Genomic DNA, 288358 nt, shown 5'->3' with positions numbered 1-288358 from the left:
ATCCTGCCCATAGAGCATTCTCTCCTTAAGGCATTTAAGGTAGACCAGGCGACTAGCTCTGGGTTCAAATTCCACCCTATTGGAGCTTTATGGACCAACTGGGGAACCACCAGTGCTGGTTCCTCTATAACCTGCTGTGCCCGCTTCCTGGCATCTGATGTAGAGCCCCTCTTTGGATCCTCTGTATCCTCAGTTGCTGGAGTCTCCACGACACCATCCTCTGGGCTCTCCGTGGACTCTTCCTCCATGTTTTCTGCAATGCCTCCCCCTGTGTTCTCCATGGTTTCCTCCTCTGTACACTCTACAGCGCCTCCCCTTGGGCTCTCTGCAGTTTCCTTATCTGTAAACTTTGAGCGCCTCCTTCTGGGCTCTCCACAGTCTCCACTTCTGTACACTCTGGCTACGTGCCCACACCGGTCACTGGGTCCTCCACATTGTAGTCCCCACAGACCATCCTCTGGGGATCTCCATGGCATCTCTCACTTGCTTTTCCTTGCCCTCTCTCTCTGGGCTTCTCACCAGAGGTATTTCAGGACTCTTGATACTGTTTGAGTACCTTTCAGGGTCTTCATCTGGACCACCTGTAGCACCAGCTTCCAACTTCTCAACACTGCCTCCTTCTGAGCAGTTGTGTTGCCCTCTCCAGAATTCTCTGTGACCCCTCTCTGAGGGTTCTTCACCGCTCCCTTTTCAAGGCTTCTCACGGGAGCAGTCTCTGGACTCCTGGTAGTGTTTTGACACACTATAGGGTATTCCTAAGGACCATCTGTAGTGCCATCCTCTGGCCAATCTGTGTTGCAGCCTGCTGGCCATTCTATAGTGCCGCCTCCTGGGCACTCTGTGTCACCACTTTTAACAAGGCCACAAGGCTCCACTCCAAATAGAAGTTGGCCACAGCACAGTGTATATCCTGGTTCCATTTTTGCTCAGCTTGGCCCACTGACTTCTTGCAAGGCTCTCTTGTAATCTATCTCCCACATTGAGATTATGGATCAGGGCTTGCCATCTTTCTACAGTCATGTTCTTAGACTGCTGCATTCTGGTGTTGCAGTAGCTTGACTGCTCTACTCCAGGTTTTCTCATGGCTGCACATCTTCCTTGTAGAGTGGCTTGCTTGCTGGAAGAGGGCCCTACCCTGTTTCCATTCAGCACACTCTCAGCACATTCTGGCAGCTTTTCCAGGGCTATACCCTGTTCAGCAAAGCTCTGCTACACCAGTGTTCCTTCCTCTTTTATTTTTTTTCCAAGGCAAAATAAACGGTAAAAAAATTTTTTAAAAGCCTGCATAACCAGCATTAACTAAATCACTTTGAATCCCTATTTACCTCTAGCCAGACTTCTCCCATTAGCCGGTACAAACCTACCACTTCATGCCTGTCTCTGCAACCAAGCCCACTCACCATTTCCTCTCTACCTGAAACTTTAAACTTTGGGTGTTTTTTTCCTTTAGTGCAGCTTCTGAGCCACACCCTTTCACACAAGCTACCGTGCTCTGTGCACCCCTCCACTCTGTACTTTGTTTTAGAGCCACAGGCCTCCTGTTTTCTGTACTACATTTAGAACCACAGGTCTTCTTCACAACTCTTCCTCTACTCCAAACAAACACTTTCTTGGAAGCTGGAGTTTTCCTGTGCAAAGCTTTAGAGAAAATCCCACGCATGACACCATATATGGGAATGAGCAGTGATTCCAACAGGCCTGGAGACAAAACTAGTCTGAGTCCAGCCTTTCTTAAAACATAATCTTTATTCATAACTTCAGTCATATACACAACAGTAGACTGCCTTTACCTTCAGACAGTGTACTCACTCTACTCACATTTTATACTGCTTCATCTCAGCTCAGTATTTTGACAGTGTTACATTACAGAAGCTGCCTTCCGACCTGAGCCTGGTCTCATTATCCCCACCTGGATCCCAGCTCTTATTCTCCAGTCTCTGGTTATGCCCTCTGAACTCCACCTGCCCCGCAGGATCCCACCCATGGAGCATACTCTCCTTAAGGCATTTAAGATGGACCAAGGAAATAGGGGAATACTAGGACCACTGCCTCACAGGGATTTTACCCACGGAAATACCTGTGAAAATTGTCTTCTTAGTACAAAGGCCTACAAGTACTACAAAAACCTCAGATTTGGCCTTTTCACACTCAGGTAAATTTACATCAGCTTTGCCCAACCAATGTCATTTTTCTGCTGGTTCTACTTCTAACACCAACCTTAGTAATTTTACTCTGTTCATATTTTCTCTTCCTTTTCTTTAAACTTTCCAGCTTTAATAGTGTAACAATACAAAAATCAAGAGACAGTACTAAATAAGCAGGAAAACAGACTGCATCCTTGCCATATACTCACACTAATGCCATTTTTTAAAAAATAACAAAACTCATAAGCGGGCCGATACAGTAAAGTCCACGGGAGAGTGGACGAACACCCGCTCTCCCGGCGCGCGCACTGGCGATTCTCTATTTAAATTAGGTGACGCGGTAAAAATGGAGAAAAGGAGCGGCGGCTGTCAGCGGGTTTGACAGCCGACGCTCAATTTTGCCAGCGTCGGTTCTTGAGCCCGCTGACAGCCACGGGCTCGGAAACTGGACGCCAGCAAAATTGAGCATCCGGTTTTCGGCCCAACAGCCGCGGGCCGAATTCAAATTTATTTTTTTTTTACTTTTTTTACTTTTCGGGACCTCCGACTTAATATCGCTATGATATTAAGTCGGAGGGTGCACAGAAAAGCAGTTTTTACTGCTTTTCTGTGCACTTTCCCAGCGCCGGAAGAAATTAGCGCCGACCTTTGGGTCGGCGCTAATTTCTGAAAGTAAAATGTGCTGCTTGGCTGCACATTTTACTTTCTGTATCCCGCGCGCATACCTAATAGCGCCCTCAACATGCATTTGCATGTTGAGGGCGCTATTAGGTGCCGCGGGTTGGACGAGCGTTTTCCTCCCCTTACTGAATAAGGGGTAAGGGAAAACGCGCGTCCAAGAGCAGGCCTGAAAGTTAGTTATGATGTATAACTAACTGTGTTATGATGTATAACACAGACTAAAAAAACCATCCTACATCATCCTAGAGCCTGGGGAATTAAAATGGGATCTGAGCGGAGGTCAAGAGGACACACCCTTGCTGTTTCCAGGGTTTTGCTGGAGTTTGCTCTGTAGTAATGTGAATCCCTTGCCTTCTGCCGCTTACTGGAAGCTCTGGTATTATTTGCACCTCAGAACTCATTTAATGGAGTTAAATGTGTAGTGAAATCTGCAGCTCTCCTGCAGAGGTCCTTAAAAATCATTAGCTGAGCTCCGAGACATCTCAGAGGGTATGGAGGAATGAGATGTAGCTTCTTTATAAAAAAGGGGAAAGTAAGTTATTTATAAAGAATAGAAAGTGAAAAGGAAAGTACTGAGTACTGCCTCTTTGAAATACTATGTCTCAGGCTTTAGGGCAGGGCTTCTCAAACCTGTCCTGGGGACCCCACAACCAGTCAGATTTTCAGGATATCCACATGGAAAATGCATGAGATCAATTTGCATATACTGAATCTTCATGATATGCAAATTTATCTCATGCATATTCCTTGTGGATATCCTGAAAACCTGACTGGAAGGGAATCCCCAGGATAGGACAATTTTGGGAAGCCTTGCTGTAGGGGCATCATTATAGTCCAAAGTAGCTACTGGAAGGGCATATCTTTCTTTTCCAGGGTGGTATTCTGAGGATGGTAACAGCTGCCAAGTGTTGCTTGCTGGGGCTAATTGGTTCATTAGAAATAGGATGGGGCATTGGCTGCATTTGGCTTAAGGCGATCACTAAGGTAACAGCCTATGTAGACAAGCAGAAAGGGATTACTGAGTAGACACCCACAGGGAATTGATTGAAGTTCTCTCTGCACTTCCTATTAGTGAAGCCAGTTCAAGCAGCTGTAAAAAAAAAAGAAAAAAGAAAAAACCAAAGTGGCTTTAGGTGAGCTTTGGATCCTCATCTGATTCATCTTCCGAGTGTTGGCAGTGAAGGACCTCAGGAAGGACCCTCCTGATTTGAGGAATGACACTTTTGAAACCCACCTATGAAGTATCTACCTTAAGGCAACTTGGCCGGATGATAGTGCTGCATACCTCCGCCCATGGCATTCCGAATGTCTTCCGTTCCAGGCACTGGTTCCGTAAGCTGGTCTGGATGGCCTTTGTTTCTTTTGCCCTCTGCTGCGCCCTCTGGCAGTGCACTGAAATGGTGCTCACGTACTACTCTTACCCCTCACATGACAAGATCACCCTCATTTCCAGTGCCAAGCTGAAATTCCCAGCTATCACCATCTGCAACCTGAATAGTGTCCGGCTCTCATCTCTCAACAGGAGCTTTGCCATGTTCACATCGTTACAGGTAGGAGATTTCACTAGCACTTTATCATTCTTTTTTTCCATTACCAGTTGCCCTTTTTCCTCTCTTTCTCCATGCTACAAATGTCAGCATGATTAGGACTGAAAAATTAAAAAACAACCCATGACTACCCAGATGCACAATTCCACTGTATGGCCACATGGCCACTCTAGCAGGCAGAAACTTCATATGGACAACTCTGTCTCCTGACTTTAGGGTACCCATCAGCTTTTGATTTCAGTTACATGATGGCAGCTCATGCAAACCCCCATTCTGCATGGCATCATGTGATATGATTTTGCCTTGAAACTCCTCTTCTAAGGGAGTGGAGGAGTAGCCTAGTTGTTAGACCAATGGGCTATGAACCAGGGAAAATGGGCTCAAATCCCACTACCACTCCTTGTGACCTTGGGCAAGCCACTTTACCCTCTGTGGCTTTATGTACAAATTTAGGTCTAGATGCATTAAACTGCAATGTTTTTTCAGGGGAGGGGGTCCCACCTTTGCAAGGGGATTGCCACAACCCCCCTCCCCCCACCACAATAGCGGGACCCCATCCCCCGAAAAAACAGCTCTATGGTGCATTATTTTGTCTTGCAGCCAAACATCACAGGACAAAAGAACACAGCTAATGGAACTTTAGGTGCGATGGCGGCCCCAACCTCAAGGAACTGCCATCACCTTAAAGGGTTAATGTAAAAAAAAAATTTGCCACAGCAAAATGAAAAGTTGAACAGGGGTCAAGGCTGACCCCAAGCTCAACTTGGAGCCACCACTCGAGGCAGGCCCAGCTCCTCAAAGTAAAAATAAAACTTTCCATTTCACTTGCGGCTTTGCCCCCCCCCCCCCCCCCCCCAAAGGTTATAATAAAATGCATTGGGGTTCAGGATGACCTCCCACTCCAATAGTAAAATAAAGTCATTGGGGTATAGGGCACCCCCTTCTCCCCCCAAAGGTATCACCCAAAATCATTGGGGGCACCACCTCCTTCCCTCTCCCTCCCCCCAAATCTTTTCAAAACATGTCATTGGGGTTCAGGAAGCCTCCCTCTCACACTCCCTGAACCTTAAAAATTAGAAGAAAGTACTGTGATTGCGCCCGGGGTGCCCCCTAGCACCCAGGCCGGTGAACACCATTTTTCAAAATGGTGCTGGCCTGACCTTGTCTCTGTCATGTGATAGAGGCAAGGTCTGGGGATCCTTTGCGCTGCCCCATTTTTTACATTTTTTGCATGGCCCTTTAAATGTAAAGTGAGCACCTTTGGATCTGCATCAGGGCCCCAGGAATCCTGCGTTATCTTTACTGATTTCCCAGGAGGTGTTGTTATTTTATCATTGCTGACCACTTTCTCGGTTGGCTGTGATAAAATGTTAACATCAAATTGCCTATTAATGACTTTCTTTGCATACATATGCATTATTCAAGCATGCAAATTGCATGCAAAGCAGGTCTAGGGGAGAGGACCTGGGTAGGGCCATGCAAATTATCACGTATATCATGCGATATCACTGTAATAGTGCTCTACCATGTGATATACATACAGTGTATATCGTGTGTTAGAGCACTATTGTGGCTTGATGCATCACCCAGTTAGATTCTAAAATCCTCTGGGGACAGGGAAATGCCCACAGTACTGCTTTGAAGTGCCAAAAAGCAGAATACAAATAAAAATAAATGTGATGACATTGTGCCATTTACTAGAAATGACAAGATTAAGCTGAGCAGATCTGGGACTGAACCAGCTTGTTCTAAGTGATCCCTTAACCTTGTTGCCTGTTATCCATTATAAGAAATGGAGACACAAATACTTCCTCAGGAACTCTCAATGTAAATATTAGTCATAAAGGAATACAGTCTTTGTCTTTCAGCTATTTCTTTCAGCATATTTTTTGACCCATTCTCTTCTCTGTCCAGAATAGAAATCATCTTAGCTTTCTGTTGAAACCCAGTGATTTTCTCCCCCAATTTCTTTGGGACCTGGTTGACCTACCCCTTTCTCCTTGCTGCCGAGGACCGGAATAGAAGCCTCTTCTCAGGCTTTTTCAGTTTCATTTGTATGCAAGTAATAGCAAGCATACTCTAGCCCAGGCCCAGTTCACGGTCAGACCATGTCACTTTCCTGATATGCTGGCACCTCATCAGCTTTGATGGAACAGATACAGGAAACCCTTCCAGGTCTACTCCAAGTAAGGCACAAGGTTGGCCAAGAATGGGTGGCCCATGTGCTATATATGTACCAGCATCATCTGTGTTTCTCTGACATAATGTTTCAGTGATCAAACCTGGGCTTTTTTTTTTTTTTTTTTTGCAATTTGAACTTTTTATTAAAGTTAAAAATACATTCTCCAAAGGCAAAAAGGTTTTCTCCAAATATTGGATTAAGTTGTACACACCAAAAAAGAAACAAAGCAGTTTTCCTCATGGTTTCTTGAAGGAAACCCCCACAAATTATGCTTTTTATAGGCTTAAAATATCTTTTACTGTTAGTAAACCCAAGTAACAAAATGCAAACACAAGCAGCACTGTTACTTTTTATTCAAAATATTCACTTTTTAAAGAAGTAAACAGTTGCAAATCAGAGACTATGACAATAATTTTAATGCATTATTTCAGTTGTCTTGCAAGCACCAAGAAACCAACTCTTTAGATTCGTAGATAGTGAAAACATTTTGGTAAAATATTAAATTCTTAGGCATAGAATAGGGAAAAATCTTTTTAAATAAGACTCTTTATAGTTCTGTATAATACTGATTAAAACTGTCCTGATACTTTCATATTTATTTGTGTGATTTCCTAATATCTGAGAAATGCAAACTGCTCACAAATATGCGCATCTAATTTTGAAATAAATATATCCTTGCAAAATGGGAGAGAAAGGATTCTTGGCTCAATTTTTCAAAAGCTATCTCCAAAAATTGAGTGAAATGTATTTTTTTTTCCTCATAGTTGATAAACAAAGAAAAAATTGCAAGGGGATTAAAGAGTAAAAATCAGCCAAGACCAGTTGTGATGATTCCCAGATTTTCTCCTTCACACAAGGTCAAACTGAAGGCTCAGATGTGGTCTTTAAGGCTCCGTGGTCTCCTGTGGCAATTGGGGCAAATTCTATGGACAAAGCTGGAAAAGTTTGCAGAGATTCAGTGGCACAATTTCATCTCATTTACATGACTTAATTATAAAGCCAATTTTTGCTTGCAAACTTCAATTTATTGTTTTAATTTTTAAAATAAAATGTTTTCCAATCTGTCTTCTGTAATCTAATTAATTTTATTTTTCTTTAATGACTTTCCTTTACTCCTTTTCTTTTATCTTCTTTTCTTTCTCTTTTACCCTGACTCTCAATGTCTCTCTTTCCGTCCCATCTTCCTATATTGTCTCCTCCTTCTCATGCATTTGCTCACCCACCTCCTTCCTTCCCTTCCACTTATCTATGATCCTACCCTAACCTCTTTCCCTCATCTTCTGCCCACCCACTATCTATGATCCTACCCTAACCTCTTTCCCTCATCTTCTGCCCACCCACTATCTATGATCCTACCCTAACCTCTTTCCCTCATCTTCTGCCCACCCACTATCTATGATCCTACCCTAACCTCTTTCCCTCATCTTCTGCCCACCCACTCATGGTGTTTACGCCTCTCCCCCTTTCTCTATCCTCCTTCTCTCGTACCATTCCATAGTGCTATCTCCACCTCTTCTGCTCATGGTCCTTCCTCCACCCCATCCATTTCACCCCCATTACTTACGCCACTCCCCCTCCTTTCCATGCTGATGGGTCACCTTTCCGCCCTCCTACCTACCCAGAAATCCTTCCTCTACTTTCACCCGCCCTTCTCGCCATGGTCCTTCCACTTTCCCCTCTCTCTCACCCTTTGTGCTTACTTTACCTTTTCCCTTCCAGCCATAGACCTTCCTCCTTCCTATCCTCATATTATTTGCAGTATGAGCAGCTTTGGGATCAGTGAGGCGGATCCTGGTGTGCCAGGAACCACTAAACCTACCTGTTTCTTGTGATTGTGCAACCCCTACCACAGCTGCAGAATCATATAATACTAGGGGCCTGGGTAATTAAGAAATTGTGATGATATGAGGAGCAGGTTTCTTTGCTATATTAAGCAATTTCTTCATATAACCTCCTCCCAGTTTCTCCCATGGGTAAGGGGGATCCACTTCAGAGTGTATGAGGTCCCCCTCAAACTCACTCCATTCCACATGTGCTTCCAGTCTGAGGAAAGATTTTATTTTTGGGCTCTAGGCATTTGACTATATTTCTTTTTTCCAATAAAGAGTTCTCATACAGTTGTGGTATTCTACAATAAACGTCTTCAACATAAATTATTTAGCACCTGGTACATTTGTTTGCAGTGGTTTCCATAATATGCATTTACCACAAAGGAATGGGACTTCTGATCCTTCTCTGCACCCTTCCTTGGATCCCGTCTCTTTCCTCCTGGTATTTAGATTCCTCTAGAAGGGATGGTGGGTTTCCTCGCCCTATGGCTACTCTACTGTACCTTATATCCAGTGCTTGATCTCTGCTACTCTCTCATCTTTTTTCCACACTGCTCTAGGTCTGCACATTCTCTTTTGACCCTTCTATATAGCACCAGATGGGTAGCTCTCTCCTTTTCCTCCCCAGTAAGTTAGACATGGGTGGCCATTGATGAATCAGCTGGGTTAGCTGACATCCTTCCTCTTCTTCTCTCCAGACGGTATAGTGTTCCTCTGCTGGTTCCTGGTTCACTTCCCAAGGTCTCAGTTCAAAATGGAACATAGATCAGGGGCTTTCTCTTTTTTGAGACAAACCCAAGAATGTGGAGATTTACTCTCTCAGATTTAGGGAAACTCTCTACTCCAGATGTCACCACAGGCACAAACAGTTACAGTGGCCTACCAAGTGTACCATCAAAAGGGCAAACTTCCTGCCAGCAACTGCAGGCCAAGAGACAGGAGGCTGATTTCCTCCCTCTTCAACTCCATACTTCCTAACTCTTAAAATCTTCTCTCAGAAGACTACATAAAATATAAGACTAAACCATTAAGGCCACTCCTATGAAGAAGGCCCTAGCAAATGGTTCAACCCACTCATTTTATTCTGCCAAGTCCATTATGTCTTCCTTTAGGAGAGATGTAATACCTAGTAAGGGTCCAATGCTCCCTCACATTTATTATTATCCTCTATCATCTGTTTTGGTCTCTTTTATCATATTATGTGATTAGGCTATAATCTCATTTGCTTAGAATAATGTATTCAGTTACAGTTCTTGTTATATCACAAAGGGGTTCATTTTCAGCCTCTGTCTGGCCAGCAAAGTTTTATGGCCAGACAGCAAAGTTGCACTACTAAGAATAAGAATACTTAGTGGTGCAACTGCACCATTGAATATAGCCAAATTTATCTGGCTAACTTTAATACTACTCTGTGGAATGACGAGAAACTCATGAGACATTTCTTTAGGAAATTAGAAAGTCATGGGGTAGGAGGCAGTGTGTACTATTGTGGATTGCCAACGGTTAAAAGATAGAAAACAAAGAGCAGGGCTAAATGGTAAATTTTCCCACTGGGCCACTGCTTTTTATTATATTTATAAATGACCTGGAAATGGGAACAAGTGATGTGATCAAATTTGCCAATGACACAAAATTATTCAAAGTTGTCAAATCACAAGAGGATTGTGAGAAATTGCAAGAGGACATTGCAAAACTGGGCATGCAAATGGCAAATGAAATTTAGGGGCAGATTTTAAAACCTGTGCACGGGTGCAGATTTGTTTGCGCAACCCGGCGTGAACAAATCTAGGACCGATTTTATAACATGCGCGTGCAGCCGCGTGCATGTTATAAAATCCAGGGTCAACGCGCACAAAGGGGTGCACAATTGTGCAACTTGCACGTGCCGAGCCGCGCAGCCTGCCACCGTTCCCTCCGAGGCCGCTCCGAAATTGGAGCGGCCTCGGAGGGAACTTTCCTTCCAACCCCCACACCTTCCCTTCCCTTCCCCTTCCTAACCTGCCCCCCAGCCCTACCTAGAACCCCCCCTTACCTTTCTTGAAGAAGTTACGCACGCCAATCGACGGCCGGCCCACGATCCCAGGCACAGCAGCAAATGGCCACTGTGCCTGGAGGCTCAGGCCACGCCCTGCCCCTTTTGCAAGCCCTGGGCCATACCTGCGTCCCGGGGCTTGCACGCGCCGCCGAGCCTATGCAAAATAGGCTCGGCACGCACAGGGGGAGTTTTTAAGGGTTACGTGCATAATTTACATGCCTAACCCTTTTAAAATCTGCCCCATAATGTAGACAAGTGCAAAATGATGCATTTAAGGAACAGAATCCCAAATTATAGCTACAAAATGCAAGGTTCCACATTAGGAGTCACCACTCTGGAAAAGAATCTAGGCATCATCGTTGAAAATATGTTGAAACTTTCTGCTCAGTGTGCAGCAGCAGCCAAGAAAGCAAATAGAATGCTAGAGACTATTAGGAAAGGAATGGAGAATAAAACAGAGAATATAATAATGCCTTTGTATCGCTCCACGATGCGACCTCATCTTGAGTATTGTGTTCAGTTCTGGTCACCAAATCTCAAAAAAGATATAGCAGAATTAGAAAAGGTACAGAGAAGGGCGACTAAGAGGATAAAGGGGATGGAACAATTCCCCTATGAAGAAAGGCTAAAGAGATTAGGACTCTTCAGCTTGGAAAAGAGATGACTGAGGGGAGATATGATAGAGGTCTATAAAATAATGAGTGGAATGGAATGAGTAAACATTAATCAGTTGTTTACTCTTCCAAAAAATACAAAGACCAGGGGACACACAATGAAGTTACTGGCTAATACATTTAAAACTAATAAGAGAAAATATTTTTTTATTCAATGCATAATTACATAGAAACATAGAAATGACGGCAGAAGAAGACCAAACGGCCCATCCAGTCTGCCCAGCAAGTTTTGCACTTTTTTTTTTCTCATTCTTATCTGTTACTCTTGGCTCTTAGTAACCTTTTGATTCTATTTCCCTTCCACCCCCACCATTAATGTAGAGAGCAGTGTTGGAACTGCCTCTAAGTGAAATATCTAGCTTAATTAGTTAGGGGTAGTAACCGCTGCAATAAGCAAGCTATACCCATGCTTATTTGTTTACCCAGACTAAATAATTCAGACCTTGTTGGTTGTTGTCTGTATATAGATCTACTTTTCTTCATTCCCCCTGCTGTTGAAGCAGAGAGTTATGCTGGATATGCACTGAAAGTGAAGTATCTGACTTTCTCCCCTGCCGTTGAAGCCAGAGGATGTGGTGAAAGCTATTAATATAGCTGCATTTAAAAAAGGTTTGGACAAGTTCCTGGAGGAAAAGTCCATTAATAATTATTAAGGGTGAGTTGCAGGAATACACTGCTTATTCTTGGGATAGGCAGCTTGGAATCCATCTACCCCCTTGGGATCTTGCCAGGTTTTTGTGATCTGGCTTGACCACTGTTGGAAGCAGGATACTGGGCTTGATGGACCCTTGGTCTGACCCAGTATCGCAGTATGTTCTTATGTTCTTAGATAGCTGAATAACTTATCCAGCTAATTTAGCTCCATGCCGGAATGTCCCTACATTATCCAGCTAATGAGGAATCTGGCTAAAATGTATCCACATAACTCACAAGTAATTCAGCTAAATGCCATTGAATATGGCCCCCAAAGTATTTATGCAAAAAAAGTCTATTAGGTGCTCAGGAATACGAGGGAGGTTAGAGGACAGAACTATAAGTTGGGAAAAGCTCATGGGCAGGGCTGGTGCATGGGGATTGGGTGCCCTGGGCACCTTCAGCCTTGCTCCGCCCCCAGCCACAGCTCCGACTCCTCCTCCCCCCACCAAAAGAAAACTTACAAAATACCTGGTGGTCCAGGTGGGGGCACGGGAGCGATCTGCCGCTCCCAGGGCCTCAGCTGTCACTAACCAAAATGGCGCCGGTGGTCTTTAGCCCCTACCATGTGACAGGGGCTATCAGTGCCATTGGTTGGCCCCTGTCACATGGTAGGAGCTAAAGGCCACAACGCCATTTTCCTTAGTGGAAGCTGAGGCCCCGGGAGCGGCAGATCGCTCCCAGGCCCTCCGCTGGACCACAAGGGGGGCATCGGGAGGGTGGCACAGTGAGGCGGGGGCTGGCAGAATTTTGAAAGGGCACTTTTTGCCCTTTCAAAATTTTGCCGCCTGCCACGGTGCCCTCTAAATCGCGGCGCCCTAGGCACAGACCTAGCTTGCCTAGTGGTTCCTCCGGCCCTGCTCATGGGATATGAACTTAAAACCCAATTCTATCACTAGCGGTGTGTCATGTTGGGCAAATCACTTTATTTCCCTGTGCTTCAGTTTCTCTAATTATAATCTGAAAACATTGCTGTTGTGTTTGGCGGTCCACTCGTTACCCCCATGAACCACTGCACTCACCACCCCCAGCCGGGCCAGTGTTGTCTCCCCTCAGCATGGCAAATACTGCTGGTCAGCCACACAGCAGTATATCACTAGCAAGATGCCGCTGACAACACGCACCGTGACTCCCGCTAGGCGTACACGCACACCATTCTTGGGTTTTTAAAGGGACCGTGGTGGGAAAGTCCCCTAATGATGACATAACCCACACAGCCCTATATAAAGGCAGTTCCCAGGAAGCAACTCACCTCAGCAGCAGGTCCAGCCAGTGCCTAGTAGTGCGTGTTGCTTCCCAGTGTTCCAGCCTTGTCGTCAATCTTCGTTCCTATCTTATCTTCAGTCTTCGATCCAGCCTTGTCTTCAGTCTTCGATCCAGCTGTCTTCGGTTTGTCTTCTATCTTCATCCCCGTCTGCTCCATCAACATTGCCTGCTTGTTCTTGTCCTCGCCTACCCACTCTGCCTATCTGTCCCTCTGCTCCTCCCTTGGATGATACCTGGTTTGACCTTGGTATGGACCTCACATACGAATGAACGATTGCTGCCTGCCTCTGACCATTGCTTGGACCCCGGATATGTCTGACTGCCGTCTTCCTATGACCCAGCTTACCATGGACCTTCTTCCTTGACATCAGCAGAGTTCCCACCTAAGTCCTGCTGGCTCCAGGACCCAAAGGCTCAACCTGAGGAGAACATGGGCTGGTATAGGTGAAGGTTCTGACCAGTGTCTGCTTTGCCTGGGTCCGCCTGATAACTGTGAGAACCCTCTGGGCTCTTCCCTGCAGGTAGAGCCAATCCTGCCTTGGCTCAAGGGTCCACAGATACAATTACACACAATTTCTTCTTCCATCGCTTCCTTTCTAAACTGCTGTGCATTCAGATGTCACATTTATGCTCTTAAGTTCCATTTCATGGGTGGCTGCATGTGCAGTATATTTCTGAAATACTATAATTGTTAGGCATGTTGAGATTTTGCTTTATGAAAGGTAGAGTACAATGCTAATTGTTAGTATTGGTGTTATCTGTATATTAGAAGTAGAGTCAATAAATACAGAGAACTGATACAGCATTGAGGGCAATGCATGGTGGAAGCCAGGATACCAATCTGAGGAAAATACAAGGTAACAACTATTTCATAAGGACATAATATCTACAGTACTGCCATTCTAGATCAGACTAATGGTTCATGTAGCACAGGATACTGTCTATAGTATTTCAGAAGCAGTTTTTTTCAACTTTTAAGACCTTGCATTAGCCTAGTTGTCTTGTGATCTGATTTTGGAATCAGGATTCTGGCCTGGAGATGACTCATAGGCGTAACCGTTCTCACTTCTGGAATTCTTCCACTGACTTTCCTGAGGAGCGCATCCAATATGCGGCAGCCTTCAAGAAATTTGCCTCGGAATTCAACCAACTTTCAGATGAGCAGAAGATTGAGATGGGCCATGACTTAGAGGACATGCTGATTTTCTGCAACTTCCATGGCCAAGAATGTAACACGAGGTAAGAGACGGGAGTGGGGAGTTCAGAGGATTGGTGTAAGGGTGAGTTTGGAGTAGAGAGATAGAGTGAGAAAAAAGAAGGCAAAGAAGAGAAAAACAGATGGAAGAGAGCAGAGGAGGTACGAAGGAAAAATATTGTGAGGAAATGGGAAAAACGTACAATGGTGGCCCCCTTTGCATGGGACTGCCATTGTCTTAAAGGGTTACCAGTGGACCAAAATACCCCCCAGACTGTGTAAAATCCCCTGCAGAGGTCTAGGTAGACCTCTGCACAACCTACGGCCACCTGCAAGTTGGCTCAGCAGGGAAAAACGTAAAAAAATAATAAAAATGTTGCACGGCAATGCCCTGCTCTCCTTCCCAAACCCCACCCTTGTCAACAAAAGTAACCCCCTCAAGTCCAAACCCTACCATCAATCCCCCCCCCCCCCCCCCGAATCCAACTGTCCTTCCCCTCGGTAGAAGGGATTTCCTCACCCTGGCCTACTCTCTGGACCTCCCAATACCTTAGAATAGGTCTCTGGTAATCTAGTGGTGTCCCTGATAATCTACTGGGGCCCAAAGCACTCCCTAGGCACTGGGCCAGTCACTGCCATCTTACAAAATGGCCCCGGCTGCTCTTTGCCTTATTGTATGATGGGGGAAAAGCTAGTTGGTACCATTTTGGAAAATGGCTGTGACCAGCCCAGAACCTAAGAGGGCTCTCTGGCCCCCATTAGACCAGTGTTTCCCAACCTTCTCCTGGAGGCAAACCTAAGTGGTCTGGTTTTCAGGATATTTATAATGAATACGCATGAAACAGTTTTACATACACTGGGTCTTCAATGTTTGCAAATGTATCTCATGCATATTTATTATGGCAATCCTGAAAACCAAATTGGCTAAATGTACTTCCAAGAGATGGTGGGGAAACATTGCACTAGACTAACAAGGACCTATTCTAAGGTAGAGGTGGGGTCAGGGGAGGTAATCCCTTCTAATGAGGGGGATTTTGGATTGGGGGAGAGAATGAAGGGAGGGGTGTTCGACCGGTGGGGGGGCTTACTGTTATTGACAAGTGGGGTTTGGAAAGGGGATGGGGCATTGTGTGACTTTTTTTATTTTTTGTTTACTTTTAATTTATTTATTTGTTTATTTAAAATGTATGGACTGCTTATCAACATTTTTAGGTGGTTCCCAACAAAACATCCATAATTCATTGCAAACGTCAATAGCATAATATAAAAAATATAAAAACATCAGCAACATAGTATAAATAAAACATAAAAACACTGTCAATAATCAAAACACATTCAACGCTATTTAATCAGATAAGTGGGACTTATACATCTTTTGGCCGCTGAATTTGCACTCATGCTCAGCAGCCACCGCTTAACTGTACAAGTCCCTTATACACCTAAAATGTGGGTGTGCATTGGGAGGATAAGTTATATCTGGCTAAGGGGGGTCATTTATCAAAGTGCTATATGGCATTTTGCATATGAGAGAGAGTGAGAGGGACAGAGAACCTAGCTATAAAGCCCTCATACTAAGTAGGTATTTATACCTCTATAGGAGGCCCACCTAGTTACTCGAGGTGAGGTTTAGATATTAGTGTAGGGGTTAGGGGCCACTTTGACATTCAGAGTGCGACGTATGAACAGAACAGTGCACACTCTGAATGTCAAAGTGGCCCCTAACCCTTACACTAATACCTAAACCTCACCTTGAGTAACTAGGTGGCCCTCCTATAGAGGTATAAATACCTACTTAGTATAAGAACATAAGAAATTGCCATGCTGGGTCAGACCAAGGGTCCATCAAGCCCAGCATCCTGTTTCCAACAGAGGCCAAACCAGGCCACAAGAACCTGGCAATTACCCCAACACCAAGAAGATCCCATGCTACTGATGCAATTAATAGCAGTGGCTATTCCCTAAGTAAACTTGATTAATAGCAGTTAATGGACTTCTCCTCCAAGAACCTATCCAAACCTTTTTTGAACCCAGCTACACTAACTGCACGAGCCACATTCTCTGGCAACAAATTCCAGAGCTTAATTGTGTGTTGAGTGAAAAAGAATTGTCTCCAATTAGTCTTAAATGTGCTACAGATTCACATCTACTCGTTCAAGATCTCTCATGATCGTAAAGACCTCTATCATACCCCCCCCCTCAGCCGTCTCTTCTCCAAGCTGAACAGCCCTAACCTCTTCAGCCTTTCCTCATAGGAGAGCTGTTCCATCCCCTTTATCATTTTGGTTGCCCTTCTCTGTACCTTCTCCATCACAACTATATCTTTTTTGAGATGCGGCGACCAGAATTGTGCACAGTATTCAAGGTGCGGTCTCACCATGGAGCGATACAGAGACATTATGACATTTTCCGTTTTATTAACCATTTCCTTCCTAATAATTCCTAACATTCTGTTTGCTTTTTTGACTGCTACAGCACACTGGGTCGATGATTTCAAAATATTATCCACTATGATGCCTAGATCTTTTTCCTGGGTGGTAGTTCCTAATATGGAACCTAACATCGTGTAACTACAGCAAGGGTTATTTTTCCCTATGTGCAACACCTTGCACTTGTCCACATTAAATTTCATCTGCCATTTGGATGCCCAAACTTCCAGTCTTGGTCCTCCTGTAATGTATCACAATCCGCTTGTGATTTAGCTACTCTGAATAATTTTGTATTGTCTGCAAATTTGATAACCTCACTTGTCGTATTCCTTTCCAGATCATTTATATATATATTGAAAAGCACTGGTCCAAGTACAGAACCCTGAGGCACTCCACAATTTGCCCTTTTCCAACGAGAAAATTTACCATTTAATCCTACTCTCTGTTCCTGTCTTTTAACCGGTTTGGTAATCCACGAAAGGACATCGCCTCTTATCCCATGACTTTTTAGTTTTCTTAGAAGCCTCTCATGAGGGACTTTGTCAAATGCCTTCTGAAAATCCAAATACACTACATCTACCGGTTCACCTTTATCCACATGTTTATTAACCCCTTCAAAAAAAAATGAAGCAGATTTGTTAGGCAAGACTTCCCTTGGATAAATCCATGTTGATTGTGTTCCATTAAACCATCCAATATATAATACCGATATTCCCTTGTCCTGAAATTGATACTTAAACCATACAAGAAGACCTTGATTTATGCTTACCCGTTCATCAACTCTAATGCGATCTTATATAATTTAAATTATTTTATTTTAAATTATTTTATTTTCACCCATTCAACTCTAATGCGATCTTATATAATTTAAATTATTTATTTATTTATTTCCATTAAACCATGTCTTTCTATATGCTCCACGATTTTGATCTTTACAATAGTTTCCACTATTTTTCCAGGCACTGAAGTCAGGTTCACTGGTCTACAGTTACCCGGATCACCCCTGGAGCCCTTTATAAATTTTGGGGTTACATTGGCCACCCTCCAGTCTTCAGGTAGAATGGATGATTTTAATGATAGGTTACAAATTTTAACTAATAGATCAGAAATTTCATTTTTGAGTTCCTTTAGTACCCTAGGATGCATACCATCTGGTCCAGGTGATTTGCTACTCTTTAGTTTGTCAATCTGGCCTACTACATCTTCCCGGGTTCACAGTGGTTTGGTTTAGTTCGTCTGAGTCATCACCCTTGAAAACCATCTTCGGAACTGGTATCTCCCCAACATGAGGGCCTTATAGCTAGGCTTGCTCTCTCTCTCTCTCTCCTCCCCCTGTTGCAACCGTCCCTTTCCGATGCTTTACTCCGCCTATCTCTCTTTGTTTGCTCCTCCTCATGCTGCGCTTGGACGCCTGGCTACCGCGGCATCTGCCTGCCGTGCTCTCCGGCGTCCCCAGACCGGCTTGGGCGCTGCCTCCTGCTTGTACCATAGGGCGCGCGCGCCGCACAGCCCTTCTTCTTATTTCCTACTTGGCGCGAACCTCCGGGGCGTCCCCCCATGATGACGTTATACTACCCAGATATTTAAAGCCTACAATGTTTGCTAGCCTTTGAATTAGCAAGGGGGCTATCCTACGGGAATCCTACAGATGGGATTTGCTCTCTGTACCCAGCTACTCTGCCTCTCCAATCTCTATTGGACTCTCTAACGCTAACGGGGTACCCGCTCCTCAGGGGCCCAAGTTCCTTGACTCGCTGCCTGCTCCTACCTTCTCTTCTGCCTGGAAGGATTCGCTTATCTTCAACATCAGTGAGTACTACCATCTTCACCTCAGACCTGTTCCCTAGAACCAGGCACTCGCTCCTTGAGGGCCTGCCTCCGTTCCAGCCCCAGTGCCATCTCCGTGGAACCGCTGCATGAGTACATCATCTGCAAGCCTCCCAGCTCTCAGGGTTCAGATACTCGCTCCTCGAGAGTCTGCTCTTCCTACCCTGGGGATCTCCATACTGGGGTCTTGTATATTCTCCACTGTACTCATTCTCTCACTTCTTTCTACTACAGCACTGCTACCGGAGGAGTTGCTGTTCCAGCGCCTGAGGGATACCAGCCCTACCGGGCTATTCCAGCTGCTCACTACTGCCACCTCTGGTGGCTTCCTTACACAGTCTAATAAAAGATCAAACTCTGTGTTTGTGTGTCCTGAGCTAAGCCTGACCTGTGGCCCCTCACGGGACTTCCCCTCGTGGGCATGGTCAGCTGCCACAGTGTCCAAGGGTCTACCCAAACCTCACAGTTTACAACAGATTGCTAACTCCATGGATCCGGCACAGCTCAATGCCTTAAAGGCCGTCCCTAGCCTGGCCCTTCGTATAGCTGAACAACAAGCCGCATTGGAGAAACTCACTTCAGAGTATTTTCAGCTACAAACACAGAAGACGCAAGGCACCACTTCCAGTAATGAAAGTCAGTTACCTGAAGTAACTATAAAGACTATGGTACCTCTGGCTGCTCCAGTTCGTTTCTCGGGAAAGATTCAAAGGACTAGAGGTTTCCTAAACCAATGCTGCATGCATTTTGCATTACAGCCTGCGCACTTCCCCACAGCCTACGCCAAGACTACTTATATTCTATCTTATCTTGATGGAGGGGCCTTGTCTTGGGCCTCAACGCTGTGGGAGTGCAAGGATCCAATCCTGCAGGATATTGAGGGATTTATAGAATTATTTCAATCCATTTTTGATGATCCTGCTTGAGTGACTGTTGCTGGTTCTGACCTGGTGGACCTGAAGCAAGGTAACCGACCACTGGCTGATTTTGCAATAGAGTTCAAGACTCTGGCTACAGAATTATGCTGGGAACCTAGATGCCTGAAAACTCTCTTCTTTAGAGGTCTGAATACCCGCTTGAAGGACGGGCTTGCTGCTCGAGAGACACCTGACTCGCTGGATGAGTTAGTGGCTTTGGCTAGTAGAATCGACCACCGGCTTCATGATAAGGTGAAAGAACTCAAGCCTACTAAAGGACCGGTTCAGAAGGAGATTCGTGCTAAACTTGCACTTCGGGTGGTTCCAGCAGCTCCTGTTGCCACCAGTGGAGAAGAACCAATGCAACTCAGTCACAGTCATTTGACTTCAAAAGAGAGAAGACTTCGGAAGAGGCATGGCTTATGTATGTACTGTGGACAAGCTTATGCTCTTAAGCTGGTCACGATGTCCCAACATGCCCTATTCATCCGGACTGTTCTCCTCCACTTTCTCTACCAGTCTCCCTGACTTGCGGACCATCTACAATTCAAACTCTTGCTCTTGTGGATTCGGGAGCAGGAGGCAACTTTTATACTTTGACTCCTAGTGGAACATTTGAGGATTCCCCTCGTAACTTTAGAAGCTCCACTACTCCATGGAGAACCTATGCCCGGTGATATGACTTGTTGTACTGAACCAGTGACTCTTTGCACCGGAGCCCTCCATACGGAGACAATCCCCTTCTTTGTGTTAGAGAAGGCCATGCACCCTATCATTCTGGGGTTACCCTGGTTGCATATGCATCAGCCTCAATTCGACTGGTCCTCCTTGGAACTCTCCTGCTGGGGCCCAGGTTGTCATGGCAGATGCCTCAAGGAAGTCTCTCCTGTTCCCTGCATGCCTACAACTCCAGTGATGGCAGGACTGCCGCCTCAGTACGCATCATTCAGTGATGTGTTTTCCAAAGAAGCTGCTGACATCCTCCCTCCACACAGATCTTACAACTGTGCCGTTCGGCTGAAACCAAATACTGAACCTCCTAAAGGATGTGTCTATCCTCTCTCTGCAATAGAGAACAAGGCTATGTCCGAGTACATTGAGGAGAATTTACAGAAAGGGTTCATTAGGCCTTCAAAGTCACCAGCTGGCGCAGGATTCTTCTTTGTGGGGAAGAAGGACGGAACTTTACATCCTTGTATCGATTATCGAGGTCTGAATGAGATTACGATTAAAGACCGATATCCCACCTAGAAATCATTGATCATGGAGTTCTATACCCGCTGAATATCAAACAGTGATGAACCCAAGCCAGGAAAAGATCTTATCTAGGGAGGGAAAGTGGTTGAATATCAAACAGTGATGAACCCAAGCCAGGGAAAAATCTTATCTAGGGAGGGAAAGTGGTTCCTCCTTGAGCAAGAAGACCCCAGGGTGGGAGCAGTCCTGTTCTGTCTTCTTTCCCCCCCCCCCAAAAAAAAAAAAAAGACCGATATCCCCTGCCTCTAATCTCAGAGGTGTTTGACCGGCTTCAAGGGGTCAAGATATTTTTGAAACCTCACCTGAAGGGGGCCTACAACTTAGTCCAGAATCGCAGTGGCAACGAGTGGAAAATTGCTTTCAACACTCGAGACGGTCATTTTGAGTACTTAGTAATGCCCTTCGGCTTGTGCAACGCACCCGCTGTGTTCCAGAACATGATGAATGACATTCTGCGGGATTTGTTGTACAAGAGTGTCGTGGTGTACCTAGATGACATCCTGATATTTTCTCAGAATTTGTCTACGCATCTAGAAGACGTCAAGCAAGTTCTACTAAGACTCCGAGAACACTGACTCTACGCCAAACTATCCAAGAGCGAATTCCATAAAGATTACGTGCCTTTTCTTGGCTACATTGTGTCTAAAGATGGCTTCCAGATGGATCCCCAAAAATTAGAAAGTATCAAGAATTGGTCCCAACCTACCAGCCCTGAGATGATTTCTGGGGTTCACCAACTATTATAGAAGCTTCATAAAGAACTACTCTTCTTTAACCGTGCCCTTGACTGCCATGACCTGGAAAGGGGCCAATGCTTCTAAATGGTCTGCGGAGGCCATTTCCGTATTCAAAGATTTAAAGACTGCCTTTTCCACAGAACCATGCCTATGTCATCCGGACCCCAACAAGCCATTCATCGTAGAGGTCGATGCCTCTGACGTCGGTGTGGGGGCTGTTCTGAGCCAGACTGGAGATTCAAAGTCCTTATGTCCCTGCTCTTTCTTCTCACGACGTTTCTCTCTGGCAGAGAAGAATTATGGGATCGGTGACAAAGCACTCCTGGCTATTAAGTTGGCATTTGAGGAATGGCGGCCTTGGCTTGAAGGCGCTCAACATCAAATTACCATGTTTACGGACCATAAGAATCTAGAGTATCTCCGCCATGCGCAACGTCTTAATCACAGACAAGCTAGATGGTCGTTATTTTTCAACCGCTTTGACTTCGTGCTCAAATATCGCCCGGGAGACAAGGACACCAGAGCTGATGCTCTTTCACGCTCCTTTCTCTCGGAGGATATTCCAGAGGAGACACAGCACATAATAGACCTGAAGAAAGTCGTCTTAGTGGCTACTCATTCTGTGCTTGCTGGTAAACCTATCGTGCCAAAGCATCTCAGAAAGAAAGTGCTCCATTGGGCGCATGATTCCAAGCTGGCTGGCCATCCTGGTCAATGCCGTACCCTGCTAAAGCTACAGAAGTATTATTGGTGGCCAACTATCAAGGAAGACACTCTCTCCTATGTGGCATTATGTACCAACTGTGCCAAGCACAAACCTACTTCTAGCCAACCGTGGGGATTGCTGCAACCGCTTCCAGCTCTGGAACAGCCCTGGGTGCATATCGCTACTGATTTTGTAGTTGATCTTCCCCTTTCTGAAGGTATGAATACCATCTGGGTCACAGTCGACCGCTTCAGCAAGATGGCCCACTTCGTGGCATAACCTGGCTTGCCCTCAGCCTCAGAACTGGTGAAGCGCTTCATAATTCATATCTTTCGACTCCACGGCCTACCGAATCACATAGTCTCAGATCGAGGATCACAGTTCATGGCAAGATTCTGAAAGGCCCTGTGCAAACTCTTCAATATCACTTTAGATTATACATCTGCCTATCATCCTCAATCTAATGGCCAAACAGAATGGATGAATAGGACCTTGAAACAGTTCATTCGGGCCTAAGTGAGTTGTTGTCAAAATAATTGGGCCGAACTGTTACCATGGGCTGAATTCGCCATTAACTCTCATCCAGCAACATCAACTGGATTAACACCATTTGAAGTGGTATATGGATGTTCTCCATCTCCGCCACTTCCACTGAAGCTCTCAGTGACATCCCCAGCAGCTCAATCCACTGCTGAAGAAATCCAACAATTATGGACTCAGATGAAAGCAATGCTACTCAAAGTGATCGAGCCAAAAGGTTTTACGATGCTCATCATTCCAAAGCGCCTGTCTTTCAACCTGGTGACAAAGTCTGGCTATCCACTAAGCACCTTAGACTGAAGTTACCCTCCTCTTGATTTGCTCCTTGCTACGTTGGACCATTCCCTATCCTTGTCTTCTCGGCAATGTTACCTACAGTCTGAAGTTACCTCCTGGATTGAACATCCATAACGCCTTTTCATGTTTCACTTCTGAAACCACTCATCAGTGAATTCTCTTCCAAATCTCAGGAACCATCTCCTATTAATGCAGAAGATGACCTAGAATACAAGGTCGAAGCCATTCTTGATGTCCGCAAACGAGGCAAAAACTGGGAATATCTTCTCTCATGGGAAGGTTTCGGCCCCGAAAGATAATTCTTGGGAGCCGCTGGCTAATATCCTTGACTAGGAGATGCTCCATCAGTTTCATCTCCGCATCCTTGGAAAACCAAAACCTGGTACCCGCAGAGGAGACCACCCTTTGAAGGGGGGGTACTGTTGCAACCATCCCTTTCCGATGGCTTCACTCTGCCTACCTCTCTTTATTTGCTCCTCCTCATGCTGCAGATGGACGCCTGGCTACCACGGTGTCTGCCTGCCGACCTCTCTGGCGTCCCCGGACTGGCTTGGGTGCTGCCTCCCGCCATGCTCCGCTTGTACCATAGGGGGTGCACGCCGCACAGCTCCTCTTCTTATTTCCTACTTGGCGCGAACCTCCGGGACGTTCCCCCGTGATGACGTCATACTGCCCGGATACTTAAAGCCTACAATGTTTGCTAGCCTTTGAGTTAGCAAGGGGGTTATCCTACAGGAATCCTACAGATGGGATTCGCTCTCCGTACCCAGCTACTCTGCCTCTCCAATCTCTATTGGAGTCTCTAACGCTAACAGGGTACCCGCTCCTCGGGGGCTTCACTTGCTTTCCAGGTCACTATCAGGAAACCTGTACTCACTCCTCGAGGGCCCATGTTCCCTGACTCGCTGCCTACTCCTACCTTCTCTTCTGCCTGGAAGGATTCGCTAATCCTCAGCATCAGTGAGTACTACCATCTTCACCTCAGACCTGTCCCCTGGAACCAGGCACTCGCTCCTCAAGGGCCTGCCTCCATTCCAGCCCCAGTGCCATCTCCTTGGAACTGCTGCATGAGTACACCATCTGCAAGCCTCCCAGCTCTCAGGGTTCAGATATTCGCTCCTTGAGGGTCTGCTTTCCCTACCCTGGGAATCTCCATACTGGGGTCTTGTATATTCTCCACTGTACTCATTCTCTCAGTTCTTTCCACTACAGCACTGCTACCAGAGGAGTCGCTGTTCCAGCGCCTGAGGGATACCAGCCCTGCCGGGCTATTCCAGCTGCTCACTACTGCCACCTCTGGTGGCTTCCTTACACAATCTAATAAAAGATCCAACTCTGTGTGACCTGAGCTAAACCTGACCTGCGGCCCTTCACGGGACTTCCCCCTGTGGGCATGGTCAACTGCCACAATGTCCAAGGGTCCACCCAAACCCCACAGTTTACAACACCCCCCCCCCCCCTCTCTCTCTCTCTCACCAGTGGTTGTAGGTAGGAAATACAACATGCATCACCGTCCCAATGCTCTGTGGAACAGTTAGTTACAACTCCTGAGTAGTGGCTAACTTTTGGGGGAAATTACACAACTTGCATTATTTAAGGCAAGCCTCGTTATTTCATTTGCTTGAAATTATGTAAGAGTCAGGAGTAGAGGAGGACCGGAAGGCTCATCTGCATACTGCTCCCAGCATCCCCCGGGAGAGGAGTCCAGAGGTCACTGCAAGCGATCCAGGGATTGACTTCCACGCCCCAGCTTCCAGAGGCCCCACACGGTTTGCAGTAGAGGAGGACCGGAAGGCTCATCTGCATACTGCTCCCAGCATTCCCTGGGAGAGGAGTCCAGAGGTCACCGCAAGCGATCCAGGGATTGACTTCCACGCCCCAGCTTCCAGAGGCCCCACACGGTTTTCAGTAGAGGAGGACCGGAAGGCTCATCTGCATACTGCTCCCAGCATCCCCTGGGAGAGGAGTCCAGAGGTCACCACAAGCGATCTAGGGATTCAAATCCTTCCTTTGACTGAGTGAAGATTAATTTAACCGTGGTTTAAGAAGATTGGTAAGTATAGTTTTCAGAAATTATTGGGCTTATAAAAGTTTGGTGAAAGGTGAAATTAAGGGATATATTCTTTAGAGTTTGTATGTGTATGAAGTAATAAGCAAGCCAGAGATAGTTAATTCTAGTGTCTGTCTTTCCCTCCCACTCAACCCCTGTTTTTAGGCACAAGACACTTTCTCATTAAAAATCAATCAGGGTCTTATCTAAACCATAATATTGTACCAGCCCTTATTGAAAGTTTAATCATCCCCTTGTAGGACACTATCTGATTGATTACTAAATTCACCTGTAAATTTAAAGTACTCTCATTCCAACTCCCTTAGTATCCTAAACTTAACTTGGAACTCAATAATACTAAGATGAAGGCAGCAGTCCAGCAGCAAGAGGGGGGCTTTCCAGTCTTTTGCATTGAGTGTCACATGTATGATTTTTTACCCGCCGGTGAGAGATTTTTATTTATTTATTTATTTATTTGGAGATTTTTATATACCGCGGTACGTAAAGGTCTACATCACCTCGGTTTACATTAAACAATAACTTAGCACAAGGCTTTACAAGTAACAGGTTATGCAGTAAGTAAACAATAAATAGCAAACAATAAATAGCAACAGGTTTTAGATAAAACAGTTAATAGGAAAGTAAACAATTAACTTCAACAGAAGGTGACAACTTTATACAGCAGAACTGAAATGTATGTGTGCACTCGGTGCAAAGAGCTCCTGGCTCTCAGGGAACAAGTCCGATCTCTGGAGGCTAGAGTAGCAGACTTGGAGGAGCTGAGGGAGACAGAGAGGTACATTGACAAGACCTTCAGGGACATAGTAGCCAAGTCCCAAATTCATTCTGGCAGCTCCAGTGCTGCCTTGGATCATAAAGGTCTCCCAGTAGGAGAACATCACCCTGGAGTAGCAGGAAGTGATCCTGTAGCAAGGACCTGCTCTCCAGGTAATGTATTGTCCTCTCACACTGAGGACAAATCTCCTAGGGCTACTGCCCAGGAGGGAAGGGTTAGGCCGGCCATCATAGTTGGTGATTCAATTATTAGAAATGTAGATAGCAGGGTGGCTGGTGGACGTGAGGACCGCCTGGTAACTTGCCTGCCTGGTGCGAAGGTGGCAGACATCACGCGTCACCTAGATAGGATTATAGACAGTGCTGGGGAGGAGCCGGCTGTTGTGGTACATGTGGGCACCAACGACATAGGAAAATGTGGGAGAGAGGTTCTGGAAGCCAAATTTAGGATTTTAGGTAGGAAGCTGAAATCCAGAACCTCCAGGGTGGCATTCTCTGAAATGCTTCCTGTTCCACATGCAGGTCCCCAGAGGCAGGCAGAGCTCCAGAGTTTCAATGCGTGGATGAGACGATGGTGCAGGGAAGAGGGATTCAGCTTTGTAAGGAACTGGGGAAACTTTTGGGGAAAGGGGAGACTTTTCCGAAAGGATGGGTTCCACCTTAACCAGAGTGGAACCAAGCTGCTGGCACTAACTTTCAAAAAGGAGATAGAACAGCTTTTAAACTAGAACAAGGGGGAAAGCCCTTGTTCTAGTCACTCAGTCACTCAGCAGTGCATGGTTTGGAGAAATGTATCCTTGAAGGGGAGGAAGTGACGTCACCCGATGCGATCGGCAGCTTAAACGCGGAGCTCCATGTAGCACCGCATTAAAAAGAGTAAAAAAGTTAGCGAAACTGACCCGCTTGCTGCCCGGACAAGTTGCTTGCAAGGGGGCAGGAGATGGCGACTCGCCGGAGGGTAATCGATTTGTCAGAGTTCTCCTACGGCGGTTCAGAGGCGCGCCAGAGTAAACAGAGCGAGGAGGAAGAAGACAAGATGGTGGAGGAGGAGGACCCGGGAACGGGGGAAAATCGGATATGAGCCCAGGAGTCAACCCGACGGCTCACGAGATAAAAACCTGGCTCCAGGAAGTAAAAAAAGAGATAATACAAACCTTAAAAGCGGAAATCAAGGACAGTATGGGGGCTCTCCGGGTAGAAGTGGAGGAGCTGGGAGAGAGGCTCCACGTGGTGGAACAAGGAGCAGATGAACAAGCGGAGACTCTGCAAAAACATGGCGCTGAGTTACAAAAATTACAGTTGGCCAAGGAAGAGCTGATAACTAAAATAGAAATGTATCCTTGAAGGATACTAATGAAACAGGAGAGTTAGGGCACCCCAACAGAGAGGTTCCATTAAAAGTAAACATAGTTCATATGCCTATATGTAAAAAATCACCAAAGCTAATGATTTCCGAATTATCCCAAACAACTGAAAAGCAGGTTGTTAAAACAAGCAAAAACCACACTTTGCAATGTCTGTATGCCAATGCCAGAAGTCCAAGAAGTAAGATGGGAGAGTTAGAGTGTATAGCAGCAAATGATGAGATTGACATAATTGGCATCACAGAGACTTGGTGGAAGGAGGATAACCAATGGGACAATGCTATATCAGGGTACAAATTATATCACAATGATAGGGAGGATCAACTTGGTGGGTGTGTGGCACTTTATGTCCGGGAGGGTATAGAGTCCAACAGGATAAAGATCATACAAGAGAGTAAATGCTCAGTAGAATCTATATGGGTAGAAATCCCATGTGTGTTGGGTAAGAGTATAGTGATAGGAGTATACTACTGTCCACCTGGACAAAATGGTCAGACAGATGATGAAATGCTAAGAGAAATCAGGGAAGCAAACCAATTTGGCAGTGCAATAATAATGGGAGATTTCAATCACCCCATTGACTGGGTAAATGTAACATCAGGACTTGCTAGAGACATAAAGTTCCTGGATGTAATAAATGATTGCTTCATGGAGCAATTGGTTCAGGAACCAACAAGAGAGGGAGCTATTTTAGATTTAATTCTTAGTGGAACTCAAGATTTGGTGAGAGAAGTAAAGGTTGTGGGGCCACTTGGCAACAGTGATCATAACATGATCAAATTTTTTTTTTTGTATTTAACGTTTTTATTGATAGAAGTGCAATCCAATACCAAAACAGATAAAGAAACTGAACATTATCAACTGTTTTTGAGTTAGGTCAATCACCCCCTCCCTCCCCCCTCCCCCCTCCCACCATCAATTGAACATAGAACATACATATAATGAGAAACTTGAGGGCACTAACAATGGATACATCTGACTTCAAATGTGATACCTATAGCCAATAAACATAGTAATACACAAGAGAAAACATTTGTAGAAATAATGACAAGAACAATGAACAGGAGTCAAAGCATTGTCTATGAGATATACATGTGTCAGGACACAAAAGCGTTTTATCCTAACACAAGAAACATACGGCTCGATACAGTAAGGCCGCGGTAAAAACAGTGCGGCAGTGTCAGGCGCACCCTTCCTCCCCGCACGCACAGTTCTCCTGAGCCTAACCGCCTGATTCTCTCTTCTAATCGCATGCAAATGCATGCCGCGGCTGTGAAGCGTTAGGGAAGGGTTATGCCCCGCGCAACCCATTTTTACTGTATAGGCGCTGTAACAGCGCCTATACAGTAACCTGGGTGCGCTGGTACCTGTCATTTCAAATGACATTTGAAATGACAGGCACCAGGAAGTGTAAAAAAGTGTAAAAAGTGTAAAAAACAAAAAACCTGTGTGTTATATAAAAAAATAAAAAAATTTTAAATACCTATCGGAGGGCCGTGGGTCCAGGCGGCCGGTGGGCGGCGGACAGCCATCAGCGGCATCCGGTAGTCCCTTCTCCCAAAATCGCACGGGCGGGTCAGGCAGCGGGGGGGGGGGGGGTGCAGCAGCGGGAGGCGGCAGCAGGATCCGGGAGCGGCGGGTAGGCAGCAGCGGGGTCCGGGGGGGGGCAGCGGCAGCAGGATCCAGGGGCGGCAGCGTGTTCGATCGGGCAGGCAGGTAGGTGGCAAAAAAAAGATGGCCGCCTGCACGGGAAAAGCGTGCAATTGGCCGCTGAAGACGTGACGTCACGACGTTTGGCATCACGGGGTGTGACGTCATGTCTTCAGCGGCCAATTGCAGCTTTCCCCCATGCAGGCGGCCATCTTTTTTTCCCACCTACCTGCCCGATTGAACACGCTGCCACTACTCGCCCCCCGGATCTCGCTGCCACTGCCGCCCCTGGGTCCTGCTGCCGCTGCCCCCCGGACCCCGCTGCTGCCTACCCGCTGCTCCCGGATCCTTCTGCCGCCCCCCCGCTGCCACTGCCGCCCCCCCGCTGCCGACCCGCCCGTGCGATTTTGGCGCTCATCCAGGCAGGGGGAGATGGAGGTCGTTCGCCGTCGGCTCCCTCTGCCTGGATGAATGCCCGTGCGAAATCGGGAGGAAGGGAGAAGGGACTACCGGATGCCGCTGATGGCTGCCCGCCACCCACGGCCGCCTGGACCCACGGCCCTCCGACAGGTATTTAAAATTGTTTTATTTTTTTATATAACACACAGGTTTTTTGTTTTTTACACTTTTTACACTTTTTACACTTACCGTAGCAGGCCCGAGCCTTGCTACTTTTTCAATTGTTTTTTTTTTGCTTCGGGAGGAGGGGACCGGACGGGGCTGCAGGAGACCGGATGGGACCAGGGCGGGTAAGCAATGTTTTTACACTACACTACACTACACTAACTCCTACTAGGGGGAGGCGGTAAACTAGCAGGTTAAGGCCGCGGCAGAACAGCGGGTTACGGAGGAGATAATATCAGCGCCTGTTACAGTATCACAGGGGAATAGCTAATTCCTTCATTATACAGCTTTTTCGTTCATTTATATGCTGGGTGCGGAAAGGGTTTAGGAAAGGGTTTAGGAAGCGCTAAGGACGCGTGAAAACTGGAGACTGTATCGCTGGATGGCCTTACTCGTCTGTATTGTGCGCTCCCAGCACGTTACAGACGGGGAATCTTTAACTCAACGTTACTGTATCAACCTGATAATGAACACCAAACTTGAAATGTGAAGGCGACCAGCAGACACTTGTGTGGCACAATTTAGAGTAGACTGGAATCATGAGACTGGTACCATGTAACAAACGGAGACCGTACGGCCTGATAGGCAGGAAGACGTTTATGGCAAAGGGCTGTAATATACTCCAGCTGTCTAAGATTATGTAATCGACATATGACAGTTTTTAGCGTAGGGGTATGAGGACACTTTCAATGACAGGCCAATGCTATTCGAGCCACAATAAATACTTGTTGGCAGAATCTGCGAGGGTGAGGAAGAAGATTCTCTATGGGCAATCCCAAGAGTGCTATGGTAGGTTTGGTAGGAATGGCCTGTCCCAGAACTCGGGCAGTCCAATCTGTTATCATTGACAATAAGCAGACGCGAGTGGACAGCTCCACCATATGTGAAGATAAGTGCCCACTTGTCCACATTGTCGCCAGCATGCATTGGAGGAAGTGGGGTACAGTTTGTGTAGGCGTTCTGGCACGTAATGCCATTGATAAAGAATCTTCAAACAGTGTTCCTGTAGGTGTGCAGATAAAGAGCATTTTCGCCCCATTGTGAAAACATCTTCCCAGTCCTCCAATTGCAAAGTGATATTTAAATCATGTTCCCATAACATGATCAAATTTAAACTAATAACTGGAAGGGGGACAATAAGTAAATCTGCAGCTCTAACACTAAATTTTAAAAAGGGAAACTTTGATAAAATGAGGAAAATAGTTAGAAAAAAACTGAAAGGTGCAGCTGCAAAGGTAGAAAGTGTTCAACAGGCTTGGACATTGTTTAAAAATACAATCCTAGAGACGCAGGCCATATGTATTCCGCGCATTAAGAAAGGTGGAAGGAAGGCAAAACGATTACTGTCATGGTTAAAAGGTGAGGTGAAAGAAGCTATTTTAGCTAAAAAAAAATCCTTCAAAAATTGGAAGAAGGATCCATCTGAAGAAAATAGGATAAAACATAAGCATTGTCAAGGTAAGTGTAAAACATTGATAAGACAGGCGAAGAGAGAATTTGAAATGAAGTTGGCCATAGAGGCAAAAACTCATAATAAAAACTTGTTTAAATATATCCAAAGCAAGATACCCGTGAGGGAATCTGTTGGACCATTAGATGACAGAGGGGTTAAAGGGGCTCTTAGGGAAGATAAGGCCATTGCAGAAAGACTAAATGAATTCTTTGCCTCCGTGTTTACTAATGAGGATGTTGAAGAGATACCAGTTCCAGAGATGGTTTTTAGGGGTGATGAGTCAGATGAACTGAATGAAATCACTGTGAACCTGGAAGATGTAGTAGGCCAGATTAACAAACTAAAGAGTAGCAAATCACCTGGACCGGATGGTATGCATCCTAGGGTTCTGAAGGAACTAAAAAATGAAATTTCTGATCTATTAGTTAAAATTTGTAACCTATCATTAAAATCATCCATTGTACCTGAAGACTGGAGGGTGGCCAATGTAACGCCAATATTTAAAAAAGGCTCCAGGGGCGATCCAGGTAACTATAGACCAGTGAGCCTGACTTCAGTGCTGGGAAAAATAGTGGAAACTATTCTCAAGATCAAAATCGTAGAGCATATAGAAAGACATGATTTAATGGGACACAGTCAACATGGATTTACCCAAGGGAAGTCTTGCCTAACAAATCTGCTTACCACCGAAAAAGAGCAATTTAAAGCTGACTTAAAAACTTGGCTGTTTAAATGCGCATTTGCAGAGTATGAATCAGCTAACCAGCCTGTCAGAAATAAGCAATACAGTATAAGTATGATATATCTGTAATCATTTTGAGGAGTTACCCCTTGTTATTTTTTTTATCTAGTTTAATATTTTATGTTAATGTTTTATGACTGTTTATTTGATTAATTTATGATCTTATTTCTCTTAACAGCTAATTTATTCTTTTACCCTATATAGCTTTTAGCTGTTACTATTTATGAACATTGTGTTTCTGATCCTGTTTTATCTTGTGTAAACCGATGTGAAGGCTTGTCCGATGTGACGATATATAAAACCTAATAAACTATTAAACTATTAACTATTTTTTGAAGGGGTTAATAAACATGTGGATAAAGGTGAACCAGTAGATGTAGTGTATTTGGATTTTCAGAAGGCGTTTGACAAAGTCCCTCATGAGAGGCTTCTATGAAAACTAAAAAGTCATGGGATAAGAGGCGATGTCCTTTCATGGATTTCAAACTGGTTAAAAGACAGGAAACAGAGAGTAGGATTAAATGGTCCATTTTCTCAGTGGAAAAGGGTAAACAGTGGAGTGCCTCAGGGATCTGTACTTGGAACAGTGCTTTTCAATATATATATATAAATGATCTGGAAAGGAATACGATGAGTGAGGTTATCAAATTTGCAGATGATACAAAATTATTCAGAGTAGTTAAATCACAAGTAGACTGTGATACATTACAGGAGGACCTTGCAAGACTGGAAGATTGGGCATCCAAATGGCAGATGAAATTTAATGTGGACAAGTGCAAGGTGTTGCATATAGGGAAAAATAACCCTTGCTGTAGTTACACGATGTTAGGAGCTACCACCCAGGAAAAAGATCTAGGCATCATAGTGGATAATACTTTAAAATCGTCAGCTCAGTGTGCTGCAGCAGTCAAAAAAGCAAATAGAATGTTAGGAATTATTAGGAAGGGAATGGTTAATAGAACGGAAAATGTCATAATGCCTCTGGATCACTCCATGGTGAGACCACACCTTGAATACTGTGTACAATTCTGGTTGCCACATCTCAAAAAAGATATAATTGCGATGGAGAAGTTGCAGAGAAGGGCTACCAAAATGATAAGGGGAATGGAACAGCTCCCCTATGAGGAAAGACTAAAGAGGTTAGGACTTTTCAGCTTGGAGAAGAGACAGCTGAGGGGGGATATGATAGAGGTCTTTAAGATCATGAGAGGTCTTGAACGAGTAGATGTGACTCGGTTATTTACACTTTTGAATAATAGAAGGACTAGGGGGCATTCCATGAAGTTAGCAAGTAGCACATTTAAGACTAATCGGAGAAAATTCTTTTTCACTCAACGCACAATAAAGCTCTGGAATTTGTTGCCAGAGGATGTGGTTAGTGCAGTTAGTGTAGCTGGGTTCAAAAAAGGTTTGGATAAGTTCTTGGAGGAGAAGTCCATTAATGGCTATTAATCAATTATACTTAGGGAATAGCCACTGCTATTAATTGCATCAGTAGCATGGGTTCTTCTTAGTGTTTGGGTAATTGCCAGGTTCTTGTGGCCTGGTTTTGGCCTCTGTTGGAAACAGGATGCTGGGCTTGATGGACCCTTGGTCTGACCCGGCATGGCAATTTCTTATGTTCTTATGTTCTTTGCATGCATTTGCATGCAAAGCTGTTAATTTCAATACTGGGTGGGTTTTTAGGGAAAATATCACGCAATATCACAGCGATAAACACTATTCATCTAGAACTAAGACTGTGGAGAAATTTTAAACTGTTTAAAACAAATCTCAAAACCTGGCTTTTCAAACAAGCCTTTTACAAAGCGAGTGGCGAAAATAAGTAAGGAAGAGCTGGCAGATAGCACACAGCAAATAATCTCCAAGTGCCTACTTGGAAATTATTTTTATCACACTGTTAATAATTACCACTATATTAGAAATTTTGTGAATATCACATGTACTCACCCAAGTGACATGTATGTTATATACCAAATAATCCTTAACGTTCTATATGTTACTGGTTGTTAATGGCACCTTGTTGTAAAATACAAAATACTTGCCACTATATGTGCCCTATTGTAAACCGTTGTGATGGTAAATAACTTAACGACGGTATAGAAAAACTTTTAAATAAATAAAATAAATACATATTGTGCAATAAGCAGGGTTTTTGTGCAATAAATGCTGTTTTATATGCTTATTGCAGTTTAGTAAATATATCTCTAAGTTTGTACCTGAGACAATGAGGGTGATGTGACTTGCCCAAGGTCACAAGGAGTAGTCACATTTTCAGACCATTGTAATAGATAAATCAAAGAATGTGCCTCTGGCTTCATTCCTTGCATGTGAACAATGCTTTGAAAGGAATAACAGCCCTAGCTCACCGCTGTAAATATTACTAATTTATTTTTTAACTTACAGTGTTTACTGAAGGTCAAGTGATGTTCTTCTTAATTAAAGTTAAAATAACCCTGACATTTCCAATGTTGGGTGTCTAAAAATAAAAATTGCTACTCGAGAATTTCTGTATATTGGAATTTAAACTGAGTCATAAGCATAGTTTTTAGCATTTTTTTACAGGAGTGTGTAGTGTGTGCATACCACCATTAAGAAACACTCTTTGTAGTACAAAACATTATTTTAAGATAAACGCCATCTTAAAAATTAAAGATACTCTTCACATAGATCCAAAACAGACTCCTCAAACCTCCAAAGCTCATCTGCTTTTTTGGGTTACAAATTACAGAACCAAGATCTGCATAGAATCAGTTCAAGAATTAAGTAATGTATGACATTTTGCATTTTCAGTTAGGGTTTCATTTTATTTAAATATGTATTAATGTCTTTGAAAATATGCATGTAAGTAATGAGTGGAGTTGAACAGGTAATTGTTTACTCTTTCAAAAAGTACAAAGACTAGGGGACTAGCAATTAAGTTACTAGATAATACATTTAAGAGAAACAGGAGAAAATATTTTTGTTTACTAAATGCATAATTAAACTCTGGAATTTGTTGCTGGAGGATGTGGTAAAAGCTGTTAGTATCTGGGTTTAAAAAAGGTTTGGAAAAGTTCCTGGAAGAAAAGTCCATAGACCTTTAAGGTGGACTTGGGGGAAATCCATTGCTTATCCCTGGGATAAGCAGCATGGAATCTATCTACCCGTTGGGATCCTGCCAGATACTTGTGACCTGGATTGGCCATTGTTGGAAATAGGATACTGGACATGGTGGACCTTTAGTCTGAAATAGTATGGCAAATATTCGGTTCTTAATAAAAGTACACTCAAAATTAGTGCAAAAAAGACACGAATTGCTGATTTTTCTTAGCTAAAATTAACTGAATCTCCCAGTAAAATCTGATTTTCCTAGATTTTGTTTCAGTTCTGTTCTTTTTTTAGCTTCTTTTCTAGATTCATTAATTATAAATTTGGGAACTGCTACACCTTCAACTCCCAGAAAACCACAGATCAGCAAGGGAACCTGATCAACATGGAGACTCTTAACATCACCAAAGCGGGGTTTATGTATGGTAAAAACAGACTTTTACAATTAAATGTGTTAATTGTTGGCCTATGTACAATGAGTTGAGTCCCAGTCAGATTCCCAGTAGACAGTGGTCACTGACTCCAGCAATACTTTCTGGTACCCTGGTTGGTAGCCTCAACAGAGGGGCTAAAGATGGGTATCTTTTCACGGTTTACCTACGACCCTTAGTGATGGTCTCTGCTGAGCTCAGCTGAGGTCCACTGGAGAAGGAGCAAGCTTGGGTTTGCACTATCTGTATCCAGCCTTGTGCCTAAGAGGCAGATTGGGAGGAAAGTGGCAGCAAAGATGAGCTTTGTACAGACTTGTGTGCTTTCTAGGACACTTTTTATTAATTACAGCAGAGATTTGGGCCTCTGACCTGCTTTAAACAAGGCAGGAATCCATACTTCACAGAATTGAAGTCCAAACAATAACACAATAAAGTCCTCAGCTCAAATATAAAGAGTATTTTACATGCAGTAAGATTAAGGAACAATCTGCCATGTTATCTTTTTCATCAACAAAAGCAGGCATACCCTCTCCTTCCTGTGCATTTCTTTTCCAACACACTGGTGATGTTTTTAGTCCTGAGTGAATATATTTGGGTATTCTGGACCCACTCTCTTCCCAGAGCTCCACCCCAAGGCCCTGACCTGTCAGCACTATGAATAGTAATTAGTTCATCTGGTGGGGTTAGAGTTCCCTTTTTTTTTTTTTTTTTTTGCTGCTTCATTAGATTGCTTGCAGTTGCAGCGTATTAACCCTTTGAGCTCTGGGTCTCTTTGTGCAGGGGATACCCATCCTGTCCACACATGCAAGTTCTTCTTATTTTTATTTTTTTTTTAAAGCATTTCAGTCTACAATCCAAGACATGCAATTTTGAACAGAAAACAGGAATCAAAGCTGAAAAATAAAATGCTAATAAAGAAAATGACATTCTGTTCTTGCTAAAAGTCCTCAAATTAAGAAGGATTCAAGAACACAAACCATAGCAAATCAGAGAATGCAAACAGGAAAATGGATGCAGCAATTGTGGTTCACTATAAAGATGGGAATGCACCTAATCAGTAAACCCAGTGAATAAGATGAATCAGGCAGAAGAGGTGTAAATATACAGTACCTCTTCTATAGGTTTATCACTTAAAAAGCAAGATAGCTAGCTAGGTTCAAAGAACATATACAGAACATCATTATATTTCATACAACACTTGCAAGGAAATTTGAGGAAAAACATTGCCCCTAACTGCAAAACTCTCTGTCTCATTATGAAAAACTGTCTACGCTTCTTCTGTGTCTGTCTAGCAACATCAGGAAATACTTCAAACTGCAAAAAAAGGGTCACTCCGGTGTCTAAAATGCAATCTCAAAATCCAGTTCTTATCTGGTACGAGAGCCAGAGATACTATTTGGCGGCTCATGGGAGGGCTCTGCAAGCTGCCTTATTCACCCCCGATATGATGAACCCATCCCTCGGTCAGCGCACAGCCTCCTGCTTCAAACATCGCCCAGCACGGCCTGAGATACTGCCAGCCGCCGCTCCTACTGCTGTCCCTTAGGCGCGTGCGCGTGCGCATATGCACACATATTATATAGGAGCCGTGGCAGAAAACGCTGAGCAGTGCCCTCCGATAATGTCAAGCTGACTGGTCTACTTAAGCAAAGGCCTTGCAGTACCACTTCAACTCAGCAATGGCTCTCCTGCTTTAGTAGTGCATATTGCCTTTGAGTTTCTGGTTCCTGTGCCCTGCATTCCTGATTCTTCATCCAGCCTTGCCTCATCCAGACTTGTCTCTCCAGCCTTGTCTTGTCTCATCCAGTGTCTTCCTTGAGTCATCATCAACCCTTGGTCTGAATTCTGAACCTGACCTCGTGCCTGGACTTGACTACCCTTGTCTTCCATCTGCCCCGACCTTGGCCTCTCTCTGACTCAGTCTGTTGCCTGCCCTGACTCCTGCCTGCTGGTGGACTCTTGCTCTAGCCACCACCCTAGGGACCCACCTAAGATCTGCCAGTTGCCAGAACCCAAGGGCTCAACCTGTGGGGTAGGCGGCTGGTATAGGTGAAGTTCCAATCTGTCCCACTACAAGGCACATTTGCCAGCTGCCAGTGTAAAGGGCTCACACCCACGCCACCCTTCACACTATCACAGTTCACAGTGTGGCTATAGCATTATCAGAAAACTCAAGTACAATAGTTAAAATTAGTTTTTGGGCACTTGCCAGGTTCTTATGGCCTGGATTGGCCACTGTTGGAAACAGGATGCTGGGCTTGATGGACCCTTGGTCTGACCCAGTATGGCAAGTCTTATGTTCCTAGTCTCAACAGTGGTTGCAATGGGAGACAATTCCCCCTCTAGCTCTCTTCTTTTAAAAGGAGAAAGATATATATTTAGATACAGGTATCACAGATTGTTCGGGTTCTTTTAAACTTCAACCAAATATCTTCAGAATCTTTCCTTAGGAAAATCCAATGATAATTTAGGGAAACTGATGAAACAAAAATTCTTATTTCTAATTAGGTTTTCCAGTTTCTCCATTCTTATAGACAAAGAAGAGTTTCTTTAATCAGCGTTTCTTGTACCATTTTCATTTCATCAATCCCACTGCTAAGTTCAGTAATTCTTTGACCACAGTTTAAACTGGAATTTTACAGAAATTGTATTCTTTCTTCCAAATTCACAGTCGTTTCCACTAACAGAATTAGCTGTGAAAGAATAGTACTGTCCAAGTGTTTTATAACATCCCATATAGATTGAAGCATAAATTCAATAGGTCTCACCTATAAAACTCCTCTGAACACTCTGAGACAGACTAACGAAGTCTGAGAAATAGCTGATAAAATGCCAGATTCTCTGCCCTCATTCACCAAAGTACTGATCCTAGCAGGATCCTTGCTCTTCTGGTCAGAAACTGCCACTGCATTACCATCTCTCTATGCTCTCTGATCTTGGGGCTGTCACCGATGCATCATCATTCAGCATCTCACCCCGTTCTGGCATCGATGTATGACAAGCTGCAGGTGTCCCAGCTGCCAGTGACCCCAATGAGCCAAGGGGAGACGGGAGCTCAACTTCCCATCCAAAACTCTCCAAAGGCTCCCTCTCCAGTGGTCGCAAATCACCAGCAAGATGGGTATCCATCAGCCTTATGACTGGAGGCCCTGGCTGGGCTGCAGGGAAGGCCCCTTGTCTCATCTTCTAATTCCACCCAATAAAGATAAGAATCACAGGGAAAAAAATGCTAACGATCCAAGAAGCTCAACACACGGCATGCTTCATGCTGGCCATCTTGAATCCCCGCAACCACCTTCCAATCAGGAATTTCTAACAGCAGTAAATTCACTAGAAAAATATAGAAACCCACCCAATGGAAAATAATTCAAGGTGAATGTTTAGACATTTTAGTTTATTCTCATTTGTTTCTTTTTGCACAAATTACTCCATATTCCATCATAATGCCTAGATGTGATGACCTCCTATTACTATTATGGCAACGATGAATTTAAATATCACAAGAAATGGATATATTTTATTATTGTCTGTCCGCTTATTTTCAGTTAAAAATACAGCATGTTGTAGTATCCTTAGAGAGTTTGGAACTTCGTGGTTTTAATGTGACAAGGCAGTGGCTAAGGACACAGGTATTCTGGGCTGCATAAAAAAGAGGCATAACCAACAGGAAAAAGGAGGCACTAATGTCTCTCTACTGATCTTTGGTGAGGCCTCACCTGGAGTACTGTGTCCAGTTCTGGAACCCGTATCTCAAAAAGGACAGAGACAGGAAGCAATCCAGAGAAAGGAAACCCAAATGCTGTTGGGGGTCTGCACCGAAAGTCTTCTGAGACTGAAGGAATTAGATATGGATAGCCTGGAGGAGAGGAGATGGGAGATGTGATACGGGCTTTTAAATACTTGAAAGGTGTTAATGATGCATGAGAATCAAACATTTTGCAATGGAATGAAAACTGTAGGATTTAGGGGTCAAGATATGAAACTCCAAGGTGGTAGACTCAGGAAATATTTCTTCATGGAAAGGGTGGTGGATGCATGGAATACTCTCCTCGAGAAGAGGTGGTGAAGGCAAGAATGTAATAGAATTCAAAAGGGCGGTGGATAAACACAGGTAATCGCTAGAAGCAAAAGGATGAAAATGAAGGGGTAAACTATGTTAACTTTAGGTGTAACATTTTTTATGGGTAACCTATATGGAGCGGCAGTTATAACCTTTAACAGAAGGCATGGGGATAACCTGCAAGGAGTAGCAGTTACAACTCTTAACAGAAAGTGGTGATGGTGGTGGTGGGAGTGCTGTAACCTACATAAAGCAGCTCATTGAGCTGCTGTTATTAGCCTAAAAAAAACAAAAAAAACCTGATGGGCAAATTGGATGGAACACTTTGGTCTTTTTTTCCCATCTCTTACTGTGTTACTATATTGTTATTTGCCTCTTGTCCAATATCATTCAGAGATTTGTCATTCTGCTTTTTGCACAAACAATATTAAAGTTACAACAGAATGTGTCATGATGGGCTGACCCTGATAACTAGGAGCCAGCTGATAACTCTTTTCTCAGTGTGTAACAATACTGGATTACATATAGTTTTCATTCAAACAGATTGGGCTCAATTCACCCAAATTTGGGACTATGAAGCATTTTTTTTTAACCTGGTAGATTTTTCTTCCGTTTAATCAGATTCAGGGCTGGGATCTGGGGTCATGAACCTTCTCTTGCAACTACCCCAGGGATTTTTTCCCTTTATGTTATACCCCTGCATAAGTCTCCTAGCTCAGCCATCTCAGTGACAGTCCTCAGCTGGGGATCAGGCACCAGGGCTTTATCCGGAATCCTGTAATCATGGACCCTAAATCCGGCCACTACATTTTGCCATTGCACGATAACTATGGTTCTCTTCTCTCCAGGGGCTGTGAACGCTGCCTGTGCAGCGTGCCTGGCCGCAGCCATGTTGGGAAGCAGAAGTCTTAATCCGGGGATCAAACCCAGTTCCCTCCATTTGAACCACTGGGTCAGGCCTCTTTAAAATATTTATGACAGAAAGCCTTGAGCCAACTCACTTTTCTCAGAATAAGTAATTCATTATCAGCTTCATTTCAATATGCATGAGCCTCAGTATCCCTGTCCCAATATACAAAGTCACTCTCCTGATGTCATTGGCATCTGCAGCTGGGCACTGGAAGCACGCTGAACATGCGTTGCTATGTCTTTTCTTTCAAATACAAATACAGACATACTAGATATATTGGGTGATTGTACAGAACCATGGCATTCACGTAGGATAAACTTCAGGTCTATGTGTCTCCTGGCACTTTTGGGTAGAGGTTATTAGGAAGGTACTGTTTCAACAAGCTGGAGAAGTATGCACTTCTGGCATAACACAAGGAAGGTGTGTTTCCTAGTCTTCTTGCACTGTATGCTCTGCTTCCTGCTTGCTCTTGCCCATTTACAGATGGCCCAGCTTTCCTTCCCCCAGAATCAGTTTGATGAAAATTTGGCACAAGTGTTGGTACCTCAGTAAGAGACTCTCCTGCCAAATTTTGGCCAAATCATATCATGGACCTTTTGATATGGATGGGACACTGAGATAGACAGGTACAGCAACAGCAATTGGTGCTTTGCACTGATGAAACAGTAAATATGCCTTGCAAAAAGAGCTCTTCTAATCATAGTACAGCACCAAAGATTCTCCTGGTTAAGGCTAGATAGCCACAAAATAGTCATAAAATGGGAGGGCTAAGAACTTAGTCCTATAGATGTACATAAATCACAAATCTATCTTTGCTAGGCCTGGCCAAGTAAATAGGAAGTCAGCTCACACATTATATACTTCCTATTCTGAGAGCTTTTTATTCAAATTCTTTATCCCATCATCTTTAGCTGTAGTGTTAAGGGGTCAAGGGTCCTGAATTCTTCTGCAATGATTCCCTAATGCTCAGATATTGTATTTCTATCTGCCAATGTTTTATAATGCTGCTGGCTATTGTTTTTATTGTAAATTGTTGTATGCTTGATAATCTTTCTTTTACATTGTTATATTGTTTGCTGCTTATTAATTTTTTATTCTATATATTTGATTTGCATTGTATGTTGTAGCTCACTTACATGTGATAAATTAATTCTGTGGCTGTGTAATATGGGCTTTCTTGCTATGCCAGTGGCATGATTTTTCCAACTGACTGATCTCCATAATGGCTGCAAATGGACCCATTCAAATCATCATCTCAGAGTCCAAGCTGACTCCTCTTCTCACCATCTCATGTGCTGTTTTTCATGATAGGGTTACATCTGGAGCTCTTTATCCAGCAAATTGAGTATATCAGAGACATGACCCATGCTGCAGGTATCCGCCTATTGATTCATGACCAGTCACAGATGCCTTTCCCTGAGGATGAGGGGGTGAACATCCCACCAGGAGCTGAGACAGACATCGGAATGATGAAGGTAATGGTCCTGATGCAGCACAGAATCAAATGTTGAGGCAATATTGGCCTCGGTGTAAATGAAATATTGCTAGTAAGTTATCACGTACAGGTGAGCTGCCACTCTGTCACATAGTATAAAAATTTACCCTCAGTGTAGTGTACTCTGTCACATTCAGCAGACATACCTGCAGAGCTCGGATACAGTTAAAGATGTCCCTTGCCATGCACAAAACCTATGCCAACACCATGTTGCCTTTGCTAATAATAGGTGGCGTGCCAGCTTGTGGCAATCTCAGGATGAGGCTAAGTCGAGCATCATACATGTGATGGGGAAAGGCGGAACATGTCAGTTTTTCTGTCTTGAGATTTTGGTTTTTTCTCGTCTCATGCCAAAGCATTTTGGGATTTATAATTCTGTTGTTTCAAATGGAAAAGAAAATCCCAAAATGCTTTCAGATGAGTGCTAAAAGAAGACTGGGAAAAGCTGCCTAGTCTCCAGCAGAGTCCACGTGGATAAAATGCACAGTTGTGGGTGTGTCTCTCTTCTTCTCTATGCATATTAGAGTACCATACAGCCTTCAGAGCTCAAAAGTAACTTGTTAAAAAAAAAAAAGCTGATGCCCTTAAATACACCTTCTGCTTTCCCTGATCAGTCTTGATCTACTTTGTGCTGGGGTTCAGAGGTAGGTCAGGTACAAAGAAATAGAAAAAGACAAAATTTCTTTGCCTCTCCCTCCCCCAAGAATTTTATTTTCTTCTGAGGTTGTATAGGACACTATAGCAGCACTATGTTAGCGCTACATGTACATAACCAAATTGGCTTGGCTGAACTTTAAATGCATGTTAGCTGTGCATTTAAATAGTTTTATACCATCAGTCAGATTTTTTTCATGATAAATTTGAGAAATGTACTATTTCTTTCCCTGATAAGCCAATTACTAATATTGGACATGTAGTTGATGAGGGTCTTTCAAAGAAGATTCTTCTGCTGAAATCATTCATATCATTGCTTCTATGAATGACTGTTGAAATGCTGTGATGAAAGTATTGAGAAAGGATCTGGGACAATTCCTTGCTAACTTTTGGGCCGATATAGTAAAAGTCGCGGGAGAGCAGGCGAACGCACAGGCCACTCTCCTGTGCACACGATTCTGTATTTAAATGAGGGCCCGTGGCAAAAGGAGGCGCTAGGGATGCTCTTTTTGGACAGGAGCGGCGGCTGTCAGCGGGTTTGACAGCTGACGCTCAGTTTTGCCGGCATCGGTTCTCGAACCCGCTGACAGCCACGGGTTTGGAAACCGGACGCTGGCAAAATTGAGCGTCCAGTTTTCAACCCGCGAGCTGCGGGCCGATTTAAATTTTATTTTTTTTTTAACTTTTGTTAACTTTTGGGACCTCCGACTAAATATCGCCATGATATTAAGTCGGAGGGTGCTCAGAAAAGCAGTTTTTACTGCTTTTCTGTGCATTTTCCCGTGACTGGAAAAATTAACGACTACCTTTGGGTAGGCACTAATTTCTGAAAGTAAAATGTGCGACTTGGCTATTACCCCTTTCTGAATAAGGGGTAAAGCTAGCGCGTCGAAAACGCGCATCCAATCACGGGTTAACAGTGCACTCCGCCGGAGTGCACTGTACTATATTGGCTTGTATGTTAAGTTGTCCTTGAATACTAGGCATATTCCTTATTTGCTAGAGGTAGCTTCTGAAAGGCCCATTTTAAAGAAAGATAACTTGGACCCTGCTATACTTGAGAACTATTGGCCCATTTCTTCACATACAGGCCGATACAGTATAGTGCGCTCTGGTGGAGCGCACTGTTAACCCACGATTGGACGCGTGTTTTCGACGCGCTAGCTTTACCCTTATTTCGATGCGCTAGCTTTACCCCTTATTCAGTAAGGGGTAATAGCGCGTCAAAAACGCACGTCCAACCCCCCAGAACCTAATAGCGCCTGCAACATCAAAGGCATGTTGATGGCCCTATTAGGTATTCCCGTGCAATTCAGAAAGCAAAATATGCAGCCAAGCCACACATTTTACTTTCAGAAATTAGCGCCTATCCAAAGATAGGCGTTAATTTCTCTGGGCACCTGGAAAGTGCACAGAAAAGCAGTAAAAACTGCTTTTCTGTGCACCCTCTGACTTAATATCATGGCGATATTAAGTTGGAGGTCCCGAAAGTTAAAAAAAATAAATTTGAAATTGGCCCGCGGCTCGTGGGTTGAAAACCAGACGCTCAATTTTGCCAGCATCCGGTTTCCGAACCCTTGGCTGTCAGCGGGTTTGAGAACCGACGCTGGCAAAATTGAGCGTCGGCTGTCAAACCCGCTGACAGCCGCCGCTCCTGTCCAAAAAGAGGCGCTAGGGACGCGCTAGTGTCCCTAGCGCCTCTTTTTGCTGCGGGCCCTCATTTAAATACAGAATCGTGCGCACAGAAGAGTGGCCTGTGCGCGCGCCGGGAGAGCGGGCATTCACCTGCTCTCCTGTGACTTTTACTGTATCAGCCCGTAAGATTTTTAGCAAAAATTCTAGAGAAAGTAGTTTTAAAACAGCTTACTTCACTTACTCTTGATTAGAAATCTTCTTGGTTTTCTTGCTGCTCATGGGATGGAAACCTTACTGTTGTCATTAGTGGAAGTCATGCGATGTGGTTTTGACACAGGTACATCTTATTTATTGGTTTTGCTTGATATTACTGAGGCAGCTGACACTGAATCACTCCATTGTGGTTAATCAACTAAAGAATATTGATTTGTGAGGTTTAGTACTTGACTGGTTTAAATCTTTTTTGACTCATCGATTTCAGAAGGATTGACCTCTTCAGCTTTTCCATTGGGCATAGGAGTGCCACAGGGTTCAGTATTGTCAACAACTATTTTTAATTTGTATCTGTTCCTGATTTGTCAAGTTCTAGAGAATTTAAGGTTGGATATGAGTTTCATGCCGACGATAGTCAGTTCTATATTCCTACAGTGCCCAGTATTCCTGAAACCTTATATAACCCCACCCTGGTGTGCCTGTCAAGCACGGGTGGGGGCCATAAGTTCTTTGGGGCAGGGACCCTGGCTAGCTCTTCTTTTTGCCCCTTTCCCTAGGGTGTGAGTCCTTTAGGTGGGGGGGGGAGGTTAATTTTCAGGACCCCCGTGCAGGGGTGACTGATTTCCAATTAGTTGTCCCTGGGAGAGGGGCAGTTTCTATTTATTGGGTGCCCAAATAAAGATGCTGGAGCCACTGTGTTAGTATGCAAAATAAAGTCTTTACTGTTGAAATTACTGATGGAATATGACACAATTAACTTAATCCACCCCATCACAGAGTCTTTTAATTTTACAATCTGTTCCTCAATCTGTGCAGGAATCTCTGGCACCAGAACCAGGGAAACTTCTACCCTCCAGGGCTTGGAAAAATAGAGTCCCCAGGTGGGCAGGATGTCCCTTAGATGGGTAGGACATCCCTTCCAAACTGGCAACAATTTAAAATTACTGTCTCTGCAGTGGAAACACTGGATGGGTGTCCCCAGTGATCTTAAAGGTCTCTTTACTCTCAGTTAGTTTGGTTTCTGGATCTCTTTGGTTCTTACACAGTCTCTTTATTTATTCTTTAGGGATCCCTGATGGGAGGGATCTTCTTGAAGCAAGCAGTTCTCTCTTCCCTCAAACGGGAAGGAAGGACCACCAAAAACTTCCTCCTGGATCTTGAAATCAAAGCCTTTTCCCTTCAACTGAAGTTAACACCGGAGTTTCTCCTTGTTGCAGGCACTGACACCGCCCTCCTCATGGAGGGCAGGTCTTCCCTAGTCCCAGACACAGGGTTTCACATGCCCTGAGCCCCAGTGGTGTACAGGCTCTCGCAAGGCTCCTACCACTTGAAATCTTAAACCCAAAAAAATATACCCAGAGGGAAAATGCTAGCCAGCCAGGGAGTGGATTGGATAAGGAAACCCCTCCCAACCCTGGTCAGGACCACCACGTAGGATTTGCCTGGCTCCTCTGACTGGGCCTGAAAAAAACAAGGTAAATAAAAACTCCTCCTTACCTCCTAACTCTTAGCAAGCGTAAAGGGACTGCCTCCAGAGCTCTAGCCAGAGCATTGCTATAAAACCTCTGACGTGGGATGCCCATTCCAGCAGCCTCAAGGATCCTCCCCTTATTATTCCCTCACTACATGCACTACCATGACATGTCCCAGGCTTGCTGGTAACCTGGACAGGATGGTCAGGTCACATTTAGAAAAAGTTATCCTCTATCTTCAGGCTGTTAGTAACTGGAGGGTCCATATTCAGCCACTATGCAGCTCTGCTAGTTAGATGGATAAACCTATCCTGTTAACTAGTGCTGTAAATTCAATGGCACAGCCACGCCACCGACTGTACCGGGATATCCCATAGTTAGCTTGATAAGTTTATCTGGCTAACTTTAGGACAGGTGTATGGGCCGACAGAGTTAGCTGGATAAGTTATTTGGCTAACTGAATATTGGAGTTAGTCATTTAACTTATCCAGCTAAATCAACTCCTTCCTGGTCTGCCCATTTCTTAACCCTGCGTTAGCCAGCTAAAAACTGTACTTAGCCGAATAAGTGACTCATCCAGCTACATGGCAACTACTGACCATAACTGGATATTCAGCGGCACCTCTTAGCTGGGTAAGTTTGATTTTTCCAACTAAGTCCATTTTGGATATTGGGCTCTGGGTGTCTGATCATCAACTAGCCTAATATAAACAAGATTCAGATACTTTATTTAGCTAGATTTCCTTCCCTAGACATACCATGCAGTTTGTTTGAAGACACAAAGATTATGATTTCTAATCAAGTCAAGGATTTAGGAGTCATCCTTGATTCGACATTGTCATTTCAGCAGAGATAAAAGTATTGCTGAACATATTATTTTACAAACAACACATGCTACAATAATTGAAGTCTGAATTATATGAATGTGATCTGAAGATCATGATGCATGTCTTCATAGTGTCTTCACTTGGTTATTGAAATGCTTTGTTTCTTGGTTTTCTTTACTCCACTTTACAAGCATTACAAGTTTTGGAAAATTCTGCCACATGTATAATATGAGTCACTTGGTTAAAAGACCACATTACTCCTAGGTTTATTTAAGTTTCATTGACTTCCTGTTGCTTGTAGAATAAAGTTAAAAGTCATTTTGCTGATTTTCAAGGCTATGCATGGGTTGGCTACAAATTGTTTTAATGCTGTTTTGAAGATCTACCAGCCAGTACATACATCTGCTTCACAACATTTTCTGGAAATTCTGTCAGTAGGACAGATCCATTTGGTGGAGTCATGAGATAGGTTATTCTGTGTAGCTGGACTATCTATGTAGAATGCTTGCCTTTAAAATCTAAACATGATATTTGTAGGTTTCAAAAGCTGTTAAAATCTCATTTATTTGCACAGTTGTTTGATGAACTAAGCTAATGTTTAATTTTTTTGACATCACTGGTAGTGCTGAATTTGTCTTACTGTTTATTGTTTATTGTGTTTCTGAGTTTTTATTTTATTGTTAGGTTTCATTTGATATTGTTTTTATATTTTGTAATATTGCTTTATCTTTATGAGTTTTAAGACTGTAACCTACCTAGATTTGTAGATAGGCGGACTACAAATTTTTAAATAAATAAATAGGTGTGGCTCTTGGTATGTCGTACAGCTTCAGACTTTGACTGCACCCAGGCAAAGTAAGTCAGACCTCTGTATTGCAACAGCTTTAAACAATAAGACTCGCTGGCTGCTGCACCTAATACTGTATTATGAAGCAACATAATGCATTTTCTTTTTTCCCTCTAGGTGCTTTATAATACCCAGTCTTTTAAATAATAAGAAATTCCTCAGGAAAAGGCTACCTACCATGTAGCCTGCAGTGGAACGGTCCAACAGCCATTCCCCTGCACACACTACTGCTGCATCAGAAATGCAGGGAATGGATGCCATCCAATTGAGCAGTCTGATTGGCTGCAGGGCCCCACCCCATTTCCTACTCCAGGTACTTTGTAAGGCATGATGCATTACCCACAGATTAGTTGCTTTTTGTTTAAATCCATTTGCAGGTTCATATTAAAAGGCTGAAATCCCCATACGAAAGTCTTTGCACCGAAGGAGAAGACGTCAGAAACTTCTACAAGGACATTTATGGAGCAGGTTACACGAGAGAGGTACCTGATATTTGTCATACATATTATGCATCGGTCAGTGAGAAGCCAGCATTATCTTCTGCCGGAGATACTTGTTTAAGCATGAGAATAATTTATGCATTGCCCATGCATAACAATGGAATCAATGAGAGGAGTAGAGGGAGTGCTGGGGCTCTCAGTGGGGGACACAAACAGGTTTGACTCCATACTGTCCTCAATGAATGTTCAGTAGGTATATCTGCATATGTAGGATCTAAAACAAAGCTAATTTGCTTAGCATGGTTACCCTGAAAACAAGACCTATCTCTGTGGCCCTTGCAGATTGGAATTGACGACCCCTATCTTAGGGCCCCATAAATAATGCCATTGTCATAAGGAACAAGTCAAACCATTCTTTGCTTTCCCTCATTGCTTTCAGTTCTGATGCTGCTAAGCAAAACAGGGCTACAATTTCACATATGTACTGGAGCAAATGCTAGAGTTTAGGGCTAACTTAACCATAAGATGTGCCTTGCTCGGTCAGACCAATGGTTCATTGAGTCCAGCATCCTGTCTCTGACAGTGGCCACTGGCCAGTCCAGATCCCTTAATATTATCTGGTCATCTGATAACCTTAGCAACCACAGATGTCCTGTGCAGTGAGAATATGTGGTAGGTAGTAAAATCCAACCTGATTGAGAATCAAAGTCACAAAGACATGGCATCTGGGCCAGTTGTTATTAATATCACAGCATTTATTTTATATGAGATAATACCAGAGGTTAAAGCACTTTCAGTTACATTTTATTACCAGTCAGTCAGAAAACTCCATGTAGCCAAATTCAAAACCATTCTCATGTCTTTTTTGTTAAATCAAACTATGAATAATATCCTAATCTTTTAAGGCTGCAATTTTCAGCCTAGCACAAGATAGGCAAGTACAACCCAGATAGTGTCTTTTTGAAAATTCACTACCAGTAATCTAAGGATCCACATATCTTGCCCCTGCTATGTCTGCTTGTGACCTTACATGCCGGAAAATACGTGCATATATTTGAAAGCTTTATAGACACACATACCCGCCACCCAACCTAACCACGCCTCCCAGAATGTCCATTCTTTATAGAAGCTCTGCAAGGGATCATTTTCATCCTGACGGATCTAGATCCACTGAAAAATTGCCCTCCCAAGGGGAAAGGCTTAGGGATTTAGAAGTATTTGTAGTTGAGTATGGGCTCTTCTGTTCTATGTGGCAATTCTCCATGTCTCCCATAGGCCTGTAAGCGGACCTGTGCTCAGCAGAGCATCATGGAGAACTGTGGCTGCAGGCATTGGGAATTTGCCTCCCCCAAAGAATTGCACTATGCCAAGTGTAACCTCAGCACTCCTGGAATCAGTAAGTCAGCCTCTCCTTCTGTCTGGGTACATAGTTGTGAAAAAAAAAAAGTTATGTTGTTTTATTTTGTCTTCAAGAATGCATTTTGGAATCCCAGAATGAGTCATAATTGCAAAGCATTATAATTCTGCATATTTCTTTGCAAGGCGTTTAGGAGTAACTGGATTGAATGGAAAGATTCAGATTTTCTAGTAGAAATGTCAAAAGCTTTTGTCTCATCCCTAGGAAACTGTGTCGAACTTTATGAATTCAAATTTGCTCATGATGACTTGAACTGTCATTGCCCCCTGCAGTGCACGTAAGTTCTGCGACGTTTCATTGCAAAGGTTAATGCTTTTACAAGGGGTACAACATGCAGTATCACAAAGAACCCCCTAGAGTCTGGTAATTACTCAAATGACATTACAGCGTGCAGAACTACTCCTGTTTCATAAATCATAGCCCTATCACTAGTGCACAACACTTTCAGAAGGGGCAAACCACAAAATGTTCTATTCTCATTTCCAACTAAGCACACTGGCAAATATTTTCATCGTTTTATATTACATTATAAAAGTATTTTGCAAACCTTGCATGTGCCTATATAATATATTTTTATTGTGTGAAGAAAAGGGAACTCAAATATTCTAACGCTTTTTTATTCATTTTAGTTAGAGTTCAGCATATTGTTTAAAAACTTTTATTACTGAGATTTTAATTTGTTGCATATGAAATGTATTTTGTAAGTTAAATTGTTTATATAAAGATTGTCCTTTTAAGAGGATTTCTAGATTTATTCAGCGTCGAACGCATCACTAATTTGTATTAGTGGTATAAAAGACCATTATAATAAACCATTATAATCTCCCAGCCCCTCTCCCATTCCCCACTCTGCCTAACATCCCCAAAATGATCCCCCTTTGCTGTCTGCTCCAGGCTCACCTCTTCCCTTCCCCTGGATAAGGAATTAAAGGGCTCTTCTCTCAGCATAGTAGGAAGGCAACAGTTTTTCAGCCAGCCCAGCCGCCTCCAGATTTTTGTTGCCTTAGGCATGCCTTAGTGCAGCGTAGGGGGCACCTATTAACCCCTGCTAGAGAGCAGGTATAAATGTGCCTACTGATATTTACACGCCTACTTCTGATTCCCTGCCCCCAACTCTGCTCACAGTTAGGCCGAATCTGTAAAGAGCGCACTCTTTTACAAGCAGTTGGACGCGTGTCCACTACCCCTTATACAGTAAGGAGTTTAGCTCGTCAAAAACATGCATCCAACCTCTCCCCCTCCCCGACACTAATAGCGCTCATCACATGCACATGCATGTTAATGAAGCTATTAGTAATTCGCCCAGCATACTGAAAAAAAAATGTGCGGCTGATTCTCACATTTTGCGCTCAGAAATTTAACGCCTGCTTTCACCACATTTTCTTTGCAACGGCCCCTTTCAAATTAGCCCTGTGCAGGCTCTTATAAAATGGGGCTTCCTATGAACAGAATTGTCAATGTCAGGCTTCCTGCCAGAACACTGTGAACTGCTGGAGGAATCTGACTGCTTATTTTAGAAGCAGGAAACAGCATCTGAACAGAGAAACATTTCTTTCCCTCTTAACCATGTTGGGGTAAAGAAGGTCATGTGACGGAGTGGCAGACTACCCACAGGCTCACGAGATGCGCTCTCTTTCAAGTCTGGTTGGGGAGACAGGTTGGAGGAGGATCTTTAGCTGAAATGAAAAATAAACTTGTTTACCAAAGGTGAAGTTTTTCCTGCGGGCCAGTACTCATCTTTCAGATTCCACTGACGCCATGTAAATGTTCTCATTTACTGTCTACACTGCAAGGTTGTGTTGAACTCACATGATTCTTGAAAACGTGTTGTGGAGCCAAAAGAGGTGTCACTGTGTTTGCTCTCCTTTGGAGCAAAATAGCAGTACGTGGAATTGTAATGGGTTCCAGAAAGTGTGTTTATAATAGGGCTGGTCTTATAGAAGATTGCTGTTCAGAGGTTAGAAAAGGATTAAGCCTTGTGTGAAAGTAGCTGTGATTTCTTTTTCTTTTTCTGGACAGGAGGTGATATCCACTTGCTTTGGCAATAGCCATAAGAGTTGCAGCTCCCCAGGGGTCAATTGGCAGGGCACTGTGCATGTTTTGCCACCCTCACCTCCTATACCTTACAGGTTCTCAGTCCCAGCCAAAGAGATCGTCCTCAGCTCGTGGCTCAGAACATACACTGTTCACTTGCTTCTAGCCATTGTGCTAAGACAGCAGAGATTCTATTGGTAATCCCAAAGAGCTGGTCGGTAGATCAAATGCCAAGAGAACATGGGGAGGGAAATTTTGAACTTGGTTGTGGTGCTGGCCTGCCAGAGGGCTTGCAAGCTGATTTCCAAAGGGAAAATCCCCACAGTTTCCCTTTGAAAATCCCATGGCAGCTGGTGTCATGGGGATTTTTACCTATGTGCCATGCAGTTGCAACGTACACAGAGTGAAGAATACATGGGAAATTCAAAATGAAATCCCTGCCTGTACTTCAACCAGCCTGCCCTAACCCCAGCCGTGGCAATGCCCCTTTTCTCCATAGGAAAAAGTTCACATGCTGTGGACATAGAGTGGGGAACAGTTTTTCAAAGTGTTTTTTTTTTTCCCACAAGTAAATACTCATTCATCTGTAGAAATCCCTTTGAAGATTACCTCCCTAATTAATATTCTAATCTTCCCATCAGTTTAATACTAATTTATGGTGTGTTGTGTGTGTAATGTGCCAATGGTGTACACAGCATGTTAGGCAGTGTAGAATACATTGATTTAAGTACAATTTAATGAGCTAAAGACTATTTACACAAAATATTTTTATTATCCCATTAAAGGGAGGAGCTCTATGAATTAACAGTCTCTGGATCCCAGTGGCCGTCAACTGCTTTCATTGTAAGTACTGGTAGCACTTGCTTACCGTAGCCATGCTGCCGTTTTTCATCACAATATCTGCCTCTTTCAATGCCTCTTGCTATCCTCTATCTATTTTTCAGTTTTAATCCTGGTTAGCTTTAACTTTTTTGTCCAAAATTATTTTCTCTCTCGTTTGCATGCTTTAAAAATATAGATATGGCACCATTTCTTGTATCCATGGCCTCTATTTTTTAATTCCTTTTGAGTTTCTCACCAGATGTTCTCGGGGAAGATTGTGTGGTGTACATGTGAGTGTAGTGGGCTACACTGCAGGGAAACTCAAATCCCCTCTCCCAAAAGCTCTGTGACCTTGAAAAGTCAATCTTAATCACTCTGTATCCCAGGTTACATCGCTCTACTTCACTAATAACCTTGCTCCTTCTCCGAATTCTTGAAATCTTTCAGCTAGCTCAAATGTCACAAATGAGGCCCTGAGATGGCAGCTTGTGTGTTTCTGAAGTATAAAACTATCAAGCTCACTGGAATCCTGTTTGGATGAAAGTTGTTAGACAAATTCAAATTCTGTTGTGATTTATTCTAATTGCTGACTTGCAGAAGGTTTGCTAGAACAGGAGCTACAAGCCCCCTAATGGTTTCAGAAGTATTTCATATCTGCAGCTTCTCCTACTGAAAGTCCTGGCTTTACACCTCCAGAAGTGGGTCAGTTCTATTAGAGCCAGTGGAAATGACAGAGAATGATGGATTGGGCAGAAGGAATTTTGTTGCCATGAACACAAAACACATTTCTGTCATTCATCCCTTTGTGGTAGTCAGTCCTGGAATTACATTATCAGAAGGTAGGGATGTGCAACCAGAAAGTATTCGTTGGATTCGGGATACGTATTCGTCAGGGCCCATATACGTTGCATTCGTTCAATGGCGCCTCGATACATTGATACGTGCATTCATTTTCCGGTTGCCATTAAAGTCAATGGGGGAAGTATTTGCAGCCTATTTTTGGCTGCAGAATTGGGGTTTTATTATCAATTTTGATGAAACTTCTGGGGAGCAATCATCAGAACAACAAAACAGCTCCAAGGTACTTAGACTGTGGCAAAGTGGCACCAAAGTGGCATGAATAGCCTAAGGCACTGTAAAGGGGCAAAGGAGTACCAGAAGTGGCAAGAAGAGTGCTTTAATAGAGGCACAAAGCAGCAGTGAGATTGTCAAAAACACACCACAGCTTCAAAAGAGAGCACCGATAAGAGATGCATGAACCCTCGAAGGCAGCATGACAGGCAAAGCGGCAAGACAAGTGGCATCGACATCCTACAGCACAATGAAGGAGGAACATAGCAAGCATAAAGATAGCACCAACACACTGAGTAACCATGATAGTGGCCAGAACACCATAAGGAGTTGAGTGAGTCATCTGGTGTATGGCAGCAAGGCACAGAGGCAGAGGGAAGATACAGGCTGGCTACACCCGGGGAGAGTTCCCTTTCCTTTGTGCAGGAAAGGGCTCCCTAGAATGGGTGTGCCCCTAGAGTGGGATGTTTCCGTTGGCGTCTAGTGAGCTCTTGCTGGTCTTTTAAAATCTGGTAGAGTTAGCAGATATACAAAAGAGTATTTTAAAGGCCGAGGCGGAGGAGGTTACCGTGTAAACAGCGGTTCAACATGGGTCAGAGGGTAGATACAGGCTGGCTATACCCGGGGAGAGTTCCCTTTCCTTTGAGCCGGGAAGGGCTCCCCAGAATGGGTTGGCTCCTAGAGTGGAGCATGAGCCTTCAAAGCGTGGCGACCTGGAGCAGGGTCTCACTGTGAGCATGGTCTCACTGTGTTGTGTTTGCCACAGTCTAAGTACCTTGGAGATTTTTTCTTGTTCTGAACATGGGACAACAGGTGGTAAGAGATAGGCTGCAACAACATGGAGAGTTCCCGTTCCTTTGAGCAGGAAAGGGCTCCCTGGAATGGGTTGGCCCCTAGAGTGTATAATGGTACAAATTGTTAGGATTTAAGCATGTGCAAACAGATCATGACTTCATAAGCAAGACAAAGGAAGTTCTCTTCTCTGCCCTGAAACTAAAGAAAACTGTTTGTTTTATTTAAGGATCCATGTTGTGAAGGATTACTAGTTTGAATTGCGAGAGACTGAGCTTTCCCTTTGGAACGAGGGTTCAGCCGTTAGGACTGGACATAAGGCCTGGATGAACAGGCACAGCAGTCAAGGACAGAGGTCAAGCCCACGTAGGGACATAACGCCTGGACGGACAGGCACAGCAGTCGAGGTCAAACCCTTGTAGGGAAATAAGGCCTGGATGGATAGGCACAGAGGTCGAGGACAGAGGTCAATCCCACGTAGGGAAATAAGGCCTGGACGAACAGGCAAAGCAATCGAGGTCAAACACTTGTAGGGACATAAGGTCTGGACGGACAGGCACAGCAGTCGAAGACAGAGATCAAGCCCACATAGGGACATAAGGCCTGGTTAGACAAGCACAGCAGTCGAGGACAGAGGTCAAACCCTTGTAGGGACATAAGGCCTGGACAGACAGGCACAGCATTTGAGGGCAGAGATCAAGCCCACATAGGGACATAAGGCCTGGATGGACAGGCACAGCAGTCGAGGACAGAGGTCAAACCCATGTAGGGACATAAGGCCTGGACGAACAGGCCAGCAATCAAGGACAGAGTCAATCCCACCTAGGGACATAAGGCTTGGATGAACAGGCCCAGCAATCGAGGACAGAGTCAATCCCACCTAGGGAAATAAGGCCTGGGCGGACAGGCACAGCATTCGAGGACAGAGATCAATCCCACATAGGGACATAAGGCTGGGATGAACAGGCACAGCAATCAAGGACAGAGTCACTCCCACATAGGGACATAAGTCCTGGACAGACAGGTAGAGCAGTCAAGGACAGAGGTCAAACCCTTGTAGGAACATAAGGCCTGGATGAACAGGCACAGCAATCGAGGCCAGAGTCAATCCCACTTAGGGAAATAAGGCCTGGATGGACAGGCACAGCAATCGAGGTCAAACCCTTGTAGGGACGTAAGGCCTGGACGGACAGGCACAGCATTCGAAAGCAGAGGTCAATCCCACCTAGGGACATAAGGCCTGGATGGATAGGCACAGCAGTTGAGAACAGAGGTCAAACCCTTGAAGGCACGTAAGGCCTGGACGGACAGGCAGAGGTCAATTCCACATAGGGACATAAGGCCTGGACGAACAGGCACAGCAATTGAGGACAAAGTCAATCCCACCTAGGGACATAAGGCCTCGACGGACAGGTAGAGCAGTCGAGGACAGAGGTCAAACCCTTGTAGGGACATAAGGCCTGGACGAACAGGCACAGCAATCGAGGCCAGAGTCAATCCCACCTAGGGACATAAGGCTGGGATGAACAGGCACAGCAATCGAGGACAGAGGTCAAACCCTTGTAGGGACATAAGGCCTGGACGAACAGGCACAGCAATCGAGGCCAGAGTCAATCCCACCTGGGGAACTAAGGCCTGGACAGAAAGGCACAGCATTCGAGGACAGAGGTCAATCCCACCTAGGGACATAAGGCCTGGCCAGACAGGCACAGCATGCGAGGACCGAGGTCAATCCCACCTAGGGACATAACGCCTAGACGGACAGGCACAGCATTCGAGGACAGAGGTCAAGCCCATGTAGGGAAATAAGGCCTGGACAGACTGGCACAGCAATATAGGACAGAGTCATTCCCACCTAGGGACATAAGGCCTGGGCAGTGGACGGACAGGCACAGCATTTCAGGTCAAGTACATGTGCTGCAGTGCTTATATTATCTGGAGCATAGGAGGCAGTTGGATCTGTACAAGGCTTTCAATTGCTTTTATTCATCTTGCCATTCATAGGGAAAAATTGGAAACCCAAGCAAAGGCAGGTTTACTTTCAAAAACACTAGCATTTCCATCAACTCTGGTGCCAGCCTTGAGTGGTGAGGGCTCATGATATCCCCTGTCATTGAAAAGACACATTCACTGGGTACACTGGTTGGTGGACATGACAGATATCGCTGAGCCACTTTGGCTAGGTGTGGCCAGACAGTGGACTTGTCTGCCCAATATGCCAGTGGATCTGTCTGCATGTTCTCTGTCGGCTCTGAGAGATACCGTGTCACTGACAGCTGTGCTGGTATCTCCTTTGCTTGGGTGGGCTGAGAGTCACTCATGCCAGCTGCTTTCTCTCTCGTCCATCACACAACAGATGAATGTTTATGGGCAACATGCCTTTGGCGTTCTGAATTGGAGGAGGAGGTATTATCTGTCGCTGACAGAGTGCTGCTCTTGCTTGGGCTAGCAGCACAACTCTCTGAAGTGCCTGCTTTTTCCACCTCTGCTTCACGCCTAATCTTTCTCTGCGTATGACGCATCTGTTCACAGACTTTTGCTAAGAGCAGGTCCTTCACCAATAAGAGACAATCGTACTATAGGGCGAATTTCCCTTTCACACGGGGATCACAGACTGTGGCAAGCATGTATGTGTTCTGTTCTGTTAAAGGCCTTAATCTCTCTTCCACCTGCTGCTGCAAAACATCCAGACAATGCAGCACCTCAACTGTCATTCCCTCTTCCTGTTTAAAGGCCTCCAAATGTTCATCCAGGAGATTAACTATAGGGATGATGTCAGCCAAGGTGGCACTTCTGGAACTTAGCTCCTCCGTGACATCCTTGAAGGGTTGCAGGATTTTTACCAGCTGACTCATGACTAACCAATCATGATGCCCTAGGGGATTCTGCACACCTATGTCCATTGTACCAGAAAGTTCATGAAGGGGTGTCTGCAGCTCCACTAACCTCTTGAGCATCATAAAGGTGGAATTCCACCGGGTGGCAATGTCTTGAATGAGACGCTTCTGAGGCATCTCCAAATCAGTCTGCTTTTGTCGGAGAACCTGCCCCACTTTCACACTTCTGTGGAAGTGCACTGCTATGTTCCTGCACTTCTGTATTAACCTATGCAGGTATTCATTCTCTTTGTCATTGGAATCCAACCCCAGAGCTGACTTCACTACCAGGTGCAGAGTGTGTGCAAAACATCGGATGTTCTTAAAGTGCCCGTCGTGTATTGCCTTAACCATGTTTGCACCATTGTCTGTGACAAAGAACCCTGCCTGAGGATTCCTGTCTTGCTGGTGTAGTTGCCAGCCCTCCAGCATCTGTCTGATGCATGCTAGAATATTGGCTGCGGTATGGGCCTGGTTCGTCAGGTGGGTGTGCAGTAAAGCCCACCTCCTCCCTGATACTTGTTCAGTAATAGAACTGCTGGCTGCCCCTGCCTCAGCCAGGTCCCACCAGTGTGCTGTCAGGGAGAGGTAAGAGTGTGCAGTATTCATAGCGGTCCAGATATTGCAGGTGAAATGTACTCTCCCCTCTGCCTTAGCTAGCAGCACTTGCATGCGACTGTGACACTGCTTGTACAGGCTGGGGATGACCTTTCTGCTAAATATGGTTCTGGAGGGGACTTTGTAATTTGGAACTACGACCTTCAGAAAACGCTTGAAACCTACATTCTCCACTAGCTGCAAGGGCTGGTCATCAAGGGCAATCATTTCCCCAATGCTCCTGGTTACAACTTTTAAGGCTGCCTGCCTCCTACCCCAGGATAGCGTTACTGCACTCCACCCCATTTCCTCCATGGTGGGTTGTCGCTTCTGCCACATGTCAGGGGGTTGCTGGCCTGCCACCTGACTGTTAGAAGGGGATGAGGGCGTGGGCTGACTCTGCTGCTTTTGAACCACTTTACGCTGCTTGGAAGGGGTCCCCTGACTGGTACTGCCACCATCCCCAGATGGCAGTACTCTTGTTGGGTGTTGCCTCTTCATATGATACGTCATGCCAAAATTAGATAGATGTCCCAATTGCTTGCCTCTGCTAATATCCCTGCCACAGTAATTACACCGAGCAAAACGCGGGTCATCCGTCACTTTAAAGTGGCTCCAGATCGCAGATGTCTTTCATGATCCTCCCTTCTCTAAAGCCTTGGTGGTGGATGCTGGCACTGGATCTGAAGTAGTGGGTGCATCCTGAGAAGCAATGCCAGGGGCCTCAGTCACCCTCTGTGCCTGCACTGACTGCTCTTCCTCCTTCTCCTCATCAGTTTCATCTCTCCCCTGCTGCACTGAAGTGGAGGCTAAGACAGAATTAACTGATCCTCCTAAAGCTTCGTCAGCTATTACTTCTTCCGTTTCAGATGAGAATCCCACACAAGATGATTCTTCATCTGAATCAGAAGCAAACAGTGACTGCGCTACATTGTCAATGCTAAGTGTTAGTCGAGACTTCTGTCCCCCTGCTGCTTTTGGGTGTCGGCATTTTGTCTGGCATGATTCAGTCTCCCCTTCCCTCACCTCCAAAACTACAGGGTCAGAAACAGGTGGTCACGATGGTGATGCATCATGGTCAGATTTCATTTTTTTCTGGATGGAACTGCCTGCCCCTCCAAAGTGTTTAGATTGCGACAGGTCCCTTTTTAACTTTAATGGGGGAGTGTCACTAGTGCCTTTTGAAGTGCCTCCTCTGCCAGTCCCAATCACTCGACTACATCTAACTTTCCCTGACATTATGGATTTAATGTCACTGCCTAGTGCCTACTGGCTGCCCATTGTCACAGTGCCTTGCTATGCACTAATGTAACGTGTGTGGTGAGTGCACACACACGCAGCTTGCTTGTAAGCACAAAAGAGGCAGACTGAGGATTTCACTGCACAGACTGTCCCAATAATATAATATGGTTTTTCAGGTTCAAGTGTGTGTCAACTAGGACGCCAAGGATACATACAGGTTGTTGAGAAGTGAGGGTGGCAATCATAGTGTCGTTGGAAGGAGAGCGCTTGAGAGACTGTTGATTATGAATGAAAAGGAGTTCAGTTTTAGTGGCATTGAGGGCAAGCTGAATGGAAGACAGAAAAGTGTTGACAGAGGAGAGGCATTTTTTCCAGAAAATTAAGGTCGCAGATAGTGAGTCCTGGATAAGAATGATGATTTGGACATCGTTTGCGTATATGTAGAATTTGAGGCCGAGTTCTGATAGATGATGGCAGAGGGGGAGGAGGTAAATGTTAAATAGAGTAGAAGAGAGGGAAGAACCTTGGGGCACACCTTGTGAGAGGGTGAAGTAAGAGGATTCAAAGGTGCCTAGTTTAACAGAAAAACATCTGTTAGAAAGGTAGGATCTGAACCATAGTAGGGCAGTGCCAGCGATGCCGATATCGGCAAGGCGTGAGATAAGAAGATCATGGCTAATAGTATCAAAAGCCACAGAGATGTCAAGGAAAGCGATGAGGAAGTTTTGACCTTGGTCAAGGCCAGTAAGGAGGAAATCGGTAAGTGAAAGAAGGAGAGTTTCGGTACTTAAGTTCTTCCGAAAGCCAAACTGTGAGGGGTGGAGAATGTCGTTGTTATCTAGGTAGTCGGTGAGTTGGGTGTTAACAACTTTCTCCATGATTTTAGAAATAAGTGGGAGATTGGAGATGGGACAGTAATTAGCTGGGTTTTTAGGGTCCAGGGAAGGCTTCTTGAGAAGGGGTTTGACTATTGCGTGTGTAAGGGGATCGGGAACTGAGCCGGAGGAAAGGGAGCAGTTAATAATCTCTGCTAGAGGAGGGGCCATGATGTTAGGGATGGAGAGGAGGGATTTCGTGGGTATAGTATCAGATGGGTGGGATGCAGGTTTGGATTTTTTAAGGATTGTCTCGATTTCCTTAGAGGATGTGAGTTCTATGGTATTAAATGAATTTTTTAGGGGGAGGGAGGGGGTTATGTTTGGGCTAGGGGGGCAGGGTAGAGGGGTGGTTGTATGAGGGAGGGTGAGGAGAAGGTTGGTTATTTTGTTGTGGAAGACTTGAGCAAGTTCTTCACATTTCGAACTAGTTTCTGCATCTGTGGTGGTGGGCATGGGGGGAGTGGTGAGGGCTGCGACGTAGGAGAAGAGGGCTTTGGGGTTGAACGTGTATTGATGGATCTTAATGGCGTAGTAGTCGCGTTTGCTTTTTGAATGGCATAGCGGTAAGTGTGTAAGTAGGATTTGTAGGCAGTGAAGTGCTGAGGGTTTGGGTCTTTGCGCCATGCTCTTTCTTTTTGTCTAAGGTTGTGTTTCATTTGAAACAGCTCCTTGGTGTACCAGGGTTTGTTATTGGAGGGGGAGGTGCGTTGCTTGCATGTGATGAGGGGGGCATAAATTATTGGCTATATTCTGGGTGGGGTTGACCCAAGAATTTATTTATTTATTTATTTAACATTTCTTTTATACCGATATCCGTTCGCACATCGTATCGGTTCACAGTGAACAAAAAACCATTGGGCAGAGCCTGTACATATAACAGATAACAAAGTGAACTATGCAACAGATAAATACATTTTTGGGAGGAGCCCTTACATATAACAAGCATCAATGGGTAGATGCTATGGAAGAGAACTATAACTATAACTATATACATGATAGTGCACAGTACAAAATCAGCAGACATAAAGAATTGAGTGCAATATCAGGGGTGGAGCAATCAAGTTTGTTTAAGGATTCGGATAGAGCTGTGGTAAGCTCCTCAGTTGTGCAGGTTTTATGGTATGACATGGATTTGTTGTTTTGAGTCTGATTGCAGGTGTTAGTAGCCCTAACTGTAAGATGGGTCTCGATGACTGTATGATCAGACCATGGGACAGGGGTGCAGGTGGGGGGAGAAGTGACCTGGATGCCGGAGTAGATAAAAATGAGGTCAAGGGTATGCCCTGCCTTGTGTGTAGGGGCTGAGATGATTTGTGTGAAGCCTAGGGCATGAAGGGCAGTCAGGAAGGTTTCACATGACTGTGAGGGGGGAATAGAGTCAACGTGGAGATTGAAGTCACCCAGTAGGATGGCTGGTTTTTCATTGTTGATGTTATTGGCAAAGAGTTCTATGAGTGATGAGGGATTATGTTCCAGGAGACCAGGAGGGGCATATATGAGGCAGATTTGTAGGTCAGGGGATTTAAATAAGCCGACTACGAGTTTGGGAGGGGGGCTGATTTTTATAGGCGTGAGTTTAAGACTTTTTTTTAGCAATAAGGAGAAGGCCACCTCCCTTTTTTTTAGGACTAGGTATGGAAAAAATGTCATGGGAATAAGACGGGAGTTGGTTCAGTAGGACTGTGTCCGTATCCTTGAGCCACGTTTCAGTGACTGCACAGATTTCGGGTTTGTGGTCTTGAATAAGGTTAAGGAGGTAAGTTTTTTTAGATAAGAATTGAGCATTGAAGAGGATGAGGGATAGCGTGGTGAGGCTGAGTAATTGTGTTATAGGGGAAATGAGGACGGGGAGTAGGGATTTGTGCTGGGTTTGAGGGTTTGCAAGGCAAAAGGGTGGTGATCTGAGCAAAGGGCGGTGGATGCGGGGAATGGGGAAAGAGTTGGGAGAGGTGTAGGAAAAGGGAGGCATATTGGAGGAGGTGAGAAGGAAAAGGAAGGGGTAGAAAGAAGAAGGGGGGAGCAAGACATGAGGGAAGAAAGTGAGAGATGGGAGTAGAATGTGTGATGGGTGGGGATTCACAGGCAGATGTAGTAAGAGGTAGTATATAACAGCATGGGGTTCAGCTAGTGATCAATATAGAGGTCAATGTGGAATAATGCAAAGAGAGCTGTATTCAGTATGCAGTATAGAATAATTTCTAGGATGAGAGATCGGAAATAGCAGGGGAAAATATACCATGTAAGGTTCAGCAACTAGCATTTGGCAGGTGGTAAATATGGACCATGCAAGATACAAAAAGCGGGCTATATTCAACAATGCAAAAATTCAAAAATAGACGAAAAATTCAGTATGGGGCTACTCAATACTGAATATTCACATGAAGCAGAAGACAGGCTGGGAAATATATATTTGCATCAAAGGAAGAGAAGCACATGGAAGGGCAGGGTAACACAGAAAATCACAGGGGATGAGCAGTATAACAGTTTGCAATCGCAGAGATTTTGGCAAGAAAAATTGTGGAACGAAGGGAAGGTGATACAGGAAGAGGCAGGTAGGGTGCGGGAAAGGACGAGACCAGGGGCTGGGGGAAGGGGTTAGGGTTAGGGGAGCACAAAGGGGTGCACTAAGGGGCAGGCCCCTTAGATGCACTCCGGCGCACGACGCATGGCGCGCAATGCCAGAAGCAGGGCTGGGCTTTAAAAGAGCCCTTTAGCCCCGGATGATGATGTCGGTGGGGGAGGTCCGTCGCCGCGTGTTGTGGTCAGGCAGGGAGAGCTCGAGTGCTCCAGGGCTCCGTGACCCCGATGGGTCGGCGCCGGCAGCGCAGGATCCCTTAGCCTGTTCTGGATGGTGAGGCAGGGCAGAAGGAAGAGCCAGAAGCAGGGCTGGGCTTTAAAAGAGCCCTTTAGCCCCGGATGATGGTGTCGGTGGGGGAGGTCCGTCGCCGCGTGTTGAGGTCAGGCAGGGAGAGCTCAAGTGCTCTGGGGCTCCATGACCCCGATGGGTCGGCGCCGGCAGCACGAGAGCCCTTAGCCTGTTCTGGATGGCGAGGCAGGGCAGAAGGAAGAGCCAGAAGCAGGGCTGGGCTTTAAAAGAATCCTTTAGCCCCAGATGATGACGTCGGTGGAGGAGGTCCGTCGCCAAGTGTTGAGATCAGGCAGGGAGGGCTCAAGTGCTCCGGGGCTCTATGACCCCGATGGGTCGGCGCCGGCAGTGCGGGAGCCCTTAGCCTGTTCTGGATGGCGAGGCAGGGCAGAGAGAGTGAACAGTGTGAGCTGAGTTTTTTTTCACAGGAATAAAGAGTAAATAGTGGCTGTAGGGAAGGGACAAGGAAAGGTCTTGCTGTATTTTATTTAAAAAGCACAATGTGGTGATGCATCATTTTACTAAGTTACTAAGTTAGGTTAATGCATTTTTGAAGATTATATTTTTCTTCTTTGCCGTTCAAGATTACTCCAGGAGTAGATTTTTTGTAGTACATATTGCATTTCTTTTAATGAGACAATTTCTAATTTCTTTATGTATATTTTCTTTGGCATAAATATTCCTCTGACACACCTTTGTCATGGGCATCTACCTAGTGGGAACGCAAGGACTCTATTTTGCAGGACATAGAAGGATTTATGAACTTGTTTAAATCCGTTTTCGATGACCCTGCTTGAATGTCTGTAGCCGGTTCTACTTTAGTGGATTTGAAGCAAGGCAGCAGATAATTGGCTGAATTTGCTATAGAGTTCAAGACTCTTGTGGCAGAACTTTGCTGGGACCCCAAATGTCTCAAGACTCTCTTCTGCAGAGGCTTGGATAACCGTTTGAAGGACGAGCTGGCCGCTCGCCAAACTCCTGACTCGCTGGACGAATTAATAGCCTTAGCTACTCGGATTGATCTACAACTCCGGGACAAGGTGAAGGATCTCCGGCCTAGGGTGGTATCTGGGTTGAAACAGGCCAGTGCTGTCTCTACACTTCGAATGGTTCCAGTAATCCCTGCTGCTGATACAGATGAACCTATGCAACTGGGTCATGGTCACTTGACCTCCAAAGAGAGAAGATTTCAGAAGAAGCACTGTCTTTGCATGTACGGTGGTCAGCCTGGCCACGATGTCTTCACATGCTCCATTCGTCCAAGAGCACAGACGGGCCAAAGTCCTACAGGAGGACTATTCCTAGGCCTTACTGCATCCTCTCATACTCTCTCTCTCCCAGTCTCTTTGACTTACAGACCAGTCACAGTTCAGACTCCTGCCCTGGTGGACTCAGGGGCAGGAGGCAACTTTATTCTTAGAAGTCTAGTGGAATATTTGAGGATCCCCCTCATCAAGTTGAAAAATCTGTTATGATTATCCTCCATTCATGGAGAGCCCTTACCGGGAGATGTGGCTTGCCAAACCGAATCAGTTACTCTCTGCACTGGAGCTCTTCATATGGAATCACTCTCCTTCTTCGAACTGGAAAAGCTGTGCACCCCTTCGTCCTGGGGTTACCCTGGTTGCAAGTACACCAACCCCAATTCGACTGGGCATCTCTGGATCTCTCCCACTGGGGCCCAGAATGTCATGGGAAATGCCTTAAGGAGATATCACCTATTATTGCCAGACCTGCGACTCAAGCAGTTACGGGCCTGCTGCTCCAATGCATCCTCTTCGGGGATGTCTTCTCCAAGGGAGTAGTTGATATTCTTCCTCCACTGGAGCCCTATGATTGTACCATTCAACAGAAGTCTAAGACTGAGTCTCTGAAGGGACAGGTGTACACTCTCTCGGCATTCGAGAATAAAGCAACATCGGAAGAAAATCTCCAGAGGGGCTTTATTCAACCATCAGAGGTGCCAGCTGGTGTGGACATTTGCCTTGGGGGAAAAGAAGACAATGAACTAACCAGTGAATGTTTTTCAATACCTCAAGAGGAAGACAATACACTAATCAGAGAATGTTCTTCAATATTTCAAGATGAGGACAATGCACTAACCAGTGACTGTTCTTCTATACCTCAAGATGAAGACAATATACTAACCAGTGAATGTTCTTCAGTATCTCCAGATGAAGATGATACAACTCCTAGTGAGCTATTTTCAATATCTCAAGACTCCCTTATCTTCAGTTCAGAAGATGAAATAGAACTCAAAATCACATAGATTCTGGATGTTCATAAAAGAGGCAAGACTTTTGAATACCTTCTAAAGTGGGAAGATTTCGGCCCCGCAGTGCACTCTTGGGAGCCTCAGACCAATATCCTGGACAAGAGATGCTTCGTCAGTTCCATCTCGTGCATCCTTCAAAACCTAAGCCTGGTACCTGAAGAGGAAGTCGCCCTTTGAAGGGGGGTACTGTTGTGTCTGTCGGTGACCCCTCTCTCCGCCCTCCTTACCCTCTCTGGCGCCTCCCTCTCCGTCCGCGGGAAGATTGGCTGCCGCGGTGTCCATTTGCTGAGGACCCTCGGGCGTTCCCGGACCGACTCGATGCTGCAATCGCCATGTTTCCTGGAGGCCTAGGGGTGCGCGTGCAGCACGGCCCCGATTGAAGTACCGTCATTGGCGCGAACCTTGGGGGCGTCCCCCGAAGATGACGTCACCCGCAACAGATATTTAAGGTCTTGGAATTTGCTAACACACCGAGTTAGCAAGGACATGGATAAGGACATGTATTGACAATGTCTTGCTTTGTCTGTCTAAGCAACTCTGCCTCCTCAGACTTATCAGAGGTACTCGCTCCTTGGGGGGCCTCGCTCTCTCCTTGTTTTTTCAGGTGACCGTCTGGAACCAGTACTCGCTTCCTCGAGAGCCCTCTTCCCATACTGTTACTTCGTATACCTCTTCTGCCTGGAAGTCTTCACTACCAACTATCTCAGCTACATCAGTGAGGTTACCATCGTTTTCTCTGAGCTTTCCCTGGAACCAGGTACTCGCTCCTCGAGGGCCTATACTTTCCAGCTCCTGGGCTTCATGGGACATTGTGTTAGTGTTACAATCTGCATACCCTGCCTACTCACTATATTTCAGTCTCTTCAGCTCAGCCTCCAGAGATCACTGTTCCAGTATCTGAGGGACTACAGCCCAGCCGGGCTTGCCAGCTCACTACTACTGCCATCTCTGGTGGTTCATTATACTGTCTATTAAAGAACTAGTGTGTGTTGTCTCCTAACTCAGAGCCTGACCGGTGGTCCCTCTTGGGATCATTTCCCGGGGGCGTGGTTATCTGCCACTGGTTCAAGGATCCATCCTCAACTCTCATATATAACTACAAATCCCGAACGGATTGCTAACTACTATCTGATTGCTCCTCCCATCAGATCCAGAACAGATTGCTAACTCCCTAGCAGATTCAGAACACAGCAGTCTTTAAAGTTACCTCCTGTAACTGACCTTCATGGTTGGAAGCTGTGCCTTGAACCTTCTGTGTATGTAGCTGATGAAACGCTGAAGTAAGTTTCTCCAAGGCGTCTTGCTGCTCCACAATGCGCTGGGCCAGGCCCGGTATGGCCTGCAAGGCATTGAGTTGTGCCAGATCCATGGAGTTAGCAATCTGTTATTGTTTGGGATAGTTGTGGGTGAATCTTTGGGCCGGTGGCAGATGACCACGCCCCCGGGGGATCCCGAGAGAGACCTCCGGTCAGGCTTAGAGTTTGGAGACAGACACACACTAGTTCTTTTATTAAAGAATATGTTGAACCACCAGAGGTGGCAGTAGTGAGCTGGAAATGCCCAGCTGGGCTGTAGTCCCTCAGATACTGGAACAGCGATCCCAGGATGGCAGAGCTGTAGAGAAACTAAGTATAGTGAGTAGGCAGGGTATGCAGAGTTCAGGAATAGAACCTTGATGGTAACACTCACACAATAGTCTCTTGAAGCAGCCCAGGAGCTGGAATGGATTAGGCCCTCGAGGAGCGAGTACCTGGTTCCAGGGTAGGCTCTGAGAGAAAGATGGTAACTCACTGGTGTTGTAGGCAGCGATGACTTCCTGGCAGAAGTGGTATTCAGAAACAGGACCGAGAACATGGGCCCTCGAGGAGCGAGTACCGGTTCCAGATTGCGAACTAAAAGGCAAAAGAGAAAGCAAGGCCCCCGAAGAGCGGGTACCCCTGGTAAACTCAGAGGAGGCAGAGTAGCAAGGTATGCAGAGAGCGAATCCCATCCGCAATGATACCTGGAGGAAGCGAACCCTTGCTAACCCGATTAGTTAGCGATTTCAGAGACCTTTAAATATCCGGTAATGATGACGTCATCTCAGGGGGATGCTCCTGAGGTTCGCGCCGCTGCTTGTTCTTGAGTCGGGGCCGTGCGCGCCCTTAGGCTTCTGGGAAACATGGCGGAGTGCAGCGTCTAGCCAGACGCCGGAGGAGGTCAGCAAGATGACGCCGCGGTAGCCAAACATCCAACAAGTGAAGAGGGAGTCGCCAACGCGGGAAAGTGGTCGGAGTGGAGACGTCGGGCAGCAACAGTCACAACATGCCCACTGTCACAGTGCCTTGCTATGCACTAATGTAACGTGTGTGATGTGCACACACACGCAGCTTGCTTGTAAGCAGAAAAGAGGCAGACTCGGGATTTCACTGCACAGACTGTCCCAATAATAAAGTTCAGTCTGTTAAACTACCCACTGCCCACTGTCACAGTGCCTTGCTTTGCACTAATGTAACGTGTGTGGTGTGCACACACACACAGCTTGCTTGTAAGCACAAAAGAGGCAGACTGGGGATTTCACTGCACAGACTGTCCCAATAATAAAGTTCAGTCTGCTAAACTGCCAGCCCACTGAAGCCCAGTGCACGGAGACACTGAGTTGAATTAAACAAACTCGGTTTAAAAAAGCTGGAATTGTTGGCATAGCAGGAAAATCAATGAAATAAATTTTCCAATGGAGATTCTAGCAAAATTGAATATATCTCTCCCAGCCACAACACCCAAATGGTGCTTGCTTCATCCTAGCCCAGAGGGTGAATGAAACAAAATGGCACTGCTAGCAGCTTCTCCTCCCTGGCACAGAGAGACCGCCTCAGATTACCTAAATAAACTGCTTAAAAAACAAACAGAGCTAGCTGGCACAGGCACTGCAGCCAAATAAAGAATAAATAGCTTTTTTTCCCTACTAACTAGCCTAGCTAGCAATTCAATAGAGATTTCTGAACTCAGACTAGCTCTGAGTGCAGCCTGCTTCCACAGAGACCACCTCCCCCACACCACCCCTGCAAAGAAAGTGCGTGGCATGAGCCGCATGCTTAAGTATATATAGTGCTGGGTCATCAGGAAAATCGTCACCCGAGTACTGAATGGCAGCATGATTGACTGCATTCAGTGCATTTCACACAAATGTTATCGCTGATACGCCGCATTCCGGTATCCATGCAACCTGTCTGACCTTTCCTGTGAGTCACTGATGACTCACAGGAAAGGGCTGGTTTTTTGTTCTGGATAGTGGATGCAACCGAAATGGCATCCTCCGATTGCAAATGGCAGTGAAGGAAAAGCGCACACGCTATGCGCCGTGCAATGGATGAAACGGTTGATAAGTTATATTCGTGGAAAGTCGTGATACGTTTCGCCTCCACACGAATATAACGAATATGGACATATATGTTGCAGATTGACAATACGTCAAAAACGAATGCACACCCCTATCAGAAGGTGTCTGTCTAAAGTAGTAGATAATAGAGATGTGAATCAGAACCGGAATCAGTTCAGATTCCGGTTCCGATTCACATCATGGTTTTTTTTTTCGTCCGGCCCGATCGTGGTTGGGTTATTATCGGCTGCGCCCGAGCCGATAAACAAAAAACCCACCCCGACCCTTTAAAACTAATCCCTTCGCTCCCCCCCCCAAAACATTTTACAGGTACCTGGTGGTCCAGTGGGGGTCCCGGGAGCAATCTCCCACTCTCAGGCAGTCGGCTGCCACTAAAAAAAATGGCGCCGATGGCCTTTGCCCTTACCATGTGACAGGGTATCCGTGCCATTGGCCGCCCTGTCACATGGAGGGAGCACTGGATGGCCGGTGCCATCTTTAACTGTAACTGGAACAGGATCACGGAGTCAGGAACCACAGGAACTGGAATACGTAGGGACAAACCAACTAGTTACTTGGCGAGTCAACCTGTTGCCAAGGCAGAGAACTTTGATCCAAGCTGGGCTTAAATAGCCTGGGCATCTGACATCATCTTCAGGGGCTGGGCCGATGTTTCCCCGCCATGGCCCCCTTTAAATTCTAGATTTACATACAATATGCCCATATTCACATATTAAATACATTACATATTTTATTCCATATATTTGTTATAAAAGCATACATGAAACACCCTACATTTCCATACACTCACTCATTCATTCAACTAAACACATGTATAAACAGCACTTTTTTTTAAAACATCACTTAACATCAACACATAAATGTTGGCAATAGACATTAATACAATGTAAACATATCCCCTTCAATTACAATGTATCAACCTTATTTTTCACACCTGTGGAATTTGTATACCTTGGTGCCCTCAATTCATTTGTTACCCCTAAACACAAAGACATTACCAATATACTTTATTGCACTATAAGAAAACCTTTTCACTCCAAGTCCTTTTTCTTCTAGCCTCAATTCAACTGCTGTCCCGACAGGAAGCTCCTGTTTCACCCTTTTGGTTTTTCAGGGGATTAGCTTCATATCATATTTGAAAGCTCTTGGATAACATTCTCTGAAGTCTATAACGCCAAACAGGATGTTACTGCCAATCCAATGTAATTAGGGAACCTTAAATAAAAATCGTTCTATTATTAAAACACTACCTACTTTTTTATCCTCACCATCTACCTTTGTAAATACATCCTGTATTTAATTTTTATTATCCATTAATTTTAAACATTTTCAAAATTTAAACATATTAAAAAACACCTACCCTAGTCATTGTTTCTACCATCATCACACTCACCTTTATTCCTCTCACTAAACAAATTCTAAACGCTTCCAATTCTCCTTATTCTAAAGCCATCTCTGTTTCCTCGATCACTTTACCGCTTCTTCACTATATAAATAACAAAAATGAAACACCATTTGCGACCTACCCAATGTCAAAATATTTTGACATTGGGTAGGTAAAGTGATCGAGGAAACAGAGATGGCTTTAGAATAAGGAGGAATTGGAAGTGTTTAGAATTTGTTTAGTGAGAGGAATAAAGGTGAGTGTGATGACGGTAGAAACAATGACTAGGGTAGGTGTTTTTTTAATATGTTTAAATTTTTGAAAATGTTTAAAATTAATGGATAAAAATTAATACAGGATGTATTTACAAAGGTAGATGGTGAGGATAAAAAAGTAGGTAGTGTTTTAATAATGGAACGATTTTTATTTAAGGTTCCCTAATTACATTGGATTGGCAGTAACATCCTGTTTGGCGTTATAGACTTCAGAGAAATTTATCCAAGAGCTTTCAAATATGAATATGAAGCTAATCCCCTGAAGAAACCAAAAGGGTGAAACAGGAGCTTCCTGTTGGGACAGCAGTTGAATTGAGGCTAAGAAGAAAATTTATTTTATTTATTATTTATTTAACATTTTTTATATACCGCAGTTCTAGTAACAATGTTACTAATCACTTCGATTTACAAGTAACTTTGGGATGACATAACATATGTGTGTCTTACAGAGAACAGGAAGTATGAACTGGGAATTTGGTTAAGATACATAACATTAAACAAAATGCAAAAGAAAAAGGACTTGGAGTGAAAAGGTTTTCTTACAGTGCAATAAAGTATATTGGTAATTGTGTGTTTAGGGGATAACAAATGAATTGAGGGCAACAAGGTATAAAAACTCCACAGGTGTGAAAAAATAAGGTGATACATTGTAATTGAAGGGATATGTTTACATTGTATTAATGTCTATTGCAACATTTATGTGTTTGATGTTAAAGTGATGTTTTAAAAAAAAGTGTGTTTATAACATGCTGTTTAGTTGAATGAATGAGTGAGTGTATGGAAATGTAGGGTGTTTCATGTATGCTTTTAAACAAATATATGGAATAAAATATGTAATGTATTTATTTAATATGTGAATACGGGTATATTGTATGTAAATCTATCATATAGAATACCTGTATTGAACCCAGTGCAGGGAGGTACATTTTCTGACCCTTAAATTCTAGCCTGGTGCGCACGCACACGCGCCTCGGGGGCAGAGCCTGGACCAGGAAGTTGGCGGCGTCTCCCTTGTAGGGAGAACGCTGCGGGAAGGCCCCATCGCGGCCCGGAGCCACGTGAAGCAGGCAGCGGCGAGAAGTGGAGAGGAGCAGCAGGTGAGGGGGGACCCGGCCGTGACTGCCTGCGGCTGGGGTTCCCAACAGTCTGGTCATGGCTGTGACGGTCCTCAGCTGCACCAGGGCTCCTTCCAGAACCCTGCAATCACAGGCACTGAATCCTGGTCTTATGCAACGACCGTGACTTCCTCCCTGACCCCTCCCCCACCTCCCCATCTGGGGGGGTGGAAGGGCTGTGAACACTACCTCCACAGCATCCCAGCTGACCCAGGGAGCAGAAGACCTGACTCGGCATCAAACCAGGGACTTTCCACATGATGGTGCACAGCACTTCTCTGGGCCATTCCCTAAATATAATTCTAGTGATTTAGCTGTAATATTCCTGCCCCATCTCCTGAACTTATTCACATTTTTTCTCTTGCTCCCTCTCTCTCACATATAAACACACACACTGATTTTTATTCTTTCTCCTTTAAGGAAAATTTCTCCAAGGAGCTGAGGGACATGGGAGGGCAGATGAACGTTATCGCAGATGATCCAACTCTCATCAGGTAGTCACCATTTAATGCACCTATGTAGGTAGGGATGTGCCTGGGGGGGGGGGGGGGTGGATTTTCATTTGCTTGTATTTTTTTCATTTTTTGGGGGCAGGGGGAAGGAGGGTTTAATTGGGTTTTAGTCCATTTAATCTTTATTCTGTTTTTTTCAATTGCCAACCTGAAATATACATAGAGACAGTAACTTTCAAACTGGTACGCAGGCATCTATATGAGTGCGCATGCTGGCACATGCCAAGATGTGCAGCGTGTGTTATAAAATAGCCTGGCCACGTACACATGCGTGCCAAATTTGAAGTGAATGCATGCACAGGCGCGGACATCCTGCTGCTACTGCGTAAGTCAGGAAATTTTAAAAGGGGTGCATGTCCACACCATTGCCAGTTTAACCAGTTCGTCCACCAGTTCATCCAGTTAACAGCTAGGTCCTCCAAAACCCCCCCGGTTTGATAGCTTTCAGTCCTCCGAGTTACCCCAGACCCTTGAAACCCCTCGGAAATGGCTTGATCATGTTATTTTATTACTTACATGTCCTCCATAGCAGAAGTAAACTTATGCAGCAGGGGACCTCAGCCTGCAGCCGAGGTGCGTAAGTATTTAAGCGCACATCTCTGGCCGGGTCCCGAAATGCCCATCCCTGGCCTCCTTTTGGAAACTTTTCAGATGTGCGCGTGGGTGGTGGGTTTTTTCGTGTGCATCCGGCTGCTTTTTAAAAATTACTTTTGGCGCCGCGAAAGTCCGACTTATATTGCGCATCCCCCCCCGATTAATGCGCACGCCGGGGTTTTTAAATTTTACCTTTTAATTAAAGAAACAAACAAACAATGGAGCAGCAAAACAGGCCTGCCACCACTTGGCCCGACGGGAACAGATTGGGATCTACCCAAGCCCTGCCTCTCATTCCCCCCCCCCCCACACAAATAAGCCGGCGTCTTCCCAGCCCCCACTAACCTCTTATCTGGGGGAGTCTTCACTGCAAAAAGGGGGCAAGAGCGATCCTTAGGGCTGGCCAAGGTGCCAGAGAACTAATATGGCTGTAGAGCAGTACAACATGCGCGAAGCTCTGCGGTTGTTAAGCTCGTCTTATGGTCGCGTTGCCTTTATGGCTGTAAAACCAACATTGGCACTAGCATCTGGCAACACTTTTTAAAGGGAAGCTGGCAGGGGTAGGAGCCACTGGGGGATTGCTCCTACCCCTTTCTGCAGTGACGACCTCCATGGAAAGACGGAAGGGGCTTATTTGCAGGGGGGGAGCGGAGGGCTCAAGAAGGCCCACCACAATTTTTCTTTCTCTTTTTTTTTTGGAGAGGGTTTAGTAACAAACTGAAATATCCAAAGATTTCAGGTAGAGACTATTTTCTTTCTTTCCAATCAGAGCAGAGGAAAAATAGACTTTGTTTGATACGAATACCACATTCATTTTAAACAAGTCACCACCCATTGTAGACTTCTGCAGATCAAAATGGCCATGAAAGGGTGGGAAATCTTCCATAGGTCATGTGCGTGTAAGTGTGTAAGAGGAGCCATGGGTTCAATCAAGTCCTGTCTTCTTCCGAATCACCCCAGCCCCTCTCTTGTGTTAATCCAGTGATAATCCAACATGGCTATCCACAAAAGTGGGGGTAAAATCCTATATTAATTTAGCCAAGACCGCACATAAATCCAACTCTATCTTGTTTTTAATATTTTTTTTTCTTTTCTTTTCTTTTCTTTTTAATGATATGAATTCACCTATGTGACTCAAACTCACATGTGCAACCCTGATTTAAACTTGCTGTGTGATAATAAAAGTTTCAGAAAAAATATTCAGAAAAAATATTTGATAGGTGTGTGGTGATGCTTCATAAAATTTTTAAGGAGCACCTGACATAGGTGTCTTGCTCCATTTTTACTGTTTAATCATAAGCACCACCATCCACCCAATAATGCTTTAATAAATTGTTCAAAAACTTTTTTTGTTATCTGTTTTTTAAAAAAAAAACTTCACTTTTTTTATTTTTGAAAAACCAAGTTTAAAAAGTGAGTGTAAAGCACAAGATGTAGAACAGAAGATAACGGGTCGCCAATGACTTAAAACTGGAGCACCCAATGCAAGGCATTACTTATCTTGCCACTTGAATCCTCAGGAACGATCTTTTGGCGGCACTTGCCCCAACAAGGCCAGGTTTCGAATACTCTTCATCAGGGGAAGCCACTCTAACCGCTGCACAAGACAATTCTGTTTCGTTAATTTTCCCAATTCCAGAAAGAGCTCCGCACAAGCGCTGCTCACTCCACGCTCCTCTTCGAAAAATGGCGGACCCGCTCTCCCCTGTTCAGTGCCCCCGGTTTAAAGGGACTCCATCACATGACATCCCACATGGCGGCAATGCGGTGCCCCCTCCCCCTAATCTTCTGGCTCTACATCTTGTGCTTTACACTCACTTTTTAAACTTGGTTTTTCAAAAATAAAAAAAAGTTAAGTTTTAAAAAAAAACCAGATAACAAAAAAAGTTTTTGAACAATTTATTAAAGCAATTATTGGGTGGATGGTGGTGCTTATGATTAACAGTAAAAATGGAGCAAGACACCTATGTCAGGTGCTCTTAAAATTTTATGAAGCATCACCACACACCTATCAAATATTTTTTCTGAAACTTTTTATTATCACACAGCAAGTTTAAATCAGAGTTGCACATGTAAGTGTGAGTCACATAGGTGAATTAGATCATTAAAAAGAAAGAAAAAAATATATTAAAAACAAAGATACAGTTGGATTTTGTTGTTGGGTTCTTTGGATAAATTTAATCCAGTGATAGGCAAAAAGCCACCACTGTACGTCTGTCACAGGTTCTCCAGCAAGAAAGAAAACCATTTTTTCTTGGTTCCTAATCCCGGTGGTGTTGGGCTTCAGTTCCTGGGTCAGTTCCCCCTGAGTCCACAGCACCATCATACCTACAATTTCCTTTTTTCTAAGATTCCTTCGTTGGAACAGAAACATTGGATAGATATGAACATTGATTAAATAATTCTTAATTTTCTCATGGGAACACCTGGCTTTCCCATGTTTCTTGGCCTGCTGATGCTTTTTGGGCTTCTATGTTTATGAAGTCCCATCCATTTAGCTGAAGAGCTTTGTTGAATTTTTTTCATCTATGCTAGAACCACGATCGCGATCTGTCCACTGTCACTGTGAAGCTAAATGAAGCTGAAATGCAATGCTCTGTGCCTAAGACCCTTCTGTTACACAGCGATGTTGGGGTGTAGTCATTAGCATTGAATCATAGGCTGCTAACTACATGTTATCACAAATGGTCTGCTTGCTCTGCCAGGGATAATTTGTGAAGGTGGTGGTCTATTTCAAGCAGTTGAATTACGAGCTCATTGAAGAGGAACCCTCAATGACTATAAGTGCATGTTTAAACTAACAGTGTGGATAGGGCTGGAACACCAAAATAAAACACAATGTGCAGAGGTTATGGGCCGGGGATCCCTCAGTGGCAGTGAGCGATTCCTGGGAGAAAGGGCCGGGGATCCCTCGTGGCAGTGAGCGTATCCTGAGAGAAAGGCCAGGGATCCCTCAGTGGCAGTGAGCGTATCCTGGGAGAAAGGCAGGGGATCCCTCAGTGGCAGTGAGCGTATCCTGAGAGAAAGGCCAGGGATCCCTCAGTGGCAGTGAGCGTATCCTGGGAGAAGGGCCGGGGATCCCTCAGTGGCAGTGAGCGTATCCTGGGAGAAGGGACGGGGATCCCTCAGTGGCAGTGAGCGTATCCTGGGAGAAGGGCCGGGGATCCCTCAGTGGCAGTGAGCGTATCCTGAGAGAAGGGCCGGGGATCCCTCAGTGGCAGTGAGCGTATCCTGGGAGAAGGGCCGGGGACCCCTCAGTGGCAGTGAGCGTATCCTGAGAGAAGGGCAGGGGATCCCTCAGTGGCAGTGAGCGTTATCCTGGGAGAAAGGGCCGGGGATCCCTCAGTGGCAGTGAGCGTATCCTGGGAGAAGGGCAGGGATCCCTCAGTGGCAGTGAGCGTATCCTGGGAGAAGGGCCGGGATCACTAGTGCAGTGAGCGTATCCTGGGAAGAAGGGCAGGGGATCCCTCAGTGGCAGTGAGCGGATCCTGGGAGAAGGGCAGGGGATCCCTTCAGTGGCAGTGAGCGTATCCTGGGAGAAGGGCCGGGGATCCCTCAGTGGCAGTGAGCGTATCCTGGGAGAAGGGCCGGGGATCCCTCAGTGGCAGTGAGCGTATCCTGGGAGAAGGGCCGGGGATCCCTCAGTGGCAGTGAGCGTATCCTGGGAGAGGGCCGGGGATCCCTCAGTGGCAGTGAGCGTATCCTGGGAGAAGGGCCGGGGATCCCTCAGTGGCAGTGAGCGTGTCCTGGGAGAAAGGCCAGGGATCCCTCAGTGGCAGTGAGCGTATCCTGGGAGAAGGGCCGGGGATCCCTCAGTGGCAGTGAGCGTATCCTGGGAGAAAGGCCAGGGGATCCCTCAGTGGCAGTGAGCGTATCCTGGGAGAAAGGCCAGGGGATCCCTCAGTGGCAGTGAGCGTATCCTGGGAGAAAGGGCCAGGGATCCCTCAGTGGCAGTGAGCGTATCCTGGGAGAAGGGCAGGGGATCCCTCAGTGGCAGTGAGCGTATCCTGGGAGAAGGGCCGGGGATCCCTCAGTGGCAGTGAGCGTATCCTGGGAGAAAGGGCCGGGGATCCCTCAGTGGCAGTGAGCGTATCCTGGGAGAAGGGCCGGGGATCCCTCAGTGGCAGTGAGCGTATCCTGGGAGAAGGGCCGGGGATCCCTCAGTGGCAGTGAGCGTATCCTGGGAGAAGGGCCGGGGATCCCTCAGTGGCAGTGAGCGTATCCTGGGAGAAGGGCCGGGGATCCCTCAGTGGCAGTGAGCGTATCCTGGGAGAAAGGACGGGGATCCCTCAGTGGCAGTGAGTGTATCCTGGGAGAAGGCCGGGGATCCCTCAGTGGCAGTGAGTGTATCCTGGGAGAAGGGCCGGGGATCCCTCAGTGGCAGTGAGCGTATCCTGGGAGAAGGCCGGGGATCCCTCAGTGGCAGTGAGCGTATCCTGGGAGAAGGGCCGGGGATCCCTCAGTGGCAGTGAGCGTATCCTGGGAGAAGGGCCGGGGATCCCTCAGAGTGGCAGTGAGCGTATCCTGGGAGAGGGCCGGGGATCCCTCAGTGGCAGTGAGCGTATCCTGGAGAGAAGGCAGGGGATCCCTCAGTGGCAGTGAGCGTGTCCTGGGAGAAGGGCCGGGGATCCCTCAGTGGCAGTGAGCGTATCCTGGGAGAAGGGCCGGGGATCCCTCAGTGGCAGTGAGCGTATCCTGGGAGAAGGACCGGGGATCCCTCAGTGGCAGTGAGCGTGTCCTGGGAGAAGGGCAGGGGATCCCTCAGTGGCAGTGAGCGTATCCTGGGAGAGGCCGGGGATCCCTCAGTGGCAGTGAGCGTATCCTGGGAGAAGGGCCGGGGATCCCTCAGTGGCAGTGAGCGTATCCTGGGAGAAGGGCCGGGGATCCCTCAGTGGCAGTGAGCGTATCCTGGGAGAAGGACCGGGGATCCTCAGTGGCAGTGAGCGTATCCTGGGAGAAGGCCGGGGATCCCTCAGTGGCAGTGAGCGTATCCTGGGAGAAGGACGGGGATCCCTCAGTGGCAGTGAGCGTATCCTGGGAGAAAGGCCAGGGATCCCTCAGTGGCAGTGAGCGTATCCTGGGAGAAGGGCGGGGATCCCTCAGTGGCAGTGAGCGTATCCTGGGAGAAGGACGGGGATCCCTCAGTGGCAGTGAGCGTATCCTGAGAGAAAGGATGGGGATCCTCAGTGGCAGTGAGCGTATCCTGGGAGAAAGGTCCGAGGGATCCCTCAGTGGCAGTGAGTCGTATCCTGGGAGAAGGGCCCGGGGATCCCTCAGTGGCAGTGAGCGTATCCTGGGAGAAGGGCCGGGGATCCCTCAGTGGCAGTGAGCGTATCCTGGGAGAAGGACCGGGGACCCCTCAGTGGCAGTGAGCGTATCCTGGGAGAAGGACCGGGGACCCCTCAGTGGCAGTGAGCGTATCCTGGGAGAAGGGCCGGGGATCCCTCGCAGTGGCAGTGAGCGTATCCTGGGAGAAGGGCCGGGGATCCCTCAGTGGCAGTGAAGCGTATCCTGGGAGAAGGGCCGGGGATCCCCTCGATGGCCAGTGAAGCGTGTCCTGGGAGAAGGGCCGGGGATCCCTCAGTGGCAGTGAGCGTATCCTGGAAGAAGGGCCGGGGATCCCTCAGTGGCAGTGAGCGTTCCTGGGAGAAGGGCCTGGGATCCCTCATTGGCAGTGAGCAGTGAGCGTATCCTGGGAGAAGGGCCGGGGATCCCTCCAGTGGCAGTGAGGTGTCCTGGGAGAAGGGCCGGGGATCCCTCAGTGGCAGTGAGCGTATCCTGGGAGAAGGGCGGGGATCCCTCAGTGGCAGTGAGCGTATCCTGGGAGAAGGGCCGGGGATCCCTCAGTGGCAGTGAGCGTATCCTGGGAGAAGGGCAGGGGATCCCTCAGTGGCAGTGAGCGTATCCTGGGAGAAGGCCGGGGACCCCTCAGTGGCAAGTGAGCGTATCCTGGGAGAAAGGCCGGGGATCCCTCAGTGGCAGTGAGCGTGATCCTGGGAGAAAGGGCCAGGGGATCCCTCAGTGGCAGTGAGTGTATCCCTTGGAGAAGGGGCCAGGGGATCCTCAGTGGCAGTGAGCGTATCCTGGGAGAAGGCAGGGATCCCTCAGTGGCAGTGAGCGTATCCTGGAGAAAGGGCCGAGGGATCCCTCAGTGGCAGTGAGCGTAGTCCTGGGAGAAAGGCCGGGGATCCCTCAGTGGCAGTGAGCGTATCCTGGAGAGGACCCTCAGTGCAGTGAGCGTATCCTGGGCAAAAACCCCTCAGTGGCAGTGAGCGTTCCTGGGAGAAGGGCCAGGGGATCCCTCAGTGGCAGTGAGCGTATCCTGGGAGAAGGGCCGGGGATCCCTCAGTGGCAGTGAGCGTATCCTGGGAGAAGGGCAGGGGATCCCTCAGTGGCAGTGAGCGTATCCTGGGAGAAAGGCCAGGGATCCCTCAGTGGCAGTGAGCGTATCCTGGGAGAAGGGCCGGGGATCCCTCAGTGGCAGTGAGCGTATCCTGGGAGAAGGGCCGGGGATCCCTCAGTGGCAGTGAGCGTATCCTGGGAGAAGGGCCGGGGATCCCTCAGTGGCAGTGAGCGTATCCTGGGAGAAGGCAGGGGATCCCTCAGTGGCAGTGAGCGTGATCCTGGGAGAAAGGGCAGGGGATCCCTCAGTGGCAGTGAGCGTAGTCCTGGGAGAAGGGACCGGGGATCCCTCAGTGGCAGTGAGCGTATCCTGGAGAAGGGCAGGGGATCCCTCAGTGGCAGTGAGCGTATCCTGGGAGAAGGGCAGGGGATCCCTCAGTGGCAGTGAGCGTATCCTGGGAGAAGGGCCGGGGATCCCTCAGTGGCAGTGAGCGTATCCTGGGAGAAGGGCCGGGGATCCCTCAGTGGCAGTGAGCGTATCCTGGGAGAAGGGCAGGGGATCCCTCAGTGGCAGTGAGCGTATCCTGAGAGAAGGGCCGGGGATCCCTCAGTGGCAGTGAGCGTATCCTGAGAGAAGGGCCGGGGATCCCTCAGTGGCAGTGAGCGTATCCTGGGAGAAGGCCGGGATCCCTCAGTGGCAGTGAGCGTATCCTGGGAGAAGGGCCAGGGGATCCCTCAGTGGCAGTGAGCGTATCCTGGGAGAAAGGCAGGGGATCCCTCAGTGGCAGTGAGCGTATCCTGGGAGAAGGGCAGGGGATCCCTCAGTGGCAGTGAGCGTATCCTGGGAGAAGGGCAGGGGATCCCTCAGTGGCAGTGAGCGTATCCTGGGAGAAGGGCCGGGGATCCCTCAGTGGCAGTGAGCGTATCCTGGGAGAAAGGCCGGGGATCCCTCAGTGGCAGTGAGCGTATCCTGGGAGAAGGGCCGGGGATCCCTCAGTGGCAGTGAGCGTATCCTGGGAGAAGGGCCGGGGATCCCTCAGTGGCAGTGAGCGTATCCTGGGAGAAGGGCCGGGGATCCCTCAGTGGCAGTGAGCGTATCCTGGGAGAAGGGCCGGGGATCCCTCAGTGGCAGTGAGCGTATCCTGGGAGAAGGGCAGGGGATCCCTCAGTGGCAGTGAGCGTATCCTGGGAGAAGGGCAGGGGATCCCTCAGTGGCAGTGAGCGTATCCTGGGAGAAGGGCCGGGGATCCCTCAGTGGCAGTGAGCGTATCCTGGGAGAAGGGACGGGGATCCCTCAGTGGCAGTGAGCGTATCCTGGGAGAAGGGACCGGGGATCCCTCAGTGGCAGTGAGCGTATCCTGGGAGAAGGACCGGGGATCCCTCAGTGGCAGTGAGCGTATCCTGGGAGAAGGGCCGGGGATCCCTCAGTGGCAGTGAGCGTATCCTGGGAGAAAGGGCAGGGGATCCCTCAGTGGCAGTGAGCGTATCCTGGGAGAGGGCAGGGGATCCCTCAGTGGCAGTGAGCGTATCCTGGGAGAAGGGCCAGGGATCCCTCAGTGGCAGTGAGCGTATCCTGGGAAGGCCGGATCCTCAGTGGCAGTGAGCGTATCCTGGGAGAAGGCAGGGATCCCTCAGTGGCAGTGAGCGTATCCTGGGAGAAGGGCCGGGGATCCCTCAGTGGCAGTGAGCGTATCCTGGGAGAAGGGCCGGGATCCCTCAGTGGCAGTGAGCGTATCCTGGGAGAAGGCCGGGGATCCCTCAGTGGCAGTGAGCGTATCCTGGGAGAAGGGCCGGGGATCCCTCAGTGGCAGTGAGCGTATCCTGGGAGAAGGGCCGGGGATCCCTCAGTGGCAGTGAGCGTATCCTGGAGAAGGCCGGGGATCCCTCAGTGGCAGTGAGCGTATCCTGGGAGAAAGGACGGGGATCCCTCAGTGGCAGTGAGCGTATCCTGGGAGAAGGACCGGGGATCCCTCAGTGGCAGTGAGCGTATCCTGGGAGAAGGACGGGGATCCCTCAGTGGCAGTGAGCGTATCCTGAGAGAAGGGCAGGGGACCCCTCAGTGGCAGTGAGCGTATCCTGAGAGAAGGGCCGGGGATCCCTCAGTGGCAGTGAGCGTATCCTGGGAGAAGGGCCGGGGATCCCTCAGTGGCAGTGAGCGTATCCTGGAGAGAAGGGCCGGGGATCCCTCAGTGGCAGTGAGCGTATCCTGGGAGAAGGGCCGGGGATCCCTCAGTGGCAGTGAGCGTATCCTGGGAGAAGGCCGGGGATCCCTCAGTGGCAGTGAGCGTATCCTGGGAGACGGCCGGGGATCCCTCAGTGGCAGTGAGCGTATCCTGGGAGAAGGGCCGGGGATCCCTCAGTGGCAGTGAGCGTATCCTGGGAGAAGGGCCGGGGATCCCTCAGTGGCAGTGAGCGTATCCTGGGAGAAGGCCGGGGATCCCTCAGTGGCAGTGAGCGTATCCTGGGAGAAGGGCCGGGGATCCCTCAGTGGCAGTGAGCGTATCCTGGGAGAGAGGCCGGGGATCCCTCAGTGGCAGTGAGCGTGTCCTGGGAGAAAGGCCAGGGATCCCTCAGAGTGCAACATGGGAGAAGGATTGGGGCCCAGCAGCTCCGGTTTTCTGACCCACTCTTCTTTGTCCTTGCTTTCCAGGAAATTGATCTGATCTCCAACATGGGTGGGCTGGTCGGCCTTTGGGTGGGCTTCTCTGTCTGCACGCTGGCGGAATTCTTTGAGCTTTTTATTGATGTCCTCCTGTTCCTTATCCGACGGTGCCTGAGAAAGGCACCCCCAGATATGTATAGGAATCCATATCTGGAAAAAGACCTGCCGGGCTACATTAGTTGCAAGACCACCAGAATTTAGTATTTAATATCTGTTCCGAACCATACCAGAGTTCCAGGCCAAAACCCCTTTTTAATTCAGACCTCTTGACCTAGAGAAGACAATTTTCAAAGACATTTCTGCAGGTAAAATATATTATATCTATAGAAATGGGCTCTTTGCAAATTACCTACCCTCTGTTCGGGTAAAAGTAGTCAGGCAGTGCCAGCACACACACACACACTTTTATATGTAGAAAGAGGAGGCAATCTGGGAGGGGGGCTGGCACTCAGTCACTTAATTCCATTACACATATACCACATACACACATTGGGGTAGATTTTCAAAGGGTTACGCGCATAACCCCCGAAAACCTACCCCAACACCCCCCCCCCCCCCCGCGCATGCTGAGCCTATCTTGCATAGGCTCGGCGGCGTGCGCAAGCCCTGGGACACTCGTAAGTCCCGGGGCTTTCCTAGGGGGGGGCGTGTTGCGGCGGCGCGTCATTCTGGGGCGGGGGCGTGGTCTCAGAAACAGCTCCCGGGCCGGGTAATCGTGTGGCGGCTGGCTGGCCGGTGCGCGTGAGTTGCGCCTGCCTCTGGCAGGCGCAACTTTAAAACAAAGTTTTAAAAGTTTAGATAGGGGGTTTAGATAGGGCTGGAGGGGTGGGTTAGGTAGGGGAAGGGAGGGGAAGGTGCGGGGGGGGGGAAGGGAACGGAGGGCAGGCTGTGCGACTTGATGCACGCAGGCTGCCAATTTTGGGCAGCCTGCGCGCGCTGACCCCGGATTTTTAAAGGATACGTGTGTGTGTGTACTTTTTCTCACTCAACTTTCAAAGGGAAAGTTTCCCCTTTGAAACTTAACAAAGTCTGTGGATAAGAAAACACCCGCAGACTCTACACTTCTGCGCACAGTCTGAAAGTTGTTCTTGCATTATAAAAGGTATGTATTAATGAAAAGCTCAGTAGGAAAAAGCTAAGAGGTGGATTTTCAAAAAGTTCTAGCTCCCTAAAACCCAGAGGGTGAATATATTCCCCTAAGAGGATACATTAGCTACATCAATTCATTAAAAGGCTAAATGTATCAATTAAAAAATGGGTTGTAGCGTTAGCTGGCCAGTGCTGATATTTTAGCACTAGCTGTCTACATTTTAGTGCCCAACCTGGCTGCAAAAATGGGAGTCCTAAATTTAGCTGGCTAGATTTTGGCTGGTTATAATTAGGGGAAATTTCTTCTGTGAACTGTTGCAGCTGAAAAATGTGCTGAAGATCGCTGGCCAAGATTTAGCTGTTGAGCTTAGGGTCTCCCAGCCCATTTGAAAATTTACTCATACAAGGTTGATATTCAAAGGGTTTGTTCAGGTAACATTTTGATTGAGCCAGATAAACCCTGAGTTTTATATGTCTCAACCTGCCATGCGGATACATTTTTAGCCAAGTAAGTCAGAGAAAAACAGGTAGAGCTGGCGACCTGCCAGGGGGCATGGCTAAAATTTATCTGGCATAGGCCGATATTCAGCACTAGCCAGATATGTTTTGCCAAAAATCACTTCCCTAAAATTACGTGGGAAAATTTAACTGGATATATTTAGCAGAACACTTACCCGGGGAAGTTTCCGGCTTCCAAGAGTACTCAATATTGAAATCAACATTCAGCAAAAATCACCAGAGTAGGCCAGCTCGAAGTCAGTACTGTTGGGCACATGACAGAGGAGAGTCTGGGCTTCTGCTGCATGGAGGGGAGAGAACGTCAGGAAGCAGCACGCTGGGCAGCCTGGATGGAGCGTTTGGAATGTATCTGCCGCCATTTAGTATATTTACTACGTTAAGAGGAGAAGAAATGGGAGAATGAGAACAGAAAGACAGGACGAGACACGCTGGGCTGAAAAGTGCAAAGGCAAGAAAATGCCAAAAGGGAGGACATGGAAGACAGAGGAGAGAGGTTTAGAAAGCACTAACAGAGAGATCAGTCAAGACACAGTAAGGGCACTGGACTAGTAGTGTAGACCAAGTGAATACAGAGGCTCCGGTTCAGATTCTATCCCCACCACTTGCTGTGCAAGCCTGAATGAAGTTCCTTTAATGTGCTTAGAGTGCATGGGAGGAACCACACCTATCATCCTGTGATTTTTCTTGTCCATTGCTGGGTATACCTACAGGCCTATCTAATTATCATTATAACATTATTATTTTTTTTATAGTGCATTTAATCAAGGGGCTTGTACAAACCTGACACAACCATTAAGAGGCACAACAAAAATGAGACCGATGCATCAGCTTACATGAGCAAATGAACCAAGCAAGCAGTCAACCCAGTGCTAAAGATAGGAAAAGCACAACATGAATAAGGGGAAAGAGAAGGCATCAGGTAATTTCGCTACAGGGCCAATACTAGCTTTTTGGCTGCCCTCTGCAAACAATTACTGTGCTGCCCCTCCCCATTCATTCATTCTCTCTCCTGGGCCTGACAGAAAAAGCCCAGCTCCCTTCAGCAGTTTAACCTTAAAGAACTGACACCCTCCCACTCCCTGAATCTTCACTCCCTACCCTGGAGTCCATGCCCAATGCAAGAATATTAGGTGCCCTAGGCGAACCTTATAGTCTTGCCCCCTCTCCCACGGCCCCCCTACACACAGACAATTAAGAATTATGCATTTATAATGACAGATTTTACCTGAAAAAGAACATTTAAAGTAGTCTTCTGAGGAACAAAATAATCACTTACAACATGTGCATCAGTGTTTCCCAACTTTTCAAGCATAAGGCACACCTGCATTAACAAATATTTTGTGTGGCACACCAGCCTCCATGGAGCAGGCATGTGGGCAATGTGATAGAAAGGACTTGGATGGCCAAAAGAAGAGCTAGGGAAGCACTGAAAGCACCATCAGCATCTCTTCCAAATTTTAAAACAAAGAAGAGAGGGGATAAAGACCACATGCACCAGCTCCTCCAGTAGAAGGGAAAAGATGGCGTGTTATGGACAACCGGCCCAGTTAGTTACCTTGATTGCCACTGCTACTGTTGCTCACAACACTCAAAAGTGAGTCGCATCCAGTGCTCAGTGCATGTTCTCCCTGTCTCACTCAGCCTGAGGATAAAACAGAGGCATGAACTCAATGGGAAAATGAGGAGGTGCTGTGTGCACTGTTTTTATGCTGCAGGTCCCAACTCTCCGTGCTCTGCACGCTGCCCATTAATTGACACACCCCAGGTTCATACTGCAGTTAGGAAGAAGTAGCACATGTTCTCAGAAAGGAGTCCCTACTTGTTTAAAAGCCATTGCTGGTGTCTCTTGTCACTGCAAGGCACTGAGAGCAGAGTGCAGATGCTGGACTGGATCTGAGCATCAGGCAGTGGTGACTTTTCCAAGGCACAGCGGATCAAGTCTGAACAATCTTGAGGGCCGCCAAGATATTAATAATTAAGGCTGACAGCTCCTCTCTGTGAAAAGACGCACCACTGCTGCATCTGTCTTGTCCTCTGAGGAGTCCTCCTGCTCCTCTGAGGAATACGAGCCCAGACTGGGAGAGCTCCCCCTGGACTCGAAGGTTCTCGAGAAATGCCCCAGGCTTGTGGAGGGGCCTGGGCTTTTATGGGGTGGTCCCCATCCTGCTGGCTCGGGAGGGCTTGGTTGTTCTGCATAGCCCGGTATGCTTTAGTGAATCAGCAGGACAAAGTCTGCTGAGAAAAAGCTAGGGGGATCTCCGGCAGGAGTCCCAAGTCCTTTGGCTTCCTCTGCCTACCCTCCGAAGAAGCCAGCAAGGGAGGGCCTGAGATCTCCGGGTACCCAAGGATATCACTTAATTGGAGTGTTGCTTCCTCATCCTGTCCCCCTTCTTCCTTGTCTACAGAGGGCTCTGCACAATTGTTCTACCAGGGGGGGAGGCCCAGGATCATCCGCGGGAGAGTGTGAGTTGCAGAGGGGGCAGAGGGAACCTGCCACAGTTGGGAGCCTCTTAGTCCTGGCAGCTGGGACATCTCCTTCCCCTCAACATGCCTCCAAGAACCGGATCGTGTAACGGTAGCGCATATGAGCCTGCTGCGTAGGTGAACCTGATGTATCTGTGCACTTTCCGCTCCTGCAGCTCTAGAGCGAGGAGCATCTCCCCCCTAGTGCTTCCAGGCGATCAGCCTGCTTCTCTGCCTACTTTCTGTTTGTCTCTTTCTCTCTCTTTTTTTTTTTTAAATTTTACTCACTAGCAGGCTGATACAGTAAGGAGCGGTAGGAAGAGGTGTGTTACGGCTGGGCGCACCCGCATTTGCTGCACGCACAGTTCGGATCACCTACCGCTCGATACTGTATTGAAATAGCATGCAAATGCAAGCCGCGTCCAAGAAGCGTCCGTGAAGCGTTAGGCCTGCGCAATCCATTTTACTGTATAGAGCACTATACAGCGCCTATACAGTATCCTGGGTGCGCTGGTACCTGTCATTTCAAATGACGTTTGAAATGACAGGTACCAGGGGGATTGCGAGTCTCTCTCCCCCCCTCCCGAAGCAAGGCGTAGGGCGAAAATTAAAACAAAAGTGAATAAAGTGAAATAAAAGTAAACTTACTGCATGTGAATTTTCTTTGAACAGTCCTCTCTCTCTCCTCCTCTCAAGGCGCGCACCGCGGCCCCTGCCTCCCGGGGGCAGCCGGCGGCAAAAGCGGCTTCCAGCAGCCCCCGCCGGCGAAGGTGAATGAATGCACGCCTGTGCGTGCAATTTGGCGCTCAAGGCGTGATGTCACGACGTTTGGCGTCACGGCGTGTGACGTCGGCGTTCGCTAATGCACTGCCTTGAGCACCCAAATTGCATTCATTCACCTTCGCCGACGGGGGCTGCTGGAAGCCGCTTTGGCTCCCCTGCCCCCGCCGGCGAAGGTGAATGAATGCAATTTGGGCGCTCAAGGCAGTGCATTAGCGAACGCCGACGTCACACGCCGTGATGTCAAACGTCGTGACGTCACGCCTTGAGCTTCCAAATTGCACGCACACGCGTGCATTCATCCACCTTCGCCGGCGGGGGCTGCTGGAAGCCGCTTTCGCCGCCGGCTGCCCCCGGGAGGCAGGGGAGCCGCGGTGCGCGCCTCGGGAGGGGGGAGAGAGGACTGTTCAAAGAAAATTCACATGCAGTAAGTTTACTTTTATTACACTTTATTTACTTTTGTTTTAATGACATGTTGAGCCGATTTTCACCCTGCGCCTTGCTTTGGGAGGGGGGGATTTTGACCGGAGCTTGCCTATTGCTGTCACACCACACTAACGCCAGGGTAAGGGTCCCGGGGGGGTGAGGGGGTCATTTGCCCATGAAATTTTGTCTCTCTGACCTGACGCTCCACACTAACGCAGGGGTAAGGGTAGGCGGTAAGTTAGCAGGTTAAACGCACGGCAAAACTACAGGTTAAAAAGGAGATAATCGGGGCGCACATTACTGTAGGGAGGGAATAGCTAATCGGAGCGTTTACATCTCATATACATGCCACGGGCGGAAAGGGTTACCGGTTGATTTAAAGAAGAGGTAAGGATGAGTTAAAAGGGATTTGGACTTGCGCGGCCAAATTGTGAGTTAGAAGCGGGTTAGAAGCAGGGTAACCGCGGCCGCGCTTTACTGTATCGGCCTGTGTGTGTTTCCAGAGTCGGGAAAGGAGCGGCGTCGGGGCAAACCACTCGGCCCTTACACTTCCCGTCTCAATGTGGGGAGGAAGAAGTCCCCTACCAGGGCACCTGCTCTGGGCCTTGCAAGGGCTGGGGCCACAGCCCAAGGGAATCACCGGGGAGAAGCCAGAGCACGACCCAGGAATTGCGGCTGATGGGGGAGGCCCCGGAGGGACTGGCCCAGGGGAGCAAGCTGCCAATCATCTGAGGAAAACAACAAAAAAAAAGGGTTGAGAGATGGAACAGCACTTGCCTGTACCTGCTGAGAGACAGAGAACCAGTGGGGACTTCCCCTCCCATGCCTCCCTATAGCAGATACAGCGTGGAGGCACGTTCTCTGTCTGCACAAGCTAAAAAGGAGGCAATCCCTATAGTGAGGACTGGTCTAGCAGGAGGGTAAGGAGCACCAATACATCTCCTATTAGGAAAACAGAAGATACTAGGCTGCTATGAATCCCTGCACAGAAACTCCACACTAGCAGAACACCTCACCTCAGACACACACGCAGAACACAGACAGACCCTCACCAAATACAGAATAAGGAGGCCATAAAGTACAATAGAAACATGCAGAGAAAAACTGAAAACCGGAAACCAGACTCTGTATGCAGTGCAATAATGGAAAATCACCATTCTCATTAAACATAACACAATAAAATCCAGAATATAACAATGCATTAATTAAAAGAATAAAACCATACCGATAAAAAGGAATATTTCAAACAGCTGATGAATAGAACATCTGATACTTAAAACTCACATACAAATTGTAAAAATTTCCCAAACCCCTTATAAAATATTTCAAAAACAGCAGGCACATCAAATAACACCCAGAAATAAAATAAGGATAAACATATTCCTGCTCTCCATACCAGTCATCCTGAGGTTGTTTTGGATTAGTGGAGTTGGGTAGAAGGCCATAAACTTTCTCCTTTCTCATAAACAACACTAACAAACACATTCATTTCGTTCACTTACTCACTCCTTCCTCTCACATACACATTCATGCTCACAAACACACTCCCTCTCTCATATATATGCTCTCACACACATGCACCTCTCTTACTCATGCACTCTCACACATACTCCCTCCCTAATTTCAATAAAATGTGATCATTTTAATACAAATTTGATATATTGCCCGTCTCAACAAATCTTGCATGTGCTTTCCTTTCTTCTCCCTTTCTATCACACCATAACTCTCTCACTCTCTAACCTAACCGAATATATGGCTCTTTGGTCCTGGAAGCAGGACCTACTGGCACTGCAGGATCCAGAAAGAAAATACAGGAACACCAGCCACACTGAGCATGAAAGACTTTGCTCTGGCCCCCTCTTCCTACTCTTATCTTGCTGCTGGAGGGTCCCAAGCATCTTGCTGATGGTGTCTAGGGCCTTCCCCTGCTACTCTCAGCCTCACTATTGGCTGAGAGTAGCAGGGGCCACATGTTGGCAGCAGTGCGGAACCAGGGAAAAAACTGCTGCTGGGGTCCATGTTGCTTTGAATGTGGGAGTGGCTTAGATTATTAGACGTCATTGCTGGTGGCCTGGTACTTGTTGCTCCACTTCAAAAGATAGCTCTGCCTCCTTGAGCTGTAGCCCAGTACCCTACTTCTCAATCCCCCCATTGCACTTTCATTCACCGTGATTCGACCGAAAGTCGTGCACCAGTTGATGCTGCTGCTCACACAATATGCAGGCCCTGTGCAAGTGCATGGATGTACACACCTGTTAGGGTCGAGCCTGGAAAAAATAAGAAAATGGGAGATATTTTTTAAGAAAGGGGAATTATATATATATACACACATGTATGTGTGTGGTGTGTTGGTGTGGTGTGCTATATATATTGGAACTACAAGCCCACAGATGCAAAGGGGATTCAACCAAGCCAAGACTGGATCAGCATATCTGGCAACTACAACTATGATATAAAACATTTAAACTAAAGGAACAAGAGTGCTAACAAAGCAGCACAGAAACTATTTTGCATGAGTGTAGGGGTATTGTGCAGCTGCCAGCTATTAGCTAACATAACATGAAATGGAAGACACATCTTCTATAATCAGGTCCTAGGACATGGAGTTCCATGGAACCTACACACTGATGTTACTCTCTGCGATTTACTCTTCTAAATCAGAAGTCAGGTCAGTTACTTAAAATCAATGAAACATATTTGGTTATGACATTTTGTAGCCTTTGCAGCATTGTGGATGTTAAGCACTTATTGAAAAATCAGTAGCAAATCATTGACTCATCAAGATCAATTAATCCATCTAAAATATAGCTTTATTATTGTGGTGAGATAGGATGATAAGTAAATGAACAAATGTGTTATGCCCCCAGAAAAACTCATCATCTACTTATCTCTTTCTTGGACTGCAATCATCTATTTAAAATAAGAACCTTTAGCGATGCTGTGTTATTCTGTTGCTGTCTGGAAGCATGCCTTGATCTTTTTCCCATACATTCCCCTTCCTCTGTGACATTTCCAGTTGGTCAAGAGGGAGAGACTATTTACTCCTTACATTTAACTTAAAAGTCTCTTATTTCTTTTGTATCCATGTATCTTGTCTGTTTTTACTAGATTGTAAGCTCCAAGGAGCAGGAGTTTGTCTCGTATGTGTCTCTGTACAGTGTTGTGTACATTTGTATATGCACCCTGTAAATGAATAAGAATATAATAAGGAACAATTTGATCCCAGTCCTGAGGTGGTGATGATTGAAATTGTGTCCTTTATTTGCTAGCTCCTACCCCTACAACACCTGTGTCCCGTGATTTATAGAAAGTTTCCCTGATCATCTGTCAGGTCATGTAAGCATCTACGAGATTAGTGTGTATGTAATGGTCTCAAGGGGCAGGGAACAGCTTTACACTGAACTTCCCTTAGACTAGCTGTTTGTGTCAGCAGAGTGGTGGCCAGCACAAAGCCTTTTTGTGCCAAACGCTGGATAGCGGATAATCTCAGTAGCATGGGGTAGACTTAGTTTTTGGGTCTTGCCAGGTACTATAGCCTGGACTGGCCACTGCTGATGACAGGATGCTGGGCTTGATGGACCCAGTATGGCATGTTCTTATGTTTGCTGACCCTGACTTGAGGGTGCACTGACCGTGTGATGAGAAAGGGCGGTAGGTCTGTTTGTGAAGCTAGCTATCCTATTTTAGTAATCATTCTTTGGAAGAGAAGAAGAATTGTATTTGTTCACATACCTTACTGCTAGTAATATCCAAAACATGTTTACAATACATCACAATTACAAACATATTTTGTAAGTAATAGGAATCAGTGGAATATGTGTTTTAAATCAAACAAAATACATTAAAATCAGACTTACAAAACAGACTAACAGTATTAGCACTATTACAAATACCAATCAAATAATTTTAATAATCTAAACATAATAATTCAATGATATATTCTTTCTTTTTTAATTTAATCTGGTTATTTCAATCTTATAAAGATCATTTTACAGAATAAATGTAAACATTATATCCAAACTCAAAAGTAAAACTTATCCATCAGGCAACAAGATCTGATGTTACATTATCTAGTCCACAATAAAAAGGGGATGCTGAAATAAGGAAACATAAAAGAGGAAAAACATCACAATAGAAAAGGAGAAGAGATAATAACATATTGCTTACAAAATCCCACCTTCTAAACCAATTAACCTGTCTCTATATCACTCAGGAACCTAACCAGGTGATCCTGGTCAGAAAAATCAAAATGATTATGTTGATGAGATACCAAGCACTTACAAGGATACTTGAGAAAAAATTGTAGCACTCAATGACAAAAACTCTGTTTTAACAGTAAAAACTGTTTCCTTCTAGTTGGGGTGACTGCTGAAATACAGGAAAATGTGTATTTTCTGGCCACAGAATAGGAATTATTTAAAAGGAAAATAGTTACGGAAAACCATTAATCTTTATCTGTTTCCAGGCAAAAAGACACTAACAGAGTGGCTCTTACAGTGATAACATCCAAACAGGATTCAAGAAAAGTAGATATACCTGGTTTGTTAGTAGATAGCTGATCTAAACCCCTCTTCTATTACACTTAAGGGTAGATTTTTAAAATGCTGCATGCGCTACCTGGTGCGCGCACGTGGACGCGCCGATTTTATAACGTGCTCGCGCACGGTGCAACGCACGTTTATAAAATACGTGTGGTCCGCATGCACATACCGCGCAGATTTTATAATTTTGCACCTATGTGCGTGACGACGCGATCAAGGGGGGGGGGGGTGTAATAATTTAGCAAATTTGCGCAGGCGAACGAGATCGGGGGGCTCCCCCAGTTCCCTCCCAGTCCGCTCCAATTTAGGAGTGGACTGGGAGAGAACTTTCCTACCCTCTACCTATCCTCCCTTCCCCTTCCCCTCTCCTCCCCACCCTCTAAACCCCCCACCCCCTTTTTTTATTTTTTACCTTTTATTTGGCAAGTTACTTCAGGGCCCGACCTGAAGTAACTTGAGCACGCCAGCAGCCGGCCGGCCCGCGAGGCTGGGACAGCAAGGAATGGCACTGTCCCGGCCCACCCCGCCCCCTGGACCACCCCTTCATAGATGCCTGGCTCTTGTGGTGTAATGGGGGTTACGCGTGCAGCTGGGCGTCTCAAAAATGCGCGCAGCACACTCAAGGCCTGGCCTCGCATGTAACCCCCATTTTTTATGCGCAGGGTTTTTTAAATCAGCCCATTACATTCCTCTTATTTCTTGGGAGATAATATGTTAGATACCAAAGGTATCTTATCACTTCTACAAACCCAAAACCTCACACAAGTATTTCTTGAACATTTCACAAGGTGATAATAACCGAGTCATCGGGAAATTTAATAAACGTAAGTTTTTCCCTCAATAAACATTTTCAATCCTCTCCATATGATTGCCTATAGCTACAATATCTTTAATAAAAACCAATCTCAAGGCTTGTTCAGTTGATACCACAGATTTAACCTCAGTTAATTCCTTCTCAACTATAAATACTCTTCGATTATAGTCCTGTTGCTTTAAATCAGAGTCCTCTGATAATTTCCCCACACGCTCATTCAGCTGAAGCAAAGATTTCTCCGTTCTTGAAACCACCCCCTAGATATCAATAAAGGAAATATTATTAGGAACCACAGACTCCACCTATAGCTTTTCCACTATAATATTAGCTCCTCTCACGTTTACTGGCTCCTAAGATAAATTAGCAGATTCTTGTGATCTATTGGCAGGGATCTCTGCAGACTCCAAAGAAACCTCTGGGGAGCAATTAGGAATAGAGGAATTAATTGGACTTCCATCCTCCATTTGGGTGGATGCCAGTTCAACTTTTAAAACATGAGGCCACGTGGGAAGTTAGTTGAAGCCCGGGCTAAGTGAGGCTCCAGATAAAGAAGAGCTCTCCCCTACAGTGCCCTGAAAGATTGGAGTAGATGAAAGGATTCTTCTAAATTAAGATAAATTTGATTTTCCCATCCCCCTTCCTTCTCCTCCTCTCCTGCACCAGGGTGAATACTTGGCAGGGGATCACATGGGACATATGACCTTACTGGCCTAAGCTTGCTTTTTAACTAACCCCTCTTAATGCATTCCTATGCATGGAGACATGCTTACTATATCTTGTTAGATAAACAAGACAGGCTCTCCCCGTCTCCAGGGGCAAGAAGATTATTCTGATTATGTGTTCTTCTTGCATGCTTTAAAAACATGACTTTTTGTTCAAGCATTTTGGGTGCATTTTTGATGATCTGGATTGGTTATTAAGAATGTATCAGATTGGTTATTAAGAATGTATCAGTGAGTGGACGCTGCTGGTTGAGGAGAGGAGCGGCTGACAGATGCCAATACTTGAGATCCTTTCCCTCACACATATTGGCCCTCTCCCCATGTACAATGGCCACAAACAGGGGAGAAAGACTGATACTTCACGCATATCCAGCATAGCTCTCTGCTTCAACGGCAGGGGAGAAAGTCTGATACTTCACGCATATCCAGCATAGCTCTCTGCATCAACAGCAGGGGAGAAAGTCTGATACTTCACTTTCAATGCATATTCAGCATAGCTCTCTGCTTCAACGGCAGAGGAGAAAGTCTGATACTTCACTTTCAATGCATATCCAGCATAACTCTCTGCTTCAACGGTAGGCGGAATGAAGAAAAGTGGATCCATAATTAGACAACAACCAACAAGGACTGAATTACACAGTCTGGGTACAAATAAGCATGGGTGTAGCTTGCTTATTGCGGCAGTTACTACCCCTAACTAATTAAGCTAGATATTTCACTTAGATGCAGTTCCAACACCTCTCTCTACATTAATGGTGGGGGTGGAAGGGAAATAGAACCAAAAGTTTACTAACAGCCAGAGTATGAGGAAAAAAAAAAGTGCAAAACTTGCTGGGCAGACTGGATGGGCCATTTGGTCTTCTTCTGCCATCATTTCTATGTTTCTATGTAGAAGAAAAACTTTCTAAGATGTGCTTGATGCACCACAGGAGCACCGCTTTTCATTTCTCCTGGGGCCCTCATTGATGATGTCAGAGGGCCAATGAGTGTGAGGGAAAGGATCTCAACTACTGGCATCTGACACCAGTCTCTCAGCTGCTCCTCTCCTCAACCAGCAGCATCCAATCACTGATACATTCTTAATAAGCAATCCAGATCATCAAAAATCCTGACATATGTAGTCCATATTACCTCTATCCATGTTCCCAAAATGCTTGAACAAAAAGTCATGTTTTTTAAAGCATGCAAGAAGAACACATAATCAGAATGATCTTCTTGCCCCTGGAGACAGGGAGAGCCTGTCTTGTTTATCTAACAAGATATAATAAGCATGTCTCCATGCACAGGAATCATTAAGAGGGGTTAGTTAAAAAGCAAGCTTAGGCCAGTAAGGTCATATGTCCCATGTGATCCTCTGCCAAGTATTCACCCTGGTGCAGGAAAGGAGGAGAAGGAAGAGGGATGTGAAAATCAAATTTATCTTAGTTTAGAAGAATCTGTCCCATCATCCTTATTGTTGGGAAAAATTGTTGTGGCCAAAATGCTGTACACCGTAACAAGTTCACATGTGTTTTTTAATCTTGGAGTACTTAGACACAGAGGGATAAATTTTTAAAGACCCGATCACCTTTCACATGGGTAAACAGAAATCCAACTTTCATAAGTCAGCCAGATCCCAATAAATGGATTTTTAGCAGCGTGTGCTTTTGGTCACATAGAAAAGAGGCATTTCAGAGATGTATTTGAAAACTGTGGGGTTCATAATCAGCTGCTTTGCAACTCGGCTAATAAGCTAGACAAAACTAGCCTGCTAACTTAACCTGTGTAATCAGCGGCACACCATGCCACCAAATGTATCCAGCTATCCTAGTTAGTCGCATAAATCAGCTGGACAACCAGACTTAACCAGGTATGTTATCCAGCTAATTTTGAATATCAGATAACTTATCTAACTCAGCTTCTCTTAGTTGTGTCTCTGAAATTCTACTAATTTATCTGGCCAAATTTTAGCCGGATGATAAGTTATCTGGTTAGAGTTTTGCTGGATAAGCGCCCAAATATTCATTTAGCCGGATAACTTCTGAATATGGACCTCTGGGTTGCACATTTCAAGAAAGTTACATGTGCTGTGGTTAGGCTACTAACATGGCTGACTTACACCATAATTTTGAAATGTATTTTGAAATGTATATGAATATGCATGAGAGAAAATTTGCATGCACTGCCTTCATAACATGCAAATTTTCTCTCATGCATATTCATTGTGGAATTCCTGAAAACCTGACTGAGTGGTGGGCCCCCAGGACAGGGTTCGGGACCACTGTTATACTGGATTCCTTACTTGAGTCTTTGAGTCCACATAGATCAGGGGTGGCCAACTCCGGTCCTTGAGAGCCACAAACAGGCCAGGTTTTCAGGATATCCACAATGAATATGCATGAGAGATTTTCATGCACTGCCGCCATTGTATGCAAATCTATCTCATGCATATTCATTGTGGATATCCTGAAAACCTGGCTTGTTTGTGCTCTCGAGGACTGGAGTAGGCCACCCTTGACATAGATCTAATCTTCAAGTGGGAATTCTGAAGCTGATAATCCAATGGATCTAGGTAGCTAAATAAGGAGTTACATAAAAAGAAAATAAGAAGACAATCAACCCACCACTGCATCTAAACGCTGATGGTATCAGAAAAATCAAATGCAATATACTCAGTCTATGGTCTTATGCCTGCAATTAGAGATGTGAATCGGAACTGATATCGGATCCGATTCTGGTTCCGATTCACATCTATAGAGATGTGAATCGGAACTGATATCGGATCCGATTCTGGTTCCGATTCACATCTCTACCTGCAATGGCCTATAGACAATATCTGATAGTAGCACCACAAACTCAATTACTTATCATCAGTGTATACAACTGTGTCTTGTAAAATCACATAGTGCAAAGAGGAAACTGATACATATCGGTGAATAAACACCCATGGACAAGCGATATTTTGCTTGTAGTTGTAAATAAGAAATTAGCCAGCTAGATCTGATGGAAAGAAAATTTCACCCCACAGGGCTACTAAATATAGCTGCCTGGTTTCACTAGGCAGCTAGATTTAGCCACTCAAACTTGGGCGGGTCCCTGGAGTGGAGCGGAGCAGAGCGAGGCAGGTCAGAGAAGGAAGCTAATCCTAGGCATAGGTTTTGCAAACTTAATTCTAGCTGGCTCAGTTTTAGCCAGCTAGATTTAAATTATTTTCAGCTATAACTTAGCCAACTAGCTTGTGGCTACAAGTAAACCTATGTCAGTGGGCTAATACATACAGTAGTCAACATTCTTTGCTACTATACTGGACTGAATATTGGCCTCTCTGTGTTTTCAAAAGCTCAGGTTGGTGGACACCATCTTTGAATCATTCTTGTGCTGGGCCAATAAAAAGTATCAGAGCCTGCAGAGAATTTGGTTTTCTCCAGGACCAGTACAGCTACTAGAACTCTGGAATGCTTCACCTTACACTTTATTCCTGTCATGCCTGGCCACTAGTCATCTATATATATATATATATATATATATTTATTTAACATTTTTATATACCGGGCTTCATGCAGAATTTGCATATCAGCTCGGTTTACATTGTAACTGAAAGAGACATGCATGAAGAATGCAAGTTACATAGAACAGGGACTTAAAAACTTGGTACAGAATACATGGGTAAAATAACTTATAACATAATTGAAGAATGAGAAACTGAAAATTAGAAATTATGGTGTGAATAAAATGAGGTCACATGCTCAGCTGATTTCCTCAGCAGACAGTGATCGTCCTCTGAGTTGGTACAAGTAACCCAGCTGATTCTTCCCCTCCCAAGGCATACTCAAATCTACTGCTCACATTTTCACAAAGGTAATACTCAGGCTCAGGAAGGAAAAGAAGACATCTAACACCATTGCAGAGACCCCTGCGGTCACCTTAAGCCAGGACATCCCAAACCTGTCCTGGTACCCCACAGCCAGTTGGATTTTCAGGATACCCATAATGAATATGCATGAGATAAATTTTCATATCCTAGGTTTCCAATGTATGCAATTTAGCTCATGCATATTCATTGTAGATATCCTAAAAATCCAACTGGCTGTGGGGTCCTCGATAGGTGCGGGAAGCCCTTTTGTAACCAATACTAACCATGATTAAAGCAATTAGGGTCCCACCAGCAAAATTCAGCGCTAATAAATGATACCCACAAAGCGAGACAGTCCCTTATTTGGAATATAAAATGTATAAATGACCATTTTATCTCCTCTGCCCTCCAAAAATGTTTCTCTTCAACACATTTCAGAAGAAAATTAAGCTCTGTCCATCATTGCTCACCAATGAATGTATCATATATCTACCTAAAAAGTGAAATGATTCCAGAACGGGGTGGGCAAATTATGGCCAGTGGGCTGAAACTAGCCCATCTTTTGTGTCAGCTCCATTATCTCCAGCCCACAAACGCCATACTCGAGCGACGACTGATGACCACACTCGATGATGATGTGCAGGCGACTAACCTACTTCCTCTTTCATTGCACACACTGTGCAGAGGCTGCTCTGTTACAGCGGCATGGGCAGGGCTCAGTGGATGGTATGGGCAGGCATGTGTGGCCCTGAGTAGGAGCCAGTCAACTGCTGTGTGTGTGAGCTTGTGATTTGGCTGGGATGCAATTATCACTTAGTGAATGGGCCTCGCTGCAAGAAGGGTAGGGAGAGCTGTGCTGGGTGGGTGGTGGTGGCTTCCAACAAATAGGAAGACAAGCTGCAGGCCCAAGCTGCCAAGATGGCGGCACCAAGGAGAGGGGCTGGGTGGGGTGGTACTTCCCCCCCCCCCCCAAAGCTGAGGGGGGAAAATATAGAAATGTGGGAAAATAATCCCCAGTGAGGGGGGAAATAGGGAAGAAATGTTATCATAAAACTGGGGGAAATGAATAGTAATCCCCACCCCCTCATGGCCTCCCCAGGCCCCAGGAAGGGAGGCCTATACTACAGGAGTTAAAGGAGGATTCAGTGCCAATGGAGAGGACTTACTGTGTAGCAGTAAGAAGCTCAGCAGACATTAAAGAAGGGAAGCCAGCTGTCAGAGATAGGAGGAGGAAAGTACTGGGAGTCGGGGTGCGGATCCGGAGCATGTGAGGATGGCCGTGCAAAAAGGGAGAAAGTGTATGCAAGTGAGGGAGTTTGAGATCCAAGGTGACTCCGCAGAAGGAGCTCCAAAGAGGACCCTTTCCCTCCCACCAGCTCTTGGTGCAGATGAGCCAGTAATGTGGCCTTGATTTAAAAGTTTTTCCATCCTTCCTCTGGAAATTATTTGCTGGCTCCCTGATGAGCTGAACCCTATTAGAGGAACAGGGCTCAGTAGTTATGAAACATCTTTAAACATTCATTAACTTTATAAAGGTATCATCAATACCCAACTCTTGATTTTGGATGTCTATCTCATGAAAACACCTGGTCTAGAATTAGAGGTCATGATAGGAGGCTGAAATGGGGTTAAATTTAGGATAAACATAAGAAAATATTTCTTCACATAAAGGGTGGTGGAATCATGGAACAGTATCGGAATTCAAGAAAGCATCGACTGAGCACAGAATATCCTTTGATGTTGGAGATCAAGAGATGCCAATTGACCCACTTCAAGGACGCAGATTATAAACCAGTCATGGATTTTTGACAATTCCGTTCTGATGCACTATGGCACCTGCAGCACTGATTTTTCAACTAGTAGAAGCAGGGACTAATAATAACAATAACCAGGTCTAACCAAGAGTCTCCGTCCTTAAACTGGCTCCGAGTAGACTTTGGCTATTCTAACGGCAAAAAAATAAATAAATAAAAATGGGCAGACTAGATGCGTCTTGCTGTCAAACACGATTGAATTAATGCACCTTACATGAAGCGTATCCGTTCTACTTTCTACAAACTTGCAAGTAGTTGTGAAACTTGCTTTACACAGCGACAGCACAGGCGAGGCTGACGTCCGCACAGCGACCACATCACGTGAAGCCTCGGCGAGCTCGTGGCAAATGGAGTCGCAAATATTGACATTACTAAACCACAACCTTTTTCTTTTTTTTAAGACCAGGAAGGCTGGAATTTCGAAGCGTTGGAGCTTGGCTTCGTTTATTATGTTTGCGTCCTTTCTCCGCTTTTGATTGGACGAAACCTTTTAAAAAAAAAAAAAAAAAGGAAAAGAAAACGGCTGGTCGATGCATTCTGCGGCTGAAAGCCGGCCCCAGTGGTGGTAGCGCGTGCCCAAAGGGGAACTTAATGCCAGACGACAACAAGTGTTGTAGCCTGTGAGAGCGAGCGCGCGCGCGCCAGAATCTCGCGCCACCTCCGGGGTCAACGGTGCACGGGCCCGGCATGGCTTCCCTGGAGGAGGAGAGCCGCCGCCGGCTGCAGGCGGCCGGACAGTCTCACCTCCTGCGCTTCTGGACGAACTGGACCCAGCGCAAAGGGCCGCTTTCCTCGGAGAGCTGTCCCTGCTGGACCCTGAGCAGCTGAAAGCGCACTGCCGCCTGGCTGCCGAGGCCTGCGCCCGGGAGACCCAGCGCCCCGCAGCGCCTGGACCAGCAGATGCAGCCGGTGCCGCCCGAATTCCTGGGGAGCGTGAGGCGAAGCGACCGGGAGATTCTGGCGCAGTGGGAGGAGGAAGGTGAGAGAAGATGATCTGTCTGCTTTTAGCCTCATTAACTAACTTTCTTTTTTTTTTTTTAACCATTGTCATGCTTTATGAAATGCCCCATATCTTTTATATCCTGTAATGTTTGTCTTATTAGACTGTAAGCTCTATGGAGCAGGGACTGACTTTTTTATGTATTTGTACAGCACTGTATATGTCGTGTAGTGCCATAGAAATGTTAAGAAGTAGTAGTAGTAGAAGGAAAGGGTCCTATTCCTCTTGCAGGACTGCACCAGTCACTTTCTGAAATGAATTCCAGGATAGTTTTAGTAGATGCAACTCTATTAGTTTAGTAATCCAAAGTAATTTAAACTTAGTTCAGAGTTTATTTGAACCTAGGTGATGGCATTTTTAGTTTTTAAAATAGTTAGATATTTTGATGTCAACTTGTTTCTTAATAATTCTGGATACAGGGTTGTGACTTCTCCCAAGGTCAACCAAAGAGGCTGATCCTGGCCTAGTTTTGCCTCATTGAATGTATGTTGTTGTTGTTCAGATTTTCTCATTGATTTACTTAAGCAGGTGATTCTATAAAGTGTACACCTTCAATTTGAGTGAAGTGACTTTAGAAGAAAAGCTTCTTTGTGTGCTGTGGATATATCCCAATTGCTTTAGCTTAAATTTTCCAATATAAGCAGGAAGACAGCACCCTGAAAGATTATTATTGATAGCCTTGTCTGAAAGTTAACGTACAAAAAAAATGTAACATTTATTTCATTCTTCCAATGAAATATGAAGAGAATTTATGACAGGTACTAAAATTTTAATTGTAACACTGATTTTTAATTGTTTTGATAGCACTTTATAGTTACTTTTGGTTATGTCTAATAGAATATTTATTTCACTTTGGGTTATGCCTGTATGTTTAAGCAGATTAGTTTCAATTTGAGTTATTATTTAGTCTGTTAGTTTCCTTCTGCTCCTTTGGCCTACTAGCTCAATCTGAATCAATTTCCAGGAACAATACCATGAGCCCGTCCTGTGCAGTTACTCGGGGAGGGAAGGAGTTCTTCTACTTATATTCCCCTCCCAACTTATCAGGGCCGATACAGTACAGTGCGCTCCATCGGAGTGCACTGTTAACCTGCGATTGGACGTGCGTTTTGGACGCGCTATTACCCCTTACTGAATAAGGGGTAATGCTAGCGCTTCCAATCGCAGGTTAACACTGCGCTAGCTTTACCCCTGCTTTACCCCTGCTCGATTCAGAAGCAAATGTGCAGCCAAGCCGCACATTTTGCTTTTAGAAATTAGTGCCTACCCAAGGTAGGCGCTAATTTCTGCCGGCACCAGAAGTGCACAGAAAAGCAGTAAAGACTGCTTTTCTGTGCACCCTCCGACTTAATATCATGGCGATATTAAGTTGGAGGTCCCGAAACTTAAAAAAAAAAAAAGTGAAATAGGCCCGCAGCTTGAAAACCAGACGCTCAATTTTGCCGGCGTCCGGTTTCTGAACCTGTGGCTGTCAGCGGGTTCGAAAACAGACACCGGCAAAATTGAGCGTCGGCTGTCAAACCTGCTGACAGCCACCACTCCTGTCCAAAAAGAGGCGCTAGGGACGCGCTAGTGTCCTTAGTGCCTCTTTTTACCACCGGCCCTAATTTAAATAAATTTATTTACTGTATCATGTGCACAGGAGAGCGGGCGCTTGCCCACTCTCCCGCAATTTTACTGTATCGGCCCGTGTGTAATGGAGTTATTGCAGAGAAAGCCCTCTGCTGGTGCCCAGGCATGGGACTTTGAAACACTGCAATCTTGGGTTCTAAGTCAAGTTGGCCAGGAAATGCAGCCCAGTTCTCTCCACATGGCAGCGCCTGCCACTGATCCACCGGACAGTCACATATTCACAGGTTTTATTTTTTAAAGGATTATTCAGTTGGCTATTTAAAACAAAATTATTATTTTTCTTTTTATTCTAACTTGTTTGAGACAGTATTTCTGCTTAGAGTTTTTGAAAGATCTTCCTAGATAAAGTTCCCCGGTGTCGTGAATCTGAACCACGTTTGCCGATTCTTATTGCAAACCTCGCACTGATACCTGTGTAGGATGAATGCAGCCTGCAGCTGGAAAGTGAACTCAAAAAAGACTTATTTAAAAAGGATATAAACTTAGAAGCCAGCAACATTTGTAGAAGCCAAGGAAAATAAGTTTTCGTACAATGTAACTGTTCTGCTTCATTTGTTTCATCTATTTCTTTTAGCTTATAGTAATATTTTATGCTGGTTTTGTTTGCCATTCTTTAGCCTTCCTTTCCATACCGCAGTCCAGCTGTTCTCTCTCTCTCTCTCCCTTTCCCAAACCAGCCTCCCCTACCAATGAAATTAAGAAACAGGCAGGCTGGCATTCTGAATTTAACTAGTATGTAAATAAATGAGTCATTTCTTGTGTCTTGAGGATATGGGTGTAAACATTTTAGGCAAAGTTGGACATAAGCCTGCATAAAATATGGTTTATAGCTTTTTAAACCTTTTTTTTTTTTTGGTACTTATGTTTTATCCCTCTTCCTATCTATCCACTCCCTTCTGTCTTTGGTGGCCGGCTTGTCATAGCTAATCTTCTCGTTGCAAGTGGTGGGTCCTTGCAAGCCTTGATTGTGGCTTCTTTTCTTTTTGTTGACTGGGGAAGTGGCTCTTTAACTGGTCCCAGCAACTTTCTTGGCTGCAGGCACCTGAGTAACCTGGCACCTGAGATGTTTCCAGCAGGAGGGAAGAAGGCGACATCACAGTCCCACATTGCCACCTAGTGCCACTGGTCCTATAACTGTTCCCTACCCTTTGCACCCCACTCATGATTTTATTAATCTCAATCATACCACTTATGACATCTCTTCTCCAAGCTAAAGAGCCCTAATCTGTTTATTGTTTCTCTATAAAGGAACTTTTCCATTCCTTTTATCATTTGTCTCCTTTCTCTGCACTTTTTCTATATTTGCTATATCTTTTTTGAGATAGAGCAACTAGAACTGCACACAGTGCTCCAGCTGCACTATGGACCTATTCAAAGGCAATATAATATTCTCCATTTTGTTTTCTATTCTTTTCAAATAATTCCTAACATTCTATTTGCCATTTTGACCTCCGCTGCACACTGAGCCAAAGATTTCAAGATATTGTCCATAAGGACTCAAAGGTCTCTTTCTTGCGTGCTGCCCACTAATATAGAACCCAGCATTGTGTAACTGTAGTTGAGATTATTTTTCCCTATGTGTATTACTTTGCACTTGTCCTCATTAAATGGTGTCTGCCATTTAGATGCCCAGTCTCCTAGTCTTACAATCCACTGCTGTTTTAATAACTCAAATAATTTTGTCATCTGCAAATTTGATCTTCTCACTTGCTGTTCCTTTCTCCAGATCATTTTATGAATATCCTAAATAGCTCAGGTCCCAGAACAGACCCTTGGGGCCACTAATGACCCTACCCTCTGTTCCCTGTCTCTTATCCAGTTACCAGTCCACAATAGGACACTGCCTCCTATCTCATGACCTCCCAATTTCCTGAGGAGTTTCTTAGGAGGGACTTTATTAAATGTCTTCTGAAAATCCAAATGTACTTTATCAACCAGCTCACCATTATCTGCTTGCTTATTTACACCTTCAAAAATAATCTAGAAAACAACTGGTAAGGTAAGACTTCTCTGCAAAAACCATGTTGACTCTCCCCATTAAATCATCTCTCTTTACTGTATGTGATCAATTGTATTTTTACAGAATAGCTTCTACCATTTTGCCCAGCACCAACATCAGGTTCAGCCTATAGTTTCCCGATCACCCCTGGAGCCCCTTTTTAAAAATTGGCATCACATGGGCCACCATCCAGTCTTCTGGTACTGTGACTGTTGTAAATGATAGGTTGCAAATCACCAGAAACTCGACTATAATTTCATGTTTAAATTCTTCAGGAGTCTAGGGTGAATATCATCCTGACCTGGTGATTTGTAATTGTTTACGGGCCGATACAGTAAAAGTCGCGGGAGAGCGCGCGCACAGGCCATTCTCCTGTGCGCGCGATTCTGTATTCAAATGAGGGCCCACGGCAAAAAGAGGTGCTAGGGACACTAGCGCCTCATTTTGGACAGGAGCGGCGGCTGTCAGCGGGTTTGACAGCCGACGCTCAATTTTGCCGGTGTCGGTTCTCAAACCCGCTGACAGCCACGGGTTCGGAAACCGGACGCTGGCAAAATTGAGCATCCAGTTTTTGAGCCATGGGCCAATTTCAAATTTTTTTTTTTTAACTTTCGGGACCTCCAACTTAATATCGCCTACCTTTGGGTAGGCACTAATTTCTGAAAGTAAAATGTGTGGCTTGGCTGCACATTTTGCTTTCTGAATCGCGCGGGAATACCTAATAGGGCCATCAACATGCATTTGCATATTGCAGGCATTATTAGGTTTGGGGGGGTTGGACGCATGTTTTCGACGCTATTACCCCTTACTGAATAAGGGGTAAAGCTAGCGCGTCGAAAACGCGCGTCCAATCGCGGGTTAACAGTGTGCTCCGCCGGAGCGCACTGTACTGTATCGGCCTGTTAGCCTTGTCAATCTGATTTCTTACATTCTCCTGTTTCACTGTGACTTCGTTTAGTCCTCTGAATCATTGCTATCAAATATGTTTTCCAGTGTGAATCAACCTTGACACCTTCATCAGTAAAGACAGAGGCAAAGAATTCATATAGTTTTTCTGCTATTTCCTTGTCCTCCCTCAGCACGTCTTCCCCTCTGTCATCTAGGAGCCCAGCTGACTCCCTCACAGGCTTTTTGCTTCAAATGTTAGATGTTGTTATAAAGATAAAGAAAATACAGTTTATAGCTTTAAATAAAATATGACAAATCTTTGTGAAACACACTGGAGACTGATATTAAATGTTTATAACAGCTTGCCTAAATTTGCAGGTTGTTACACGCCTAAATCACATCAATTTTAAAAGCAAAGTTAGATGTGTAAATTTTGCTTTGAAATTTTTCCCATGGAAACTACTCACACAACTTACACCTGCTACTTAGCTTTTTATTTTTTTAAATACAAACCCTGCCCAGCCTTCATCCCTGGAATGCCTTTTGCCAATGTGCTTAAAGTTGCATGTGCACAGGGTGTATGTGTGTAATTTTTATGTGCATATCGGCTGTGCAGTTTTCAAAAAGGGCTATTTCTGCGGGTGAAAACACCGTTTTACCCACAGATGTCCCTTTAAAAATTACCCTCTATAGGCAGAGCTCTTAGTTTCTTGCAGGAGCTTAGGAGTAGATTCTGTGCCAATTCAGCGCTGTTTTCCTAAATTTCAGTTATTTTGCATATTAAATCATGCACATTTATTTTGAATAATAAAAATAATTTTTCAACCTTCATTTGTGTCTGAATAATGTGTTTATTTTGTGCTTTTTGGGAGTTTTATGGGTGGGGAACCTCAGGAATCGATGTGGGAGAGGAAGGATCTTAGTGATTTATTTATTTATTTATTTATTTTATTTATTTAACAATTTTTATATACCGGCATTCGTAGGACACATCATGTCGGTTCACATTTAACTGAGAAAGGAAATTACAATGAACGAGGATAGAGAGAGTCAACGATATTACAATGAACTAGGAACAAGGATAGAGAGAGTCAACGAGCAAGGATACAACTTTGTAAAACGAACTGGATGATGATTATGCATGTTAAGAGTAGGTATGCATCAGGATGTAAAGGATGCATGTACCCTTAAGAACTTAACATATGAAATTATTTACAATAATAATATTAAATGTAGGGGCAGGGAGAAGGGGAAGGGGGTAGCGAGGAGGGGAAAGGAGAGGAGGGGGTAGGGGTATGGGAGAACGTTAAGGCAATGGCGCTTTCAAGGAAAGGCTGTTTGTAGGAAGAGAGGGGAGAGGTAGGGGAGAGGCAGCAGGGTGCTGGGGAAGGGTGGGGGGAGGGAGCAGGGGGGGAGCTGGGAAGGTGAGGGAGCTAGAATGGTAGGGGAGAGGGGGGAGCTGGGAATTTTATTTATTTTGGGATGGCGAAGGGGAGGTTGAGGAGGGGGTGTGTAGGCTGAGCGGGAGCTGAGTAAGTTCGAGACAAGACAGTGACTAGGATTGGGAGGAGTTGGGGTAGGCCTGTTTAAAGAGCCATGTCTTGATTCCTTTTTTGAAATGGCTCAGGGACAGTTCTAGGCAGAGTTTAGCAGGAAGGGAGTTCCAGAGGGTAGGACCCGCAATGGAGAAGGCTCTGTCCCGGGTAGTGGTAAGGTGCCCAATTTTGAGTGAGGGGGTTTGAAGGGTGCCAGCGAGGGAGTTTCTGGTGGGGCGATTAGTTTGACGGAAATGTGGCATATCCTCAAGCCAGGGGGAGTTGTTTTTGTATAATGTGTTATGGAGGATGGTAAGTGTTTTGTATTGGGAACGGTAGGAAATGGGGAGCCAGTGGAGATCCTGTAGTATGGGAGTGATGTGGTCAGTTTTCCTGGTGTTTGTTAAGATTCTAGCCATAGCATTTTGGAGGATTTGGAGGGGTTTAATAGTGGAGGCAGGTAGACCTATGAGAAGGGAGTTGCAATAGTCGATTTTAGATAGTATGGTGGTTTGCATAACAGTGCGGAAGTCGTGGGCGTGGAGGAGGGGGCTTCAGTTTTTTGAGGGTTTGAAGTTTAAAGAAGCCCCCTTTTAGCAGTGATTTAATGTGAGATTTGAAGCTTAGCTGATTGTCAAGGGAAACTCCTAAGTCTCTGACACTGGGTGGTAGTGTGTAAGCTTGTGAGGCGTTTTGATTCATTTGGTGGATCGCGTCGATTGATTGATTTGTTAGGATAAGGATTTCTGTTTTAGAGGCATTGAGTGCAAGGTGGATATTGGAGAGGAGAGAATTGATGGATGTCAGGCAAGTTTCCCAATATTGCAGGGTTTCAGTAAGGGATTTCCGAATGGGAATGAGTATTTGTACGTCGTCTGCATATAAGAAAAATTTTAGTCCTAGTTTAGAGAGAAGGTGGCAGAGTGGGAGTAGATATATATTGAAGAGGGTGGACGATAAAGAGGAGCCTTGTGGTACGCCTTGTGTAAGGGGAATGTGAGCGGATTCAAAGTTATCAAGTTTGACTAGGTACTTTCTGTGGTCAAGGTATGAGGAGAACCAGGATAGGGCTGTATTTGAGATGCCTATCTCCGCTAACCGTGATAATAGGATTTGATGGTTCACGGTATCGAAAGCACCCTTCCCACCCTTCCCACCCTTTAAGAAAGGGTGGGAAGATGAGGAGGAGAGAGAGGAGAGGAATGCTTCTCCTAGTGCCATCCTGACCCCTTCTTTTTTCTCCTCACCCCTAGTTATCACCCCATCTCTCTTCCCTTCTTTGCTCTGGTCGTCTTTCATTCCCGCTCTCTCATCCAAGTGTGCCAGCACGCACTCCCACGCTCACCCTCCCTATAGTTCCTCTTTCACACACCTCCCAGCTTCCCTTTCTCACAAGCCACTTCTTTCCCCCCCCCCTTTTTTTTTCTTTTCAAACCTCCTCAACCCTGCTTCAGCCCTCCTGATGCTTCTGCTCCATCCCACCCTGCCCATGCTGATCAGGCGGCAGGAAACTAGGAGAGTGGCAACGTGTTGGGCCATGGCCGCCTCTCATGCTGCCTGGGAGTTTTGCTGCTGCTTTAAAGTGTGCGGGGCACTGTACCGCTTTACATTTTACACTTTACATATTTCTAACCACTGCTCAAAGTGATTTACAATGGAATGAAAGCTGACATTCCAAGCCTAACTGCATCCCAATGCATCCTAACTGCATCCCAATGATTGAACAAATCATTGAAAGCAGTCTTCGGACTCCGAATGGCAAAAGAAGACGATGCAGCCCAAGATGCTGCCACCCCTTCTTCTCTTCCTTCTGCCTGATCGGTGGGTGGGGGGAATTGGTATGGGGGTTGGGAAGGGATTTACAGGTGTCACCAGATAACCTCCCACTCACTGACTCAGCTTGGGCCCTGGACTCCTGCAGCAATTCCGTGGGAAGCAGCAAATTCAACAGGAAGGGACTTGTTTGTATTTTGTGATCCTTGCTGCAGATTCATGGGAGAGGAAGGGACCCCGATTCTGGGACTGGCCTGGCAGCGTAGCCCTACAGAATACACCAGACTTCTGATCCAGGGCCCAGTCGCCACAAATGTTGTTGTGACTTTGAACAAATCAGGAAAGGAGCACTATCAGTAAATTTCGAAAACTCCTAACTTTCTTGTGTTTTGGTTTGTTTTTTTTTTTTTAAGGAGGTTTTGCTTACCATTTTCACCTCATACAGGGGCCGATGTAATAAGGAGCACTAGGCTGAGTGCACATCATGTTTACTCCCATTTGTGCTCACATTTTTGTGCACTTTACTCATGATTTAGTAAGGATAGTAGTCCTCTGTGTAAATCCCATGTTAATGAAGGCATTGGCTATCACTCCCTAATGCAGGAAGGCTCATTAAAGCCCTGAAGGCTTAATCAAGGTTTTTGTTTTTTTCTTTTGTTAATGTTGGAAATGAAATTTTTCTGAGGTGGCATCAAGTTAATTCTCATTTCTGGGGTTAGTGTTAGCCTAACTCCTGGGTCAGACAGAGAATAAAAATTAAATTTCTAAGCCTAAAAAGAACCGTTTTAAGGGTGGGATACCAGAGCCAGGGGACTCTGCCCCAGACCCCCTTCCTTCACCCCGCCCCTCCCTCTATACTTTTCTGGTGCAGCTTTCCATTTATAAGTGTACAAATTGTTTTATCTGCAATATTCATATTGGAGCTGATAAAGTAAGGCTGAGAATGTATTGTGTGTGCCATGCATTTGCATACCATTTGCTTACTGCATTGGGAGTTCTTTCAGCACAGGAAGAAGTTGTGCACTAAAATTTAGTGCACATTTCTTATTCATGCTTTTTATTACATTGGCCCACAATTTATTCTGTATCTTTCATGACAACCATACCTTTTTTGCTTTTATTTAAAACATTTCTCCTGGGTCTATTAGTGGGCTATTTGTACTGCACAGGACGCACAGAATCCTGATGACTCAGCTCTCAAGCCCTTCTGAACATTACAAGTCTCTGAGGGAGGACCCATCAAAAGCTTTAAACAATTTCACCTTGGAAATGACAAGCAAGTCAGAATGAAACTGAGTGAGATTCAATGGCTTTGCTTCCCTACCAATAGAAGATGCTGCTGATGGCATATCTTCCTCCTCAAATTGGGATTGTTAGTTACACTTCCTATTGCAAAAACGAAGTGGTTTGTGCTGTATGGTTTTTTTATTTTAATTCATATGCCACTTTTCCAAAATAGCTAACTGCAGTATATAATATAAAAAAAAATATTGCAGTATAATTAGAATAAAACATCATCCAAATAATTTTCCATGCATAAAAAACCAAAACTCAATAATGCAAAGTAAATATTAAAACCAATAAAACAAAAATATTGCCCCTTAAAAATAAGTCAACCCATAAAACAGAAGAGTAAATTAGGATTTGAATGTCTGATGGTATAACTGTTTTCACTGCCTATCTAAAAGGTCTGGATACCAACTTGCTTCCCTGGGACTGTGTTCCGTTTTGCCTGCCCTCATAAATCTTCTCTCTTTTTTCATGTTGGAATACAGAGTAAACTCTTCTGTGCTGGCCACAGAGCCATAGAGGGTGTGTGTGTGTGTGTGTGTGTGTGTGCGCGCATACATATGTAACACCTCGATGAGCCGCTGGAAAATCATTCTCTCCATGGCTAACCTCTCTGACTAGATTCAATCCTTTAATGCTATCTTCTGCCAATCTGGGGTTGCACTGCTTCTTTGTAAGACAGGGCTTCCCAAATGGGGTCACAAGTGCTTCAAACAGCAGTGCTCTTTGAGCCAGCATGCATTCACAGGCCCTGGAGTAGCACTACCCTTACATGAGTTCTGTGGGAACAGGAAACTCTGCATGAGGAGGGATCAGAGCTGCTGCAGGGCCTGTGAGCTTGCTCTAACTCCTAACCCCTATGCTGACTACTACTGCTGGTTGCAGATCACAATTAGGCTTGGAATGGGCCCTGAGAGGAGGGGAAGGCAGAGTATGTATGGGCCAGTGGAGATTGCCATTTCTCCTCTCTCCACACACACCCCACTGAACATACCCAGTGTTGCCCCTGTCATCAGCCTGTCTTCTTCCCACCACTGATCTTAGCTAGGGCAATGTTTAGAAGAGGGGCTGTTTGAAGGGAGAGAGCAAATGCAGGAGGGATTTGAGGGTTGGAGAGTGAGAGAGGAGAAATGACAGAAGATAAACTAGGGAATGTAAAGGAGGAGCTGGGCAGAGGGGATCAGCTGGGGGAGATGTGAGAAGGGTTGGAGGGGATGCAATGAGGCTGGGTGAGAGTGAGGAGGGAATGGGGCATGGCATGAGAGGGAGAGAATAATAGACGATTAGTTGAGGGTTATGAGAAGGGCTTGGGGTGAGAGAGGATCAGCTGGGTGGTTACAAAAATGGCTGGAGGGAGTAAGAGAGGGAATGTACAATATAAAAGGGCATCAGCTGAGGAGGCAAAGGTTGAAAGAGGAGGTTCTCAGAGGGGGGTGGAGGTTGAGAAGAAGGGTGGAGGATGAGATAGGGGATCAGCTGGATTGCAGGGAAGGTGAGTGTACCCTGCTAACTTTTATTGGTTTGTCCTCTGAGCTCATGAATTTTTTAAGTATTAAAATGGGTTATACTTGCTAAAAGTTTAGGAAGCCCTGGTGTAAGAACAGAGGTGGCATCTCCATGATGGATAAGGAAGACCATACCTATGAACACAGTGCTACTGGCTAAGCTGCAAGCCACAAATTCAAATTTTAGTTGTTTCCCAGCCACACAGTTTTATTGGAGCTAGTTTTTCCATTATTTATTTATTTTTATATACCGGTGTTCAATTTTACATATCACATCGGTTTACATTTAAACAAAATTTGCAGGAACTCATGCATTACCTTTGTCAAATACATTAAACATTCAACTATGGGGATTGTTAACAAGGGATATAAAAGAACATGGGGAATGGCTAACACTACGGGATGCACGAAGGGGTGCACAAAGGGGAGTGCCCCTTTGTCACACGACGCCTGGTGTTCTGGCGCTGTTTAAAGTCCGTCACAGTCCTCAGTGACGTCAGAGGGGGCGGGTCTCCCGATTGAGGATCACTCACCGCCCCTCCCCTCTCAGTTTCCAGATGGATTCTTTCACCATTATTTTTCTTTCTTTCTGTCTTTCTCATCACTGTTAGTTATTTCAGGGAGCCCGGTGGTGATGGTGTGTGGCATCCCTGTGCGCAGGCACCCGGTGTTCTGGCGCTGTTTGGCAAACTAGATGATCCCCTAGCACAGAGGTATTCAGTTCCAATCCTTGAGGACTACAAAAAGTTATTTTTTCAGGCTATCCTAATGAATATGCATGAGAGAAATTTGCATGCATACTGCCTCAATTGTGTGTAGATCTCTCGTGCATGTTTGTTATGGATGGCCTGAAAACCTGATCCATTTACAGCCCTTGAGGACTGGAAGCGAATACTAACGCACTAGATTTCCACAATTTTCAAAGTAGAATCGGTACTCTAGCCCAGGGGTCCCCAACCACCGGTCCGCGGACCAGGACCGGGCGGTTGGGGTTTTTTTGCCAGTCTGCGGTGCCGCCAAGCACCGGCAGGTGGGTTGCGTGCTCCCGGTCTCTCCCGCTGCTCTTCCTTCCCTGCTGCCGTTGCTGCCGGGCTATCAGCACGTTCAAGCCCAGTGGGAACGGCAGTGGTGCTAGAAGAAGCTGTGGCACCCACGGCTGGCCTTTTCTTCTTCCCGTGACCCGGAACAGGAAGTGATACACAGAATGGTGCGCAGGAAGGATAAAGGCCATGCCATGTGAAAAACTAGCAGCGGCGGCAGCAGCATCTGCCCCCAAGCAATCAAAGCAGAGGATAATCGGGAAAGGAGACAGCAGCATGAGCCTCCCGTGGCCGATGGGATTCTTCTTTCTTGGCCTGCGGGGGCTGGAGGAGGAGGCTGCTGCAGCTACCATTTGTGCTCGGGGGGAGAGATAGAGAAGCAGCCAGCCAGCCTGCCTGTATGAGATTGAGAGAAACCGGTCAGAGAGCTGATGTGTGTGTATATTGAGAGACAAAGGAAGTGATTGGTCAGGGAGATGACTGATGTGTATGTGAGAGTGTGAGGTATTAGTCAGGGAGGTGACTGTGTGTGTGTGTGTGTGTGAGAGAGAAAAAGCATGGAAGTGAGAAATCTGGGTATGTGAGAAAGCATGGGAGTAAGAAGCCTGGTGTTGTGGGGGTGTGTGAAAGAAAGCATGGGAGTGAGAAGCCTGTGTGTGTGTGTGTGTGTGCATGCATGAGAGAGACTGGTTGGTAAGGTGACGGTGTGTGTGAGAGAAAGAGACTGGTGTATGTGAATGTGAGAGAGAGAATGTGATTCAGGGAATGAGAAGCCTGTGCACGTGGAGAGTGAGCATGGACATGAGAGAGACTGGTGTGTGTGTGTAACAGAGAGAAAGTGATTATGGGAATGAGAAGCCTGTGCATGTGAAGAGAGTGAGCATGGGAGTGAGAAACCTGGGTGTGTGTGACACTCAGCATGGGAGGGAGAAGCCTGTATATCTGAAAGAGAACATGGGAGTGGGAAGCCTGTGTGTGTGTGTGTGAGAGAGAGAGAGAAAGTGATTTCATTTCATTTATTAAAATTTATTGATCGCCTACCACAGGGAGGCCTAGGCGATTTACAACATTAACATACATAATAAAAACATAAAAATAACAAATACAATAACACACGAATTGCATATGTTTCACAGAAATAGACAATCTCATGTAAATAAAATGAATAATCAATCACCCAAAGTATGTAACATAATCCTCACATCTGTAAAGGTATTACTTCTGCTGGCAGCACTCTAGAGTATGTTATATGCACGCTGGAGAAGGTACTCTTTCAATGACTGTCTGAACTTTTTTGCATCATCCAAAGACCTGAGTTCAAATGGAATGAGATTCCATTGTGTAGGCGCAGCAATGGAAAAAGAGGTCTCACGAGTACTATATAAGTGAGCTTGTTGAACAGAAGGAACTTCTAGCAGATTCAATTGAGCAGAGCGTAAGCATCTTACTGGTTTATAAATGCATAGAAGGGCATTTAGCCAGTAAGAGGAATCTGAAGTTAACAACTTAAAAACAACCATAGCTATTTTGTAAGTAATGCGTTCAGTAATTGGTAACCAATTCAGATTGTATAAGACTGGAGAAAATATGATCACACACGCTTCGAATGAGATACTAGACGCGCAGACCGAATTAAGTAATAATTATAACGAATGTAGTGTCATTTTAGGAAGACCAATGAACAAACTGTTACAATAATCGAAGTGAGGAAAGATGATCGCACAAGTTAAAATCAGGAAATCTCGATCAAATAACAATTGCCTTAACCCTGCAATAAGACTAAGTTTGAAAAATCCACTTTTAATAAGAGATCTAATGTGAGGACGAAAAGACAAAGTGGGGTCAAGTAAAACTCCTAAACTCCTGTATGGGTTTATCTATAGTGAATGAGATGTCGTCAATGCGAATTGAATCATGAGAAGGTGTACAATGAGGACGATGGATCAATACAATATTGGTCTTGTTGGTATTAAGCATAAGTTTGTTTTGTTTTAACCATCGCTTAATTGAATCTATGCACAAATGCAGGGTATCAGAAGTAATTTGCCATGACTGTTGTACCTTTAATATAGAACTGAATGTCGTCCACATAGATTTTAAATCCATCAGTAATGATGGACAACAATTTTGCAATGGGGCCAAATAAATGTTAACATAGCCGACAAGGCAGAGCCTTGTGGGACCCCAGCTTTTAATGATTGAGAAGATGACGATTGAAAATTGAACCTGACCGTTTGAGACCGATCTGACAAATAACTTTTAAACCAAGTAAGTACTGTCCCAGATATACCGCATTCCTGCAAACGATACAACAAAATCTGATGATCAATAGAATCAAATGCGGAAGTAATGTCAAGAGACACTAACAAAAACTGATCACCTCTATCAAGATTCCTTTTAAGAGAGTCAACAAGTGAGATAAGAAGTAATTCTGTACTGAAACCACGACGAAAGCCGAATTGATGCGGACTCAAGATCTCATTAGTGTCCATAAAGTCAGTCAGTTGTTTAAGAACAATACCTTCAATCACTTTCACTAATATAGGAAGAGAAGAAATAGTGGCAATTTGATTAACTATAGGCCTATCTAAATTTGCCTTTTTTAATAAAGGTTTCACCACTGCCGATTTCAAAGCCTTAGGTAATGTACCCACTGACAATGAAGCATTCACAATATGTGTGATAGAGGCTTTCAAAAGGACAAAGATTTCTCTGAAAGTAACTGTTGAGATATTCAAAATGGGACAAGTGGTGTTATTCAATTGTGAAATTACATTCAGAATTTCCATAGAGGAAACTAAATCAAACTCTGTCCAAATAGCAGCATTACCACTCATAGAGTGACTGAAGGGAACATTCACATCTTTAAAATTCAGCAAAAGATTTTCTAACTTAACTGCAAAATGTTTTGCAAACATATCAGCTGAGAGAGAAGCAGAGTCAAGGCTAAATGGTTTCGGTACATATGATAACTTACGAACTAAATTAAATAGAGCTTTCGGGGAATTACCTAATTCATGTATTTTTTTTGGAATAATATTCCTTTTTAGCAGTTAAAGTATCCAATTGATATTTGGCTAAAGCCTCACGAAAAGCTAACACATTTTCACGAGAAGGGTGATTAGAACATTTACGTTCCAATTTCCGTAGACATTGACGGGATAACATTAACATTATGAGAATGAGAAGCCTGTGCATGTGGAGAAAACAAGCATGGGAGTGAGAGACTGGTGAGTGTGTGTGTGTGTGTGTGTGTCTGTGTGTGAGAGACACAGAGAAAGTGATTATGAGAGTGAGAAGCCCATATATGTAAGTAGAACACGGGAGTGTGAAGCCTGTGTGTGTGTATGGCATGAGAGAAACTGTTCAGGAAGGTGACTGGTGTGTGTGTGCCAAAGACTGTTTGGGAGATGATTGGTGTGTGAGAGACAGAAACTGGTCATGGGGGCATGACTGGTATGGTGTGTGTGTGAGAGACATGGGCACTAAGGAAGAGGACCAAGAGTATAGAGCTTAGCTTCTACTGCTGCTTCTGGTGTGTGCCATGGCCTGCATGGAAGGGGGAGTAGGAGAGCTGCTGGAGGGGGCAAGTAAAGGTGGCTTTTTAGGTTTATTTTTCTTGATTGACTGCCATTTTAATTATGTGATGTCTGCTTTTTTGAAATATTTTATTGGTGTTTGGAGAATGTTTAATAGTTTTTATGAGTTTTTAATTGTTGGATGTTATTCTGTTCATAGCTGTTTTTAAACATTTATTCTGCTTATTAGTATAGTTTTACAATTATTTCTGTGTGGGGATCTATAGCTGCTTGCTAGTTTTGTTTTCCTAATAAGAGGTGTATTGGTTTTTAGGACCTGATTTAATATTTGTAGTGTTGCCTTTTCATAGATAGGGTTGCTCCTGTTTGAGTGTATTCCATAGTACAGGTGTAAGTGTGTGCGGATTAGTTTATGTGCATTACTACAGATCCTGGGAGTATGTTAGGTCGGTTCTGTGTTTGTTACCGAGATGAGATATATTTTACTAGCATGTTTGTATCAGTCTTATTTGTTGTGTTTTCTCAAGAGGACATGCATTGGTAGTAAACTGCTGTCTTTTCTAAGTAGGGCTATTGAGCTTAGAAGTAGAAGGAGTTTGAGTTGCTGTTACTGAGATGACACCAGAACCAGAATATCTTTTTTGTAGGGTGAGTTGTATGGGGAATGTCATAATTCTGCTTTACATCCATTATTGTGGGTCAGGGGGTTTCCCGTGGATGCAAACTGTACTTTTACATCTAGCCCTGTGACGATCATGGGTCAGTGTGTCATGCATGTGAGAACCTATGGTGAGTTGTCACATTCACATTATAAATGTCATAATTAAATAAGTATGCACTAAAATCCGCCCCACCCCCACCCCGCCCTGCCAGGCCATGGAAAAATGGTCTTGCTTGAAGCCGGTCCCTGGTGCAAAAAAGGTTGGGGACCACTGCTCTAGCCAGTATCGCAAATCTAGGGCAACAGAAAACAGCCCTCTGGTTAATGTTCTAGCTCTTCCCCTCCCAGATAGTGTTCAGGGAACAAGTGGTGAGCCTTCTGCAGACAGAGCAGAGCAAATAAAAGCCACTTTGTTCCCTAATCCAGCCCCTCTCCTGTTGTCCCCCTTTCCTGCTCCTGCTATACAGGCAAATGGAGGGGAGGGAGTGAGGCTGGAGTGGACAGAGTAGAACAAAGAACAAGAACATCTACATGCGCTCCCCATATCAGGGTGGATGACCACAGGACTGGTAGATAGTGGCTCTGATGCCCTAGTGAATAATGACACAAGTGCAACACCGATGAGTGCTCCCTAATTTATCCCCATCCCTCCTGTCTGTAGGTAACAGGAAACTGAAGCGGGTAGAGAGTGAAGAAGAGTTTAGTTTTTCTCTGCATATTTCCACTTCTAATTTGTGGGTACTTATTCTGTGTTTTGAGGGTCTGTGTTCTGTATAAGTGACTGAGATGAGATACCGTATTTGGAAATCATTTTGTATGATGAATAGTACGTGGAAACATCCTAGTTCAGCCCAGCCAGCTATTTGAGAGGTTACCTTCAGCCAATGCAGCATGGATTTCTTTTTATTTATATATTTTTAATTGACATTTTTTGCAGCCTACCCTGAAAAATCAGATTACAAGTTCAACAGACACGGACATAAATTTTTGAAACATTTTGATTTTATCCGAGGACAAGCAGGATGACAGTCTTCACATATGGGTGATCTTATCCAATGGAGCCCGGCATGGAAAACTTATGTCGAAGTTTCTAGAACTTTGACTGAGCCTCTCTGAATAGGCCCAAGCATGCATTATACCACCCATCCACATGGAGTCCCTTCAATCTTACTTTTTCCGCAGAGCCCAGTGGTTTGTAGTTTGCGAGTCTCGAACTTTTTTTTTTGTTTGTTTTTTTCCCTTCAGTCTCTCTCTTTTGGAAGTTTCACTGACAGGATTTGCTTTTCGTCAATGCTGGGTCCCTTTGTTTCCTTTGGTATCATCCCTAGGTAGGTTTTTTGTTTCCAAAAAGTTTCCTTTGGCATTTTGAACCCCTGGGATGGCAGTGCATTCGGTGCCCACTGGCCACCGCCATTGATCTTGATCTTGCATCCCTTTCATTTTGCGACTTGTCCACAGGGTTCCAGCAGTGCCCTAGTGTGTGAGGACCATATCTATCACAGATCCCCTATGCTTGGGGGCATTGCATAACGTCCAGGGTTGCCATAGATGTGCCAAGATGACCTCAAGACACTGGACTCATCTAGAGAAGATGGAACAACTCTTCGGGTACTGGAAGACTGATGCATCGGCTTCAACATCAAGGGACCTTGGAGCTTCACTGATGGCCATCGAGCCATTGACATTGGGACCATCAGCTTTGTCTGTCAGTGGCCATTAGGGACTCCGGAGATAGGCCATTGCCTGGCTCTTCCAGGTCAAAGATGGGATCGGGTTCCTTTTCAGCCTTGGCACCGGGGAGTGGGCATGCCGAGCATTGAGGGAAGCCAAAGAAACATAAACATCTGTCCCTATTGATGCACAGGGTTGCTCTGGCTTTTTCTGAGAAGCCCCCAAGATGACCCTGTAGTCAGGATGGCTCATCCTTCACAGTTCTCAGGGGTTTTCTACGGCCTCCATCAGTCTAGACAAACCGATAGCTAAAACTAGATTGTTGGGCTTCATAGAGAGAGGAATAACCAATAAGGAAAAGGTGGTAATGCCCTTTGAACAGGTCCTTGGTGAGGCCTCACCTGGAGTACTGTGTTCAGTACTGGAGCCTGTATCTAAAAAAGGATAGAGACAGGATGGAGGTGGTCCAGAGAAGGGTGACCAAAATGGTGTGGGGTCTCCATTGAAAGACTTATGAGGAGAGGTTGAAGGATCTAAATATCTATACCTTCGAGGAGAGGAGGTGCAGGGGAGATATGATACAGACCTTCAGATACCTGAAAGGTTTTAATGATGCATGAAATTTGAACCTTTTCTGTTGGAAAGGAAACAGTAAAACTAGAGGGTCACAAAATGAAACTCCAAGGGGGAAGACTTAGAACCAACATAAGGAAATAGTTTTTCATGGAGAGGATGGAGGATGCCTGGAATGGCTTTCCAGAAATGGTGGTGAAGGTGAAAACATGTTACTAGCAAAAGTAACATGGGATAGAATTAGTTTTTGGGTACTTGCCAGGTTCTTATGGTCTGGATTGGTCACTGTTGGAGACGGGATGCTGGGCTTGATGGACCCTTGGTCTAACCCAGTATGGCATATCTTATGTTCTTAAAAGAGCATGGGTTAATAAACACTGTGGAACCCTAGAGGCTAGTGCATGATAATGAAGATAAGGGTGCACAGGGGTAACCTGCACAGACTGACTGTTGGTACCCTTAACTGAAGGCATGGAGGATTACTGCCCTTAACCAATTAGCCTTGAAACTTTTGATGTAACTACAACATCTCTCTCTGCTTTGATGGTGGGGGGTGGAGGGAGGGGTATTGGATTCTGAAGACAGCCAGTGTTGGGCTGTACAGGTTACCCCTCAATGGGGGAAACCTGTATGGCATGGCAGTTACTACCCTTAACAGACACATTGGGGTAACCTGCATGGAATGGCAGTTAATACCATAAGAAACTTGCTGGGAAGACTGGATGGACCATTTGGTCTTTTTCTGCCAACAATACGATATTATTATATGTTAATATGTTGAGAGATTGATCCTGCAAACCTTTGACCTCTTAGAGGATGTCTCATGTCCTTATAGCTTCCAGAAAGCCTTCCACTAGAAAGTCCTATGGACTGAAGTAGAAGAGGTTTTCCTTGTGGTATGTGCAAAGGGCCCTAGACCCTTTCTCCTGCTCAACATAAAAACTGATTGACTACCTTCTACATCTCTCTGATGCTGAGGTCAAACCAACTGAGATAGGGTTCATCTTAGTGTGATTGGTGCATATCACCATTGTGTAGAAGGTAAGCCCATCTCTGTTCAGCCTATAGTTGCACATTACATGCAAGGCCTGCTTCTTATGAAGCCTCCCTTAAGGCCTACTACTGTGTCTTGGGACCTCAACATGGTGTTAGCTCAGATGATGAAAGCTCCTTTTGTGCCACTGTGCTCCAGTGACCTGAAGTACCTGGTGACGGTTGGTGAGCACTAGACTTTAGTGACTTATCCACCTTACACTGAGTTTTTCCATGATACGATGCATATGCAAGACCATTCTAAGTTCCTGCCTAAGGTGTTGTCTGACTTCCATCTTAACCAGTCAGTTGTCCTTCCAACATTTTTTCTGAGGCCTCAGGCTCACCAAGGTGAACAAGCTCTGCACAGTTTGGACTTCAAGAGAGTCTCCACTTTCTATCTGAAGTGGACATAAGCCTATAGATAGTCTACGCAGCTTTTTGTTTCTTTTGATCAGCACAAGTTAGGGCTTGCCATTATCAAGTTGGCTAGCAGACTGCATCTCCTTCTGTTATGCCCAGGTGGGATTGCATCTTGTGGATTATGTCAAGGCTCACTCTGTCCAAGCTATGGCAGGGTCTGTGGCTCACTTGCGAGTAGGCCCCATTGAGGAGATCTGCAAGACTGAAACATGGAGTTTCGTCCACTCATTCATATTGCATTGCTGTTTGGACAGGGATGGCTGACGTGACAAGTTTGGCCATTCTGTCCATCGGAACTTGTTTGATGTGTAGAACCCAAGTCTGATCCCATCTGGGGCCCATTGTTTTTGTTCAGGCAGGCTCCCTCTTAGTATATTTAAATATATACAAAAAAGGCCTGTTGCAAACAAAAATATAGTTATTGGTGCCCATTGGCACCAGTTGTTTCCCTTGTTGGGGGACCAGCTGTAGCTAGGGATTCATCCATGTGTCTGGATTGCCATTCTGCTTGTCCTTAGAGAAAGCAGAGTTGCTTACCTGTAACAGGTGTTCTCTGAGGAAAGCAGGAGATTAGACCTCATGAAATCCACCCACCTCCCTGTGGAGCTGGGTCTCCACTTCATGGTGGGTTTTTTTTTTTTTTAATAATTCTGTTATTAGACTGAAGGGACCATGCATGGTATAATGCATGCTCCGAGAAGCTCAGTCAAAATTCTGGAAATGTTGACATAAGTTATCCATGCTGTGCTTCATTGAATGATGTCATCCATGTGTGAGGACTGACTTCCTGTTGTCCTCATAAACCCCCTTGTTACAGGTAAACAACTCTGCTTTATCTGCTGTCACTATGTTGCTGTGTGTGTGTAACAGTTTAATATTAAAAAAATGTTGTCCAATTATGTTTTTACAGGATTGTTCTGGGAGGAGTGGTGCTGGGGTCATGATGGTGGTTATATTATCAAAATCTTCGGGGAGAGGGTGTGGATGGAGGGGTAGTCTATGGACCTGAAAATGTATTTAAGGATGAGGGTGTAAGGCTGAAAGTTTGCCTAGAGTGCCTTATGCCCTTGCATTGGTCCTAAGTCTTATGCATTATTGGATATCTCTGAATCATCCATTGAGAATGCTGACTATTTTTGTGATCTGTTTGTATCCTATGGATGGTATCCAGTTTTCTTTTCTTCCCTTGATGGCAGAATTTTATTTGTATTGCTAATTAAGTAATAATGGTTAATGAAAGCCCTGGAATTCAAACTGGTGCCAGGTGTTCAGCACAGGGGATCAGATCAGAGTCTGAGAACAGGCAAGGTCTAAAGTTCTAGGATGATCTTAATTAGGGTCATTTGATAGTCATGTATAATCATCAGATGTAGCTTTTTGTATTCTAAATAGCTTAATAGGCTGTAATAATAATCTCCAGATCATATATATTCTGTTCATGCTGTAATAGCTTTATGACTCTTCCAGTAGGGCATTAACTGCAAGAACAATTCCATTCTTCATCAGTTTTTATGATTTCGATATTAGTAAAGCAGAGTTAAAGTGTAGGCCTGAATTTGGGTTGTTTTGATGCTGTACCTTTCTAACTGTGTACCCTTATTCTTCCTCCAGGTTTCCGTCAGGTTTCCCAGAATAAGGTGGCGGTGCTGCTTCTGGCAGGGGGGCAGGGCACTCGGCTGGGGGTGACCTATCCAAAAGGAATGTACAATGTGGGGTTGCCCAGTGGAAAGACGCTGTATGAAATCCAGGCAGAGAGGATCCGCAAAGTGGAACAGCTTGCGAGCAAGAAATATGACATGAAGGTTACTGTGCCGTGGTCAGTACTTTTCAAACATATCACATGGGGCTGGGGGAGGGGAGCATACTACTCCTTCACTTGGGCAGTTTACTAATTTAAGCAGTTAGATAAAGCAGAAATGCAAAACGATCTCAAGTTGCTACGTCACCCAGGTCAAACCGAAGAGCCTGATCCAGTCCCAGTTTTGCCTCTCCTTCCTCCAACTGCTTGCATGGAGATATAGTTCTTATTTCCTTAATAAAAATAGAACTTTATCTTCATATAAAATGTGAACCAAATGGGATGAAGACATTGGGGTAGATTTTCAGAGCCCTGCTCGCCTAAATCCGCCCAAAACCGGGCAGATTTAGGCGAGCAGGGCCCTGCGCGCCGGGAAGCCTATTTTACATAGGCCTCCCGGCGCGCGCAGAGCCCCTGGACTCGCGTAAGTCCCGGGGTTCTCGGAGGGGGGCGTGTCGGGGGCGTGTCGGGGGGCGGGCCCGGTCGTCGCGGCGTTCCGGGGGCGTGTCGGCAGCGTTTTGGGGGCGGGTACAGGGCGTGGCTACGGCCCGGGGGCGTGGCCGCGCCCTCCGTACCCGCCCCCAGGTCGCGGCCCGGCGCGCAGCAGGCCCGCTGGCGCGCGGGGATTTACGTCTCCCTCCGGGAGGCGTAAATCCCCCGACAAAGGTAAGTGGGGGGTGTAGACAGGGCCGGGCGGGTGGGTTAGGTAGGGGAAGGGAGGGGAAGGTGAGGGGAGGGCAAAGGAAAGTTCCCTCCAAGGCCGCTCCGATTTCGGAGCGGCCTTGGAGGGAACGGGGGGAGGCAGCGCTGCTCGGCGCGCGCAGGCTATACAAAATCGATAGCCTTGCGCGCGCCGATCCAGGATTTTAGTGGATACGCGCGGCTCCGCGCATATCTACTAAAATCCAGCGTACTTTTGCTTGAGTCTGATGCGCAAGCAAAAGTAGGCTGATCGCGCTTCTTTTAAAATCTACCCCATTGTTTTGGGGAGGCTGGGTTGGGTAAAATTCATGTGGTGGTAGCTATGGGCATAGTTATGAGAATGCCTTTTGTGTTGTGTTTATATGTTTGGTTTTTAAATTTATTTCTTGGTAACCCATTGGGTTCTTTGTAAAAGGCTAATAATTTTATGGACTTTTCCTCCAGGAACTTGTCCAAACCTTTTTTTAAACCCAGCTCCACTGATTGCCTTTACCATATCCTCCATTAGTGAATTCCAGAGCTTAATTATGTGCTGAGTGAAAAAATATTTTCTCTGATTTGTTGTAAATATGTTACTCAGTAACTTTATGGAGTTTACTCTAGTCCTTTTATGTTTTGAAAGACTAAACTGACCATCTATTTATTCCTACTCTGTTTCCTATCTTTTAACCAGTTTGCAACCCACAATAGGACACTGCCTCCTGTCCCATGACTTTTTAATTTCCTAAGGAGTCTCATGAGGGATTTTGTGAAATGCCTTCTGAAAAACCAAATACACTCTATCCACTTGCTTTCCATTATCCTTGTACTCGTTAACCTCTTCAAAAAAGTAGCAGATTAGTGAGGCAAGTTAAATCCATGTTGCAGTGTCCCATTAAATCATGTCTATCTCTCTTTTTTTCTATAATTTTATTCTTTAGAATAGTTTATATGATATTTTTCTGGCACTGTCGGTGTCACCAGTCTATAGTTTCCTGGATCACCTCTGAAGCCCTTTTTAAAGATTAGCATTACAATGGCTACCTTCCAAATTTCAGGTTAGACAATTTTAATGTTAAGTTACAAATTACTAGTAATAGGTCTACAGTTTTATTTTTCAGTTGTTTCAGAATGGTGGGGTGTGAAGAATCTGGTCTAGATGATTTGCTACTCCTTTTTAGTTTTTTCCTTTTGTCCTGATACATCTTCCAGGTTCACCATGATTTGTTTCAGTTCATCCATATCCCATTTAAATACCATTTCCGGCATAGGTATCTTCCTAACATGCTCCTCGGTAAACACCAAAGCATAGAATTCATTTAGTCTTTCCACTATGGCCTTCTTCCCTAAGTACCTCTTTTACTCCTTGATCATCTAATGGTCCAATCGACTTCCTCACAAGCTTCCTGCTTCAGATATAGTTGAAAACGTTTTTGCCTCTATGGCAAACTTCTCTTTCAATTATCTTTTTGCCTTATCAATGTTTTTCAGTGCTTATGCTTTTTCCATAAGGCTTAGCAATGGGGCAGGAATAAGGGAAGGCTTTACCACAGAGAAACAGACAGTGGTAGGGCACCCATGAGCTCAAGTGAGAACGTATGTTCTTTTGTGTTAGCCGATTATCTGACTCTGTTGCTTTTTCAGCTCATGTTTTATTATTAATTTTATTGTTTATTGAAGCTTGAGAGATTTGATTGCATTCAGATAATTACTGTGATTCCTTCTGATTAGCATAAGGTTTCCCTCTTCTCCTGTCTATTGCATTTCTTGGTTCTTCTAAGAAGTTTAGTTTTATGCCTCATTTCCAAAGTGGGGAATGAGCATAAAATCTGATACCCAGGGAGTAGGACATGGTGACTAGGAGGTCACATGGTGACACACAGTTCAAACTAGCTCAAGTTCCCTGTGTTTTTTATTTCTTTGTATTGTTCAGCTGAGGATGCCTGGATCTATGAGTTTGAGTCCTGGGCCTTGGGATCATGGTAGTGTCTTTTTTTTCTTATTTAATTAGGTACATTATGACTAGTGAATTTACATTGGGGCCAACAGAGAGGTTTTTTATTGAGCACAACTACTTCCACCTGGATAAGAACAACGTGGTCATGTTTGAGCAGAGGATGCTGCCGGCGGTCACCTCTGATGGGAAAGCCATCTTGGAACAGAAGGGCAAGCTGGCCATGGCACCAGGTACCTGTTTGTTTTGCTCTGGTAGTTTTGTGAGGCAGGTAGCTACCTGTCCTCTTCTGATTGTTGAATGTGCTCAGAAATGAACAAGAGTTAGTTATATTACTTCCTGTAGGCTAATCCACATTTTAAAAAATGATTCTGGATAAGACTTCTAGTTCCAGTGATGAACGGTTGGCTTTACTAGGATGCCTCCTTTGTTCATTTGGAAAGAATTGAGATCCATGATGGAAACTGGGGGAGTTTTTGTCTTTTTCTGTGCCTTTCTCCTTATTTGCAGTATATTTGGAAATACTGGTTCAGTACCCCTGATTGTGAACCAGGACCTCCTGTGTTTTCTCCCAATTTGCATTCTCCCCAGAAGAAATGCCTGAGAGATTGTGATCCCATTTGCTGATCCAGAACTGGAAGACAAATCTCCTTCTAAATCTGAGCTGCTCAGCATTGCTCTGCGTCGGCAGGGAATGTCCTAGATCGGTAATAATCCTCCCATGGTCCAAGTTATTTGAGGGAGGGGAAATTGTGCCCTTGTCAACGCAACATGGTACTGTAATATTCTAGATATGGACCAAAAAGGTTTTACTGTACTGCCATGAGATATTTTGTATTTTCCACCCTTTTGTGTTAATGCTGATGAATTGCTCTCAAAATCCTATTTTTTTGAATTCCACATAAAGCAGTAAACTTGTCAAAATTATCTATTTTCCATGTGTTGGACTAGAAAGGCAATGAAACCTTTTAAGTGAGCAGCTTGTAAAATAAAGGTAAAATCAAACAATTGCCAAAAGGTGAAATAGAATAGAACTCCAGTTCTCAAGAGCCACAAATGTATCTGGTTTTCAGGATATCCACAGTAAATATGCATGAGAGATTCACATGCACTGCCTCCACTGTATGCAAATAGCTCATTTATTTTATTTAAAACACTTGTATACTGCATAATCGGTGAACATACAATAAAAAGTGGTTTACAATTTTCAAATACGTAATAAAAATACAAAGACCCCCATAGCTACCAACTGCCACCCACCACCAAGAAAATAATTACCTCCATACCACATTCTACATTCCCCCCCTCCATCCACTTATTAATGAGGGAAAAGAAGTTTGACCAACTTTTTGAACTTTAAATAGTTGGGCTCATTCCTAATTAAATCTGGAAGAGAATTCCAAGCCTGAGGCACCACAGATGAAAAGGCATGCTTCCTTCTACCAGATCTAAATTTGTGTCTAAAATATATAAATAAAACACCTCTAACCATGCACCCTGATAAATTCTAAGGGTACTATCAGACTTGTAGCATGCTAATTTTGCTGCCAGAATCTTCAGACCATCGAAGTGCATACACCAAAAAACAAGAGATGACAATACAACTGGAAGCCAATGCAAATTAGCTAATAATGGAGACACTCTATCCTGCCTAAGTCTTCTCATGTATTTTCATTTTGCATATCCTGATAGCCAGGCCCTGTTTGTGTGGCTCTTAAGGACCAGAGTTGGCCACCTCTGGAATAGAAAGTTAATCTGCTAAATAAGTAACTTTTCAATACCTCAAATCAAAACCCTGCATAGATTCTTGTAGAGCATGGAGCTGTGAAACCTGAGGACCCAGTACTTTGTGACATTAAACAGTTCAAAACAACCTTCTTATGGTCAGTTGGAAGGTAAGCTCTAATGGTCAAGGTCCTGAGAGCTATTTGATTTTCCTTGTGCAGTACTGTGTGAATAACAAATACATGATTATTCATCATAAAGGAAAAGCTTGCTTTGTTACTTCAGGGATAAGTTATAGAAGGGATTCTTTCTTATTTGATGGCTGGCTGTTAGTGTTAAAGGCCCTGTTTCTTTAACATCATAGATGGGAATGGAGGTCTGTACCGTGCCCTGGCAGAAAACAAGATCCTTGAGGATATGCAGCGCCGTGGGACCCAGTATATTCACGTCTATTGTGTGGACAACATTCTCGTCAAAATGGCCGACCCTGTTTTCATTGGATTCTGTGTGTCCAAGGGGGCTGACTGTGGTGCCAAGGTGGGGATTTGTTGTCACAGCATGGCCTGACCGCTAACCATAAACCCTGTTAGGCGTTTTTCCTTTTTCATGGCTATAACAAAACCATCTGATGGTGGGACCCAAAAGTCAAAGGAACACACAGGCTATTTTCCTATATTCTGTTTGTGTATGCATTACACAGAAAGAATGCAAGTTATTACAGTTGACATGCAAGTTACTACTTTTTTAAAATGTACATCATTTCTTGCATATCCCTCTGTGAAAGAGCTTTCTTGCAAGTCTTTCTCCCTTGTGTTGCCTATGGATAGTCCAATTACTGCAGCAATCTCCTGTGGCTTACAGCAGGGAACAGCCTCTTGAATTTCTACTCTTAAGGGAGTCTATATAATAAGCCATACTGACCCTATTGTGGGCTTTAAGTCTTGTTTTAGTGTGGTTTTTCTGCGCTAACAACCCCAGTATGTACTAGGGGTTTTAGCACAGGAAAACCCATGTTATAAAATCTGTGGCAAGGTTAGCATGTCATGTTAATTGCAGGTTAATAAGCCTTATTACTGCTGTTCTGCAATGCAAGGAGGTGCATTAGTGGAGAAGCTGCCTAGCATATCTATTACCAGGAAAAATGTAACGCCTGCTCAGAAACAGGCATTAAACTCCCATGGTAGCAAAAAAATAAAAATAATATTCTACTTTAAGGATAAAATCTGAAACCAAAATTTTCCTCACTCAGCCTAGAGCATAACACTGCCCACTGTCCAGAGAGACAACTGGATGTGACACCCAGCTCACACTCCTCCAGACCCTCAGGAGAGTGCTAAGCCAAGTGCTTCTACTCATCTGGAGGCCGATTGTAATAAAACATACACCCACTCAGGCAAGTCATCCCCCCCCCCCCCCCCCCAAGCATGCTGAACCCCATCACCTTAAAAGTCCAATCAAGTAGGACTGACTGGACACCTTCACTTTTTCACTGTCTGCTGATTGGTCTCTGGACTGTCAGTGAAAGAACCAATCCCCTTTCAGAAGGCTCGTCTTTCTGAATTCTGAAATGAGATTAGTCCTTTGAATGACATGTGACTGTGGAGGGACCAATCAGCTGGCAGTTGAGAGAGCACCGTGGCTGGAGGAGGCAGGGTCTCCTCTGACTAGGGTTCCCGTGGGGGAAGGGGTAGATTTGGAGGGCTTCAGGTAGACTTTTCTGGAGGGTGGAAGTTTGTTTCCTTCTGATTTTTGTTTAAGGTGACAGGGGGGACTGACTGGATCAGATGAATGGACAGATGCAACCAGAACTGACCTGACTTGTCTGAACTTTAGATTTATTAATTCTATCATTATAATACAAAGCAGTCAACTTTGCACAGAAACGAAAATGAGAATTACATGAAATGAAATTTAAAATCAGAAACATATAGCAAAAAAAGCAAAAACTTATCACATTAACATTAGCCTACAAAACCAAAATAGGGGGAAAAGAAATTTATAAAGAACAATAAAACTGAAATGGCAATAGTAAATAAACGCCTGCATCATATAAGATCATCGTAATATAGTAATGATGTCAGAAAACGATCAAAATGGTCCATCCAGTCTGCCCAGCAAGCTTCTTATGGTAGTATCTGCCATGCTGTGCAGGTTACCCCATGCTTCCTTTACTGGGTGATGAGCCTTTCTGAAAATTCAGATTGTTCTGCTTGACGTGCTTTGCTTATGGACTTGGCCACAGAAGCAATCCTGTGCTTATTCTTACTCAAATTATGAAGCAAAAATGGCAAGCTTGTCTTAGAATTTATAGAGATCCAGCTGCTCTGGTAGAAAAACCATGTCAGTATTAAATTTGACTATACATTTACAAGGATATTGCGGCAGGAAAGAGGCCTCCGAAGGCACAAACCTCCTGGCATAAAGTCAAAAAAACCTTTCCTTCTTTTTTGGGGAACTTTTGCTAAATCTGGGAAAATTCTAACCACCTGAACCATAAATTAAACATTAATATTTTTAAAACAACATTTCATAGTAAAACTTAAATCATGATCAGACATAAAGGACACTAATAAGGTAGCCCTTTCTGAGATCTCGTAAGTGGAAGACTTCAAAAAAGCAGTTAAAAATCATATCCTCTGTTGGAAATTGATTCAAGTATTACCCAAATGGTAAAAAATACCGAACTCAGAATACCTTCCATAGAAACATGCAACACTTCCATCAAATATCTACTTAAAGTAGCACGAGGCAGCTCCCCGATGAGGAAAATTAAAAAACTGCAAATTTAAATGTCAATCAATTTTCAACGTACTCTACCCTCCTGATGAGAATTCAATGTTTCTGCATAGCTGCAGCATTAACAGATTGCAAAGCTTTTACATAATTTTTTAAAGCGGAAATTATTCCGATTATATTGTCATTGTACTTCATGATCCTGAACCAAAGATTCACCTTAGATGAGCATTCTGAAAAAGCTGTCCCAAACTTAGCCGTCAGATCCCATAATGAGTCTAGAGCAGTGATTCTCAACCAGTGTGTTGCCAAGCACCGGCAAGTGTGTTGGGTGCTACCCGCAGCCGGTGGGGCCGAAGACTGTAGCTGTTCAGCTGGGGGCCAGTCTGTGTGTGTGAGGCGAGGGGTGGGGTGTGTGTGTGTGTGTGTGTCAGAGGAGGAGGGTGCGCGTGCACACGTGTGTGTGAGAGAGAGGCTGGTCGGGGAAGTAATTGGTGTGTGAGACAGAAACTGGTCCTGAGGGTGTGACTGGTGTGTGTGTGTGTGAGAGAGAGACAGCAACTGGTTGTGGTCCCTAAGGATGAGGACAGCTTCAGCAGCTATTGCTGCTTCTGGTGCGGCCTGCAAAGAAAAGGAGTAGGAGAACTGCTGGAGAGGGTAAGAATAGGTAGCTTTTTAAGTTCATTTTTCTTCGAATGCCATTTTAATTATTGGGTATTATGTGATGTCTGCTGTTTTTTGAAATATTTTATTGGTGTTTAGAGAATTTTTAATTTTTAGGAGATTTTAATTGTTAGATGTTCTGTTCAGCTATTTTGAATCATTTTATTCATATACGGGTCGATTTTCAAAGGTGTGCACGTGTTCCTGGCACGCGCACATGGATGCGATCATTTTATAACCTGCATGTGTTGGTGCAAGCATGTTGTCAAATACAAAATGCACATGCGTGCGTGTGCGCGCGGCCTGCGACTTGCGCACCGGGGGGGGATTTTCCATAGTACATGCGTTGACGCGATCGGCCTTTGCCCAGTTCCCTCCCAGTTCGCCCTAATTAAGGAGCGGACTGGGAGGGAACTTTCCTTTGCCCCTACCTATGCTTCCTCCCTTTTTTCCCCTCTCCTCCCCAACCCCTAAACTTATCCTATCGATCCCCATTTTTTTAAATTTTAATACTTACTTCTGCTCCAGAGGAACAGTATCTTCTGCGCGCCGGCCAGTTGCCGGCACGCACTTCCCCAGGACAGCATCTAATGACAGTGCCCCTTTTAAAAGCCTCAGCACTTTGATGCGTAACAGGGGTTACGCGCATGGCCGGGCCCTTTGTAAAACGCGCGTGCTGCGCTCAAAGCCCAGCCATGCTCGTAACCCCCATGATTTTACATCCACGAGCCTTTTAAAATTGGGCCTTTAGTTTTACAGTTGTTTCTGTGTGGGGATCTATAGGAGCTCAGCTTTTTCTTTTTCCTAATTGGAGGTGTATTGGTGTTTAAGGGCCTGGTTTAATATTTGTAGGGTTGTTCCATTTGAGTGCATGCCATAATGCAGGTGTAACTGTGCGGATTATTGCAGATCCTGGTACTATGTTAAGTGCTATATTTCTCTTTCCATTTCTCCAGTTTTGCACTGCATAAAGAGTGGCTTTTTTTGGGTTTCCATTCCAGTTTTTCTCTCCATATTTGTAATTTGTGGTCTTTCTTTGCTTGGTGAAGGTCGATTTTGTGTGTATGACTGAGGTGAGGTATTTAACTAGCATGTAGGCTAGTAAAATACCTCACCTTATTTGTTGTGTTTTCTCAATAGGATGTGCATTGGTGGTGAACTGCTGTCTTTTTATAAGTAGGGCTATTGTGCCTGGTAGTAGAGGGAGTTTTGTATTGTTGAGAACACCAGAATATCTTTTTTTTTTTTTTTTTTTGTTGTATGGGGAATATTGTAGTTTTGCTTTATACCCATTACTGAGGATCAGGGGTTCCTGTGGATGCAAAATGTACATTTACATTTAGCCTTGTGTCACGCATGTGAGAACTATCTATCAGGTGTGTCCCAACAGAAAGGTTGAGAACCACTGGTCTAGAGTTACCATAGCCGGCTTCTTAGGGGAGAGAATCTCACAAACAGTTGAAATATTTGAGGAGTGGGACTCTCCTCCAAGTCCCCAACTCTTGAGGTTTATCCACAAACTGCATTCCAAGACTCCCACGTGCCGATGATAAAAATCATTGCATTACCACCACTGTCCTCTGGAGCTCACTCTGTTACAGCTTCTCCAAGACCTCATCTGTCTGCAACGCTGCTGCACCCAGAACAGGATCGCGGTTTGCCATTGGCAAATAACCATCCAGAGGACTAAGAGATGTTACTTCTCCAACTGAAACCAGCACTTCTCCACCAGTCACAGGAATAGGGCTCAGGTCCCCCATAGCAGGAACAGGAGCCAGAAACTCAACAACTGATTGCTGACCTTCACCTTTCCTTTCTTTTTAGAAGGCATAATCCACAAAAGAAACGAGGCACATCAAGGCCGTGGCTCCCTCATACCATTGTCTTGACTCGTCCTTTTTTTTTTTTTTTTTAATACCTGGTCTTATTATCATGTCATTAGCTTACTGCATCCCACAGGGACTACTTATTTTACCATGCGTGTAAAATAAAACCCACCCTAAAGCGTGGGCTTTATCCCATTGGCCCCAGGATAAGTAGCAGTATTTAGTGTAGCACTCTCTCCTGAGGGTCTGGAGGAGTCTGAGCTGGGAGTAGCACCCAGTTATCTCTCTGGACAGTGGGCAGCGTTATGCTCTAGGCTGAGTGAGGAATGGACTGACAACTGGTTGCTTTTACATTTTAGCCTTAAGCAGAACAATATGCCGTTATGCCGTCTTAACATAAAAATAGCCCCCTGGTGTAAGCCAGTTTATAGCGAGCACTCTGCTAGCATGCACTGTGATGCCACTGAAAGTAAGTCTTGCCTAGGGTGTTTCTCCAGCCTGATCTTTGTATTGTGCCTGCAGGTGGTAGAGAAAGCCTACCCTGAAGAACCCGTGGGTGTAGTATGCCAAGTAGACGGGATTTATCAGGTGGTGGAGTACAGTGAAATCAGTCCAGAGACGGTACAGAAGCGCAATGCTGACGGATTGCTGACGTACAATGCCGGCAACATCTGCAATCACTTCTTCACCCTCGATTTTCTCAAGACTGTAGCACAGTAAGTATCACCACAGCTGGGAGTGTGTGGATGTAAGAGAGGAGGGAGATGTGCTCAGCATCTCCCACCAGTGCCCGGGCTGAGATTTTTCTTGGGTCTGTCTAACTGTGATCTGGGTTGCATCTGCTGCAGGGGACTTTCTCCCTCCACTGGCAACATGGGGCTCGTAGCCGACTCGGCCTCTTAAGCTTTATCAGTAGAAGGGAAGTAGCGGAATGGAAGGAAATAGAAAAAGTGGTAGGAAGTGGGAAGATTGTAGCAGGGGGGAAGGAGAAATCAGTACAGAGGTGGGACAGATGGAGGAGGAGGAGGAGAAAGACGAGGGAAGGAGAAAAGAATGGCCTCGAAGTATGGAAGTAGATGAGAAGCACTTTATGATGAGGAAGAAACTGGCTGTAATGAGAGGGCGGGAAAAAGAGGGAAGGAAGAAAAGCAAGGTACAGAGCACTAAAATGGAAAAAAAAATAGAAAAATAAAAAATTCACACAACAAAGTTTGGAAAACTGTTTAAAAGGAAAGACATTTTTAATAAAAAGGTCTTTTTGTGATAATTAGGGTCTAATTACTAAAAGGTCGATTTTAAAAGCATTGCTTGCACAAAAATAGCCACATGCATGCACATGTGGGCTGCGCACAAGCAATGCAGATTATAAGAGCCACAAATCTTATGCACATGTATACTTGTATGTGTGCCAAATATAAGGCGGCGGAAAAGGGGTGGGGCCAACATTTAAGTGCGTAGCTTTGTATTTTAAAACCAGAGGCTGCAGCGCGCATTGGCTTATCCGCGTAACTTTATTGCTGCTCCAGGTGAGGAGCAAGTCTGCAGATCTTGCAGTTTAGGGCTTACGGGACAGGATGAGGGATCCAAGTCAACTGGGGGGGGGGGCGTTGAGGATGAAGAACCAGAGGATCTGGAAGACCTCGATATTGACTGGGCAAACTGGTGGACTAATTGGAAAAACTGGGCATGTCCCTTGTGTTTTAAAATCCCCTTACGTATGCGTGTTGAAGCCAGAAAGGTCCTATAAAAGACGTGTGAGGTAGGTTTGCTCGAGTAACCTCTTAAAATTAGGAGAATACTTACACGTGGTAGACTCATTTTAAATCACGCGCAAGTGTGTGCATGCTTTACAATTCCAGCTTCTCTACTCGTGTGCCCATGTGTGTATGGGCGCACATGCACTTGTTTTAAAATTAGCCTATAAGGCTTTTTCTTTGTCTATGGGAAAAGATCTATGAATTAGGCTCTTAATATAAACTCTAGACAAATTTACTCATTCATCTCGTAATCTTAAAAATGCGCCCAATTTTTTTAACCTTTGCCCAGAATCACTACTGCAAAAAAACAGGGACCTTGGGTATAGGGACACGATCTCTGCCTAATCTAGTAGCTGAAATGGGTCGACATGCTATGCAGTAGGAATCTTAATATTTTCTGGATGCAGATGTAAAAGGTTTCGTTTTTGGTTTTTTTTGTGCTGATTTATTTTGATGTTGAGAAATGACTTGTTTAGTTGATAGATTTTGAGGACAATTTTCAAAGTCATATGATGAGTAAATAGCAATTTACCTGCAGTTTTCAAGGTATCCCCATTAACACAGCAAATGGTGGCAGATAATGACGAGGAGTCCATCCAGTCTGCCCAGTTGAGATTCATAGTAGCTATACAGTGATAAAAACGAAGAAGGATCGGTATAAAAAGGACTTTTATTAAATCTTGCCTGAATCTGGCTGAGTTTCGCTCTCCAAGGAGCTGCCTCAGGGGCTACTGTATGAAAGAACTTTAGGTACAATGATTCCAGTCAGTTAGAAAAGAGGTATTGCATACGGTGTATACTTGTCAAGCACATCTGATAATATCTCCACGACCGCACTGCTTTTGAAAATATTAAGGTATTGACTCTTGATTTTTTTTTTCTTTTGCCGCAGGCTGACTGACAATAAGCACAAGTATTGATGTTGAAGCATTCGCAATACTAGTGTGTCTTCAAGCATAAGTACACTTTTCTTACTAAGTTCACAGTGTGTAAAAAAAAAAAAAAAAATCAAGTCAACACCTTAATATTTTCAAAAGCAGTGCATTCTGCTAGTATGTAATTTCTATGTAGGGATTTATAAAGCCTGGCTTGTTCTGCATTCCTAATAGGAGGTGTTTTATAGTCTAGGGTAATATCTGCAGTGATGCTTTTCATAGGTAGGGTTGTTCCTGTTTGAATGCTTTTTGGTACAGGAAGTTTACTAAATCTTATTTTCATTCAGTTTACTCCAGGGTCTTTGAGGGCCAAACCCACAACTACACGCATTATGATAGGCATAGTACCATATGGGTTCCAAATGTCTTTTTTTGCAGGGTTTTCCGGTAGGCACCACAGCAGTGCATGCTACAGGGCCCAGCCGGTGCCCTTTTTATGTACTGGTAAGTGGGGCAGCAACACCTGGAGACCATTTCTGCACAAATTAGGCATTTTGGACCTGTGAAATGGGGTAAGATAGGTTCAGGGGGGGGTGTCAGTTTTGAAAGTTTGGATTGTTGGAGGGCGCAGGCTTTTTTCAGCAGAGAAAGGGGGGTCTGAGATAGCATGAGACTGTTTTTCTATTGTGTGTTGGTAATTGGGAAAACAAAAATTCTGTCTTAAAAAAAAAAAAAAAAACAGAACCGTGTGGGGGGTAGCTCAATAATTGTTCGCACAGTGCAGCAAAAATGCTAGCACCAGCCTTGTTACAAACCAGTATTTAAGTCACTGCCCAGGCCCTGTTCTATGTCTTATTACCAGGTTTTTCAATAATTCTCACAGCTAATAAGGATAGTGATGGCTGTGGTTAAAAACAAATCCAATCTCTCTCTATGGTCCCTCCCTGCAGGTCATTTCAGTCTTCTTGCAAGCATTATATATTGTATCTCTGCAGTCTGTGGGTGTAATTTAAGTGTTTGTTTTTTTTTTCCAAATTTATATTCCATCTTTCATGGCTGGTCAGTCACTTAAAAGTGGATTGCATTCAGGTACTGTTGGTATTTCCCTGTTCCCAAGGGTTTACGTGAGGCAATGGAGGGTGAAGTGACTTTGCCCATGGTGGGATTTGAGCCATGGTTCTTAGCCTGCTGCTCTAATCATTAGGCACTCACTCCTAACCACTGCTCCAAGCAGATTTAGCCCTGTGCCACCTTGGAAGCTCGATGCACTTATACCACTGGGACAAAGACCGCCTGTGCTTTTTATTTGTTGGCATTTGCACCTGTTTTCAAAGAGAATGTACACACACATGCTTTTGCTTTGCAACCTGCTGCGGGTATAAAATACACATTGTCACATGTGTGACTAGTTTTATGGGAAAAATATACCCAGAGATCTGAAAACGTAATCTATGTGTGTACTCTTCCTCCCTCCTTCTCCCAACCAAAACATGCTCCCAGGAGCACCTCTGCTTTGCTACGGCCAAAGGTGGGTGCATTGTGGAACACCTCACAAATTGTTAACCGCATAGAGGGAGGCAGTCCTCAGAGGGCAGATTTATGCAGGTAAAATGCTTTGAAAATTGACCTCTGTGGTGTTCCTGGGGGCATGCTTAGGTCGGGGGTGAAAAATAATGCAGTAGATTGCATTTTTAATCCTGCACATGTTTTCCATGGAAAAAGTACAGCGCAAATAAGAGTGAGTGCACATTCTCTTTTGAAATTTTGATGCAAAGCCTGCAGTGTCGCCCTGCTGTTTCTGGACACAAATCTTCAGACATCCAAGAGGGAGAAGGTCCCAATCATCCTATGATACCTTCTGGCTGGATTCCATGTGTGCAGGTTTATTGTGTTTGCACAGGCAGTCTATGGCTCTGGGTCAAAGGTTGTGGCTGAGAAAAGAGGCGACGTGGTAGGAAATCTTAAGATGTGGGTTTGTGAGCCCAGGCAGAAAACAATATAAAAGAATTTTTGAGGAGGTAGCAGAGTTTGTTCTCTAAGTAAATGATAAGCTGGGAGTGACATGGCAGAGGAGATCGAGGCGCAAATATGTTAAACTACTGTTCACAGATCTTTATAGTATTATAAACTATTTAATAAATGGTATCTCCTTTCTTCCTCCTTCACCCTGCAGGTCCCTGGAGCCTCAGCTGAAGCAGCACATTGCCATAAAGAAGGTCCCCTTTATTGATGAGGAGGGAAATCTGGTAAAACCTGCCACCCCAAACGGGATAAAGATGGAGAAGTTTGTGTTTGATGTGTTCCAGTTTTCTAAGTTAGTGAAAAAAAAATGAATTTCTTTGTTTTTGTTTCCACTTCTCCTTGTCTGAAATTATCCAATGAAAGGTGTTTTGAAAAGAATTCAACTATGGTTGTCACCCTAAGGGTCCTTCCAGAATCAAGATGGCATTGTGCCTGTATTTGAAACCCTAAGCCCGATTTCAGTAATCTGAGTGCCAAGAAAATGTGCTGGCTTTCAGCGCACATTTTTTAACGTATTGATTGATCGATCGGTTAATTTATTTTGGACTCCCGATGCAGTAAGCTAATGCTATGCAATTGCACCGGGAATTAAAAATGTTCCTAAACTTTAAAAAGTGCATTCAGTATAGGCCAAATGCACATTTTAACTTGGGAAGGGAGGAGGCATCCCTGATAGGCTACTGCCGCCACCGCTTAGCCGGATAAATATGGATTTCTCCAAGGAGAAGAGGATGGTAGTCTTCGCACATGGGTGATACCATCAGATGGAGCCTGATGCAGAAAACCTTTATGTCAAAGTTTCTAGAAACTTTGCCTAGGCACGCTGAGTATGCCCAGCATGCCCCATACATGCCCATGCATCTCCTTCTGTTATGCCCAGGCAGGACTGCATCTTGGGTGCCATGTCAAGGCTTATTCTGTCAGAACCATGGCAGCATTGGTGGCTCACTTGCGAGCAGCTCCCGTGGAGGAGATCTGCAAGGCTGCAATGTGAAATTCTCTCCACACATTTACAGCACATTACTGTCTGGATAGGGGATGACTGACGCAACAGGAGGTTTGGCCAGTGTGTCCTCCGGAACCTTTTCAAGGTGTAGAATCCAACTCTCCCAACCTAGGGCCCATTGTTTGGGTTCAGGCTGTGTCGTCGTCCCCGTCCCCCCCCCTCCCCCCCCCCCCCCCGTTACCAGTTTTGTGCCCATTGGCACCTGGTTAGATGTCTGTTGGTCCCCTTTTTGTGTTGGGAAGCAGCCTGTAGCTAAGGATTCACTCGTGTGTGAGGACTGCCATCCTGCTTGTCCTCTGAGAAAGCAGAGTTGCTTACCTGTAACAGGTATTCTCTGAGGACAGCAGGATGTTAGTCCTCACAAAACTCACCCGATACTCCATAGAGTTGGATTTCTCCTAATTTTATTTTATCGTAATTCTATGTTACGAGACTGAAGAGGGACCGCACGTGGATGTGTGGGCATGCTCAGTGTGCCTAGTCAAAGTTTCCTGCATCAGGGTCCATCTGTTGATGACACCCATGTGTGAGGATTACCATCCGTGTGTCATTGCAGTCATTGGAGAACACCTGTTACAGGTAAGCAACTCTGCTTTATCTGTCTATCTGGTGAGGGAAGCAAGTCCATATAGCCACATAAGTCAGTACTACTTTACTAAATTACTTATCCAACTAAGTAGCAGTGAACTGCGCCAGATAGATGGATAAATACTGAGTTATGCAGCTATATTTTGGCTGCTTCCTGTTGCCGGATTGATAAATCAGTACTTAACTGGGTAAGTGCCAAGAGCTGCCGCCACTTACCCAGTTAAGTCAGTAATTATCTGTTTAACTAGTGGCAGCTGCCGGCATTTACCTGTAGAGTTCATGACAATTTTTGTTTTTTAATTTTAAAAATTTTTTACTATTTTTTTTTTTCATTGTACTGGAATCTTAACTCCAGCCCTAACCCAGAAGTTAAATTTCCAGCATTATAAAAGCGCACTGGCCAGATGCAATCTCTCTGCATTGGGAAGTACTGCTTACAAGAGCAGATTGACCTATCTGGGCTTCGGGCATGTCCCGGTGGCCAGTCACATGGTTGCGGGGCTAGCTTGTGCTGGGCTGCGCGGCTGAAGCAAATGCCCTGTCAGCTGATATGTTTCAGGAAGAGAGAGAGCAAGAGTGTGTGTGTGTGTGTGTGAGAGCATATGTATGTGAAATGGAGCATGTATGTATGTGTGAGCAAATAGCATGTAAGAGAGCATGTGGGTGAACATGTGAAGGAGCATGTGTGCGTGTGAGCAAATAGCATGTAAGAGAGCATGTGGGTGAACATGTGAAGGAGCATGTGTGCATGTGAGCAAATAGCATGTAAGACTGCATGAGTATGAGAGAGAGAAGCTATGCAGGTCAGAGGAAGCCTCTATTTTCTGGGGATAGAGAGAGAATGTGCATACATGTGTATGTGAGAGAACCTGTGTGAAGATGTGTAAGCATGTGTGTGTGTGTTGGAGAATATGGGTATGTGAGAGAGAAAGGAGAAAGTTGTACCACTCCCTCCCCAAACTAATCCATGACAATCTCAGGGTGACTTGAAATAAAAAGTTCTCTATGGAGAGCAGAGGATTTTTTTTATCCTTAGTTTTAATAATTAGGTGTTATTTGATGTCTTCTGTTATTTATTTGGCTTGTATTCTGATTTAAGGGTTTTTGGGAATAATTTAAAAAAATTATATGGGTATCCTTTTCATCAGCTGTTTTGAATATTTATTCTTTTTATGATTATGGTTTTACTATTATGATTGATGGTTTATAGATTTTGCTGTTTAATGAGGAATAGTGATGTTTCTGTTTTTACATTATTGCATTGCATACGGAGTCTGTGTTATGGTTTCCAATTCAGTTTTTGTCTGCATGTTTCTAGTTATACTTTGTCTCTTTATTCTGTATTTGGTGAGGGTTCAGCGTGTTCTGCATACATGACTGAGGTGAGGTATTTTGCTAGTATGTAGTTTCAGCTTGGCTTGTTCTGTTTTTTTCTAATATCAGGTGTATTGGTGTTATAGGGCCTGGTGTAATATTTGAAGTGTTACCTTTTCATAGGTAGTGTTACTGTTTGAGTGCTGGCAGTTAGTGCTCTTTTCATATGGGAGGTTTACTATATTGTAATTAAGTTTACTTAAAGCTTTCTGAGAGCTGACATGCTCTACAATAGTCCCAAGAATGTAGGTATTTATTTATTTATTTTTTTTTGCAGAGTTTTCTGGTTGGTACCACCAGTAGTGCATGTAAATATAGTTACTTACCTTAGAACACTGAATATTCTTTTCCATGTAGAATGTTACTGTAAATGTATATTTTTTAAATTTATTTGTGGGAAAGGAGGAGCCAGGAGTGTATGCAAGGCTGTAAGGTTTGCTTATTACACCTAAGACCTTCACACCAGCTCTGGCTGCACTGACTTCACAAGAGAAAGCAGGACTCCATCTGGAGCTGTGCTCCTTTGAGTTAGTGGCTGTCCCCAGTCTCAGCAAGGGCTTAATTTTCTCTTTTTATAAACCCAGGGAACAGTAGGGGTCACTTCTTGTCCCCTCTCCCCTGGTGTCAGTAGGCAGAGCAGAGCCTGGGATACCATAAAAGCAGCAGACTCTGTAGCCTGCAGTCAATGGGAATGCACTAGAATGGTGGGAGGGTTGCGGAGAAGTGGATGCAAGCTACAGGCACAGGTCAGAAGGGGTTAAGCCAGGAGAAAGTGCCTATGCAGTGTTGGGGAGGCTTCTGTCTGAGGTGACTGCACTGAGCTCTGAGAGAAGCAGCTGGCTCTGGAACTAGTGAGTCTCTTAGAGAATGAGATTGGGAAAGGGAGGGGGCAGCTGCAGAATGGGGAAGGGCTGGCAGCAAGAACTTTACACCATGATGTAGCAGTGCTAGGATGGGGGCAATCACTGTGTGAGCACATAAACAGCAGAATAACAGTAGTACGTCAAAGAGAGTGAGACACACACAAACCCAATCGCACTTTGTCTGTGAGAGTGTGTGTGTGTGTGTGGGTATCTTTGCCTCTCACACAGACACAAACACACTCTGTGTGTGGGTGTGTCTGAGAGTATTTGTTTTTGTGGTTGTTGTGTATGTGCCAATAAAACTTCTGTAACCTAAAAAATCAGTTTGTGATTGAGCATGTGTGTGTCTGGCAATGTCATTACTTGCAACTGGTTCAATAGCCAGACCAGGAATCCAAAATATATCTCTATAAGCAGATGTGTAGGAAGCCCAACTAATTTGCATGGATGGCATGAAGGCTGCAATTCTGCTCACCCATGGTCTCTAGAATGTGTTCAACTTCTTAGTTATTTAGAAAAGATTAAGTTTATGCTGGATATATTTTGGCTCAATTTTGCTGGGTTCCAGGGTTGACTTTGTGTGTTTTGGGGAGCTATTGATACACATGCTGCAGGGAAAATACATGAAGGTGTCTGATACGCTATGGGCCAGTTTTGAAAAAATACCCCAGGCCAATATTTCCCTGACTGCTTAATGCCTTCATCTGCATGGGATTTCCATGTGAGGGCACTAAGCAGTACTCTCATTTAGGGCCGTGCATTTTCTGCATGCAAAACTCCTTGCTGCATCGGCAGTAAGTTTTGCACCCAGAAAATGCGAATTCATATGTAGGCAGAAAAATGCATTCAACTGACCACGCCTTTCTGCATCTGCCTGCCTGTGTGTAAAACTTGAACCCTTCATTTTCTCTACTCTTTCAATGGCCAGAAGTAAAATTCTGACTGAGGGGAAGGGGAAAATGAATGACAATTATTGGAAAGCATTTCTAATCAAAGGCACAAGTAGCTAAGGTGACATACCCAAGGTCACACAGGATATTCACAAAACAGCAAGATTTTAATTTTTTTCTGAGAAGTTAATACAATGTGCAATTATTTAATAATGCTTTCATCATTTGTTTTCAGGCATGAAGGGTGTTCCTCTTCTACCCTCCTCTCCACCTCTGTTTAGAGCCAGAGTCATTTGACCCACAAGTGATAAAGCTTCATTGCTTGTACTCACTCCTCAAATTTCCCCCTTTCCCCCAGCAAAATAAAAAGAAACAAATGGGATTATGTTTGCATGGTTGGAACAGTCTGGTTTGATTGCAAGGAAATCTTTATGTGATGAGAAAACCGTAAATTCATGAAGATTTAAGTACTTCTCCAAATGCTACAAAAGATGAAATGCAGAGAGAGGTAGATTTACTTTTACAGGAAAGTATACATACATATGTTGGACATGTGGTAACAGAAGAATGGCTACATTAGCAGAATACCCCCATGTTTCTGTTAAGGGTAGCAACTGTTGCTCCATGCAGGTTACCCCCAAGCCTTATGTTAAGGATAGTAATATTAACAATCAAAACCAAGCAACTGTCAAACTGATAACAAACAGGCCGATACAGTAAAGTGCAGCCGTGGTTACCCGGTTTTTAACCCGCTTTGGACGCACGTTTTGGACGCGTAAGGCGTACCCGCAATTCAGTATCTGCTTTTACGCGACCTTACCGCTTGCCGAAAAGGACACGCATCCGTTTCCGCCCGCCGCATGTATATATGTTAATGATCGGATTAGCTATTCCCTCCGATACAGTAACGTGCGCCCAAATTATCGCCCTTTTAACCAGCTTATTTACCGCGTCTTTAACCTGAGTATTTACCGCCTACCCTGTCCCTGGCGTTAGATGGGAGCCGTGCCAGGCTAGGGTTAAACTGTACATCTCTGAGGCTCTGGACATGGACGCCTCTACAGACACCGGAGAGATGGGCGTCCGCTAGGCGTCCTGAGGCTCCGGAGTCCAGCGGAGACATGGACGCCTCTACGGACGCCTCTACGGAGCCTTCCTCCTGCATCTAGAATAAGGCTGTAGTAGACGCTGAAATAAGAACGCATAGCTGAGTTGAGAATGCAAACTTCAGAATACACAGTGTGGCATATCCATGTATGTACTAGGAAACTTGGACATCCAGCCAGGCACTCAAGGCAGCGGGGCCTACAGGCGGGAAAGTCCATGAATGGAAGCCGCGACCTCAGACGTCCAAGGTCGCTGTGTCCGTTCATGGACCTTCCCGTCTGTATCCGGGCGTCCATGATCGGAGGCACCGCTGCCTTGAGTGCCCGGCCGGACGTCCAAGGTCACGACTTGGACGTCCGGCCGGGCGCTCAAGGCAGCGGGGTCTGTAGAAAAGAACCATCCACTTACCTGGTGGAATGACATTTCAAAGGACAGGTACCAGTGCACCCTGGATACTGTATAGGTGCTACATACCGCTCTGTACAGTAAAATGGATTGCGAACACCTACCACTTCATTGACGCGCTTTGGACGCCGCTTGGATTTGCGTCTAATTTGAATACTGAATCGAGCGGCTTGTGAACCAAGATGTGAGCGTGGCATACGAGCGGGCGCCTGGCACTGCCGCACTTTTTCTTACGCGTCCTTACTATATCGGCCCGAAAATTACTGCTAGCAATATTTTTACAGGGTGAGCAGCCTTCCTGATGATTCATTCAGTGCTGCTGCTTAAACATGCTTTGCTTTTGGACTTGGCTTTAGAAGCAGTCTTACCCTTTTTCCCTAATGTTATCAGGGAGGATGGTCTATTATTCAAAAAAGTACACTTTTTTTTTTTAAATAATAAAGCACGTAGAATTTATTTGAAACTTAGATGGCACTAATGCATTTGTAATCCATTTTACACTGTCCCCCAACATGGAACCGTGTTTCGAATAATTGTGTTGGGAGAGGGACCTTTTATGTTCCGTAGTATGTCAGTACCCCAGACCATAAAAATCAGGGTCCAGAGTTGGCTGTTGTCTACACCCAATTCCCATTTTTCCCCCATCGTTGAAGTGGAGAGCAATGCTGCAGTTACATCAAAATCATGTAAGCTAATTGGTTAAGGGTAATAATCCCCATGCCTTCTGTTAGGGGTTAATAACTGCCACTGCATACAGGTTTCTCCCTATGGACCCTTTTCTTAATTTCCAATTCTAGCCTTTAGGGATCCACAGCTTTTATCTCATGCCTTTTTGAATTTGTTTACTATTTACATCTTCACTACCTGTTCCGGAAGGGCATTCCAGGCATCCACCACCCTCTCCGTGAAGAAATATTTCCTGACATTGGTTCTGAGTCTTCCTCCCTTTATTTCATATTGTGAACTTTAGCTCTACTGTTTTGCTATTCAATGGAAGAGGTTCAAGGAACATGCATCATTAAAACCATTCAGCTATCTGAAGATCTGTATCGCATCTCCCCCGCATCTCCTCTTTTCCAGGGTGTACATATTCAGATCCTTCAGCCTCTCCTCATTAGTCTTCCGACACAGACCCCACACCATTTTGGTCATTCTTCTCTGGACCGCCTCCATCCTGTCTCTATCCTTTCTGAGATACGGTCTCCAGAACTGAACACAGTACTCCAGGTTTGGCCTCACAAAGGACCTGTGCAAGGGCATTATCACCTCCTTTTTCTTACTGGTTGTTCTGTATGCAGCCCAGCATTCTTCTGGCTTTAGCTATTGCCTTGTCACATTGCTTCGCTACCTTCGGATCGCTAGGCACGATCACCTCAGTCCATGCACATTAGTCTTTCATCGCCCATCACATACAGCTCTTTTGGATTACCATACCCCAGATACGTGACTCTGAATTTCTTGGCATTAAATCCCAGCTGCCAAGTCTTAGGCCACTCTTCAATCTTTCTTAAATCAGTTTTCATTCTTTCTGCTCCTTCAGGCATGTCCACTCTGTTGCAGATCTTATTATCATCCGCAAATAGACAAACTACCTTCTATTCCTTTTGAAATGTCACTCACAAAGATACTAAACAGAATCGGTCCCAAAACCGATCTCTGTGGCACTCCACTTAATGCCATTCTCTCTTCAGAATAGGTTCCATTTATCATTACATGCTGTCTCCTGTCAGTCAACCAATTTGTAGTCCACTCCCACCAACTTGGCACCAAGTCCCAAGCTTCTCATTTTATTCACTAGCTTCCAATGCATATCAAAAGCTTTGTGCAAATCACATCAAGTGCTCTTTCTTGATCCAATTTTCTAGTCACCCAAACAAAACAATCAATTGAATTTGTTTGACAGGATTTCCCCCGGTGAATCCATACTGTCTCTGGTCTAGCAACCAGAGGCAATGGATGGTTCACTATCCTTTCCTTCAGCAGAGTCGCCATTAATTTTTCCACCACAGAGGTAGGCTAATAGGCCTGTAGTTTCCAGCCTCATCTCTGCTACCACTGTTGTGAAGTGGGACCATCACAGCTCTTCTCCAGTCACGTGACACAACTCCTGTTTCCAGGGATCTATTGAACAGGTCTTTCAGCACATCTCTGAAATCATTCAGTATCCTGGGGTGTATCTCACCTGGCCTCAGGGCCTTGTCAACGTTCAGTTTTCCTAGCTCTTCCTATACATTCTCTTCTGTAAACAGAGTTTCGTCTACCCCACACCCATTTATGGTCCTTCTCTAGGGTAGTCTTTAATGAGACTGAAATGAAGTATTTGTTTAATATTTCTGCCATTTCTTCATCTCCCTCCACACATTGTTCCTCATTACCTGTCAGTTTCACTATATTACTTTGGGCCTCCCTTCTTTTTCTGATATATCCGAAGAATGTTTTGTCACCTCACTTTAGCTCTTTGGCAGTTCTTTCTTCTAATTGACCTTTTGCTTTCCTGATTTTTTTTTTCTTCATCTGTTTCACCAGGTATTTTTCCTGTGTTCCTCTTTTTGGGATCCTTTATACTTCTTGAATGCTTTTTCTTTTTCAACCACCTCCTTTGAGAACCAGATCTGTTTCGTTTTCCTCTTACTTTTGTTTACTTTTCTAACACATAGCTTTATAATAGCTCCTTTAATTTGGACTACTGTTATTCCACCTCACCCATTTTTTCCCAGTCTTCTAGTACTTCCTTCAGGAACATCCCCATTATGACAAAGTCTGTATTTTTAAAATTCAAAACTCGGGTCTTCGTGTGACTTCTGTGTATCTTATTTGCAATATCACACCATGCCATCTGATGATCACTGGTGCTCAGGTGTGCACCTACTTGGACATTAGAGACATTATTCCTATTATCGAGCAGTAGATTGAGTATCACATCCTCGCTTGTGGATTTCATTACCATTTGTTTGAGCAGAACCCCTTGAAGAGCATCCACTGTCTCTCTACTTCTTGTAGATTGCGCAGAAGGGATACTCCAATCTATATCTGGCAGATTAAAATCTCCAAAAAGCAACACTTCTCCCTTCTTTCCCACCTTTTGGATGTCTTCGATCAGATCTCTGTCCAGCTTTTCTGTCTGAATTGGAGGCCTGTAGGCCACACCAATATAGATGGAAGCACCATCTTCTTCCTTTTTTTTTTTTTTTTTTTTAGGACAGCCCATAATGCTTCTTCTCTGCCTCACATCCCTTGCATTTTAGCTTGTGAAGCTTGCTGGGCAGACAGGATGGGCCGATTGGTCTTCTTCTGCCGTCGTTTCTATGAATATTGTTTTTGCACTAACTTGAAGAAACCCTGAGGTGCATAAACCAACTATAACATTAAGCAGGAATTCATCTTATGCAATTATAGACAAATGATACATTTGAAATGTATATGACCATCATATCAAGGACATGTATATTCTTGTTCACATCCACACTTTATGTAGATTCAATTATCAGTCTCTCAGATCCCATTTGTTTTATATTTAACAGTCATCAGAAAAATATTTTTTAAGAATTATTTCACTGCACTTAAAAACTTGAACTTAACTTTGAATCTTGTGTTCCAATAGTCACCATTTAGTCTGTCAATCTCGGAAGGGCTTGACACGCAGTCCATCACGCAGCCATCTGAGGTGGCGGTGGCCATTTTGAATTCTCCCATGCGTTCGGTCTCTGAGCCAGGGGAGATCCTGGCATCGGGTGAGGACGTTGGTGTCCCTCCAGTCTTGATCCCAGCTTTGTCCCTGGGTGGGCCATCGACTGCAGGGGTGCCAGTGGAGTCCAAGGTGAATTTTCTCCAGACTTTTCTCCATTTTTTTACATCAGGCCTTTTGTGCTTTTAAAAGACTGGGGGAGAGGTGTAGGGGGGGGGGGGTTCTCCCTGCACTGGAGAGCCTCTAGTTCTTTCCAAGAGAGCTTGGCCTACTATTTTGGTGCTGGGGCCTTCATGGGGTACTTGGGGGGACATAAGGGACACAGACAGTTCTGCATCCTTTGAAGGGGCCATCCCTTCTGGCTCAGGGTGAGTCCTTGAGCTTCCTGTTTCTGTAAAATGAAATAGATGGGCTGATTGACCTGGAGCTGACTTGCCTCCAGCTGGAAGAATCCAAGCCATGGAGACTCTGGTGGTACCTTATTAAAGGGAAACACAAAACCACCACCGCCTTACCACTCCCGTAAATGGAGGAGATGTTGGCGGAATGGGAATACCCGGAGTCTGGTTTGAAGGGAGTCAATCTCTTACAATGGCTTTATTCCCTTCCTCTTGCGGTGCTCCAGAAATTCTTTTAGGCGCCAGTGGTTGATGCATTTGTGATGGCGGTGACCAGGCACAGTATTATTCCTGTAGAGGGGTGTGTCTCACTGAAGGACCCCCAAGACAGGAAGATGGAGCTGCCCCTCAGGAGTTTGTTGCTTCGGCCATGGCAATACAGATCTGTCTACTCAGCCATGGTGATATGGGTACTTCACTGAATTCTGAGGGTGAGGAGGCAACTAGAATAGAGTCCGCTGCAGCCTTCTTTTCTGATGCTCAGTACGATTTGTTGCAGAGCTCTGCCAGGTCAGTTACCCGGTCAGTGGGTCTATATCATCTTTTGTGGTTGTGCAATTGGGCGGTGGACTCCTGGTCCAAGCTGCATCTGGAGAATTTGCCCTTTAATGGGAGTCCATTGTTTGGGGGAGATCTTGACTAGTTAAGAATCATGGAGACCCTAAGCCTTAGCTTCTAGTGGAGGATAAAAGCCAAGCCTTTTATAGACCTGGGAGTGGTTGCAGGAAATTTCGAGTTTTCTGGTGGTATAAGCCAGGCAGACAACTTTTGGGGCTTTTTCATCCTCTTATTCAGGCCCAAGGGACTGTGGTCAGTCCTCCTGACTTTTATGGTCTGGAGAAACAAATAAGCATAGGGGTAACTTGCTGGTGTGGCAGTTACTACCCTTAACCAATAAGTGTTAACGTAACTCCTTAATTGCTCTGTGCTTCAACAGCAAGGGAAACACAAAACCACAAAGGGTAACAGGGAATTGGATTCAGACAGTAACCAACGAGGGCCTTGACTTTTATGGTTTGGGAAACTGATAAGCATGGGGGTAACTTGCACAGGGTGGCAGATACTACCATAAGCTTGCTGGGCAAACTGGATAGACCATTTTGGTCCTTTTCTGCTATCATTTTATGTTTCTAGGTTTCTTTTGTGGAGCTAGAAGGCAGAGAGGACCCTGCTTCCTTGAGGGGCCAATAGAACATCTTCAAGAGGCCGTGTGGGTTCACTCACTCTTGGCTCCTGTAGGAGGCTGACTGCAGGAATTTTGCAGAGAGTGGACCCAGGTAACTGCTGATTGCTGGGTCCTGGAGATAATTCAACTCATTTACAGTCTGGACTTAAATTGTTCCATGCGAGAAGCATTTATGGTTTCCCTTTGCACAGTCCCAGTCAAGCAGTAGGTAGTGTGCAAGACCCTCTGAAAGCTACAACCTTTGAAGGCAGTGGTGCATGTGCTTCCGTTGTAGCATGGCCAGGTTCGGTACTCCATTTACTTTGCGGTTCCCAAGAAGAATGGGTCTTTTTGTCCTATTCTGGATCTTAAAGGAGTGAACCAGTGTCTGAGTCCTGCTGTTGACTAGGAGAGCCATTCGGGTCCTCTGACAATGCCATCGCAGTGGCTTAAGTAAATCAGCAGGGAGGAACCAGGAGTTGGAGCATCTTGCTAGAAATGCCCCTCCTCTTTCCTTGGGCAGATTGGCATCTCAGCATGTCAGTGGTGCATATCATGGGCCAGGAGAATGTTCAGGCCAAGTTCCTCAGCAGAAATTGGTTAGATCTCAGGGAATGGGAATTGAGTGTGGATGCCTTTCGAGTAATTTGTCGCAAGTGGGGTTGTCCACAGCTGGACTTAATGGCGACTCAACGAAATGCAAAACTGGATAGTTTTTTTTTCCCTGGGCGCAGAGAACAGGGATCGATGGAGATCAATACCCTGGTACAGCCATGTCCGGAAGGGGAGCTTCTGTATGCTTTCCTTCCATGGGCGCTCATTATCAGGCTACTACAGCAGATAGAACTTGAGCCAATCAAGGTGATCCTAGTCGAGCTGGATTGGCCTCACAGGCTTTGGAATGGTACCTATTTTGGCTTCAGGTGACAAGGTCCTTGTGGCTCTTGAAGGCATGGGGCCTTCTGGTACTGGGGCCTGTGGTCATGGAGGATCTGGCTTCATTCTCTCTTACAACCTGGTTCTTGAGTGGAGACTGCTTCATAAGAAGGGGTATTCCTCCGCTGTGATATCCACATTACTGAAGTCCCAGAAATTGTCTATTTCATAGGGGTAGATTTTAAAAGGTTGCGCATGCACGTCCATGTGCGTGCTACCCGGCGCACGCACATGGATGCCTGATTTTACAACATGTGCGCATATTATAAAATCGGGGGTTGGCGCGCGCAAGGGGGAGCACAATTGTGCAACTTGCATGCGCTGACGCCCGCAACCTTCCCTCATTCCTTCCCAGGCTGCTTCGATTTTGGAGCAGCCTCGGAGGGAACTTCTCAACTCCCTATCTTAACCCCCCCACCACCCAACCTTTATTTTACCTGTTGCGCCTGCCGGCAGCCTGCTGGCACACAATCCTCCAACACAGCGGCAAATGGCCGCTGTGCTGGAGGCCTCTGGACCACCCCGCCCCTTTTTCGACGCCCCGGGACATACGCGCATCCTGGGGCTTTACGCGCATCGCCGGACTTTCTAAAATAGGCCTGGCGTGCATAACACCACCTATGCACATAAATCCAATGGATTTACGCACGTAGGCTTTTTAAAATCTACCCCTCAGCCTGCATCCGGGTCTGGCGCCTATTTGAGCACTTTTGTCGGGACATGTCGGAGTCCCCTTGGCAGGCCATGGTTTCTTCACCTTGGCATTCCTGCAAGGCAGACTTGATAAGGGTCTAGCTTTGAATTCCAAGAAGGTGCAGGTGGCGGCTATGCATGTTATAGGGGGACCATTAAGGTTTTCTCTTTGCCGCTCACAAGGATGTGTCCTGTTTCCTAAAGGGGGTAAAGAGGCTGCATCCTATTTTCCGGCTTAGGTCTTGAGAGTGCTCCAAAGGGCTCCATTTGAGCCACTAAGGCAGAGTTCTCTGAAGGATTTGTTGTTAGACAGCCGCCTTCATGGTGATTTGTTCTGTTTGGCGGGTTTCGGCTCATCAGTCCTTATCCTATCAGGATCCCTTTCTGGTGATTTCTTGACCAGTGCCATCTTTTCTCCCTATGGTCAATTCAGCATTTCACATTTATCAGGCAATTTCCCAATTTGTGGGGGGAGGAATGTGGACCAAATATAGCTCTCTCTGATACTTGGATGTGCAAAGGCTTATCCTGTGTTATCTGGTAGTCACCAATGATTTTCACAAATTGGACAATCTGTTTGTGCTTTTTGGGGAACCACATAAGGAAGAGGCGGCCGTTAAGGCTACCTTGGCCCACTGGATAAAGGAAATAGTTGAATCCACTTACCTCCTGAAGGGTAAGTGCCCTCTGAAATTGGTTCATGCACGTTCCACCAGGGTGCAGTCTGCATCCTGGGCGGAGGTGCTGGCACCAGTCCATATTAGCAAAGCAACCACTTGGTCCCTTTTGCACACTTTTTGTGAAGCATTATCGACTGGATGTCATGGCCTCTGGAGGAATACAGCCTTTGGCGCAGGGGTCCTTAGGGTAGCCCTCACTTCCTCCTGCCCAAGTAGATGGAAGCGTTGGTACTTCCCATTGGTCACAGCTGGACTGGTGTAACAGGATGAGATAGAAAGTGATATTTCCTTATCTGTTAATTTTCTTTCCATTAGTCCTGCTACACCAGTCCAGGACCTGCCCAGGAAGTGAGGATCTGTGGTTTGCTGTAGTTTTAAGGAGGGTTTGGTTCTTTCCCTTTCTTTCCTCTTATGTTTTGGCTTTCCTTCCTGTTCTATGGTGCAGGGAACCTCTTTTCAAAATTGGATTAAGGAATTTTGTGTTCATGGGTTGGGGGTCTGATGCGAAGCTTGGTTGGATCTCTGCTGCTAGCACCACCTTTTATGTAGTGGCTGTGATGTCACAATAGAAATCTGTATAGTCTGCCTCCATCTGCTGGTAGGGGGAGATAACCCATTTGGTAGCAGGACTAATAGAAAGGAAATTAACATGTAAGGAAATTTCACCTTGTTCCACACCCGGCCCCAGGCTCCAATTATCCAAAACCACTTTCTTTACATTATTTTTTGAGTCAGAAATGGAAGTTATTTATATGGCAGAGTCTTTCCTTCCCCTTTCAATGAATAGGTAATATTTCCAAAAAAGGCAATGGTCTTTTATAAACATGTATAATTCAATCCCCTGAAGAGAGTTTCTATATTCACTTTCCTTATGTCTAAAATAAGGACTTGAGCTGGTAGGAGAGGCCAGGAAATGCAGTAGGGAATGAGAGTTTACAAGGGAGTTGATAGTATAGAAAATGAGGGATTGGAAGTGCTGCCATGCGGGATGGGAATTAGATTCTGGAGTCTGGCGTTAACGGGCTGGGAATGAAAAGGGAAGAGTAATCCCAGTGATCATGTAACTGCGCTGCTTAGTGGCAGTGTGCTCACAGGTTGGAGAGAGCTGTGGTCTTTGGCCTCCTGGCCAAGTACCTGTGTTACTGCAATGACTGGGTTAGCGGGAAGGCTAAAAATTAAGGAGAAACACTGGATAGTTGCCATTGAAGGTATTGGCAATACTGCTTCAATAGAAGCTGGTTCTGACTGAGGCGGAAGCCCAGAGTAGGAGGAGACTGCTGGGCCAAAATTCTAAATAAATGTTAAATTCTGTATGAGAAAAATGCATATGAAAAAATACAGGTAGAGAAGTACAAATACTATTAACTTGGGAGCTTCTGTTACGTTCTTGGAAGCAGAGAACAGGAGTCACTTGCTGAATGATTGAACCTTGTTGGAGGAAGCTTCTGTCACACAGCAGAAACACTAATGAGCCTCTCTTTTTTTTTTTTTTTTTTCTGCTGCCAGGAATTTTGTTGTGTTTGAAGTTCTGAGGGAGGAAGAGTTTTCCCCACTGAAGAATGCAGACACAGCAGAGAAGGACACTCCGACCACTGCACGCCGATCCCTCTTATTGCAACACTACCGCTGGGCACGGAAAGCGGGTGCCGACTTCCGAGATGCGGCAGGCTTCAGGATACCAGATAAACCAGGGTGAGGATTGGATGTGGTCATGTAATCGTCTGGTGGGCTTCTCTAAGTTATCAGTGGCACACTGTGGGGAAAATCGATGTCCCAAGCAAGACTGCTTATTTGCATTCTCATTTTCCCTATCAACCATAAAATATATATAGGGACAGCAAAAGTATTCTGATTCTTGGTTTTTCTATTTTATTTTTCTAAAGAGTTTATCTTCTGCTTTATTACAGCCTTAATCACTTTATATTTCAATCTATAATAATATCACTATTTTAATCTTATAGTAATATCACAAGTCTATAACAATTTAATTTAGTACATAAATATCACATTCATAGTCTCATCCACAATCACACTCATCACATCATAAAGATCTTTAAATAAAAAGATTTCTATGATTTCATATGAGTGAGTGTGATTGTGGATGAAACTATGATTGTGATTATGTTCTAAATTAAATTGTTATAGACTTGTGATATTATTATAGATTAAAATATAGATAAGTGATTAAGGCTGTGTAATAAAGCAAAAGATAAACTCTTTAGAAAAATAAAATAGAAAAACCAAGAATCAGAATACTTTTGCTGTCCCTAGATATATATATATTTTATGGTTGATATATTTTGTAAGGGGATAGAGCAGTTGGTGTATTATAGTTGAGTATTCTAATTTTTCCTATCAAATCTGGTACCAAGCAACTTTGACTTATGGCAGCCCTTTTCTTCTGTTGCATGGTAAACCTCAGTTCCCTGTACGTACCAGGATCAGTCCAGACGGTGGGTTATGTCCCCCGTCCAGCAGATGGAGTCAGACAAGGCTTCAGAGGGTGCTATCATATAAACCAGTGCACCCTCTGTAATAGCTCTGTATATCTCTGACTCCAGCAGATAGGAGTAGGGGAACCTGGTGCTTCCCCTTCATGAAGATTAAATCTTTGGTTACTCTTTCTCTCTAAGGGTTTTGCCTTTCAAGGTTGGATCAAGTTAGTTTTGTTCAAAAACCCCCCCCAAAAAATGGAGGAAAGTTTTGTGACTTGCAGGCAGGGCTGCCTTAGTCACTTCCCTCCTCCCACACTCTCTCCTTCCCTCTTCTCTGGGGTAAGTGGATTTTTTGCTTGTGCTTCTTTGCTTTTCAGCTCCGGAGCTGCGCTGAGTGGTGGAAGCTGGTGGTGCCAGCCTCTCCCCACTCTACCGCCGCAGACTGCCCCGTGGCCCCGAGACGGCCATTCCCCGGGGCCGCCACAGCAGAGACGTAATATTCCTCTGCTGAGGATCTGGGCACTCAGGGGAGCAAAGTTGCATCCCGCTCCCCGCGGCGATTGTACAATTTCTTGGCCCCTCCACGGCTTCCCCCCCCCCCCCCCCCCCGCTGCCTCAGGCATGCCGCGGCCGTCCCGCTGCTCGGCCTGCGGCGAGCCGGGGTCGAGACTCTCAAAGGAGGGTGTCTGTTCCCGGTGCCTTCCTGTTGGGGAGGGCACCTCCCGGCCGCTGGACACTTTCTTCTCGCGGCGCGACACGGACATCGTGGGCCGGCCCCTTCACCGCCTTCGGCGGGAACGGCGGCCATTTTCAATTCCCCGGATTGGGTCCTGCAGCCATTAGAGGAGGATGAAGAGGTTCCTAGTGAAAATCCTCCACCGATTCTGCCACCGATTGCCCCCCCCCCCCCCCCGAGCCCCCCACCTTTTTCGCCGGAGTTCATTGTGCTTATGCACAATGCTTACCTGCAGCGCCTGGAGGCTCCCAGGGCGCCTATTTCGGAACCACCTCCCGCCAAAACCCCACGCTTAGCGTATATTCCACAGGGGACCCAGGACCCCGCGGGGGGGGTGGCGGGGGCCTCCCATGGGGACCCCAGGGTCCACTTTGCACCCAGGATGACCCCCTTCTCGGAGGCACAGCTAGATGGCGAAGACCCGCGGGTCCTCCGCATCTTTAGGAGGGACGAGCTCGAGGACCTTATCCCTCAGATCCTTCCGGAGCTGGACCTTGATCTTCCGCCCAACCCACCGGGGCCTTCGGCGCCTGTCGTGGCTACTTCTGTCAGGAAGGGGGACCCTCTCCTGGCCGGCTTGCGCCCTTTGTCTCGGGCCTTTCCCACCCATCCCACCTTTCTTCAGCTTCTGGCCAGGGAATGGGATACTCCCGAGACCTCTCTTAAAGTTGGACAAGCCATGGAGAAGCTTTATCCCCTTCCGGAGGACTTCCTGGAGTTGCTCTCAAGGTCCCGAAGGTGGACTCTGCGGTCTCGGCGGTCACCAAGAGGACAACTATACCGGTGACAGGTGGCACGGCCCTGCGGAACCTCCAGGATAGGAAGTTGGAGGTCTACCTCAAACGAGTTTTTGAGGTCTCAGCTCTGGGAATTCGCGCGGCCATCTGCAGCTCCCTGGCACAGAGGGTGGGACTCCGCTGGGTCCAACAGCTCCTCACCTCACAAGTCCTACCTCCTGAGGAAGCGCGCCAAGCGGATCAACTGGAGTGGACGCCTTGTATGAACTCTTCCGTGTCTTGGCGAGATCTATGGTCTCGGTGGTGTCAGCGAGGCGCCTATTATGGCTTCGTAACTGGTCGGCGGATACTTCTTCCAAGTCCAGCTTGGGCTCGCTCCCCTTTAAGGGCAAGTTCCTATTTGGGGAGGATCTCGACCAGATCATCAAGTCTCTGGGTGAGAATTCGGTCCACCGGCTGCCAGAGTACAGACAGCAGAACTTCAGGTCGTTCACTCCCTCCTGAACCCGATCCTGGACGCAGCGTCGCTACCGTAGTTACAAACAGTCAGGACCCCGGACACAATCTTCTAGATCCCAGTCCTGGCCCCGTTCCTTTCGTGGTCGCAGGCCCACTCGGGAGGGGACTAGTCAGGGGGCCTCATCCAAGCCCACCCAATGATGCCGCGCCTCCCCACTCCTCCACCCCACGGATCGGAGGATGAATTTCTCTCTTTTATGAGGAGTGGGCCCACATCACCTCGGACCAGTGGTTCCTAGACATCTTAAGGAACGGCTACCCATTGGAGTTTGCCTGCCTTCCAAGGGACAGGTTTCTCTTCTCCCCATGCGGCTCGAACCTCAAGAGACTGGCGGTACAACAGACCCTGGACAGACCCCTGAGTCTCAGAGCCATCGCCCCTGTCCCCTTTGGAGAGGTGGGCTCGGGTCACTATTCAATTTACTTCGTCGTACCCAAGAAGGATGGGTCCTTTCACCCAATCTTGGATCTCAAGGTCAACAAATTCCTGCGGGTCCCCCACTTCCGCATAGAGACTCTGCGTTCTGTGATTGCGGCAGTGCATCGGGGAGAATTCCTGGCCTCTCTCGATCTGACAGAGGCCTATCTCCACATCCCCATTTTCAAGATCCTAAATCAGCACTTCCAGTTCCAGGCACTCCCCTTTGGACTGGTGACCGCCCCGAAGACGTTCACGAAGATCATGGTGGTGGTGGCAGCTGCCCTGAGATGGGAGGGGATCTTAGTTCACCCCTACCTGGACGACTGGCTCATTCGAGCGAAGTCTTTTTCCCAGGGACAGGCGGTGGTCTCCAGGGTCATCAGCCTCCTTCAGTCCCTCGGCTGGGTGGTGAACTTCGCCAAGAGCTCCCTCATTCCTTCGCAGTACTTGGACTTCTTGGGAGCACGCTTCGACACTCTTCAGGGCAAGGTTTTCCTCCGCCCGGACAAAGCCAATCCCTCCGAGGACAGATACAGCGCTTTACTGTGTTGCCAGTGCCCACGTCCTGGGACTATCTACAGCTCTTGGGATCCATGGTCTCTACGATAGACCTCGTTCCATGGACTTTTGCGCACCTCCATCCCTTGCAAGCGGCTTTGCTATCCCGCTGGAAACCAGTCTCGCAAGACTACCAGTTAGTGCTCCCTCTTCCCCAGCCTGCCAAAGACAGCTTGGGTTGGTGGCTGGATCCACAGCATTTGGCCCAAGGCACTTCTCTTGAGATTCCGGATTGGGTGGTGGTCACCACCGTCTCCGGCTGGGGGGCAGTTTGCAACTGGAGCTCAGCGCAGGGACAGTGGACGAAGACGCAAGCAACCTGTACGATCAACTAGCTGGAAACAAGAGCAGTGCGCCTGGCCCTCATCCACTTTCTACCCCTGGTGCAGAATTGAGCAGTGAGGATCTTATCAGACAACGCAACCACAGTAGCGTATATCAACCACCAGGGAGGAACGAAGAGCCGGCACGTGTCACTTGAGACGGTCCGTCTGATGTCATGGGCGGAGAAGCATGTAGCGCGCCTGGCTGCTTTGCACATTGCAGGCGTACACAAAATTCAGGCGGACTACCTGAGTTGTCAGCAACTGGACCCCGGAGAGTGGTCTCTCTCCGATGAAGCAATGCAACTTCTCATTCATCGCTGAGGACCTCCTTGCCTAGACCTAATGGTGACCTCTCTCAACTCCAAGGCACCTTGGTTCTTCAGTCGCAGGCGGGAGCGCGGTACAGAAGGAGTAGATGCCCTAGTGCTCCCCTGGCCAGACAACCTTCTGCTCTACGTTTTTCCAGCATGGCCCCTAGTGGGCAAGGTCATTCGGAGAATAGAGCGCCATCGGGGGCCCGTTATCCTGATAGCTCCCGAATGGGCACGCCGCCTTGGTTCGCGGATCTGCTCCATCTGGCAGTGGACGGCCCACTTCATAAGAACATAAGAACATAAGAAAATGCCATACTGGGTCAGACCAAGGGTCCATCAAGCCCAGCATCCTGTTTCCAACAGTGGCCAATCCAGGCCACAAGAACCTGGCAAGTACCCAAAAACTAAGTCTATTCCATGTAACTATTGCTAATGGCAGTGGCTATTCTCTAAGTGAACTTAATAGCACACTTAATAGCACACTTCGCTTGAGCCATCTTCCTCGATTGCTCCATCAGGGACCAGTATTTTTCGAGCAGGCAGAATGCTTCTGTCTTGCGGCCTGGCTTTTGAACGGTGCTGCCTCCGGTGCAAAGGGTACCCTGATGCGGTAGTCTCTACTCTTCCTCAAGGCCCAGAAGACTTCGACCTCTGCCGCCTACGTGAGGGTCTGGAAGGTTTTCGAGGCTTGGTGCACAGCGCATAATACGCATATCTCGAGAGTCACGGTTCCTCGGATCCTTGCGTTCCTTCAAGACGGATTGGATAAAGGCCTTGCCTACAACTCTTTACGAGTTCAGGTTGCCGCCCTGGGCTCGCTCATTCAGTACGCAGATCATCCTCTCCTGGTGCAGCCGGATATCGCCTGTTTTCTCAAGGGGGCGAAGCATTTTCGGCCCCCGGTCAGGGACCCGTGCCCTTCTTCGAGCCTCAATTTGGTTCTTAAGACCATGGCTGGGCCTCCCTTCAAACCCCAGCGCAAGGCCACCATCAAAGATATCACGCTCAAGACTGTCTTCCTGGTGGCCATCAGTTCTGCACGCCGCATCTCGGAACTTCAAGCTCTTTCCTGCCGGGAACCTTACCTACGTTTCACAGACACCGGGGGTGTCCTTACGCACAGTGCCGTCCTTTCTACCCAAGGTCGTTTCGTCCTTCCACCTGAACCAGATGGTTGAGCTCCCGTCTTTCTCAGTGGAGGAACCAGGTCCTCTTCGCTTTCTTGATGTTCGACGTACTCTAATTCGCTACCTGGAGCTCACTAACGACGACAGAGTTTCTGGCCACCTGTTCATCCTGTGGTCAGGGCCAAGGAAGGGTTTCCCAGGCCTCGAAGATGACGATCGCGCGTTGGCTCAAGGAAGCCATAGTCACAGTGTACATCGGTGCGGGGCGGACCCCTCCACTGAGCGTCAAAGCCCATTCTCTCCGGTCGCAGACTACATCCTGGGCCGAAGTACAGTCCGTCTCATCACAAGAGATTTTCCGGGCAGCGACTTGGAAGTCTCTTCACACTTTTCATGTCATTACCGGCTACACCTGCCGTCGTCAACCTCCGGACACTTTGGCGACCAGGTCATTCGAGCAGGGCTTGCAAGAGCCCACCCAGTGTAGGGTAGCTTTGGTACATCCCACCGTCTGGACTGATCCTGGTACGTACAGGGAAAAGAAAATTACTTCTTACCTGCTAATTTTCGTTCCTGTAGTACCAAGGATCAGTCCAGACGCCCGCCTCATTGATTACTGGGTTTAGGGGATCCTTTCCCTGCTCGATCTACTCTTCTCACTCTGGTACCTGTTTGTTAATCTCAGCTATGAGACTGTTTTCCACGGTTCTTTCTGCAAGTTACAGTTCTGGCACCAGTTGCCTTAGTTTATGATCTGTTATGTTTCAGATACTTGATCCATTCTTAGTAATTGTTTATTTTGGCTTTGATATTCTCTGTACTGAGCTATTACAGAGGGTGCACTGGTTTATATGATAGCACCCTCCGAAGCCTTGTCTGACTCCATCTGCTGGACGGGGGACATAAGCCACCGTCTGGACTGATCCTTGGTACTACAGGAATGAAAATTAGCAGGTAAGAAGTTGCATAAGCTCACAGTACACCGGAAAGGTGATGCATTTGGACCCTTGAAGCGTTAGGGGAGGTTTTCCTTCCAGCTATCAACCAGGAAGGGATCTTAATTTGCTTTGTGGGATCATCTGTGGAGAGGAGGAAATGTGTCCCTAGCTGGGAGTAGAATCAGCAGCCTCCAAGGTAGCAGCTTTGCTTCTCAGACAGAGGTCTGCCACAGGCCTAGATCTGTAAGATGTCTGTAGTGCTGTTTATTTTCCCTGTTATCATTTGAAAACTTGATTATGTATTTAACCAATTGCCTAACCCAATTACACAAATGAACATTTTAGTTTTTCTATTTATATTACTTATTTTGGCATTTTCCACCATAAACCTCATGAGTGTTTGGAGTTCATAGTATGCCAGATCCACATTTGGGCACTCTCTGTAGAAATGAGAGGAAAATTTGGTTCCTGTTTCTCATTTTACCCAACCTATCCATGAAAGTGCCAGCTAGTGGCAGTTGTGATGGCACCAACATGAACACCTGAGCACTGGCAAACAGGAGTGAAAACACAAGCCTGCTTGAGGCCACAAAATAGCCATCTCATATTGCTTGGGATATCCTGTGACATAGAAACTGAGACTGACAGCAGTTAAAGATAGTAAGACCTTTCTAATCTGCTCAGTTTCACTTCTAGTGCAATGTCATAGACACCAGGTGATCTGACGTCTCCTTTCTATCTTAACTAGAGATCCCTTGTGTCTACCTTGTCCTGAATTCTGTTTCTCTTTTTTTTGTTTGTTTCCCCCTCACCTCCACTGGGAGACTGTTCCATACATCCACCATCCTTTCTGTGAAGAAATATTTTCCAGAGTTGCTCCTGAATCTGCCCTCTTAGCTTCTCATACTGTGGCCTCTTGCTATAGAGCATTCTTTTTCCTTTGAAAAAGGTTTACTTCTTACGCATTTTACATAGAAACATAGAAACATAGAAATGACGGCAGAAGAAGACCAAATGGCCCATCCAGTCTGCCCAGCAAGCTTCACACATTTCTTCTCCCATACTTATCTGTTTCTCTTAGCTCTTGGTTCTAATTCCCTTCCACCCCCGCCATTAATGTAGAGAGCGGTGGAGGAGCTGCATCCAAGTGAAATATCTAGCTTGATTAGTTAGAGGTAGTAGGAGTAGTAACCGCCGCAATAAGCAAGCTACACCCATGCTTATTTGTTTTTACCCAGATTATGTTATACAGCCCTTATTGGTTGTTTATCTTCTCCCCTGCTGTTGAAGCAGAGAGCTATGCTGGATATGCATCGAAAGTGAAGTATCAGGCACATTTGGTTTGGGGTAGTAACCGCCGTGACAAGCCAGCTACTCCCCGCTTTGTGAGTGTGAATCCTTTTTCTTCTCCCCTGCCGTTGAAGTTATGCTGGATATGCGTGAAGTATCAGTTTTTCTTTTCCCCTGCCGTTGAAGCAGAGAGCTATGCTGGAAATTCGTGATGTATCAGTCTTTCTCCGATGCCGTTGAAGTAGAGAGCCATGCTGGATATGCGTCGAGAGTGAAGTATCAGGTACATTTGGTTTGGGGTAGTAACCGCCGTAACAAGCCAGCTACTCCCCGCTTTGTGAGTGCGAACCCTTTTTTCTTCTCCCCTGCCGTTTAAGCAGAGAGCTCTGCTGGATGTGTGAAGTAACAGTTTTTCTTTTCCCCTGCTGTTGAAGCAGAGAACTATGCTGGATATGCATTGAAAGTGAAGTATAAGAATGGAGTGATCAAGCTAGTTGAAAGGCATCAGGAATAGAGGAAGGTGGAGGTAGTAATCTGGATATTTGGTTTGGGGTAGTAACCGCCGTAACAAGCCAGCTACTCCCGTCATTGTGAGTGCAAATCCTTTTTTCCACATTTCCTCATGCTGTTGAATCTTAGAGTGATGTTGGAGTCACAGTAACCATGTGTATGTTTATTGACTAAGGGTATTGTCTCCAGGCAGTAGCCATCATTCTGGCGAGTCACCCACTCTTCATTGGCGGCCTCTTGACTTTATGGATCCACAGTGTTTATCCCACGCCCCTTCTTTTGAGATATTGGTCCTTGTCGTGTATATTTCCCATCACGCCCCTTCCTCTAGGCTTTACATTTTTATTTCCTTGTTCTCGACCCAGCGCCATTTTGATAGTCCTTTGGTCGGCCTCCATTCTGCCTACATCCTTTTGATCAATTGCACTTCATCAGGTATGCTGAACTATGCCACTTAAATGGATTTACTTAATGGTCCATCAATCCTTGGGGTAAAACTTATTTCTTTACATCTGTACACATACGAGTGTTAATGAAGCTAACTGGAAAACTGAGCTTAAATACATGTTATGATCAACTTGTTTTTTCATATTTCAGGTTCATAATATTGCACAAATTGTTCTTAATGGTGCATATGAATAAAATATCAAGGCCTTTAATAATGTGTTCTTGCTCTAGAGATCTGAATTTAAGGGCCTTTCCTTAAGCACATGGGATTAATCTATGTGTATTCTTATTTTTTTTTTTTTTCACCCCTGTCGTACAGGTTATCTGAGACAGAAGATCCTCCAGCTATTTGTGAGATTTCCCCATTGGTGTCGTATTTTGGAGAGGTGAGACTATATGCAGATTGTAGCATAAAAGTAGAATGTTGTGCTTCTGTTTCCTATCTTTGTAAGTAGCCATCATGATGTCCTTGCTTCTAAAATGCTCAAAACCAAGAAAAATTGTATTGTGTTGATCAGAAGAGCATCATTTGATTATATAGTAAAGCGGGGTTTAGCAACGCACAGCACCAGGGCCTTATGGTAGCATAATGAAGACCTCCCAGCTGCCTTGCTGCTCTCTACAAACACCAGCCCTGCTGCAAGCATTTTCAAAACTTTTCAGGGTGGTTTTGTTGATCTTGCAGTCCATGAGAGTTTTTTGAAAATTATCACTGTGCCAGGTGTAGAGGCTGGGTGGGAAGCAGCAGTTTGGGGGGACAAGGGGAAACCCCCCTTTCTCTCTCCCTTCCACAGGCAGGATTTTATCAGATCTGAAGGAGTGAACATATGGTCTTGAAAGTTCAACATTCTTAGATAATTTTCACATTGGTCCAGTAAAGTAAAGGCTTATGTTTCATCAGTGGCGCGAAATATGACTTCAGTGAATGGATATGAGAATCGGCAGCAAAAATTTAGGCAGTAGGACAATTGGAACTTGAAAAAGTGTGACTTAATTCAAGCAACCAAAAAAAACTCTAGGATGACGTACAACTGGACAAGCAGTTGTACTGAGCTAAGTGCAAGGCTTAATCTGATCTGGGTTTTGTAATATTGGTAATTCCCTGTAGTCACACTGTATCCTCTGAATGGTGATGGTCCTCCATGCATTTCCATCTGCTGCAGGTGGGATATTGCTCTTCATTACTAGGTGGTTAGATGTGAGATAAACAGATTCTGCATCTACTTAAAGCCAGTCCTGTGGATCCTCAGAATATTTATTAACTTGCCAGATATTTGGATAGCTTCTCATTGATCTTACTTGGAAGTCTTATTTAAGATTTTGTTTTTTATTGCATTAAAAAAGAAATCCAGAAAGTCCAAATACAGCTTTCCATTCAGGATGCAGATTTTGAGATATAGCGCAATCTACTCGGGGATAGGAAGTATAGAGGGCCAGTGAATCACGATACCACTGACACATTCCCTAATTTATAGTGTAGCAATCTCAGTTTCGTGTTGCTTTTTTTTTGTTTTAAGTTTCCCTTTTATGGGGGGAGAATAAGATCTGCAACTTTTGTAGGTTAATGAAGCATACCAGCACACCAAAGAAGTTTCAGGACAGGGAAATTCGATGCCAGAATGTTAGTCCTTCCAATAAATTTACAGCACTCTGGTGAAAATCTAACATGGGTAATTGTTTGTGGTTAATATGTTGGAACTTCTTCAATTCCTACAAGGTCTTGATACACACAGAATGTAAGAGTCATAATAACTCAAGTTGGTGATGTACACCATCATCAAAGGAAGCCACTCCAACTCCTAAGATTGTGGTATAAGTGGGAGAATTTTCACACATTTTAAATACCATATTTTCCTAATATTAAATGAATATCGGAATAACAGAGGTTTTCAAACTGTTCAATTTAACTGCTAGCTAAATTGTTGAATAGATGTTTGATTATAGTCTCTCATCATGTCCTTGTCCCAAGTCAGCGACGAGGTGTGCAGCAGAAGTCGCAGATTCTTACAAATCTGACAGGAACCGTGACGTGACTGCTTCTGCTATGGCCCTTGGAGCTGGACTGACGCCACTATCTCATTTCACCCAGGCAGCTTCAGCTGGGGTGTAAACCAGTGGCATAGAAGGGAAAGGCTCTGGAAGGCTGCGGCTATTCCCCTGGGCCATGCAGCGCCACTTTGCTAGCCAAGTTCCTGCACTATGACAGGAGGGCATGGAGAGACTGCCATAGAGGAAACAGACATGGCCCAGATGACTTGGCTGTCCGGACAGCGAACAAACAATGACAAGAGTTCTCATAAGTGCCATATAAAATAATGCTTCTAGAGGGCAATTTTCAAAGCCTTTTATGCAGGTAGAGCTCTTTTTTTTTTTTTTTTTTTAACCCGCATTAATCTGAAAACTGTCCTCCCTCAACGCAGCTAAAAGTGCCAATAGTGCAACGTGATGTGCTTAGCTTTAGCTGCATTACCAGGAGGTGCTCCGGGGTGGGAAGGAGAAGGAAATTACGCAGTTGATCATGTTTTCAAACACATTTTCCATGAAAAAATTAACTGCATAAAAATCAGGTGCAAGTGTTTGGGTTTCAGGGAGAAGGGGGGTGCATGATGCTTCCCTATGAGAACTGGTACAATACCTGTGGATAAAAAGGAGCCATGTACTTTGTTCTGATGTGGACAGTCTGAAAATTGTCCCCATTAGTAATTGTAAAGAAGGAAAAGGTGAAACGGATTCATATCTAAATGATCAGGCCCAGAATTTGCCATCGAGCCTAATGAAAAGCAATGCTTCAGAAGCTTTCGGCTATTACCCTCCTTGTGTGTTGTACTTTCTCTTCTTGATGCTCTAGCAGTGTTTTAGTGCGGGAATGGGCATCCTTCTTCTTAAATTTGGGGAAGACAGGGACTACAGAAGGAACCCTGAAAGACCTGGGTCCTTCCCCCATTGCTAAGGGCAATTTTCAAAGCCATTTACCCAAGTAATTAGGTCTGTCTGAAAATTGCTCTCCTCTCTCTGGCATTCCAGGGGCGGTATTGGGTCTGTGGAGGAAAACTGCATGCATACATTGGATTTTCCAAATTGCCTCTGCTATCTCCCTCCTCCTCCTCCTTCCCCCACCTCCCCGCCTGCGCCTGTACTTTATGCTGGCTCATTTTCAGAAAGAAATCTGCCAAGTGGTTTCTCTTGTCAAAATAGTGACAAAGTGAGAGCGATAATATTTGTGTACTTTGCAAATTTATGGATTATTTCAACATTGTTCCAATTGAGTGTAAAAAGGGCAAAGCATTATGTGCAGGCATCAGTACTAAGGGATAGTGTAAAAAAAATAGTTAAAAAGTTTACTGGAACACGTAAAGCAGTGCAGAGGCGTAATAAATTTGCTAATTAGCCTCCGTATAGAAAAGTCAGGTGCTCCTTAATACCGTTTCGATCTAGTTTGTTTGATTATTGTAGAAAGGCAGTACATTAAGAGAAATAAAGTGCTTTACAATACTGAATTTCCCTCATTTTGTTTCTAGGGCCTGGAATTGTACCTGAAGGGCAAAGAATTTCCTTCCTTGTTCATATTGGATGAAGACAAAGCCAAAGAGCTGGGGAAGGCATGAACTCGTACAAGCTCGCCCCGGACACGCGCTTACCATGCCAGAAGCATTGGTTACTAATCAGCAAAGTATCGATCATGTTATAAAGCAAAAGTTTGTACTGCAGGACTCTTATGCATTTCAGAACGATGCCAAATTTTAGTAGAAATTGTGTTTACAGAAAACCAAGACCACCTGGATACGTTTGGGTGTAAACTTCTATACCTCTACTGTTGTAGTCTAGTTTAGTTTATAAAGGTATATTTGCCTCCCCCGATACTCCACTGAACTGTGAACCAACATTTTATTTTATTTTGATTTAACTTCTAAGCTGCTTCAAACCTAATTGCTTAAATACATAGTAGCACGGCAGACACTCAACTAGATCGTTCAATAAAATGTAAGAGTTTGTTATAGCTTATGGCAATCAAAGCGAGGAGATCCTCTCTGCTGGGTCTGAAAGAGCTTAGCGGTTCATGCTAAAGGAGGAAGAGTCATGCTTTTTGGAGTAAATGCCAATTGTTTCTTGCCCAACTGGAGAACATGATAGATTACTTCAAAGTGGATAGCACATTATGAATCCACCCTCTGCTTCTCCCTCTTCATTTTACTGTTCAATTGAACACCTGAAAGTGAAAGTTGAGTAAATTAAGCTCTAAGGATGGACCTTGTATGTGGCTGAGTACTGGCAAACCTCAGGTGCATTTTACGTTGTGCCTTCAACCAGGTAATGAGCATCAGTAACCCATTACAATATACCTCTTGAGATTGAGATTATAAAACTATTTTTAATGCAGTTTTACAGGATTTAGATCTAACCTGTGCCGCCATGCTTGCTGTATGCTGGTACAAGTAGGAACCTTGGGAGCCAATTGCAAAGCAGAGATTTTTTTTGTACGGTTTTAAAATATAGCAATAGTTTGAAGCTGTGACATGTACCAACTTATCACTGAAAAAGCTGTAGTTGTATTATGTAATAGTAAGAGATTGATGCCCAATACCTGTATTATGTTGGTAGTTTGACTAATTATTGTAGCTCTTTGGCACCCGAACAGCAATCCAACATTTAAGGTCTGTACTGTACAGGCACAATAACCAATATTGATCTTGGAGAAAACTCTAGTCTTTGTAGGTGGAGTCCCTTTTGAGTCAATATAAGAATGATCCAGAAATGACGTTGTACCTGAGCTCTCAAGATGAAATAGGTCATTGGATGGCCTGAAGAAGGGACAAATGTGGACTCAAAAGTTCATCAGTATCATTTTGAATCGTTCTTATGTTGTGCAGAGAATCCAGCTTTTAGAACTGTGATACCCTTGTTTTATAATTGTTCATTTAAAAAGGTGTTTTGAATATGACTGGGTCTTGTCCGTTACCTGTTTGGGATCAGGTTGCTCTCGTGGCTGTGAGCTGCTTAAGTCATGGAGGGAGAAACGAGACCCCATGCTGACCACTAAGCGTCCACAGGAAATAATTATGTGGTGCATGAGACTTGCATCTGCACGGCCGCCTTTGAGACTCTGTCCAGCTGTAATTTAAAGTAAGTGAAATCATCAGGAGCCTCAGAGTACAGTGATATTTTGTCTTGTGCTGCTTCTTTCCGAACAGAGAGCAAGAGGTCAGGTAACAATCAGATTCAAAACACCATTTTGTTCTGTTTTTTTTAAAGAAAAATATAATCAATATTTGTTTTTTAATATATAATGAAACTCTGAATTATACTGTAGCATGCTTGTCCATGTTTGAGGCAGATATTCAGAAAATCTGAGCTCCTAAATTTAGGCCTGTAATAGGGTCATTCATCAAAATGTGTTATGGCGTTAACGCCATAACGCATGCGTTAATGCACAGCGCGAATACAAATTTTTTGGAGGGGTGGAATCAGGGAGGAGTTTGGGCGGGATCTAGTAAAATGAGGGGCACTATCACACTGTTTTAAAGCTGGAAATAACTACACCTTTTTTCCTGGCGTTAGGCTGTGTGTGATGCCTGAAATGGCCGTAACGCAATTCGTGATAAATTTAAAAATTTGCATTTTGGCTATTTCTGGACTTGGGCTTGAGAGGGGGAGGGGGGGCAGAGAAAGAGAGCAAGCCTCTGGGGAGGGCCTCACAATGTGCAACTATTTATATCTTTATAGGAGGGCCATCTAATAGGTTGAGGTGAGGTGCTGGTGGTGGTTTAGGTTTTAGGGGCCAGTTTCACATGTAGAGTGAGACATAGAAACAGCACAGTACACAGTGAAGATTTGACATCATTTGGCGTGAGGAAAGACTCACAAAGATGAAATTTCGTACTATGTTTTCTCACCCTAGTTTGATGGTACCCTGTTAATAGAGTTCACCAAGCTAGGGTGAGAGAACATAGTAGAAATATCATCTTTGAGATTTTCCTCACTCCAAATGATGTCAAATCTTCACCAAGGTGTACTGTGCTGTTCATACATCTCACTTTACATGCAAAACTGGCTTCTAAACCCTAAACCACCACCAACACCTCACCTCAACCTATTAGATGGCCCTCCTATAGAGAGATAAATACTTTATTACTATGAGAACCTTGTAGATAGTTGTTTGCTCTCGCTCTCTCTCCTTTTTCTTAACATGGGCATTATCAATGCGTTAACGCATTTTGATGAATCAAGGGGTATGTTAGGTACGTAAGTTTTCAGCTGAAAATTCACATAAATACAGGAGCTTAAATTTAGGCCTGCTATTTAGGCCTGCTATTTATTTTCCTCGATTTAAGCTCCTAAATTAGGTGCCTGGTTCTGAAAATCAGTGCTAAGGTGACCTTTTCTCTGCCCTAACTTTGGCCTCTAAATTTAGGGTCCAAATGAAACTAGGAGCCTAAATTTAGGCACACAAGCCCTAGTAAATTTACTAAAGGGCCAATTTAGGAGACTAACTCCAAAAATTATGAACTTAAGAACATAAGAAAATGCCATACTGGGTCAGACCAAGGGTCCATCAAGCCCAGCATCCTGTTTCAAACAGTGGCCAATCCAGGCCATAAGAACCTGGCAAGTACCCAAAAACTAAGTCTATTCCATGTTACCATTGCTAATAGCAGTGGCTATTCTCTAAGTGAACTTAATAGCAGGTAATGGACTTCTCCTCCAAGAACTTATCCAATCCTTTTTTAAACACCGCTATACTAACTGCACTAAACACATCCTCAGGCAACAAATTCCAGAGTTTAATTGTGCGTTGAGTAAAAAAAGAACTTTCTCCGATTAGTTTTAAATGTGCCCCATGCTAACTTCATGGAGTGCCCCCTAGTCTTTCTACTATCCGAAAGAGTAAATAACCGATTCACATCAACCCGTTCTAGACCTCTCATGATTTTAAACATCTCTATCATATCCCCCCTCAGCCGTCTCTTCTCCAAGCTGAAAAGTCCTAACCTCTTTAGTCTTTCCTCATAGGGGAGTTGTTCCAACCCCTTTATCATTTTTGTTGCCCTTCTCTGTACCTTCTCCATCGCAACTATATTTTATCCTGTTACCAGATTCTACCAAGTTCAATGTTATTTACTTACTTATTTACTTATTAACCTGCTTTTTAGTTATTAACTGGTTAACCATTTTATATACTTCTCTCAAATTAACTATTTATGTTCATTTATGTTTATTTATGTTTATGTTTCATTATGTTTTCTCAAATTAACTATGTTCAATGTAAACCGCTAAATGTTCAATGTAAACCGCTAAATGATCGTTTCCTTAGCGATAGTTATGGTTCCTTGTAAACCGGGGTGATATGTATACTATACAGGAACCCCGGTATATAAATTCTTTAAATAAATAAATAAATAAACTATATCTTTTTTGAGATGCGGCAACCAGAATTGTACACAGTATTCAAGGTGCGGTCTCACCATGGAGCGATATAGAGGCATTATGACATTTTCCGTTTTATTAACCATTCCCTTTCTAATAATTCCCAACATTCTGTTTGCTTTTTTGACTGCCGCAATACACTGAACCGACGATTTCAATGTGTTATCCACTATGACACCTAGATCTCTTTCTTGGGTTGTAGCACCTAATATGGAACCAAACATTGTGTAATTATAGCATGAGTTATTTTTCCCTATATGCATCACCTTGCACTTATCCACATTAAATTTCATCTGCCATTTGGATGCCCAATTTTCCAGTCTCACAAGGTCTTCCTGCAATTTATCACAATCTGCTTGTGATTTAACTACTCTGAACAATTTTGTGTCATCTGCAAATTTGATTATCTCACTCGTCGTATTTCTTTCCAGATCATTTATAAATATATTGAAAAGTAATGGTCCCAATACAGATACCTGAGGCACTCCACTGCCCACTGCCTTCCACTGAGAAAATTGTCCATTTAATCCTACTCTCTGTTTCTTGTCTTTTAGCCAGTTTGCAATCCACGAAAGGACATCGTCACCTATCCCATGACTTTTTACTTTTCCTAGAAGCCTCTCATGAGGAACTTTGTCAAACGCCTTCTGAAAATCCAAGTATACTACATCTACCGGTTCACCTTTATCCACATATTTATTAATTCCTTCAAAAAAGTGAAGCAGATTTGTGAGGCAAGACTTGCCTTGGGTAAAGCCATGCTGACTTTGTTCCATTAAACCATGTCTTTCTATGTGTTCTGTGATTTTGATGTTTAGAACACTTAAACCCTTTGAAAATTGGCCTCCTAATATTTTAAACACCTTTTCCTCTTCCCTCCAACCCCAAACAAATGGAAAAGTCACATATCTCTCAAATTTTGACCAGATAAAATGGGAAAAAAATTTACTCCAGTGTAAAGGTTCAGAAGGATTCCTGCTTTCCACAACGGCTTTTTTTTTTTTCTTAATGCCTCTGATGTAACATTGTAACAAATGGTTGGCGAACTGATGATGCCAGTTTCTCTGCATTGACTGTGCAGCATTTTATTCCTATGTGGTTCGCAGGGATTTAGTGGGGGTGGATCTGTGCATCCTTTTCATAATAATAGTTCTGTAATTGCATGGGAGGAATAGACCAGTCATTGGGATTTGAAAGGGGTGGGGGGGAGGGGCGCGGAGGTTTTTCTCTTTTATAGCTGGGATACTGTTAAATTGTGCAAGTATGACAACACAATCCCATGATGCCACAACACACTAATTTGCTTTTTAACTACTTAGGAACCTCAAAATATCAACTTCCAGGTTCTTGTCTCTCCTCTTCCCTATCTACCTTTTTTGAGTTTTCGATAAAGTATGTATTTGTATACTGATAAGTTAGCACTTTGCTTTATGCCTACACAAGAATTCAAAACAACATCATATTTAACAAAACTACATATAGCTGATACCGTGTAGTCTTAATTAAAGAAGCAGAGAAACCTCATACAAAAATGGCGGGCTTTATCAATGGTAGCCCAAAATGCCACATATGTAGTTGTGCAGTCACAAAATAAATTACCGACTGTCACAGTCGTATAATCATGGGTTTCTCCGCTAGAGAGTTTAAAGAACCATATTTTTTGGAATTTTAAATTTTAGTCTTTTTCAGTTCTCCAACTTAAAGGCAGTATGAATGCACTTATCGTAGCAGGAGTTGTGCAGCGGATACATCAGGCTGGCCCGATGTATCCGCACTTGGTGGCCCCTGATGAAGCTGACAGAACCGCGAGCCGTGTCGGGCCAGCCTGATGTATCCGCTGCACAACTCCTGCTACGATAAGTGCATTCATACTGCCTTTAAGTTGGAGAACTGAAAAAGACTAAAATTTAAAATTCCAAAAAATATGGTTCTTTAAACTCTCTAGCGGAGAAACCGATGATTATACGATAGTGACAGTCGGTAATTTATTTTGTGACTGCACAAGTACATATGTGGCATTTTGGGCTATCATTGATAAAGCCCGCCATTTTTGTATGAGGTTTCTCTGCTTCCTTAAGACTACACGGTATCAGCTATATGTAGTTTTGTTAAATATGATGTTGTTTTGAATTCTTGTAAGGACTGTACATCATATATATACAGTTTGATTTTTGTGTTATGCCTACACAAGCAAGGGCGTTGTAGTTTTTACTAAGGTGGATTCCAGTGAAGATTACATCATTTCTTTATGGGAATGGCAAAGGAGAATGTGCTTTCCAAAAACTACTTAAACACCTGTGTAGATTTGGTTATTAGAAATAGAGAGAAGGATCTTTTATGTTGTAGTTCTCAATAAACTATTGTTAATGCTGCTGTTTTACATCCTTGGCCAGTGGTTCTCCATCCTGGGAGTTTTTGTTTACCTCTGGTGGCCCTCTGCTTGCTCAGTGTGTTCTGTCCAGGCTGTTTCCTACAGCGGACTCATGATATAATTGGTCTGTAAATCTGCCCAGGAGGCCACCATTGTCTGATGGGCCTAAAGTCAGGAAAATGGCCTGTGAGCCCCCAGACCACCACCACCTGACTAGGTTTGAAGCAACTTCGGGTTGGTGATCAGGGGCCCCTGACAAGTAGGAAAGTAATTTTTACTGGCAGCATGGTTGCTTTAATTGGCAAAATGTGGAGGAAAATGAACCACTTTGGCTATGTTTAGACAACATTGCATAAAGGCAGTGCTGTAAAGAAATGTGTGATGTAACACTTCACCTGTTCAGAGTCTGTATACAAAGGTTTTTGGTTGTAGTTGCAAAAATGAACAATCTTGAATAAATAGGGAACTGGATTAGCCTTTGCTGAGCTTATAGAAGCATGTATATTGGTGTGACAGTAGGGACCTTAGTTTGAGCTGTAATTAACACTTAAGAGCATGCCACACTGGGTCAGACCAAAGGTCCATCAAGCCCAGTATCCTATTTCCAAAAAGTACTTGACAGGATCCCAAAAGCTCGATTAGATTCCAGGCTGATTATCCCAGGGATAAGCTTTGGATTTTCACATGTTCATTTTAATGGTTTATGGACTTTTCCTCCAGGAACTTGTCCAAACTTTTTTTTTTTTTTAAATGCAGCTACACTAACAACTTTCACCACATTCTCTGGCAATGAATTCCGAAGCTTAATTATTTGGTGAATAAAAAAATATTTTCTCTTATTAGTTTTAAATATACAACTTCGTAACTTCATTGTGTGTCCCCTGTCTGTACTTTTTGAAAGAGTAAACAACCGATTCATGTTTACTTGTTCCATTCCACTCATTATTTTATAGATTTCCATCATATCTCCCCTCAACCAACTCTTCTCCAAGCTGAAGAGTCCTAACCTCTTTAGCCTTTCCTCACAGGAATTTCCATCCCCTTTATTATATTGATCAGCCTTTTCTGTACCTTTTCTAATTCTGCTTGCTTTTTTGAGATGCTGTGACCAGAACTGCACACAGTACTCAAGATGAGGTCGCATTGTGGAGTGATACATAGGCATTATGATTTTCTCTGTTTTACTCTCCATTCCTTTCCTAATAATCCCTAGCATTCAATTTGCTTTCTGGTTGCTGCTGCACACTGAGCAGAAGATTTCAATGTATTGTCAACAGTGATGCCTAGATCCTTTTCCTGAATGTTGACTTCTAAAGTGGAACCTTGCATTGTGTAGCTATTATTTGGGTTACTCTTCCTTAAGAGCATTGCTTTGCACTTGTCCACATTAAATTTAATTTGCCATTTGTATTCCCATTCTACCGGTTTAATAAGGTTCTATTACAATTTCTCTCAATTCTCTTAGGTTTTAACAAATTTGATAACCTCACTCGTTACAATTTCCAGGTCATTTATGAATATATTAAAAAGCAGTAGTGCCAGAACAGATCTCTGGGGCACTCCACTATTCACCTTTCTCCAGTGAGAAAATTTACCTTTTAGCCCTATTTTCTATCTTTTAATCAGTTCCCAACCCAAAATAGGACACTGCCCTCTATCCTATGATTTTTTTTAATTTGCCAAGAAGACTCTCATGAGAGACTGTCAAATGCTTTCTGGAAATCCAGATACACTATATCAACTGGCTTACCTTTATCCACGTTTTACACCCTCAGAAAAAAAAGTAGCAGATTGGTGAGGCAAGACTTCCCTTGGCTAAATCCATGTTAGCTCTGTTCCATTAAACTGATCAGTAACTTTGTTCTTTATGATAATTTCTACCATTTTACCTGGCACAGACATCAGACTCACTGGACTGTAGTTTCCTGGATCCCTTTTTAAAAAGTGATGTTACATTGGCAATCCTCCAGTCTTCTGGTACCATAGACTATTTTAATGATAGTTTACAAATTTCCAATAGCAGGTCCGCAGTTTCATTGTTCAGTTCTTCAGTATTGTGCGATGTATACCATCTGGTCCAGGTGATTTGCTATTCTTTAGTTGGTCAATTTGCCCTATTATATCTTCAGTTCCTCTGAATCATCACCTTTGGGTGACTCTCTTAGATCTTCGTCAGTGAAGACTGAAGCAAAGAATTAATTTAGTCTGTCTGCTATGGCTTTGTGTAAGTGACCCCTTTACCACTTAATCTTCTAATGGTCCAATTGACTCCCTCATAGGCTTTTGCTTTGAATGTAACAAAGTTTTTTTATTAGGAGTTTTTGCTTCCATGGCAAGCTTCTTTTCAAATTATCTTTGCCTTCCATATCAATGCTTTGCATCTGACTTGCCAGTGATTATGCTGTTTTGTGTTTTTCTTCATTCAGATCCCCTTTCCATTTTTTGAAAGATGTTTTTAGCTATTTTAATCTCTCTCGCCTCACCTTTTACTCTGTTAGCCTTCCTTCCACCTTTTCTAATACATGGAATACATCTGGCCTTGGCTTCCAAGATGGTCTTTTTAAACAGTCCATGCCAGATGTAAATTTTAACCTTTGCAGCTGCTCCTTTCATTTTTTTTTTCATAACCATTTCCCTCATTTTATCAGTCACCCCTCTGAAAGTTAAACGTTGTCTGAGTAGATTATAGTGTCCTCCTTCCAATTAAATCATATTTGATCCTGTTGTGATCACTGTTGCCCAGTGGCTTGAACACTTACCTCTCGCATAAAATCCTGTGTTCCACTAAGGACTAGGTCTAAAATAGTTTCCCTTCTTATTGGTTCTAGTATGTTCTTGCACCAGCTGCTCCATGAAGCAGTCCTTAATTCCATCTAGTATGTCCTAATGTGACATTCACACAGTCTGTACTGGGGTAATTGAAATTACCCATTATTACTGTGCTGCTGATTTTGTTAACTTCCCTAATTTCTTTTAGCATTTCATTGTCTGTCTGTCTGTTCATTCTGGCCAGGTGGACAGCAATACACCCTCACTACTATTTTATTCCTTTTTCACCTGGAATTTCTATCCATAAAGATTCAACATTGCATTTAGTTTCCTGCAGAACTTTTATCCTATTTGACTCAGTGCTCTCTCTAACATATAGTGCCACCCTCCACCAATTTGATCCATCCTATCATTTTGATATAATTTGTACCCTGGTATCACAGTGTCCCATTGGTTATCCTCCTTTCACCAGGTCTCTGAGATGCCAGTTATATCTACCTCTTCATTCAGTGCTATTTACTCTTAACTCTCCCATCTTTTATTTTTTTAAACTTCTAGCATTTATGTTCAGACATTTCAAAGTACAGTATGTTTTTTGTTTGTATTAACCACCTGCACATCAGTTCACAAGGGTAATATGAAATCTTTCTGCTCTGTCTGCTGTTTACTTTAAGGAACCTGGGCCACTTTAGTATTTATTGCAACCTCTCTACTGGGATGCCCTAACTTTCCTGTTTTGTTAGTATCCTTCAAAGATACATTATTCTGAACCATGTGCTTCTCAGCAACCGTGTGCTTTCTTCCATCACCTAGTTTCAAAGCTGCGCTGTCTCCTTTTTAAAGGTTAGTGAGAGTAGCCTAGTTCCACTCTGGTTAAGTTGGAGCCCATCCTTTTGGAAAAGGACCCCTTTCCCCAAAATGATGCCCAATTCCTAACAAACCTAAAACCACCTTCCCTGCATAATTGTCTCATCCATGCAATGAGACTTTGGAGCACTGCCTGCTTCTGGGGTCTTGCATGTGTAATGGGGAACATTTCTGAGGATGCTACCCTGGAGGTTCTGGAGTTCAGCTTTCTACCGAAAATCCTAAATTTGGCTCCAGAGCCTCCCTCCTGAACTTTCCTGCATCATTAGTACCCACATGTACCGAGATAGCCAGCTTCTTCCCAGCACTATGTAAAATCCTATCTTTAGGCATGAAGTCTGCCACCTTCACACCAGGCAGGCACATTACCAAGCAATCCTTACAACCACCAGGCACCCAGCTATTTACATTCCTAATAATCAAATCACCAACTACCATAGCTGACCTTAACCCCTCCTGGGCACGTGCCCCTGCAAACATATCCTTGGTGCAAGAAGATATTACATCACCTTGATGGCAGGTCCTAGCTTCAGGACTGCTTCCAGCCTCACCAAGGTAATGCTCTCCTTCCAGGTGATCTTTCTTCTCCAAGGCAGCACAGGGGCTACCTTGAAGTTCTCTTCTATATACTTCTGTCTCCCTTAGCTCCTCCAGGTCTGCCACTCTAGCCTCCAGAGATTGGATTTGTTCATGGAGGGCTAGGAGTTTATTGCACCTTGCTCACATTTTTCATTGCACTTGGTTTGTGATATCCATTTTTTTTTATAGTTATTGTATATATTCTGCACCTTTTCCATATGGTTAGTCATGAGAACCAATTGTACATGTGACATTCTGGTCAGAATTCTAATTGAGGGATTGGGAATGAGGTTACAGCTGCTGCTATCAGCATTACTAGTTCTGTGCTCTATAAATCATTGGAACATGCATTCAGGGTCAGAAAAAAATGTTCTTATGCTCTTGTTTTGAAGTTATTTTAAAGCTAAGTGATTATGATGAGATGTTGGTCAGATGAACTGCCACTAAGCAGCAATTTGTCAGTGTTGCTGGATTAAAGTTCCCCAAAGACTCACTGTCAGGGGTGGGGACAGGGACAAGAAGGGGTAGAGGAATATGTGTAACAGACAAATGTAAACGATTACGGGAGAAGGTCACTAGCAAGTGTATGTATTGCCTTTTAAGCCTAGCCCATGTAAGCATTACCTCCTCGGACATTTCTGACCTCTGTGGCAATGCAAATCACCAATGACTTCTTTTCGGGATATGTGGTTTTTCTGTTTAGGCCTGGGGGAGGAATTTTTGTTTTCAAACACGAAAAGGGAATTGACTGGAATAGTTTAAACAACTTTCTTCTCTTTGCTTTTGTACATTTTCCTTATCTATGACTGAAACTTAATAAATTCCAAAGTATTTTTATGGAAAACTGTTAAAGGCTTTTTATTGCAATTCTGGTAAGTCCAAGGTTGTTGGGCTCAAGTAACTAGGAGAAGGGACCAGGTTTGCAGATGTGAAATATTTGGGTGGTTGGAAGAGGACAGGTTACCCTGATGATGCGAGCAGTTTGCTGCAGTGCTTAGAACACGGGGTCCACAGACCCCTAATGGTCTGTCAGCCATTCACTTCATCTCTCTGGCAGTGGCGTAGCTAAGGGTGGGCCTGGGTGGGCAGTGGCCCACCCATTTTCCATTCAGGCCCACCCAAAATTTTTGTGCAAGACACTGCAGCCAATAAAAAGCAGGCAGCATAGACAGAGAGCAGCACCCAAGGGAGAAAAAAATTAATAAGACTGCGCTAACAGACCATGTCAAGAGTCAGGCAATCGGCGGCACTTCGGCAATCTGTAGGAGCGTGGTGCACTGAACGCAAAACCGCTAAACTCGCAAATGGAGCAATTTCAGGCTTTGAGCGGCCATGACTGCACTGCCCAAGAGGAGTCTGTGCGCACCGTGCCAGACGCACGTTCACGTTGCCGAGGTCAGAGGGTGAGGTGTCCGAGGCAGGTAAGGCGCAGGCACGCAGCACTCTGTGGGTCTTACTTGTGCTCCTCACACTTCTCAGGAGAGGAGGTAAGCTTTATTATTCAGCAGGGCTGGCACTAGTGAAAGAGGTAACCTTTCTGAAACTGGATGGAGGAGAGGGAAAAGAATGAGGGGAGGGGGGAGGAAGGGAAAGAGGCCGGAGATGTGCTGGGGACTGGGGAGGGGGCTTGAGTGTGAGGAGGAGGCTGGAGATGGGCTTGGAGGGGGAGGGGGGAATGAATGTGAAGGGGCAAGAGATTAGCTGGGAGGTGAGGGGACAGAGCTGGGCTGGGGCTTGAGTGCGAGGAGGAGGCTGGAGATGGGCTTCAAGGAGGGGGGGGGATGAGTGTGAAGGGGCAAGAGGGGCTGGGAGGGGAAATGAGTTGGAGGGGGGACAGAGAGCTAGGCTTGGAGGAGGATATATGAAAAATATGAATTCCATGGCTCAGAGTTTTAGTGCCCACCCATGTTAACCTTGGGCCCAGCCAAAAATTCATTTCTGGCTATGCCACTGCTCTGTGGCATTCACCTTGATGTTAAATAACTTTGTATAGGGTACTAAATGATGCACAGAAGAACAGTAGTTTTAAAGCAAAAGAATTTGAACAAAACTGTATGAAGGCACGCTAAAGGTCACACTTTCATAGTGATTGTAGTGCCTGTAAAAATTTGTTAGCCATATGGTACAATATTTCAATTTTTTTACTTAAATTTTTTATAAATCAAAGTGATGTACACAATATGGTTTAGCTGCAGCTTGCATCCAAACAGGGTAAAAAGATTCAATGAACCCCTCTGTCAGGGATGCCTTTGATTTGTGAGCTTGAGAAGAAGGTAGATGGATATTCAGGACATCCTTTTGGTCACTGTAGATATAAAGGTCTTGGAGACAACATTTCACAAGAAGAGAATTTAGTCATTTTTCAGAAAGCCAGAAGCATTTTTTGGGTAGGATACATGCGGCCTTAGCTTTGATTCTATTTGATAGGGTCTTGAATTTGCAGGGCTCAAAACACAGTCAAACATCTGGAGCTAGCCCTGGAATGATGCAGCCATCCTTATGCCCTGGGCCTGTTACTTGAAACATTTTTATTAATTTCGGAATATACAATGAAAACTAACAACAATCCAGAAGGGTTGGATTTCTAAACCTTATCTGGACCCACTGTTAAACGGTGCATGTAAGTATATTCTCACTGACTCTATAGCAATTCTGTTGCCTCATTTGTAAACAGTAATGGCCTCTGACAGTTGGCACTGGGAGTGGAGATGGTAGCAGCAGGACTGTCGTGGGAACAGTGAGTGCACATGCACGTGCTATTTCAGTGTTACTAATGTCGCATAGAAATATGCATTAGGTGCCAAACTAGGTGTTCAAGACGTGTCACCGTGTTAACACTACTTGGTAAATAGAACCCTAAACATGACATTTTTTGTTGTTGCTTCTTTTAGCTGGTGCCTAGAAAAACTTGCTGACTTGAACATTTTGGAGCCTTGCTAGGACACCATACAATGATGGTAGGCTCAAAAAGAAATTACCAAGGGGGACATTACTAAAATTAATAATCATACCCAAAGCAGGGTAACAGTAAATGACTGCAGAAAGACCAGATTGGATGGACAATCTGCCTAGCTGCAATTTTTCCACTTCAGGTAGATAAGTATTTCCTATACCGAATGCAAATTCAACTGTCCCACCCCCATTTCTTTTTATCTGAATTTTCAATCCACTTTTTTTTTTTTTTTTTGCCACTGCCCTTCCTATCCGTGCCAAGCACTGGCCATTACCATTTCCACTGGTGCGCCATTTCAGGCCTTATCTTCCTTGGTGATTCTTACAAGACCACTACTAAATCCAACACTCGGCTCCCCTTCCATCCTATTAATATTTACAGTACAGTATGGTACAGTGACCAAAGCCTTTGTCCAAAACACTCTGCCTTCTCGAGGCTCATTGAAGTTTGTGTTTTAACTGTGCTCACTGCATGCAGATTACCCTGGTGCTTTCTTGAAAGTCCGAGGCAGGCATGCCACAGCTGTTGGTGTTGCTACTGCTCCATGCATGCAGCCTCAATTCCTTTGTGGAAACCCAGACGCATGATGCTAGAAAAAGACCAATGAAGTCTTGCCCCAGCTGTTTAGTTTATAATCACCACTCCACGCTTGTTCCCTCGGTGCCTTCCTGGAAGCTTGCTGTAATCATATTGGTACTGCTACAGTTGTAACCATGCCTCTGTGCAGGTTATCCCTTGGTTCCCCCAATGGCCGGTGGTGCCATTAGGTGTCATGCTTCACTTATCCCTTCACTTTTTTTTTTTTTTTGTAAGTAAAGGATCCTTAATGTTTTAGCTTCCACCTCCCTTTCTGGAAGGGCATTCATCACCTTTTCCGTGAAAAAGATATTTCTTGATTTCCTTGAGTCCATTTGCCTGGAGTTTCGTATCATGATCTCTAGTTCATAAAACTTCCTTTCCATTGAGAAAGATTTCACTTGTGCATTATCATCATATCCACCTTAGCTTTTCTCTTTTAAGGTCTTATACATATTTAAGTCATTAAGTCGCAGACGGCTTTTGGTGCAGAGTAGACTAGGCAGCAGGTTGATTGCTTTTCTTTGGACCACCACTGGCCCAGGTCTGCCCAAACCTGTTGTAGGGACCTTGGGATATCAGGATATCCCCAATGATTGATAAATTTGCACATTATGAAGACAGCATATGAAAATTTCTCATGCATGTTCATTGTGGACATCCTGAAAAATGGACTGGCTGTGGGGTCGCCAGGACAGGTGTGGGAAGAACTACTCTAACCTATCTGTATTCTTTACTATGCTAGAAACTTGCTGCTGTAGCTCTCCATTTGTCTCTGGGGTTAGCTGCAGGAACCGTCTCTTGTGTTTATGCTGCTGCCTCAACAGTGAAAAAACTGATAAGTGCAAGCTTCCTATTGGACTAACGAGCTACAGCAGCACACAAGTGGCAATCCCCTGGTGTTTCATGCAGTGCCAGATCTGTCCTTTGTGTAGTGCAGGAGTGGCCAACTCTAGTCCGACAGTCACAAACAGGCCATGTTTTCAGGATACCCACAATGAATAGGCACAAGAAACTTGCATGCACTGCCTCCACTGAATGCAAATTCTCATGCATATTCACTGTGCAGATGCTGAAAACTGGGCCCGTTTATGGCTCTCGAGAACCGGAGTTGGTCCCCCCTGTTCTAGTGGATACTATGCTCAGTAGGTCAGTATCCACACGGCAGGGAAAAGCTGGCAGAATATATAGACCCTCTGTTTACCTTGGAATGCTGCATGCACGGTCTGGCCAGACATGGACTGTATGGAAGGAGGAGCAGAGAAAGGTGGCTGGAGTGGGGCTCCTTATCCCACTAGCTCCTGCTACTATGGCAAACATTACCAGCGCTGGATAGTGTAGTAGAGAGGGGGATGCCTAAACAGTACAGATGTCCTTTTTGATTGTGCTGGAAAGCAAGACCAAGATTCCACATCTGGAGAGTGTGGTGCTATTAGGACTGGCCCCAGCCCTATATCTTATAAGTACTTAGTGCTACCTCTGCAGGAAACAGACCCAACGTGCATTCATATAGAGTCCCACTCTTTTCTTAATGGAATCAGCAGAATTTATACTCATACAGAACTATTTTTAGTTTATTTTTATCAACAAAAAGTGGACATAGTTGAGGAAGGGCCCATTGTGGCTCCTGATTAAGTTTTAAAAAGCTTTGGGTCACAGCTTCTTTTCAAAACACACATAAGGGCTGATGCAATACAGTGCGCTCAGCCGAGAGAGAGAAGGGGATTAGTACCTCCACAATGCGTGGCAAAACTAATGCCGATCATTATATGCAAATGCATGTTGATAAGGCTATTAGTTACTCACTGAAAGGCAAAAAATAAAAGATGCATCCAAAATGCCGTTTTGCGCTCAGAAATTACCGTAACTCCTGCCTAGAGCAGGCGTTAATTTCGGAGCACTCCCAAAAGTTGTACAGAAAAGAAGAAAACACTGCTTTTCTGAATATCCTCCTACTTACTACTGCTGCGATATAAAGTAGGAGGAACTAAAGATTAAAAAAAAAAAAAAATTTGCTGGTGGTCAGGTTCGGGAAACAGATGCTCAGTTAACAATCACCTGGTTCCCGAATGTGTGGCTGTGTGCCGATTAGGAAAACTGGCTCCCCTCTGTTGTAACCCACAGTAAGGGAACACATCATCTTGGGATGTTTGTTTTTTTTAAATTAAGTTAGGGCTATTTAATATATTTACATTTTATTTTTTTTTGTGGTGGTGGGGGGGGGGAGGTAGCTTGCTATAAGAATCCCATATATTGAAATACTTTGCTGAGCCATGATAGCTGTCATCTAAGCCATTTGAAACCATCTTTTTTGGTGGGGGTAGTTTTTCAAGCTCCAATGCGGCGATTGTAACAGATTTATTTATTTAAGATTTATATGCTGGACACATTCAGGTAGCTTAAAGTATATCACAGGTAAAACATGCACAAATAAGACAAACAAGTTACAATAAGATTAAAAATAAGACTGAACAAAGACTGTTGCTAAACCCATGCTAAGGAAAATTAGGGTAGCTTTATTCAGGAGGGGCACGAGTGGGCTTGTGGAAGGCTTGAGAGAAAAGAAATGTCTTTAATGCCTTCTTAAAAGTCTTGGGACAGATCACTGCTCAGGAAGTGAATTCCCGAAGACTGTTCTCTTTCAGGTTATATCAAGCCGGGCCAACCTTCACAGCAGAAATGTCCAACAAATTTTTGTTTGCTGACTGGAGATGCTGCAGTGGTTTATATACGTACAGGCGAGAGCTATGCCAGGTTACAGCCTCCTTGTTTAACAGATTATGAACCAGGATTAGGATCTTATATTGAATGAGTCAGTTTAAGTTCGGCAGTAGGGATGTACAGAGGGATGCCATTCGTTGCATTTGGCCGTATGGCGCCCCGATCCGTTAATACATCCATTTCGATTCGTTCCCCCGCTAAAATTAACTACAACCCCCCCCTCCTGACGCTCCCCCCCCCAAGACTTACCAAAACTCCCTGGTGGTCCAGCGGGGGGTCTGGGAGCCATCCCCTGCACTCACATCCTCGGTGCTGGTTTCAAAATGGTGCCAATAGCCTTTGACCTACTATGTCACAGGGGCTACCTGTGCCATTGGTCAGCCCCTGTCACATGGCCATCGGTGCCATCTTGTGCTCCTACCATGTGACAGGGGCTGACCAATGGCACCGGTAGCCCCTGTGACATAGTAGGTCAAAGGCCATTGGCGCCATTTTGAAACCAGCACCGAGGGTGTGAGTGCAGGGGATGGCTCCCGGACCCCGCCGCTGGAACCACCAGGGAGTTTTGGTAAGTCTTGGGGGGGTTGTTTAAATTTGTTTTTTTTAGGCGGCTGAATAATTCGGCAAAGATTCATGTATTCGTGGGGAATCTTGATACGTTTCGCTTCCCCACGAATACAACTAATATGGCCACATCCGTTGCGGATTGCCAACACGTAGGGACCGAATGCACACCCCTAGTCAGCAGTTCATGAGCCTGTTCGTAGTCTGGCTGCAGAGTTTTGAGCTACTTGCAGAGTCCAAATGCAGTTGGCTAGCAGACTATGGGTACAGTAAGTTGCAATAGTCTAGAAAACTTAACAAGGGATTGCAAAATGGAACAGAACTGTTGTGGCTCGAGGAGGGGTTTCAGTTGTCTTAGTAGGCGCACATTTGTAAAATGAAGATTTCATGACTGCATTGAGTCAAACATCTCGTTGTAAAATCAGATCAATCAACAAACCCACTTTCTTTCTTTTTTTTTTTTTTTTTTAAGCAATTGGTAAGCAAAGACCCTGGAAATTGAAAGTAGTTGGAACTTCAGAAGGGTGGACTGGGTAGTTATAAGAATCTAAATTTCTGTTTTGGAAACATTCAGTTGCAATCTGTTGTGTGTAAACCAGCATTTCACAGGGTTCAGGCATAATGAAATCAAAGTGTCAGAGCGGGAGGCATTTTAAGCAGTGCGAGCAGATATCTTAGTAGGAGGGTAAGTTTGTAACAGCCTGCATAATAGTAGAGTCTGTGTGTATGTTGTATGCACGACCTTTACTACTTTCAAATCTAGCTTACATGTGTAAGTTTCCTTTGAAAATCCTTGCATAATTGGCCAAGTATGTATGCATATTATTTTGCACAGTTACACCTGCTCTAAGCAGGATGTCATGCAGAGCTGCTGCTAGGGCATTTGGCACACTGCCAAAAATTGTTGATAGCACCCACCTCCACTGATCCCTATACCCTGGTTGTGGAAGGGAGGAGGAGTGCACAAGCTTTCTCTACAAGTGAGGGGAGGTAGAGTCCCTCCTCTCCCAGCATCCACCCTCCCCCCGCCTCTTACCCCTCCCTTGACATCCTCCTTTCCTTCTCTTCATCCGCTGGTATTCTATCCCATTCATATTGCAGCTGTCAGGCACTTCACTGTAGATTACATGCAGATACTGTAGGTATTTCCCTATTACAGTCTGATTGTACTCAAGGCAAGGGAGGATGAAGTGACTTGCCCAAGGTCACAAGCAGCAGGATTTTAATCCTGGCTTCCCTAGTTTAAACACTGCTGCTCTTCTACTCTTCACCGCCTCTTACTTTCCACATCCCTTGCATCCACTCCTGTCTTAATCCCTACACCCCCCCCCCCCCCCCCCCCCCCCAATTCCTCAGTATCCTCTTGTGGCTTTCAACCTTTCCTCATGCCCAGTATCTGCTTCTTGTCTCTCCTCACTCTGCCCCACTACTACGACAGCATCTGCCTGTTTCTCCTTCCTCCTCCCCCACGCAAAATACCTATTTGGCAGCAGCAATGCTGCTACAGCTCCTCCGCATCAATAACCAGCCCTGTGTTCATGTCAAAAACACAAGGGCTGGCACTGGTTCTAGGCTGATCTCTCAAAGCACAAGATCCGCATACAGGCCTGTGAGTTTTGAATATGCGTGCAGGATCAGACCAGATGGTAAGGAACAGTGATGGTAGTGGCTGCCACTGCTCCACCTGGACTGGATCCTGCAGTAGCTTAGTTGTAGGATGTAGGGCTGTTTTAGGAACTCTGTTCAGCTGTGCGAGCATGCGGTACAGGGTTGGTGGTGACCCTGGACTGGCAGCAGACCTGGAGTTAGGCATAGACAGCTGCCTCCCAATACTTTCGGGCATTGCAAATGTTGCCACCATTTTCCAGGCCCTGTCCGATCCATGCTACAGCAAGAACTTCTGCTAAATGGTAAGTGGGGCCGTTAAAGTGGCATTTGCCCTCCCACCGCAGACTTGTAACGTCCCATTGCTAGCACAGGTTCCCCTGGTAACAGGAAACCTAGGCTGTAGCAAGTGTGCAGCACCATCCGCTGTAAGTGTACATGCACGAGGGTAAAGGCCCTGTTTAAGTGAGGGGAAGTTCTTGGGGCAATGCTAAATAGGACCTGGGAGATGAAGAAAAAAGAATCAGCAGAGCCAGACCGAAAGTGATGTGCGGAAGAGAGGAAGATTTGAGCAGTGGGCATCCAAATTCTAAGTCCAGCCCTGGCTGGCAGTGGGATTTGTTGCATGGGGCCCTTGGTGAGTGAGCTGCTCACCCCTACCCAAAGCCCACTCCACTTAGTTGTATACTTTTTAAAATAAGTACTCCACTCCCTAGCATGCTTCACCTCCGTGCGTGCAAAAGTACAGGTGCAGTCAGGTTATGTTGTAAATCACTTTGAGATTTTTATCAATAAGGCGATGGATAAATAATTTTAAACAAATAACTTCAAAAGTTGCAGCAATGGCCTGGTGTGTCGCCTGCATAAGCATGCATGAAACAGCTCGATGGCTAGCACATAGAGTTGTCCCACAGGAGCCACCCTTGACATACTGGCTGCCTGAAAGTCAGGGGTGTAGCTAAGCACCAGTTCACTTTCTGAAGGCATGCCCTGCTCATGTAGTGGAGGTGGAGAAAATCCATGAAATGGGGGCCAAACCCAAATTTCCTCAGGATTCCTATGAGATAACCACAATTCACCCTATTGAATGCTTTCTCCCTCTTGAGTCACAAAAAAAAAAGCCATTGCCCTGACAGGCCAGGCCTGCTAGCTAAATCTATTAAGTCCCAGACCAAAGAAACATTATCAAAAATAGTCTGGCCTGGAGCATGTAGGTCTGGTCTGAGTGGATCAGCTCTGCCAGCAGGGAGATTGGGTGACATTTCTGTATGTCCCCCGGGTCTCCCCCCTTGTGTAGTGATGCAAGGGTAAGCCATGCCTTCCTTCACCTAGGTCACCCGCCCTACCGGGTGTCGATGTTTCTCGGTTGAGGGCACTGGCGGTCTCCAGCTATAGCCAATTCAACCAGTTCAATTTAATCAAGTTAATCAAGTTATGAGATTATTCAAGTTATTAAAGTTAGTCAGTCACACATATATCCACAATGCTTTTCGAGGAGAATACTGAAGAGCTGCACTTCCTGCAGGGGTATATGTACTAGGGGCTGACATCAGATTGAAATCTGATCCGCCTCCAACTGCTATCAGGAGTACACTATACCCCATTGGTCCTGAGTCCATCTGCTACACGCTAGGAAAGCCTTATGCTCACCTTTGATGCAGAGAGTAATGTTGGAGTTGCATCAACGGCAGGGGGTGGTAGGAAATTTGAATCTAACAGTTACCAACAAGGGCCCTGAACTTGGTGGTCTGGGAAACATAAGTATGGGAAAATAAGTGTGGGAGCTTGATGGACAGACTGGATGGACCGATTGGTCTCTTTCTGCCATAATTTCTATGTTTTTCAGCCCATAGAAGAAGCGTGAGCAATGGTCTCTCTCTCCTAGGAGCTGAATAGTGACTACAGGTAAACCCCTCTGCCCTATCACTCTAAGGATCCTGAGGATGCGCTTTTCATATGCAAGGCACAAACCTTGTGCCTGCTCTGTCGGGCTGGCAAGGTGGTTTTCCAGATTGAGCGGCTTTCAGAAGTACTCAATCTGTAACTGCTTCTCCCTTGTTCATGCCTCTGGCATACTCTAGATCAGTGGTCCCCACCACCAGCCAGCCAGTCATGGGAAAAATCTGCCTCCAACGACCTCTATCTAGAGCAGTGGTCCCCAACCCTGTCCTGGGGGCCCACCAGCCAGTCGGGTTTTCAGGATATCCACAATGAATATGCATGAGAGAAAATTTGCATGTTATGGCAGCAGTGCATTTACATTTTCTCTCATGCATATTCATTGTGGATATCCTGAAAACCCGACTGGCTGGTGGGCCCCCAGGACAGGGTTGGGGACCACTGCTCTAGATAGAGGTCGTTGGAGGCAGATTTTTCCCATGACCCACCACTGAGTTAAGGTCCACCTCCTCAGAGCCAGTTCACCCAAAAATCTCAGACTTTTGCCACAAGCTATTTCTTCTCTAGGAGAGAGTTGACAAAGTGCCAGTATGTATGTATGCATTTTTATATACCGGTGTTCAATTTGGAATATCACATGGGTTTACATTGTAACTGTATTCAAGAAGGGGCTTCCTGTTTTACATTATAACCTCAATATAGTCTTATTTAACATTGTAATTAACTTTTATTTAACATTGTATCTTTATTAAATTTTTACTAGGAGATTAAACCTGAAACAGTGACAGCAGTACGTCCTACGTAGAGTCTTTGGAAAGGATGTTGTATGGGTCATTTACGACAATACGTCTTGTTGAGTGTCTTGTCGTATAATAACGTGAATATTGAGATGTGATTTATATGTCCTTATCTAGTGTCTTTTCGCATGGTAGCATCGGCAGGGGTATTAGGTGGTTGTGAAAGCTTTTTGGAAAAGCCATGTTTTAAATTTTGTTTTGAAGGTTTGCATTGTTGTTTCTAGCCTTAGATGTAATGGTAAGTTATTCCAGAGAGAGGGTCCGGCCACAGACAGAGCGTGTTCTCTTATTGTGGTCAGGTGGATTATTTTTGGAGAGGGGATTGGGATGAGACTAGTGTTGTTGGAGCGGAGGTTCCTTTTTGGGCTGCAGAAGTAGAAGGATGTGTTCATCCAGTTAAACTTGTCAGTGCAGAGAGCGTTGAGGTTTAGGGTGAGGACTTTATAATGTAATCTGAATTGAATGGGTAACCAATGTAGGTTTTTGAAGATAGGTGAGTTGTGGTCCGATCTTCTGCTGCTTGTGAGTAGTCTTGCTGCTGCATTTTGGAGTAACTGCAATGGTCTGAGAGTGGTTGTTGGGAGGCCAAGCAGGAGGGCGTTACAATAGTCTAATTTGGAGAATAACAGTGCTTGGAGAACCGTTTGGACGTCATGTGTATATAGTAGAGGTTTGATTCTCTTTAGGATTTGTAGTTTGAAGAATCTTTCTCGTCCCGACAGTGAGGTTCCAATAATTAGAAAAGTAGTCCAAGTGCCTGTAACTAAAAACTCACCTGAGCTAAAAAATTCTAACTTATCCCTATCAATAAAAAAGCAGAATGAAAATACAAACAAAAAAACAAACTTTGAAATGTTTGTATGCTAATGCCAGAAGTCTAAGAAGTAAGATGGGAGAATTAGAATGTATAGCAGTGAATGATGACATAGACTTAATTGGCATCTCAGAGACATGGTGGAAGGAGGACAACCAATGGGACAGTGCTATACCGGGGTACAAATTATATCGCAATGACAGAGAGGAGCACTCAGGAGAAGGTGTGGCGCTTTATGTCCGGGATGGCATAGAGTCCAACAGGATAAACATCCTGCATGAGACTAAATACAAAATTGAATCTTTATGGGTAGAAATCCCTTGTGCGTCGGAGAAGACGATAGGGGTATACTACCGTCCACTTGGTCAAGATGGTGAGACGGACAGTGAAATGCTAAGAGAAATTAGGGAAGCTAACCAAATTGGTAGTGTGGTAATAATGGAAACTTCAATTACCCCAATATTGATTGGGTAAATGTATCATTGGGTCACGCTAGAGAGATAACGTTCCTGGATGGAATAAATGATAGCTTTATGGAGCAATTTGTTCAGGAACAGACGAGAGAGGGAGCAATTTTAGATCTAATTCTCAGTGGAGCACAGGACTTGGTGAGAGAGGTAACGGTGGTGGGGCCGCTTGGCAATAGTGATCATAATATGATCAAATTTGATTTAATGACTGGAAGAGGAACAGTGTGCAAATCCAAGGCTCTCGTGCTAAACTTTCAAAAGGGAAACTTTGATAAAATGAGAAAAATTGTTAGAAAAAAACTTAAAGGAGCAGCTACAACAGTAAAAAATGTCCAAGAGGCATGGTCATTGTTAAAAAATACCATTCTAGAAGCACAGTCCAGATGTATTCCACACATTAAGAAAGGTGGAAAGAAGGCAAAACGATTACCGGCATGGTTAAAAGGGGAGGTGAAAAAAACTATTTTAGCCAAAAGATCTTCATTCAAAAATTGGAAGAAGGATCCAACAGAAGAAAATAGGATAAAGCATAAACATTGGCAAGTTAAATGTAAGACATTGATAAGACAGGCTAAGAGAGAATTTGAAAAGAAGTTGGCTGTAGAGGCAAAAACTCACAGTAAAAACTTTTTAAAATATATCCGAAGCAGAAAGCCTGTGAGGGAGTCAGTTGGACCGTTAGATGATCGAGGGGTTAAAGGGGCACTTAGAGAAGATAAGGCCATTGCGGAAAGATTAAATGATTTCTTTGCTTCGGTGTTTACTGACGAGGATGTTGGGGAGGTACCCGTAATGGAGAAGGTTTTCATGGGTAATGATTCAGATGGACTGAATCAAATCACGGTAAACCTAGAAGATGTGGTAGGCCTGATTGACAAACTGAAGAGTAGTAAATCACCCGGACCAGATGGTATACACCCCAGAGTTCTGAAAGAACTAAAAAATGAAATTTCAGACCTATTAGTAAAAATTTGTAACTTATCATTAAAATCATCCATTGTACCTGAAGACTGGAGGATAGCAAATGTAACCCCAATATTTAAAAAGAGCTCCAGGGGTGATCCGGGAAACTACAGACCGGTTAGCCTGACTTCAGTGCTAGGAAAAATAGTGGAAAGTGTTCTAAACATCAAAATCACAGAACATATAGAAAGACATGTTTTAATGGAACAAAGTCAGCATGGCTTTACCCAGGGCAAGTCTTGCCTCACAAATCTGCTTCACGTTTTTGAAGGAGTTAATAAACATGTGGATAAAGGTGAACTGGTAGATATAGTATACTTGGATTTTCAGAAGGCATTTGACAAAGTTCCTCATGAGAGGCTTCTAGGAAAAGTAAAAAGTCATGGGATAGGTGGCGATGTCCTTTCGTGGATTGCAAACTGGCTAAAAGACAGGAAACAGAGAGTAGGATTAAATGGACAATTTTCTCAGTGGAAGGCAGTGGACAGTGGAGTGCCTCAGGGATCTGTATTGGGACCCTTACTTTTCAATATATTTATAAATGATCTGGAAAGAAATACGACGAGTGAGATAATCAAATTTGCAGATGACACAAAATTGTTCAGAGTAGTTAAATCACAAGCAGATTGTGATAAATTGCAGGAAGACCTTGTGAGACTGGAAAATTGGGCATCCAAATGGCAGATGAAATTTAATGTGGATAAGTGCAAGGTGATGCATATAGGGAAAAATAACCCATGCTATAATTACACAATGTTGGGTTCCATATTAGGTGCTACAACCCAAGAAAGAGATCTTGGTGTCATAGTGGATAACACATTGAAATTGTCTGTTCAGTGTGCTGCGGCAGTCAAAAAAGCAAACAGAATGTTGGGAATTATTAGAAAGGGAATGGTGAATAAAATGGAAAATGTCATAATGCCTCTGTATCACTCCATGGTGAGACCACACCTTGAATACTGTGTACAATTCTGGTCGCCGCATCTCAAAAAAGATATAATTGCGATGGAGAAGGTACAGAGAATGGCTACCAAAATGATAAGGGGAATGGAACAACTCCCCTATGAGGAAAGACTAAAGAGGTTAGGACTTTTCAGCTTGGAGAAGAGACGACTGAGGGGGGATATGATAGAGGTGTTTAAAATCATGAGAGGTCTAGAACCGGTAGATGTGAATTGGTTATTTACTCTTTCGGATAGTAGAAAGACTAGGGGGCACTCCATGAAGTTAGCATGTGGCACATTTAAAACTAATCGGAGAAAGTTCTTTTTCACTCAACGCACAATTAAACTCTGGAATTTGTTGCCAGAGGAAGTGGTTAGTGCAGTTAGTATAGCTGTGTTTAAAAAAGGATTGGATAAGTTCTTGGAGGAGAAGTCCATTACCTGCTATTAAGTTCACCTAGAGAATAGCCACTGCCATTAGCAATGGTAACATGGAATAGACTTAGTTTTTGGGTACTTCCCAGGTTCTTGTGGCCTGGATTGGCCACTTTTGGAAGCAGGATGCTGGGCTTGATGGACCCTTGGTCTGACCCAGTATGGCATTTTCTTATGTTCTTATATTCTTAATATTGTGTTAATATGCTTTTTGTAGTTTAAGTAGTCGTCGAGGATACCGTAATGCCAAGGTCTTTGGCTGTGGAAACTATTAGCTTCTTTGTTTCAGGTGCTGTGCAGTTTTCCATGCTTAATGTGGTGTGATTGTTTGTTTTTTTTCTGTGTGTATAATCTCTGTTTTTTTATGGTTGAGGGAGAGTGACATTTGCGAGAGCAGTTGGGTTATCTTTTGCAGGTGTATGTTTTAGAGTATCATTCAGTGGGAGCAGGATTTGAACATCATCTGCCTATATGTAATATGATAGTCTTAGTTCGGATAGGAGGGTGCAGAGGGGGAGGATGTAAATGTGGATGAGAGGGAGGAGTCTTGAGGGATGCCATGTACAAGGGGGATTGGTTTGGATTCTGAGTTCATTTTGACTTTATAGGATCTGTCTGAGACTGTGTCGAATGCTGCCACGATGTCTAGTAGGATCAGTAGATAGGAGTGACAACTATCAAGACCTTTTGAGGACGGTGTCAGTGAGAAGTAGAGTTTCCATGCTGTAATGCTTTCTGAATCCGTGTTGTGCTGGTGATAGTATGTTCTGGGTTTCCAGGTGTTCAGTGAGTTGTCGGTTGTCGGTTGACGATTTTTTCAAGGATCTTGGCAATAAATGGAAGGTTTGATTATGGGTCTACAATCTGATGGGGCAGATTTGTCAAGTTGAGGCTTTTTGAGGGTAGGTAAGTGGCCCTTGGATCAGCAGGGAAGAGCATTACCCTCATGGCCATCAAGTTGTGATCTGAGAGCTTGAGACACTAACCAATGTGAAAAATACCACCACTCAGAGACCAGAATATGAGTCCCTGCTCTACTCGTCCATGGATGAAGCTAGATGCTGCTTCCGGATGCTGCTCATATCAGACATCGACCAAGCAGAGAGGGCAGACCCTCTATCCTAAGCCCTTTGCAGGAGTCTGATGTCCATTTTGGTCAAGAGGGCTGAGGGTGCAAATTAAATCACCTCCAAGCACTCTCTCCTTTGAGGTCTAGGTCTTCCAGGAAAGTCAATAACTGGCAAAAGAATGCCACTTTGTCTGTCACAGCATTAGCAGCATGCACATTTATGCAATTTACAGCACAGCCCCCAATCTGCAACCAAGCATGTGGCATTCTACCCACCACACTGGTTCTGGTATTTAACACCTCCGGCTTTAGGGATTGCAAAGACAAGAGGGCAACCCCACCAGCTACAGCAGAGATGTGATTGAAGGCCATCTCGCCGCCCCCCCACTCCAGATGCCAGGATGCCTTGGCATTAGTAGTGGTATGGGTCTCCTGTAAAAAGGCCACTGAGTACCTGCCTAGCTTTAGGAAGGAAAGCACCCAGTGACATTGGTATTGAGGGCGCCAAATAGTAGAGCCATCCTCAATCAGGTTGAAGATTTGGCAGCTGGGTTTCAATGCCAAGAAGTGCATAGTCATGCACCTGAACGGCCCAAGGCCTCGGAGGTGTGGTTTGATCAAGGCATCTGGGAGGAAGGGTGTGTGAGGGAGTGTCTAAGAAACTCCCTTAGAACACCTTAAAGGACCAGCTACAGTTATCTGGCCTGCTCATCCTTAAGAACTCACCCAGCAAGGGATTCTGGGTCAGGAAGGTTCTCTTCAGATGTGGATAAGACAGCAGGGTCCAGAGGGATTAGGTGGGCTCCTGGAGGAAGGAAGCGTTGAGAAACAAAATTGCATTGTCAGATTTGTTTGTTGAACTGCATAGAATAGTAAAGTTGCTTTGATTGTTACTTTCTACAAATTGGCAAATCTTTAAAAAAATTTCTTTGAGTAGAGCCTGAAGTCTGTTCTCTGCCTACCCTCTGACCACTCGGTACATTTGAAAGTGCCACCCTTGTGCCCTGTCCCAAAAGGGGCTTCACCTGGAGGAACATATTGTCCACCACCATGCCTTGCTGACCATGGCAAATGTGCAGATGAAGAGGACAGCTGTTGCCATACATCCTGCTGGCTAAGATGACATTCTTACAACCTACCACATTGGCCAGGGCCAAGATGTAATCATTTATGTCTGGGGAGGCTAGAATGGGGCACTGAGTGGGATGCGAGATTCAAGATGGCGTTGACCTGAAAGGACGCAGAACGGAGCTCTCATGATTAAGCCTGCTTATTTGTTTCCTTATTGCCTTCCACACGTTGGGAATATGCCGCATATGAAGAGGAAAGGCAGGGTAAGGGACACTTCCTCAGGGATCCCTAACCTGCTGAGTTCGCAGACCTTAATCCCAGACCTGTTCTCACAGGCAGCTAGAACTCCAGAGAGTCCCGCGCCTGCGATGACGAGTGAGCAGCAGTTACCGCCAGCGGGCGAAACAACACTAAGTCCTGGAGCACCGCTGACCCCCTCCCCCCCCAGCAAGGACACAAGCTGAAAGTGCAGAGCTTCTCCGACAACGGATGTCGTCAGTTGGGGTGAGCTTACCTGAGGCGCGCTTTTCAGGGGAGATCGTGGTCCCTGCTACAGAGGGTGGTGTAATGGCATCCACCCCGCTGGGAGGAGGGGAGCCCCCCCGAAAGCCCCAGTGTTGGAGGAGGAGGGGGATCTATCTTTGAGATACCAACGGAACTATCTAGAGGTATAGATGATTTGAATATTGTTTTGCAACCGATACCTTTTCCTGTTTTAAAACCACTAGAAAGACCTCAAAATATAACGTTAGAAATCTTGTGGTTTGCAATTTCAACGCTTCAAAACTCTTTAATGACAATATCGGAAGGATTTAAGATAACCCAGGATTCGATCTCTAATGTGAAAAAGGTTGTGGCTGGTCAAACAGAGAGAATAACTTATATTGAAGGGAAAATAAAGAAAGTGGAGGAAGTTCAAAATTCCATAATTAAAGGAGAAGCAGTCACGAATAGAAGAATGGAAACATTAGAGAATGAACTGAGAAATGCTAATATCAGAATAATAAACTTTCCGAAATGCAAACTGATCTCTTCTAAGGAGCAATTTAAAAGTTATTTAAAAGAAATATTGAAAATGTCTAATGAAGATCTGCCGGTTATATGCAAAGCATACTTTGTGTCTGCACTTAAAGAAAATACTGAAAACCAGATGGATATGGATGGGACTAGATTAAATATTACGGAGTTTTTGGAGACTTCACAACAACATCAAGTGGAAGGAAGAGGTACTTTGCTGGTTAAGTTTATGTCATCAATGGACAGAGATATAATAATGAAAAGATTTCTACAACATAGGTCAGTTCTATATTTAAATCAAAAAATTTGGATTTATCCAGATGTTTCGAAAGAAACCCAGAGGAAAAGGAAGAAATTCCTGACTTTGTTGCCCCCCCCCCACCCTGCACACTTGTCTGTAGTTGTTGGATTAGAGGTGAAGATTAGAGTAACACCTTTGCATCTGCAGATGTTGAGGAGGGGGCAGTACCACTCCTCTCCTGTGTCTACTCCACATCTTTGGGTATAGATGTGGGGCTTGCAGAGGGTGGTCTCACTTGATCCACCCTTTGCAAAGGGGGTGTAGCCTGGGAGGGGAGGCATCCACTTCCCCCCTCTTCTTCTGGGAGGGTGTCTGGCCACACAAGGCTATTCCTTCAGGGTGGGGTGGCTCTAGGCTTTTAGTCTTCCGCTTCTGCTTGCTGGGGGTTTTTTCTCCCCTTGCCTGAAGGGTGACACCTCCCTCTACTGTTAAGAAGTCTGGCTTCTTGGTGGAGGTGTCAGCAGTTGTGTCTAGGAGGAATTGCTTATTTTTGGGGTACAAGCCCCTTTTGTTTTCCCAGAGGTAGTCTGGGGGTGTGACTGGGGTGGGGGGGGTTCAGTGCTAAGGGGGGCTTAGTTTCCTGCCAATCTCTCCTGCCTATTCACCTCCTGTCCATACTTTGAATCAACCAGGCCTCTTCCACCCTCCCTCTCATATTCCCTGCTGTGATGTCAGTATCAGACTGTGCCACTGGGGGGGGGGTTCAGAGCTGTCCATGTATTTCTTGAGGTTCAGGGATGGGAAGAATCTGAGATTGGAGCTTCTGTCTTGGCCCTTAGTTCATGAATGGGGCAGGGCTGCAAAGGCAGGGCTGCTGCTTAGATCACTAGCTGTGGGGTAAAGAGGAGAGTGCCAACAACTCCCTTTTCATCGATGACTAGTTCTACCATCGCACATTTTTGGCTTTACATGAGAGGTCTGGAAAATATGTGAAGAGGGAGAGGAAATTAACAAGGTAGCGTGCCCGAAAAAGAGATAAGCAGGCCAATGCAATACTGTGCACTGCAGTCAGTGCACGGCTCAAGTGATTGGATGAGAGTCCATGACCACAGATGCAAAGTGGGGTTAAGGGCATCCAAAACACACGAATTGAGTACAGAGCTAATAGCGCTCATTACATGTAAATTCATGTTGATGAGGCTATTGCTATTATACCCCCCACCCCATGCAGGAAAGAAAAAAAAAGTGCACCCAACGCACATTTTTACTCTAAAAAATTAACTCTTGTTCGGGCATTAATTCTTCAGGAGCCCCAAAAGAATACTGCTTTTCTGTATTTCCTCAGACTTAAGTCAGAGGAACTGAAAAAGGAGAACGGTAAAAAAAAAAAAAAAAAAAAAAAGTGCCAGCAATAAGGCGTGCGCCTCGGGAGGAGGGGAGAGAGGACTGTTTGTCATTCACATGCAGTAAGTTTACTTTTGTTGCACTTTATTCACATTTGCTTTAATAACATGTCGAGTCGATTTTCGCCATGTGCCTTGCTTCGGGAAAGGGGGGAGGGGGGGGGGGAGAGGGCTGTTTGTCATTCACACGCAGTAAGTTTACTTTTGTTGCACTTTATTCACATGTCGAGTCGATTTTAACTGGAGCCTGTCTATTGCTGTCTCTCTCTGCCGGGGCTTGCCTGACGCTCCACACTAACGCCGGGGTAAGGGTAGGCGGTAAATTAGCAGGTTAAACACGCGGCAATACTGCAGGTTAAAAAGGCGATAATCGGGGTGCACGTTACTGTATGGGAGGGAATAGCTAATCTGATCGTTTACATCTCATACATGCCGCGGGCGGAAAGGGTTTCCCGTTGATTTAAAGAAGCGGTAAGGATAGGTTAAAAGGGATAGTGAATTGTGGGATGGACTAACGCAGCCAAATTGTGACTAGAAAGCGGGTTAGAAGCAGGGTAACCGCGGCCGCACTTTACTGTATCGGCCTGTTAGACAGCAGATTGCCTGTGAGGAATGGTAAGAAAAAGCAGACAATTTAACATGGGATGTGCAGAAAGAAAAGCAATCAAAATAGTGAGAGGATTAAACAGAAATACAGATTAATGGAGGCTCTGACATGAGGAGTTTAAACTATCCGAACTTGAAGGGGAGAGAAGAGAAAAAGGAGCAGGAAGGCACGGAGTCTAGTTTGGGGAAGCTGGCATAATATAGCATTAACGGTTAATATTAACTGATTCCCTACCTCTAGTTGTTAACAGTTGCCTCTGGACTTGCCATGCCTCCTGCTCCGTAAGTGGAGTCCCATGTTGACTTGTGCTGTAAAAAGAGAGGTATAAACGTTAGGAGAGAGTTGGGAGTACTCACACAAAACCCTAACAAAAAACAAAACAAAACAAAAAAACCTAGCTGGTGCAAAAAAGGCTGCTCCCCAAGCAGGGAAAAATCTTTTTTTTTTTCTCTGTCCCAGGAAGGTGACTGGTAAACTGTGCAACTTCTTCTGCTTTCTCCTCTGCAGATCTGGAGTTCGCAGGGAACTGGGATGGATTTAGAGTGAAGATGGTTAGCTGCTGAGATTTCTAGGTCTCAGCGAAAAATCACGCCCTTCTCCTTCCGCAGGTCTGAGATTTGTACGGATTTTCAGTTCTGTTTCTCCTTCACAGACAGGAAATCAGGAACGCTGGCTTCAAGGTCCAGATGAGGTGAGAATTCAGCGTGCTGGAAGTACTCTCCTTTATGCAATAACATGCGCCTTCCGTGTTCTGCATCTGCCCTGCTGTACCATTTACATCTCATTGGCTGGTGCAGATGAGGTCATCACTCTGCAACTGCTGGCACTTTCCTCTTTCTTTCGTGTTCTGCAGCAACAGTCCCCTGCCCTCTGTTTTTCTCACCCCTGATTGGCTGCTGTGGGAAAGGTCATCACGCTGTGACTGCATGCATCTTCCTTTTCCTTCCGTGTTCTGCAGCAATAGGCCCCTTCCCTTCGGCATCTGTCCTATTGTTCCTACCACCTTTGATTGGCTGATGCTGATGAGTCATCAGTCTGCGACTGCTGGCTGGACTCCCCCTAGGCAAAGAAAAAGGCGCCAGCAAGGTAGAGTGCAGATAGTCCTCAACTACTCGTTCGCCCAGCCCAAAACTAGCCCAACCCACACTAAACATTTTTCCCACACAACGGGGGAAAACGTATCTTAAGTGGAAATGAAATAGCACAGTCTGGTACCACTGGCCGTGGCCATGTACGTGCCGCAGAGGAGAGATTTTATCTCGCTAACCCTAAGCCAGCAGGACGGAGGCAGCTACAACAACAGCAAGAACTGGAGAAGGAGATCGTGCCGAAGGGTGAGAGAGGGCTGGGATGGGGAGATGAGGGAGAAATCGGGGTTCGGGGTGGGGTAGCGGCCGATGAAGGATCTGGGACAGGTCAGTAATGAAGAGCTGCGTTCTGGCCCCGTTCAAGAAGGGAGGCTGCTTTTTGATCTTGCATGTCAATATATTGTGGTATTAGTAGTTCCTGCTGTTACCGGAAAGAAAGAGGCCCCAAGCAACTGGTCCGAGAGGCATCTCTGCTGCTAGTATTTGAAAGTCAGCTCAGAATCTACAACTTTCGGTTTTGTGAAACATCTCCTGAGTAAACTCCTGAGTAGATTCTGTAGCAAGAGTTAAAAATTTCTGTGGCAGATTTTTCAAACATTCTGCAGCACTTTTGCATAGATTTGCATGTTAAGTAATGCAAATTTGTATTTTACATTATAAAAATAAAGTTTTTTTTTAATATTTCTTGTGCATCTGGATAATTTATTTTCTCGTTTTTTGGGGAGGAGAAGGTATCTTAGTGATCAGCATAGCTGGGAGCTCTCAGGATTTCTCCCTGAGACTCAGGGAATTTACATCAGTTACAGGGTCTCAGGGGAAACACTAGAAATTTCAGGTCTTTTCTGTATACAGCTCAAGCCATTCCCCTTTCTCAGCAAACCTGCAGAGAACAAGAGAAGTGGGGTGTCTCTGGAGCAGATACTGCAAGCAGCATGGAGAAGGGCTGCAACACGCACAAAACTGCCTGCAGCTGTGATTCCAGGACTTGGGACTCACTCAGCTAAGGGTACAGTGAGGATGCATAAGTCAAGAGCTGTAAAGAAGGAAAGAGGAAGGGGAAGCATGCTGGGATAATTTCTGGGGGGGGGGGGGCAGGTGATGGTGGTGGGTGGAAGAAAGAGAGAAAAACTATGGGGATGGAAGGGGGGGGAGGGGAAGAGAGAAAGCTGGTACATATTGTTCCATTCCTACCCCTGCCATCTACTAATCAACAGCAATCTCAGGGTGACCAGAACTCAAAAGTTCCCCAGATATGGTGTTCAATGTTGGGGGAAAAGGGGAATATAGTACCTGAATGTAATCTGTTTTGAAGTGACTGAAAGGCAGAATATGAATCAGGTGAAGGGAAGAGGATCTGGGGATGGGGCTGGAATAGGGAGCTGAAGGGGCCTCTGCAGGAGTGGCAGAGACATAGGGGGACTGAAGATATGATAATCAGGAATGGAGGAGGGTAGAATCCAGTTTCAGAGAGGGTTTGATTCAGGAACAGGAAAGGGAGGGTGAGCAGATCAACTTTCTCACACCTTTCCTCCCAACACCAATCCCTTCTCTCAATTTCTCTCTCCTCGATCTCACTCATATACACTCCCCCTCCCTCACATATTAACTTCTCGCAACCTCTTGATGATCCCCTCACCTTGCAAGATTTCTTACCTTCTGTCAGTCTCCCCTCTTTTCACCCCTTCTGATTCCTCCTCTGCCGATCCCTCCACCTCTCCTTATCCCTGCTGTGTTTTTACCAATCCCCTGCCAGTCTGGGCTTGAAGATAGTACAGTGGCAGCAAAAAAAGACTAAACAACTGCTAGCATGGATAAATGGTGCTGTGAAAGAGTCTATCAAAGCTTAAAAGCCATCTTTTAAAAAATAAAAAGCAGTGGTTAATAAGAAAACTAGTAAACAAGGTAAGCAGTGGTAAATGTTAATAAGGAAGGCCAAGAATTTGAGCAGAAACTTGCCAAAGAGGCAAAACTAATATGTTTTCAAATTTCTTCAAAAACAAGAAGCCTGCAAGGGAGTCATTTAAAGCATTAGATGACCAAGGGCTAAAAGAGGCATTCAAGGAGAACAAGGCCATTGCAGAAAAACTAAATTAATTCATTTTGGTTTTCATTGCAGAGAATATTAGGAAAATACCCACATTGGGACCATATTTTTAAATAGGTGATTGTATAACCCATTTTTTTTTTTGTATAAAATGTGCTATTTTAAGATTGAACACTGCTGTGATTAGGTTTGCACCTACATGGGCAGTATATAAAAATTATGAAATAAACTGATACAAATCACTGTGAATCAGAAAGAGGTATGAGAACAAATTGACAAATAGTAACAAATCACTGGGGCCTGACAGTATTCACACCAGAATTCTGAAGGCCTTATATATGATCTGTAACCTATCATTAAAATCGGCCACTATCCTGGGGGACTGGAGGATAACTGATATAACACATTTTTACAAAGGAATCCAGGGGTGATTCAGGAACCTACAGACCAGTGACCCTAACATTGGCACTGGGTAAAATGGTTTAAGAATTACTATGCATATGGATAAACATGGCTTAATGGAAAAGAGTCGGCATAGATTTAGGAAAAGGATGTCTGCTTTACTACTCCTATTAGAATTCTTTTGAAGGTGCAAATAAACGTGGATAAAGGTGAGCTATCATTAACTTTTCTGGATTTTGAGAAGGCATTTAATGAAAGTGTCTCCTGAGAGACTCCTAGAGAAACTATCAGTTAAAGGATAGGAAACAGAATTGGACTAAATGGTCAGTTTTCCCAGTGGGAAGAAGTGAATAGTGGAATACCCCAAAAATCTCTACTGGACCCAGTATTGTTTAACTTATTCATTAATTATCAGGGAAAATGGAGCAATAAGTGAGATGATGAAATCTGCAGATAACACAAAATTAAAAGTAATTAAAATATAGACTGAGCAATTGCAGGAAGAATTTGGAAGATTGAGGAACTGGGCATCTAACTGTCGAATGAAATTCATTATGGACAAGTGCAAATGATGCACATAGGGAAACATAATTGCAACTACAGGTACACAATGCTGAGTTTGGTATGAGAAGTCGCCACCTAGGAAAAGGGCCTTGGAGTCATTGTGGACAATACCTTGAAATCCTCAGCTCATTGTCCAGTAGTGACCAAAAAAAGCAAGCAAAATTCAGAAAGGAATAGAGAATAAAACTGAGAATATCATATTGTCTCTGATTAGACTTAGGATGACTCCACTTGAGTACTGTGTGCAATTCTGGTAGTTCCATCTCAAAAAAACAGTAACACTAGAAAAAGTGCAGAGAAAAGCAATGAGAATGACTAAAGAAGATGGAATGCCTCACCTGTGAAGAAAGGCTAAACAGGTTAGGGAATATGAAAAAAGTTCATAAAATTATGAGTGGGATGGAAAAGTTATTTACCCTTTTATACAGTACTAGGCCTAGGGGACAGTCCATGAAAATAAAACCAATTTAAGAAAGTATTTTTTTCAGTCAGCACATAAACTGGAATTTGTTGCCAGAAGATGTGGTCAAAGTTAAGTTATAGCTGGGTTTAAAAGTTTCTGGAGGACAAATCCATTAACAAGTATTAATCAATCAAACCTGTGAATTACCATACCTTACTTCTGAGAGTGAGCAACAAGAAATAGACTTGCCCCATTAGTATCTCTTGGGTACTTCTAATGATCAGGTCTGGACACTGCTAGAGATAGGTACTGGGCTCGCTGGTCCACTGGTCTGACCAAGCATCGCAGTTCTTAAGTTCCTCTCTTCTAGCCAAGTTCAGAGCACTGCATTTTGAACCACGGTGGACACCGTAGTGCTGCATGGTTCAGAGCGTGTCACTCGGGCTCCAGGCAACAGGAGGAGGAAGATGAGGCCTGAGTCACCATGCTACTGCTTTTCTCCTCCTTTGCAGAACCCTAATCAGGTTGTGGTGGGGCAAGGAAGATATGCGCTGGCCGCTGGTGCTACTTCCAACTCATCCTAGCCCAAGTCTCTCGCAGGGACTGGGAAATTCTGTGGTAAGGGTCAGATTTATGTGAGTCTTAACATGACCGTGAAACAAGGACCCTGACTTTTTAGATACAGAGTGTCCCAGGATGGGACTATCAGAAATCCAGGACTGCTTTAAAATCTCTCTTCTTGAATTGGGTCACTTTGCATCTCTGGGAAAGGATTTGTTAAGGGACAAAGATGGGTAGAAAAGTAGAGGAGGGTTAATAAAGATGTAGATAAAGGTGAACCCGGTAGATGTAGTGTATTTGGATTTTCAGAAGGCATTTGACAAAGTTCCTCATGAGAGGATTCTAGGAAAAGTAAAAAGTCATGGGATAGGTGGCAATGTCCTTTCGTGGATTACAAACTGGTTAAAAGACAGGAAACAGAGAGTTAGGATTAAATGGACAATTTTCTCAGTGGAGGGGGGTGGGCAGTGGAGTGCTTCAGGGATCTGTACTGGGACCCGTACTGGGACTTTTCAATGTATTTATAAATGATCTGGAAAGGAATACGATGAGTGAGGTAATCACATTTGCAGATGATACAAAATTATTCAGAGTAGTTAAATCACAAGTGGATTGTGATAAATTGCAGGAGGAACTTGTAAGACTGGAAAATTGGGCTTCCAAATGGCAGATGAAATTTAATGTGGATAAGTGCAAGGAGAATCATATGGGGAAAAATAACCCTTGCTGTAGTTACATGATATTAGGTTCCATATTAGGAGCTACCATCCAGGAAAGAGATCTAGGCATCATAGTGGATAATACATTGAAATCATCGGCTCAGTGTGCTACAGCAGTCAAAAAGCAAACAATGTTAGGAATTATTAGGAAGGGAATGGGGAATAAAACTGAAAATGTCATAATGCCTCTGTATCGCTCCATGGTGAGACCACACCTTAAATATTGTGTACAATTCTGGTCTCCGCATCTCAAAAAAGATATAGTTGTGATGGAGAAGGTACAGAGAAGGGCGACCAAAATGATAGAGGATGTAACAGCTCCCTTGTGTGAGGAAAGACTAAAGAGGTTAGGTCTGTTCAGCTTGGAGAAGAGACGGCTGAGGGGGGATATGATAGAGGTGTTTAAAATCATGAGAGGTCTAGAATGGGTAAATGTGAATCGGTTATTTACTCTTTCAGATAGTAGAAAGACTAGGGGGCACTCCTTGAAGTTAGAATGGGGCACATTTAAAACTAATTGGGGAAAGTTCTTTTTCACTCAACGCACAATTAAACTCTGGAATTTGTTGCCAGAGGATGTGGTTAGTGCAGTTAGTGTAGCTGGGTTTAAAAAAGATTTGGATAAGTTCTGGGAGGAGAATTCCATTATCTGCTATTAATCAAGTTGACTTAGAAAATAGCCAGTGCTATTACTAGCATCAGTAGCATGGGATATACTTAGTGTTTGGGTACTTGCCAGGTTCTTGTGGCCTTGTTTGGCCTCTGTTGGAAACAGATGCTGGGCTTGATGGCAATTTCTTATAATACAGAGATGGATTCTTTTTGTAAAGATTAAACGTTTGGTGGTGAACGGAAAGCTAGGGGTGGTAGATAGGTGAGATTGTTGGTGGAAGGAATATGTTTAGAGTAATTTTACTCTAAACATGGAGGAGAAACTGCTGGTTGGTGAAAAAATATGACATAAAATAGGAGGAAGATAGCAGCATTTCCAAGGAAGAATAAAGAAGAGAATTGAGCAACAATAATAAATATTAATTGAATTGCAGGAACACGATTGTAATGAGCTTTATGCTCTAGCTCTTGAGAAGTTCATAGACTGCCACCTCTGAGGAGGATGGACCAAAAGTATGCCTGGACTGCATGTAAGCCTCTAAATTGGAGAGGGAACAAGTAAGGTTAGGTAAACGAAGGTGCAGGAAGATAAGAGACATATTGGCAGAGGAAAGTATTAAATTCACAGCCTCCTTAAGTTCAAATGCTAGCTTACCCTACCTCTGAAAATCTGAAGGATGTTGAGCTACAGAGGGCGGGAGGAGTAGTACAAGGAGTAACGGCAGGAGATGGAAAGCAAATGGTCCTCAGAAGCAATCGAGATAGTTGTGTGGCTTAAAAGTTATGAATATGCAGTCAAGCAAAGCTTTTACATCATTACTTGCTTAGAAACCATGCCATCTAGTCAATGTAAAAATACCCCCTAACTAATGTGTATTAAAACACACCTAAACTTTTCAGGCTCTTACTACTTATCCTTTGAGTGTGAAATATGCCCTTAGGCTACATTTATCAGTGGTTCTCTCCCATGGGGAAAACATCTTTAATTAGCGTTTTGATGTAGGTTCTGCCAGAATGACTCTTTTTACTTTCAAAATTGGGTAAGATGGCATTTGTTAAGATTTTATTTTTTTTGCAGTATCATGTTGAGTGGAAAGGGTGGCAACCTCACAGATTACAAAAAACGACTTTTTTGGGAGATCTTAATTTAATGAATCAGAATAAATAAATCATTATGGGGCAGCCCAGTGAAATGTTGAGAGGTTTTATTTTGAATAACATGCAGGACAGCATATGCAATTATAATATTCAGAATGTGTCGTCTTTGTTAGAGTATAAATCATCAGTGTGTGCTTTGGAAACGTTCTAGTAATCTGCTCTCTGGCTGCACTGCATTCTTCTGAATGTATGCCACTTGTTCCCTTCTCATAAAAACAGCTGAATTGCTTTAAAGATGCTTTATAAACAAATTATACAAAGGCATGTTTGTTTTGTTTGCTACTCCCAAGAGAGGATGTTTTATCCTTGATTATTTCTCCAATTTTTTCTGTGTGGCTAAATCAGGCTTTCCTGTTTTGCTGGTTTCCTGCTCTTACTGACTTCAGATTTGGGTTTGGTGTCAGCCAAGTTGATGTGCAGCATGCAGTTACTATACAGATCAGAGAGTAGTGTTCTATACCTTTTTTCTTTTGTTGTGCCTCATAAAACTATTTGTCAGTGAAACCTTTTTCTTCTCCTCCTGTTCTTTCCTTTCAAGACTTGGAAGCAGCTCTCGAGATTACAGCGCAGTGTGATCCTCTTCCTCTTTGCTCTCCTGGCAGTCTCAGCTGTGCTTTCCTACTCCAGTTTGGGGGAGCACTTGAAAGGTACGATTTAAACCTGCTCAGTAACACACAGTGTAACATTTGCTCTTTAATTTGTACGCTTGTAAAGTAAACTTCTTCCTCTTCATCCTGCCAGACCAGTGAAGCCTACGGAATTCTCCCTCCTACCAGCAGATGGGAGTAGAGTGCGAGACTTTTTCCTGTGACATCACCCGTGTATAGGCTGGCCCAGAAGAGAGGACATCCATAGTCTCTGCCTCCAGCAGCTGTTGAAGGACATCCTGGACTGTTGCTGTCCAGCAGATGATTAGGGGCTTCAGGACAACAGTCTTCCTTAAGGTCACTTTCCCTGGAAGCCAGGGCTAGAAGTTAGGCAACCCCCATGGGACAATAGCCTCAATAGGTCTGTTCTTGCCTCCCCAGGGAAACCAGGTATACAGGTCTTCTGGTATTCCCAAGGAAGCACTGAAGGTACAAAAAAGAGGAACCCGGTCTAAAGCGTGCACAGATCCAGCAGATATGGAGAAAGGAAGGAAGTGTGCTAAATGTTGAGCCAGACACATACCGAGCCTTGCGGGATCCTTCTGCCATAACTACAATAACAAGAATCAGCTGCCTTCGGGGTAGGGAAGCAGGGTGGAGGGAGTGAGTAGCGTAGCAAGTGGGTCTTTCCTGCCGTTGCTTGTACCGGCCTCAGGATGCTCATGGCTTTCCTGCAGTGAGAGAGGGAGGGCAGGCTCAGCAAAGTAGCAGCAGAAGTTAGGATCCCAGTAGCAGGAAGAAGAGGTGGAATTTTGTATGGAATTCATTCTAGCAATGTATCAATCATATTGTCAGATGGCCAGATGGTGGGGTAAGCAGGAAGGGGCAGGCTTGCCTACGAAGAAGGCCCAGACAGCATGGGAAGAGTGGAGATCTGGTAAGGAAGCACCAGCAGGGTAGGAGAAGGATGAGGAGGCTTCATCTCAGGAGGAGAATGGAGAGGTAAATGATTCAGCAGTACTTCTTTTTAGGTCCAAGGATCTGGAGCCACTTATTTCAAAGGTGTCTCAGGTAGTGAGTCTAAAGGAAGAGCAAGCCAAGGAACCCAGGATGAAATCTTATCCTTACAGGGATCAAGAAGCCAGGACCTTTCCTGTTCACTTAGCAATCCAAGACATGCTAACAGCAGAGTAGGAGGTCCCAGAATCTTGGCTCAGGAGCAGTAGGACTATGCAGAGGCTATATCTAGTGGAACAGCAAGACAAAGACTGATTATTAAACCTTCCAAGTGTCAATGCGGCTATATCAGCAGTAGCCAAGAAAACCACCATTCCGCTGAGGGAGGAGTGGCTCTGAAAAACTCCCATGATAGAAAGTAGAGATTCCTAAAGAAAGCGTTCGAGCTATGTGTCAAGGAATTGGTCATCTGGGTGCAGAAAGACCCTCGAGCCAGAGGAAACAGGCTCCATGAGGAGCACTGCGGATTTCAGCCTAGTTGATTAAGTGGCCGCATTTGTGGCAGAAACTATGTATGACCTGATAAGGGTACCAGCCAAGCAAGCTGTGACCAAGGTCATGGCAAGGCGCCTGCTATGGTTAAAAAAAACTGGACAGCAGATGTGGCCTCTAAGACTAAGTTAGGAAAGCTACCATTTAAAGGTGGGCTTTTTTTTTTGAGAACAATTGGAAAGACTAGTGAAGGCCCTGTGGGGAACAAAATCCAAGAGGATACTTGGAGAGGCCCAGAAGATTTTACAGGGGAGGAACCTGGAGACAGTGGCCCGAAGGATTACAGACAGCCCAGGGCTGGTAAAGGACCAGATGTCCACGCAGGAGAAGCAGTCCTTTTGGGAAAACAAGCAGTTCACAAGGGAAGGGAATGACATAAGCCTGTCTAATGGGAATGCCACATGACGACACAGGGCAAGCCCACTCCACGTTATCTCCGATAGGGGGCAGATTGCTGGAATTTTATCAAGAGTGGGCCAAAGTCATGGAGGACTAATGGGTCCTAGATATAATTCAGAAAGTTTATCAACCGGAGCTGAAGTTCCCCCTAAAAGAGGCCTTCATTATGTCACCATGCAAAGCAAGCAAAAAAGCGGCATTGCTTCAAACTCTGGAGAGATTAATTCAGCTATGGGCAATAGTGCTGGTACCAGACGAAGAGAAGGGAGCAAGAAAATATTCCATCTATTTTATAGTACCAAAGAAGGAAGGAAACTACAGGCCAGTCCTACATCTAAAAGTAGTGAACAGAGCCCTGATTATCTCTCATTTTCAGGTGGAGTCGCTGGTGACAGTAAAAGCAGCAGTACAAAAAGGAGAATTCCTATTATCCCTAGACATCTCAGAAGCACATCTACATATTCGTATCAGGAAGGAGTTTCAACACTACATGCACTTTGTAATTGTAGGAGAGCACTTTCAGTTCAGAGCACTGCCCTTTGGGCTAACAGCGCCTTCAGAAAAGTGATGGTAGCAATGGCAGCTTTTTTGCGCAAAGAAAGGGGTCAGGGTACACCCATTTCTGGACAACTGGTTGATAGGGCAGATTCAGTCCAACGGGTGCCTGGCTATGGAGTAGTGATACAGGTATTAAAAAAGGTGAGGATGCATAGCGGACAGAGCAAAGAGTCAGACCCAACCAACACAAACTCTAATCTATTTGGGAGTACACTTTGTCACAAAGATAGGAAGGGTGCATCTCACAGAGAAGAGGATGATGAAGATCCAAGAGCTTTGCTGAAGATTGCATACCCATTTGCCTGGAGGTATCTATAAGTGCTTGGTTCAATGGTGGCAGCAATTGGAATAGTTCCATAGGCAAGAACACACATCGGCCTTTGCAAGCTTTACTGCTGGAGAAGTAGTTCCCGCAAAGATTCAGTTGACATACCAGAGCAAAAGGAACTTACAGGGGTGGCTATCTTCGAGCAATTTGACCAGAGGACCCAGCCTGCAGGCCCCACTATGGACAATTGACAATGGATGGCAGTTGTCTAGGGTGGGGAGCACACTATCAGAGACAGATAGTCAGGGAATTTGGTCACCGCAGGGAACAGCATGCTTCATTAACTTATTGGAATTAAGAGCAATCGGACTAGTGCCGAGACACTTTCAGGCAGGACAGGGCAGTGCAGGTGCATTCAGACAATGCCACAATAGTAGTATATATAAACAAGCAAGGAAGAACAAAGAGTCAGGCCTTGGCAAGGGAAGCAACCTTAATGGCAACAGTTGAATGGGAGTTTCTAGATATTTCGGTAGTCCACGTAGAAGTTGTAGGCAACATTCAGGCAGACCTTCTCAGCTGTCAGATGCTAGATCCAGGGGAATGGGAGATAGCGGAAGAAGCATTCAACCTAGTGGTGAGGTCTTGTGGGGTCCCCCCAGTGGGACTTGATGTCCGCAAGAAAAAATGTCAAGGCAGCAAGGTTCTTCAGTCAGGAACGAATTGGAGTCCAAGAGTATAGATGCATTCTCGTATTGTTGACTAGCAGACGAGATGCTGTATGTGTTTCTTCCCTGGCCAATGATAGGCAGTGTGATCAGCAGAATATCTTACTATCTGGGGCTGGTGATATTAATGGCTCCACACTCGCCAAGGAGGCCATGGTATGCGAACTTAGTAGGAATGACAGTAACAGAGCCCATCAGCTTCAGAGGGGTGCCAGCACATCTGAGACAAGAACCAGTGGTTATGGAGAACCCACACAAGTTCTCGCATATGGCCTGGCTTTTGACAATGACACTGGAAGCAGTGGACTCAAGAAAAATTTCAGAGTTGCAAGCTCTGTCATGTAGAGACCCATACATGTCGTCTTCTGAGGAGAAGGTGACAGTTGGACCAAAAGTCGTATCAGAATTTCATCTTAAACCCTGGCAATGTAATGGTCTGGTTGTAAAAAAAAAAAAAAGTGTGTAGTGAAATGCAGAGATATGAGATTCTTGGACATCCACAGGACCCTCCGGAGATATTTGGAAGTGACCAACAAATTAAAAAAAATCAGCCAGACTATTTGTAGGACAGAAGAAGGGAGAGGCGCATTCAAGGCATCAGTCACCAGATTGATGAAGGAGACTATACTATAGTAACATAATACACATGGGGCAATTAATAACCCAATATCCCCTTACCAATAATCCATACCAAATACTGAGAATATTACATACTTTTCAAGTGATATACAATCTTTATTGATTCCTATAAGAATACCTCACTCTATCTAGACAGTAAAATCTAACTATACCACATACATACTCATTCATACCAAGCTAAAAACATGTTAAAATATAATTTCTCCAAACATTGTGACCCAAAAATATATTTTAACAAAAAATTGTTAAATATATGAGGCTTTTATCACTTCATCTTCATTGCGATATATTCATCAATGTCACTGTTCCGTTGTTCCTTTATTCAGTCACTATTACATTGTCCGACAAAAGATCTTTGTTTCTCCCCTCTCATGGGGCTTCCTCAGGAACTTATTCCATAAAGTGACTCCTCACTCCATAAGATACTGAATATCAATATCTATATTATCAGACTTCAATACTACATTTACATCCACTTTATATCACGTATCAAGGTAACAATCTCCCAATTGCCGAAAACTCATTCCAAAACCTTTCTTCATGAACGTGCCAAAAAGCACAATACAGTTTAACGGAACTGACGTCCTCACCGACGTAGATCACATGTTACAACGTCATCGTTGTATATCACTTGAAAAGTATGTAATATTCTCAGTATTTGGTATGGTATACTATAGTAACAGCATACATAATGAGGAGGAAACCAGTGCTGGTAAGCCTAAGAGTGCATTCCATGTGAGCGCAGGCAACATTTAGGGTGGAATATAGGACAATGGCACCAATAGAACATATGTAAGGCAGCTACCTGAGCATTGATACATACGTTCACAAAACAATATAGATTGCATCTCCACGAGAGAAGGGAAACAGTTTGCCATGAGAGGGAGGCAGCTCTGGGTATCTTTCACCTGGGATAGGTACAGCTTTAGTACATCCCATAAGTTTCACTAGCCTGGCAGGGCGAAGAGGAAGGTATATTAGATCTTACCTGCTAATTATCATTCCTTGAGTCCTGACAGACCAGTCTAGATCCCATCCAAAAGTAGAGAGGGTAAAAGAATGACTAGCAGGCATTTATACAGGACAGACAGGCAGGAAAATGGATCTCCATGAGGTGTGGTGTTTTTTCTTTTTCTTTTAGTGAGATTTGTGTTTTTTGGGTGTCTGGCTAGATTTTCTTCTATTTTGTATTGATTCACATAAGGCACCTCCTTTAAACAGGAGGTGCCTTATGTGATAGATAAATAGAGAACATAAGAACATGCCATACTGGGTCAGACCAAGGGTCCATCAAGCCCAGCATCCTGTTTCCAACAATGGCCAATCCAGGCCATAAGAACCTGGCAAGTACCCAAAAACTAAGCCTATTCCATGTTACTGTTGCTAGTAATAGCACTGGCTATTTTCTAAATCAATTTAATTGATAGCAGGTAATGGACTTCTCCAAGAACTTATCCAATCCTTTTTTAAACACAGCTACACTAACTGCACTAACCACATCCTCTGGCAACAAATTCCAAGTTTAATTGTGCATTGAGTGAAAAAGAACTTTCTCCGATTAGTTTTAAATGTGCCACATGCTAACTTCATGTAGTGTCCCCTAGTCTTTCTATTATCCGAAAGAGTAAATAACCGATTCACATCTACCCGTTCTAGACCTCTCATAATTTTAAACACCTCTATCATATCCCCCCTCAGCCGTCTCTTCTCCAGGCTGAAAAGTCCTAACCTCTTTAGTCTTTCCTCACACAGGGGAGCTGTTCCATCCCCTTTATCATTTTGATTGCCCTTCTCTGTACCTTCTCCATCACAACTTTTTTGAGATGCGGCGACCAGAATTGTACACAGTATTCAAGGTGTGGTCTCACCATGGAGCGATACAGAGGCATTATGACATTTTCTGTTTTATTCACCATTCCCTTTCTAATAATTCCCAAAATTCTGTTTGCTTTTTTGATTGCCGTAGCACACTGAACTGATGATTTCAATGTGTTATCCACTATGACGCCTAGATCTCTTTCTTGGGTGGTAGCTACTAATATGGAACCTAACATTGTGTAACTATAGCAAGGGTTATTTTTCCCTATATGCATCACCTTGCACTTATCCACATTAAATTTCATCTGCCATTTGGATGCCCAATTCTCCAGTCTCACAAGGTCTTCCTGCAATTTAACACAATCTGCTTGTGATTTAACTACTCTGAACAATTTTGTATCATCTGCAAATGTGATTACCTCACTCATCGTATTTCTTTCCATTAAATTGTCCATTTAATTCTACTCTCTGTTTCCTGTCTTTTAGCCAGTTTGTAATCCACGAAAAGACATTGCCATCTATCCCATGACTTTTTACTTTTCCTAGAAGCCTCTCTTGAGGAACTTTGTCAAACACCTTCTGAAAATCCAAATACACTACATCTACACTACATCTACCTTTATCCACATGATTATTAACGCCTTCAAAAAAAAGTGAAGCAGATTTGTGAGGCAAGACTTGCCTTGGGTAAAACCATGCTGACTTTGTTCCATTAAACCATGTCTTTCTATATGTTCTGTGATTTTGATATTTAGAACACTTTCCACTATTTTTCCTGGTACTGAAGTCAGGCTAATTGGTCTGTAGTTTCCTGGATCGCCACTGGAGCCCTTTTTAAATATTGGGATTACATTAGCCACCCTCCAGTCTTCAGGTACAATGGATGATTTTAATGATAGATTACAAATTTTTACTAATAGGTCTGAAATTTCATTTTTTAGTTCCTTCAGAACCCTGGGGTGTATACCATTCAGTCCAGGTGATTTACTACTCTTCAGTTTGTCAATCAGGCCTACCACATCTTCTAGGTTCACCGTGATTTGGTTCAGTCCATCTGAATCATTACCCATGAAAACCTTCTCTGGAACAGGTATCTCCCCAACATACTCTTCAGTAAACACCGAAGCAAAGAAATCATTTAATCTTTCCGCGATGGGCTTATCTTCTCTAAGTGCCCCTTTAACCCCTCGATCATCTAACGGTCCAACTGACTCCCTCACAGGCTTTCTGCTTTGGATATATTTTAAAAAGTTTTTACTGTGAGTTTTTGCCTCTACGGCCAACTTCTTTTCAAATTCTCTCTTAGCCTGTCTTATCAATGTCTTACATTTAACTTGCCGACGCTTATGCATTATCCTATTTTCTTCTGTTGGATTCTTCTTCCAATTTTTGAATGAAGATCTTTTGGCAAAAATAGCTTCTTTCACCTCACCTTTTAACCATGCCAGTAATCGTTTTGCCTTCCTTCCACCTTTCTTAATGTGTGGAATACATCTGGATTGTGCTTCTAGGATGGTATTTTTTAACAATGACCACGCCTCTTGCACATTTTTTACCTTTGTAGAGTTCAGAAGACCATGAGGAAGTGCATACTGGGGAAGAAAATTGGGGAAACGGCTGATGATGCTCCCTGTGAGACGGGAAAGTTATTTTTCTTGTGAACTATATTTTAAGGGTTCTTGGGGAAGCAAAAAGAAAATATGAAGGAGAATAAGAAGAGAATAGAGGGAAACGGTGAAAGAAGCAAGCTTTGGCAAAAGACTACTGACATCCTCCCTGCTGGGTCAGCCTTTATACAGGGAACGTCATAGGAAGAAGTCTTGCACTCTGTCCCCATCTGCTGGTAGGAAGGAGAATCCCATTGGTTTCACTGGTCTATCAGGACTCAAGGAAAGCTAATTAACCGGTAAGATCTAATTGTACCTTATTGCTAAATAATCATAAAGTTTGCAATTATTTTGTTTGCCATCTTTGTTGCAAATGTTCAGTGCAAAAGGAGGAGCTAGTAACAGTTTTGCAGGTTGTTTGTTAATTAGGATATTAGAAGAGCAGATCTATCTGAATACTAATAGAATTTTAAATAGTTCTTTAGGGATTTGAATGAAGGAAACAGCATAAGCACTGGCAAATTAAATGCAAAGCATTGATAAGGAAGGCAAAGATAGGATTTGAAAAGGTCTCACTGTTGAAGCAAAAACTCATAATAAAAATTTTCTGAGGTACATTCGAAACATAAAAGCCTGCTAGGGAGTCCGTTGGATCATTAGATGATTGTGGGGTAAAAGGGGCATTAAGGGAGGACAAGGCCATAGCAGAGAAAGATGGAAGGCAGATACCCATGCTAGAAGAGATATTCAAAGGAACGGAAACAAATCTCAGTGAATCTGGAATATGTAATAGGGCAAATTAACAAACTACAATCACTTGGATTAGATGGTATACATCCCAGAGTGTTGAAAAAACTGAAAAATGAATTGCAGAACTATTATTAGTAATCTGTAAACTATCATAAAGATCACATATGGTACCTGAAGAATGGAGACTGGCCAATGTAATGCCAGTTTTTAGAAAGGGTTCCAGGGGTGATCCTGGAATCTACAGACTGGTGAGCCTAACGTTCGTACTGGGAAAAATGGATGAAAGTAATATAAAAAACAAAATTACTTAACATACAGATATTCAGACATAATTTAATGGGACAAAGCTAGTATGGATTTGACCAAAGGAAGTCTAGGCCTCACCAATCTTTTACATTTTTTTGAAGGCGTAAATAAACATATGGATAAAGGTGAGCCAGCTGAAATAATGTATCTGGATTTTCAGAAAGCATTTTACAAAGTACCTCATGAGAGACTCTTGAGGAAAATAAAAAGTCATGGGATAGGAAGCAATGTTCTATTGTGGATTGAGAACTGGTTAGAAAACAGAGAGAAGGACTAAGTAGTCAATGTTTTCAGTGCCCCAGAGATCTGTACTGGGACCACAGCTCTTTAAAATATTTATAAATTATTAGAGATGGGGACAATGAGTGTGGATCAAATTTTCAGATGTTATGAAATTATTCAAAGTTGTCAAATCACAAGAGGATTGTGAGAAATTGCAAGATAACCTTGTGAGACTGGGAAACTAATCATCCAAATGTCAGATGACATTTAATGTGATCAAGTGCAGAGTGATGTACCTTGGAAAGAGCCACCCAAATTATAGCTACACGATGCAAGGTTCAGATACTGGGAATCACCACCCAGGAAAAGGATCTGGGTGTCGTCATGGATAATATGTTGAAATCCTCTGCGCATTATGCGGCAGTGGTGACCAAGAAAGCAAAACTAATTTAGTCTCCATTTTATTCTCCATTCCTTTTCTGTCTTAATGCCTCTGTATTGCTCCATGGTGTGACCTCACCTTGAGTATTGTGTGCAGTTCTGCTCACTGCATCTCAAGAAAGACATAGCAGAATTAGAAAAGGTACAGAGAAGGGCGACCAGCATGATAAAGGAGATGGAACGATTCCCCTATGAGGAAAGGCTAAAGAGGTTAGGACTCTTCAGCTTGGAGAGAAACCGGCTGAAGGGAGATATGAGAGAGGTCTGTAAAATAATATGTGGCATGGAGCGAGTAAATGTTACTTATTTATTTATTTATTTAAAAACTTTTTTATACCGGCATTCGTAGGACACATCATGTCGGTTTACAAAAAACTGAGAAGGAAAGGAAATTACAATGAACAGGGGAGGGGATAACTGGGTGAATACACAAGTATAAGAGAGGATAGTTAACAAGCAGCGATACAACTATTGTTTACTCTTTCAAAGTCTACAAAGACCACGGGAGACACAATGAAGTTTCCAGATAATACATTTAACTCAAATAGGAGAAAATAATTTTTTACTGAATGCTTAATTAAACTCAAATTCGTTGCTGGAGGATGTGGAAAAAGCTATTAGTCTAAGTGGGTTTAAAAAAGGTTTGGACAAGTTCCTGGAAGAAAAGTCCAGAAACCGTTATTAAGGTAGAGTTGCAGGAATCCACTGCTTTATCCTTGGGATAAGCAGCTTGGAATCTGTTTAACTTGGGGATCCTGCCAGGTACTTGTGACTTGGATTGGCCACTGCTGGAAACTGGATGCTGGACGTCATGGGCATTTTGTCTGACCAGTATGGCAATTGTTATGTAAGGTAAGATGATGAAGTACTTTCCTTGTTAGCGGTGTTTGCTGTCATGGAGAATTCATTTTGGTGGTTCAGCTTAAATGGCTTAATAGAAGGCTAATGCTTGGCAACAAAAAAAAAAAGTTTCCTAAATTATAAACTCTCTATTTCCTGTTTCAAAGGATCTGCACAGCTTTCATAGAATATGGCTATCCATTTAAAGCAGCGGTACTAAAAGAAATGTTTATATGCAGATCAGTTTTTTGGTGGAGGCATTTGGGGGATTTTTTGGGGAAGTGGGTTTGGGCGCAGCAGTTTCCTTGTGTTCCAGTTGCCTTCCTTCCAGCTCAGTTGGAATCAGGGCTGGGATCCAACTCCTTGAGTCTTCATTTGCAGCTACCCGGGGATTTGTATCTCCCTAATCCTCTCCCATCCAGCACCTTGCAGTGACAGTGCTTGAATTGGTTTCCTGCACTAGGACTCCTTCCGGAACTCTGCAGTCATGACCACCAGGTGTCGCCATTACGCGATGGCTAGAGCTCCTCCCCCCCCCCCCCCCCCCCGACAGGAGCTATTAATGCTGTCTCCGCAGTATCCCCATCCCCGGCTGACCTGGGAACAGGGGCGCATTGCCTTATCAGGGGATCGGGCTTCCCCTGCTGGGCTGGTCACTCTTATCACATGATTTTTTTAATTTTTATTTTTTTAAACTTCCCGGCACACCTAGGAGGGCGGTGGCAGCAGCAGGAGAGGCTGTGGGATGGCGAAGAAGATCCACCAAAGCAAGGCCACCACGGGAGCTCGTCCCCATAGCGGCAAAGATCCCCCACCGAAACAAGGCTGCCACAGGAGCCCTCCCCATAGCGGCGAAGAAGGGGTTTGCTGTGAGCCCCGGTGCATGCGTGTGAGCATGGGTGCCGGGGAGTGTGAGTGAGAGAATGTGTGTGTAAGAGAGTCTTTTGAGAGAAAGCATGAGCCTGTGTGTGTGAGAGAGAGACCTGGACCAAATGATTAGAAAATAAAAAGAACAGACGACAAAGGTACAAAAAAAAATATTTTTGAGATTTTAGCAATTTGAATATGCCATCTTTGGGTATATGCATTACTTATAATTTTGTATTTTGCTCTTTAGCCTTCCACTGTTCAGATTCTGCTTTCTATTTCTAATTTGTAGTCCCTTATTTCGGTCTTAGGTAAGGGTCAGTCTGTGTTCTGCCTGTGTGTGACTGAGGGTGCAGCATTGCTGCCAGCTTGAAGTTTCTCTGTAGAGATTTGTAGCAGTCTGGCTTGTTCTGTTATTCCCGTGGGTGATGTATTAATGTTCTTGGGCCTGCTGTAGTATTTGCATTGCTGCTTTTTCATAAGGTTGCTGTTATTTGAGTCCTGAGAGTCAGTTCTGTGACTGTATGGTATGGCAAGGTTCTAGGTGCCTTGTTTTATTTATTTATTTATTTATTTTTGGTGGTGTATGAGGTGACCACAGAATTTGAATATAGCTTTTTTTTTCATGTTGGGTTTACTATATTGTAACGGTAATTCCTTTTATTCATGGCTTCCTGAGGGCCAAGCCCACACCCAGCACACATTACAAAAAATGTAATTCCATAGGAGTTCCAAGTGTCTTTATTTGCAGGATTTTCTGGTTGGCTTCACAGTGGTACATGTAAATATAATATGCATGTTGAAAGTGATATTTTGCCTTTTTTCATGTAAAATCTGTTATAAATGCATAATTGAAGAGTGTGTGTGTGTGCATGCAAGGCTGTAAAGTTTGCTTCCCTTGACCATGGGTTCTGTTTGGGGAGGGGGTCAGGTTTTAAAAATATAGATTACTGGAGGGAGCTGGGCTTTTTTTTGATGGGCGCGGGATAGAGACTGAATGATGCTGGGCGGGGAACAGTAATTGTTCACACAGGGCAGGAAAAAGCTAGCACCGGCCTGTGAGGCCACGGCAGAGCCCATCCTGCCACGGCCGGAAGATACACGTGCTGCAGGGAAAGTGCCTGAGGGTGTCAGACACCCCATGGGCCATGTTTTGAAAACATTCCCTGGGCCGATATTTTCCTGCAATCCACCCCTGCCTGGGAAACAGAAAACTTGACCCATGACCCAAGAATCAAACCCAAGTCCTCCGCTGAGTCACTGGACTGGCCCTAAAATGTTTCCGTATAAGTCAGTTGACAGAAACAACTGCATTAATGCCCTCTTTCATTTAAAATTTTGTTTCAGTGGCGGTGTTTCAGTATTCGGCCGTGTTCAGCATCTGCCATTCTCTGCTTAAGTGGCGGGAGGGATGGTGGTCTAAGGTTAGCCAGAGAAACGTATCCGGTACAGCTGCGGTGCTGAATATCCCAGAGATTCTTGGAACATCTGCCTCTGTGTTTAAAATCTCTGAAAGGTTGTCAGCTTATCAGTTTCCAGTGTAGGTAAATCGGGGCGCGGCTGTGCTGCTCCTCATTAGAGCCTCAGGTAGAGATGGTAAAGGCATTTCCCCACAACGTCACAGCTTTTTTTTTTTTTCTGGGTGTCCTGTACTTGTTTTTCCTTTTAAACATTTTTCAGCCTGCAGGAGCTTGGCTCCTCCAAGCCACAGCTAACAGAAAGATACAAGTGTCTGTCTCTCCGTGTTACAGTGTAGCTCTTTGCTCTCTGCAAGCTGAGCTTAGCAGTTATTTGTGGAGCTGAGTGGGTTGACGTGCATCTTGCAAAATCATTGATGGGAGCAGCAGGTCGCGATGAAGTGGCAGAGGATGCTACTGATTGAGGTTACTGCTTGCCAGTTCCTGAATTTTATTTTTTAAGCCTAGCAGTTTCTTTCTGCTCCTTTGTGCTTCCAGCGCAATCACAGCTGGCCTCTATTAGGTTATTGCCCCACGAGCCTTTATTCACAACCTGCCCCCCCCCCCCCACTCCATTTTGATATTCCTCTCCCAATTTAGTCCAGTGATCGCTGTGACAGTCCTTGGCCAGACGCCACAAACCACAGCTCCCTCTGGAGCCCATTTAATGTGAACCCTGAGTCTGGTCACTAGGTGTCGCTGTTGAGCGATGGCTGGGACCTCCTCTCCTCCCCTGGAGCAGGGGTTTGGACCCAGTTCCTCCGCGTGGGTCAGCAAACATTCTGAAAGTTACTTGGTGTCTCTCGTGGGCTTTATCATATTGCTGGGTATTCAGGTTCAGTGAGATTCTGATTTTGAAGTTGCTGGGCCGGGGATTTGCTCTTCTAGGGGACAGGAGTCATTTCTTATTTGTGTAACATAATTAGTTGACATTCCACAAGTTCTTTTTTTTTTTTTTTCTTGGGATCATCATGAATATAAAATTAACTTAAGGGGGTAGTAGTATTCAGTAAGCCGGTGAGTGGAAAACTTATCTGGCTAAGGATAGCTGGATATCTTGTCTCAAATATTCAGTGGGATAAATGTCCTGCTGAATAAAGTTGCCTAACGTTATCCGACCAACTTTTTGAATATGGCCAGTTAGGTCTAAAGTTATCCGGCTGGCAGGGGCTTTTGACACTTATGCTGAGGGGGAGGAATTGGGCTGGAAGGCTGGTGATTAAAGTGTCTCTGTGGGGGTTTTGGGGGTTTTTTTTTTTGCTTTTTTAGCAAAGGAGTGTAACTTAACTGGATATCTTTTAAAGATATTTGCTTAACTTGCTAGTTATCCAGCCACACAAGGCTGGGTAGTGCAGCTTTTAAAGTAGATGATGAGGGAAAGCTGACAATTGCGCATAAGCACATGGTTTGGAATGATGTATCTTGGAAGGATACTGACAGAAGAGAGAAATTGGGACATCCCGGTACAGAGGCTGCAGTAAATGCTAAAGCAGCCTAGGTGCTTTTAAGTAAATAGCAGGCAGATCCCAGTGATAAGCAGGTTGTTAATATAAACCAAAAGCTTTCTTTGAAATGTCTGCATTACAAATGCTAGAAGTTTAAAACAGGGTTCCCAAGCTTTTTTGGGAGCATGGACTCCTTTCTGACTTCCATAATTTTCATGGCCCCCCATTTGCTTCTCATTGATTTTTACCTGCAGTTATATGCCATAGATAGAACAGTTTATAAATTTAATAACAAATAAATAATTATATGCACATCATACTTATTCATAGCGAGGTCCATATTCAAATGCCATTTAGATGGATAACGTAATAGTTATCCAACCAAAGGGCTCACTCGGGTATATTTAGTGCTTATGTGGCTAAATTCTATCCAGTAATTTTACTGTGATTGATTCCTAGTGTGCGTTGATGATGTACTAATGAGGGGGGATCTATAATATTTTCCTCATAATATTGTACTAAATTCTAGCCAGGTAACTAGTTCACACAACGAAGTTACTAAGTTGTGCAAGTAAACTAAAAAGAGAAAATGTTTTTTTACTCAATGCATAATTAAACTCTGGAATTCATTATCAGAGGATGTGGTGAAAGCAGTTTGTGTAGCTGCGTTTAAAAAAAAAAAAAAAAAAAAAAAGGTTTGGACAAGTTCCTGGAGGAAAAGTCCATAAACCATTGTTAAGGTGGAGTTGCAGAAATCCACTGCCTGTCCCTGGGATAAGCAGCAAGGAATCTATCTACCCTCTGGGATCCTACCAGGTATTTATGACCTGGATTGGCCACTGTTGAAAACAGAAAATACTGGGCTTAATGGGTCTTTGGTCTGACCCAGTATGGCAAGTCTTATATTCTGTGTTGTTATGATAGTTTTAGACCTGCTCTGGTCTAAAGTTATCCAGTTAATTTAGCTGGTAAGAACTGAAATTGGCCAGATAATTTAACTCCTCTCCGAAACGCCTCTTTTATTTTTATTTTTTTCCATCCTGGTAAAATCAGGCTGGATAAGTGGTTCAATATTCAGAAACTTGCCTTTTAAACGAGTAACTTGTGAGCTATCTGTCTAAATGGCTTTGAATATTTACCTCTAAATGTGAATAACTTGAAGGTGGCTAAACTCAGGCTGATGTCTGTTAACCAAACTAATTTCGTATTGGACTTTGCTAAAATCTCTAGTTACCTGCAATCACATTATAGAATCCATTGTCAGGGTTGTGTTTCGGAGGGTGGGGAGGAGAGTGGGGATAGTATCTCGGGATTTCAGCTGGAATAATTCCTTTTTACATTTTCAAATGAGCTGCATGTCTCCCAGAAAGAAACAGCTGTGATCAGTGGAACTGAATAGTGAGCAAATCCACTCTGAAACCTTTTGTACCGCTTGGCAGGTTGTGTGTTTTTGCCGTTTGCCCTGACATTTCTGTACTTTTGTGTGCCCACAAAATCCCTTACTGTCCCATTACCCCCCACCCCCAGTATGAGGTGAGAAATGACCACATAATCTAGTTTTCTTGCTGCTAGTGTTCTGTGAAGCAGAGCCTTTGTACCCAGACTATAAAATAAAATTTTAAAAAAATGACACTTTAATCCAGTTCTGGACAGCACTGGCAACCTTACATGGTTCTTATGATCTAAGAATCTTTGAAAGTATGTTAGAAGCCAGTGCGACCTTCCCTTCCTAGCTGCTTCGTCCTCCCTTCCTTCCCAGGGATTATGAGCAGTTCCCCCTACACCATTGCCAACTGTGACAGCCATGGGTGAGTAGTCTTTGAGCTCTACATGCAGTCTTCCACCTGCAGTCGTACTCGTCTAGAATTCCAGTGTAGCTGAGCTTAAAGGGCTGCATCCTGATTTTGTGTGCACGTGTGGTGCCATGCACCTGTCCAGCATAGCTTTATATGAGTGTTGTGTTATCCTTATACCGACTATAAGACCCTCTATGTACTGAATCAATGCTTTGTGTTTAGCTCTGACTAATCGATTGGTAGAAGACCGTGGTGTGGACATCGAAATCCCTGGATTAAAACCTGCCAACCCAGCTGTTCTAGCAGAACCTCAGAAAGCAGGGGAAGAATCTCATCCTAATGACCTGCCAGAAGCTCCACCTCAGGTACCCAAAAGGCTTGCGTTCTGGTTAAGCTATAGTGCCCTTGCATGCATCGGATACAGCTGTGAACTGTTTCGGGAAGAAACATTTTATGGGAAACCTTACTACAATAGTAGGTTTGCTTCAGACTACATAAATAATAGTGGGTTTGGTGTTAGTGAATTGTTATTATACTCCAATTTATTAATGGGTTGTAAATTACTGTTCGGATCACACTGGAATAGAAAGTCAATGGAATGTGCAGCCAAAACACTTTTAATACAAATTAAACCAAACCTAACCCCATCCTGCCACAACATTTCACAACTGCATTATTCCCCCTCATTGATGGGGATGTGTTTTCAGAAGTAGGGGAGGGGGATGTCTGCACTCTAACCAGGAAGGCCCACATGCTGTATAGTATCACATGCTTGATACTGCTATTGAATGCAACAGACCTCTGAATATAATCAGTAGCAGATGCTATTTAGAGACTTTCATCCATCAAAGTGGAATGTGTTTGCCAGCCACTGTTCCAAAACGTTGCTTTTTTAAAGGAACGTTAAAGCATTTCAAAACTGCCCAATCAGACTTAATCATTGGTTTCATATTTTATTGGTGGAAATTTTTTTCAAAATTGCATATAAACCCAGAATTCATTATAGGAGAAGAAGAGCACTTCTCTTAAATTTTGTAGATTTTGGAAACATATGCCAGTCTCAATATTCAAGGTTTCTCTTTTAAAAGAAGAAACCTAAATGCTTGACATGTTACGTGTTTTGTTTCTTCTTCAGGGGTGTTTTTGGCAGTTACACAGAGATCTTAATAGTTTGGCATGAAAACCCTTCAACGTATTCACAGTGGCCTGCTGTCTACAGAGAACCCCGTTTAGGATAAGCAAACTCACTTTCTTAGACCATTGCTCTGGCTAGTAGGCTTCTACTCCACTTTAATACACGGATTAGGAGGAACTCCATGAAGTTAGCAAGTAGCACATTTAAAACAAATCAGAGAAAATTATTTCTTTTTTACTAAACACACAATTTAGCTCTGGCATTCTTTGCCAGCAGATGTGGCTAAGATAGTTAGTTTAGCTGGGTTTAAAAAAGGTTTGGATAAGTTCTTGGAGGAGAAGTCTATTACCTGCTATTAATAAAGTTGTCTTAGATAATAGCCACTGCTATTACTGGCATCAGTAGCATGGGATCTGTTTAATGTTTGGGTAATTGCCAGGTACTTGTAGCCTGGATTGGCCACTGTTGGAAACAGGATGTTGGGCTTGATGGACTCTTGGTCTCACCCAGTATGGCAACTTATGTTTTTAAGCAGAGCTGTAATGTGCTGCTTGAGTTTAAAGAGTCCTCTTACTGGTAATATGATTATCATGGGTCAGTTTTGGAAAAATGCATAGCACGCAGGTACCAACATTTTAGGCACCTAAATGTAGAAGAATTTTGGGCTGAATTTAGCAGCCCTAAGGTTTTGGAAGAAAGTCATAAATCTACACCTGCAGTTAATTTGTCTGGATTTAGGAGCCAGGATAGGTGCCTAAAATTAGTGCTAAGCCCCTAACAATTTTTCCTTGTCCTAACTTCAGCCCTGTAGCCACTTACTTTTTAGGCCCTTACATTTTTGTTGTCTGCCCTAGTCTGTTTTCAAATGGGCCAATTTAGGGACCTAACTGCAAAACTTAGGAACCTAAACCCTTTGAAAATTGACCCTCTTGTGTTAGAAATCAGTGGTGAGTGCCTGTTTTACTCTGCTTCTGTAGCTGCCCATGTTTTACGTACTTAAATTTAGTTGGTCAGCCCTAGTCAATTTTCAGAGGGCTGAATATCAAGAAAACCAACATTCTGGTTTTAGGTCATCACCCTCCATTTGCCATCCCCGAGTCCACCCAAATCCTGGGGGATACCATTCCAGTTTACTCTTCAGTACGAAACTTGAGTTTCACTTTAGGTACTACCCTCTCCGTGGCACCTCAGATCAAATCAGTTGTTAAGAATTCTTTCTTCAAGTTAGAAATGTTGAGACATCTTAAACCTCTATTTCTTGACAATTTCCACACAGTCCTACATGATGCCCTTATTTTTCGTTCCAGAGATTATTGTAATTCCCTCTGTGGTGGTCTCCCTCAGAATGCCCTCCGTGCTCGTCAAATTATCCCAAATCTTGCCACTTATTTACTGAGCAATACCCCCATTCGTCGTCATATTGCACCTGCCTTAAAAAAAATTTGCACTGGTCACCCATTGCTTCATGTATTAAATATAAGCTCACCACTTTAATCCATAATTTACTTCATAATTTACTTTACTTGGATTAGTTCAATTTGGCGCATTCACACTCCTGCTCGGACCCTTCGATCCTCAAGTCAATTTCTACTCGACATTCCTCCTTCCAAAGCAGCGTGAGCACTCCTTCTCAGTCTTGGCCCTGCCCTCTGGGACTCTCTTCCCCTATCCATACACCTCACCAGTGATCCCAAACTATTCAAAAAGGCTCTCAAAACCTACCTTTTTGCTGAATCTTTCCATTAATTTCACTCCCATTTCCTGTTTTCCTCAATCTTACTATTTTTGTCGTCATTGTTTTAATGAATGTTTTTATTGTACCATGCGCTGAACATTGGAGGGGTGGGTAACAAATACTTTTAAATAAATAAATAAAAGCCCTATTAAGCATTTTTCCTATAAGCACAAAATGGGAGAAAACGTTTAGTAAACAGACCACTGAGGGAAATCATTTACTGAGCCCTAGAGGGGAAAATACTGCGAGATTCCCTAACCTGTAGTTCAGAGTAGGATAAGGTTTGTGAATTCCATGGCATTTTCCCACGGTTCAGCCGACCTGATGAAACCATGTGCCGCGGCATTTCCACATCCTGCTTTTAAAGATGCCATTCGGCTTTGGAGCTCTCTCCGTTCTAGCAGAGTAACAAAATCAGTGGAGGTCTGTGGAGACTCGTACTCTCTCCTCCACCCCACTCCCCCTCTCAGGATTATGTGGCCCAAGTGTTTAAAAAAAAAAAAAAATAATAAGTTTTACGTGTGTGGGTGATGGTCCCTCCTCTTGTTCAAGAAAAATATATCCGGTCCCTTTCCCCCCCCTCTGTCTGGTACCTGGAACCCTTTATTTTAACCCCGATGGTCTAGCGGCACCTTATATGCATGCAGAGGCAGTGATGTCATTTCCTACATGGTGCTGGCCGGCCTCGGGCTCCCCTATGTCCCGTCATGAAAAGGGGCAAAAGATGTCTGAGGCCTGGAAGTATAGGAAGTGCTGCGGCCTTCACCGCCAGGACCTGCAGGGTTAAATGAATGTGATTCCAGGTACTGCGGTCGGGAGGGGTGCTGGATAATTTTTTTTTTCTTGAACAAGGGGAGGGACTTGGAGATGAGGGGCGGGGCTACTACCCGCTCACATAAATCTTTTTTTTTTTTTTTCTTCCTGCGGAAGAAGGGGGGGGTCTCAATAGACCTCCTACCTATTTTGACACTTGACTGGGAGAGGGGGAAGCTCAGGAGCCAAACGGCCCCTTTTAAGACCAGAGCCGAGGAGCATTATGTGCATGCTCCCAGGGAGGATTAACTTTCCATCAACCAGCTTGTAGAGTTATTTATCAAAATGTGACGTGGCCTTATCGAGTGCGATACACCCTACCTCACGCTATAACGGCCGCGTCGCGGTGGTATTATTTAAATGAGGGGGAGGGAAGGCGTGTGGGAGGGGTTTGGCTGTGGTCATGGCCCAGCAGTGCGGCGGTTGATAATGGTTTCCACTTTATCGCCGGCAGCACCTCGGGGAAATAACACCTTTTACCATGGGTGCTATGGGGGCGAATGTGTGCAGCCCGCCCGCAACTGCGGCCGGCTGCACAATTGCGCACCCCCACCTCTTTTTATAGCGCAGCTCATCATTCTGCTATAACTAGAGCAGAATGATGAATCTGGCTTTTGGTTTGCAAATTTTAAGGCAAACCGCGTTGTTTGATTAGCATAAATTTTACTCCTGTTCTTGTTCTTCTATGGGTGAATAACGTGCAGTATATGAAATACTGTGTATTATATGTCTGATAAGGTATTTACCGTGCAGTAAAGTTATACTGACCCCTCCGAGCCTTTGGAAAATTGACTCTCATGTTACTAGAGTGGCCAGTGTGCAAGAGGCGTGGGATTACTTTAATATTAGTTCCCTATAAAATATTTATTTAATAGTACCGACAATGTATGTGACACCGTGCAAGAGATGGATTCTTTGCTCATTAATTCGTGAAGCCCAAAACCTCCAGACACTAGTCTGAGGTTGATATTCAGCAGCACTTAGCTGGATAAGCCCGCTACTTGGGTGAAGTTGCCTGGGTAACTTTAAGACAGCGATTTTTCTGATCAAACTTACTATTGAATATTGGTGCTAGCCAAGGTTAAGTTTAGCCACAACTGTGTCCTGTCTTTTTTTTTTTTTAAACCGGCTAAATTTTAATGACTTAACCGGGTAAAATTTCACTGGTGAGAGGAATGGGAAATTAACATCTGAAAGAGCCACATAAACCCTTTTGAATATTGACCTCTATCTGATCTTTGTATTTATGCTTCAGAAAGCATAAATAAGCCGAACACCACCTACCTTATAATACTGACAATAACGAGGTGCTGGCATTCTTAAAATGAAACTTCTTTGCTAATGCTTACAAACTGGTAGCAGCCTTCCATGTGTGCACAACAAGGTATCCTTTTACATGCAGTGGACCTCGGACTGAATAAAATCATTTACCAGCGTAACTCTCGAAATATTCTTTTTGCGCCACCATGGTTTTGACTGTTGGACCTATGTGTGTGTGACCCCTGAGGAAGGCATTAACGTTGTCAAAACATGGTCCGTATTGGATTTAACAGTTTGTCTATACCATTGAGAAGCCTAAATGATGGCTTTCAAAGATAAGTACAGCACATTTTGGTTTTTTTGCTTGATGTTTGTGTTTGCAAAAAGAAATATTTAGAGAATTACACTGGTAAATGTATTTTATTCAGTGTGACCTTCTTGCAGACAAGTCAATAGATTATCTTGTTATGTATTTGGGCTTCCTCATACAGTAACTGCATGTTTAACCTTCCTGTTCTGTTTTTCTTTAGAAACCCAGGAAGTCCAGTAAACGAGGTCCCTCGAACCTCAACCTCCAGATACAGCCTGCTCATAAAAACAAATCTGACCTTAAACGGCAGCCACCGGAGTCACTCAGATCTATCATTAGGTACTGAGAATTTTGCCGTGGAGTGATGAAACAGAGATTTTTTTAGTCCAATAAAGTTAAGTCTGTAATTTATGTGGTTTTACAGGACTACATAACTTAATTCTCTAACTTGCTAGGGTTGAGCCTAGATTAATTTTTGACAAAGACCTTTAATATATGTAGGTCATGGCAATTTAATTTTTGGTACTGGTATATATTGTAAAGCACCCTACCACCAGCAAAACTTTTGTTGGACCCTCCAATCTCGAAGTAGACATTTATAAATCGAACTCGACTGTGATAAGGGGTCGCATTACTTTAATTATAAACACATGTACTTTTTGTTGAATTTTTTTAAAATATCGATTTTTCTTAAAAATAGTCTTGTTAGATATTTTTTAATATGCAGCACATCCCAGCAGAAGGAAAAGATGACAAAAATGTAATGATTAAGGATACTTATCCACGAAGAAAAGGTCCCGAAAGTCCCGACAAGGCCATGTTTCGGACCGAAGTCCTGCTTCAGGGGAACAGCTGACACAATCGAATCCAATTCAATGAAAAATATCCATCCACTGCAAGTAATATTCCATCGGAGAAAGCGGCTAATTCAGTGCAAATCCTTTTCTACAAGCGAACTTATCACAGTCGAGTTCGATTTATAAATGTCTACTCGAGATTGGAGGGTCCAACAAAAGTTTTGCTGGTGGTAGGGTGCTTTACAAAATATACCAGTACCTTGTGTAATATATGTTGTTTACAAAGCTGTGTACTGGAATACACGGTTGGTGTAGGTGGGGTTTGTGTAATTTAATTTTTGGGCCATGAAGTAGTTGACTGCTTTATGAGTTTTGCCCATAGCCCAATTTTAGATGTTCATTGACAAAAGCGAAGAAGTCAAAAACAGATGTCAAAGATCATTATTGTTTGTAGAGCCTTCTGCTAAAGGAACTGTAGCTCTTATAAAAGAGACTTTGAATTATTATGATTATTTTTTTGCCAGTTTAACTCTGACTTCAGCAGTCATATCTAGTTAGCAGAAACCTGATGAAACTTACAGCTGATTGCTTGGGAAAATGTTTCCATTTTCAAAGACTTAAGGAGAACTTCAACTTACTCTTACTGTAATCCTCTGGGTTATGGAAGACAGTAGGGAATACTTATGTAATTAAATATGTAATTAAATTTCACCACGTGGTGAAACCACTAACACTAGATGACATAAATACCATGACAATACCCGACTGCATTAACATTCACAGTTTGACGATTCATTTGTCTCTGGTTTTAACACCTCCCAGAGTTACTTTCTAATCCTCATGTCTGTTCTTATAAACCTATGTTCTCTTAATTGTTCTTCGGAGTGAAGGCCTACGCCACCTCCCGCAGTTATGAATGTAAACGTTGATCTTTTTGTAAACTGATATTATACCTGTTGTTGTTACACCTGTAAACTGTTGTTATACCTGTAAACCAGAGTGAAGGCCTTTCGCTAAACTTCGGTATATAAAAGCATACAAATAAATAAAATAAATAAATAAAATAATCCATGTAGCTATATTTAGTTTAGCTAACATAGGGCCAATAGTTCTAAGAATTTTTCCCATAAACTCAAAACCAGAGAAAACATTTATTAAATAGGGCCATTTAGTTTACTGGTGATTTAATTATGAGCCCAGTGAAAGAGCAGTATCTTACTGTCCATTGCTGCTCATGCTACAAGCACAGCAAAAAAGTACATGAAATTCTGGTATTTCTAATTTACATTGAAGTGAGTCAAAATTGATTTTGTCACGCTTTGCTAGATTGTGTTTTAGAATGTTAAAGTCTTGAAAAAAGAAGATAATTTTTAATTTCAGAGTTGCCTTTTTGTTTCTTTCTGTAATACAATTTGCTGTAGCCTGCATAGACCGCAGTCTTCCCTTAGGAATAGAAAAGAAATTCACATGTACTGTGGTTTCTGCTTCAAGCATTTGCTTTGTAAAGCTGGGCTAGGCCACTGATCTAACAGGAAGGAGCCAGCAGCGCTCCAAAAATGGCCTGGATTTGCTACCTCCTCTCTTGGCAGCAAGGGACTCGGGTGCTCTCTTGTACCCATTGTACCTTGTAGCACGTTCTCAAAGGGGAACTACCTAGGAGGTTTCCCCTTTTGAAAACGTTCTTTACAGTACAAAAATACCTATCAGCTAATTTGCCCTTTCTTTGTCTGTGTTTGGGATTATCTGAGTAAAAAAAATGCATATTTCCCTGTATGTACCCGGATCAGTCCAGACTCCTGGGTTTTGCCCCCCCTCTAGCAGATGGAGACAGAAGTTTACAAACAAAACTCCGCCTTATCTAGGCTGGTGCCACCTACAGTCTGGCAGTATTCTTCTGTCTCCTAGCAGGTGGAGAGGGTGCAAAACCTACAGTCTGTGCTGAGGCCTAGGTTTACGTGTTTAAAAAAAAAAAAAGGAGAGGAGAAAGGGGAAATAGTTTTAGCCTAGTTCTCTGCACCGCAGAGGCTTGCCTGCAGGTGGAATCTCTTGCCTCCCAGGGGGTTGCGAGGTCCTGAGGGGACCATCCCCCCTGGTTTCCGAGGCAGCTGAGGTGTGGGGGATCCCCACTTACCAGCCCATCTTCACAGCTGGGGGTGACACCGGGGAGCCTGGCTCACCCCCTCCAGCTGGCCCAGAACCCGAGGTACCGGTAGCATTTAAAAAAAAAAAAAAAAAGGTTCTTTTTTTCTTTGTCTGTTTTGTACTGTGTGGCTCTCTTCTGCTCTGCCACGGGGGGCCGAGCACCGATTTCGCCGTCGGGGGAGTAGTTTTGAGTTTCGCCCGGGTAGCGCTCCTGTTCGCAGGGCTCGGAGCATGCCGCGCAGGTAGGCATGCAGAGCCTGTGGCTCCTCATCGGTGCGGCTGTCCCGGGATAGCCTCTGTTCTTCCTGCCTGTCGGGCGGCGAGGGGGGGTCCTCGGTGTCCGTTTGACCGCGGGGCCGACAGCGATCGTGCGCCGGAGCTGCAGGGGGGCTGCCGATCGAGGTGGAAGGCCTGTTCTCGAGGAGCCCGGGAACGGGCGCCATTTTGGATTAATCAACATCAGTTACGGCGGGAACGGCCGCCCTTTTGTTGCCTCGGGGGGCCGCGGGTTCCGAGTCGGGATCGGAGCGGGGGGAGGATGTTCCCCCCACCACGTCTCTCACCCCAGCACAGGGTCCCTGAAGGGGACGGTCCTGCAGGGCACCGACCTGGCAGCAATCTTCGGGTCCCTGAGGGGGATGCAGAGGAGGGCTCTTCTGATTCTTCTTTTGGGTCAGAATTTGTCCTTTTGATGCACAAGGCGTTCAAGGCCCGGTGCCTGGCAAGGAAGAGGTCCCACGATACCCCCACTTCGGACCCCCTTGGGGGGCGGGGGAAGCGAATTTGACCCGACCTGGCCCCGGGGGGGCGCGGACAGCGTTCGACCTAGTAGGCCTAGGGTAGTCCGGGGGGATCCGGATTCTACCACGGACACGGATGGGTCGGATGAACAGCCAGATGATCCGGATGGACCGTCCCAGCCCCCGAGGGGGGTTGAGGGGTACGGGGACTTGTTGTCCACTGGTTCTCGGGGGACCCATGGATCAGAGGGGGATGACCCGAAAGTGGTTCGTCTTTTTCGCAGGGACGAGCTGGGTCCCCTCATTCCAGAAATACTGAAGGAGTTAAGCATCCCGGTACCGCAGGAGGAGTCTCGGTTGGGGGCAACGGATCCGGTGGTATTGGGGTTACGGGGTCCTCGGCCTTCCCCTTACATTTTTCAGCATCTGATTTGCTCTTTAAGGAATGGGACACCCCTGAGTTAGGCCTCAAGGTGGCCAAGGCTATGGATAAGCTTTATCCCCTACTGGAAGATACCTTAGAGCTGTTGAGGATACCCAAGATTGATTCGGCGGTGGCGGTGGTCACCAAAAAGACCACCATTCCGGTGACAGGGGGTACAGCGCTAAAGGATTTACAGGACCAGAAGCTGGAAGTTCAACTTAAGAGAATATTTGAGGTTTTGGCCTTGGGCGTTCGGGCAGCCATTTGCAGTAACTTTTCCTTGCGAGCTGGTCTCCGCTGGGCGCAGCAGTTGCTGGCCAACGAGTCTCTATCTCCCGAGGAAGTGCGTCAGGCGGGTCGATTGGAGGCGGTGATTCCTTATAATGCAGACGCCTTTTATGATCTGCTTCGTACCTCGGCCCAAACCATGGTTTCCGCGATTTCCGCGAGGTGCCTGCTGTGGCTTCGTCATTGGTCGGCAGACGTGACATCGAAGGCCCGGTTAGGCTCGTTGCCCTTTAAGGGCAAGTTGTTGTTTGGCAAGGAATTGGAGGATCTTATTGAGTCCCTGGGTGAGAACAAGGTGCATCGGTTGCCTGAGGACAGACCAAAGTCAGGGGAGGTCAGACCTCTCTTCCTCGCTTTCGTGGCGGGCGCTGGCCTCTGACTTCTCGAGGATCGGTGTCCTCTTTTTGTCACAGTGCCAACAGACAGCAATCTTATTCGCAGTCCTTTCGCGGGCGCAGTTTCGGTCGTCAGGGAACCGGTCAGAATGTGCAGGGGGGCAAGCCTGCACAATGATATGCGGCCGGTCCATTCCTCCGTCCCAAAAATTGGGGGCAGTCTGAGTTTGTTTTACGGGGAATGGACCAGGATCACGTCAGACCAGTGGGTCTTAGATGTGATAAGACACGGTTACGCCTTAGATTTTTTTTGCTGGCCACGCCCGTGTTTTCTGGTCTTGCCTTGCGGGTTTTCAGACAAACGCCGGGCAGTATGGGCAACTCTGGGCCGGCTCCGAGAACTTGGCGCAATTGTTCCCGTGCCAAGCAACGAGCTCCGCAGGGGCCGTTATTCCATTTACTTCATGGTGCCAAAAAAGGAAGGAACGTTTCGTCCTATCCTGGATCTAAAAAGGGTCAACCGCTGTCTAAGGATTCCGTGTTTTCGGTTGGAGACCTTACTCTCCGTGATCGCGTCAGTTAGACAGGGGGAGTTTTTGGCATCTCTGGATCTCACGGAAGCATATCTTCACATCAGCATCCGAGCAGAGTACCAGCAGTTCCTTCGGTTTGCCGTGCTGGGACAGCATTTTCAGTTTCAGGCACTCCCGTTCGGCCTGGCGACAGCACCTCGGACCTTCACCAAGGTTATGGTGGTGGTTGCCGCACAGCTCCGCAGGGAAGGTCTGCTGGTACACCCGTATCTGGACGATTGGCTGATTCGCGCCAAGTTGGAGCCACTTTGTCGCGTGGCAGTGCAACGGGTACTTCAGTTGTTACACAATCTAGGCTGGATAGTCAATGTAGCCAAGAGTCGGCTAGTACCGTCACAGTCGCTGGAGTTTTTGAGAGCTTTGTTTGACACCCGTCGGGGGATGGTGTCCTGACGCAGGAGCGAATGTGCAAATTACAGGCACAAGTTCGAGGATTGTTGGCCAAACAGGAACCGATAGTCTGGGATTATTTACAAGTATTGGGATCAATGACATCCACGCTGGAGTTGGTTCCTTGGGCTTTCGCTCATATGCGGCCATTACAATCTGCGTTGCTCTCCCGCTGGAACCCAGTTTCGGAAGACTTTCGTCTTCCGTTGCCATTGACCCAGGTTGCTTGGGACAGCCTGGATTGGTGGTTGTGTCCCACCAACTTGAGTCACGGGGTGCCTCTGGAGATACCGTCTTGGACGATGGTCACTACGGACGCCAGCCTATATGGCTGGGAAGCTGTCTGTCTGCGGAAGTCGGTGCAGGGGCAATGGTCCCCGCAGGAGGCGTCGTGGTCCATCAATCGCCTAGAGACCAGAGCAGTTCGTTTAGCTCTGCAGGCTTTTCTCCCGCTAGTTCGCGGAAAGGCCGTCAGGATATTGTCAGACAATGCGACCACGATGGCGTACATCAATCGTCAAGGAGGAACCAGGAGTCAACCAGTCGCGGCCGAAGCTCGGCTCTTAATAGCATGGGCGGAGGAACATCTGGACAGCATAGCGGCCTCTCACATCGCTGGGGTGGAGAATGTTCATGCGGATTTTCTCAGTCGCAATCGCCTGGACCCTGGAGAGTGGGAGCCCGCGGAAGAGGCGTATCGTCTCATTTGTCTTCGGTGGGGATCTCCCACCTTCGATCTGATGACAACTTACAAGAATGCGAAAGCTCCTCGTTCCTTCGCTCGTCACAGGGAGACGGCAGCAGAGGGCGTGGACACTCTAGCATTGCCGTGGCCGACGGATGTGCTTCTGTATGTGTTTCCTCCCTGGCCACTCATCGGCAGGGTGTTACGGCGAATAGAGTCGCACCCGGCAAGAGTGGTGCTCGTCGCCCCAGAATGGCCTCGTCGCCCATGGTTTGCGGATCTATTGAATCTGGCGGTGGAGGAGCCCCTCCGCTTTCCATATGTTCCGGATCTCCTACATCAGGGTCCCGTTTGTTTTGACCAGGTAGACCGCTTCTGTCTAGCGGCATGGCTTTTGAGAGGAGAAGGCTGAAGGCCAGAGGTTATTCGGATGCAGTGGTAGCCACCCTCTTACAGTCCCGCAAAGCTTCTACGTCTTTAGCTTATGTGTGGGTTTGGAGGGTGTTTGAGACGTGGTGTGTGGCGCGCGACGTAGGGCCTACTCGCGCATCCGTGCCCGAGGTCTTAAGATTTCTCCAGGACGGCTTGGCAAAAGGTCTCTCGTATAGTTCGCTACGGGTTCAGGTAGCGGCTCTGGCGTCGTTGTGCGGGCTGATCCACGGGGTGCCTTTGTCTTCGCATCCGGATGTACTCCGATTTCTTCGGGGGGCTAAACATTTACGGCCTCCGTTACGTAACCCTTGTCCTTCCTGGAATCTGAATTTGGTGTTAAAGGCGTTGTGCGGTGCTCCATTCGAGCCCCTTCGCAGATCTACCTTGAAAGATTTGTCTCTGAAGGTGGTCTTCTTGGTAGCCATGGTATCGGCAAGGTGGGTCTCTGAGCTTCAAGCGCTGTCTTGTCGGGAGCCCTTTATGCGAATATCGGATATGGGGGTGTCTCTTCGTACGGTTCCTTCATTTCTTCCGAAGGTAGTATCTGCCTTTCATCTCAATCAGATGGTCAAGCTGCCTTCGTTTTTGGATTTGGATAGGGCGGATCCTTTGTCTAAGGATTTGCACAGATTGGATGTCCGTCGGGCGCTGTTGTATTACCTGGAGGTTACGAATACTTTCCGCGTATCAGACCATTTGTTTGTGCTTTGGAGTGGACCTCCTAGAGGTAATGCGGCTTCTAAGACTACGATTGCTTGTTGGTTGAAGGAGGCTATCGGTTCTGCGTATCTGATGCAGGGTAAAGCTTTCTCTATGGGTGTCAAGGCGCATTCTACGTGTTCCCAGGCCGCGTCCTGGGCGGAGTGCCACCTTATATCCCCAGAGGAGATTTGTAGGGCAGCGACATGGAAGTCCTTACATACCTTCGCCAAACATTATCGCCTAGATGTTAAGACTCCAGGCAGCGGGGATTTTGGTGCAGGGGTGCTCAGAGCGGGACTCTCCAGATCCCATCCCATTTGAGGCAGCTCTGGTACATCCCAGGTACGTACAGGGAAAAGAAAATTAGGTCTTACCTTTTGATAATTTTCGTTCCTGTAGTACCACGGATCAGTCCAGAGTCCCGCCTATTTACTCTGCGATGACGTAGGAGAGTCCATGCTGATTATTTCTCTCATTCTCTGCTCATTCTTCTACATCCTGTTATCTTTGGCTCGGGTTCCCATTTGGGGGTTGTTGAGCCGGTTACTGTTGTTAGATTACTGTATATAGTTAGTTTGGTGTGTTATTTGGGTTTCATCCTGCTTTGACATTAAGTAATACTGCCAGACTGTAGGTGGCACCAGCCTAGATAAGGCGGAGTTTTGTTTGTAAACTTCTGTCTCCATCTGCTAGAGGGGGGGCAAAACCCAGGAGTCTGGACTGATCCGTGGTACTACAGGAACGAAAATTATCAAAGGTAAGACCTAATTTTCTTTTAGGGGCCGATGTAATAAGGTGCGCTGAAGCTGCCGCTGGTTTGTGCGTGGATGTACGCGAGTTTGTATGCACATTTTCCCACCGCAAAGCCCTATACGGGGATGTAATAAGGGTTTTCTGCGCGGGGAAAAAAAAGCATATACGAACATGCTCACAGACCCGCGGTTTTTCCTGTGTGAATGCATGGTAACAGCATGCAAAGGAGGAGATTAGCTAATCATAGGCAATGCAGGGAACCGCGCTAGTACGGGGTTTTTAATGGGGGGTTTTTACCGCCATGTTCGGGGCACAAGTTAAGACTTACGCCGACTCGGGGGTGGGGGGTGGGGGGGCTATGCCTGCGTCTGAGCATCCTGAAAACCACCTTGCTGAGCGCCTATCTCGATGTCAGAGTGGCCAGCTTAGCTAGGCACTTTTCTGGGTGTCGGAGTGGCCAGTTTAAGGTACTTCCCTAGGCGCTTTTCTGGGCGCCCGATCGTATAGACTTGTGACCAAGTAAGTGCCTGAATGGCAAGATTAGCTAGGCGCCTTTCTGGGCGTCCGATCATGCAGATTTGTCTGCCTCAAACAGAAGAGCAGAAGCGGCCTGATAAGTGCATGGCTGAGTGCCTATCTCTGCTTTAGAGAGGCCAGCTTAGCAAAGCGCTTTTCACGGTGTCCAAGGTAGGTGCTTCCTTGGGCGGCGAGATACACGGCCAGAAGAGCCGCAAGATTGTTGTGAATTAGCATCCATGAAAATATTTGCCATGTTTTCTGCAGCACAGTTATTTGAAATATTAAAAATACTTTCTAGGGTCATACTTTCACTTAATAGGGAGACTCGCTCACTCGCCTGCGTGGATTATCGGCGTGGATTTTGAGCGTGGATGCGGCTGCTTATTACATAGGCCCTGTACCACGCTTAGGGTACTCGCATTTTTCTGTACGTGTGCGGATTTCTGCGCTCAAGTCATTTGCATAATTTTTTTTTTTTTTTACATCCCGCGGAAGTGGCAGCTTCAGCCCCTTGCCTGTTTTGCCTTGGGTCTTATTACATTGGCCCCTTAGTTTGAAATTCAGTATATGCATTTTGTTGACTCCCTGGATTGAAACCTGCCTCCTGAAATGCCCATTTTTTTTTTTCTTCAGCAGTTGAATCTAGCCACCTAGGGGGCCCGACTCACTCAGCTTTGTTCCTGTCGTCACAGAAGGAGAAGAGCCTTAGCGAATCAGGCCCTTAGTAAAGCTGAGCTGCTCTATGTTTGGCAGTTTTCATCTTGACGTTTGCCCTTGGCTAACTCCATTAAAAAAAAAAAAATCGCCCTCATGATGTAAATGTATTTATATATTCATCCATTTCTAGCCCGCCTTTTATCAATTATATTGTACAAGGCTGATTACAATAAAACATAAAAACATCAAATGGTAAAAGCTGTTCTTAAAAGCAAAATTAGATAGACATGGCTTAATGGTGGAGGGTCAACATGATTTTTGTACAGGGAAGTCTTGCCTTACCAGTTTACTGGATAAAGGTGAGCCAGTGGATAGAGTATATTTGGATTTTCAGAAGGCCTTTGACAAAGTCCTTCATGACAGACTCCTCAGAAAATTGGGAGGTCATGGGATTGGAGGCAGTGGCCTGTTGTGGCTTGATCACTGGATAAAACACAGGAAGCAGAGGGTAGGACTAAATGGTTAGTTTTCCAAATAGAAAAAGGTATTAGCAACTGCTCCAAGGGTCTGAACTGGGACCGGTGCTATTTAGTATACTCATAAATGATCTGGGAAAGGGAACAGTGAGTGAGGTTAAGTTTGCAGCTGATGCAAAATTGTTTCAAGTCGTTAAAACAGCAGTGGATTGTGACGAACTGCAGAAGGACCTTGGCAGATGGAAAAGTGCAAAGTAATGCACGTAGGGAAAAATAATCCCACGTACAGTTACACAATGCTGGGATCTGTGTTAGGGGTCACCACCCAGGAAAAGGACCTTGGAGTCCTTGTGGACAATACCTTGAAATCTTCTGATCAGTGTGCAGCATCGGTCTAAAAGGCAAATACAATGTTGGGAATTATTTGGAAAGGAAGAGAGAATAAAACTGAGAATGTCGTAATGCCTTCGTATAGATCTATGGGGTGACTTCACCTTGGGTATTGTGTTCAGTTCTCAAAAATGACATAGCTGACATAGAAAAGGTGCAGAGAAAGGCGACAATGATAAATGGGCATGAAGAAAGGCTAAACAAAGCTTTTTAGCTTGGGAAAGAGATGACTGAGAGAGGATATGATTAAGATTTATAGAATAATGAGTGGAGTGGAATGGGTAAATAGGGAAAGTTATTTACCCTTTCAGATAGCACTGGGAGTCGTGAACACTCCATGAAACTAACTGGCTGATTTAAAACAAATAGTAAGGACTATTTTTTCAGCCAGCACACAATCAAACTATGGAATCTGTTGCCAGAGGATGTGGTCAAGGCAACTAACTTGCGGGCCGATTCAGTAAAGTCCGCAGGAGTCCCGGTGCACGCACAGGCCACTCGCCTGTGCGCGCGATTCAGTATTTAAATTAGGTCCGGTGGTAGACATGGGCAAAAGGAGGTGCTAGGGACACCAGCGCATCCTTAGCATCTCCTTTTGGCTCGGAGCGGCGGCTGGCAGCAGGTTTGACAGCCGACGCTCAATTTTGCCAACGTTGGTTCTCGAGCCCGCAAAATTGAGCGTCCGATTTTCGACCTGCCGGCCAACTTCAAATTTATTTTATTCTTTTTATCTTTTTGTACCCTTAGGGACCTCCGACTTAATATCGCCATGATATTAAGTCGGAAGGTGCACAGAAAAGCACCTTCTATGCACCTTCTGACTTAATATCATGGGTCTCACCAAGGTCTCTGGACCTTGGTGAGACCCAGCATGGCACCACTTATATTCTTATTAAACAAACACCAGCTTCATACAATTTTCATATTCAATTAAATAAACACAGCATTTGCTTTTAAAATCATCTGTATTTTAAATTGTACATTAGATCAGCTTGATAAAATATGTTAAAATAAGCTCACACACTAACTGGATATGCTTCACAAAATAAGCTTTTAATTTTTTTCTAAAAAACTGATACATCAGAGATTTGTCTTAGGGATAAAGATAATCTATTCCACAACATTGGAATTTTGCCAGAAAATGCATGAGAATGGGTGGATTGTAAACAATAATCCTTAACAAACTGCGTTTTATTTTCTGATCGTAGGTTTCAAGTGGTAAATAAGGCAGGATGATCTTTTTTAAGTAGTCAGGACCATGTTCCTGGAGAGCTTTAAAAGCTTACCCCTATATTCATCGAAATGCTATAATAACGCATGGGTAACGCCCGCGCTAAGAAAAAGGGGGGTATGTATGGAAATTTTAGAATTACCGCACCACATGGTAACTCAGCAGTTCATATTAGTAGTATCGTGTGATGCGGTAAACTTTCGCATCCCGTGATAATTCCTATTTCGCATCTTGTGCTGAGAGAGTGTGTGTCTATAAGGCCCTCATAGTAGTCAAGTATTTATATCTCTAATAGCTTGAGGTGAGGTGTTAGTGGTGGTTTAGGGTTCAGGGGCCAGTTTTTCATGCAGAGTGAGACTGTACTCTATAATAGGGTACCATCAAGCTAGGGCAAGATATCATAGTACAAAATTTCATTTTTGTGAGACTTTCCTCACTCCAAATGATGTCAAATCTTCACTGAGGTGTACTGTGCTGATTGTATCTCTCTCTGTCTCTCGCCACTCCACTCCACTCCCAGAAATCTCCAAAATGCAATTCGAAAAATGTATTGTGAATTGTGTTTCGGGCATATTGCACAGCTTAACGCCAGTAAAAAAAAAAAAAAAAGGTGTAGTCATTTTCAGAGTTAAAACCATGCGATATTGCCCCCCTTTTCAAAAAACCTGCCCAAACTCCTCCCTAATCCCGCCCCTTCCCAAAATTTGCATTTGCGCCATATGCTAGCGATGTTATCGCATTCGTTATGGCATTAATGCGTTATCGCATGCGTTAACGCTATAACGCATTTTGATGAATGACCCTATTAGATTGTAAGCCCTCTGGAGACAGAGAAATACCTACAGTACCTGAATGCGTAAAATCTGTTTTGAAGTGCCGAAAAGCAGAATATAAATAAAATAAATAAAAACCATCATTAATAAATAAGAATAAAATATCAAGCCTTTCAGTTCTTAACAGAAGTACATGATATAGGCATTAATTTAGATTCTAACTTTAGTTTTAAATTTCTTAATGTTTAGACAACTGAATCCAGAACCAGTGGGTTATGCACCTCTACAGCAGATGGAGATGAAGCAAATTGATGTCACAGTGTATATATATATACCCCTGCAGTGACATCAGCCCGCCAGTATTCTCCGTCTCCAGCAGATGGTGGACATGCATCTCCCTACTGGGAATTACTTAAAGTTTTTAAAAGGAGAAAAGACGAATGAAAATTAATTTGCCCCCATATGGTCCCTCCCTCAGTTAAGAATTCTTGAGGTGGTATATTGAAATTTCCCTCAGATGAGTGCCTAGTCAGTTAGCTGGTTTTCAGCCGGCATGGACTTAGCTGTACAAGACAGCTGAAAGGCAAGCGGGTGCAGGAAGCCGAGCGTAGCAGTGACGATCTATGCCTTCTTCCCCCGCAGCTGGAGGCCAATTCTGAACTCAGCCAGGACAGGCAGAGAGTTTCGGTAGGGATTCCTCCTCCTTCCAGGCCTCTGTGCTTGGCGCACCAATCCGACCACCACCTCTAGGGGCGCTCAGGGGATGTGGGCAGTCTGACGGATTAAGCAGCCTTTTTGGCTAGGCCCTGCACCTTGGCTTATCTCTGTTCATCGCGTGGTAGGCCTCGGTGGCATTTTTGCACGTCTTTCCTGTGCATTAGGCTGCCTTCTTCAGACCTGTCTAGTTGTGCGTACAGTTGTGCACCTAGTTGGATGCTTAGTTAGGCGCCTGGTTGGACATCCAGTTGATAGGGACGTCTATTTATGGTACGCGCTTCCCAATACACACAATCTGAGCGGCCTTGCGAGCGCTCAGCCTTTGAGTGCTCATCGACACCCAGGCTTTTACACCTAAATTTTGGACGTCTGTTTTTAGCAGCATGAATACAGCTGGATGCACACCTTTCAGTCGCCTGTTAGAGTTTACTGTCAGACTGATGGTGCCTATAGCAAAGAAATCTAAATGCCTTACTTTCTATGCTGCCTGTCATATTTGGGCAGCTCAGCCAGGTGTTCCCTTTAATTTGTGTCAGCGCTTAGTGGAAGCTCAGGGGGAATTACTTTCATTTGACTTTACTAAGCCCGATTCTTCCCAGCCTGATATGTGTCTGGGTAAAGACATGTCAGAAGGTTCGCCTGGCCTTGGAGTTCCCCAGTGGGGGAAGTTAGTTCAGTGGGCAGAGGACAGGTACCTCCTGGTTTTGGCATGGATCCTTATGCCTTTGCTTGGGTGGAATATTTTCAAGGATTACAGTCTTTTCTTCAGGTGCAATCCTCAGCTCTGACCAATCTTGCCAGGTCAGAGGCTCAGGTGGTGAACTCTTGCCTGACTGATACTACGGGTAAGCGCTGGAGTACGCCTAGATTGGCAGCCGGTCTTCCCGATAGGGATCCGGGTGGTACAGATGATGAAACCGATCCTTACTCCCTAGAGGATGGGGAAATTCCTCAGAGATTGGAGTCATATAGAACAATGTTGCGGTTCTTTCATAGAGATGAGTTACCGGCTCTGATGTTCCAGACATTAAAGATGCTGGGAGTACCTGGGCCTGAATCCATGTCTGCGCCAAAGAAAGATTCCGTTTTGATTTCTTTGCGTAAAGCTTCATGTTTTTTCCCTATTATGGAGGCCATTCAAGAATTGATTGATCTTGAGTGGGGTGCCTCGGAACCTAATTTCAAAGGGGGATGAGCCTTGGAAGGACTGTACTCCCTGTATCCAGCTGTGAGAGAATAATTACATTTTCTGAAACTGGATGTGCTTGTGTGTGCTGTCACCAAGTGGATGACTATTCCTGAAGAGTGAGGAGCAGCCTAGAAGGATGCTTACAATAGGAGAATTGAGGCCATCCTTAAGCAAGCATTTGAACATAAGAACATGCCATACTGGGTCAAACCAAGGGTACATCAAGCCCAGCATCTGTAGTAGTGGCAGTGACTTTTCAGATAGCTTCTTGTTGTTCCCTGGTGGCTCGCTCTTGTTTACTTCTTTCTCAGGAGGTCTATGAATCTGATGTGAATTCCAGGGCAGTGATGGAACCAGCAGCCACCTTTTTGGCAGATGCGGGCAGCGATTTGGTCCGCACCTCAGCCAGAGGAGTGGCTTCGGTAATAGTGGCCAGGTGACAGTTATGGCTGAAGAATTGGTCGGCCGATGTGACCTCCAAGTCTAACCTTATGAAGTTACGCTTTAAAGGCTCGCTTTTGTTTGGGAGTGAGTTGAAGAAGCTGGCCAATAAGTGGGGTGAAGCCCAGGTTCCTCGATTGCTGGAGGATAAGAAGCAGGCGCCGCGCTCCTTTAGCATGAGAGGTCGTGTCACGGGATCCAAACGTTTTCGACCCTATAGAGGAGTGGTCTTTCAGAGGACGCGACCTTTGGGTAGGTCTCAGTTCTTTCATCCTAGACAGCCCAGATGAGGCACAGGCTCGTGGGGTGGAACACCCCACCGAGCATCCCAATGAAAGTGTGCCGACCACCCCCGGGAGCAGGAGATAGAGGGTCACCTCTCTCTCTTTTATCAGAGGTGGGTCAAAATCACAGCAGACCAGTGGGTCCTGCAGGTGATATGAGATGGTTATGCGCTGGAATTTTGCAGTATTCCTCAGGAAAAGTTCATTGTGACTCCCTGCAGAAGAGGCAGGCAGTTGTCAAGGTTCCTCAGTCTGAGAGCTGTGGTTCCAGTGCCCACATCTCAAGAAAATATGGCCCGATATTCCATTTTTTTTTAGTTGTACCCAAGAAGGAGGGCTCTTTGCGTCCCATCCTGGATCTCAAAGGGGTCAAATGTCACTTGCGGGTGACTCATTTTTGCATGAAAACCTTGTGCTCTTTGATAATGGCCATGCAGTTCGGGGAATTTCTGATGTCTTTGGATCTTTCCGAGGCATACCTGCATATCCCCATCTGGCTAGAACATCAATGTTTTCTGTGTTTTGCAGTTTTGGGGCATCATCAGGTTTGAGTGCTGCCTTTTGGTTTGGCCACCGCTCCCAGAATTTTTTCCAAGGTTGTGGTGGTGGTGGCGGTGACGGCAGAGTTGAGAAAGGATGGTATTCTGGTCCACCTTTATTTGAACGACTGGCTGATTTGGGCCAAGACTCTGGAAGGTGATCTTCTTGTTGCAGGAGCTCGGTTGGGTGGTGAACCTGGACAAGAACAGTCTTCAGCCATCTCAGTCGCTAGAGTATTTCTGTGTTCAGTTCGACATGAAGCAGGGCGGGGTGTTCCTGCCGGAGGGTCGTATTCAGACGTTGATGACGCAGGTTCGCCTATTGATGAACACAATATGCATGACAGTGTGGTCCTATCTAGAGGTACTTGGATTGATGGCAGCGACCCTGGACATGGTTCCGTGGGTGAGGGCACATATGTCCTTTTCAGCACTCCCTGCTGCCTCGTTGGAGCTCACAGTTTCAGTACTATTTGATTTGGCTTCACCTGCCGATGGAGATCTGCAATCACCTGCAGTGGTGGTTAAAAGCGGATCATCTGAGAGAGGGAGTTTCCTTAAGCTCATTGGCCTGGATAGAACTCGCAACAGATGTGAACCTCCAGGGTTAGGGGGCTCACTGTCAGGAGTTGACAACTCAAGGGCGCTGGAGAGCAGAAGAGTCTCTCTGGAGTATCAATCATCTGGAGGCCCGTGCAGTCCGGTTGGCATGCTTGCGGTTTGGCGACCGATTGCAGGGTCAAATGGTCCAAGTAATGTCAGACAATGCAATGACAGTGGCTTACATCAATTGGCAGGGAGGAACCAAGAGCCAGCAAGTGTTGCAGGAGAGAGCCCAGTTTATGTAATGGGCAGAAGTGCATCCTCAGGAGATCTCAGCCTTGCACATTGCAGGAAAAGACAATGAAAGAGTAGACTTTCTCAGTATATAGAGCCTGGATCCAGGAGAATGGGAATTGTCAAATAAGGTGTTTCAGCTGATAATGGATCACGGGGGCCTTCTGTGTCTAGCCCTGCTGGTGACTTCTCGCACTGCAAAGCTTCCTCATTTCTTCAGTCTCAGGAGAGATCCAAAGGCCTTGGGCATCAATGCCCTTGTGCAGGAGTGGCCAGAGGGCGAGCTGTTATATGCTCCCCCCCCCCCCCCCCCCCCGTGGCCTATGTTGGGCAGAGTGATCCGGTAGATCAAGAGTCACAGAGGGATGGCGCTTCTGGAGGCACCAGATTTGGCCCAGGAGACCATGGTATGCAGATCTGTGAAGGTTCCTGATGGACTCATCTCTCTGGCTTCTGGCGCACAGGGATCTGCTGCGGCAGGAGCCTGTTCTTCATGAAGATCTGATTCAAATTTTGTCTTATGGTATGGCTCTTGAGAGGGCTCGCTTACTGAAGCATGGATATTCTTTTGTGGTGATTTCCACCTTGCTGCGAGTGAAAACGTTTTCCACTTCCTTAGCTTACATGCGGGTGTGGAGAGTATTTGAGGCCTGGTGTGAAGATCAAGGGGTTCAAGATCAGTTAAGATCCCATACATTTCGGAATTTTTGCAGGATGGATTGAGTAAAGGGTTGGCCCTTAATTCCTTAAAGGTACAGGTAGCAGCTCTTGCCTGTTTCAGGGGTCAGGTGAATGGTGGACCCTTGTCGGCTCATCCAGATGTGACCAGTTTCTTGAAAGGAATGAAATATCTTCGTCCTCCCTTGCGATTATCGATGCCCTTGTGAAGTCTTAATTTGGTTCTGGATTTTATAATGGGCCCTAATTTTCATCCGATCTGTAACCTCTCCTTGCAGTTACTGACCTTGAAAATGTTTTTTTACTTATGGCAATTTGTTCGGTGTCTAGAGTATCTGAACTGCAGGCTTTGTCTTGCTGGGAGCCATTCCTTCGAGTGACTCCGGCAGCTGTGATCTGTTCCTTCCTTTTTGCCAAAAGTGGTTTTGGATTTTTGCTTGATTCAGTCCATTTCCCTGCCATCTCTGGACAAGGAAAGAGATGTGGAGGAGTATTGCCTGTTTCGGCCCTTGGATGTCAAGAGAGACGTATCTGGAGGTTTCTAAACCTCTCAGGAAGATGGATCGCCTGTTTATTCTCCAAGGTGTAAGTAAACAGGGCGAGCCAGCATCTCGGCTACAATAGCTCGCTGTATTAAGGAGGTAGGCACGGCCACGGATGTGGACGCTGAGCAGCCTTTGCCTAGTCAGGTTAGGGATCATTCCACTAGGGATCAGGCAGTGTCATGGGCAGAAGTTAGATTGTTGTCTCCCATCGACATTTGCCGAGCAGCAATATGGTCCTCCTTCCACACCTTTTCCAAGTATTATTGTGTGAATGTGCAGGCCCGGGAGGACTCAGCCTTCACACGTGCAGTTTTGACTGGACCACGGCCTGCCTTCTGCCCTGCTCGGAAGTAGCTTTGATACATCACACTTGTCCTGGATCCACCTGTCTGAACGCTAAGAAATGAAAAATTACCACTTACCTGATAATTTCCTTTTCTTTAGTATAGACAGGTGAATCCACCTTCCCACCCTTGGCTGCTGACATGTTGTGCTATTGTCCTCCTATTTGGCTACGTGATACAGGGGTTACTGGTAAGTGTTAATCCAGTCCCTAGACTAGTGTTAACACTGAGCTCAGACAAAGGAAAGTATTTTCCTGTTGGCTGAGTGCTGTTAATAATCAAGTTTTTGCTAGTTTGCCCACATTTGGCTTTTGCAGAGAATACTGGTGGACTGATGTCACTGCAGGGGTATATATACTGTGATGTCAGCTTTGCTCTGTCTCCATCTGCTGGTAGAGGTGCATAACCTACTTGTTCTAGATCCACCTGTTTATACTAAAGAAAAGGAAATTATCAGGTAAGTAGTAATTTCTCATTTCAGATTAGATTAGTTTTGAAAACTAACTTTTACAAACTTTGGCGTGTAAAACATTCAAAATATTTTGGTTTATAAAGATTTTCATTCAGTGGCACAAGCATTAATTTTAAATGCTTTCAGTTATTGCAATGCTATATACTGTATGTTGGGCTGTCTAAGAAGTACCTAAAATTTCTACAAATGGTACAGAATGTTACTGCAAGATTAATAATGAGGTTCAAGAAGCAGGACTACATTATCCCAAGTCTCATTGCCCTTCACTGGCTTCCTATTCCCATGAGTGCTGAATTTAAATTCTTGAACATTACGGGGAATAGGTTTTCAGCTAACCCACAATATCTCAGTTTAATGGTAGCATGGGATCTTCTTAGTGTTTGGATAATTGCCAGGTTCTTATGGCCTGGATTGGCCTCTGTTGGAAACAGGATGCTGGGCTTGATGGACCCTTGGTCTGACCCAGCATGGCAAGTTCTTATGTTCTTAATAAAGAACTTAATACTATGAACAGAGCCATGATAGTTCATGGACCAACTCCTGTAAGAACGAGAGGCAGAGTACAGTATTTAATTTCAATTGAATTGTCATGGTAGTTCTCACTGTTCTTGGTTTATTAGTGATAATTGTAGTAAATTTGTGGTGTGTTCTTTCCTTCATTGTCTTGGTTTTGCAGCTGGCGAGGCGTAGTAATAGAACCTGACCCGAATACGGAATCTCCATCCATTAAAATATTGGAACCCCCTGTACCTGCGGGTACAGGAGAGCAGAAGGAGCCAGGTATGGTAGCAGACTCCTCATTCTCACCTACGGCATCACAGGGAATGGAAAAAGTTCTGTTGTGCAACCTCTTGTATTCTTCCATTCTCTCTCTCTACCCTCCCTCCCCCCAGCAACAAAGCAATGATTGTTCTCTGTGCACATCTGGGATTCAAAGGTCTCAAGTACTTGTAGAAATCTGCCTTCAGGCCTAATACCAGGGGATCCTGTTAGAAATCTCAGGCTGCCTTGAAGCTTTTAGACTTTTTTTTCCCTTGGGGGCACTGAGACTAGTGTGTCTCAACATCCAGTGTCCCATAATCTCAATTCTCTTATATATAATTTGCTCAGTTTTTTTTGTTGGTCACTCATGTGTCTTTTTTTTACATGTATTTATTATTTTGTATTTTGTGTTGGTCACTCGTGCCTTTTATACATGTATTTATTATTATGAATGTTTTTTAAGTTTTTTACATTAGTTAGGCCTTAATTACTAAATTTGACAAATGACACTGTGTGTGCCATGCTCTGAAGATCATATTTGCGCTGCATTTTTGGGAGATTTAATGATTTTGTTTCCTTATTGTCTGCTGTCAGTATCCCACCTAAAAATTGCTCCTTTACTGACCTGATTAAGCCTGAAATACAATTAAAATGCATTTCTCATGGGACATGGAAGGATGGCAATTTTCAATGCATTTCTTGTGGATGAGTTGATGTACAAGCATAAAATGTGTTTCAGAAGATTGTCTGATCTCTCTACTGCTTAAAATACATGTGCAGTGCGACAGCCCATATTCTTCTATCTGCCACAAAAAATATGCACACTTTCTCTCTGTGGCTTAGGACAGGGATGAGCAAACTTTAGGAGCTGTACCTCCCTTCCATTCATGCAGTTGCTTGGAGCTGCCCAATATTAAGGGTATTCACCAGGCAGCTACACTGCCAGCCAGCTACACTGCCAGCCATTTTGTTTCTTGTGAAGTTGCTGAAAGGAGTAGGCTCACGCATACGTACACACACAGGCACAGAGAGGCAGACCCCATACCCAGACTGGCAGTGAAACGGATACCCAGACAGACAGACACCTCTTACAGGCACAGAAACAAAGATATAGCAACCTAGACAGAAAAGCACAGTCAAACCACATCACACACAGAGACATAGACCACACACACACAGACCAAAGCACTCAAACAGAGAAACACACACTTCATACCACACCAGACCTGACATACAGGCCACACACCATAAGGGTAAGGCTTATGTTCTTATCAGCCAAAATTGTTTAGCAGCTGAGAAAAACTCCATCCCACGCTGCCCAACTTTTTTTTTTTTTTTTTTTTTTTTTTGCATTTTTACTGTTTTCATTAATTTCTCTTTTTTCTCTGTTTTTGTATTTTTCATAGTTTTATTTTCTCATGTTTTGATTTGCTTATTTACTTTTAATACACTTCTTCCCTTTATTCTCTGCTCCCCACCTCCTTGCCAGTTCCCCCCCCCCCCCCCCCAGTCTCATCGCTTCTTTTCCCCTCAGTGGGCAGCAGGAACTCCCCCCCCCCCCCCCCCCCCCCGGAGCGGAGGCCTGAGGGTGGGGAGCTCTTCCTGGCTTGTGGAAGAGCGCAGTGGCTGCTCCCATGTCCAGTTCTGCCATAGCATGAACAGCTCCCCACCTGGGCCTGCCACAGCAGAAGCTGCTGCTCTCCCTGGCCCACCGAAAGAGACACATGGCCAAGCCGCGGCATGCTTGCAGTGACGTCGCTACGCTTCGGCTGCTCCTTCCTTCCTGTGCTTGCAGTGACGTCGCTACGCTTCGGCTGCTCCTTCCTTCCTGTGCTTGCAGTGACGTCGCTACGCTTCGGCTGCTCCTTCCTTCCTGTGCTTGCAGTGACGTTGCTACGCTTCGGCTGCTCCTTCCTTCTTGTGCTTGTAGTGCCTCCACAGTGCTGAGACTTGACTGCATAGCCCTTTTTTCCTTCCCTGATTGGGGAGCCAGTGTGCCCCTCCCCGCCCCCCCCTTCAGCACTGTTCAGGCCCCCCAGTTTTCTCACCCCTGGCTTAGCAAAGGGCCAGTCCTAGGGTGGGGAGGAAGGTCAGTGGAGTAACTCTCTGCATGTAAATGCTTTTCTCCTGGTCATTTTTGATTGGCCTTTTTCACTAGTTTAAAATTACAACTTGCAGAAGAGTACTCAGAATGGCCAAATGGCATCAGGATCCTCTCTTTAACTGTTTGCTCAGCAGGCAGTCTCCAGTTCACTAGTTGATTATATAAATCCTTGTTTGACAATATTATACAGATTTTCCAACACTAAATTTAAAACCAGGAATCCCATGACAGGAAAATTCAGCAGCAAATTACTTGTTCCCCCGACAAGGCATGATAGTTGTTGACCTGTTTGCATCTGTAATAACCTAAAATACTCTCATTTTAGCGTTTAGCGTACTCTTGCTAGATAGCAGGAGAAATAAATATTGTACGGTTGCCCTGGCCAAAGGAGTGCATTGCTGTCCAGGCCTCTTCTGCATTCACTCCTGTTCAAGGTAACACACTTTTAGACAAGCTGGTCCTGATAATAGCATCTCTCTTTGCAGGAGAAGGTACTGTCAAAACTGAGAACAGAAAGGGGGACCACCTTTACTTCCCATGAGAGAAGACCCTTTCTGCATTGACTAATTGTGCCTTGTTCACAGCTCCCAGCAGGGGATTGACTTTCTGACTTTATGCGCTGTCTTGTTGATAGCACATAGAAGGGAAACCAATTCTACTCCGAGCCTATCCCATTAAAACAGTAGCCACCTCATGGTGCTCATGCAAATCATCAGCCAAGGACTTCATTTGAAATCACTATAAGCTGAATCTATAGAACTGTTAGCCGAGTTAACCTCTGTCTGAAGCAGGGTGTTACTGCTCTTTGATTCAGTCTTGCTGTCAGACAATCACTCATTTTAAGAGGAACCTCATTTATTTTCCAGGAGAATTCGCAGCGCATTTTCCCACCCCCTACCCCCATTTTTCTCGGTAAATCAGTATTTTGCTTTGTAAGATGAAAAACCCCCAAGTGCCCTGTAGAACTTGGGGAAACTTTACAAACCTAACTAGCAACAGATTTAAAACAAATGTTTAAACAATATATATCTTTTTAAGTCCATGAGCAATTAAATTATGGAATTGGTTGCCAGAAAGTCAAGAATTAGAGTGTCACTGAGTTTATAAAAAGGTTTGGACCCATTTCTGAAGGATGGGCCCATTAAGAATTACTAGGCAGATCCACTGGGATGTTTCCCTCTCTTAAGTCAGGAAATGAGCAACGTGACGTGGACTTACTCTTTGGATCTGCTATGCACTTTCAAGCAACCTGGACTGGCCAACTGTCAAAGACAGGGATACTGGGCTCGATGGACCCCTAGGGTGTTTCGGGTACGAGAAGGAGACTGCTAATAATCCAAATACTCAGGCAGAGACTCTGCATATAGAATAACCCCCATGGAATTCTGGGAGGGAACAAGGATTCCTGCTATGAGAAGCAACCTTTTCCTGTTCTGTTTCCTGTGGTGTGGAAGAAGAGGCAAAATGTGGGTAGCAGAGATTGTATGGGATGTGGGAGATCAGGTTAATAATGACCAGGAGTTCTGAGTAAGTTACTAACCCAGGCTTTCTCTTTCCTTCCCAGTGCCTATAAACAGTCGCCAGATGGCTGTGATTGAAGCATTCCGCCATGCATGGAAAGGTTATAAAGAGTTTGCTTGGGGTCATGATGAGCTGAAGCCTATCTCCAAATCCTATAGCGAGTGGTTTGGACTGGGGCTCACACTTATTGATGCACTAGATACCATGTGGATTATGGGATTGAAAGAAGGTAATTTTAAATGTTTGAAATAGAATCTTAACTTAGGAAGCCTGCGATATCCTGGTCAGTAGTGGCATGAACCTGGATAGTTTTTCTCTGAAAATTAGTTACCACGCATGGTAAAAGTGCCCATGTAATTTGCAAGTTTGTGGGCTACTCTAAATTCCCTCTGTTATAGGAACATTTTTTATCAGGGTGTCCTATAATAGAATACCCGAGAAGCAAACTGCATTATGAATCTGTATCATTCCTTTACTAGCAATAAAGATTATAGGACAGAAAAGCAATGTGATCCCAACCCACACTCAAACTGAGAATGGGAGCTTCTAACAAATCTCATAAATTTTACAATCAAAGAAAATATTAATGGAGATCATTAGCATTAATGTTTACAAGCATGTTGGCTTTCTAGAAATTGATGATCAAGAATTGCAGTTTCATTTTATGGAACCATCTCACAGAACATGGCATTAGTTCTCACTGATTATTGTAGATTTTGGAAAGACAACAGATCCAGGGGCTTCAGCACTGGTTGGTAAGTTTAAGAAGCCCAGTCTTCGTTTCTAGTAATACCAGGGCAAAGAAGAGTTAATTGGCTCACCTGTGGGAATTGTGTGACCATTAGCAGATCTGTGCTGTCAAATTCCTCTTTCCCCATCCACAAAATATCTGAGTTGCAGGTTAATAGTGAATGTGGAAAGAGAAACAAACAAGACAAGTTGTGTGAGTTAGAGGATCAAGGGGTTGATTAGTGATAGAAAACTGGAAATGGGCCCTGGAAGTACAGAAGGAAAGTCTTGAGAGATGGTGATGTTTCCTCTTCTTGGATAGAAAGTGTTTTTATATTCTTCAAGACCATGCACTATTGCAATTTGTTAGTAAGTCATTTAACTTATCACATACCACCTCAGGGAGCAGTTAAGCTTTGAGTTCAAATATTTAGATTGCTGCCAAGTGTTGTTGGTCCATCACAATGATCAGCAGCCATAGATTGGGCTCGCTCTGGAGCCTGCTACAAAAATACCCAGAATTGGCCAGTAGGTATCACTGTGGAGTGATGCTAGATTTGGGACTTGAACCCAGGCCATTTGCATAGCCTTTAAAGTCAAGGTCACTTTAGTTCTTTCTTCAGTTTTATTTATTCATGCCTGGCAGTTTCTTTGGGCTTCCAACTCGGTTGGAATCGGCCCATGTTGGGTTTATGGCACCGTGAACCTTCATTCGCAAATCCCTGAGGTTTTGTCCCTGTTTCTTAAATCTCTTCCTTCTTGCAAATCTAGGCCAATCCTTGCAGTGACATCCCTTAGCCAGAGATTGCAAGCCATAGCTCCTTCTGGAACCCAGTACATGTGCAGTCTGAGTCTGGGTCCTAGGTGTTTCCATTGTGTAATGGCTGAGACTTTCTACCCCCAGGGGTTGTGAACACAAAGGCAAGATTAAAGCACTTTCACTAAAGTGATTTTAATTTTTTTATGCTGTACACTGAAGTCAGATGGCTCTGTCATTATTTAAACCATAGGAGGTAAGTTATACATTTTTAGGATTTGGTTGTAGAATTAAGTAGCTGAGAGTAGCTTCTGCTGTATTTGTCAGATTTTGCAGGAAAAAAAGCAGATAAATCTCTCAAGCTGTACATCTAATGTTTAAAAAAAAAAAACCAAACAAACCCAAAAACCATTAGGTAAAGGAAAAAGATCTCATATTGCAGGCTCTGGGAGAGGAATTTTGGATGTGTAATGATCTGCCTTCTTTATTTATAAAATATTTTTGTGCCAATTGATTTTATAATCAATGGGGTTTTTTTTTTGTTTGTTTGTTTTTTTTTAAAGAGAATTTGCAAGAGAAAAAGAAAAGTAGTCTTTTCTGACATGCTTGGAGTTTAGAAAGCTCCAGCCTGGAGCTATAATTACACAGGAGAAGACATTTAAATTGAATGAGAAAGGAGGGCACCCATTTTCCCCTAAGCCTTTTCAGCATTTGAGTCCACATCAGAAATCAGTGTGCAAAGCGTTTTCCGTAACACTTGCAGCAGCTGCATGTCGGCACAGTCTGGGAGTAACCCCCCCTCGGGAATAAGCAATATTTAAGGTTTTGATTGGAAAGTCCTGGTTCTGGATGTCAGTGCTTGTGTCTTGAAGCATTCTCCCTGCTCCTGGGCTGTTTTCCTCAGTCACAGCTTTCCTTTTTTTTTTGGCCATGCAGAGTTTGAAGAAGCGAAGAAGTGGGTGGAAACAGAACTGTCCTTTGAAAAGAAGGTGGATGTAAATCTTTTTGAAAGTACCATTCGTATTCTGGGGGGGCTCCTGAGCACGTATCACTTAACAGGAGATGGTCTTTTCCTGGAGAAAGCTGTGAGTGTCCCTTTTGGATAAGTGGATGCATATGTTAATAAAATCAAATGCAGGTTTTCCCAGGTGTTCAAACTTCTCATTCCGTGGACTGTGCTGTGGGGTACATTTCTAAATTAACTTCCATCATGTCTGGGATAGTCTGCTTTACTGTAACCTGGTTTAGCTCCACTCACTGCCATTGTGAGCTGTGCCATCTGCATTTCTTGATGGGAGCTTGTGGGGGTGTTGGGTATTTTCTCCTTACAGTTATCCACCATGTCCTCCGCACGACAGGGCATTAGTTGAGGGACTTGGACCATGTTTTTCTTCATAGAAACATAGAATATGATGGCAGATAACCTATCTAGTCTGCCCAAACTACTTTCTGTTGTATGCTGTAGATCCCAGTTGATATCAGGATGTTTTTCCCTTCTTTGCAGTCTGTCCTTTCTTAAATTCTGCTGCTGTTATTGCCTCCATCACTTCCTCTGGAAGATTGTTCTCTGTTACTTCTATCCTCTTTAGGGCCTAATTTAAATGCTCTCTTAAGCCAGCAGGTAGATGTAACTCTGGTATGATATCATGACGCACTCTTGCACAGGAGTTGTTGCTGCCACCATGATGCCTACAGTACATGGAGGTTGATATTCAAAGGTTTGTCTGGATAATTTTTGAGTAGCTGGATAAAACCCCAAGGTTTCACTGTCTGACCCCTTTATCTGGATGAAATTTATCCAACTAAGTCATTAATCAAACAAAATGTATCCAGGTAAATAAGAGACATTCTGGGGTAGAGTTAACTTGCTGTGTTTAAGAAAGAGCTGATATTTACAAAAGTTTTTTGTTCCCACCCCTAGGTGTTTTCTTCTTAAATAATTCTTCCAAGGACAAGGTTAAGTGAATAATATAAGACCTAAGCAGCAATCTAACAACTTGTATATTAGTCACTATTCCCTGTACATACCCGGATCAGTCCAGACTCCTGGGTTTTGCCCCCCCCCCTCTAGCAGATGGAGACAGAGCAGTTATCAAAACTAACTCTGCCTATAAATAGGCTGGTGCCACCTACAGTCCAGCAGTATTCTTCTGTCTCCAGCAGATGGGAGAGGTGCCAAACCTACAGTCTGGGCTGTGTGCCTAAGTTGATTATCTTGTGTTTAATTAGTTTAGGGGACTTTTTTGTCTTTTGTTTCTGGATTATTTCAGCTTTATTTAAAAAGAATATAAAAGAAAGGAGCTTGTGGCAGTACAGTGGTCGTTAGCCTCCCAGGTGGTCGTTAGGTTCTGAGAGAGCCATCCCATGCTGGTCTGAGGCAGCTGCTTCACAGGGTCGAGGGCCCTACTTATCTTCTCAGCAGCTGGGTGTGATACCGGGGAGCCCGGCTCACTCCACCCGAAGGGATCAGCACATTGGACCACTGCCGGGCAAGTTTTATAATTAAAACAAAAAGTTTTGCTTTCATTTTCTCCCGCGCCGGCTCTCTCTCCTTCACTCCCTGTCGCAGCGCGGTATTTGCCTTTCGTTTTATTGTTTATTCATTGAATTTTCTTTAATTTATTTTGTCTTTATTTTCCTGTCACGACTTGATGCCGCATTCGTCCATTTGCCACGTGTGCGGGTCGGTCCGCGCGTGGTTCTCCAGGGAGGGCCTTTGCTCGGCTTGCATCCCGGGGGGGGGGAGGGGCTGTCGGAAGCCAAAAAAAAAAAATATTAAAATGGCAAAACTAGTTAAATTAAAGTCTGCCCCAGTCCCGATTGGGACGTCTGCTGCAATTCACTCTGAGGCTGATCAGTTTCCGTTCAGCATGGGAATGGGGGACCGTTTTCCAGTCATTCAGGGTTGTGTCTAGTGCAGCGCTGGGGGAGGGGGTTTTACCTCCTCCTCTTTCTCCCCAGCAAGGTTTCCCAAGGGACAGGGAACCATTACAGCCTAATTCCCCTGCAATGGAGGATAGCCTCAAGGGGGCCTCTGACTCCTCCTCTTGCTCCTTTTTGTCACAATTTGTGTTATTGCTTCATAAAGCTTACAAGGAGAGGAAGTTAGGGAAGCTGCAATCTGGTAAAAAGGTCGTTTCTCAAGGATCTAAGCCCTCTGCTAAGAAAAGGTCTACCTCTAAGGGAGGTGCGGAGCCTGCTCAGCCTAAGCGTCCCCGTCGGTCAGGGGTTCCCCAGATTATTACGGATACTTCTAGTCAGGATTATGATCCAAATGACCTAGACCTACTGCCCAAGCCCCCACACGGGGTGGATGTAGACCCTGATTTACAGCACCAAGGCACAATGCGTGGGGCGCATGCTGCAGAAGGGGATGACCCTAAGGTGGTGCGCCTCTTTAGAAAGGAGGAGTTGGGTCCCCTTGTTCCTTCTATTTTATCTGAACTGGGCATTGAAGGTCCCCCTGAGGAATCTAAACTGGGTGCTATGGATCCGGTGTTTCTGGATCTGTTTTGTTTTATTTTTTTGTTTGTTTTTTTTCTTTTTTTTAATTGGGAGATGGCAGCCCTCCATCCTTCCGCTCCGTGAAGGCGGAACACCAACCACTGGCCACTGGCATCCCGCTCCGTGAATGCCTCTGTGGCTACTGCCGCTCCGTGCAGTGTTTTGCTGCCTGCTCTTTATATGCATCCTCCAGACCTGATGGATCCACAGAGGGAGCCTTTAGGCTCATTCTGGATCTGAGAAAAGTAAATAGATGTCGCCGGGTCCCCCGGTTTTGTATGGAGACGCTTTGGTCAGTCATTGCCTCGGTGCGCAAGGGAAAGTTTCTAGCATCCTTAGACCTCACGGAAGCAGATCTTCATATAGGCATTCGGTCAGACCACCAGAGGTTTCTTCGGTTTTCGGTACTGGATCAGCATTTTCAGTTTCAGGCTCTGCCCTTCGGTCTAGCCACAGCGCCCAGGACATTCACCAAGGTGATGGTGGTGGTGGCAGCCCATCTCCGCAGGGAAAGGTTGCTGGGGCATCCTTACTTGGACGATTGGCTGATTCATGTAAAATTGATTAATAGCACTTGCCCAGGAAGCGATTCAGAAAGTACTTCAGCTCCTGCAATCGCTGGGCTGGGTGGTCAATTTCACCAAGAACCGACTGGAGCCCACTCAGTCATTGGCGTATTTGGGTGCTCTATTCGACACTCAGTGGGGCAGAGTTTTTCTTACCACGGAACGCATCTCCAAGATGCAAGTCCAAGTAAGAGGTTTAATGCTCAAGCACCCACCCAGAGTCAGACATTTTTTACAGGTTCTCAGGTCGATGACTTCAACATTAGAACTTGTACCCTGGGCCTTTGTTCATATGAGGCCTTTATAGTCTGCCTTGCTTTCCCGATGGAACCCAGTCTCCAAGCTTTTTCGTCTACCTTTGACGCTTACGGAGACAGTGCGATCCAGTCTCGACTGGTGGTTGGTGACGGACAATTTAGTCTGAGGAGTTCTCCTTGAAGTGCCTGACTGGACAGTGGTCACCACCGATGCCAGTTTCTCTGGTTGGGGAGTGGTATGCCAAGGGAAATCAGTACAAGGACTTTGGTCTCCCGTCGAATCTCTATGGTCGATCAGTCGACTGGAAACCAGGGCGGTGTGGTTGGCATTGCAAGCATTCCATTCTCTCCTCCAGGGCAAGTCAGTCAGAATTCTCTCAGACGATGCGACCATGGTGGCGTACATCAATCGCCAAGGAGGAACCTGAAGTCAACCGGTGGCAATGGAAGCTCAACAATTGATCAGCTGGGCAGAACAAAACTTGGTAAGCATAGCAGCGTCTCACATCGCTGGCGTGGACAACGTGGAGGCAGACTTTATAAGTCGTCACCGTCTCGATCCCGGGGAATGGGAATTGACAGACGCGGTTTTTCAACTCATTTGTGATGCATGGAGCACGCCAGCATGGATCTCATGGAGACGTTTCGGAATGCCAAAGCTCCACTGTTCTATGCTCGGCAGAGAGAGACGGGAGCAGAAGGGGTAGATGCCCTAGTGCTGCCTTGGCCCACAGAGGTTCTTCTGTACATCTTTCCGCCTTGGCCATTGATCGGCAAAGTGCTCAGGCGGATAGAGATCCATCCAACGGAGGTCATGCTGGTAGCTCCAGAATGGCTGAGATGTCCCTGGTTCACGGACCTTCTCAATCTTGCCATGGAGAGCCCGCTGCGGTTTCCAGTTCTCCCGGACCTGCTGCATCAAGGGCCTGTTTGTTTGGAAGAAGTCGATCGCTTCTGTCTAGCGGCATGGCTTTTGAAAGGCAGAGGTTAAGTCGCAAAGGCTGTTCTCCGGTTGTAGTAGCCACGCTCCTCCGATCACGCAAGACTTCTACCAATCTCACGTATGTTAGAGTATGGAAAGTTTTTGAGACTTGATGTCTGGACTGAGAGGTCACGCCTACCCAGTCTTCGGTGTCAGATATTCGGTGTTTTCTACAATCTGGTCTAATGGTTTGTCATGTAGTTCCCTCAGAGTGCAAGTGGCGGTGCTTGATTGTTTGTGTGGATCCATCCAGGGCATAGCGTTAGCCGCAAATCCGGATGTAGTTTGTTTTCTTAAGGGAGCAAAACATTTGCGTCCTTCACTTCGGCATCCCTATCCGTGATGGAGTCTGAATTTAGTCCTCGCTGCTCTTTGTTCGGCGCCTTTTGAGCCCTTGAAGAGATCGACTCTAAAAGTTCTTATCTTGAAGGTGATTTTTCTGGTGGCCATTACATTGGCTCGGAGGGTGTTGGAACTCCAGGCACTTTCATGTAGGGAACCCTTTTTGTGGATTTCGGATTCGGGAGTTTCTTTAAGGATGGTTCCGTCTTGCTTGCCAAAAATGGTTTCCTCTTTTCATGTCAACCAATCAGTTGATCTGCCAGCCTTCATGGAGTTAGACCGTTCGGATCCTTTGGCTGGTGACTTGCGGAAGCTTGATGTTCGCAGAGCTTTGCTGCGTTACCTAGAGGTTACCAATTAGTTTTGTGTGTCTGACCATCTCTTTGTGCTGTAGAGCAGTCCTAAACGAGGATAGCAGGCATCCAAAACTACTATAGCTCATTGGCTAAAAGAGGCTATTAGTTCGGCCTATCTCCTTCGGGGTAGATCCCTTCCTACGGGTCTGCGTGCCCACTTTACTCGTTCGCAAGCGGCGTCTTGGGCAGAGTGTCAGAGGGTATCACCGCAGGAGATATGCAGGGCGGCTACGTGGAAATCCTTGCATACTTTTGCAAGACATTACAGACTTGATGTTCAGGCTCCAGTTGCGGGAGGATTTGGAGAGGGAGTGCTTCGAGCGGGCCTCTCCAGATCCCATCCCAATTAAGGAAGCTTTGGTACATCCCAGGAGTCTGGACTGATCCGGGTACGTACAGGGAAAGGAAAATTAGTTTCTTACCTGATAATTTTCGTTTCTGTAGTACCACGGATCAATCCAGAATCCCGCCCATCTCAGACATGAGAGAAAGGGAGAGTCCGCTCGGTTCTTATATATTATCTTATTTCAGATTGGCAGAGTTCTGAATTTTGTCCTCAAGTGTTCTCAAGGTTCAGGTCCTGGGAGGGTTCAGTGGACCGGTTTGTTTCTTTTACTGTATATAGTTATAATGGCTTTGAGATTTCCATTCTGCTTTGACATTGAGTAATACTGCCGGACTGTAGGTGGCACCAGCCTATTTATAGGCGGAGTTTGTTTTGATAACTGCTCTGTCTCCATCTGCTAGATGGGGGGCAAAACCCAGGAGTCTGGACTGATCCGTGGTACTACAGGAATGAAAATTAGCAGGTAAGAAACTAATTTTCCTTTTGCAGAGTGGCTATTATTCAGTGTAACATTTGTGGTGCTTATGTCCCAAGACCTACAATGTGGATATTTAAGGGTTGTCCAATTTGCTTTCAGCTGTCTGTAATGAAAAAGCAGGTGACTCATTTGAAAGAGAAATTGTTCAAGTTTCAGTGATCCTTCTTTATATTGCAACATCCAGAATATCTCCCCCAATTCCCACAGAGGATTTAGAAACCCAGGAATAAAGAGTTTACAGTGGACTCTGGTAGAACAAGACATGTGACTATACAACATTCAATTTCCCCAACTATGGGGCTGATGCAATAAACAGCGCGGGAAACAGGTGCTGAAAAGTCAGCGCCCGCTTTCCTAATGCCCGCATGGCGCCCACAAGTGGGGTGCCATGCAATACCCAAATTAGGGGGTCGCACTAGCAAGGAGGCACTAGGGTCACTTGCGCGACCTTAGCACCTCATTGCTAACGTGATCCCACCGCGGCTGCCGATTATGAAGACAGAAGCTGGTAAACTTGGTGACGGTTTTCATAGCCAGTAATGAAAATGGCCACCAATAAACTCTGCTATAACTTCAATTTCTGGCTCAAAAAATAGTGTAAAGAAAGTGGTTTTGGATACTTTGGAGGCTGGGGGCTTGTATGGAGTAATAGAAGGTTATATGGTAAGGAAAGTCTACATTTGTCCTTGGCAGGAAAGAGGATACTAAGTGAGAAATTCAGTTCAATAATTATCAGGCATTTAAATTAGAGGGTGGGAGTAGCAGGAGGTGGCCGATGAAATTGGCATATCACCCCCAAGCAATACAAGAAGTGGGAAGAGAAAATTAAAGCCAGTCAGCTCAGAAAAGGTGACTAGGAAGTTTGTTTATGTTCATTCATTCTTAATGGATTGCTTCTTATTACATTTGTAAAACAGAGCAATGTACACCAGTTAACAGAGCAAAACCTAACAATACCTACAGTACCTGAATGTAAACCGACGTGATATCTCAGATCGAATGTCAGTATATAAATAAATAAATAAATAAATATCAATAATATATAACAAAATATGTCATTCTTTATTGTGCGATGTGCTGGTATCACATGCTGTATTATAAAATTAGGGAAAGGGGAGGAGTGTGGGCAGGGTTTGGGTGGAGTTATCTCCCAGGGGCGCAACAAAAGAAATAATGTTTTTCATATTGCCAGCAGCACTGCAGGAAAATAGCTACACCTTTTCCCTTGGCTCTATGGGGTTGATAGTGGGCAGCCCCGCCCCCCCCTTTTTTTTTTCACTACACATCATTCTGCTGTAAATATAGCAGAATGATGAATCTAGAGGTAAAATAACCTCATAAAATATAAATTACTTACAAAATAAAACTATCAAAACCACATAATATAACTATAATATAGTAAAATAATAAAAAAAATATAAATAAAATAAAAGTGCTGGAGTAAAAAATAAAATGCAAGAATAGGCAGCGGTATAAACTAAAAGTAACGTTAATTGGAATTAATGTGGGGATATGCTTGCTGAAAGAGATGAGCCTTCGATGTTTTCCTGAATTTTAAGTAATCCTTTTCAAGTTGAATACTAAGTGGCAGTGAGTTCCAAAAGCAGGGGGATATGAAAGAAAAGCATATTTCTCAAACTATATATTTTTAATTGAGGGTAGTACCAAGAGCTCCTGCTTGGAAGAACTTAACGTGTGAGTAGGCAGATAAGGAGATATAGCAAGTGAAAGATCAAATGGAGAGCCCCCAGCATAAGGGGGGGCTCTCCATTTGATCTTTCACAAAATGGATGCCTAACTTAAAAGTTAGGCATCCATTTTTAACTTGTTTGCGCAGTGAAATTGGGAGCCAATGTAGTTCAATAAGGAGGGGAGTCGCATGATCAAATTTTGATTTACCAAAGATTACCTTAGTACCAGTATTCTGAACTATTTGGAGACATTTGATTTGTACAGAAGAGAGAGCATGTAAAAGAGCATTATAATAGTCTTGTCTAGACAAGATGAGCGAATGAGTTAGTTTTGAGATCTGAGCAGTCAAGAAAAGAGCAGAGTTTGCAAATGAGCATTGGAAAGAAGTATAAGGTCTGCAAAAGCTTAGAAATATGGTGAGAAAAGGTGAGCTGGCTATCAAAGGTAATGCCAAGGGTGGTTGTCACATTTTTTTAAAGGAATATCATAGACTGTCATAATAGGAGTAGGGAGCGGATCAGTTGGGGGTTTTCGAGTAAACCAAATCACCTCTGATATCTGAGGATTAGCTTTGAGCTTGCATGCTTCTAGCCAGTGGGATACCTTAGTTAGACAGGCATTAAAATCAGACAATATGTGTGAAGAGGTCTGGTTGTCACTTGCAACTATTTGTGTGTTTGCATAAAAATATGCTGAGAAACCTAGACTCTAAATAAGGGTGGCGAGAGGTGCAAGATACAGATTAAACAAGATTGGTGACAGTATAGAGCCTTGTGGCACCCTACTAGCTAAGAATGAAAAAATGCAGCAAATCACAGGAGAAATGTTGGGATGCTATAACCACAAATAATTGTAGTCTGGGCAATAAAATCCCAGACCTGCAGGCCCTAATGGTGGAGGTGGAGTTGGACATTGTCATTGTTACAGAGGCATGATTCATTTAGTCTCATGATTTGGATACAGCCATCCCGGGCTATACCTTATTAAGGAAGGACAGAGAGAACAGGAAAGGGGATGGAGTAACTCTTTATGTCAAAAACAATATCCAAGCAACTGAAATGAAAGGGAAGTGGGATAGGGAAGAAGCATTATGGGCTGTCCTAAAAATTTAAAAAAAAGTTGGTGCTTCCATTTACATCTGTGTGATCTACAGGTCTCCGATTCAGACAGAAGAGCTGGACAGAGATCTGGTTGAAAACATCTTAAAAGTGGGGAAAAAAGGGAGAAGTGTTGCTCATTGGAGATTTTAATCTGCATGATGTAGATTGGAGTATCCTATGGAATCTACAAGAAGTAGAAAGATTGTGGATGCCCTTCAAGGAACTCTGCTCAAACAAATGGTAATGGAACCCATGAAGGAGGTTGTAATACTCAATCTAGTGCTCACAAATGGGGATAATGTCTCTAATGTCTGTGAAGGTGCCCACCTGAGCACCAGTGATCATCATACGATAGGGTTTGATATTGCAAATAAGATACAGAGAAATCTCAAAAGAGGTGGCTGAAAAAATAACGGCACAAAGAACAGCATTCAAAAAGTATAAAGGATCCCAAAAAAAGGATCACAGGGAAGAATACTTGGTGAAACTGAGAGAGATGAAGGAAATCCAGAAAGTAAAAGGTCAAGTGAAAGGATTGCCCGAAGAGGTAAAGCAAGGTGATGACATTTTTCAGATACATAGAGAAAGAAGTGAGACCTGAAGTGTGTTAGTAAAATTGAAAGGTGTTGAGGAGCAATGTGGGGAGGGAGATGAAGAAATGGCAGAAATATTAAACAAATACTTCAGTTTGGAATTTACTAAAGAAGACCCTGGAGAAGGACCGTTGCTGGTTGAGAAGACTGTAGATGGGAGTGGGGATAGACAAAATTCAATTTACAGAAGACAATGTTTGTGAAGAATTAGGAAAACTGAAAGTGGACAAAGCCATGGGGACTGGATGAGGTACATTCCAGGATACTGAGGGAGCTCAGAGATGTGCTGGCGGGTCCGCTGAAAAACATCAATAGATCCCTGGAAACAGGAGTGGTGCCATGTGACCTGGAGAAGAGCTGTGGTAGTTCGGCTTCACAAGAGTGGTAGCAGAGATGAGGCTGGAAACTACAGGCCGGTTAGCCTCACATCAGTGGTGGGAAAATTAATGGAGATGCTGAAGGAAAGGGTAGTGAACTATCTACAATCCGGTGAGTAGCTGGACCCAAGGCAGCTTTGATTCACCTGGGGAAGGTTCCGTCAGACAAATCTGATTGATTATTTGAATTGGGTACTAGAGAATTGGATCAAGGAAGAGCGTTCAATGTGATTTATTTGGATTTCAGCAAAGCTTTTGATTTAGTCCTGCATAAGAGGTTCATGAAACTTGGGACTTGGCACCAATGTGGTGGAGTGGACTACAAACTAGCTGACTGACAGGAAACCGTGTGTAATGATAAATAGAACCTACTCTGAAGAGAAAATGGTGTTGAGTGGAGTGCCGCAGGGATCTGTTTTGAGATTGGTTCTGTTCAATATCTTTGTGAGCGACCTTGCAGAAGGCATAGAAGGTAAAGTTTTTCTGTTTGAAGATGATGATAAGATATGAAACAGAATGGACATGCCTGAAGGAGTAGAGAGAATGAAAAATGATTTAAGAAAGCTTGAAGAGTGGTTGAAGACTTGGCAGCTGAGATTCAGTGTCAAGAAGTGAAGAGTCATACATCTGGAGTGCGGAACCAAAAAAGCTATATGCGATGGGGGGTGAAAGACTAATGTGCACAGACTGGGATAGGGACCTTGGATGATTGTGTCTGGTGATCTGAAGGTGTCGAAGCAATGTAGACAAGGCAATAGCTAAAGCTAGAAAAATGATGGGCTGTATAGAGAGCAGGTTAACTAGTAAGAAAAAGGAGGTGATGATCCCCTTGTACATGTCCTTGGTGAGGCCTCACCTGGAGTACTGTGTTCAGTTCTGGAGACCGTATCTCAAAAAGGATAGAGACAGGATGGAGGCAGTCCAGAGAATGGTGACCAAAATAGTGTGGAGGCTGTATCAGAAGACCTATGAAGAGAGGCTGAAGGTTCTGAATATGTACACCCTGGAAGAAAGGAGGTGCAGGGGAAATATGATACAGACCTTCAGGTACGTGAAAGGTTTTAGTGATGTACATTCCTTGAACCTTTTCCATTGGAGAGCAAACAGTAGAACTAGGGATCACGATATGAACCTTCAGGGGGACCACTCAGAACCAATGTCAAGAAATATTTTTTCAGCGAGCGAGTGGTGAATGCCTGGAGTGCCCTTCCGGAAGAGGAGGTGAAGATGAAAATAGTAAACTAATACAAAAGGCACGAGATAAACACTGTGAATCTCTAAAGGCTAGAGTTGGAAATTAAGAAAAGGGTGATTGATAATAACAGCATAGAGTTACAGCATGGGGATTACTATCCTTAACCAATTAGCTTACAGGATTTTGACTCAACTGCAGCATTGCTCTCTACTTCGATGGGGGGGGGGGGGAGGGGAAGGGGAATTGGATTTAGTCAACAACCAATGCTTGGGCCCTGACTTTTACAGTCCAGGGTACGAATATGCAGACATTAGTGAAAAAGTGCAGGATTGCTTCTGCAGCCAAGTCCAAAAGCAAAGCACGTTCAAGCAGCAGCATTGTATGAATCAAGAAGGCTGCTCATCCTCTAAAAATGTTGCTAGCAGTAATTTTGCAATGGGTTTGACAGTTGTTTGGCTTTGATTTTTATTACTACCCTTAACATAAGACTTGGGGGTAACCTGCACAGAGCGGCAGTTACTATCCTTAACGGAAACATGGGAGGCAACCTGCATGGAACAGCAGTTACCACTGTAAGAAACCTGTTGGACAGACTGGGTGGACTGTTTGGTGTTTTTCTGCCATCATTACTGTGTTACTATGTAACTTAGTTAAATAACTTATCTGGCTCACTCAGAGTAGGGTTAAAATCATCCAGAAACATGTACCCAGATAACGTTACCGTTACTGGCTATATTCAAATGATATAGCTGGTTAAGTGCCAACATAATCATTAAAAAAAAAAAAGTCCCTCCTCTCCACCAAATGCTTGCAGCTAATATCAGGCCTTGCACTATCCTCTCCCCACAAGTCCCCCCAAAAATGGACATAAAGGTGTGGGGCCCAGGAGCAGCTCCACCTCACATGCTTGCTCAATACAAAGCAGCTCCAGCCCCCCCTCCTCAGCATCACCTACACCCGCCCACCCATTTGGTACCCCCAAAAATGTCCCAGGGTGCCAGCTGGCAGTGTAAGCTACTGTCTGAGTATTATTCTGACAGCAATGCTGGAAGCCACCAGAACCAGTAAAATTGTACTGTGATCCTGGCGGCCCCGGAGGTTTCGAGGGTGGGGAGGGCAGTGTGCAAGAGGGAGTTGCAGGTGAGGGGGAGGGTGGGGTTTGAGGAGAGGCCGGCTAGGTTAGTTTTGAATGTTATCCAAGAAAATGTTACCCAGATATCTTCATTTGTATATATTCAGCGGGACAAATGTTGGGCCCTGACTGAATATCCCTGTTAATTTATTTGGCTAAAGTTATAAGTGTTCTGCTTTTCTTAATATCGACCTCAAGATGTACAAGTTAGGTTCAGGAATCACACCAGGTATCAGAAAATGCAAGGAAGGGGGGAGGTCGATGCATGGCAAGGCCTTTCAGTGGAGGCGGTGAAGAAAAAAACAGTAATGGAATTTGGCCTGAGCCCAACTGGGATCCATGGCACTGCAGCAGGAATGGAATTGGGCAAAGACTAGATGGGGCCGAAGGTTATTTATTTATTAGAATTATATTCCACATTTTCTGGCATTTCAAAGTGGATTACATTCAGATAGTGTAAGTATTTCTCTGTCCCCAGAGGGCTCAATTGAAGTTTGTACCCGAAGCAGCAGAGGGTGAAGTGACTTGCCCAAGGATTTATCTGGCTCGCAGTCTGCTGCTCTAACCACTAGGCCGCACCTCCACTGGATTTATAAATGTGTTTCGTATCATAAATGCATATCTGTGTTTTGTTTTGTCTTTTGGAGAGGTGCTACTTTTCATTGTGCTAGCTGCTTGGTAACTTTTATCTGTATCTTTCAATATTTCTTACATAGAAGGATATAGGGAACCGGTTGATGCCTGCTTTCAAGACGCCCTCCAAGATCCCTTTCTCAGATGTGAACATTGGCCGTGGTTCTGCTCACCCACCACGCTGGACATCTGACAGCACTGTGGCGGAAGTTACTAGTATTCAGCTGGAGTTCAGGGAGCTCTCTCGTCTCACAGGGGATGATAAATTCCAGGTGAAAAGAAGCAATTTCCAAATATTCTTATTCCTTGATCTTCTTCCTCTTTCTCTCATAGCAAGATTTTTCTCTCCCTACGTCTTTGTAGTAGACTCGGAATAGGACCACTATGTCTTGCCTGGGCTTTGTCATATCCTTTTAGAGAGGATACTCCCTGAAAGAACATTTGAGATATATTTGAGCCTTGACTTGATGTTTTGGCAGTTGCTGGACAGTGCTCCATCCAAGACCAGCTCAGGGGTTACATTTTCTCCAGCCCTCAGGCAGCGAGAGTGCTTATGTCTCTTGGTCAGGTTATCTGGGGAGGAAGGATTTAAAAGAGCTGCATCTTGGTCTCTCATTCAGTTGTTCAGTTGTTTTGTTTTTCTGTTGCAGAAAGCAGTGGACCAAGTGACCAAACATGTGCATTCCTTGTCAGGGAAACATGATGGACTGGTGCCCATGTTCATCAACACCAACAGTGGGCAGTTCAGCCACCTGGGGGTCTTCACTCTGGGAGCCCGAGCGGACAGCTACTATGAGTACTTGCTCAAGCAGTGGATCCAGAGCGGGAAGACGGAAAACGAGTAAGTCACAGACACTGATGATGTCCAATTATTTATACTGTTTGAAAGAAATCAGTACCCGAAGCACCTATGACTGTGACCATATGATTACAGTTTAGCACTATACCCACTCTGTGTAGCAGTTCTTAGAAATCAAACAGCATGAATGTCACAATAAGGTTAGGTAGTGCTTGCGATATGTTTAGTAACATGGTAACAAAAATGGAATATTTATTATTGCTTCAATATTCTTTTACCCCTTAATATAACCCATAGCTCAAAAAAAAGTCTAGTTTTATGCTTTGAGACTTCCTGTTCTTTGGTTGGATAGAGCATTGCAAAGTTAAGTGGTTGGGCCTGCCCTAGTTAATGTGAGCTGTCTCATGCCAGAAGGCATCACTCAAAACCCTGTTTTGTTTTGTTTTTATAGGGCATGTATGAATTTCACATTTTCAGGTGACATAGATCCTTGCTTCTTTGTTATTGAAACTATTTTGGCCCATCAAACTTCCTCATTCTGCGTGAGGGTTTAGCTCTGCTTGATCTGGAGGAAAGAAATAATTGCTGCTTGGCATTTTCATGTGAGAAACCTGAGTTCAGTTCCTTGCACTGAAGTTGTTACTCAAGTTTCATTTGTGAACCCAATATGACTTAACCCTGACAGCCAATGGCCATCAAAGGGTAGCTCCTGGCTTCCTAGATCTTTCTAGGCCCTGTAGAGGGACCTGTATTATGTAAGTTGCTTCTTTGGAGAGGAGAGGAGGGGACAGCAAGGATCAGAGGGATGACTGAGAGCAGGGCTGGAGAGAGCAGGAATTAGGCCCGGGCCAGCTAAGAAAAGTAGGCCCATGTGTAAGGTTCTGATGTGATACTTAATAAGAGAAATCATTTTCTAAATTTCCCAAATAATTTTTATTTATTTAAGAAGGATTTACGAGCTTTTTTGTTAGCAAATTCTTCAATTACAATTGAAATTTTTATTTATAAATGTTAGAAATAGATATATTTAGCTTTTTTAAAAATTTTGCCCAACAAAAGTAGGCCCCTTGAACATTGTAGGCCCTAGCCAAATAGCCATGCTGGCACCCCCTCTCTCCTGGAGTGACTGAAAGTGTCATTCACAACTGGAAGAAGCTGACAATTCTATAAGTTTTTGTTTTGTTTTGTTTTTTTTCTGCATGATCTGTGGCAAATGATCTTAATTTGCAGACCCCTGGAAGATTACATGCAAGCAATAGAGGGAGTGAAAAAGAACTTGCTCCGGAAATCTGCACCCAGAAAGCTGACTTTTGTAGGCGAACTCGCTCATAACCATTTCAGTGCCAAAATGGTAAGCGATAGTGTGTTTCTGAGGTGTTAGGGGAGGTTTAGGTTGTGGTTTTCTGTTTGCTCAGGATGACACACTTCAGTTTCTTTAGAGAAGCTCTAGTAGGGGACACAAACTATTGTACAATAGAATCAATAACAAGTATCAGCCTTGAGCAATCATGCAGACTTTTTTTTTTCTCTTAAATTTAACAAGATTGTTCACCTTCCTTTTTTATTATATATAGCCCAGGGATACTGTACCTAAAATTGTAGTTTTTACTCAGTGCGGATGTTTAAAATGAGACAAAAAAAAATCACCATTAATAACTTGTTTGTAAGGTTCCTATGCCTGCTATTGAACCACACGGCGTACAGGCTAGGCCAGATGTTCTGTCCTGGTGTGCTATCATTCTGTTTCTTCTGGTGCACAACGTCTGGGCACTGGAGGAAACAGCATGCGGTATAATTTTTATCAAAAATAATTTTGATTGCTTACCAATTTCTTAGCATTGAAAAGCTGAGTTACATGTGAGACTTATTTATGTATGGTAGATGTGTCTTTAAAAAGGATTAAAGCTAGTGGAATATAATAGTTTGCTTTTATGTTTGACTTATAAAGCTTGTTTTAATTATATGTTCATTGTTTTAGATTATTATGTGTTGTCTGAGCTACTGTTACTATTTGCATTTTATGCAAGTTTGCTATTTTTTGTATGTTGTGTAAGTTAAGTTTTGGTTTTGAAAAAAATTGCATTATTTCACTTTTGTTAATCATTTTATGTTTGACCTAGAAAGTCAGGGTATAAAACTGAAGGGTGGGGAGGTCAGGAATAGATTTTAAGGTCTGTCGCTTTCGATGGAAAGAGAGCAGTAAGATGGACTTAATTGTCCTTGCTGAATATCATATTCTGTAGGTAGTAGGAACACGTTTGGGAGGATGCAGTAATGCAAGCAATCGATCCTTCACCACTTCTAGGGCAGAGGCAGGGGGTAAGGTGATAGAACTTGTTTTAATGTTTATTTTATTAGTTTATTGAATGTACTGATGTATTTACCATTATTATGTTTAAATTTTATGAGTAAGATTATTTTCTGTTTGTGTCTTTTATTGCACATTAAGTTCTAGTTTTCAGTTCTTATGTTTTTTTAATTGTAGATTGCCTTGATTTACTGTAATAAGAATTGGCAATTAATCAAATTAATAAATAATAAAGCAAAAGACAGATATAGGTATACTTTAGGCTGTGGGGTAGTTGAGTTGGTACCAGGAGGTTACAGCTTCCCAGAGATACCTCTAAAGGCTGGATGTTTGGGTAGCTGCTCACTAAGCGCCTGGTTTAGCAAGGTATTTTCCCATAGAGAGAGAATGGGAGAAAAGGTTTGGTAACTATTCAGATTATTGCAAAGCTTGGAAGTAAGACTTGGGAGCTACTTGGGGGTTGATTAAGTATACTTACAAAAAAATAAATACATCGAGGGAAAACTCACTAATCCTATGGGAATTAGTATCAGATCAAAGTGTGCTCATAAAAATATAATCTACAGGCTCCTGCCCACAATGGGCTTCCACCAGTATCATATAACTGAGCATTGGGTTTCACGTCATATACTTCTTCCCATCTCTCCACAACATTTTTTTAATTTTCATATAACTAACTTTATTAATCCCTCACTTTATTAAAAACTATCATCAAAACATGTAATGTATATAATGCATGCAAGAATTACTTATCTTTTAACAGGTACATCTGCTCTCTTTAACTCAAATGCTTTCCAAAGTGCTGAGTATTCATCTCTTCCCGACAATTAAGTGCCAAAACATTATTTTTGAAGTTCTATAAGCATTGCCTCTGCTCTCTTGGTATGTTATTTCCCAGTTAGCTTTTCTTTTAACTGTCTGTTCATTTAGCACGTGGGGAAGTTAAAAGTCCCTGGCGTGTATCTCAGATAGGATAAAGAGAAGCTGGAGACAGTTCAGAGAAGGTATGGTCCCAGGAAACAAAACGGAAGCCGATCCAAAGTGGCACAGTAGCAACCAGGAAACAAAGATTGGTAGAAACAAAGATTCATTTATTGATCTAGTAGCAGTAGGAGCCCGACTCTGGCCGAGTTTCGCTCATTGAGAAGAGCTGCCTCAGGGGCTACAATGATTTTTAATTAAAAACAAGTAAAATAAAATGTATAAATATATTAAAAAATACATAAAAAATGACACACACATAAATACATAATTCAAATCATAATAACTTAAACATTTATAAACATATATAATGGCAAAATCCCAAACTTAAAATAATACAAAGCACACATAACAAAAACAAAGGCACTGACAACTGCACACTGAGAATAACAGCTTTCAACTGAATGAAGCTTTGTGCAACGTGAGGTTATCATTTATATCTACCCGTAAAGCATCACACTCACTTTCTTAGTGGTTTAGCCACAATCAATCTTCTATTGTTAGCAGATACAGTCATTCTTACACATCTAAATTATTATACTTACACATCTAAATTATTATATTATAGCAGATAGAAACATGGTATCAACATTAATAAACTTTTTATATCAAATTCCTTTAAAAATAGAAAACTTTGTTATAAAAAGGAAGCTTGTAAGGACACGTATTTAGTCTTATTGTGACATTTAATAATAAAAATAATAGTGGAAAATTTAATACAGTTGAGCCAATGGCACTGGTTAATATTAAACATAAAACATATCATACTGATGCAATTAAAAATAAATAAAAAATTTAATTAAAACATGCTAATGTCTGATTAAAAATTGTGTTGCAACTGCGATAGGTGAGTAACCATTTGGTTTTGAACTTATTAAAAAATAAATAAAAATAAAAAAATATATATAGCATAAGGAATGAATAATAAAAAGAATAATAAAACTCTCTCTATTTATTCATGATGAGTTATTTATTATACTTTCTTCCATTATTTTATTGCTATGTCTGCATGCGTGTGGGCTATGTTGAAACAAATTGAGGATTCTTAAAAATTCTTGCACCTTGTTTTGAACTCCCAACATAGATTCTTCTGGAGCACCTTAAAAGCATGTAAATTATGTCTGATGTCTCCAGTTGTTGATTTAGTCTTGGGTAAGGGATTCAGGCAAATAAGTCTGGTACTAAAAGCAGGAGGTAAGGAGCACTTTAGAAAGGAAAGAAGGAACTGGGCAGGACATGAAGCAACTCACTCTGCAGGCAGATGCATGTCAGGGGACCTGTTGCTGAGGCATCGTGGAGGGGCAAACGGGGCATTTAAATACCCTGGTTCGCTAATGTTATTTGGGAGTGCTGCCAGTCATGTTCCCACCAGAGATCATATACATCCGGGGATTGCATGCCACGTGTCTATAGAGCAGCATCTAAGGAGTGTCTGTGTAGGATCCTGGAGCTGCTGGTAAGGCGTACTGATCATGGGATGGGGTCTGCAGTTGGCAGGGCATTATATCTAGTCATGAGGTTAATGGTTCATTTTAATCATCCTTCTAAAGAGCTAGTTTCTTAGTATCCAGTCAGATGAATTCAGAGCAAGTGGGTTATGCACCTCTACCAGCAGATGGAAACGGAACAAACTAACATCACAGTATATATACCCCTGCAGTGTCATCAGCCTGCCAGTATTCTCCGTCTCCAGCAGATGGTGGCCGTGCATCTCCCTACTGGGCATTGCTTTGATTTGAAAAATGAGAAATAAGGAAAATAAATGCGCCCCTCTCTCCTCCGGTGATAGCAAAAGATCCCTCCCCCATTTGAGAATTCCTGAGGTGATTTCCATGGTCCCTCAGATGAGTGCCTTGGTCTGGTAGCTGGTTTTACAGCCGGCATGGACTTAACTTTTAAGCAGCTGAAAAGCAGTGGGTGCAGGAAGCAGAGTGCGGCAGTGACGGAATATGCCCTCTCCCCCCGCAGTCAGAGACACCGTCTCTGTACTCAGCCAGGTAAGGCTGAGCTCAGGAAAGTTTAAAAAAAAAAATAGAGGGTTTTTGGTGTAGGGCTTCCTCCTTCCCCCTGTCTCCGTGCTTGGCGCACCATTCCGATGTTCATCCCGCTTCGTGCGAGGTCGAGGGACCTGGGCAGCCTCTGTAGGCTTGACACTGCTCTGAGGCTTTTTTGCTGTGTGCTGCGTGGTGGGCCTCAATGGCATTTCACGTGCTTTCCTTAGGCTGCCCTCTACAGGATTGTCTGTTCGGTGTGTGTCTAGCATTGCGTCCAAGTTGTGCATCCAGTTTTTGGACGCCTAGGCAGGTCTAGTAGTCTGTGCATCCAAATTAAGTGGCGCCTTAAGTGGTCATCTGCTTTCCTTTGCACACAAATTGAGCGTCCTATGCACTTAAGGTTTTTTTTACAGTGCCTATCCTAAGGACTCCTAAGTCTTGGACGCCTAGATGTCAGACACCGAATTTTTGGACACCTAGAATTTTTTGGATGTCCTTAAAAAAAAAAGAAAAGAAAAACTAGATGCATGTTTCTGGCCATCGATTAGCACACTGCTGGTGTAATAGTGCCTAGATCTAAGAAACCTAAGTGCCTTTCTCTTTGCACTGCCTGTCATATTCGGGCTGACTTGTGCCAGTGCTGTTTGGAGGTTCAAGGAGATTTATCTTCCTCTGACTAAGCCTGGTTCTTCCCAGCCGGATGTAGGTCTGGGTAAAGACATTTCAAGTGGGGCACCTGATTTTGGATCTCCCCTAACTGGTTCTTCAGCACAGGAGGGAAGCTCAGTGAGTATGCCTCAGGTGCCTCTTGGTCTGGATACTTCTATACTTTTATGGGTAGAATTTTTTCCAGGGATTCCAATCTTTCTTCAGGAGCAGTCCTCAGCCCCGTCCAATGCTCTCAGGGCAGAGTCGCAGGTGCAAACCTTGCCTGGACCTACTGTTAAGTGCCGGAGTACTCCTAGAGCAGCAGCGGGACTGCCCGATTGAGTTACGAATGGCACTGATGACTATCTTGAGGATGGTAAAATTCCTCTAGGATTAGAACCATATAGGACTATGCTACGGTTCTTTCCTAGAGATGAACTGCTGGCCCTGATTTTCCCAGACCTTGAAAATGCTGGGAGTACCTGGGGCAGATTCCATGTCTGAGTTAAAGAAAAATTCCATTTTGGTTTTTCTGTGTAAAGCCTCTTGTTTTTTCCCTTTAATGGAGGCCATTCAAGAATTCATTGATCTAGAGTAGGTCGCCCCAGATGCTAATTTCAAAGGAGGTCAGGTTTTGGAAGGCTTGTACCCTCTGGATCGGTGGTGAGAGAGCATTTACGTTTTACGAAGGTGGATGCACTTGTATGTGCAGTCTCTACGTGGACAACTATCCCCGTAGAGGGAGGAGTGACCTTGAAGGAAGTGTATGATAGAAGGATTGAAATTATCCTTAAGCAGGCATTTAAAACAGTGGCAATGACTTTGCAAATAGGTTCTTGCTGTTTCCTGGTGGCTTTTAAGGGGGTTCCTGGTCTGCCGGGGAATTTATTATCAGTGGTGGTGGAGTAGGAATTTGGCTCGGAGACCTGTGGTGCTATTGTTCTATTCTTTACAGGACCACTACTTACCTGGATGTCTTTTGAAGATATCCAGTTATGTGGCAGGTTGTCTGGTCACACAAGGCTAGATAATTTAAAAACTTAACCAGCCATTTTCAAACATAGCCAGTTAGGTTTTTAAGTTATCTGGCTATGTGTAGCCAGATAACTTTAGGCTGGTATATTCAGTGGGACATTTATCCTGCTGAATATACAGGACAACTTATCTGGCTAACTTTAGCTGGATAATTTATCCACTAACCACCCTATTGAATATCACCTCCATTGTTTTCAGGAAGTTTTTTTGGGACTTGTATAAAGTTTTTCTGTGTATGAATATTTTTTTTAGTTTTCTGAAGTTCTCAGATTGGAGGAAGAGGTGTTAGTGTCCTGACTCACAATTCTCAAGAAATATATGCAAACTCAATTGACATGCCCTGTATTTCAATATATCTCTCTCCTGCCTTCATCTTCCTCACCCCTCTACCTCTTCTGAAGAGATTGCCAGATTCTGCTAATTACATAGAAACATAGGTCATTTTCTGCCGTCATTTCTAATGGTCCATCTAGTCTGCCCAAGAAGCTTATGGTAGTACAGATCTCCCCCATACTTAGTTTCCCAGACCATAAAAGTCAGGGCCCTTGTTTATTGCGGTCTGAGTCCAATTCCCTGTTATCTCTTGTCGTTGAAGCAGAGAACGACGTTGGATTTGCATCAAAAGTGTCAGATTTATTTGGTTAAGGTTATAACGGCTGCATCAGCAACTTACCCCCATGCTTATTTGTTTCCCCAGACCATAAAAGTCAGGGTCCTTGTTGGTTGCTATCTGAATCCAATTCTCCTTTTCCTTGTTTTCCCCTGCTGTTGAAGCAGAGAGCAGTGATAGAGTTGCATCAATAGTATGAAAGCTTATTGGTTAAGGGTAGTAATCGCCGCAGCAGCAAGTTACCCCCATGCACTCATTTTTTCATTTCTAGCCTTTAGGGATCCACAGTGTTTATCCCACGCCCCTTTCAATTCTTTCACTGATTTTTTTTTTTTTGTCTTTACCACCTCCTCCGAAAGGGCATTCCAGGTATCCACCCTCTCCGTGAATAAATATATTCTATTGTCTGTTCTGAGTCGTCCTCCCTGGAGTTTCGTTTTGTGATCCCTAGTTCTACTGATTTCTTTCCAATGGAAAAGGTTTGTCGATTGTGCATCATTAAAACCTTTCAGGTATCTGAAGGTCTGTATCATATCTCCCCTGCACCTCCTCTCCTCCAGGGTATACATAGTTAGGTCCTTCAACCTCTCTTCATAAGTCATTTGATGGAGACCGTCACACCATTTTGGTCACCCTTCTCTGAAGCATCTCCATCCTGTCTCTATCCTTTTTCAGATACGGTCTGCAGAACTGAACACTACTCCAGGTGAGACCTCACCAAGGACCGGTACAAGGGGATTATCACCAACTTTTTCTGACTGGTTATTCCTCTCTCTATGCAGCCCAGCATTCTTCTGGCTTTAGCTATCGCCTTGTCACATTGCTTCGCCATCTTCAGATCGCCAGACGCTAACGCCCCAAGGTTCCTGTCTTGGTCCGTACACATCAGTTGCACCCCCCATCACATATAGCTCTTTTGGATTACCACACCCTAGATGCAGGACTCTGCACTTCTTGGCATTGAATCCCAGCAGGAACTTCGTAGTATGCATGGGACCATGAACTTATGGGTTCTCACAATCTCTGTGGCAGTTCTGCCCTCTCCTACCACCAGGGCTTAATTTGTAGGGGAAAGCCTGGAATGCAGTTTTGATATTTCTTTTCAGACTTAAGAGGCAGAGCAGTAGGAGTGTTCTGCTGTATCCACTGCCCTTCAGGTAGCCTGCAGGGAAGAGGAGGAGAGAGAGTGAGCTGGAGCAGACAGAACAGCCACGCTGCTCCCTAAGTAATTTTTCCCCTCCTGTTCTACAGGGAACAGGAGAGAAAGGATGTTCCTGAAGCAGAAATTGCAGAGCAAAGATCAGACACAAAAAGGATTTGAATGGGCATACATTTCAAATTTATGAGAAGCAGTGCCAGTAATCAAGGCTTCAGTCCTGGCCTTAATGATTGGCACTATAAGTTTCAAACTTGTGCTAATTCTTTCCCTTTTTGTGTCTGTTAATCAGGGCTTAATTTCATGTAGAGCAACCCAGAATGGTTTTCTTTTCTCCGGGACCCAAGGAAGTGGAGTAGAGCCAATAGTGTAAATCATTTCTGGTTCTCCTGCAGAAAAGAAGCAGAGCTGGCAGTGTAAATTGGTTCCAACTCCCCTGCAGAAACAGTGGAGCCAGTGGTGGCAGGTATCATTTCTAGCGCCCCCCCCCCCCCCCCAGGCCCCAGAGAAAGCAGTGTGTTGAAGCTACTTAACCAGAGATGGAGCAGCCACATGGCCTTGAGTTTTGTGCATTTTCCTAGCACAGTTGAAGAGGCTCTGAGGGATAATGGCCAAGGTCAAAGAGATGAAGTGAATGCCTGTCAGCCATTTTGTTTCTGCTGCTGATGGACGTGTTGTCTTCCTGGCTTCCCAGACCTTGCTGCCTCTACTGCTGGTGACCACACTAGAGGAGAGGGAAGGGGCAAGAGAGTGAGTGAGGGGATGGTGGTGGTGGTGGGAGGGCACGGGAGAGTGAATAAAGGAATCTGAGGAAAGCAAGTGAAGATGGAGGAAGGGCAAGAGAATGAGTGAGACAATGTAGGGGGCAAGTGAGTGAGGGGATTGGTGGGGCTGTGGGTTGTGTTGTGGAGGAGAGTGAGTGAGGGGAGCAAAGTTGGGGATGAGAGGAACTGTGAGGTATGAATGAGATAAGAGTGGGGAGGGGCAGAGAGAGAATGAATGAGGGGAAGGGAAGGGATAGGGTGCATGATGGGGGGTGGAGGAGAGAATGAGTGAGGAGAGAACTTAATGATGCTCTCTTACGTCTCCCCCAAGGAGGCAAAGAGTAGGATGCATGTTTGAATTCCAGATCCTCCTTCATCCTGTCTGAGGAGGTTGAAGATGGTGCATGCCATCCACAAGGAGGGAGAGTAGCAGAATTGCTGGAGAGGATAATTCTATGGAAAGAGGGTATTAGTGACTATCAGGGAGAGGAGGGCTTGAGAACCACCAGGGATTGGGGGTGACACCTGGGGGTTCTAGGACCTTTGGGAGAGATAAGGACCATTGGATAAATCATGGAGGTGGGGGTGGGGGCTTGGGATGGAAAACTAGGATCAGCAGGTCAGAGAGGAAGAAGGGGCAGGGTTGCTGCAGGAACTGTGAGCACGTGTTGGCTCGCAGTGCCACACTTGATACAGTGTTCCTGCTGGCTCTGATCAGCAGAATAGCGCACTCCACATACCTTGCATTTCAAAAGTACCACTCACAAATTGTGAGCTTGCCAATGATACTCTTGATGGTTGCTAGCAGAACTGAGATGTGAGTTGGTCTGAGCCCTAACTGGAGAACATGTTTATTGCTGTGCCATCCAGAATGGTTTGCTGAATTTACATAACAGTAATTGACAAAGGGAAGCCAAAATCCCCAAATCTCCAGGTAATACCTGGCTGTGCACAGGTTAGGAAAAGGGATGCTTGTAAAATTGAGCGTCCGTTTTCCTAACCGGCTGACAGCTGACCTCTCCCGGGCGCTCGCTGCTGAGGAGGCACTGTGGGTGCACGGTTTCCCCGTGCGCTTCCTTTTTACTACGGCAGCCAATTTAAATATTAAATCGGGCATTCCGGAGAGGTCGATTGGGGCGTGTTGGGAGAGCGGGTGCTCAATCGTGAACACCCATTTTCCCTGCGCCGATATTGTGTCGGCCTGTTGGAGAGGTAAAAAAAATGCAAGCATAAAACTTAGAAAATAATTAAAATACAGCATACATTTGTTACAACGATTGTTTGACTTGTGTGTTTATCAGGAAGTGGCATTATTATTTAGTCTGTATAGGCTGGAGATAATATGGTGTATCTAGTGCGTGGCCCTTTTAGCAAGCAGCTATTTATAAGCAGGGGTGTTGCAACATGCAAAACAAGTGCATGCAATTAAACGTCAAATATTTTCCTAACCTTCACCACTCACCACCTTACTAATGAAGTGTTTGACATTGGTATGGAGTCATTTTCTTGCTTGGCTGGTTTGTTTACCCTTTTGTTGAAGGGAAGGTTGGGTTTATAGCCACCATGGTGACAGTTTCCAGGGTAACCTTGGAGGCTGAGAATTGTTGTCAGACAGGTGCTGCTAGTTTTTCTGAGAGAATGAATATTAAAAGTACTTTTTGTCTTGCAGAGCATGTGAGATGTTACAAGCACTGCTGAATAGCAAACACAGTATGCTTGTACGTCTGGGGGAGATTTTCAAAGGCTTGGAAGTTGGTTAGCCTAGCCCTTAGAAAATGTACCCCTGCCCCTCTGTATAGCAGCTGAAAACTGTGCATATTTCATTACGCATGTATTTATTTATTTGTCGAGTTTTATATACATCCGGTTTCGCCATCACAACGGTTTACAAAGTTTCGATGTTTAACAGAGTTTCCAAAGATTCATGTGATTATCAACATAAATATTGTAGGCTTTATAAATGTACTTTTTGTCACATAAATAGCTGTTCCTGGGTAGCGTGTTTAGCTGGGGGGGGGGGGGGTGGGAGGGAGGAATAAATCACTTTGCAAAAAGTAAGTGTTATAAGCAGTGCCCCTAGCCTCCTGCAATTGTGTAGCCATGGGAGAAACTGCATAATTAGGAAGTACTTTTCAAGAGGTTTTACACACATAACTGTACTTTATGCAGGTAAATAGGCTTTTGAAAATTGTGATAATATGCTACTTTTGCGCACGCAAGTCTTGAAAATTACCCCTTAGCTTGTTGCCGTATAATTGACAACCTGCCACAAAATCAAGATACCTAAAGCTTTCCCACCTCCTAATTCATTCTTTTGAAGAGAGCTACATGGTGCCCCCTTGCTTTCTCTAATCCCTCATAAACAGCTTGCAGGGAACAAAAAGTGCCCCTCCATTACAGCTCAAGCTGTAATGGAGGAAAGAAGAGACACTCGGCTTTCTAATCCTGCCCATTTCCTTCTATTGTTATCCCCCCTCCCCCCCAGACACTCCTTCTATCCTGAAAGGAACAAGAGTGGAGGGGTGAAATTGAAGTGGACAGAGAAAGCAGTCAGAATGGTTGATCTTCAAAGATCTCATAAATCAAATAAAAAATTATTTTGATATAATTCCAGGATGGAGTGATGTCCTTTTAGAAGAATTTCATCTTTCCTTATCATTCATGCTAGACTAGTCTGAACAAGTGGGTTATGTCCCCCCCCCCCCCCCCCCTGCCAGGAGATGGAGACAAATCTCAAAGCTGACTTTGTTCCCTCTATAGGGGTCTGGTGCTGCCTTCAGCTATTCAGTAATTCTCTGTCTCCAGTAGATGGTGCAGATGTGTCGACTGATGTTGTAGCTATGTGTAGGCTGCTCCCGGGAAGGCTTTTTAGGCCCAGGTTCTCAGTGGACCATAGGCTGCTCCCAGGAAAGCTTTAGATCCAGATTCCTGGTGGAGCATAGGCCTAGTCATGGGAACACTCTGGTTGATGGTCCTGATGGAACTAATTCTCCCTTCCCTTTTCAGAATAGACTCAGTTGGGATCTGAGTTCCTTCACCGATGGGTCAAACACTGGGTGATCCCAGGTGACTTTGTTCCTTTGGTGGGTGTGACAGCAGGAGCTACTGAAAGCACACACTCTGTATTCTGGGAGAGCAGCAGTGAGGCAGTAGTTAAAAAAAAAAAAAAAAAAAGAGCTTGCAGCACAGCCTTTTCCCTGAACTGCCTCTCAGTCTCCTTTGGTGCTGTGCTGCATTTGAACTTGGTCAGGGAGTCTGAGATGATCATACTCCCCTCTCCCTCTCTTCTGGCTTTCAGTATGGCTGTAAAAAGAGGGATGCACGGTGCTGCAGATAAGTCATGGTGGTTCAACATGTTAGCGACTGTATTCTGTCCGGCCTATGAGTAGGAAGGCACTAGTCAGGTAGGTGTGAACTGCAGTGGTTCAGCACCCTGCCAAGAACAAAACTGGGTGGCTTCCCCAGATTGAGTCCTTGTCCTTATGGTGGAAGGCAATGCACATGGAACAGAGCCTGGTCGCACTCCCATTTTGGCCAATTCAGAAGACATTTTATTACTGTTTCATACCAAAAATAAATAATTAGCCATGCCAGAATCTTTACCTCCCTCTTCTCCCCAGTAGTTTTACAGGGAAGTTTCTGGGATAGGGGGGCTTCATATTTAATTTAATTTCAATGTGTTTTACTCACTCTATCTAAAATCCTAGGCAAATTACAACAGACAATTCATAAGACAAAATACACATCATACAGCAGAACATTAACATTTCATAAAGAGGGGAGGAAACAGGAGAAAATCTGACCCCGGGTGCTCGACAATCTAACTTTAATGGAAAGAAAAAACTGGCATGATTTATGAGTAGACTGAATTATTTCAGCAGGCGACCTCAGGTGCATGTTGCAGCTCTTCTCTCCTGCCCTCTCTGATAGTTGAGCAGTGAAGAGAACAGCCTGGAGAAACAGCTCTCTTCTCCTCTACACAAATGAAGATTCTCAGAGTACCTGAGTAGGCTTGTGAAGCTGTAGGATTGCTGTAACCTGTTATAAAAAAAAAAAGAAAAAAATTCTAGGATGGTCCTGCATGGGCAGCACCGTTTGGATTTCTCCTTTTGCCCTTTCTAACCCTTGCCCATGTTCCCATACAGAAGAACTTTTAGCTTCTCCTTGGCAACATTTGGGGTGTCAAAGCCCTTCACTGGCTGGGACAGGAGGACGAGATAGCCAATCCAGCGGATGGGGGGGCGATTGCCTCAGTGGGGAGAGAGAAACTGGTCCTTAATTCTATGCATGACCTCCTGCAGCTCTTGGATGAACCATGAGAGGCAGTAATTTGTAGGGAGATCCCATATTCCTGAGTGCTCTTAGGATCCCTCTTCAAGTTTCCTGCTACTTCTTACTGTTGGAGATGGGATCTCCTTATTATGAGATACCCAGTTCCAGCTTTAAGGTGGCCAAGATGATCTGTATCCCTTCTCAGGGAAGGATTTTGTGTTGGATCACCTGGTGGCGTTACCTTCATCTTTTAAGGCTACAATTGATGGATGGAAGCACCACATTCAGGGTTCCCCATGATAGAAAGATTGAGTGTTTAAACAATTTTTCTTTTTTCTATATCAAGTTCTCCTGCGTTGGGTCCAACATCCCTCGGAGACTGCATGGTGACCTTCCCCATGTGGCCTGGCTGAGGCAAGTTCAAGATGGGTTACAATATTTACAGCAGTACTTCTTTGGAACTCCTCCACAGCATGATGGCCACTACAATTTCAACCTTTTCTACAGTTTCACCCTCTCTGAGATTATCTGTCTTTTTGGCGTAGTCCTGGAAGTTTAAGGATCAAAATTCAGAGGCCAACTAAGGTTGCTTATTGGAAATCTCTCCAGTTCTAAAATCAGAGCCGTTTCAGAGGCTACAAGCAGTCTGCTCAGGGAGGTATTCCAGGACAAGTGGGTTCATCTGCTTTGTACTTGGCATGCTCTCTCACAGTGACTCTTGGAGTCTTCTGCTCTGGATGGTCAGATGCCACTCGGGGGGACTTCCTTGTCGCCCACAGTGTGTAGGCTTTGGGGGTGATGGCATTAGGTTGGTTCGGTCACCTGCATGTTTTTGGGCCATGTCTCTCCTTTGAAAAGAGGTCAGGGGCATGATATTCTTTTTCAGATCTCCCAGAAAGGGCTGGGAGTTCTCCTATTCTTTGGGTCCTTATGCAAAATAGCAGATCTTTTCATAGATTCACTCGAGACCCTGAACCCATCTCCATCTGCCCACGCCCAACGGCTGCTTCCCTCAATTCCCTCGATCTTACATCCTCCATGGAAATAGCCTCAATCCTCAAAAAGATTATAGACCAGCCACACACCCTTCTGACACTGTCCCCACCAAAGCCCTCCTTAATATACCTGACACCATAGCCAAACCCCTGGCTGATATTATCAATTGCTCACTATCAACTGGCATTGTCCCTGACTCTCTCAAGCATGCTGCAGTCAAACCCCTCCTAAAAAAACCCATCCTTGAACCCAGAGGACCCAGCCAATTTCCGCCCCATCTCCAACCTCCCTTTCATCTCAAAAATCATGCAAAGGGTTGTCAACAGTCAACTAACAGACTATTTGAAGGAAAACAAGATTCTGCACGCTTCCCAATTTGGATTCAGCAAGCACCTCAATACAGAAACCCTCCATCTCTCCCTCACCAATTTCCTTCTCAGAGGAATGGACCAAGGAACCTGCTATTTACTAGCCCTCTTGGACATCTCCGCTGCCTTTGATACTATAAGCCATAAGCAACTCCTCACCCACCTAGCACATATTGGCCTCACAGGCACAGCATTCCACTGGTTCACATCATATCTCACCAATAGAAAATTCTCAGTTAAAATAGGCAACGCAGAATCCACCCACCACGCGCTCTCCCAGGGAGTCCCCCAGGGCTCCTCCCTCTCCTCCACCCTCTTTAACATTTACCTTACCCCCCTCTGCCAACACCTATCTAACCTCGGCCTCAAATTCTTCTTATTCGCTGATGATGTGCAAATCATCATACCCATTCAGGATACCCTTACAAACGCATTGGACTATTGGAGAAATTGTCTTGCTTCCATCAATGCCCTGCTCTCCGACCTTCACCTTGCCCTAAATGCATCAAAAACCGAACTGCTCCTCATCTCTCAACACTCACCCTCCAAACCAGCCATTGCAAATGATCCCGCTTATGATACCTTCATTAGGCAGCCCGATGCACGAAATCTTGGGGTTCAGATAGACCAACAACTGAACCTAAAAAAACATATCAATCTGATCCTCAAGGAAGGTTTCTTCAAACTTAATGTCATGAAGAAACTGAAACCCTTACTTCATGCCAGTGATTTTCGCACCGTCATTCAAACCACTCTCTCAACAAAAATGGACTACTGCAACTCCCTCTTCCTAGGCCTCCCCTACTCTACAATAAAACCCCTCCAGATGCTGCAGAATGCAGTAGCAAGAACCATCTCTAACGCCCGTAAATATGATCATATTTCGTCTCTCCTCAAGAATTTGCACTGGCTTCCAATCCCCTCACGCATCGTATACAAAACCCTAACACTGACCCACAAAGCTATACACACACACAATTCAAACTGGCTCGTTGAGCCATTCTGCCCCGTATGATCTAACAAACCCACCAGAGCCTCCAATAATGGAACCCTCCACGTTCCCTCTCTAAAAAAAAAAAAAAAAAGCACACCTTTCCTCCACAAGGGAACAAGCCCTATCTATTGCCGGACCCACGCTCTGGAATTCCTTACCCCCCCTATCTCAGGCTTGAGATTTGTACCATTAAATTCAGAGCCAACTTAAAAACCTGGCTCTTCAAACAAGCTTATCATCAATAATACCCTACTCTCCTCCATGCAAACCCCTGAACCATGCAAACACACCTGAACCCTCCATACAAACCCACCCTAAACCTTCGAACCATTCTAACACACCTGAACCCTCCATACAAACCCACCCTAAACCTTCGAACCATTCTAACACACCTGAACCCTCCATACAAACCCACCCTAAACCTTCGAACCATTCTAACACACCTGAACCCTCCATACAAACCCACCCTAAACCTTCGAACCATTCTAACACACCTGAACCCTCCATACAAACCCACCCTAAACCTTCGAACCATTCTAACACACCTGAACCCTCCATACAAACCCATCCTAAACCCTTGTACATAGTTCTTTTTGTTTTTTACAGATATCGTGCTCAACGTTAGCCAAAAAGTTATCTCATGTTTCAGAGTAGCCTGATTCCTATGTATTTCAATCTACATTCTCATAGTTCCTATCTCTCCCTCCCCACCTCCCTGTTTTATGTATTTTCCATTCTATATGTTTTCTATTTGATGTAAACCGATATGATGTCCCCATTAATATCAGTATAGAAATTAAATAAATAAATAAATAAAATAGGCAGTTCACCACATGGATACACAGGGGTATTCCTCATCTCCTAGAAGGGTTACTACCAGATATTTCTCACATGCATTATCCTGGGTCTATTACCAACAGCTGTCAGCAAATGTTCCTTCTAACTTTGGAAAGGTTTCATATGCCAAAATTTTCTTTTGTGCAGCTTTTTATAAGCTGAGCTCAAATTTGTGTGCTATGAGCCAGTATAATGCAAGTAATATTGGGATTTCTTGTGCGCCCTATGTTTTGCTGTGTGTCAGGGTTAGTGATCTGTGTGCGCACTCACAGGTGCACAATTTAGAGAGAACAGTGGCTGTCAGGCTGTCCCCTTGTGCTAACCATGACCCTGGGTACCTGCGTAGTAAAGGGAGGGATACTCTGGTTCCTTCTTTAGTCAGATATCTGACTACTCGGGCCATATTGGAGCAAGAAAGCTGTTTAGTCGCAGCCAGGTTTATTCAAGTATGGAGCCTGCTAGGTTGACTGATGATTATCCCAAACAGCGATTAGTCCTTCTCAGACTCTGGTGTATAGAGAAGCCCTCTTGTATCCAAAGAAGAAAGTGGTTTTATGGCCTTAGGATGAAAGCCATATTCCTGGTGCCCAGATCTCCAATTTCTATGTCTGCTCTAGGCATGACCTGTTCTGTAGGTCCTAAGCTTCAGTGAAAGGGGCCCTGAAGGTTGTATCTTAGCTGCAGACTCGTATGCATCTCATTCAATTCACAATCGGGGTGATATCCAGTAGTCCAGTGCTGCAGAGCTTTGGCAACTTTGAGCAATTACCAGTCAATGAAATCAAATAGATTATAAAGGCTGTTTTCCCTATCTTGGGAGGTTAGAAGGAGCCTGAGCAAGTGGCTTTTCATAGTTATCTCCTGCAGGAAATGGATTTGCAGTCTCCTTCATGATTATTTTACATCATAGGCATGAGCTTTATAGGTTAGGTGGAGAATTATGATCCAGGTTATGATCCAGGCTATCTGAAGTGAAGTCCTAGTGGAGAACCAATGGGTCCAGGTCTAGGGTGAGGGCTCACATGAGCGCACTGTTTAACCCGCTGTCGGACGGGGGTTAAATAGGCGCTAATCCACCCCCTAATGCAATAGGGGGATTAGCGCCTATTTAACGTGCGACCGACACAGAGTGAATGAGATAGCGCTCATTCACATGCAAATGCATGTGAATGAGGCTATTACTCATTCACTCTGCATGCAATAAAATAAATGTGCGTCTCAGGTGCACATTTATCGCTCAGATATTAACGCCTGCCTGGAGCAAGAGTCAGCAGGGCACGTACCCAGTGTCTCGGCTTGCATCGGAGGGCACCTGAAGCAAACGCCACAAGGTTACTCTGCTGCCTGCTAGTAGAGTCACAGAAGCAAAAGCGCTTAAAGTTACCAACCAAGATCATGATGTTTTCAGTGCTTGGCTACCCTTAAATATTTTATTGTAATTGATTTTAAAATTACATTTTTAAAACCACGTACATTGACTTTCAAATTTGCAAGGTCATTAGAGAATACCCAAGCATTCTGGAATGTCATTCTAGCATGAAGCTTGCAACCTAAAACAGATTCTGATCCACATCTTTTGCTGACGGCTACAGTTTCTGAAATGCAAGAAAGCCTTCCAGAATATGTTGGTACCAGAAAGTGCAACAAGCCTGGCCAGACATGCTATCCTACAGGCCTATGCTGTTCCAACTCTAGCAGTGAGAACTGGATGATATTGTTAAAGATGCTTACCTTTAAATAATAAAGCGTAAATATTAAAGGGATTTATTGAATGCACGTCTAGCTTCCAGAGGACCTCACTTCTCAGCACTGTCAGATTTCAGTGTGTGCTCTATAAATTAATCTCTCGTTCATGTGTATCATTTCATGGCTGGCTTTAGCTCCTGCACATTTGGATTAGAGATGTAATGTAGACCAGCTGACACCTCATGTAGCGTGACTTGTGAAGCAATTGTGAATTTCAGTTTGTAGGAACTTTATAACATTCAGAAGTTTCTCTTTTTAATGTAAAAGATGGAGGAGATATGCATTCTTTGTTATGTAGTAGAACAATCTGCTTTCCTTATATTTTCACATGCTTTAGGGACTATCTTGTATTGATTATTGTATTTTTATCTGTGATGTAAACCCATTTGGGCTCAAATTAGTGAAATAAAGCAGTATAAAAGTGTAAACTATATTGTAATGCTGACTTTACTTGCATGATGAGGTAGGCCAGGTGGTCTGATTGGCTGATCTTGGTCTGGTCCCTTTAGAAATACTAGGACGGTTTGCGATCCGACTGGCTATCTGCAAATGTCATCAGTTCCTTTTAATCTCTTCTAAGAAGTGAAATAATTTGTTTTTTTCTGCGTAGGATCACCTGGTTTGCTTTTTGCCTGGAACCCTTGCTCTGGGAGCTCACAATGGGCTAACTGCCGACCACATGGAGCTGGCCAAGGACCTCATGGAAACATGTTACCAGATGAATGCTCAGACTGAGACTGGGCTGAGCCCAGAGATAGTGCATTTTAACATACACAGGCAAAAGGACAGCAAGGATGTGGAAGTCAAGGTAAAAGCACCACTGCTGCCAATTGTAGCATCCGTGCATCTCTGCTCATGGGAATATCCCGCTGTGGTGTCTGCCTTGTCTATGCGTGATTAAATTCTTGAACCTTTTCTTCTAAATGCACTGAACCAACTTCAGCCTGCCGACGAAGGCTGGGCAAAAAGCACCCTTGAGGTTGAATTGCTCAGTACTTCTAAGCTAATTTGGAACACCCAGGGTTCAATGAAAGCTTTTTATCCCAGAGCTGCTATCGAACTTTTGTATTGCTTGGCATGAGTTCACATGTACATTGTCCCCATCTAAAGTCTGTCACTTCCCTACAGTTTCTCATGTCCGCAGTTCTTGTGTCCTTTTACCAGTTTATTGCTGGCATTATCTGGCCACCTGTTGCTCTGTTCCTTTCTGTCAGTTCTGACTTTACTGGAAGCACAATTTTTTTATTTATTTATTTTTTTAAAATGCACTTTGTCTCTTTAAAATGAAATACGATTTTCTTTCCATTGCGAGGTTTATGAGTAACACTTCTGTTGAAATTTTTCAGCCCTCCTTCTGTAGTGATGCATTTTGATGGAATTTGGATGAAAATATGTGAAATACAAAGTTATTGTGGTTAGACATGACATTTTTGTAATTGGTGCTTGATTCTCAGCTGGCATTTCATGGCATAATGTAAGTATGAATGGTTGTCTTTTTCTTTTTTTTTTTTCCCGCAGCCTGCAGACAGGCATAACCTGCTGCGACCGGAGACTGTGGAAAGTTTGCTCTACTTATACAGATTTACGGGCGATAGCAAGTACCAAGACTGGGGGTGGGAGATCCTGCAGAGCTTCAACAAATACACACGGGTAAGGGCCAGCATTTCCCCCTTCCATACTGGTGACTGAGGGTTTATGGAGCAATGCTGGTATTCCAAGTACAGGCCACTTGGAGACAAGCCACGCTCAGTGTTAGTGCTCTCCCTAAGCTTGTTTTTCTTTTTCAATTTTAGTATTTAATTTTCATCAGAACAACACTAGAAATGGCAATTTTGTGCACAGCAGTGTCTGGTGTTAAAACCTAGATGTCTCCCCCCCCTCCCCCCCTGGACACCTATCTATTTATTTATTTATTTGCTTTTTGTGGAAACCCAAAAAGGTGGCAGGAAAGAAGTGGTTCAGGAGAGCTAGCCTCTCCCCTCCACATTTAAATAGAATGGGGCAACATTATTACAAAGTAACATTATCCAATCAAAGATCTCCAGATACACACCAACTCCATGACGTATCAAGATAAGATGTGTCAGGCTGATCTCACACTGTGCAGGTGACTTGAGTTTGCCAGAGCTGGCTGGGGCTGGATATGCTGCCGAGGCAACACAGACCATGCCCAGGAGGGAGGGAAAGAAGGCAGTCCCTCCCAGTCATAAAGAAAGCAATGTTCATACCAACCCACATAACTGTGAAGTCCACTTTTTACCTGTGGTCTTTGCATCAATTTTGAGAGTGAAAGTTCATGCTTATTTTCACTTTGAAAATTGCCTAAGGAAAAAGTACCTGCAAAGACTTGTGTATACGTTTTCCCGACCTAATCCTGCCCCAGGAACAGCTCCACAAAAATTTGGGTGGAATTGCACACGTACTATCACTTACATTAGTGTGGGTATGTTTCAAAGATGTCAAGAAAGAAACATATCACACTCTTTTGTTTTTTGTAGGTGCTTTAAATTTCTTTGCCTTCTTAAACTTGATTCACGCATACCCAGCATAGCAAAGCAATTAAATCTTGGTCAAGCTAGGTACAACTGGACCTTTCTGGAATTTAGTTGGTCCTTTGTTTTAATTTGATAGCCAGCTCTTTATGCCCCAGTGTTCTTATCTAAACAGAGATTATATGTGACACTAAATCTAACTAAGATAGATTCTAACAGATAAAAAAAAAGCTGTAATGTTTTCTTTTTGTTTAAATCTTGAACCCAGCAGAGATACCCAAAAAACAGCTTAATATACACTTTTTATATCTGACTATAATGAAAAGAAAGCAATTATACACAGAAGTAATTATACACAGAAGCCTACTATAATAATTTTAGTATTAATCAGGAAAAAACTTATCTGCCCAGGCAATAGTCAGTCTCCAAGCTGTGCGCTGCTTGCACTGCTTGCAATGGAGGTGCTGGTTTGCACAGTTAACTTCTCTCTAGTTCTGTATATCAACCCTACCTATGAAAAGACAACCCTGCAAATATTACATTAGGCCTTTAAATATCAGTACATCTTGTAGAAAAAAAGAACAAGCCAAGCTATTATAGATCCTGATACAGAAACTACACTCTAGCATAGTGATTCTCAACCTAGTCAGTCACAATGAATATGGATGTGAGAGTTTTCCATACAATGGAAGCAGTGCATAAAAATCTCTCATGCATATTCATTATGAATATCTTGAAAATCTGAATGGCTATTTGTATACAGATGACTGAGTTGAGAACCCCTGCGCTAGCAGATTACCTTATCCTGGTCCCACATGATGAAAGCAGACAAACCCTCACCAAACAGACTAAAGACACCATAAAATATAAATAGAAACTTGCAGACAAATTCAACTTGAAACTGCAATAAGCTAGACTTTGTTTGCAGTGCAATAATGGAAAAAACAGAAACATCACCATTCCATATAAAGTATTAAACAATAAAATCAAGAAATATAAAACATGAATAAATATTTCTCAATAGGTGATGAAAATATCCAGTAATTAAAAGCATATAAAATTCTTTAAAAATCTCCCAAACACCAATAAAATATTTCAAAACAGCAGACACAGTAATACCCAATATTAATCAACTTGCTATCATGATGCATGAGAGTGGGTACTAATGACATAGGAAAGTGCAGGAAGGAGGTTCTGGGACTGAGGGTTGTGTTCCATGTGGGAATTTGATCTATTTTGGGAAAATGCACATAAAATCTCTGCTGGGCAGACTAGGTGGGCCTTTTGGTCATTGCTTGTTGTCAGTTATTATGTTCCTGTCACCCAGGAGAATCAGCAAATCTTGGCTTTGGGACCTTTGGCTACATAAAAATAAAGGTCAGCAATCGAGCTGTGGATGATTTATTTTTTATTGACCTAGCTTTGAGAGCTATACCAATTTAAGTGGACTAATACAGCAACCACACCACTTTATTCATGGTGCAAAATACATTTAAAAGTGTGCAAAGAAGCCAATGAACAAATTTACTGAAAATCCTGCTCAGTCTGTTCTGACCTGATGAAGGGAGCACAGCTTTCAAAAGCTCATCACCTGAAACCTGTTAGTTTGACCTTTATTTCTCTGTATTTAAGTGGACCAGTAAGGCGACTATACTATTCAACCATTGCTGTGACTTGGATCTCTGAGTTCACACATCTTGTTACCTGCCAGCGCTTCACCCTCTAAGCTGCATCTAATAAATTGGTTGTGGTGAGCAGCAACATTCAGGACATGTTGCAGGTTTCCAAGGGGAGGAGTGAGTGAAATAACGAGCTGTGTGAGTATGTAGGGAACACAAACGTTGATTGTAAAAGCTACTGCTCTTACAGTAATGGAGTATTTATCAAGTGCTAATGGAGTATTTATTTAGGGCTTCAACTCTGAGGAATTATCTCAGTTGCTGCAGTGAGTTCAATATTTGTAAAATTGGCATCAAAATCCAAATTCTTATCCTTTTAAAGAGAAGCAGTGTGAACAATGGCAAAGTTTCTCCTATCCTGCCTCACTAACGGGCTGTGGTCCTGGGGGGCGGGGGGGGGGGGAGGGTAGGGTAGGGGGAGTCTACCTCTGCTAGCGAATATGGAGTCAATTTGGTGTATGCCCCCTAGATTGGAATAGTGTCACACCGATTTCCTATTTCCCTTTGGTGCAATGCTGTTAGCGCTGGAGGAAACAGGAAGTAGACAGGCCATATGGGAAGCTGGGCTTAGCTTTGCTGGAATTAAAGCTCTCTGAGCGCCAAGATTCTTTTTAGATGTTATGCAACAGAACTTTTTGTAAGTTGTAAGTTTTAGTTCATTTTAGGTGATATTGAGTAATTTCTTTAAATACCTCCCCCACTCCAAAAAGAACCATTTTAATTAGAGAGGCAGTTAAAAATATCATACTCCTCCAAAGGTAAACATCTGCCAGATGAAGCCTGAAAATGAAAATATTCTTACCTATTGAATCCTAAATTGTCACCTGCCAGGGATATTAACAGATGCAGAAATATCTGTCCATATGATTATTTTAATGTTTAAATCTGTTATGTTTTATTTATTGCTTTTAACCTGGCAAGTCAATACATGTGTGATAGAATGTGATGACGTCACTAGGTTTGCTGGCATCTATGAAGTGGGGTCACAATGAATCTCAAAAAGCACAGTGTCCTACATGCTTTCCTTCTTTCTATAGGTTCCAACAGGTGGCTTTACATCGATCAACAATGTGCAGAATCCTAGTAACCCAGAGCCCCGAGATAAAATGGAGAGTTTCTTCCTGGGTGAGACACTCAAATACCTGTTCCTGCTCTTCTCCGATGACATGGAGTTAATCAGTCTTGAGAAATATGTCTTCAACACAGAAGCTCACCCTCTGCCCATATGGGTGTCCTCTTGAAGTCGGTGCAGTCGCCAAGGAGTAATTCCCCCGTTTCAAATCAATTTACGAATCTGGGCTAGGCCATGATACTGCTTTCGTAATTTTCTGTTTTGGACACAGTATTGCAAAAGGCTGTCCTTAACTCTGGCCACCTGTTCAGATTTCACCTCGCGTAATGGCATTGGGATTAGAAGATCAGGTTCGATTAAAATGTTTTTAACTAAGTGAAATTGCACTTGGATCCGCTGCTTTTTCTCAGAACATGTTGAAATCTCTCAAGAGGTGGAATGAGCAGGAGGAAAGGAAAATTATTTTGCCATTGCCTTTTGGAAGCACAGCTTAACTTTGGGTCTCTCCTCAGTTGTTTCCAGGCTCTTTAATTCAGGTGATCTCGGAAGCTGCTTTTTCCCATTTGATATGTGTTCTCTATACAAGATTATTCTGTGACTAAGCCAGTGTATCAGACTTCTGTGCTATTTTTGGCATATGCCAGGAATCTTAGCTATATTACCATTCATGTGTGCAAATCCCTAACTTTGTATATGTTACAGGCTCTTAATGAGGTGCTGTATTATGGACCTCTTTAGGGATTGCATCATCCAATTCAGGTGGCAGCAAAGTTTGCCATTCTTAAGAAATTTTGAGACTTTGAAGCCAGGAAGTTTGCTGTGTCCTGGTTGAAGAGCGACATAACCAGTAACTTGAGTTAGATGCATTTGTTTTGCTGTAATGGAGCACTGTGAATAATATGAAAGAGCTGTGAGTACAACTTTTTAAATATTGCTTCTCTTTTCTACTCGGTGAATGCTGGTTTTGTGGCAGCTGTGTTAAGTGAACATTCCCTCTGAGTGCTATAAAAATACAATACCTTATATGTTTTCAGCTCTTTTCCTCTGGTGTAGCGCACATGATTAATCCTGGTCTCTGTGGGGCTGATATTCAAAAGGTTTGTCTGACCAAATCCGGGACTTAGTCAGACAAACCCCCAGTTGAAAATATCCCACCCTACTGAATGGCTAAGTTATCACCAGGTAATTAATGACCTTACTAAAAGTTAGCTGGACAAAAACGAGGCAGGGTGGGGGCATTCCAAGGGCGTGGCCTAAACATACCCAGCTAGCGCTGATATTCAGGTATAGCTGGGTAAAATTATCCAGCTATGGTTGGGAAAAACTGCCGGATTAACATTTAAAAAAAAAAGCCGCCGAGCAGAGGCCTCCCTGCCCCTGTCCCTCCCATCTCTCTGCAACACAGCATTTGTGAAAATCCCCAACCCCCACCCGAGTCCCCGAAAGGCCTCCCCTAGCTCTGAGAGCTCCTGGCACTTCTGCATTCATTGATTCCTTCCACTGATTGGCCCTGCAGTGACAGCTGAGAGGCCACTCCCCATTCACAACCTCCTGCATTTGTGGAAGGAAGGGGGAGGGGGTGGGATCCAGCCCTGTTTGGACTGCAGGTGTTTTTTAACCGATTAGGGAGTGAGGCCAGAGTGGGATCAGCTGCTACTTTTATTTTTTATTTTTACCAGTAGTGAGTAAGCTGGTGAGCAGCATAGTTACTTGGATAACTTTATCTCGGAAACTTTTAGCCAAGTGTAGTCAGTTCGATACCTAAGCAATGTATGTCCTGCTGAATATACCGGCTAAAGTTACCAGGTTAACTTGTAACAGGTAACTTGCTACTCACCAGCCTACTGAATAATAAACCTCTGTCCTGGAAAAAGATGCTTGGATCACCAACCGGCTGGTTATCCTATTTAGCTATATGTTTGCCATGGTCCTGAAGCAGCAGTAACTTTGTAGAAGGGATGAGTGGCTCCCTGCAGCATATGTGCCATAAAGTAGTATTGGCTTTGTAGGAGGATAATGTGCAGGGATTACTGCTGTTTTGCCTTAAAAGTAGTTGTGAGTTTGAGCTGAGAACAATGGGCAGAAGGTAAGGCTCAGGTACTTGGACTGGAAGTTGCTATATAGGCTGAGGCTTCTTGTATAATATATTCACCCCACCTTCCAAAAAAATGAGTTTAAAATTTCCCTGACTTTATCAGGTTAAATGTTGTACAAAATATTCTTGAAATAATTATAAGGGTAATATATATGTTTGTGATGTATTTTATCTTGGGAGAAGATTTTAATTTTTATGTTAATGTGAATTTTGTTTTGTAAGCCATATGGGAAGACAAATTCCTCATTCCCCTCTGATTTTTCTTGTAGACTTTAAAATCATTCGTCTGGATGTTACATTGCTCTGTTTGAGTTTTAGATTGTGTCCAACTACAAATCTTTATATCCAATAGTGTTTTCTGACAGGCAGTTCATCAGGAAAGCTCTGTAGCTTATGAAAACCAAACTGTAAAGGTACGAAAAAGCTCTGAAAATGTGTCTTTTATGTTGGCTGAAAGATTTGCTGTAGCAGGGTAATTGTTGCTTGCAGTTACACAAGTATGACAGGATTAGCTTCACCCACTGTGGATCAGGGCTCTTAAAAGTGAGATGAGAAAGTGTGTTAAACATTGACCAGTTTGATCACAGCAGAAGAATTGACTGGCTCTAAATTATTGTGCTACAGTAATAGTTAACGTTGCTCAGCCTGTGATAGTAGGAAGTTGTAGCTGGATAATTTGCATCATCTTGTGCCTTATTAAATTTTATTGTTTGTTAAAACTTTTAATAATTAAGGTATAAATTTGCATCAATTACTTATTTCTATCAAATGTTCTTTCTAAGGTCACTGATTTTCTGAGAACAGTTGTATGTATCTCTGATCCCTTTCCCTTTCTCTCTCTCCATTTTTCCCTGGATGGATGTCTTGTTAAATTCAGAAGTGTCATGTCCTGTGATTTCTGTTCAAATGAACATCACGCATTGTCTATGAATGTGGTGATACTTTCTCAGACTTGACCAGTACTGGATACAGAATTAGCCTAAAATGAAAGACGCTTGAGCAGTGCTCATTGGTTTCTCTTTTTGCTATTTCACCTTTGAAACAAGTGATCAAGTCATGTCTATTCCATGTTAGTACAGTAGAGCGCTGTTCCAGTCAGGATTGTTTATTCCATACAATGATGACCTGTTTACACTGAGAACCAGGTGTGTAAATATATTTTATTTTAGTGTTGAGGGTTTCTGGTTGTAGTAATATAGGTAGCCAGGACTCACTCTTCTCCCTTCACCCGACCTCTTATATCAACAATAAAACATAGACTCCAGTTTGGGATCAAACAGGCTGCAGCTTTATTAACAATAACTCTAGGTGCCCGAGCTCAATTAACCCTTTTATACATAGGCCCCATAATGCATCAGCCACGCCCCAGCAAGGCACACCTGTCCAGGCCTGCCGGTCTTGTACCAATAGCATAATTCGTATGCTTCCCCTTCAACCCCCGCTACGCCCCAGCAACAAGGGGTTGTTAAACCAGCTCCTGCCACCAGCCAGCAAGGAGCCTCCCGCAGGACAACTGCACCCAATTGTCCTGCTCACCTTTCAGACCTGACACTTGTCAGGTCGCCGTACCATGCAAGACCACTCTGCCACCTTATTGGCTCGGGCAACCCGCCACCGGCACAGGATGACCCATCTTGTGACACCCCCCCCCCCCCCCCCCCCCCCCAAAGATGCGGCCTCTGGATCCCTAACGCAATAACTCCTCCAAGGCCTCCTGAATAGAATTTAAAAACAAATCCATTCCAATAAAAGACCAAATGGACCCCGTCCTCTCCAAAAAAAAACAAACCCTTGTTATATTCCCATGCCCATTCATGGCGAATATGACGTCCCCCCATTAGTACGAACCAGGAACCAATTTGCTTATTTACCTTGGCATGACATCGCTGCCAAATCATAGTACTCTTTTCAGTAGGCCTCAGAACAACATCGGA

At 44.5% G+C, this 288358-nt stretch overlaps 3 protein-coding genes and 1 long non-coding RNA gene across 4 annotated transcripts; 3 read left to right on the top strand and 1 right to left on the bottom strand.

Moving 5' to 3' along the window:
• The first annotated feature begins 4093 nt into the window (after positions 1–4093).
• On the top strand, positions 4094–81221 carry LOC115097570 (amiloride-sensitive sodium channel subunit gamma-like). Its single transcript, XM_029613507.1, is given in 12 exon segments — positions 4094–4375; positions 14076–14290; positions 35016–35146; positions 41434–41597; positions 47643–47747; positions 48981–49101; positions 49327–49399; positions 51942–51999; positions 71149–71222; positions 74540–74547; positions 74550–74620; positions 80827–81221. Coding segments are annotated over 12 exon segments (1515 nt in total). The 3' UTR covers positions 81040–81221.
• A 16859-nt stretch (positions 81222–98080) lies between these two features.
• Positions 98081–163515, top strand: UAP1L1 (UDP-N-acetylglucosamine pyrophosphorylase 1 like 1). The gene is given in 11 exon segments (XM_029614230.1): positions 98081–98595; positions 98598–98707; positions 98709–98817; positions 120011–120215; positions 122890–123065; positions 124922–125094; positions 130302–130495; positions 134585–134725; positions 149730–149915; positions 158901–158967; positions 162100–163515. Coding segments are annotated over 11 exon segments (1518 nt in total). The 5' UTR covers positions 98081–98525; the 3' UTR covers positions 162187–163515.
• Positions 163516–163611: 96 nt separating this feature from the next.
• Positions 163612–193498, bottom strand: LOC115097996. Its single transcript, XR_003858385.1, has 3 exons — positions 192973–193498; positions 189126–189204; positions 163612–163690 (listed from the first exon to the last, which is right to left on the bottom strand). It is a non-coding gene; the product is annotated as an uncharacterized LOC115097996 (long non-coding RNA).
• A 142-nt stretch (positions 193499–193640) lies between these two features.
• MAN1B1 (mannosidase alpha class 1B member 1) lies at positions 193641–287157 on the top strand. Its single transcript, XM_029614229.1, has 13 exons — positions 193641–194072; positions 200828–200936; positions 216749–216891; positions 222000–222118; positions 240829–240932; positions 244583–244768; positions 246962–247110; positions 259662–259850; positions 260229–260419; positions 261608–261728; positions 279697–279894; positions 280605–280736; positions 284295–287157. Exons 1-13 carry the CDS (start codon positions 193968–193970, stop codon positions 284496–284498), a joined length of 1950 nt encoding a protein of 649 aa, XP_029470089.1. The 5' UTR covers positions 193641–193967; the 3' UTR covers positions 284499–287157.
• Positions 287158–288358: the final 1201 nt, after the last annotated feature.

The sequence above is a fragment of the Rhinatrema bivittatum genome, chromosome 8 (genome assembly GCF_901001135.1).
Source record: "Rhinatrema bivittatum chromosome 8, aRhiBiv1.1, whole genome shotgun sequence".
NCBI classification, from domain to species: Eukaryota; Metazoa; Chordata; class Amphibia; order Gymnophiona; family Rhinatrematidae; genus Rhinatrema; species Rhinatrema bivittatum.
Note: the sequence above shows the minus strand (reverse complement) of the source record. Positions and strands in the feature narration are given on the sequence as shown.

Excerpts from the sequence above, each read along its gene's own strand:
- MAN1B1 (XM_029614229.1), top strand. The coding sequence starts at position 193,968 with ATGTACGTGCCGCAGAGGAGAGATTTTATCTCGCTAACCCTAAGCCAG. Across the intron at positions 216,892-221,999 it reads TGCCAGAAGCTCCACCTCAG|AAACCCAGGAAGTCCAGTAA; the intron begins GTACCCAAAAGG and ends GTTTTTCTTTAG. Across the intron at positions 279,895-280,604 it reads GCAAGGATGTGGAAGTCAAG|CCTGCAGACAGGCATAACCT; the intron begins GTAAAAGCACCA and ends TTTTTCCCGCAG.